Source organism: Oreochromis niloticus, linkage group LG8 (genome assembly GCF_001858045.2).
Source record: "Oreochromis niloticus isolate F11D_XX linkage group LG8, O_niloticus_UMD_NMBU, whole genome shotgun sequence".
NCBI classification, from domain to species: domain Eukaryota; kingdom Metazoa; phylum Chordata; class Actinopteri; order Cichliformes; family Cichlidae; genus Oreochromis; species Oreochromis niloticus.
The window spans coordinates 10,445,485-10,685,487 of NC_031973.2; the positions used below are offsets into that span (position 1 = coordinate 10,445,485).

The following is a 240,003-nucleotide window of genomic DNA, read 5'->3' on the forward strand; positions in this document are numbered from 1 at the left end:
CTTCCTCGCGGTCCTCGTGTGTCTCTCCCGGGTCAGGGTGGAAGAGAGCGCGACCAGCCGCGCCTAGCCATCCGGGATTGGTGCTCCTCTTCCAGCCCGTCTCGGCTCGCTCGCTCCTCTCCTGGATAATCTCCTTCCTACGACCTCACGGCACCGCGATATTTGCGCGTAACACTCGGAAAGCAGTGCCTTTTAGTGCCCCCCACCCCCCCAAATGCAGGTTTTTTTGGGGGGTTCACGAGCACCCCAAACACATCCCAGTGCTCCGCTCCCGTTTCGCTTTTTTTTTCTCCTTTCGCTCTCTGCGCGTTCCCCTCGCTTCCCGTCCCCTCGCTCCTGAATCTGTGAGTGAGCGCGAGCTGCAGGAAATGCGCAAAACGCGTCACCCGCGTTGCCGGGCTTCTGCGCCGGATGACAGAAAAGAAAGACAGAGAGAATATGTGTGCGCGTGCGTGCGTGCATACATACGTGTGTGTGTGTGTGTGTGCTCAGCTGGAAGAGGTGTTTTTAAAAGAGGGGCGATGGAATTCACCCGCAGGCGTGGAGTAATGTGTATGTGTGAACGCGCGTGTCATGGCCAGACAGCCCACAGAGCCCATCAGTCCTCATGCATGACCACAGACAGCCTCACGCACAGTTAGAGAGTCCGAAGAGAGAGGGCTGATATTGTTGAGTAAATCTGGTGGCAGCACTTTATAATACAGCCCGCGTTTTATCACACCCTGAGTATAGGATGTGATTTTCAGGTTCCTAAAATACAACAGATTCCCAACGATACTTCAAAAAAATGAGTCATGATCAACAGTTGTTTGTTGTTTTTAAGATTAAATCATTTTAACTGTAAACATTTTTAAGTAATACAGCTTTATTAAAAAAGTATCCCAACTTCCTTTTACACATATTTTATTTCATTGTTTGCAAGCTTTGATGGTTTCACAGGGAAAATTGAAAAGTTACGACACTGTCCATGCTGTTTTTCTGTCAGACTTTCTGCCCTTCTCATCTGCTCTGTGCAGATTGACATGTCTTCCTAAAAAGAGAGAGACAGAGACAGACTGACAGAGAAAAAACAGACTAGGCCTATTTTAAGCAACGTGGAGCAGAGAGCCGCTTGGACACTTGTGGTACGTCTGGTAGAATTACAAGCATTGTCTTGAGCAGGTGCAGTCGGCTCCAGCAGTGATGAAAAGCCGGAACCATGTCTGTTGTATTCCTGGGGTTAGGCTTTATTATAGAGAATTTCAACCCTGCTTTGTATTTAATTAGGGTTCCAGGCTGCCTTTTACAGTAATCTAAGCATCCCTTCTTACATTGTAGATACTAACAGAGCTACAGTCTGTATTATAAAGTGTTCCAGGCTTCATTATATTATAGAGTATCCCAAAGAGCCCTTCTTATTTTGTAATTACACATTAATAGGTGTCTAGGCTGTATTTTAGAGTAGTCTAATATGCTTCAAGATACAATATATACTAATAGAGCTTCAGGCTGTATTATAAAGTATCCCAGCCTTCCCTATATCAATGAATATCCTGAAGCTCCTAAACATCCTAAATCCCTTCTTCTTTTATAATCAAACATTACTACTAGGGGTGAAGGCTGTATAATAGATTATCCTAAAGATCCTGTCTTATTTTTGTAATTACATGTTACTATTAGGGGTCCAGCCTGCCTTTTAAAGTAGCCTAACCTTCTCTTGTTACATTGTAATTACACCATAATAACAGGGCTCCAGGCTATATTGTAGAGTAATCCAATGAGCCCTTCTTATTTTATAATCAACCATTACTTTTATAGGGGTTTAGGTTCCATTTTAGAGTACCCTATCCCCTTCTTACCTTAAAGCAAACAGCTACCAGTTCTTCGAAAAATAGTTATATTCTGTTTTTTTTCTCTTGTCCCTTAAAAACTGCAAATTGCTACTCTCTTGTTCTACTGTACTTATGGAATTTAACTACCCTGAATTCAGCATATTTACATAATACATGTTCTGAAATGTCATCATATTTGAGGGCTGTATTATGGTGTTCTACTAACAATAGAAACCAAATAACTTCATTTAACTAGATTTAGTGATTAATTCGATTTTAACAGACTATAAAAAGTGATGCCCTTAGGTGGGTTTTATCCCCATATACAGGGAGGAGGTAGAGCCTCCTTAAAAATCATATTCTTTCATTCCATTTCATGTGATAATAAAAAATTACATTTAATTATATTTTTTAATAAATTGCCCATTTTCTATAGAATTATCATATTCATCCAAAGTTTCTATAATTTCTTTGTCCAAATAGAAACTTAGAATAGTTCCAAAATATTACATGAAAATGCTCCAGAACCTCTGTTTCACATTTCTTCTCACAAGAAAGAGCTCTAAATTTGATTGTTTTGAGTACTGGCATGTCTTGGAACATTTCTGAAATAGCATCATCACTGCTGATTTAAACCCCAGTCAAACATCTATTATAGTCTTATAGAAATAGCCAGTATTACTGTAGTACTTTATAAGATACTAAGATACTATTACAGCAATTTGAAAAAGTGTAGATGGCTTCTTACTTTCAGATATATATTCATTACTTATGCTGTTCTAAACTTTATTTAAAACTATACCACAAGCATAGCGCTGTTTTTACTGCATATATCAGATCTTCTGAACTCATCTCCAGTGTGATGTAAGGACCATAAGATCTCGTTGCGACTTACATAAAACCGTACACAGTTACAGTGGTTTTTCACTTATCTGAAAATATGGACATACAAATATATATGTTAACAATGCAGCAGAAGGTAGATTGGTATGAATGTTTCTGTGGCCTGTCATTTGGTTCTGCAGTGTGTATCTGGATGAGGTGTCATAAATCTTCTGGACTCTATGTTAGTGAATCCCTGACCTCCTGCGCACTCGTTCAAGCAGCATACACATGCTGGAGCTTATAACTTCAACGTATCTGCTAAAACTCCAGCTTTTCCCTGCTGTCTGCCTCCACTAGTCCTTAAACAAGAGCGAAACCATAATCAAATGTCATAATTTCTTCTCCTCCAAAAGTGCTGCTTGTTTATTCCTTTGTTGGTTTGGAATTGAAATATAATTCGTACAATTACAGCTGCAGAAAACATAGCAAACACATATTCACAATGAGCCTCTTGGCCATATCTTTTTTCTTATTTTTTTCCTATGGAGGAATCTGAGCATCTTAACCATGCAGCCAGTGGTGGAAGAGGTACCCAGGTCTTATCACAAGCAAAAGTCATCTGAAAGCAAATTTATTCAAAATACCGAAAGCTTAGACACTCAATTTCAGTAAGATCAATAAGCTCTCATTTATACCCTAAAATCATCTTCTTGTTCTTCTTCTTTTGGATACTCACTTAGGCCACAGCAGCCTCTATAGTATCCTATGCCTAGTATCCTTGTCCATGTCCTCTTTCACTACTTCCATTAACCTTCTCTGTGGCCTGTCTGGCAGCTCCATTTTCTATACTCTTTGCCCAATATATCCAACATCCCTCCTCTTCACATGTCCAAACTCTCCCAAGCTTACCTCTATTCTTTGTCTCTAAACCACTCGATCTGAGCTGTCCCTCTGACATACTCATTTCTAATTCTGTCCAATGAAAACAGTAACATCTTCCGCTCTGCTACCTCAGCTGGGTCTCCTGTCTAAAATAACGTATAATTTATATATTTAGAAAACAAATCATGATATAGTAAATTAAATAGAATGATGAGTAAAATGTCATTATATCATCAGAGACTGTTTACTAATGCCTATGCAGTTTAAGATCAGGCCTGTCCAGCTGCGCCACCTACTGGTGCAAGAAATGTATCACCGGAATGGTGACGCTATCAGTCGTGATGTCACTGAACGCTGTGTTCAAGTGCAGCTCGGAGACCGTTGCCATTTTGCAATGGTCAGGAAGAAAAAGGAAGTCGTCTGTGCTGGAAAACCATTGCTGTTTTCAGAAGTATGTTAAAACAAAATGCTATTCTTTTCTTCTCGCCCTTCACAGGATAGTGGGTGGTTGTAATGACTCACGCTGAAACAAGATAAATGCCAAGAATCATGAGTCAGTTGTCTCAGAAATACTACCCAAGTGGTGGAGCCAGACTAAAGTCAGAGATGATGGTTTAAAAATATATAGACATGTGGCACATTAGAATTAAAAGTCTCTCTCTCTCTCTTCTGTTTTTTTTGTTTGTTTTTTGTTTGTTGTTGTTTTTTACTTAAAAAGTAGAATGCATTAAAAAAAACAAATAAAGGCAGTAATGGTGCAGTAAAGGGTCCGGTTACATTACTGTAAAGTCAGTGAATCACTATTGAAGTATTGTGTCAACTACTGCGCAGTCTGAGCTTTAACAGATTTAACAGTCGTTGGTTTTCTACAGTCATTGGTATAAACGCAAATTGAATTTAATGTTACCACTAGGTGGCGCCGGTGTGCATTTACTTTGTTAAATAGCTTTTCCAGAAAGTGAGAGTATTTAAATAATATCTATCCACAAATGTAGGTGTAGTTTGCATGTATACAGGTGTATAAAAATATTTGGCATACAAAAAGGCCACTGTCTGGACCGGAACCGTGGGCATTTTGCGGGAAAGTCAGGTTAAACATACTGATCGCAAAAGTAGGCAAAAATAAATGAATACTTACGGAAAATCCAACACGATTATTAAACGTATTCTGCACGGTTTTAATACTAAACTGGTTGAAAATAGGAATAGTTTGAGTTTATTTAAGCAAAGTTTTTATTTGCAATTCTATATGTATGTTTTTTCCCTTCTTTTGGTTTTTGGATCAATCAGAAAACAACAAAGCTTATATACCTTTGATAAATCCTTTCAGGTAACCCCTTATGAACACATTTTAGGCTGAAGCCACATACAAGTCATTTGCAATAAATACTTTGTATTTACTGTAATCATAAATTGTGATCATACATTGTGTTTTTTCTGTTAAATGTTTACATATGACAGGTATTTGGTGCCGGATCATTACAAAAGTCTTCATAACAGTGATATAATAAATAACTTTATTTCTATAAAATACCAAAAAAAAAAAAACCAAAACATTTATTCAGCATTAAAATGAACATCAAGTAGACAGAACATGGCTACACAATAAATTTTAAATAACGAAAAAATGGCAAGTTGACAAAAAACGGTTATTAAAATACAAACAGACAGGGAGCAGGCAGAATTCAGTGGTGCTGACTGATTGTCTACAGTAAACATTTAGGAGTCCACCTTGAGCCTCTAAAGGAACAACTAGACTGATTTTTTTTTAATGACACATAATTAGAGAAAATGAGAGAGAATGAAAGTGATTCGCTCACTAGCAGTTTTCAGTCTTCTCTTTGGGGGGGTCCCTGGGTTTAAAGTCCAACAGGAGTGCATTGCTTGATGCCTGTTTAATTAAGTTCATGACAAACTGGGTCAGCAGATGTGCACTCACCCTCCAATGATGCAGTTTAAATGAAAACGGTGGTTAAAATTCAAAATTTGTACCTGAAGACCACCAAAAAACAGAAAGAAAGAAAAAACACCCAGAAAAGGTTAACGTAACCTTCGCCTGTGTATTCGGCTGGGATAATATTGCGTTTTATTCCCCGAATTTATTGCAGCGCAAACCCTGATCAGCGTTTGCCCACACGCATTCTCCTCACTGTTGATCGACGGCAGAGCCTAAATGTTTATTGCACTTTTCAGTGTCAGACGTCCAAGTCGGAGTCACTGTCTGTTACTGAGAGCAGAGTTTCTCCATCCGCGCGCTCTGTGCTCCCGTCTGGACTACAGCCTCCTCTGCTTAGTGCACGCGCTCTGTCGGAGCACATGTGGTGGTGCTGCAACCTATTACTGAAGAGGGAAAAAAAGGATTTTTTATCAACTCAGGCAAAGTAGGACACAAAACTTAGAACTAAAACTGAAATTAAATTTAGCCTATGAACTAAATTAACACCATCTCCGTCCCTGTCAAACTGGAGTCTATCCTTGCATGGTGAGCAATTTGTGCCCATTCATGCATGCCTTGCTTTGCCTTCATCAACACGGTCATTGACCCGCACACTGACCCTGAAGTAAATTGTAGTGACAGAAAGGTGAAGAAAGACCGACCATGCAACTGGAAAACGAAAACCTACAAGCTGCATGGGGTGCGCTTTTACGCATGAACGGCCTTTTTACGCACCCTTAGCTAGAGTACTGCCCAACTGAATAGTAAGTATGAAAAGTAGTCTCATCACACTGTTGTTGTGATTTGATACATAAATAAAACTGAATGAAACTGAACTGAAATTTGATATAGTTACGGTAACTTGATACTAAAAAAAAATCTCCAAATGCGCTCGTGCATTTATTTAAAAAAACAAAACAAAAAACAGACAAACAAACCTCAATGCACCTTCCAAGGGCACAGCCTATTTCTGGTCAAATCTACTGACCTGTTTTTGGCTGCTGCCGCCCTGTCTCTCTGTCTGCGGTTTTTGAACCAGTTCCCTACTTGGGTCGGTGTCAGTCCGGTGGCGTGTGCCAGCTCCCGCTTCTTGCCCGGATTAGGGTACGGATCCTGCAGGTACCACTCTCTCAGCAGGCCCCTGGTGCGCTCTTTGAAGCAATGTGTCTTCTGCTCTCCGTCCCAGATGGTCCTGGGTAACGGGAACTTCTTCCTCACGCGGTACTTGTCCACGGGTCCAAGCGGCCGCCCGCGTAGCTTTTCTGCTTCCCGGTAGTGCGCTTCGAGCCACATCGCCTGCAATTTACCGTGCGAGGCGCGCGTGAAACGGTGAGTCTCCAGGATGTGATAAAGCTCTCGGAAACTTCCCGTGTGGAAGGCTACCACAGCGCGAGCCCGCTGCACAGATTCGTGTTCAGAAATAGAGTCGCGGCCGTCCGAGGTCACCGGGAGCGACCAGAGGAAGCGGGCCAGCCTCTCGATGTCTCCGGTCTCCTCCAGGGTCTCGCACACGCTGGCGATCTGCGCGGCAGAGAAACACATTCCCGGGAGGGCAACGGGAGCGCAAGCCCCGGAAGAGTCATCCGGGGACTGAGAGCGAGTCAGGACAGGGGACCCGTCCGCAAAGTGCGGCAGGAGGAGGCGGGAGGCTGAGAAAAAGTCGAGGGGAGACCTGAAAACCATCTGGCTCGCAGACTGAAGCCAAAAAGGAGGCGGAAAGCGTTCCGTGAACCATCTGACAGAAATCTGCTTAAATCTGATTTTTAAACTCACCTGGGAGTCAGGGAGGGACACTGATTCTGACTCCTCATTGGACACCCGGGAGCTGATGCGGGGTTGTCATGGCACCACTGTCAATCAAACACAGCTGGATGATCTCTGGCACTAGCTGTACAGATGAAGTCACTTCGGTTGCATTTGTAATGTGGACAGTTCATTCTGTTTTTCCCCTGTAGATGGAGGCTGCAGTGCAAAAACAAAAACAGCATCAATTTTTTAATCTGTCAGTGTGAACAGAAGAAGAATAGTCCTTCATTGTCATTGTACATGTACAACAAAATTATGGGTACTCCACACCAACTTTGCAAGAGTAAAATAAATAAACAAATAAATATAAATAGTATCCTACAGTTTTCAGTGCTTCTGAATTTCTTTGTACTATTGCAATCTGAAGGCTTTGTGTGTGCAAGCTGTGTGCCAACACGGTAAATATAACAGTTTATAGAGAAAGTGGGAAACACTGCATGGCTCTGACGGATGAAGGCAGAAGAACTAAAAGCAAAGTCCTGGTGGTGAGTATGTAGCCCACTGTAATTCTAAATTTTCATGGTGATTATGTTGAAAACTGCAATCAACACCTATCACCTCAGTCTCATAACCTCTCTCTTCCTGGGAGTAAGCTGCTTGCATCATTAATAGCAGTAATGCGTAGCGTCCTGTTGTGATTGGGAACAACATGAGCAACCTGAAAGCGTATGTTTCTCTAAGTGGTCTCGCTCCACTCTAATCACTTTTCTAATCATTTTCCAATATCCACGAGTTTAGAGATAAGCTGCTCCATCTCCATTCTCTTACTTTGGATTAGCATCGGGCCTATGCAGCCTGCTAACATTAGTGTAATGGAGCAGTTTATTCAGTCAACATTAACACATTTTAGCTGCCCTGGGCCATATGCTTTGAAGTGTGGCAACTTTTGCCCTTCTGTGTATGTTTGTGCGTGTATTCTTTAAGGTATGAGCACATAAAACTGTTTACACTGTCATACTGTGTTGATTTTCCTCCCTTTTTAGGACAGTAAAGCAAATTGCTGCAGTGGAGAGCATTATATTTTAGCATGCAACGCTAAAGTTTAAGGCTAGAGTTCAGTTTGGGGTTGATCATGATGGTCAGAGTCCAGTAAACTAGTGTAAATGAGTGGAACGTCCTCTTGTATGTGCCTACACAAGCTAAAGTACTTGATCAAGACAACAAAAACTATCTTTTATATCTTTGCTGCACATCGTCTTACATTGTTCTGTCACATAGAAACACCCTCCAAATACCCCCATGCAGATGTGTGGGCTGAAAAAAAAAAAATGGTGTCACTTGGCTTAAAAGGGTTAATGCCAATTACCCAAACAGACAGATGTCCCTGCACTGTGATGTGAGGGGTTGTGTGCCAGTTTTTCACCCTGAGCGACACATATGGTTCTGGTTAATCCCTAAATCAAATCAAGTAAACCTAAAATAATAAATAATCCCAAATATTTTATACATATTAAAGAATTTAATGCAAAACAACAAGGAAACAATAGAGGAAGGGCTGTGAAATACATACATATGTTCAAATTTAAGTTAATCCAACAAATAAATTGTATGCAAGACATTTCGACATAATTTGTTTGATACTGATTTTACTGAGATCACCAGGGTGGTCATTCAAGCTTTGAAGTTGTCTAACAGCAGAAGTTAAAGAGGACATGAAACACTAAACATGTAATCACCAATTTAAGAAAGAAGTGCCTAAAGTTTACATTTTGAGAACATGTGCGGAGCCATCTTCCTTCAGCACGGAACTTGACACCATGTGGTTGGTTGCGGATAACAGACCTACATTAGTTTATGTTAGCTAACCAGGGACAGAACTGATTACTCTGTTGAAAATAATAACAGAAAAACTAAAAATCAGTTTAAAAGAATCGTTTTTGTGTTGCAGTGAGTTTTATGTTGAGAAACCAATGGACTGTTCACAAAGTAGAGATTAATAGCAATATTTTGTAGAAATGTTAAATAAATAGAACACAAGAATAAAATACAATAAGTACAACATAACAGAATTACAATAGCTCAACAGGGTAAGAAGTACACAAAAGAAAGGGCCTTGATTAAAAAGAAGCATAAAAAATAAAGTTAAAATCAAATTAAAATACAAGACAACACAATAAAATGACCATATAAAGTATGTTAAAATTAAATAAAGCAAAATTTATCAGTAAAAATGGCTTCTAAATTAAGTAAAAGCATGAAATAGATAGCATCCAAGTGGCTCAGAGTGCACATAGTGTAAAGTGTAGTGATAGTGCAAGGTTGAAATAGCATGTTAACACAAGAGAACAGATAATAATCTGTTAGACAGATGTGTTGTATTGTAACGTGCTATTGCATGATGTATCACAGATCTGCTGCATCTGTCCTTGTGGCAGTCTGCTGGAGACAGTGTCCAGGAAGTGCTGCAGTTTATCATTAGTAACCAATTTAATTAAAAATATGAACATTTCCCGACAATTTATGTGATGTTGTGCCAGGGAGCAATTTTTTTATTTTTATTTTTATCTTTCTTTTTCTTTATCTTTTTTTCCCTATGGAACACATTTCCCCCTTAATTTTTTAACATTCAGGAAAGCCTCATTTCCTACAGTGAAAGGATGGGGACAAAATGAAAAAATGTTTCATTCACTTTCAGCTAGTTGCACAATGAATGATCAATATTTTTTGTATGCATGCATTCAGTGAAACCATGAAGCACTGCAAAGATTATACAAACAAAAGAACACATGGGAATCAGAAGAAGAGGAGGACAAACGAAAGAGAGAACTAGACAAGGAGAAAGTTCAGTAAGCTTTTAAGATCTTCCACTGCTGTTGCCTCCATTTTTCTTTTGCCCTGTTGATACCCGCTCTGGACAGCTGAGAATAAGCAGCGTCAACAAAAGTAATGGTGTTTCCACTGTGGTGGACATAAAATCCCTGTTGGAAAAAAACAAAGCCAGTGTGGTAGTGCATTAAACCTACTTCTATCTGCAGGCCACCAGATGGCGATAGGTGTGGTTGCAAAAAGACATCTGGTTCTATAGAAGTCTTTGGGAATATGGCTTTCTTTCTTGACCTTTCCTGCTGAGTTCAAGGACTGAGTCGCTCATGTTGGGTCATTTTGAAAAAAAAAAAAAAGATTCATAAATGAGGAATAGCCATGCTATTTCCTGCTCACTCATTGGCTAAGTACTTTTCAAGTCATTAGCCAATGAGCAAGTGGTTTTACTATCAGACTCACCTCTCCTTGTCCCATTGGCACATCTTGAGGTTTTGATACAGGACTTCACAAGCCGAGTGACAGCACGCTAGCTATCTTAGTGTTTTATATCGTCTTTGGTGGCATCCAACTTCTTAGCAGCCGTCAAGGCAGGTAAAGGCGCATATTTCTGGGCTGTATGCAGCTGCAGGTATAGAACGGAAATGTGTAACATCACAGACGGAATGTCTCTAACCATTCTCCAGCACATTCCCGCAAAATGTCATAAAAGGTTTTGCCAGAGGGGTGTCAAACATAAGGTTTGGGGACCAGAATTGGTCTAGCAAAGGCTTCAATCCGGCCTACTGGACATCTTTTGGTAACTGTAAAGGAGGGCAAACATTTTGGACTTTTAAATGCATTTTCATGTATTTTACAGCTTGTCCTACTAACAAGACCTGTCCCACATCCAACTGTACTACACCAAAGTAATGCAATAACAGATAAAGTATTACATGATGGAAAAGTTCCTGTTTTTTCACTACAATAGATTTTTTTTTTCTTTCACAAAATGCCCACAGTAAAATAAATAAATAAAATACAACATTTTCTGTGAATTAACAAAAAATGTCCTCTTATAATTGGGCAATGGGCTACTAGAAGTTTTTGCGTAATTTTAAACAATAATATTTTACAATTAAAGCCCAAAGAGTTGTGCTGACAGATTTCTTTCATTAACAGCAGCATTTCTTTATCATGTGAAGAAAACTGAGACGTACTCCTGAAATTGCACTTCTTTTTCTTATCCTGAGATATTCCAGAGATTCAATGTGCAGTTAAACAACTTTACACTGACATAGATGGGAGTTTCTCTGGTCTGGCCCACTTAAGATCAAAGTGGCATGTATGTGGCCCATGATGTAAAATGAGTTAGATGTCCCTGGTGTACAATTTCATTCACTTAAACTTCATACTATAAAATTCTTCATATAAAATTTAAGTGTATTTGTTGATGGTCAGCATTCGTGGAGCACTGTGTAACCATCTCCCAAACAGCATCCCTATCAAAAGCAAGTGTTGAGGTCAGAGATGTCTGTTTGCCTGAGGAAAATTCACTGGAAAATTAACTGCCAACCATTATCCAGTTATTTTATAACTGGATAATGGTTCTCCTGTTCCCTCCAGTCTCACACAAAACCTTGAGCAATGAGTGTCTGCTACAGTAGAGCCTGCCACGAGACATCACAGGTCTTTAACACAGTCTGCGGCGCCGGATAACATTGGTCATGGTCAGCAGTGATGAGGTGCTTAAGAGTTATGAGACCACGATCATTCAAATATACGTGAATACAGGCTCCAGTTACGTGAAACACCACATGATTTTTCGGCCAACCTCCACTTAGGTTAGACACAAAAGGGATAAAACAAAATTGTCATTTAATCCAACCGGTGTTAGGGAATGTAATTCCATGCAGTTTAAATAGAACAAGATTCTCCTCTAAAGCATCATTATTTTAATTCAAACATACAGGTGCTCCAGTATGTTCCCCACCTGTATTTCACGACACCTCAAGGTGAAGATTCCCAGAATAAACAAGTAAATTAGACAGACGTTAACGAACTGGCAGCGAAGTAGAAGAAGTGGAAATGGCAGACAGGAAGGGATGGCTAATTAGGGATTTAATAAAATAAACTTAGGCATTATTAAATTTAAATAATAATGATATATACACACGAACACACACACACACAGTCATTTCAAAGCACTGAATAAATACATCATTGCAGTTTTGTTTCTGGCCCTCTTTAAGGCTATTTTCTGTTCTTCAGTTACACACATGTATTGCAGAGGATGTCTTGCAATCATCTGTGACTATTCTTGTGGTGATAACATCGGCTTGTCAACTATTGCCTAATTTCTAAATGCACTTAATGCACAGTTTAAGACACAATGAAAGTGGTGTAAAAGTTTTGGCCAAGAAAGCTGCCAGTTCTGTTTACTCGCCTTCACAGACACACACTCATCATGTGGACTCACTCATTCTGCTCGACTCGAGCTTGAGTCTGTGGATGCTTTTGTTTGCAGACGGTTTTATCTGTGTTGTAACAGCAGAACAATGGACTCACACAACAGGCTTTGAGCGACAGTCACGACCAGAGCTCCTTCAAGTTGAAAAAACATTCTTCTGTGGAAGCAGGAAGGACATGCCAAACATACTTGAGGAAAGATACTCAAAGTGTGCGTGTGCATGTGTGATGAGGAAGGGAGTGTGTTATAACGGAGACGATCATATTAATTCAGCTGCACCTCCACCGAGCTGCAGGGTAATTATCAGGGGTGGGGGGAGGAGCAGGGAAAGCAGAGGTGGCTAAAACCGGGTGGATGACACTTCCAGGGTGGCTGGAGAAACGCTATGAGGAGACAAAGTGAATCTCCTTTGCATCTCCTTATCCCCTCATAAACAAAAGCCGTGCTCCTAATTAACCTCTCCACTGACCTCCTAAGCCCCGAAACTCTAACCCCCTCACCCGTGGCCATACAGGCCCCAAACTCCCACCAAAGCCTCCTCCTTGTTAAGCCACTAATCACTTCCTGAGTCTTTGTTGTGCTTTTGTGCCATTACAGGTTTCCAGGAGAATCTGGAGCACAATTGTACACGAATAAACGAGGGTAAATTGTTGCACAGCGAGAAGGAAGAATTTTAGGATGTGGACAGAGAACGAGCATTTTGCTTTTACAAACTAACGTGTTGCAAAACTATCGAGCATCTATGAATGAACTGTTGAATAAGTGATCAGAAAAAATAATTATAGTGATGATTCTTTAATTTAAAAGAATATTTTAACATTTTGGTAAATGCATTTTCCAAATTGTGGCTTTTTCAGGGAGAGTAAATCGATAACATTTGAGTTCTAGTTCAGTTCCTGGCTGAACAAACAGTATTGTGTTTGTTATATTTCAACAAAAGGAAGAATAAATTCAACAAGCTGTGGTTTTATTAGAGGTATGTGCTAGAAGGAGAAAGCTAAGTTAACAGTTCTCTGTCTGTACTGTGCATTAAAATGTTGCTTGGATGGGTCTCCTTCCTAAGTTGGATGTCTGATGTTATAATTGCTATGAGCTTTAAACCAATGCGTTAAAAGTCTGTAGTGCATAATAAATATAATCTGCTTTACCAGACTTGCTATCAGTTTCACTGCTAATAACTCGTCATGACACTTTTTTAGGTCACTTTACATGAGGAGAAATTATCAGAGCCAGTGACAAATGAAACATTAGCAAAAACTTAATATACAATATGATTTTTCACCATTAATCTCCATCATCATCATCAACATCAGCCATGTCTTTGACTGTGATTTCAACAACTTGACAGTCCATTGACGTTCATCAACTTTTACTGACATTTTCTAACCAAAAGCCAAAATATTTGCCGGATAATTCCAACAAGGGTTGTTTTTAATGTGGTATCAACGAGCCAGATCACAACATCAGTGGTATTGCGAAGTATTTTTACTACTGTGCATAACAACAAGACAAGCCTGCACATGTCTGAGAGTGAGAGCCCCCTGTCAGCCTCTCATGAAGATTTAGTACCTAAAAAGGGAGTTTTTAGGGACTAAACAACCTCCAACAAAGCACAGTACTATGAAAAATATGCAAGAAAACTATTCCTGCTTCAGGTGGAAACAACAAACCTCATTCACCTTTAAACTAAAGTGTTAAAATTTAAAGGGGAAAAAAACTACCTAGGCTACGTTTGCAGTTTGCAACTTTATGCAAACAATGTGCACAAATAGGTAGTCTGTCATCAAAAACAGTAGGCTATTAGAACAGGATGGAAAATGTGCTTTGTTTTGTTTGTGTGAATAAAAACAAGCACCACTCACCAATAAACCCATATAGAAAAGAAATAGTAAAAACTTATAAAAGACTTGCATAAGATGTGGCCTGCTTCATATAGTGAATCATATAAGGCTTATATGATTTACTCATGAAAGTGGCCACTTTCTCAATACTTTCATATATTGTTTTAGTAAGTATCCAAAACATACAAGTTTCATTTATATAATTTTTCAAGGGATCTTATATCTGTTAAAACTCTTGTATGCTTTTCATACAAGTTTCACACAAGGCAGATACAAACTTTATAAGATTTATATATATCTTTTCCATATGGGAAGCACAGTTCATTTTTTATATAGTTAGAAATATCATTATTGTAAATTTCCATGAAATATATTTTACCATTGCAGCACCACAAATAGCACCAAGAGCTTCAAACAGCATAAATCCTTTAATTTGTGTAACAACAGTCCTTTTTTTAGTAGCATTTCTTGTCTATATGTATTGAAGAACTTGTCTGCTCTTTTGTAATAATACCAGAGCATTATATTAAAGACTTTAGTAATTAATCATTTCCATGCACTTTTCTTTTTATAATCAGCTAAGTGTTAAAAAACAGGTTGGTGGGATTCCCCATCATCATCACACAAATATGAGTGTAGCGGAAGAAAAGCTTCCTGCACATTTGGGCATATTGTGTTACACATTGTGTGTGTCTGTGTGTGGTCGCTATTTGACCACAAATGAACCTCTGTCACACAAAGCTGAGGAGGAAAGGTACTTAAGTAACTGTACCTGAGCTACTAATCCCATCACCTGATTGGATGGTAACCCAATCCCAGTGTTGTAATTGGTGAGGCATTAGTCCAACTACACTAAGGTCCATAAATATTTGGACAGAGACAAATTTAATCCAATTTTGGTTCTGTACATTACCACAATGAATTCTAAATGAAGTGCAGACTTTCAACTTTAATTCAATGGGCTGAAGAAAAAGATTGCACATAAAAGTGAGGAACTAAAACATTTTTAAACACAATCCCTTTATTTCAGGGGCTCAAAAGTATTTGGACGAATTAAATAAATCAAAATAAAATTTCTAATACTTGGTTGAAAACCTTTTGCTGACAGTGACAGCCTAAAGTCTTGAACTCATGGACATCACCACATGCTGGTTTTCTGCCAGGTCTTTACTACAGCAGCTTTCAGTTGCTGCTTGTTTGTGGGCCTTTCTGTCTGAAGTTTAGTCTTCAACAAGTGAAACGCATGCTCAATTTTGTTAAGATCAAGTGACTGACTTGGCCATTCAAGAATATTCCACTTCTTTGCTTTAATAGACTCCTGGGTTTCCTTGGCTGTATGTTTTGGGCCTTTCTCCATCTGTATTCTAAATACCAATCAGTTTGACTGCATGTAGCTGGATTTGAGCAGACAGCATGTCTCTGAAGACCTCAGAATTCATTCAGCTCCTTCTGTCCTGTCTGTCCATCATCAATAAACACTAGTGTCCCAGTGCCACTGGCAGCCGTCACACTGCCCCTGCTGTGATTTACAGATGATGACGTGATGTGGAGCCGTTCAACGCCTTCTCTGTACTTTTTTCTTGCCATCATTCTGATAGAGGTTGATCTTGGTTTCATCTGCCCAAAAGAATGTTTTTCCAGAACTGTGCTGGCTTTTTTAGATGTTTTTTTTTTTTTAAGCAAAGTCCATTCTAGCTTTTCTATGAGTGGCTTGCACCTTGCAGTGAACCCTCTGTATTTACTTTCATGAAGTCTTTTCTTCATGGTAGATTTGATATTGTGAGCCTCACTCCTGGAGAGCATTGTTCACTTGGTTGGCTGTTGTGAAGGCATTTCTCTTCACCATGGAAATAATTCTGCGATCATCACCAGTCTTTTTGTGTTGCTGACTTCATCAGTACTTTCTTTCTTTCTCAGGATACACCAAACTGTAGATTTCCCCACTCCTAATATTGTCACAGTTTCTCGGATGGGTTTTTTCTGTTTTTGCAGGTTAAGGTTGGCTTGTATCACCTGCATGTAGAGCTCCTTTGACTGCATGTTGTCTGTTCACAGCAAAATCTTCCAAATGCAAGCAACACACCTCAAATCAACTCCAGGCGTTTTATCTGCTTAATTGATAATGACATGACAAAGGAATTGCCCACACCTGCCCATGACATAGCCTTTGAGTCAATTGTCCAATTACTTTTGTAATGTAATTAATTGTTAAGGAGCGGAAACTCCTAAACCCTTCATCCAATTTGAATGCAGATACCCTCAAATGAAAGCTGATAGTCTACACATTATGTCCATGTAGATTATATATATATTATATAACTATAATTGGAATACGTTTCGGTAAACAGGCAAGCAAAACAAAACTTGTGTCAGTGTCCAAAGATATATCTAAATGTATGCGAGTGCCGAAACGAGTGAGGACGTTTGTGTGTCACACAAACACACACAGATGCTCGCAAATACGCACCGAAATGTGACAGATGGGTGCGACAGACTTTAAAACACAAACACCTCACTTATAGATGAATAAACAAAATAATCAGATAATTTAACTAACAATGCTTTCTAGGATGCTTTAGGACAGCTGGTCCAGATGTAAAGCCAATAATTACATCATTATCCTGTGTTATGTTAGTGTCATCTCACCACTGGCAGTGCTTTTAATTAATAGCTTGAACGAGATAAACACAGCAGCGACCTGACAAACAAACACTAGCGGCCAAAAATACAAACAGCTGGCTGGAACCTGAACAAACAGCTGGCTTCAAGGCTTCTCCAGGCAGAGACACACGGTACACGTGCAGATGTAGTGACACACACGGATAGCCCACACAGAGCTAATGCATTAACACCCTCCAGTTAGATATATTCATGCAAACTCAGCAGGAGAGGGAAATGAAACCATATGTCAAAGGAAAGGAAATGAGGAGAATGAGTTACATTAAAAATTTTCCTTCATCTGGAGATTTTTTTTTCCCTGCAGAAAGTTTTTGTGTAACTCGGAGAAAGTTAATCTGCCTGCAGCACTTTTAGTAAATGTGGCACAGAAAGGGAAGGAGTATATCACTCAATGTTTTATAGAATTAAAGATGAACTATTGACGGGCTTAGATGCCAACCTGTGGTCACGCAGGCCTAAGATTATTTATTGATCAGTCTTTGAATGAATGAATGTAATTATTTTGTCGTGTCTTGAATAAAACAACAATGCTAACCCACAAGCAATTAAACTGTTTGAGCAACTGAAATGTCTGAGTGGGATAATTTATGACCCCATTATACTGTATTTTATGCATAGTAATGTTTTAATAGCCTATCATTGTACCTGCAGTTTACATAAACTCAGCATAAGCATGAATATAATTTCTCTTAAGGACTTCTTGGAACTGCTTTTTTCAGGGTGAAATGATTGTACAACATGTATCTTTAATAACTTTAACAAACAAGAATTAGATGCAGAAGTTTTAAATCCACAGGAGGTTGACATACATATTTCACAAGATGATTTCACAAGATGATAAAGTTGCATAAACAACTAGCATAAAACAGGCCTGAATCTATGACAGTAATGCACCGCTTTTCGCCTTTTGATTTCGGCTGACCTGAGGTATGTGTCTCTGAATCTGGCAATAAAGAAGAAAATGCCCTCAGACTGTTAGCTGATGGTAGGAATAAATGTTGTAGGAGTTAGAGAAAGCAAAAGCCTGATGAAACAGAATGAGTGAAAGGAGGGGTTACTCAGAAATAGGGAGGTAAAGGGAGGTAAAGGGAGGGAGGCAACAGTCTGGTGTGGTTGGGGGTAATCTGGTCTAATCTGCTGGATGTTAACCTATCTGAGCAGCAAGAGCCAGATTATCCCTCTAACAATGGCCACGCGTTCATCTGCTAAATTACTTCACTCAAAATCATATGCTGAGACACACAAACACACACGCACACGTTCAGGGAGCTGTGCGTAAATGATGTTTCACAGTGTGTGCAAATTGGTCTTATTTGGGCTCTCATTGGGTACTGAATCACCAGGCCACCATTACTCTCGCTCAAGGTTACCGCCTCAAGCAGAAAACCCTTTACAATGAATAGACAAGAGTGGGTGGAAGGAGAAAGTGAAAGCACCAGGAGTGGGTGAAAAGGGAAAAAAATAAGTAAAAGAAAGGGAGATCTAAGAGTGCAGAGTTCGAAGAAATACCGCTAGCATCTCCCTCTCCGCTAAGAAAACAATTCATCTGTTGGTTTTTCATCTGGCACAAGTTGTTCTGAGTGTCAGGGTCAACTAGGTCAGGTGATCTTGAACTGAAAAGCGCACAACAACCACTAGCATCACTGCAGAGGAAGACATAAACATAGCTGCAGAAATATATGATATAAATACTGTGACACAAGGCATTTGCTTATATATACACCCTGTATACTGAGTTTCTAAAGCAGCTTCGACTTCATAACAGCTACAGGTCAAAGGCCGTGCATCCAGGAGCTCTGATGTTTTCACAGAAGTAGCAGCTTATTAATAGAAGAGAAGAAAGAGGGAAATAAGAACATGGCAGAATGAAAGAATAGAGCCTACGACCAAAATCAGGAAGCTAATACGTTTAGACTTCATATGAAAGATGGGTGTATCTTTAGCATCTGAAAAGTGAAGCCAAGCAGGGTGTGACTCCTTTGGGTGCAGAAATATAAAGGCTATATGAAAGTCTACAACATTGCATTCATTTTGTACATTATAGATTCCATTAGAGTAAAATAGAAAAAAGCAGGGTATTCTTTAGGGTGGGCCTACCTTGTGATTGACAAATGTGGCATCTCTTGGTTGGACAATGTCAAAGTGGCTACGTCTGTCTTTCGTATACAGCCTGTGGGCTCTCAGTGACAACTGCACCATCTTGGTGCAGGAAGCGTAGTTCAGGATGACATAAATTTTGCAAGTCTTTGTTCTGAAGTCAAAGAACAAATAAAACTATATCTGGAGAGATATTATTCAATCTGACTAATAATTATCAAGGCGTTTGACCAAAAGTCATAAACTACAACGGCTTGTTGGTACTTGAGGAAAAGTCAGCAGGAATTCTGATCGGCGTAACTTTGTGCTGAACATTGGGGGGGTCAAGATCTCTGTCTAAATAAATAAATAAATCAGGGTAAATTCCCAGATGATTAAACATGCAACTATTTTGCTGGTAATAACAGAAGTGAGTAAAGAAAATCAACAGCCTATTTATGCAAGATAATTCATAATTTTATTGGGGGGGGGTTATATTGGCTGGGTCTGATTATTGGGGGGGGTCATAACCCCCCTAACCCCCCTGGAAATTACACCCCTGGGAATTCTCCATGATCTGTCAATAAAAGAGGGACATAACATACATGGCAGCTTCATCCATGCTGAACATTTCAATACAGACATGGCTACTGTGAGGTCAACCATGTTTGCTGTCTGGACATCTTGGCATTTTAAAACCAGATGTGATGATGAGTGGCAGATCTGACTGTAAAACCCCCTTCAGCTAATGACTTGTCAATCACAAATCAATAGCCAATGAGGATGACCAGAAAAAACCTCCTTTCTTGCCACTAAAATTTACAGAATGGACTTGATTTTACAGTGACTGAGACCATACGCTCTAACGGACCAGGTAAACCTTTATTTATAATACAGCCAGTGACTAAAGGTCTAATTGACCTAATATCAAGTGGATTTTTCAATATATTTTATCTGAAATTATGACTACTTACAGGCAGATAAACTAGAATAAGGGGCTAGCAGTTCAAGTTTAAGTAATTTTAACATATTTTACAGAAAAAGACACAAATCATATTATCAGTATTCTAAGACATGTACCAAACAAAATTTCCCAATTTCACATTGTCAATTTAACTGTACTTTTTTTTTAGGCAGTAGTGGGTGTTGTGTAGAAAGCACAAAAAAAAGCAAAGAAATAGGTTTTGTAATTGTTTCTCCTCTAAATGAACCAGAAGTTACAAACTACTTGAAATTACTTACAGTATAATTACTTCCTATTTCCTGTAAAAACATAAATCGTCACTCAATATTCTCAAATTAAAAACCAGCCCCATTTAGCTACTGAGGCTGACTATGGGTCAGGACATTATAGTTTCAGTTTATTTAAAATGGAAAACAGCCAAATTCAAACACTTACCTCAAACAGAACCACAAATGATTATCTTATCTTGGTATCTTGTCCAATGCAAAAACAGTATTTTTATGGACAAAAATAAACTTTTTATTGGTACCATCGACTTGTTCTGCTGTGAATGACCTTCTACTTTTGATAATTTAAGTATAATTTTGAATGCTATTGTTATTTTTAGATTATTACGACCGCTGCCTAAAGATAAAGAAAACTTCTCATTTGTAAAAACTTTAGAGAAAAATTTTTCGATGTGTGAACCGAAGAGGTGGAGTAAATTTGTCATCTGTAGTGTCACCTTACTGGCATAGACCCCCCCCCCCCAAAAAAAAACCCTAACAAAAAAAAAAAAGAAAAAAAAAAAAGAAGAATTTGTATTTCTGAGAAAACAAATTAAAGTGAAAGAGATTAACGATGAACCAAACAGGGCTCCACAAACAGAATGTTAACAGGTCAGTGTCTGTCTATTGTTTTGTCATATCAGGCTTAAAGTGGATTCACCGGGTGAATCAGTGAGAGAGCGCGTGCTGTACCCCACCATCACCAAATTAAATTTGCCCCTTTTACCCCTCCCAAAACACACATACGCACCGACTTCATAATGTATTTGGATCACTCATTCACAAACGCACACATGTTCTGCAATCCCATAATCCCACTCCAGATTGAGAACACCTTTAAGATACAATGTGATTATGATTAGGGATTATGATCAAATTATGACAGAGTGACAGATTAGACAGGGTAGTGTGCGTGTGTCGGGGAGGCGTGGTGCTGTCAAGGCGGACATTTTTGATAAAGCGTGTGCTCTTACGCGTCTTATTTACTATCACATAGATACTGTTAGATTGTAGATGCTCATAATAAACATGGCCAGGATTTTAAATACTGAGGTCGGCCTATGTGAAAGTAATCCCTGTGAGCCAAAAGCTCATGCTTTAGACTGCTCTGAGTGCTCAGTCTGACAATGCTTTGTAGTCTCTGTGCCACAGACTTTCAACTGTTGAAGGAAATTGGAGAGAACCCATGCCGACATGGGGTGAACATACAAACTGCACACAGAAAAAGCCTGGCCAAACCCTGAACCTTCTTGCTGTGAGACAATAGTGCCTACTTTTACCCGTATAACTAAAGTAGTCGTGTCTGTACTTGATAGACGTCAGAGGTCAAATTTCACAACAGCAGCATGGAGCTACCAGTAATTTAGTATCTTGCCTAAAGACTTAAGCTTCATGTTGAGTTATGGACGTGTACTGCAAAACAAAACTAATGAGTTAGCGAGGTATGTCGAGCCAAAAGTCAGAGGTCTCTGTGTCGTGAAGGTGGCTGTCTTTTTACCTGACTACATATCTGCAGTAATTCATCCTGAACATGTGTTCAGAGTTTCAGTTTAAAATTGACGGGAAGCACCACATACTCACTCCTTTCCTGACATGAAAAGTCGGATTTTGAGTCACTCCTGAAGGAATGTGTTTTGAGTAAAGTTGTGTCCTACTGATACAAATGAAGGAAGCTGTGCAGAAAAAACATGTCATTAGGCTACGGGACAAATTCAGAGCTAATTACACTGTTTTTACCCTTTAAATGAATCAAGTGTAAAGTTTCAGAGCTGTAATGTGCAGCTTCAATAAACAACAGCACTAATGGTGAAAATAAGAATATAAATTTCTAAATTACAGATTTCTGCAGCACTGCGCTCTTGCCTTATAAACAGCACCAGTGCTGCCCTTTGCCATGATCACCTGTTCCTCTAAAAATGTCTCACTGTGATCCATTTTCAGCAGAAGTCGAGTCAAACACTACCTTATTCAGGCACGGAAGCAGAAGTCTTGCTACAAAAGTTAATAACCAACCATCCTGATACCTATTATCAGGGTTTGTTAAGCCAGCAATTGCAAAGAAAACCTGGCTATGCCTCACTTGCTTTGTGGTACCGACCCAACTGAAAGAAACTGAAACTGAAGGACATGTGATGCCAAACAAGCTTTGATGGTTGAAAACAGGCAACAGGTTTCTTAATGCCCGAGTCGCGTCTGTTTATAAAGTGAAAGTGTGCTCCAAACATCAACAGATTACATATATACCGACAGTCTGCACAAGGCCACACACAAGTACACAGCATAAACAACAACAACAAAATCATTCTCACTTCCAGCTGGTTAAAAATCCATCAGACAGCATCACATCCTTCACATCCTGGATTCTCTCCATTGGATTTGTATGCCTTATACAACTGACTTTTAGAATTTGCTGCTCGGTTTTAAAGCACATTAAAGACAGCTCCCAAGCTAGGACTAAGACGGACTTCATATGAGCCAGTTCAGGTGGGTGTACTGCAAAGCAAGTTCACTAGGGAAAGAAAAAGAACGCATACATTTAAAGAAAGCTCTTAAAACATGTGGTTATCCTGAAGTAGGCCTTCATCAAATCAGGGAAGATGCACAGGAAAGAAGGCGAGACACCGACTAGGAAGAAACAGAATGACAAACAGAACAACATTGTCATCCTTTATGTAGCAGGTTCATCAGAGAGAATTTTCTCCAAGCACAACATCCCAGTGCAGTTCAGACCCAGCCACACACTGGGACAAAACCTGGTTCATCCCAAGGACAAAACTCCCAAACACAAGCTAAAATGTGCACTGTGCAGTGCAGCAAGAAGTGCTCAGACTTCTACACTGGAGAAACCAAACAGCTACTCCACAAATGCACGGCACAACATAGAAGAGCCACCTCGACAGGACGAGGCTCGGCTGTACATCAGCATCTAAAGGACAAAGGTCACTCTTTCGAGGATGCCAATGTTCACATTTTGGACAGAGAAGCTTACGACACTGTCTGCCACCTACCAATGGAGTTTTGAGATCCCGTCCCAGGCGCCTCAACCCCCACTCACATCTTGTGTCAGGTGATCTCAATGGGTCACATAATAGGGTGATGCAAAGTCTCACAATGCCTTCACCCGAAACCTCTGCTGATAATGACCCATGCCTTTTATCACACCTTGGCTCATGTGGTGAGCCACATGATCAATAGTGGGTCAACAACCCTCTAAAGGGACAATTCGCACTAGACTGAAATACCCGGGACTCTCCACCGTTTGGTTTTAGAACTGAAGCTTTTTTGATGAGAGGTGAAACATCTTCAAGAAACTTAAAGACGTCCAGTTGCTTTGTTTCCAAGTTCCTTAGATTCATCATAGGCAGTACGATGATGCTCCCACAGTCCAAGGACACAGATATTTGGTTAATTGGCGCTTCTTAATTGGTTGTAGGTGTGAATGGTTTTCTGACTCTCTGCATTAGCCTTGAAAATCTGGGACCTATCCAGCGTGTACCCCACCACTGCAAAGTAATGACGCTCTGTGCCCTCTCTGTGCAGCTGATTGTGTCTAATGTGACAATAGCACCTTAGAGCTCTGAAACTTTAAACTGCATGCATTTAAACATTAAAGATTACCCATAGCCTAATAAAGGAGAGGTGGAAATCGCTTCAGTTTGTCACCAGATCAAAGCAGGATTAATTTCACTGATAGTTATTGTTGGTGATAAGTAGGCTACAAATGCAACAGATCAGTTGTTTAATGTTTGTTCTAGCAGCTGCAAATCCAGAAGTGGAAAAGAGACAAGACAAGATTAGGACTGAGCATACAAACATTTATACTGAAGACATACAAATTCCAGTGGCAATGACGCAGTTTGCTCTGTTCTAACTTTTCCATGGCGTTATAAAAAGGTTGTATAATCTACAGTATGTACAGTCGTGAAGTTTACCTACACTCATCATGGGCATGCATGTCATCACAATTTTAACAATTTCTTTGAACTGCTCTTTTCCCAAGGATTGCACATCTTTAATGACTTTAAAAACAAGAACTGAGTGCACAAGTCGGGATTCTCTCTAATCCACAAATGGTCTAAAATATCCACACAGGATCAAATATATACATGCACTCACCTTGTTAGTATGACTACAACTGGTAGTTTCTCTTTGCCAGCATAGAAAGGATCAGTTGCACAGTGCTCATTGGAATGACCAACTCTCAGAACAATTCAAAAGTCCAAAAGAGCTCAGTGAAGATCTAAAGAGAACTGTGACATATTGGGAAGGTCACTTTAACAAGGTGTGGATGAAGACCCAAACTGTCATCTTCATTTGAGGGAAACTGGTTGGGTTGTACAGGAACCAGTGAGGCTCAAATCTGCCAAAAACTGGAAACTGCAGAAACACCAGTGTCACCATCCAGTGAAGTGAGTGTTACATCATCATGGACTAAGTGGGTGCCATCTGCTTCAAAATCAGCACCCTCAACCTCGACTGAAATTCGGAGCTGTCCTCATGGACAAAGCAAATGCCTTCTGGAGAAAAGTTTCACAATTCGATGCAATAAAGATTGAGCTATTTGTCAATAATGATAGGAGGGATGTTTGGAGGATGACAGGTGAGCGTACAGACCTAAGAACATTGCACCAACTGTCAAGCATGGTCGTGGTAATATCATACTCTGATTGTGGTACTGTTACATTACACAAAGTGGATGGAATAATGAAGGAGGACTACCTTCAACCAAAATATGTCTGGTTTAAGTGCAACTTGCTAAGGAACATTTAACCAAATATGAGTGTAGGTATGTACTTGTGCACCCAATTCTTGTTTTTTTGTTTTTTTTAAGTAGTTACAAATTTATGCTATATAAGCGTTCCACACTAAAAAAAAAAAAGAAATGTTCAAAGAAATCCTTAAAAGTCCAAAAGTACCAAGACATTCATGCCTGTACTGAGTGTATATAAACTTCTGAGCACTTAAAGCATTCTGTAAATAACTCTAGGCTTAATATGCCTGACTAATTCAATGATTAAATACATTTTAAACACTTTTTATATGCCGTCTTTTTTATTGTTATTTAAAAGGACAACAGCATTTTGTGCAATGCTTTCTTTAGCTTCCCCATTTCTCTAATTTTACAGTTTTAAGCACGAATGTCCAGCTCTGACAAATTCAGCATTTTCTCTCAAACCACTTCCTACATACTAGTTTTACTCTGGCGCTACACAAATGTTATTTCTACACACAACTCAAGACTCAAAGTGAAGTGACTTCAGTTAGTGATTCACGCAGCCACCACAGGATCCTTGGCAGGTATTTTATTTCATATATAGACGCTTTCTGTAATCAAATGTGAGTGCAATCAAACAACAGCAATACAAACATTACCAATGCAGTCTGAGAACCAAGAACAGGGTTAAAACAGGGAGTTCACTCACTCTACACAGCGAGCAGCTAGTAACCTCATGGACAACATCCAAAACAAAGGAAAAAAAAAAAAAAAAGGACAGTCTGCTGTCATGTGCACCTCCAACCGTCATGGTGGGGAGGAAGACAGAGGAGACTACTGAACTGCCTCCACCCCTTCTCCCCCACCCAATCCAAACCACCAACCGCGACGCCATGAGTCCAACTTGCCCGCGGCTCTTCAGTGATAACCTCCCATTTTCCCATCATGATTATCATTGTCATCAACCTAACAGCAACAAGAAAAATAAAATCCAAATCATCTCTGCTTTTCAAACCTCAGGAGCCTATCAGTGTCCAGAGGTCCCTCAGGTTTAGTCCGTCTCAACCAATGGCTGTCCATCCTGGTCGATTAGAAAAACCACGTAGCTGTACATGTAGAACCAAAGTCCTCATGCAGTGCCCTGCGAAGGTGGCACATCACATACGTGCACAGGTGGAAGTGGGGAGGGGGTGTGGGGGGGTTTATGGTTTAGAGTGTCTGTGTGAGATAGAGAGTGTGTGTGTGTGTGTGTGTGTGTGTGTGTGTGTGTGTGTGTGTGTGTGTGTGTGTGTGTGTCTTTTAAGAGGGAAGAAGCAAATGTGTTAGGTGTTTATCAGACCTAGGAGCACAAAAAAAAAGTCCAGGAGACGAAGAATTACATACAAAGTCTTTATCCACCATTTGTCTCCTCTTGGCCCTCCTCGAAACACTCTCACACACAAACTCTCTCGCATACACACCACACACACACACACGATAGGTCCTCATGTCATTGTGAAGTCAGGCATCAACATTCAAGAAAAGAAAAGAAAAACAAAAACACCTCAATGGTAAAAATCATCTCTACCATCACAATGCTTCAGTTCATAAAATATTTTTTTCAGAGAAGTGATTCAGGTTTTTCCTCCAGGTTTAAAGCAGTATGCGTGTGTGTAGTAGTTGTCTTCGTCATCGTCTTTGTCCCACTGCTGCAAACACACAGACACAGACACGCGCGCACACACACAACCAACATACGCACACTCACGCGCTCCAGCACACACCACGTGTCCTCTTTTAGTGGAGAAAGACATGGCGCAATGGAGAGACACTCCTCCCCGAGTGGACGCACGGATCACCAGGAGGAGACGGGGTTTCTTGCCGCAGCTACCAAGGGTCATCCAGGTCACCGGCATTCTGGGTGAGGAAAGAAAAGGAAGAGAGGTGTGCCAGAATCGTTATTGCCAAGTCTATCATTGTATGTAGTAATTAAACTGCTCCAGAAGCCTTAAATAATGGCAAACTTTCAACCTCACTGTCCCCCCCCCTTTTTTTAATATATTCAAATTAAATGGCTAATGGTGGAAAGCCGTTATATTCCCCTGCACAACCAGAACCTCTGATGACTCACCTTGCGGAGAATCACGAGGCCAGCTGTCAGACTGAAAAACAGGGGAGGAATGGAGAGAATGGAGTCCCTATAGTCTACATGGCTTCCTCTCGCTCCTCGCTCAGTTTGAGTTTTCAAACCTGAGAGCTGCTTTTGTTTTAAAGGAGACGACTCTTTAAAATGTCTTCAAGCAGCCGAGACGAGGTCAAGGCTCGAGCTAACAGCTGACAGAGGAGAGCAAGGAAGCTTCAGCAGTTTCCGAATACTTCACAGCCTACACATACACAACACAATAAACGGAGCAAAGGTCTACTAAAAGTGTCAGGGAACAGTCCTGTATCAAATGTCACCATGTTGCATTGGGATTGGAATGCTAAATCATGACAAACAATCACTTCTGAATGGAAAAATGTGAACTTTGAACTCCTTATGACAACCCCTGATCTGCAAGATGACTGATTTGGTACAGGTCCTAAACGAAAAATAGAAAGAAAAAAAAACCCCAAGACATAAATACATACAGTTAGTTTACAGTGAGACACACTTGACACAAATCATTGCATTATACCTCAAATCCTTTTTATTTGTTCATTTGCAGAACTAACCTGTTCCACACAACCACATAGAAATCATAGAAATACAGCTCATACATACAGGTGCGAGCACACACACGCACGTACACCGTTTAGCATTACCCCCCCTCTGATAGTTAAGTGCTTTAGATATTGAAAAGGTAAGTGCAGCGCATGCATTACCAGAATACAGGGCTTGTACAGACTCACAATAACCTCCATCTACCTGAATAAGAATAAACTCTGCAGGTCAAGCAGTCAGTTTCAATAAATCTTTTACATCGAGGTAAGTGTTTAAGATTGAGTCGTTCTGTACAGGCAATGGCACAACCTGTGAGGAATATATGCTGCAATGTGGGGGTTTTTAAACAAAAGCTACAAAGGACTCTTGGAAACCTTGATTATTAATAATACCTTGAACTGATTACAGACAGAGAGCCATCGCACATGAAACATATCAAATGTAGTGCGAATGTAATTCACCACACGTGTCATTTAAGGTTAACAGTACAACATCAGCCGTCCCACCAATATGTATACGTATCACTTTTGTAAGGTAAGATCGAGAAGGCAGGAATACTTGTGGTCGCCATCCCACATGGAGTGCTACCTTTAGACTGACAGAACTGATGTAATCAAAGCAGAGGAGTCCCAATGTCCCCCACGTCCTAATCTTATCAGCAGTTACCAGTTTTTACAGTTTGCCTTTCACTGATCGATGCACTTTGTCAGAATAGCAGCTTTGGTAAAACTGCCAACAATAGGTTTGCAACATAGACTGTAAACAAAAGATAGTGGGAGCCACCATTATCTCGCCCGTTGGTTAGTGAGAATTTTTACTTTTTTTGTATTCAAACTGGATTACAGCAGCGAGAAGCTAGACCCACCGTAAAGCATAGGCTGGTTTATCCACATTTTTTACCCTAATTGGGACCAAAACTTACAAAATGAGCATAATTTTGTTTTACATATAATTTGAAACTACAAACTGAGACCATAAAGCCTCCACGGAGTCATATAGCAATAAGCAGGAGTGCATTTTCAAATGTATAGAACAGGAAATTTTTTTGGAATGCTCTCCCCTGCTGGGAATTAGAAGGAATCCAGGTTTATGGCACTTCTACATACTTTACTTTCCAGACCTGGAACTACGTCCATCTTTTATATACAGTCTATGGGTCCACAGGTTATACTAATTAATTAATGCTAACGTTCTGTTAGTAAGGCCCATGTTTCCAGTTTGAAATACTAGTGCTAAGCTGTGAACACGCCATCCAATCAAACAGCTGTTAGTACAAATGTAGGTCACCATTGTACAATGTAGTGCTTAGCATTTTAAGATAATGTAGCTATGCGCATGTTGCTGTGAAAACAAAACAAAACAAACAAAAACAAAAAAACCTCAGTGCATGACTAAAGACTTTTAGGGAGAACTATAATTGTCGCTCTGGCATCAAAATTTTATCCACTATATAGCTTTGCTTTCTAGTATTCAAAGAGCCTGAGTCTGAACATTTACACCCCCACCGCACTCTACCCCACCAATAACAGTATCAAGCAATTTATTATTTTTTTATGTAATCATGTGGAAGCTGCAAAGATTTAATTTGCACCCAGACTGGTTTGAACAACCTACCATCGCTGAGCAGCTGATGGACTGTGTAACTGTCAAGTAATGCAAGCAATCAGAAACACACATTTCAGTAGTGATTACTGGGCTTTTGCTCGGTCAGTCAAACTCATGCAGACACGCACACATAAACACACATACAAAAACACAAGAAGAGTGTGTTCTGAGTCTGTAGATGGAGTAGGCCTGGAGACAGTGCAAAACGTTGCACAGCTGCAGTTCAGAATGTCTCCTCGTGTTTTCTTTGTCAGTTCCTCCACTGTATGAAGGTGTGGGGGGGTGAGGCTTGAGTGTGGGGATGAGGCTTAAGGGTGGGGTTGAGGGTGGGGTCAGCCAGAAGCAAATACTGATAAATGTCGGCCATAGAGTGCAATGTTCACTTTGGCTTCACTAGCCACTTTTGCTTGTTATATTTTTATTAACTAATTTTCATGGGAAACAATCTGCTTCTGTGATCAAGTTCAAGTTTGGGAATCCAAGCCAAAGTGGTCAGAAGAAACAAAAAGGAAGAAAAATCAAAGAGTCCACATCTAAGGTGTGTATATATATATATATATATATATGTATGTCTCAGATACAGAACTTGAATGGACAGAAAAGCCCTTTTGTTGTTCCTAATGAATTATTCAAATACAAAGCTGGACGTGGCCGATGTGGCCATTCAAGTTCTGCGATGAAGGACAGAGGAGGAGAGGTCATAGCACATCTCACTAGAGCTCTGGGATAGGATGGATGAGAGGGTGGGTGGGTATACAGGCAGGTGGTCAGTCAGAAGAGGGATCAGACTTTGGGATGGGCTCGTCTTGGCTGGCCTCCAGCTCTGCAATGGCGGGTGAGGGCGGGGGCGAAGGGGGAGAGGGAGGGGAGGCGGGTTCGTCCTGGTTGTCACAGTCGTCGGTCGTCCTCCTTCTCTCCCCTGCTCTCTCAATAGCGCTCTCCCCCCGCAGATGGTAGGTAGCCAGGGACTCCTCCAACACCGAGCGGTACTGCCCCGGTGGTGCATGCGGAACTGCCGAAGAGCCTCCAGCAGATGAGCTGCCGTGCTGCCACCTCCCTCCTCACTCTCCTCCTCCTCCTCTCCCCCCGCACAGGCCTGAGGTGACACGCCAGGGTCAGACTCTGCAGGCACGCTCCATTGTCAAACACACACCAGCACACATATGTATTTATATATACACACACACACACACACACATCACCTTACAATCAGCGGCACATCACACACACACAGACATCTACCACACATCAGCATCACAGCATCAAGAGACATACTTGCACCAGACGAACAGGCCCATGCAAACGCTACCTCTGACCCTCTGACCAACAGTCCTTTGTGATATTTGCTGTGTAGTGTAACAAGGGGAGGGGGAATTCATCAGTACCCACAAGCCCAAAGAAAAGAGCCTGCAAGGCTAGACTCCACTGACATTAATACAACAAATACACCCATGCATTTATGCACACACTTCTTCACATTCACCCTGGTGGGCCGTTCAAGACCTGACACTGATCTCGTCTTCAGAATGAAGATGTTTGTAAAAACGCCTGCAGCCTTCCTTTAAAGACGCTGGATGTGGGATTCTCTGCTCTAACATATCCATTTCCTGCAGTATAAACAGAGTGCTGAAGTTTAAAACTCATGTCTTTTTCCGGTTGCTGTTATATTATTTGCAGCTGTAAATACTTCATACCATTTCTTTTTATTTATCTCTTAATAGTGACGGTGCGGTGTTACACATTTTAAACTACACTGCAAACATCCCACTTGTATGATTTAATTTGATTGTGTGCGACAACATTTAAACATTTATTTATAGAAGGTGCTAAGAAAAAAAATCTGTGACTCTGCCCTTAACAAAAACAAACAAACAAACCAAAACAAAAAAAGTTTGTGCTGTCCTGATTAGATGGCCTTGTGGGAGTCCCTATCTGACCAAATCATTGTGGTCAAAGGTGCAAAATGAACCAAACTTAAAAAATGACAACTTAAATCTGAAGTGGGTTTTACTTTTTTTTTAAAGAACCTTTGGATCACATCCATATAAATGTGTTTGAATACACAAATCAGTATTTTTGAGCAGAATCATGATGCCAGGGGAGTGTTAACATCTAATTCAACTTAATTTACATAATCTTTGGCTTGAGATTTCTTAGACAAATCACAGCGAACACAATGCAGCATGGGTACTTTAATTATTGGGTAATTAAAGCACAGATGATCCTGACATTGTTTTCGTAAGCAGTGTGCATACCCGTTCTATGTAACAGAAGAATAATATCTCTAATCTTATTTTTTATTTACATTGATTTCCACATAGTCAAAAAGATATGAGACAGAAAACAGTAAGGAAGCCAAAGGCCTCTCTGGGATCGATACGTCTGTTGGGAGGATTTCTGCAAAATTTACACACAGATTTGAATTATATTTTTACAAGATGTGAGGCTGGGCCTAGCTTAAAAGAAATTAGAATTTTGGATTTTGATCTATGAATTTATTGCAGGGATTTATTAACATTGTGAGAAAGATCAAAAACTGCACATTTCAGGCAGCATGTTCACAAATAAATATCCAATTGAAGACCTCATCTTGAAGTTTAAGAAAGTATCAAAAACAAATCTGGGTTCAAATATCTTTCTAGATCTAATCACTCAGTGCTTTGCAGAAGTATGGCTTCCCGATGAGGTGAATAAAACTTTTTTTAAATGTCCTCCAAACATTTATTTAAGTGCACACACCGAGTATATGAAACAGATGAACGAGAATCCACCTTAAATAAGCTGTGACTACCGAGTTTATCAGTAATACAAAGTAAATATTTAATGTAACAAATAAAGCTAGCATGTTCTTTTGAATGATTTTCTGCTGCTAGGTTTCCAAACACAAAAAAACAGATGCATTTTTCAAGCATTTCAAGGATTAACTATATGAAGTCAATGGTTTAAATAATATGCGCTCACTGCTGAGGGGTTCAACAGGTTTATTGAGGTCTTACTATACATCCCGTTTCGATGATAAATGTGAAATAGAAACACACGCTTGGAGCTTCAGTGCTTTTCAACGTGGAATGCAGTCAACTGAGGCTCCCTGAACCTGTCAAGGTTATTCCGTTTATTCTATCCTCCGCCCTCTTTCACACTTATATCACATTCATTTTCTCTCGCTCTCACACATACATACAGCGGCACACAGAAAGAGTGTCCTTGTCTGGGCTGGTGTTTGTTTATGAGGTTATGTTGAGGCAGGGTGAAAGGCTGAAGAGGTGAAGGGCGGGGAAGAGTTCAGAGAGAGGTTAACTCACCCCTTCTTCTTCTCTGTGAGGGTTCAGCCTATTGTACACCGCCTCGATCACACTCCGCCTGCAAACACACAAACAACACATAGCTTCCTGCTTAGAGGAGACAAACAGCCCCGACATAATGCAGCTTCTGTTCGGTCTCAGTAAATGTATATTGATTGAGGACTTAATGGAGCTAAAAGCGACTTTGTCAATTTTCGAGAATCCACCATTCATGCATATGACACTCTGTAATCTCTTCATTCATGTGTGCAGTCAGTTAATGTTGTGAGTGTTTTCTGCATGTGTTGGCGTTTTAAACAACATGTTTATCCCAGGTTGTTGTGCATGCAACTAAAGGATGCAGACACTTGCGTTTCTCAGTGTTTTATCGTCATCAAATCCTGAAAGGCTTTTCTTGTATAACTGGATAAATCCCAAACATAAACAACATATACACTTTTGAATTTGATGAAAAAAAAATCAAAACTTTTCACATCTTTAATCAACCCAGACTATTTTAACTTATGGGTCATAATATACATCTAATGCTCTCCTAGTAAGACATGTTGCTAAAAACACATCAAACAGATTGACTGCTTATAAACCCAAAGGGCCAGATTTGCAAGATGGGGCAAATTAGCATGAGATGCTCTGCTAACAAGGTGCTAGTTCATAAACAAAGACGCAGCCAATTTATTTCAATAATGACTAACACCATCCATCGACAGCGTGAATTAGTGGGTCAGAAATGAGCAGGCGTGATGAGGGAGTGCGTATTCAACCTACTAAAGTAATACAATGTAAGCACAGGTTTTATCTCTGTGTTTAACGACACAAATCGAGGGTCACTTTAGACCAATGAGCAGTTAAATAATAAGAATTGTTGCGTTTTTGACGTAAAGGCGGAGTCTTCAGTTACAAATTGTTGGGAATTTTGTGTGGATAAATGGCATCTTTGAATATATCAGGTGGCGTGATTCTGTGAAGCGCTGCATTATAAAAACTACTGCCACTTATGGTATATATTTGAAAATCCTAGGGGACTGACCTCTAACCTTGAGGTCAAGGTTACTGGGAATTTAACTTGTCTGAAATTTCTTGTAGCTGCACCTATTGGATGAATTAGAAATCCTACGCTGCCTCGTTCTTGAGTTATTGTCGCATTTACAACATTTTCAGACAACCTGACCTCTGGCTTGAGGTTGAGGTCACCGAGATTCGAACTCCAAGAGAGATTTTTAATGGTAATAATTTGAAAATCTTACACTCCTCATTCCCAAGTTATTGCATTCACAAGCTTGGGTGTTCACTCCGCCTGTCGAGGCGACGACAATACCTCATGAGCCTTTCTGGCTGAAGGGTAAAAACTATTCCACCTTCTAAACCTGTGTTTAACATTAACCAGTAGAATGTGCAAAATAAGAATACAAAACCTTATTTTCTGTCAGAGCTGTCTGACTCTTGTGTTAATAAAGTTTCTGTTACTGTGCCATGTATATAAAAACTTGTTTGTTTTGTTTTTACCTGCATGATGTGTGATGGTGCAGGTATTCGAATATATCATTACTTTGATTTAAGAGTTAATCTGATGCACTTTAATAGCTATATTTAATAGCTTTACATCAACAGACATTTTAAGCTGCATGCCTTAGCTATATACTAGCGAGAAGGTAAAAAAGCAGTCATAGGACTGCTCACAAGTTCTGTGAACAGGTCTCTGTTAAATTCAGTTATACGTGGTTAGGTTTTGATTTTACATCAAAATACCAGTAATCACAAAGTACCAGAAATATGCAGAGATCAGATCTAACCATTCAGGATAAGAATTCAATGAGAAGACAGAGGATCGGAAAAGCTTTGGCAATCCATCCATCCCAGCTATACACTCGTTCTGATAACATTTCACCAATGGCACTCCAAAGCATAACCCTTTACTTAATGCCCTTCATAACTGCGATAAGAAATGTGCTATGCAAACAAAGCTGGTTTTGGTGACTTGTGAGTGAAGGATTCAACTTGTAGTTCATCGCACAGTGTTAACATTCTGGCGATAAATTTCTATGTAATGAATCTATTCAAATTTTCAAGCCTCATAACAATAACTACATACAAGTTTTAAGTGTATAAAAAGTAGATTTTGTTGTATATTTACTTGCTGGCCAGGCCTCCACCAGGGGGAAGGTTGGGGATGTTCTCTGAGGCAATGCTCCTTAGGACAGATACCAGGTCAGGGACTCCAGCCTCTCCACAGTTTCCCATAAGCTCTACAGACAAATGGAAAGATGACAAGAGCTATAATACAGAAATACACCATTTTTAGAATTTAACCACCATCTTTCTCTACAAAGGCTGAGAATGAACCCATAGTAAATCAGATAAACCCCTGCTTGCCTTCTGCTGCGGAACAGTAGAAGACTTCAAATATTTGTACTACCTAAAAAAGACTTATTATGTCGAAGTTATATAGACAGCACCTAAGCACTGAATCCGGCCTTGTGTGTTTCACCTAACCTTTAGAAACAGGCTGAACTATGACTAAACACTTCACAAAAGCCAACCACAAGTTTCAACCGCAACATATCAGACGTGACATTTTAAATACTTAGTGTATTTGCAAAACAAGAAAGATGCTGACGGATAAATAGTAATGTTTCTTTTTTTAACCACAGTATAAAGACTGTGCTGTTGAACACAATAATAAATACAGTACATATTCTAAATTGTGTTATTATGTTTGTTTTAGAGAAAGTTGTTTTACTGAGCTTGCAAACTTAGCAAATTGTTTTTTGTTTTAGTGCATAACCTTGAACTTTAATTAGAAATTGGGGGGAAAAACTGAATAAGCAAACTAAACTTTTCACAGCCTGGTGGTGAGTGAATTTTGGCTTTTATTGAAAGATAAAAGTAAAGAAAAGGGATGTACTTAAAGGCAAAATAAGAATGATTGCAAATCCAAAATCATACAGTCACAGTTTGCAGGTGTGTTTGTGTGTGTTCAGAATGCTGACCCTCAACACGGGTTTCCAAGTATTTATCCAATTCCTCTTCCTTCTTCACAGCCTCCTCTGAGATCTTGGGAGCCGCGGAGAAACACACCAGCACCACACTCATATTGTCCCTGCTCCCCTGGAGAGCGAAGATTGGAGAGAGAGAATGAAGAATGCGTTTCTTTAGCTGGAGGGCCAGTGTAAAACACTATATTAATTGGCATTTATAGGACACACACAGTTCCTTGGCCTTTAACCAAATGGGTAGGCACCTTGTGATTACCTTGTAAAACTCCAATTGGTCACAGTAACGTTCTGTAAGTGTACAATGTATCATACATCACAAAAAGCCGTGGCAGTGGAGGAAATTTATAGCAGCGTGTGGCTGTTACTTGAGATAACTCGTACAGCAAGGTAAAAATAACCAAGGCTCTGTGCACTCACTGGTTCTTGGAGTACCCAAGACACAAAATAAGTGATGCACATAGTGTAATAGTCTAATAGATTCTGCTAAAGCCATTCCTGCTTTATCTTCAATCGATAGCTGAGAGGGCCAATGGATAATGAGAGAATTTAAAGCACCAGTGCATTATTCATCACCTTGTCTTTCACTGTGAGACGTAAAGCATTTTAAATATTTAGATTTGTAATATTTTTGTTACACTAGGCTGCCGTTGTCCATGTTTTACTTTAATATACTATATTTGGTAATTCTACATGGCATCAGATTTCGATTTAGAAAAGTGGCAGCCGTTTCCCACAAATACACTTCACTTGGGCGAGGTGCCCAGGCATATGAACTGCTGTCCAAGTGTTTCTGACAACTAATTTAGCTATAAATCCATCAGGGGCACAACACCATCCATATACTACTGGACAATCGTTCACTCATATTTTGAAAGTTCAGTCGCTGCTAACCCAGACCTGGTCTTCTGTTTCCCAATCAGTCAGAAGTTTTTTATATCATCAACGTCATTATTATTGTATAATCCCTTATCAGATTGTCTAAGATTGCAAGATGAGATTCCAACAGTAGTCCTTTTTCTGCTCTGGAGATCCAGCATAAGCCGGAGGGCCACTTTAACTGGAGTCTACAGCTAGTGGAAACTCCTTCATGTGCTGCTACACTGAGCTCACTGAGTCACTAAGGACAACCAGCTGCAGTTGGATTCAGTCTCCATTTTTCAAACAGTATTGTTTAAGATGCGTGTCTGTCTGACACCACCAGAAATAGAATTAAAATCTGCTTTTGGATTAACTCTAATAACCAGATCTGGTCTGACATTTGGTATACTAGAGTAAATAGTCTTCAAATACTTTCCCACCAGAGCAAATCAGTCTTCTAAACAGATTATAACCTACAAATTTACCAAGCTATCTTTGGTTTGCATGCAACAAGTAATCTTTCAGACATTTGTAACTAGGGATGCACCGATCCCGATACTGGTATCGGGTATCGGGGCCGATACTGTAAAATGTGTGCGTACTCGTACTCGTAAAAGTCAACCGATACCATGAACCGATACTAATGTAGCCCAGATGGGAATTTGGTAGTAGATACTCATAATTCCCATGGACTTGAACGCCACATAAGGTGTTCACAGTTCACAGAAGAGAACGGCATGGAGAGATGCACGAGGTTAGCTGAACCAAAGTGAGAGACTCGGCTAGTTTTACTGAGGTTAACTAGCACAAAAGAGTGTGTGACTAGAAAGCTAACCGTGTGAGAGCTTCGCAACAGAGTGTGGGTGAAGTGACTTTTTGTTTCAACGGTCGCACCACCGTGGAAAACTGTGTTTCCAGCCATGACCGCCGAGGCTAAAGGCTAGCCCAGACTGCTTGGTTGCGCCACGGAGGCAGGACTGTCGGAGAGCTGGACAGTGACGGGCTAACGCGCTGTAGCAGAGACAGCATCGGGTCCGCAGGGAGTGGATTTAGTGTGGGACTGGTGAATGGCGACCTACCGAGCAACGGAACTGTAAGTCAGACTTTTGTGCTCTTACTGGGGAGAAGAGGATTTTTCTCCATCGTCCGGCGTGAGCAGCAAACAGGCCTTCAACAAGTGTGAATGTGAGTGTGTGTGGGGCCCATGTGTGAATATTGTATGTTTAGTGGATTTATATAACGTGTTTTGGAGTGTATATTAGTGAGTCACTTACCAAAAGGTGATAACATAAGTTGGGTTGTTTAATATAATTTGAAAGGGAATTATTTCATTTATACAGTGTATTTCATTTGGTTAAGGAATTGGAATATCATTTGAGTTTAAAAAAGGGATGTGTTGTACAGTATTTGTCTCTGCCCTTACGTTCAGTAAACGTTTCGTTTGTGTTAAAGAGTTGTCTGGGGTCGTTTCTTTACTACTGGTTAAGTTTAACTTGTGTGTGGTAGAAGTATCGGTTTTTGTACCCGGTATCGGCAAGTACTCAGATCCAAGTATCGGTATCGGATTGGTTTGAAAAAATTGGTATCGTTGCATCCCTATTTGTAACTGCGATACAGCTCTGCCCCATGGAAATATGTTAAAGTTAAATTTTGCATTTAAAATCATAATCCTATCAGTAAAACTAGTCAAAACAGCTCTGTTTCTGCAGAGTTTCACCTTAAATGTACACTGTATATGAGAAACAACTCACCTTATGCAAGCAGGTGTCCACCACTGAGTTACAGACCTTTTCAAGGTCGTCACACACCAGAAGTCGTGAGTGGACAAACTCACACAGCTCCTCGTTGGACATGACATCCCAGATCCCATCGCACGCCAGGACTATAAACTCGTCTCCTTCGGCTACCCGCTCCAACACACATACCTCTGGCTCGGGGCTCACCAGCTGCTCCGTGGGGCCCTTACCATCCACACATTTGTAGTCGTAGTCCCCCAGAGCCCGGGACACAGCCAGGGAACCGTTTACCCTCTGGATCATGACTGAGCCGCCAGCATTCTGGATGCGCTCTTTTTCACGTGGGTTGCAGGGCTTGTGGTCTTGGGTGGAGAAGCCCACCTTGCTGTCTCGACTAAGCACAGCCCGTGAGTCACCGCAGTTAATGAAGTAGAGGTGGGTCGGGCTGAGCAACACGCATACTGCTGTTGATCCGCTGCGGTCCAGGCCCTGCCGCAGGTCAGAGAAGCTGCGCATATACTCGTCAATGTTCAGGAAGCCAGAGCGGATGCCGTCTTTCACGCCTTCCACGGAGCTGGGTCCTGAAGCAAATTCAGCCCCTCCTGACAAGATGTGCTCCAGCAGGTGACCAGAACAGTAGTTGGCCACCCGGGAGCCAGCGTGGCCATCGTAGACAGCAAAGAAAGACCAGTCGGTGAGTCCATGGGGAAGGCCCACCACAGCTGTGTGGGCGTCCTCCATTTCCACCCTCCAGCCTTGCATGGAGCTCAGGCCGTAACGCAGCCCATTGCCCTCACCGTGGGCACTGTGTTTCTCCGTCTTCGGCTTGTCCAGGAATGCACCCATTGCTGCCTATAGCTAGAGAGTGGAAGAGAAGAAGGCAACTCAGTAAAGAAACATGACACTATAAACAGCAAAGACAAAGAAACTAGCATCTCATGCGCAAAGTCAATAACCACAACATAAACACCAACTTTCTAAGTTTTTGAGTTAGACCTATAGCCAGTGGTTCCACACATAGACTTTACTATAGGCAACCACCAAGGTATGTTATTCCAAGTAATTCTATCATTTTTCTGTATAGTGAACATTCCACTCATCCTTCCAGTTTTCTGTTTCCCTAATGACAGACTGACCAGGCTACCATTGTGGTAGTTCTCAATATCAGTGAATGTCTTCTCCATAATGTTTATTGATTGGATAGACCATTTCATCTTCATTTGGCTGTTTAGCGGATCATCTACCTCGATCTCACGAGGTAGCTTGAATAAATCAAGATGGCTACATCAGCCAGGGCGCTAAGACCTTCTCCAAATTAACATGTGAATCAAAATAACCATACCTGCCCAGATGGAGGCAGATGATCAGCTGTGGTGAACACTATAGCAAGCTAAAAGAAGAATAAGATGATGAATTGTTGTTATAGATAATTAACTTAAGAAAGCACTGGCACACGTGTGCACCCTGTGAAAATAATTATTTTGACAGAGACAACTTTTGTCTAATTTTGGTTCTGTGCATTACCACAATGAATTTTAAATAAAACAACTCAGATGCAGTCGAGTGCAGACTTTCAGTTTTAATTCAGAGGGTTGAAGAAAAAGATTGCATAAAAATGTGAGGAACTAAAGCATTTTTTTTATTTAACACAATCCATTTATTTTGGGGGTTTAAAAGTAAACCATTTGCTGGCTGAAACTCCTAAACCCATAATCCAATTTGAATGTAGATACCCTACCCTCAAATGAAAGCTGAGAGTCTAAACATTGTGTCCGTGTACATAACTGGAACATGTTTCAGTAAACGGGTAACAACAAAAAGAAAAACTTGAGTCAGTGTTCAAAGATATATGGAACTAACTGTAATCCAGTTGAGTGGGAAACCCTCTGCACTGATAAACTCATGAACTTGATGCATGTTATCATATATGAATAACTGCACGTACTGACCAAAAAAACTATACATTAGAACTGACATGAAGACCTTCAAATTCTAAACTTGAACTCCCACGTTGTAAAATGTAATAATCCAGAATTATTCAGACTATACTTAAAAAACAGCAATACTGACATAAACAATTAATGACTGCATTTATAAACCTTATTGTACACGTTTGATAAAAAGCCATTTTCAGTTTACAGATCACAACTTTGGCAGATCTATAAGAAAAAATACACAACATTCTAAAGTGCATAATAACGTGCTTTGTACTATAAATCTCTCTAAATCACCGGTTTTTGATGTCAGTAGTTCAGTAGGCTGCATCATGCCGTGAGTACTGAGCGCTTTTAATTACTCAATGGAGGGTGAGAGCCAGAGATCCTGACAAGACAAAGATAGCTGAGGAGGAACCACAGAGTCGAGGATTATACTGTGGAAGCTTCACCCAGCACACAGAGCCTCTTTCACTCTGAACACACAGTAACTAATACCATTAGTTAACTTGTTGTCGGGAAATGGAGTGGCATTACTGAATCAGTAGGGCATAGATTCTCTGCTGCCAAGACCTGAATTAAATCTCACTTTGAGTCTTGTTTGGTCTTTTCCTCAACATAAACCTTGTTCACTTAAAAAGAACCGCAGAACCTCTTTGTCCATGAGTTAATCACAATCAGCCTTTTAATTATTAAAGCCAGTGGCGTCAGGCAGGCAGACGTCATTAGTTCTTAACATTTCAAGGCCCTGTGTATCCACGATGTCTTGGATGCCAAGATAGGAAAGACGTTTATGTCATCAGGAGGGATTTTACTGCTGTGGAAAGTTAGCAATAATGCTATCTTTTGATGCAACAAATGCAGGAAAACTGTAGGAATGCTCATTAGAAAGAAATTTACTGGGAATGTACAAGCTTTTGTCATCTCTGTACCTTGCCAAGGACATTGTGTGGTGGTTTTTTGCAACAGCTGAGTCAGGCTCAACTTATCTGATGGAAAACCCTATACTGTTAGCACACCAGCTGTGAAAACAGCAGATTCATTTGATGTCTATATTTTGCTAATCTATCTTTTACTAGTTTACTACCTATAAAGGTAAATGACAGAGCACGAGAGAAGCCACCACAAAGGGTCAGCAGTTATTTGAGGTTTGCTACATTGCAGTACTTCTATCTTAATGGTGATTTAATGGCAAAGAATGATTAAGTGAGTTGGAAATAATGGGAAAGCTGCATTATAATGTTATGCTGAAGACATGTCTTTCAAAGATTTTACTGCACTTAGAGTAGGGCTGTAACCCTTCTGAAACCAAGATCCAAATCACCAGACAAACAGCTGTTTGTCCCTACTTAAATGTCCATGTTCACGAAAAAGTCATCAGACCTAACTCTGGTAAAAAGCTTATTTTTTTCTTCTTATTTTGTTTTATTTTTTGCTGACTGTTAAAAAAAAAAATAAGCATGACCCAAAAGACAGTTGTGAAGAATTAATACACCCCAAATCTCTAGTAATGTAGTGAAATGTCAACATAACTGACATAACTGTTCGGTGTTTGTGTGTGGGAAGGTCAAATAAGTACACACACTTACACACTTACCTAAAGGGCAAAAGGAAGGGAAGAAAAACTTGTATAACTGCAAATGACAGCAAGACCCAAGAGAGACTCTCACATTAAGCTGAAAGTGCAAATAAAGTTGTTAAATAAACACTATTTTTGTTTTTCTGTCCATTTACTAAACAATATTTAGGTAAAGCCTTCCTAATGATCCCCATGTCGTCATCATAACTAGGAATAAAGCCAATTAACTACTGACGCAGCACTCAGTACTGGCCAAAGGCCAAATCCAAGGTAAAAGCATTGCTATTGAGACTAAAAAAGCTGGATAAGTTTTGACCTCTAATGTTGAAATTAGGAATGTTTCTAGCAACTAATTTACAAATTATTTAATGCAGACAAGGAAACAATAGCTGACTAGTCCATCCATCCATCCATCCATCCATCTTCATCCGCTTTATCCAAGGCCGGGTCGCGGGGGCAGCAGCCTAAGCAGAGAAGCCCAGACCTCCCTCTCCCCAGCCACCTCCTCCAGCTTATCCGGGGGAACACCAAGGCGTTCCCAGGCCAGCCGAGAGATATAATCTCTCCAGCGTGTCCTGGGTCTGCCCCGGGGCCTCCTCCCGGTGGGACATGCCCGGAACACCTCACCCAGGAGGCGCCCAGGAGGCATCCTTGTCAGATGCCCGAACCACCTCAACTGGCTCCTTTCGATGTGGAGGAGCAGCGGCTCTACTCTGAGCCCCTCCCGGATGGCCGAACTTCTCACCCTATCTCTAAGGGAGAGGCCAGCCACCCTTCGGAGGAAGCTCATTTCTGCCGCTTGTATCCGCGATCTCGTTCTTTCGGTCACTACCCACAGCTCGTGGCCATAGGTGAGGGTAGGGACGTAGATCGACCGGTAAATTGAGAGCTTCGCTTTTACACTCAGCTCCCTCTTCACCACGACGGACCGGTGCAGCATCCGCATCACTGCAGCCGCAGCACCAATCCATCTGTCGATCTCCGGCTCCCTTCTCCCATCACTCGCGAACAAGACCCCGAGATACTTGAACTCCTCCACTTGGGGCAGGAACTCATCCCCGACCCGGAGTGGGCACTCCACCCTTTTCCGGCTGAGAACCATGGCCTCAGATTTGTAGGTGCTGATCCTCATTCCCGCTGCTTCACACTCGGCTGCGAACCGTTCCAGTGCGAGCTGGAGGCCCTCACCTGATGAAGCCAACAGAACCACATCATCCGCAAAAAGCAGAGATGAGATTCTGAGGCCACCGAAGCGAAAGCCCTCCGCCACTTGGCTGCGCCTAGAAATCCTGTCCATAAAAATTATGAACAGAACCGGTGACAAAGGGCAGCCCTGGCGGAGCCCATCACCCACCGGGAACGAGTCCGACTTATTGCCGGCAATGCGAACCAAACTCTTGCAACGGTTGTATAGGGATTGAATGGCCCGTAGCAATGGGCCAGACACCCCATACTCCCGCAACACCTCCCACAGGACACCCCGAGGGACACGGTCGAATGCCTTCTCCAGGTCCACAAAACACATGTAGACTGGTTGGGCAAACTCCCATGCACCCTCAAGTATCCTTGAGAGGATAAAGAGCTGGTCCAGTGTTCCGCGACCAGGACTAGTCTAAAAATAAAAACATACTCAAAAATCATCAGATTGGTGACCTGTCCAGGGTGTACCCTGCCTCTCGCCCTATGGTAGCTGGGATACCAATATGAAAATTGGTGCTTAAGTATCAGCCCTTTAAAGTCTGACACTTTAAGCAGCCTGACCTGACACTAATCTTAATATTACATATATTATTTGGCTAGATCATGATACCCACTACAGTCTCCAAAACCTCCCTTTTACTTTTCTCTGGTATTTTCTCTACACATGAATCAATTCAGACCTAAATGTGAGCAACTGCTACAGTATGGGGTGATTCACAAAACGCATGGTTGGTGTTACACTCATGAGATCTCGAAATCAATGAAAAGCTATAAAAATCAAAAGAGCCTTGACTACATATTGACTTTTCACTGGGTGTTACTTCCCACATGAGTTCGCACACTCGCACGCACACACACACACAAAGACACACGGCGTGACGGCCATGTGCCCAAAAAAGGTTGATACGTGCAAGGAGTGACTACAGCTGGTTTCACGTATGTGTGTGTGTGTCTGCTCTGCGCATGCGTGCAGTGTCATAGTCTATGTGCGAGAAAAAGATGCTCTATAAATACGCCAGGATGGTTTAGATTTCATGACCAGGGTGAGGAGTTGAACCATGCCATTGACATTTTTTAAACTGCTTTCTTGCTACGTGATTATGACAACTAGATTTTCTAAATTAAGCTCATGTTTTCCACTCTTGTGTAGCCTGTATTTTAATGTATTGTATGTTAAGAAAAAGCACTTAGACGTGCTATGAGAAAGGGACAAACGTGTTATGTTCACCCACAGTGATTCTCTCTAAAAATAAAACAAACACACTGCTATTGCCTAGCAACCACCCACCCTGCAGTGCAAACATCCAGCCTAGGCTTCATTCAGCGACATCCCCCTCTCTATGTCTTTCTCTGTCTAAAAGAAACACACACACACTCTCAGCTGCTTGGTAGAGAGAAGAGAGGGGAGTTGCATCATCCATCCATTAAAGCAGTTGCAGCAGCCAGCCCTGAAAGGAGACATGCAGACTGCAAGAACACATGCAGATATGATGAGGTATCTCTGGCTGACGATGGCTGTTAATAAACTGCTGGCAAAAAACACGTACACAGAGGAGAGAAAAGCTGGGAAATATCTGGACTATGAAATCAGACTGAAACTAGGAACTCTCAACCACTTAACCCCCCCTTAAAACTGCTATTGCCCATACAGTAACCACAGGTCGAAACAGTCACCCCCGATGCTGAAACACACGCCTGCCAAAAACCACTGGCTTTGAAAAGGGAAGTGGAAGGTCGGGATTACATAATGCTGCAGAGAGTCCAAATGCTGCGCTCAGAGCAGCCACATTCATACAAAACAGCTATCCTGTTCAGTAAGAGTCGCTCACAGGTTTCAGCATTATCCATATATACACTATAACTCACTGGATTTCGCCTAATTTGACTGATTTATATAAATGTGTGTGAAGGTTGTTTACAACTTTACATGTTAATAAGAAGAAGATTTAAGACATTTCATTTGCTCCAGAAACTTTAAGACCTTTACACTGCTTCTCGTCTATAAAAGGTTTACCTTGGCTCAAAACCGGTCTTTTGGGAGTGACTCTCAAGGCTAAGAAACCTGTGTTACCTGACTTAACAGAAGTCTACGCATTTTAAACTTGAATAACTTCAACCCCACTTCAAAAATGGCTGTTTAAAATCAGTCCTGGTGGGGTTTTTTTTTTTAAATTCTTTTTGTTTTGTAAGGAAAAACTCAGTATTTCCAACATCCAATTTTTGTTGAGTAATACAAATTGACATGTGTTCCCGCCTTGATAAATAACAGTGTTTTTTTTTATAGAGAGCACAATAATGGATTACTTTTAAGATGGTTAAAGAGGACACAGCCAGTTAGTCAGTTGCCTGGGGATTACCAATAGCCCAGGCCTTGGGGGCTTTATACTGCGGCTGGAAAGCATAAGCTTTGTTTCATTGACAAGTTTTTCCAAGGTGCTGTTTATAAACTTTCTTGACATTTACAAAATATAACAAACCGTTATATTTAACTTCTGTGAAGAGCAAAGCCACAGAACAAAGTGGCTGCCTAGCAAACAAACAGGACACAGACTGAAGGAGGCAGCGAGCAGTCTTTTCCAAATATACACTTACCACTCAGGTATATTGATGGCCACCCAAGTATATTTTTATTTTATTTTATTTACACAATGGCCTTAAAACCGATATAGTTTTGAAAGTTCAATCTTTCCACTGACGGTTCTTAAAGTATAGCATTTCCTTACTGCCAGGTAGGTCAGTTTGCTGTTGTGGCAGTCTTCTGTATCATTTAGCTGTCTTGAATCTCTGATCCAGCACTTAGACTTCAACTCCACCATCTTAATTGCTCTCAAAATCCACTGTGAGCACTCACTTTAGCCAGAACCTAGTGCAGTTGAAGACATGATGCTGCTATCCTGAAGTTGATGAGCAGAACAGGAACAATCATTACCCGCTGTGAGGTCCAAGATGGTGGAGTTGAAGTCTCTGTGCTGGATACTTAACAAACTGATTGTCATATAGGGCTGCCACAAACGATTATTTTGATAGTCGACTAGTCACCGATTATTTTTGCGATTAGTCGACTAATCAGATCATGCATCCATTGGACGTAAAATGTACACCTGAAAATATGTTAAACGTTTATTTTGTGACCCAGAAAGAATAATAATTGTAATATTAAAACTAACTAGCTGCCGCCATTGTTGACAACTGCGCTGGGCCGCGCTATGAATTCTGGAACACAGTTTCTTCTTCTTCGGGGTTTAACGGCAGCTGGCATCCTTGTACATGCAGTGCTGCCATCTTCTGTTTCAGTCCGTTATTACACTCTTAAATACTACTACTTATTCCTGCGTCTTTTGGGATCTTACAAAGCTTCAAACGACGCGTCGACTATTAAATTAGTCGTCGACGATTTTAATAGTCGACGTAATCGTGACTAGTCGACTAATCGTGGCAGCCCTATTGTCATATTTGCATTACTTCCTCATTTATTTAAATTAGCATGTGTAAGCCTCAGTTTGCATGTATGCACATGCACAAGCCTCAGCGCAAATGCAATAGTACCACTAAGAGAGACTAAATTCAAGCTAGCGCATTATCTTAACATTACTATTATTTGCTAACATCAACTTTGAAAAAACAAACATACATTTAAATGATTGGTATTCCCACAAATAACTTCCCTGTTTTTTCTTGGTGCCTGTACTATTATACAAGTTCAGCATACTCTGAATACCTTTTCCTTATCTGAGTTCACTTACAGCCCCACCAAGCTGTCAAACAAAAGTTACTCACTTCATAATTTAACGCACAGTTTCACGTGAAAGAGCCAGTGCTGGGAGTATACAGGTTCTGGCAGCAAAGGAAGAACGGTAAGATAGGTAATGTCGTGTGTGTGATAAGAAAAACACTATGGGTTCTAATAAAGTCTATCCAAACCCTGGAATCAAAGCAGCGAAAAGTACCAACAGTAAAAGTTTACAGAATTATCACTGACATGGTTCTAATGTGAAGATGTAACTACTATTACAAATTTTCTTTTAGTTTTTAAATCCATCTATACATTTTTAAGTTCAAACAAACTTACTAAAAGTTCACAAAAAGTCCAGTTGCTTTCTTTTCCAAACTCCTTGGACTACCACGACCTTGATGACTGAGAACCTACATAGACTTTGATCAGGGGTGTCAAACCTAAGGCCCAGGGGCCAGAATTACCCCAACAGAGACTCCAATCTGCCCCATTGAATGGTTTAGGATAATGTGAAGGACGACATTAATTTGGGACTTTCAAATGTATTTTCAGCTTGTTGTACAACTTGTACAGCAAGACCTTCTCAATGGCCATTTATACTCCAAAGTAATTAAGTAACAGATTTCTGTATTTTACACATTTACTTCTTACGACTTAAGCCCAAAGGTCATGCTGACAGATTTCCTTCATGTACTACAGCAGTGTATCCCGTAGAGAAAGCGAGACATACTGTTGAATTTGCGCTTGTTTTTTTTTATATTAAGATAACTCATTGATTAAATATGTTGTTACATTTATCATTTAACATCCCTGACGTCAATGTTTTGTTATCATATGCAAGACAGTTTCAACTATAGTTGTTCAGCTGCAATCCTGATGGTGTTAAACAGTGTGAGAACAAATAAAGAACAAATAAATAATTTCAAATTTATATCAAGGTTTTAGCTACTGATGTTAAGGCTCAGAACAAGAAAATTGTTTTCAAACTGCTAGCAGGCAGAAGGAGAAAAAATAAAAAGACATAATGAATCTATTTCATATGGATGCTCAGTTAGAAAAAGAAAAAAAAAAAATATCTGCCAACTGAGGTCCACGTGATCTTCCAGGAATAGTGACACTATTTTCCAGAAAAGTCAGCAGGCGGTGATTTCCTGCATGCTGACCTCTAATCTGTAGTGTAAATTGCTTCAAAGCAGGTTAATTCTGCAACATAAGATGGGTGGTAACAAACGAACCAAACCAATCTCTAATTCTGCTTCACAGTACTGCCCTCCTAAGGGTCATCTTACTTTATTCTCTCACTGAAGTTGTGAAGAGCGTCACTGGCTATGAGGGGAAGAAGGGGTCCATTTGGGCTTTACCTGGCTTGTCTTGTGAGCATATATGGCCGCCAGAGTCTTACGCAAACTGTGCATTCATTTAAATATGTTAAATATATTTACCTTATTCAAAAAATATTAAGCTAATGAAGGATCAGCAAACACAATAGTAGAGTACTGAGTTTTTACACCACTCTGATAATTAGCATAAAAGGAGCTAGCAAGAATAATATGTTTATCTTACAGCATTTACACTTTCATGTATCTTTCAATCCACATGTTGAACTGATGACCACCAAAAGGAAAATTACTGATAAATATAACTCGATCTTGTGATATTCCTCCATATTTACATAGTGAAAGGGAGCCATGTGAAAGCACCATTAAACTAACAGTTCAGGGAGGACTGTGGGATAGTAAGTGAGGACTGCGGAGGATACGGCGGGTCAAATTTCACAGCTGCATTTGGAGGAGCCTCTGGTACGGGACAGCCTAGTCAAACTGCTGGGACGTATTCAGTCTTGAGTTACGGACTTTGAAGCAAGCATACCCCGAATAGGGAAACAGCTCCTGTTGTCTAAGTGGTCCGGGGCAACAGTACTGGCCACACCTTTACGTTATATCTACTCACACCCCTGAACATAAGGTTACATGTTTATATCAGTCTTGTTTATCTTATCTGATACTCTTACCAAAGGCCTGTGCTGAAGGCATTTTTAAGCTTTAAATTTCTTTTATTACACACAGAACAAAAGGTTCACATATCCAACTTTTGTTCATCTGCCCTTTGTGCACTAATCTGCAGCAGATTGCTTCAGAGAGGGGCTTTATGCCTCCTGAATGACAGCAAAAATAACTTTGGTGTACAAAGCTCACAGGTAACATTTTACACTGTCAAAGTGCTTTCAAAGAAAGCAGGTGTTACAAAAAACTATAGTCAAACTAACAGGTTTCTGCAATCCTTCAAGACAAGAGCATGGAAATGGGCCAAGGGCAGTCTACCACCGCACACCACAAAATCACAGCCTAATAGTTAACAAGACTCATAAAATCTGAGGAAGGAACCACAGAAAGAATAAAACTAAAAGGAAAGCACCAATCCAGTACTTATAGCCCTTTTTCAATAGTACCGATCCGGCTAGACTCGAACGTTTCCGTTGTTTTCCATTGGAACTGACTACCACCTAATGTGTGTGGAGTCATTATAGCAACATGGCAGAAGGTCCTGTGATGTCATTTGTATGCCATATGAATGCCACAACAAAGGAGGACGTCGAGTCGATGGAATACCTACTGCATGATGTATGGCTTTTTGTCAGACTCTGGGACCATGGTGTTGTTTTTTGTGTAGCTATTACCCTCATTGCCGAGTTTCAAAAATGTCATTTTTGATTTTAGTGAAGGAGACACTCTGATGATTCGGCACATTTTTGCATCAGAATGCTTGCCAAGTAGGTAGTTTAAAAAAAAAAGTACAAAAAGTAGTAAAAAAGGAAAAAAACAAAAACGACCAAGCCAACCCGAGAAGAAACTAGTGCAAAAGGACTATTAGATTAGATATCAATCTCATCCTGAGGCAAAATGCTATATTTGATATTATGACAATGAGTCGATCTATGGTCCAGTCAGCTGGGTCTAGTTCTCTTTACATCCCCACAGGACAATATCAGCTAGCAGCAGATCTAATGTAGCAAGATGGCAGAATTATAGATATTTTAAATTTGCTTCTATTTGTATGTTGACAAGGTTTGGGGTTTTTGGGGGGGGGGGGGGTGTTTAACTGCAAATTGTTATCAAGTTATCAGTAAAATGTTTTATTCTTGGATGCATTTATATCCAAATTACATCTTAATTTACAAATCTGGGCAATCTGTTTTAAATTGACCTGATGGTTCCTTACACATGGATGAAAGATAAGTTAAGATAAAAATGTCCCAGACTGGAGAAATTTGGTTATAGCGCTTAAATGGTTTTTTGTTTTTTTTTTAATGTAGTATCTTAAAAACTAAAAAACAAATTGCATAAATATGCAGAATTGCATCCACCTAAATTAATACACTAAAACAAAACATATCTCAATAATCTAAAAAATCCACTCTGAAATTTAAGTAAGTATAATAAAGTAAAATATCTAAGCTCCATTAAAAACTGCAGGCCAATGCAATTTTACACCAAGTCAAAAATACCATTTTTATTCGGTAACTAAATGAATATTTAGACTTGAGATGGCAGCAAACAAAATTGTGCCCAAGATATTGCCTTCATCTACAGTCTTGACTGCAGACTCCTTAAAGCATGATGGATGACCTACAAACCAACACAGAGATTATCTACCTTCAAAGATGCTACCAAGTCAAGTCTCAAAGTGCAGGAAATGGAACATAAACTAGAAGGAAGAAGAGAAATGTAACAAAGAAAACCACACACATGCACGCGCATGCACACACAAGCTATGAAAACGAAGAAAACACCATATTATTACTCAGGCAGAGAATCATAATGAGCAAGCTAGAAACAAATACAGCCTGTAACATTTTGTTTCATGGACGTATCATGCCTGTCACAGTTGTTGAGATCTGGGCAGGTCCACATTAGGACCAAGCTTAAGCATGACTTTACAAGCCAAGATCATCCAACTCTTTCAAACTCTGCTGGTCTCAACATTGTGTCCAATGTTGTGTCCAGTGTAAATAAAGCTTTAAAAAATTCCAGCCTTCATAACGAAACCATAGTGATTTCTATAATTCTGATTAAAACTCCAATTAGAATTTACTTTCTGTAATTTTGATTAATATCAGAAGAGTATATAAAGCACAAACATCAATGCAGCAATATTAACAGCAAAACACCTGCTTTCACTGTGCACCCAATGTCCTAACCTAACGAGGCTTATGCACTGGGGATGTTTAATAATTTATCTACTTTCTCAGACAAACATCATTAATAATTTTGCTTATGCATTTTATAAGGAACCGTTTTCCTGTTAACTGTTAACAATGAAATTTAAAAAAAAAAAAAATCATGGAAATGTTCAAATGTCCACTATTGGAGGTAAATCATTCATTCATTGCTGTATGTGACTGAGGTTATACATGACTCAGCTCTCTCCTGCTGGTACAGATGCACATTGCTTTCTCTTCTAACCGTCACTCCGTCTGCCTTCCTCTTCTCCTTCTATGTGCAAATCTGCACATATGCAGCTCTGCTGTGCTGTAAGCCACCACACATTTAGCAGTTAGTGAATAATCAGAAAGCCACTAAAGCAGTGCAAACTGCTCTCTACAATGGAGGATCAATGCGGTCAACTTGCCGCCTATAGTTTCTATCAGTGCACAGCTAAGGCCGATAAGATCTGTCAAACTCTAAAATAATCTTGTTAACTATCTTCAGTCTTTCACTGACACTGGGTTTCATCTGCTGCTTATGAGTTTACACAATGAGTGCTGACTCAGGTAAAATAAACTGAACTCATCTCACATCTGATGAGCGGAGCACAAGCCCAACCAAGTGATGTCATTTACTGGTCACCTGAATACCTTATGGCCATCTGATATAATAGAGAAGGTGGGCAGGGTGGCTAAATTTCAACACCACACGGTACATAACTGATAATTATTTTTTAATTTATCATCAGTTTTAACTTTGACACACCTCTGCAAAAAAGCAGTGTATAAAATTCACAAGAAGCTGCTGATAGACTTGTGTCCAGATCTTCACTGTGAATGCAAACCGTATAGCCGTCTTTTTGTTTGTCATGGAAAGAAAAGGCAAAGAACAAAGTCACAGAAGAACTCGTCAGGTTAATCCTTAGTTTGATTAATCAGATTAATCAATTGATTTTTGTCTTTCACCAATTATAAAATAAAAATATCAGCATGAAAAACATACTCTTTTGCTTTCGTTTTCAACGCAAAGGTTTCTGTCCGCTACTTAAAATCTGAAACTCACTTGCCTCCAAGATGACTAAAGGAGAGACTTTGGTTAACGAGACCTATCTAGAGGAAGTAAAACTCTTAAGGTTTCATTATTGAAACTGTGAGGGGATTATCAGTTGCTTTGAGCTCCTTTCATCTCTGAATATTACGATGAATGCCGCAAGCTAAAAATGTGTTGATCCACCAGTAAAGTTCATATTACACATGTTGCTCGCCCAGTCTGTTTACAGTACTAGGAGACATTTGACTGTCAGTTTTTATTTGTTCCATGGTGCAGACAGTCCCGCTTGACATATGGACATCAGCCTAGTCTTTACAGTTAAAAAAAGAAGACCCTATGGTCAAACCCTAATGACCTATTTCTGGTTTCAATGTCACAACAGCCACATCAAACATATATACTTGACGTGCCGGATTCACTGCAGTATTCTCCTGAACAAAGGTGCCACCCTTCAAACAAATACTCGCCATTAGTGCCAATGCTGGAAAAGTTTAGATTTTTTTTTCACCAAAAACTTTTTCTCAGAAAGTCTAATCTTTTCAAGCTGTTGCAGCATCTCCCTCTGCATGATCTGCAAACCTCTGAGCTCTAATACCGATATCACTGAAACGGTGATAGAAACCAACCCGACTGTATATTGAGGTTTTCAACGCAGCCACACAGGGTTACAAAAAATGCAAACATGCATGACAAGGTGTAACGACACCAAAGCACGGCTCGCGCCAATAGTTGAGACATCACTTTAGATATACACCATTCATGAAGGCAATAGCGGCGGGTACAAAATGGCCTTTACTCTCTACCGTACAACCCTGCGTGCTCCACCATCTCAACCTCTTTTTTTCATTCACTTATTTGCTTTTCATTTGTTAATTTTCAAGCTAAAGAAAATAGCTTTTAAAAAATACATTTTTAAAGTTCAGTAATAGCCTAATGTTTGCTAAGGTTAATAAAAAAATGATTTTTGCCATGAAACACTTATTTATTTATGTTAGCAACGTAAAGGGATAATTTTGTTTGGAGTGAATAATACAAGAATAAATCAGGATGCTAAGAAAATCCTCAGAGTATGTTCAGGTTTAACTGAAGATCTGAGTTGTTGCGAAAAGCTGACACGCTAGTATAAACCAAACAACAAAACAACCCCCCTCAAAAAAACAAAAAAAACACAAGACACAAAAAAACAGGAACTCTTTCTATATAGTATGTGGTGCAAGTATGACTACAAAGAAATAAACAGGCAGACAAATATCTAGCACATAATATCTAGCAATATTTACTTGACTCCGTTTTCTGAACAATACATTTTGCAAGAAAACAGTAAGCAAAGCTTAAGAGGTAAGCGTCTAACTGATGGTAGCAAAAGAATAACACCATGCATTGGTAACTGTAACTACCACAAACTCAAAGTCATTGTGCCATTTTATTACCACATCAGCGAAAAACAGCATGATTAAGGGATGGTCACAAGTTCCTCCTGTATATCTACAGCAATGCTTAACAACTAACCTTTGTCTATATCAGAGCAACCCCCTGTACATTCAATACAACTGTCTTATGACAACGGACCCACAATGTCCTTACAAAGCCTGGAACATGTGCAACGCCTGTAAAATATTTCTTAGAATGTAGCTCTCTGACTTTGCTGTTCCACAAATCAACGAAGCGTGAAGGACAAACACAAAACTACAGAAACTTTCCAAGTGCTAGAAGACAACTAAAGTTTATATTACTCACTAGTTAGTCGACTGCTGATCTGTCTTCAAGCTGGTACAAATGAAGACAGCTCAGTTGCAATGCCAACCTTTGAAACGCATGACTGATTTTTAAATGTTACTCATTTTAAAGCCCTCTGTATCTATCAACTCCATACTTGCAGAGTCTTACTCACAAACTTTTGTAAATTTTACCTTGACTGTAATGCACTCTGAGCCCAATCTTGTTTTTTTTTTAATGTGCAAGATAAATAGCTTGACTAGTACTCTTTAAGGGGGAATTGTAATATTGTGTTATCACATATGATTTCACATATTTTTGACAGGCCTCATTGCTAGAATACACATTATATTCGAACAACCTCATATATACTTAACCCCGTCCCTTAAAATAGTAACTCAAAAAAAATCCAAGACTGATATTTTCATTTACTAATATTATCATGGCTATATCAGTATTGCTGTATACACCGTCCAAAGTCTCTGTAAGTAAAACCAAAATAGTAAGCCACCTGATCCCCAAGCTTAAACGTAGAGAAAAACGATCTTATCAAACCACCATTTGTTTTACACAACCATGGTGAGTGTGTTTAAATATGAATCATTACAACCCAGCCCATGTATCACTACTCCCAGGTTAGTTTGCCAAGTATTTTTAATAGCGCTCTCTCTCTCGAGCCTTGACAAGCAGTGAATCCACATTAGTAACAGGACGAGAAAGAGAAAGATCGCTGATGTGTATACTGTTAATGTTCGCCATACTGGATTTTATATTAGAAATATTATGCACTTTAGTGACATTTTACATTTATTCAAAAATTTACTCCTGATTCACCAGCAAATTAACTTAGTTATAATCAGACTATACTTATGTCCTATTTTTTGTTGTTTAAAGGATTAGAATTTTATTTACATAAAATGAAAAGAAAGAAAATAGTAAAAGTTAAGAATGGGATATGATGTATTGATAAGATAAATACAAAATATTATTATTTTTGCGCCATAGTTAGTAATAAACAGACTGATATCACAGTACCACAGGCGAGTAGCCACACCTCTGTATGGAGAGATGGACCTCCACCACCTCCCTACTTCAACCTGAGCGCCTAGAGCCTAGGCAGAAACTTAAGGACAACCCTGAGCTGAACTGTATAAGTCACATTCGCAGTTCAGTGTCTGTTTATTTATTCCAAATCATGTCATCATTGCAATTATGAACGATGTTATCACACGCTTTACTCACTTATCGTAGGTCTAGCAAGTAGCTCGGTAGTTTGTCAAAATTAAAAATGCTTAGAGTTGCAAAGATTCTACTGTAGGTACTCACTAAAAACGTCCCAAAATCCAGTATCAGTAGTGCTGTTGTAAATAATGAGCAGTGGGAAATCAGTGAAGTGTGGGGAGGAGCCGTACAGTTGTCGCAGTGAAACATTACTGCAAAATATCAGTAAATCTTGCCCGTTTACATTAAATTAAATGCCATCTGAATGCCTTTTTGGTTTGACTAAAGACACTGCACACTAATAGGGGGAACCCTGCCCTTATAACCGCCCTGCATACACATGAGAACATGGAGTACCCAGAGACACTCCAGTGCACGTCTGCTTGGAGCATATCGATGAAGATTGCTAGAGCTACACAGCAAACATTACATTACTGAAATAAGGAAACCCTTTGGCACTTTCTTTAAATGTATAACATTAGTACAACTACCATGAGGTAGCCAAGCTAACGCTTAAGGTAACCAAGTTACTTTAAAACTTCAGCTCATTGTTTCATGTTTTATTTTGATCTACCTGTGTAGCATGAACCAACCGGCTGGCTCTGGAAATACCACATGCAGAAATCCCTACCACTTAACACTGTTCCCTCCACGAAAGGCCCGTTTACTAGTATGTTGATGTGAGCTAACGTTAGCCATTAGCTTCACAGTTAGCTGTCGCTGGAACTGTCAAACTAATGCTAATGACGTTAGCGCAGATACAAGCGTGCTACTTACGTTTTCCTGCTGCTGTGCGATTGTAGATCCAATCCTGATTATCTGCTAAAATCTCAGCTTTTTGTGTGAAGACTCGTCTAGCTATCTGCGGAGCTAACGTTAGCTTGCTAGCTGTGTTATGTTTCCTTATTTGACAAAAATAATGGAGATTGGCCTCAGATGAGCGGCGATAATTCCTTTCTCGGTGGTTCCCTGCTTGGATAGCGTTGGTTTTTACGCATGTTTGACGCCAATTGTGTCCCTCACAGTAAATGTAGACAATTCCGATCGTTCCCAAACAAACATGGACACTGAGAATTGGTTATATTATACAACACTGACAAATCTAGCACTTTCTTCCATTGAAAGGCCAGAGCTATCCTTCGACTTTGGGTGCTGAACAAGAGGAGGTGTTATTTTTGGCATCTGCTCGATGATTGGTTACAACGACGAGGCAAAACGTCGGTTAATTGGCTACTTCCTCCGTCAATTAGCTCTGCCCCTGTGCGATTCTACATTCTCATTGGTGCGTTGCGAAGTTCTGCGATATGCCAGACCTTTGAGATGCACTACTAACCGTTACCGGCTTATGCCGACAGTACTTTAAATAGGCGGTGTCAGTCTTAAAATAGAAACTTTCAACTCCGCGTCCAAAGCTGCCCACTAATACTATAAATATATAAATATAATATATATAAAACAAAACACAGCGCAATTGAAATTATTCTATTTGCTTGCCTTTCATGGTTGAAAGTTACCACACATAAGCCCGAGTGCCCCGGAGTCATTAAGAAGCGCGACTTAAATGAAGCGCAACATGGATGATTGAAGAGGTTCCAGGAGTCGCTAGTATATTCATACACACACAAACACACGCACGATCTAAATTATACCACGCATTTTCAATCAGGAGAAAATCTAATCAAATATAGAGAGTACCGTATATAGGTGTACTGTATAGTTGATTTCCCTGTATGCAGCTACATCTGAATATAATGCAACACTAATCAGGTGTGGTAAAGGAAATACAAGGGCACCTATTTCCAGTGTAACCAAGCTCCTTCGACCACCTTAAAACGTTCGACCTCAGTTGGACCGCACTGAACAGAGTAATATTTTTATGTCCTTTGTAAAACTAAAATTAGTAATATTCATCAGCAGCTGGCTCTCAGTAACTCTACTTAGGACAGTGTATGAGCCTGTTCTTTACTTTCTAGTTTTTAGTTTTCTGATTCCTGACTGTAGATGAAATAGCCAGATTTATTAAGAACTCCAAACCTTCTACCTGTTACTTTGACCCACTTCCCACTCGTGGTTAAACCTTGCATGTCTTCTCGCTATCCTTTAATAATCAGTATTATGCATTCTTCCATAATCTTTGGGTTTGTTCCTCTAGCTGTGGTAATTCCATTTCTTAAGAAACTCAGAGCAGAGTTTTTCAACCTAAATAATTACTGTGCAATTGCTAATTTCCCATTTCTTCCAAAAAATCTTGAAAAACACTGCTAACGTGCAGGTTTACTCTCACCTTAACAATCATCTGTTTGAACAATTTAAGTCAGGTTTTTGGCCACAGAGTGCTGTCAAAATTACAAATGATTTTTGATACACTCTCTCATAATATTATTTTTAAGAGATTAGAATATGTTTGTACTGTTGGCATGTTATATGCCTGGTTTAAATCTTATTTCTAAAATCATAATCAGCATGTAAAGCTAAAAAGATTTTCAGATCACAAGCTTGCCCAGTTGTCTTAGGTGTTCCACAGGGCTCTTTCCTAGGCCCCTTTATATTTGTTATTTATCTTTTTATGTTTTGGTCACATGTTTAGGAAATCTGGCATAGACCTTCATTCTTATGCTGATGACACCCAGCTCTATCGCTGCATTAAGTCTAATTCCATTTCTTCTTCTTTCATTAACTGCTTACATGAAATTAAACTGACATATTCCTGCTTATGCAATATTAGTCAGCTACTCCCATCTCAGCTAAAAATATTGCTGTTCTTGTATGTGCAATGATTACATCTAGTATAGATTTTTCAGATTGTGTCCTCTTTGGCTTACCACACAAACTTCTCCATAGACTTCACCTGGTTCAAAAACATGACTGCTTGTGTCATTACCAGAACCCCCTTCCACAGAACATGTTACTCCTGTCTTCCAACAGCTTCACTGGCTTCCTGTAAAATACCACATTCATTTTAAGATTCTGCTTCTTACTTTCAAGTCTCTCCAGGACTGCAAGTCCTTCTTCATTAGGAATCTCCTCTGTAGGCTTCCTCTTTTCCTCCTGATTGACATCTCCATATTCAGTATCATTTGTCTAATGTATCCATTATCCCTCATCCGTACATGTCCACATCATCTCAACCTTACTGACACACCCTTAAAGGCATTTGTTACTCCTCTCAGGATCAAACTAGGAATATTTTGCTTGTTAAGCAACCAAAACCACTACCTATGGCTAGCTTTACAGCCATCACAAAACATTTATGCAACATAGTTAAAAAAATAGTTTCCCCTACAAAAGTGCCCTTATCAGTCTGCTACTGGACCTTCCTGTGTGAGCGCTTTGGGACTCTTGGGAGCACATTTAATAGGTTACCTGACCAATATTATGGCTTGCTGTGTGCAACAGACCATGACAGAAGTTTGTGCTTCAGATTCTATGAACGCAGGTCTAGTGTGTTATTAGTCTCCTGTTTAGCCATAATTAGCTGATATGTGTGGCTCTGCATTGCACTGGTACAATTTATCCCTGGAGATTGCTAACCAAGATAGCTAGTATTAGTTGATAAATTAGCACTTCACCATTTCATCTGCATAAAATAATTCTGTCTTCAAAAGAACAAAAGCAAAAAACAAACAAACAAACAAAAACAACATGGTGGCCAAGTCCTAATTCTAAAGCTTGAAAATGCAGCCCCAAACCCACTGGGTGCTATACCCATCTTTAACGCTGTTCATGGTCTATATGTAATTAAACTGATTGCCTGTGACTTTATTGCTACTAACTTGCTTTTATTGGGTTATCTGTTCTTTCTGCTAGAATATTGACGAATATAGCTGTGCATGCTTTTTTGAACACAGTCACAAAGTGACAAAAACGCTCTAATCCACACAGCTGGGCAGTCACAACCTGATGTGTGGGTGTATGCGGGATTGAGATTTTGGACAGATCCTAGATGCCGTTTACAAAAAGGTGAGGAGGAACAGGGTCTCTGATGCAGTCTGACAATGTTTTTGTTCCGTTGTATCGGGGCTTATACTGGTAAGACTGTAAATAGAGATGAGATTTAATTTATTTGAACAAGGATGTGCAAGGAAATGAAATGTAGGCTGGAGTGAATAAAACAGGGCTGAGGTGATTAAGGCAAAGACTTTAATATAAGTGCATGTATAAAGATGTTTAGTTATGGTGTATCAGTGAATCTGTGTTATGTGTGTGTGCGGTGGCAAGCTGGGGAAAGCAGAGCTTATCTGTTGTCATTTTGTGTTTCTCCCTCAGGATCAGACTTGTGTCTTATTAATGAAAAACTCATCAGATATCAGAACAGCTCCCCAAGGAACCGAGCACGGTTATGAGACACATGTCAGACCTCGTTTAAATACCGCAAGTGTGTGTGTGAGAGAGAGAGTGTGAGTCAAGAGGAGAGACTGCAGAGTGGTATTTAATTTTCCAAGATGAAGGATTATCACTGGCAGAATTTGATCATTCTGCTCTGATCTCAGGATATTCAATCACAGCTTATCCCAAATATTAAACTCTGTCTTTTGTCCCCTTTCCTCTCAATCCCTGCCACACACACACACACACACACACACACACACACACACACACACACACACACATGCTTGCACCACCCCAACTGCCAAGCCTCTCATTGAGTAAAGTGGCCCACTGAGCCTACTGTCAGGATGGTGCGGGTTATGTGATTGTTCAGCCACCTGCTGACCTCAGGGAATGGGTGAGTCAAGGGGAGGGAGGGAATGAGGGAGGCAGAGAGGGAAGGAGGGTTTTGAAGCCAGGCTTTAGTATCTTATGGAGGCGGCTAAGGAGAGTAAATTAAAAAAACTGTTACATTTAATCCGGAGTGCTGAGAACAAGTGGCACACACTCCTAAGTCTGATCCCTCATGTTTACATGGATCTGCATGAGCTTAAACACACGCAACATACACATGCCCCTCCCCAAATAATACACACACACATGCAAATGCTCTGTGATTGTGTCCCAGGCAAGAGGGAGGGAGGGAGCGAGGGAGAGGAGGTCCAAGGTCCCGATCTCCACTCTCATTTTCAGCCAGGGGATCTACACCCGGGACATCTGGGTCACATCATTACTGCAATCTTCTGCTTGTTCATTCCCAGCTTTACGGGGGCTTAGAGCAGCAGACCTGCTGAGAAACACATGCACGTAAACACACAAGGATGGAGACGTGTGCACAGCGTGTGACAGTTGTGAACAGTGAAATAAAACAACGTCTTAAAAGGGATTAAGGTGATTGGGGTTGTGTTTGGTAACACGCAGATTTCAGGATGCGGTGAAAAGATTGATCAGCACACATTTGCTGCAGATCAAAGCTTAGAGACATTTTCTCAAGCAGCTGCGTAGAAAATGTCATAAATATGTGTCAGTCAATATGTTTGTAAATACAAATTATGAGAAGAATTAACACAAGATCCTGGGGCAGTCTTTAGTAGTTTCATTTATTTATTTATTTCACTTTTAAAAAAAAATTATGTTTAGAGGCACATTGGAGGAGGACGGTTTAGTGCAGCAATATCGCCCTCTACCGGTGGGCAATGGTTTCACAGCAAACAGCACTTCCACGTGATAATCGACAGGAGGCAGTGTTGAACAATATTGCTGGAATGGTAGGCTGAAGTTGTTTTTAGCTCCCTGGTCAAAAACATGATTTACTTTGTTGCGGTTGTTTTCTGCTGCATTCAGATATTTCATGTTAATTATTATTGGGTTGAATTTGCTGTTTTTTAAATAGGGGGTTTCTGTATGCAGTAACAGCATATACATATTTTGAACTTTTAAAAGTGAAAGCCAGTGCTTATTTTGGTGTGGTTGTGTTGCAACATATTCGCAGCTTTCATAAAGAAATCAAACAAAACAAAAACAGAAACTAGTTAACATGAAGAAAAGCATCTAAAGCATGCATAATAACTGTGCCTTTTCATTTTTTCATGTCTTTTTGTGTTATGTAAATCACTTTGAATTGCCTAGTTATATAATCTGCTTTGCTTTATGTTTGTGCAACACTTCTATTATTATTAGAGACTCTAAATAGAAAAGATGGATGTCCGCTCATGTTTTAATTATTTATTTATGTAAGCTTCCAGTTCAGTTTTGTATTGCGCGCTGTCTAATCTATACAGCAAGTATATGATATGGAAATAGCTAGAATATGCTAAATTCTAGCTATTCCTAGCAGGAAATTGAAATGCTAAATGTTATGCTCATACTGGGTTCCAGTTAAAAAATACACTTCTTAATCACATTAATGACACTGGTGGTCTTCCATATGTAAGATCGCAGGAGTTGCATTTAATCGCAAGACGGGAAGTATTAAAGCTGCACTTCTAAAGCAAAGAAAGTGAAGATAAAAGTGTAAAGAACAGCTGGAGGGTCCCCAGATAATCTCCAAATATGAGGCTGTAACTGCCGTCTACAGGTGAGGCTGAGACTAAAAAGTCTGCTCCAGGTGAGGCTCGAACTCACAACCTCGGCATTGCTCTGCTGCATACTGTCATATAAGTACCGCGCGCTAACCGATTGCGCCACTGGAGCTTCGGCGGAAGGCCGCCAGGAAATCGGTTTAAGAAGGCACAACTGCCCGGAAGAAAGGAAGAAACATAACTTTTACTTAATTACGTTTTGTTTATCAAATAGTGCAAACACAGAATGTATGCAGACTGTATTAAAAGTTCATGGGACACCGGTTGTGCGAGTCTAGAAGCGAAAAGATCCCAAATAGCCGACTCACGTGCTGCGTTCAAGGACCTGACACAAAGCTCGAAAAACCTGCGGTAAACCTAAAAATAAGACTGGCAACAACACGTGAGGAGTGGCACGCAGGCATGCGGTGACTTTTACGGAAAGGTAAGCACACACACACACACACACACACACACCTTCCTCCACTATTTAACAGTTTAACAAGCAAATGCCCATACTGCGCCCTACACAGCATGGATGTTTACACTTTTCTGACCCCCTATCTTTTCTGAGGAACTGCAAACATTTTTACTTCTATAGCTGAATAAATATCTACTGTATGAACTATGAAAACACCTCACTACACATAAAACCGTATCAATGGAAAGTTGTGCATTACAGTACAACAACTGTTGTACAGCACAAAAAGTCAAATTAAATTTTGTGTAGAAAAATGTTCCATATCATAATACTGCTCCATATGTTTAATGTTGAGCTCATATTAAATGCTTTATGTTCTGTTTAATATCCAGCATCATATTCTTTAAATCACGTTTGTAGTGGATGTGCTGCGAGGGCCACATATCTATTAAAACAAAACAAAGCAATAAAAGAAAACATGCTGGAAGGAAAAGCTCTCCTTTAACAGCACCAACAACTTATATAAATACATGAAAGACCAAGAAAAGAAAAAGCTTCTTTCTGGAACAAACTGCAAAGGAAATGGAGAGGAGGATCGAGATCCCTCAGACAGATCAAGACCACAGCATGCTGTCACAGCCTTTTCAAAGAGGCAAAGAATACCAAGTAGCCCAAATAGTGATAAAAGGAATGTTTCAGTCAGGACTCATGTCGGTTCTTCAGCATTAGTTAATGTTAAAGTATACACTGGTTTGATACTAATATATAAATATGACACTGCTTCGCATGCTGGCCACAGTGCACGTATTCACACCACAAAACAAATCTGCTCGCCCTCTCAGCGTAGCTCAAGTAATTGTTAACGGGAGACAGGCACATCTGTAGAATGAAGACAGCTGTCATTTCCTATGAGTAAGAAACAAGCAGAGCTTTCAGTGACAATAGCGAACTTTGGCCACAAGATGACAGTAATACAAAGGATGACTCTTTATGACACAATCTCTGAGATGAAAGCTTTACTTTGTTACGGTTTCATCTATTTTTAGACTTGACAAGGCAAGCACTGCCTGTCTTGCTGCATGTTAGCGTTTTAGAAAACCAGAAGTAGGCTCTCTTAACACCTAAAAGCTTGACACTTTATTCTTTGAAAGTAAAAACACAATTGTTTTAATCAATGTGCTTGCAAGATTTTGAAAGCACAGTTGCACTTACATGCTTAAACAGCAAACCATAAATACATTTTTAATTAGCATGCTGTATTTTAATTAGTGAAAAGGGAAATCTGCAATTTCATTATAGTCTTGAGCAGCATAAAGGAAATCATTCCTATCTTATAATTATACCAGATAACAAACAAGCTGCAGCACTATGAAAAGGTGAGGTTGAAAGAAAAAAAGAAAAGAAATTTGGAGAAAACCAGGAGCGATTTAAGAAATATGAATAATGAGGAAAAGAATCTTCACAGCAATGTGTAAGAGTCCTCTGACTACTTGATGCATTTTAAATTGAGCTCACTGTGTACATAATTCCCTACGGTTGTGAGAGTGCACATTTAACTTAATAAGGCACACCATATAATTAGTTCCACTTTGGTTAATACTAGAGTGAAGACAAGCGATAGTCATCTTTCCTCAAGGAGTCAACACCCAGACAAGTTAAAGTTGTTGCTAGCTGCACTAAAACGGATTAAACTATAAAATTAAACAGTGTGAAGGTAAATGAAAAAAAAAAAAAAAGAAAAAAAAAGAAAAAAGAAAAGCAGCTTCTGGATAGATCCAGAAGGAAACTGAATCTTTTAATGTGACAGCAGTCTTCTCTCTGTAGGATAGAGAGTTACAAGTTTAGTTATCAAAATCCTAATTTCAGGTGATAAATTAAATTCAAACACCACAGATGAGTATAAATCTTTTATTTTGTTGCAGACTCCACGATAATCACAACACTGCTACTTGACGACAAATTTGTTGGTTTTGTTTCTCTCATTCTATAAATCTGCAGCCTGCATGTGTAAGCGCTAGTAACATTTGGGCATATTGCCTCAAGCAGAGCATGCATTTTAAGACCACATGGATCCACTCCATCGTCAGACCCCAGCCTTGGTCTGGCTGTTGGCTGGCAGTGGCTTGCCCATGTGGATCCCCACTGTGAGGCCACATTCTCTGCTGGCATATTTCTCTTTGACCTCAGGCTTCAGCAGGAAACCCTTCTCCTTGTCAAAGTAGTCCAAGGGAGCAAAGTACACAGGTGCTTCCCCACAGAGGTTTTGCAGTCGTGTGCGCCAGCCCTCCAGCATGGAGCTGCGAGATTCAGGAGAACCAGTAGCAGGATCCCAGAAGATCTGAGGGGCAAAAACCTGGAAGCCGCAGTAGTTCAGGATCCCGTTCTGCACACAGGGAGGAGCAGCTGTTACCACATGACAGATCATTTAATGCTTGGCTCTGTTTATAGTGAGACCTCACCTGCAGTGGCCACAGTGTGACATTGATGTCACCATTGATGCCAGTGTCACTGTACACAGATTCAGGACAGTCAGTGGTGAAGGACAGCATGGCTTTCTTGTCCTGTACAGAGAGCAAGGAGTGAGCAAAGAGGGAGAGGACACAGCCTGAAAACAAACAAACACACACGTTGGTGGAGCTCTCACCTTGAAGATCCCCTCACTGTACCGCTTCTCCTGTGCGTAGGCTGAGCCCAACACCCGATCCATCCACCCCTTCATGATTGCAGGAACAGATGACCAGTACATGGGGAACTGGGAACACAGGTTTAATGGTCATTTTGATGTGGACACCCTTTAACCGATCACAAAGACATTTCCAGTCAGACACTACCTGAAAGATGACAAGGTCTGCCTCCTTGAGCTTCTCCTGCTCTTTTTTGATGTCATCTGCAAGTCTGCCCTCCTCTGATGCCAGTTTGATCTCCTTTGCGTAGCAGAAGTTCTCAGCATCCTTCACTCCACCTGCAAATAAAGCTAATGTTTACACCTGAAGCACAAAGCATTGCTATACCTGCAGAATATATGTATACCAGTGATGTCCTCAGTAGTAGCAGCAGCTTTGAACTTCATGGCGTACAGGTCAGACACCTCTACAGTGCAGCCTTGAGCAGTCAGAGCTGCCACAGCAGCATCTTTGGCAGCAGCATTGAAAGAGGCAGGGCTCTCATGGGCATACACAATCAGCACTTTCTTGGCTGCAACCCCCCCCCCCAAGATACAAGTTTTGATAGAGTTCCAGTCAGCACAGAAATCTTTCACTCTTCTTGTCTAAGATTCTCAGCTTTGGCCAAACAAGTTTTAGCAGTCACCAGGAAGAAAAAAAAAAGCTTACCCATTCTCAAAACTGGTGCACAACAGTAAATGATGAGTTTTCTGTTTAGCCGGTAAAATAACAGAAAAATATGCCCACACTGAAGCAAAACACAGCCTGCTGCTTTTATACACACTTCAAGCACTACTTCACACAGGTGCTGTCAATCAGCAATCAGTCTCATGCCTCAGCCAGCAGGTACTGGGGAAAAATCTCTCAGGTTTCCCATTTTGTATGGAAACTGGTGGGAGTAACTCTGAGATTAACCTAAACCTTCAGCCCAGTTTAAAAACAAGATGAATATATACCTCATATAATCATAATCATCTTAGTTTCACACACATCATTTTCCCATGGTGATTGTTGGCGAACCAATGATTTGCCTTACGCCCTGCGGTCTGAGAACCATTGGTAGAAACTATACATCAGGACATAAAAGGTACACACACAGCCAAAATTCTCTAACTTTGGACAAATGGCTATATCTCGATGGTTAATAGCTGGCATTGAAAATAAACAGAAACAAAACTAGCAGAACAAACATACAGAGGTATAAGTCTGGGTTGCTTAATCTTTATGTTGAATGTTGCTCATTTTTAAAGATGGTAGAAAGCTGGTTGGCATTTTTAGTGTACTCAGCAAGCATTTATCTGTTCTTGCCAGATAAACATTAGCTCAAAGTTTGTGCTCCAGGTGAGGCTTGAACTCACAACCTCGGCATTGCTCAGCCCAATACTGTCATATAAGTACCGCGCGCTAACCGATTGCGCCACTGGAGCACATGCACAAAGCTCTGTCTCTCATAGCATGAATACTTTATACTATACTATATTGCCACAAATCTCACGCTTGTAGTCATATATAGGATTAATCGATAGATGCATTGTAACAACAGTCTGGTGGGGAAGGAGCGGCTAGCAGGTCCAGCGGGTATATGGTGTGGAGGTTAGCCGGAAAACTCGGAGCCAGTCAGTTAAATCGAACAACAGACCTTTATTTGACGTTAGCAACATAAGACCATACAAGCCAGGTCTCCACGGCTCTACTCTGTCTATACATACATGTGCGGGATCGGTAGTCACCGGTGCCAGCCCGTTACAACGGTAAGGTTTCTCCGAACAGCGACGCGAGCAGCATGTAACGGCCACCGCTATACTCCCACACCCACTAGGAGACTCTATAATACAATAAGGGTTGTTACAGCATCCATTAATATATGTGGGAAATCAGTCTTTTTTTCTACACATCTATGATACAAATGTTGTTTTTTTCAGTCTGTACACATTTGTTTCAGATCATTTCTGTTTCCCTTTTTCATATTTCACTTTTATTCTTTAATTGTCGTAGTTTTTAATGTATTTTACCTAATAGATATGGAACTAATAGATAAAGAAGTAAGTAAGTAAGTAAGTAAAATTTATTTATATAGCACATTTCACAGATAAAAATCACAAAGTGCTTCACAATAAGATCAGACATACAAGTTAAAATTAATTAAAAGCCCGTTTGTATAAAAATGTCTTCAGCTGCTTTTTAAAGGAGTCAGTAGAGTCTAGACAGCGTAAAGACAACGGCAGGGAGTTCCACAGCCTAGGTGCCAGTGCCTGAAAAGCCCGATCCCCACGTGTTTTAAACCTAGTACGTGGGACCACCAGTAGCCTCCGACCTGAAGACCTAAGTGCTCGGGATGAAGCATGAGGTTTCAACAGGTCAGAGATATACTGGGGAGCTTCACCGTGCAGAGCTCTAAAAGTTACAACTGAAATTTTAAAATGAACCCTAAAATTTACTGGCAACCAATGAAGAGAAGCCAAAACTGGAGTAATGTGAGACCTCTTGTTTGTACCAGTTAAAAGTCTTGCCGCTGCATTCTGTACAGACTGAAGGCGATCCAGAGCTGATTTGTTGAGACACGTAAAAAGACCGTTACAATAATCCAAACGAGAAGAGATAAAAGCATGAATAATCATCTCAAGTTCTGCCTTTGACACCAGTAGTCTGAGTTTAGAAATGTTTCTTAAATGATAAAAACAGTTCCGGACAAGTTGTTTAGAGTGTTTCTCAAGAGACATTGAACTGTCAAATATAACACCTAAGTTTCTGAGACTCGACTGAAATGAAGGGTCTAAAAAACTGATATGCTGCTGAATTTCTGAGAGCATGTGATCAGGTGCAATAATCAAGGTTTCTGTTTTATCTGCATTTAACTGGAGGAAATTGTCATTTAACCATTGTTTGATTTCTGACAGACAATTATTTAAACAAGACAATTTATAAAACTCAGAAGCTTTGAAAGAACAGTATAACTGAATGTCATCAGCATAGAGATAAGAAATATTACTGTAACGTTTGATAATTTGGCCTAGAGGGAGTATATACAGCAAAAAGAGAATAGGACCTAAAACAGATCCTTGAGGTAAGAAGGCAGAACTGACGTTTCAGACAACACATACAGACAGTAAAGGATCTCTCAGACAGATACGACATAAACCATTTCAAAACAACACCAGTAATCCCGAACAAATCCTTCAGCCTATTTATCATGATGCTGTGATCAACAGTATCAAAAGCAGAGCTGAGATCCAACAGAACCAGAACGGTGTACTCTCCAGAGTCTGCTGCCATCAAAATGTCACTAGATACTTTAAGCAAAGCGGTTTCAGTGGAGTGCAATTTGCGGAAACCAGACTGGAAAATGTCCAGAACATTGTTCTTCTCCAAAAAGTTGTTAAGTTGTTCTGCAACTGTTTTTTCCAAGATCTTTGACACCAATGGTAATTTTGATATTGGCCTGTAACTGCTTGGAAGAGATGGGTCCAAATTTGATTTCTTTAATATTGGTTCAACAATAGCTTGTTTAAAATGGCTGGGAACTGAGCCAGTATAAAGAGAAGTATTAATTATTTCCAGAATACAGGGGCCAATAGAGTCAAACACACTAATGAAAAATGATGGAGGAAGTACATCAAGGTGGCTTGAAGTCAGTTTCATCTGACCAAGCAGAGCACTGATGTCCTGTAAGGTAACAGGAGTAAAAGAGGACCAGGTGTCAGAGGTAAGCAAGGTGTCAGTGTGATACTGGGAGGATGATGGAGAAATATTAGACCTGATGGCAGCGACCTTATTAACAAAATGGTTTAAAAACTCATTACAATCAGATCTAGTATAGACTGGTACATGAGGAACATCAGGAGAGACAATGTTCTTAATTGTATCAAACAATACTCTGGGATTTTTCTTTTTTGAAGCTATTAGATTAGCAAAATATTCGGTTCTGGCATTTTTTATCATGTCATTAAGTAAGAAAATTGATTCCTTGAGATGTACCCTATGGACCTCAAGCTTGGAAGCCTTCCATAAACGTTCTAATTTGCGACAATATCTCCTAAAATTTCGAATATTTTCATTTATCCAAGGACAGAAATTTGAAGAATGGACAACAGTTAGTTTCAGAGGTGCCACCGTATCTAAAATAGATTTACATTGATTGTTAAAAGACAAAATAAGTGAATCCATATCATTTTGAGCCATGCGAGGGTCAAACATGGCAGAGAACCTTCCAGCAGCATCCTGGTTTATAATCCGCCTTTGGATCATCAATTTAGGAGGTGAAGGATCCACGTAAAATGACAAATTAAAGAATATGCAGCTATGGTCACTCACATGGACATCCTCCACACATACATCATGTATATTTAAACCCAGGGAGAAAACAAGGTCCAGTGTGTGGCCCTTTGTATGTGTGGGGCCAGAAACTTGCTGAATAAAGTTAAAAGACTCAGTGATAGTGATGAGTTCAGCAGCAGTGTTACAGGAAGTGTCATCAATATGAAGGTTGAAGTCTCCCAATATTACAACCTTCTCCAATTTAATGATCGATGTCAGAAGGTCGTTAAATTCAGTTAGAAAGACCCCAGCAGGTCCAGGAGGTCGATAGATTAAAATACAGTAAAAGGTTTTCAGAGAACCGACCTTCATCATCTGTGACTCAAATGAAGAAAAGAAGTCCGAGGTCATCAGATTGCATGTGAGTCTGTCCTGGTAAACAACAGCAAGTCCTCCACCACGTCCTGACAGACGCGGAGTTCCAATGACAGAACAGCCAGACGGGCAGATTTCATTCAAGTGGACATAATCCTTATTTTGCTGCCACGTCTCAGTCAGACACATAAAATCTAGAGACTCTTTAATAAAAAGATCATTTAGAATAAATGATTTGTTCGTTATAGAGCGAACGTTAAGCAGGGCGAACCGAATTGATGACGGTTTATCTGCGAAATCTACAGCTGACTGCAGCGGCGCTTGAATTAGACACCTGTGCACACCTGTGGACCTGCCGGGCAAGGCGGCGACTCCAGAGTTGGGAAAAACCTTGATCGATGAGCAGACGTAGCTGTCACCAGCAAAACGGAAAATGGATGACGGACACAGAGTGAGCAAACTGCTTTCGAGCCATGGGGCTCGGGTCCCGGGCGGCGGCGGCGGCGTAACATCCCCAGCAAACGACAGGAGAGGAACTGGTCGCAGGCACCGAGAGTCACCCCACAGCCAAGCAGCTAGCCTCCGGTACCTTCTCCGTTTCACCTGGACGCCGGCCCTCGTTCCCCTTCTTCGTCTCTTGAGGGTGGAAATGTCGCGGGTTGTGCACAGTAGCACGCACTCAGGTGAGGAACATACCAGAGGAGGAGGAGGAAAAGTTTTTCTGTAGCTGTCCCAGCTGTCACAGTAGCTCTCCATTGAGTCTTTGATGTTTAAAAGTGTATCCCGATCATAAGTTAAAGCAGCAGAAGCAAAGTCAGAATACAAAAGAGCAAAAATTATATTGTAAACGACAAGTGACGACAGTGAAAAACTATACTGTCGCCTCCAACGAGCTGTAGCAGCGGCAAAGCCAAACACAGGCGCCATTGCTCCGCCAGGTGAACCATGTGGCAATAAAGACTTTGTATCTCTGTATTTTACCTCTGTATCCTGAACTCCTATTTTACAAAACTAAAGTAGATTAAAGAAAACTGAAGTCTGAGTGTACTTTTCATGTAAATGAGTAAATGAAATGTGCTTCTCTGTTATACTATTTCCTAATCATGTGTTAGCAGCAATTAACTATACTAATGGACCTAATGGCACACATTTCATTGCTATTCTCCCTTCCTTGGCTATTAGCTTTAAAAAAGTAGCTAAGTGAACTACATATAAATGTTGATTAGCCTCCAGTAGAGTTAGCTTGCTGCCACTGCAGGAAAAGCCCATCATTTTAATACTTCTCAGTGTTTCTATAGTATAAACTTTGACAGACTTAATTATAGCATTGATGCCAGTCAAGCAGATCCTTGCAGTATTCCTGGTAGCCATAACAATGATTAGTCAGAGCCTGGTAGGTGCAGCGAGAGGTGATTGGCTTCTGCAGTTCTTGGTAGTGGAAGAGCATATGATTGGCTAAATCTTGGTAGATAAGCAAAGCTATTGGTTCTTATGTGATGGATTTGCAGGACTAACAGGTGGCAGGGAAAAGCTCAGAGGTTGGACACATTAACTGGTTTACTTAGGAAAAATGTTTCTAGTCCTGTCACTGGCATCTTCTCTCCTGAATTATCTGTGGTTCTCTTTGAAAAAAGTAATGAAGTCCATCCTTTCTTTCCCAACTAAGTCAAACTAAAAAAAAAAACCCTACTCTATGTAAGATGTAAACTGCTATGTAATATGTAAAATTCAGAACATTTACTGTTAAAAAAAAAAAAGGGAAGGGAAAATGTAAAAAAATGCATAATGAATAAAGTGTTTTATATTTAACTGACATCAATTTCTCTTACTTCCCATGCCCAAAGAATCAACCTCAAACAGCACTTGATGTTTGCAGAAGTAACAGAGACAAAGGATGTAAGCCGTAGCTCACAGGTTAGAAACACCAACTGATTTATGGCACCCATTTCTACTCGTGTCACTGATATTTTTGGTCCTGACTTGTAAGAATTTCGTACTTAGCCAACACTCAGTTTATGAGGTAGAAACTTTGATCTAGATGTGTAATTTTTACTTCTTTTGACCACTTCTAAGAATCAGTGGTAGTACTGGGTACCCACACCCTCCCATTTCACTTGGTAACTGAGCCGACTCCTGCCCTTGATAAAATAGTGACATTTCTTCATATTTTCCACAATTCCAGCAGTGGCGCTACTGGAAGAGAAAGTACCTGTAAAGGAAAGAGGCAAGTAAGGAGTGCCAATTGAAACATGAAGCCGAGAACACCATCACGTTATAGATTATGTAGTGGGCTGGTTGGATCAAGCTGTCACTCAGCATGCTAGGGTAGAGAAGCTCACCAAATTTGCCATGCATTGCATCAGTGTACAGTTCCATGTTATCATTGCCAGCTCACATTTCCAGTAGGCAACAAAGCCCCGCGTATCAATTTAGTCAGTGTTGGATAAAGACACCAGTCTTGAAAGCCTACACAGAAAAATTGATGTCCTGTGAAGTATATGTACCATTTTCTAGGTGGTTGAACTGTATGAAACCAAGTGGTGCATTTAAAACTCATTGCTCAAACTGAAGTCACAATAAAGCAGCCTTTTTATTGCAGCACACATTAAGACCGAGACATTACATGGATCCACTCCATCTTCAGACCCCGGCCTTGGTCTGGCTGTTGGCTGGCAGTGGCTTGCCCATGTGGATCCCCACTGTGAGGCCACATTCTTTGCTGGCATATTTCTCTTTGACCTCAGGCTTCAGCAGGAAACCCTTCTCCTTGTCAAAGTAGTCCAAGGGAGCAAAGTACACAGGTGCTTCCCCACAGAGGTTTTGCAGTCGTGTGCGCCAGCCCTCCAGCATGGAGCTGCGAGATTCAGGAGAACCAGTAGCAGGATCCCAGAAGATCTGAGGGGCAAAAACCTGGAAGCCGCAGTAGTTCAGGATCCCGTTCTGCACACAGGGAGGAGCAGCTGTTACCACATGACAGATCATTTAATGCTTGGCTCTGTTTATAGTGAGACCTCACCTGCAGCGGCCACAGTGTGACATTGATGTCACCATTGATGCCAGTGTCACTGTACACAGATTCAGGACAGTCAGTGGTGAAGGACAGCATGGCTTTCTTGTCCTGGACAGAGAGCAAGGAGTGAGCAAAGAGGGAGAGGACACAGCCTGAACACACACACACACACACACACGTTGGTGGAGCTCTCACCTTGAAGATCCCCTCACTGTACCGCTTCTCCTGTGCGTAGGCTGAGCCCAACACCCGATCCATCCACCCCTTCATGATTGCAGGAACAGATGACCAGTACATGGGGAACTGGGAACACAGGTTTAATGGCCATTTTTAATGTGCACACCCTTTAGCCAATCACAAAGACATTTCCAGTCAGACACTACCTGAAAGATGACAAGGTCTGCCTCCTTGAGCTTCTCCTGCTCTTTTTTGATGTCATCTGCAAGTCTGCCCTCCTCTGATGCCAATTTGAGCTCCTTTGCGTAGCAGAAGTTCTCGGCATCCTTCACTCCACCTGTGACAAAAATCCAGTGTTTGTATCTGAAGAGCAATCAAAGCTAAAGCATTGCTATACCTGCAGGATATTTGTATACCAGTGATGTCCTCAGTAGTAGCAGCAGCTTTGAACTTCATGGCGTACAGGTCAGACACCTCTACAGTGCAGCCTTGAGCAGTCAGAGCTGCCACAGCAGCATCTTTGGCAGCAGCATTGAAAGAGGCAGGGCTCTCATGGGCATACACAATCAGCACCTTCTTGGCTGCAAAGCCAAAAAATAAATAAAAAAAACAAAAAAAAAGTTTTGATAAAGTTCCAGTCAGCACAGAAACCTTTCACTCTTCTTGTCAAAGACTATCAGCTTTGGCCAAACAAGTTTTAGCAATTACTAGGAAGAAAAATTCTTACCCATTCTCAAAACTGGTGCACAACAGTAAATGGTGAGTTTTCTGTTTAGCTGGTATAATAACAGAAAAATATGCCCATACTGGAGCAAAACACAGCCTGCTGCTTTTATACACACTTCAAGCACTACTTTACACAGGTGCTGTCAATCAGCAATCAGTCTCATGACTCAGCCAGCAGGTACTGGGGAAAAATCTCTCAGGTTTCCCATTTTGTATGGAAACTGGTGGGAGAAACTCTAAGATTAACCTAAACCTTCAGCCCAGTTTAAAAACAAGATGAATATATACCTCATATAATCATAATCATCTTAGTTTCACACACATCATTTTCCCTTGGTGATTGTTGGCGAACCAATGATTTACGCCTTACGCCCTGCGGTCTGAGAACCATTGGTATAAACTATACATCAGGACATAAAAGGTACACACACAGCCAAAATTCTCTGACTTTGGACAAATGGCTATATCTGGAAAGAAAACTTGCAGGACAAACATATAGAGGTATAATTCTGGTTTTCTTAATCTTTATTTTGCATGTTGCTCATTTTTAAAGATGCTAGAAAGTTGGTTGGCATTTTTAGTGTGCTCAGCAGTTATCTGTTCTTGCCAGATAAACATTAGCTCAAAGTTTGTGCTCCAGGTGAGGCTTGAACTCACAACCTCGGCATTGCTCAGCCCAATACTGTCATATAAGTACCGCTCGCTAACCGACTGCACCACTGGAGCACATGCACAAAGCATTTATTCCTTTCTCCCTTCATTCAATAGGTGTATGGGAAAAAATCATTTCAATACTTCTCAATGTTTTTATACTATAAACTTTAACAGACTTAATTACAGTATTGATGCCAATCAGGATCTACCTGTATTTGGGGAGCAAATCCTGGCGGCATTCTTGGTAGTCATAACAATGATTGGTCAAATCCTAGTAGGTGCAGTGGGAGATGATTGGCTTCTACAGTTCTTGGTAGTGGAGGAGCACATGATTGGCTAAATCTTGCTAGATTCTCATGTGATGGATTTGCAGGACTAACAGGTGGCAGGGAACAGCTCAGAGGCAGTAGCGGTTTTTGATACGGGCGACACGGGCGGTTGCCCGGGGCGACATCGTGGTGGGGGGCGGCATCACGGGCATCGGCAAAAAAAAAAAAAAAATAGTTTACTCGTATTCATGCTGCCCCGACATGATGACATATTGGGAATGGCATAGCCACTGATCGGTTTTCTATCGCCCATTTGCTGGGAGTAAGGGCGCCCTCCGTTAGTGAGGTGCGCCTGCTGCTTGCAGCACAGGGAGGAGAGGGCGGGGGATTCATTCGCTGGCTGGAGCAGCATCTAATAACCAACTGTCAAAATAAAAACAAACCAACAAATACGAGACATTATGATACAGACTTATAATTTGCACCGATGTTTTTTCAAAATTCTATATGCGAAAAGTGAGCGCGAGAGCCCTCAGTGCGCCTGCTCTCTGCTGAAGTCAAAGTAAACTTTATTGTCTCTCCGCTACATACAGTCCAGTATATAGAGAGACGAGAGGATGAGGCTCCAGTTACAGCAGTGCAAGTAAACAAACAATAAATATAAGAAGAGTAAGAAAATAAGGACCAGGGGTAAAGGGATCAATAACAATTTAAAATTTATAATTTACAGTTTGATGATTTAAAGTCTCACACACAACCCGTCGAAAGGAGAGAGGGGCAGCTACTTCCAAATAGAGCACATTTTATTCATGATGTTGTAAATCCAAGTCCATTAAGTATTCATGATTTGAATTCTGGGATGTGCAAAATCCCAGAAATAAACCCCAGACAAAGTGAATCTGTGAACTAAGGTGTAGGTCTATTAGGTTATGTTGTGCTGATCCCCGGGTTGGGGGATGGGTGTTCATACTGGAGTGCAAAATTAAAACCAATGGAAGATGGACAAGAAAAGTTCAAAGCCATCAGGTCCTCAGTTTAGAAAAAAGAGAAAAGAAGAGGAGAAACGAGCAAAAGATACAGGTAAGCAGATGCGTTATTGGATAATGGCAGGTCATCCTGAAACAATCAGAATCAGAATACTTTATTAATCCCTAATTATGTGGGTTACAGTTGCTCCAAGAAGAAATGATAAAAATAGTAACAGTAACAGACTAAACTCCAAACAATACATTATGTTACAGATTTTACCCATTTAAGAAATAGCACTAATATATACAGATCACTCAATTATAAATATCAAGGATTAACAGAGGTGATTATAAATAAATATCAAGAAAATCGACAAGAATATTACAGAGTAGAAAAGAGCGTGTGTAAAAAGGGTGTAACAATTGGGGGGTGGGGGCGGGGGCGCCAGAGGGAGTGTTCGCCCGGGGCGCCAAACAGGCTAGGACCGCCACTGCTCAGAGGTTGGACACATGAACTGGTTTACTTTGGAAAACATTTTCTAGTCCTGCCACTGACATCTTCTCTCCTGAATGAATTGTGGTTATCTTTGGAAAAAAAAAAGAAGTAGTAAATACCTTTGATATCGGTTGCAGCTGCCTACATGATTTTCTTTGTCATGAGCATTTCTCGTGAGGTAAAGAACAAACTAAAGAGGAGTCAACTCTCATTATGGTTTAAATAGCAGTGATTTTCCACCATTTGATTTAAAAACAGAAAAAGCCTCTCAGATGAGAGGTGAAACACCTTCATGAAAATTAAAGTATTTACTTTCCAAGCTCCTTAGTCAAACTAAAGAACTAAGTGTAAACTGGCATTTAATTTCTATCCGTTTTCTCTTACTTTCCATATCCAAACAAACATCATTGGATCTAATGTTTTTAGGCTGACAGCTTGTAGGAATAACAGAGACAAAGGATGTGAGCTAAGGTTTATAAGTTAAGAACACCAACTGATTGACTGCACCCATGTCTAGTCTTGTCCTCGTTTGTACCTATATAATGGTGAGTAGCTTATGAGGTTTTTTTTAAAAAAAAACAAAAAAAAAACACAACCCCACTCATTTAAATGTGTCATTTTTGATATGACTATTCTGTTTAGCAGAGGGATTTGCCTTTTGACCACAAGGCAATTGTGGTACTGGGTTCCCACACCCTCGCATTACAGTGTAGTGCTGAGGTTTTTACTTGGAAATTAAGCTCATTCCTCCCCTTGATAAAACACTGATAATTCCAGCAGCGGTGCTACTGGCAGAGAAACAGTACCTGTACAGGAAAGAGGCAATCAAGTGTTCCCAAGTAAGCCATGAAACTGATGACACCATCACGTTATAGATGGTGTAGTGAGCTGGGTTGATCAAGCTGTCATTCAGCATGCTAATGTGGAGAAGCTAACCGAATTGACCATGCATTGCAGTTTTTGTGCAGTGCCAAGTTACCATTGCCAACTCACATTTCTAATAGGCAAAGCGCCAAGCATCAATTTTGTCAGTGTTGGATAAGGACACCTGTCTTGAAAGCTTACCGAGCATCCTATTATGCAAATCAACCATTTTCTAGATGGTTGAACTGTATGAAACCAAGTGGTGCATTTAAAACTCATTGCTCAAACTGAAGTTACAATAAAGCAGCCTTTTTATTGCAGCACACATTTTAGGACCAAGACATTACATGGGCCCACTCCATCTTCAGACCCCGGCCTTGGTCTGGCTGTTGGCCGGCAGTGGCTTGCCCATGTGGATCCCCACTGTGAGGCCACATTCTTTGCTGGCATATTTCTCTTTGACCTCAGGCTTCAGCAGGAAACCCTTCTCCTTGTCAAAGTAGTCCAAGGGAGCAAAGTACACAGGTGCTTCCCCACAGAGGTTTTGCAGTCGTGTGCGCCAGCCCTCCAGCATGGAGCTGCGAGATTCAGGAGAACCAGTAGCAGGCTCCCAGAAGATCTGAGGGGCAAAAACCTGGAAGCCACAGTAGTTCAGGATCCCGTTCTGCACACAGGGAGGAGCAGCTGTTACCACATGACAGATCATTTAATGCTTGGCTCTGTTTATAGTGAGACCCCACCTGCAGCGGCCACAGTGTGACATTGATGTCACCATTGATGCCAGTGTCACTGTACACAGATTCAGGACAGTCAGTGGTGAAGGACAGCATGGCTTTCTTGTCCTGTACAGAGAGCAAGGAGTGAGCAAAGAGGGAGAGGACACAGCCTGAACACACATGTTGGTGGAGCTCTCACCTTGAAGATCCCCTCACTGTACCGCTTCTCCTGTGCGTAGGCAGAGCCCAACACCCGATCCATCCACCCCTTCATGATTGCAGGAACAGATGACCAGTACATGGGGAACTGGGAACACAGGTTTAATGGCCATTTTTAATGTGGACACTTGTCAGCTGACCACAAAGACATTTCCAGTCAGACACTACCTGAAAGATGACAAGGTCTGCCTCCTTGAGCTTCTCCTGCTCTTTTTTGATGTCATCTGCAAGTCTGCCCTCCTCTGATGCCAGTTTGATCTCCTTTGCGTAGCAGAAGTTCTCAGCATCCTTCACTCCACCTGCAAATAAAGCTAATGTTTACACCTGAAGCACAATCAAAGCATTGCTATACCTGCAGGATATTTGTATACCAGTGATGTCCTCAGTAGTAGCAGCAGCTTTGAACTTCATGGCGTACAGGTCAGACACCTCTACAGTGCAGCCTTGAGCAGTCAGAGCTGCCACAGCAGCATCTTTGGCAGCAGCATTGAAGGAGGCAGGGCTCTCATGGGCATACACAATCAGCACTTTCTTAGCTGCATAATCAAAAATTAAATTTAAAAAAATAGAAGTTCTGATAAAGTTCTAGTCATCGTACAAACCTTTCACTCTTCTTGTCAAAGACTATCAGCTTTGGCCAAACAGATTTCAGCAGTTACCAGGAAGAAAAAAATCTTACCCATTCTCAAAACTGGCACACAATAGTAAATGATGAGTTTTCTGACTAACTAATGTAGTAAAAGAAAAAACTACTCATATTGAAGCAAAAACACAGTCTGCTGCTTTTATACTCACTTCAAGCACTACTTCACACAGGTGCTGTCAATCAGCAATCAGTCTCATGACTCAGCCAGCTGGTACTGGGGTAAAATCTCTCAGGTTTCCCATTTTGTATGGAAACTGGTGGAAGAAACTCTTGAGATTAACCTAAACCTTCAGCCCAGTTTAAACACAAGAGGAATATATACCTCATATAATCATAATCATCTGAGTTTCACACACATCATTTTCCCATGGTGATTGTTGGCCAACTTGGCGAACCAATGATTTTCCTTACGCCCTGCAGTGTGGGAATCATTGGTATAAACTATACATAAGGACATAAAAGGTACACACACATACACACACAAACAGCCAAAATTCTTTGACCTTGAAGGAAAAACTATTGGTTGACAAAAAAGTAGCAGAAGAAAGATATAATTCTGAGTTTGTTAACCTTTATTTTGAATGTTGCTCATTTTTTATGATGCTTTCAAAGTATCTTCAAATGTTGGCTTGGCATTTATCTGTTCTCAGAAGTTAAATATTAGCTCAAGTCTCTGCTCCAGGTGAGGCTTGAACTCACAACCTCGGCATTGCTCAGCCCAATACTGTCATATAAGTACCGCGCGCTAACCGATTGCGCGACTAGAGCACATGTGCAAAGCCTTTATTCCTTTCTCAGTTCACTCAACTGATCTAAGGGGGAGGGGGGTCAGTCACTTATAGAACAAACGCTTTACACTCTATTATATTTCAACAAATCTCATGCTTGTAGTCTATGACTATATATAGGATTAATCGATAGATGCATTGTAACCGCAGTCTGGCGAAGAAGTAGTGGCTAGCAGGTCCAGCGGGCATGTGGTGTGGAGGTTAGCCGGACAACTCGGAGCCAGTCAGTTAAATCGAACAACAGACCTTTATTTGAACATAAGACCATACAAGCCAGGTCTCCACGTCTCTACTCTGTCTATACATACACGTGCGGGATCGGTAGTCGCCGGCGCCAGCCCGTTACAAGGTTTCTCTGAACAGCGACGCGAGCAGCATGTAACGGCCACCGCTATACTCCCACACCCACTAGGGGACTCCCCCAACTACTACAATAGTAGGGCACCCCCTTTAGTGGTGCTATAATACAATAAGGGTTGTTACAGCATCCATTAATATATGTGGGAAATCAGTCTTTTTTTCTATACATCTATGTTACAAATGTTTTTTTTTTTCAGTCAGTACACATTTGTTTCAGATCATTTCTGTTTCCCTTTTTTCATATTTCACTTTTATTCTTTAATTTTCGTAGTTTTGTGTATTTTACCTAATAGATATGGAACTAATGGATAAAGAATTGAACCATGTGGCAATAAAGACTCTGTATCCCTGTATTCTACCGCAATATCATGAACTTCCATTTAGCAAAACTAAATTAAATGAATGAAAACTGCAGTTTTCATGAAGTCTGTGTCTACTTCTTTTCATATAAATGTGCTTTGCCTCAAATAAAATTTGCCTCTCTGTTATACTATTTCCCAGTAATGTTTTAGAAGCAGTTAACTGTACTATTTGATCAACTTTCATGCATTTAAATTTGCTATTCTGACTTCCTTGGCTCCTACTTTTTAAAAAGTAGCTAAGTTAACGACATAAATGTTGATTAGCCTTCAGTACAGTTAGCTTGCTGCCACTGCAGGAAAAGCCCATCGTTTCAATACTTCTCAATGTTTTTAGACTATAAACTTTGACAGACTTAATTACAGTAGTGATGCCAATCTGGATCTCACTATATTTGGGGAGCAAATCCTTGCAGCGTACTTGCTAGCCATAACAATGATTGGTCAAATCCTGGTAGGTGCAGCGAGAGGTGATTGGCTTCTACAGTTCTTGGTAGTGGAGGAGCACATGATTGGATAACTCTTGAATTTGGTAGATAAGTAAAGCTATTGGCTCTCACATGATGGATTTGCTTGACTAACCGGTGGCAGGGAGCAGCTCAGAGGTTAGAACCATGAACTGACGTACTTAGGACATGTTTTCTATTGTGTTGCAAATGTTTTTATTTAACCAGTGCTCAGTAATATATGACTTACAGATGTTCAGCATTAGGTGTAACGCTTGACAATGCAACATGTTCCTGTAATGATCTTAGTTTGTGCAGTGATGAAGAAGTAGTAACACTGTTATACTAAATTAAATAAACAGTAGTGTCATTAGATCCTAAAGGTTTTTCAGTTATTTGCATGCCAGGTGAATAGAAATGCTGAAAAGCCTTCAGAACAAATATTGGAAAAGGAAAAACAAAATCTTTAAATATTACACATGCTTTACTCTTCCTGTGCACTCGCACCACAGTCAGCTGATTTAAGTTCATGTGTAGGAGGAGGAAAATCGTGGATGAGCCCACAGTGGCGATACACATTTTTACCTCACAAAAAGGCAATGGTAAAGAGTAAACTCCACTAGGACGGAAAGAACACATACTGCTAAAAGCGAGATCTTAAAGCTGCGTTCATGCCAAACCGAGCCAAAGCCTGTAGCATAGGCAGTGAGGAGCAATGAGGCTTGCAGTCACCTGATCTGCAGTAGCAGTCTGTTGTAAGTCTTTTTGGGCTTGCTTTCAACCTTTGTGTACGGTCGCCCCCCCCCCCCCCAAACACACGTTCTTATCAGAATAGGGATTTGCATTAGCATGTAGAACATAGCCTTCCCGCTGTGGCATATTTCTCTTTGACCTCAGGCTTCAGCAGGAAACCCTTCTCCTTGTCAAAGTAGTCCAAGGGAGCAAAGTACACAGGTACTTCCCCACCGAGGGTTTGCAGTCGTGTGCGCCAGCCCTCCAGCATGGACCTGCGAGATTCAGGAGAACCAGTAGCAGGATCCCAGAAGATCTGAGGGTCAAAAACCTGGAAGCCGCAGTAGTTCAGGATCCCGTTCTGCACACAGGGAGGAGCAGCTGTTACCACATGACAGATCATTTAATGCTTGGCTCTGTTTATAGTGAGACCTCACCTGCAGCGGCCACAGTGTGACATTGATGTCACCATTGATGCCAGTGTCACTGTACACAGATTCAGGACAGTCAGTGGTGAAGGACAGCATGGCTTTCTTGCCCTGCACAGAGAGCAAGGAGTGAGCAAAGAGGGAGAGGACACAGCCTGAACACACACACGTTGGTGGAGCTCTCACCTTGAAGAGCCCCTCACTGTACCGCTTCTCCTGTGCGTAGGCAAAGCCCAACACCCTATCCATCCACCCCTTCATGATTGCAGGAACAGATGACCAGTACATGGGGAACTGGGAACACAGGTTTAATGGTCATTTTTAATGTGGACACCTGTCAGCCGATCACAAAGACATTTCTAGTCAGACACTACCTGAAAGATGACAAGGTCTGCCTCCTTGAGCTTCTCCTGCTCTTTTTTGATGTCATCTGCAAGTCTGCCCTCCTCTGATGCCAGTTTGATCTCCTTTGCGTAGCAGAAGTTCTCAGCATTCTTCACTCCACCTGTGACAAAAATCCAGTCTTTGTATCTGAAGAACAATCAAAGCCAAAGCATTGCTATACCTGCAGGATATTTGTATACCAGTGATGTCCTCAGTAGTAGCAGCAGCTTTGAACTTCATGGCGTACAGGTCAGACACCTCTACAGTGCAGCCTTGAGCAGTCAGAGCTGCCACAGCAGCATCTTTGGCAGCAGCATTGAAAGAGGCAGGGCTCTCATGGGCATACACAATCAGCACCTTCTTGGCTGAAAAGCCAAAAAATAAATTAAAAAAAAAAAAATAATACAAGTTTTGATAAAGTTCCAGTCAGCACAGAAACCTTTCACTCTTCTTGTCAAAGATTATCAGCTTTGGCCAAACAAGTTTTAGCAATTACTAGGAAGAAAAATTCTTACCCATTCTCAAAACTGGTGCACAATAGTAAATTGTGAGTTTTCTGTCTAGCTGGTATAACAACAGAAAAATATGTCTATACTGGAGCAAAACACAGTCTGCTGCTTTTATACACACTTCAAGCACTACTTCACACAGGTGCTGTCAATCAGCAATAAACCTCATGAGTCAGCCAGCTGGTACTGGGGTAATTTCTCTCAGACCAGTTGGTGGCAGTAATGCACCATTTTGCTGTTTGCCAATCAATAAGTATCAATCAATACTTTATTTATATAGCACATTTAAAGACCAGAGGTACACCAAAGTGCTTCTCAGTAGTAAAATATGAAATAAAATTAATTACATATGGGTACTATAGTAGAGTAGAAATACATTTCCAGACAAAAAAAAGCACCACTTAACCCGTGAGTACTATGTTAAAAGAAATATTTCACACCTCGTGTAAAAGTTAGGTAAAATCAACACAGAAATATCAACTGGAAAAACCCACTAACACAATAGGTTAAAATTACAAAAAAATGCAATAAAAGTACAAAGTGTACATCCAATAAATCACTAACTAATCTAAAATGCAAGCTCAAATAAATAAGTTTTCAATCTTGTTTTAAAAGATTGAATAGATTCCGACGCGCGAATATCAGCTGGAAGACTGTTCCAGAGGTTAGGTGCAGCAATGGCAAAGGCACGATCACCTCTGGTTTTCAGCCGGGACCTAGGTTGCACCAAGAGCATTTGACTCGATGATCGAAGTGCTCTCCTATGAGTTTACAGGCTGAGAAGTTCAGTTAAATAGCAAGGCGCAATATTATTTACGATTTTGAATGAAAGCAATAAAATCTTAAAATCAATCCGATATTTCATGGGCAGCCAATGTAGGTCAGCAAGGATCGGGGTAATAGAATCAAACCTTCTAGTACCAGTTAAAAGGCGTGCCGCTGCATTTTGGACAAGTTGTAGTTTATGAAGAAGGGCAGATTGGAGGCCCAGATAAAGGGAGTTGCAGTAGTCTAATCTTGAAGTAATAAATGTATGTGTAAGTTTTTCAAGATCCATTCGTGGTATTTAATGCTTAGCCTTAGATATTTGTCGTAGTTGGTAAAAGCTAGACTGTACTACAGAAGACACTTGTTTAAAGGAGCTGTCCAAAAGCACACCTAAGTTACGTACTGTATCAAAGAGGGAGGTAGCGAAGGGCCCAAATATATCAGCTAATTGTCCCCGAGGGATGTGGCTATCAAAGACAATAATTTCTGTTTTCTTTTCATTTAGAAAAAGGGAGTTACTCGATAACCAGCCTTTGATCTCCCTCATACAATCAAGAAAACAGCGTAGTGAAGACGTGGTATCGTCAGTCAGACAAAAATAGATTTGAATACCATCAGCATAAAAATGAAAAGAAATGTTATATTTGTCAAATATAGACCAAAGGTAGCATGTACAATGAGAACAACACAGCCAACTGCCAATAAACCCTATAAAGAAGTAGAAGAAGAATTTCTCTCAGGTTTCTCATTTTGTATGGAAACTCTTGAGATTAACCTAAACCTTCAGCCCAGTTTAAACACAAGATTAATATATACCTCATCTAATCATAATCATCTCAGTTTCACAGACATCATTTTCCCATGGTGATTGTTGCCCAACTTGGCGAACCAATGACTTGCCTTACGCCCTGCAGTGTGGGAATCATTGGTATAAACTATACATAAGGACATAAAAGGTACACACACATACACACACAGCCAAATTTCTCTGACTTTGGAAGAATGTCCCTATCTCGATGGTTAACAGCTCCCATTGAAAATAAACAGAAACAAAACTAGCAGGACAAACATACAGAGGTATAATTCTGGTTTTCTTAATGTTTATTTTGCATGTTGCTCATTTTTAAAGAGACTAGAAAATTGTTTGGCATTTTTAGTGTGCTCAGTATTTATCTGGTCTTGGCAGATAAACATTAGCTCAAAGTTTGTGCTCCAGGTGAGGCTTGAACTCACAACCTCGGCATTGCTCAGCCCAATACTGTCATATAAGTACCGCGCGCTAACCGATTGCGCCACTGGAGCACATGCACACAGCATTTATTCCTTTCTCCCTTCATTCAATAGGTGTATGGGAAAAAATAATTTCAATACTTCTCAATGTTTTTATACTATAAACTTTAACAGACTTAATTACAGTATTGATGCCAATCAGGATCTACCTGTATTTGGGGAGCAAATCCTGGCGGCATTCTTGGTAGTCATAACAATGATTGGTCAAATCCTAGTAGGTGCAGTGGGAGATGATTGGCTTCTACAGTTCTTGGTAGTGGAGGAGCACATGATTGGCTAAATCTTGCTAGATTCTCATGTGATGGATTTGCAGGACTAACAGGTGGCAGGGAAAAGCTCAGAGGTTGGACACATGAACTGGTTTACTTCGGAAAACATTTTCTAGTCCTGCCACTGACATCTTCTCTCCTGAATGAATTGTGGTTATCTTTGAAAAAAAAGAAGTAAATACTTTTGATATCGGTTGCAGCTGCCTACATGATTTTCTTTGTCATGAGCATTTCTCATGAGGTAAAGAACAAACTAAAGAGGAGTCAACTCTCATTATGGTTTAAATAGCTGTGATTTTCCACCATTTGATTTAAAAACAGAAAAAGCCTCTCAGATGAGAGGTGAAACACCTTCATGAAAATTAAAGTATTTACTTTCCAAGCTCCTTAGTCAAACTAAAGAACTAAGTGTAAACTGGCATTTAATTTCTGTTTTCTCTTACTTTCCATATCCAAACAAACATCACTGGATCTAATGTTTTTAGGCTGACAGCTTGTAGGAATAACAGAGACAAAGGATGTGAGCTAAGGCTTATAAGCTATGTTAAGAGATTTTTTAGGATTTTGGGATTTTTATTATGTTATGCTTAAAAGTACGTTTCATTATCTAAATGTGTTTGCTCTTTTCAGTATTCAGCTTAAACTCTGCAACTCTGTGCAGACTCCTAAATGGGGAAGTTACACAGGAAGCCTGCAGTTCTATTTTCTCTCTTCCTGTATGTGCTCTCTGAATAAAGACTCTTTCTTTTTATTGCACAGTGCGAGTCTCCCTGAGCCTCGACCGTGTACACGTTAAACCTGTCTGAGCGTTTTATTCCGACCTGAGTTGCATAACAGGAAAACTCCTGACATTTCTTGGTCCTTCGAGCCGGATGGGACACAGCACTTTTGTGTGACCCCACAGGAAAACCTCATCGAGCCCTGACGTCGTGAGAAGCCCGCGCTGAAGTCTGTTGACAGCTCCTCTCTAGGTAGAGGATATAAAGTCCAGAGACGTGACATTCGGGTTCTGGCCAGCGTTCTTATAAGTGGTCCACGGCGGTGGGGGTCGATGAGGTAAACCTGAGAGACCGGCAGTGAATCAGCAACCAGGTGAATATTAACACTCAGACACCTCGCGTAAAACGTCTAGGCTCGGCTCGCCCAGAGGGGCTGGTAGCATTCCTAAAAGTAAACGCTCGCCTGAAAAAGGGGCTAGAAGCTATTTTAGATAAACCTGGTCCGTAAGACGTAGCACGCGTTGAAAAGGTATTGTTGTTGTTTTGTTTTTGTTGGTGGAATAAGTTGATTTGTTGATTTTACAGCACAATAAGGAGGCTGAACTATTCCACTGTTTTGTTTGCTGTTGGCCACCCAAGTACTGGTGAAAAGAGAGAAACAGGTCGTGTTGACACCGCTTTCAAGAATAGCTTGAAAGTAGAAGGCCGTGTCAACTACCTCTCTCGATTCTCGTGCCAGAGAAGGTGCCGCAGTTGTGTAGTTGTAAAGTATTAAAATTAAAAATAAGAGGATTAAAATGGGTAACTCACTGCTGACGAGCAGTGGTTAGAAAAGAAATGTCCAGGCGCCGGACAAATTAGTGCATATAGATGGAGAAATCCAAAGAAAACTAAATGTCCCACGTGGGAGGGAAAATGCATTAACTAAATTATAAGAAACCCTCCAAGCAGAAATAAATACTGAAAAGGAAGCTAAAAAGAAATCAAAGCATACACAAGAGTTGTAACATTTTAAAGCATGGAAAGTGGAATGAAGTGGAATAAACAAAAGGTTAAATTAAGGTTAACTTAAATTAAAGCAAAGCTTATCTAGTGATAAGCATGATAATAGGAGATAATAGGAAGGTTAACAACCTGTAAACTGGTATTAACAATGAAACAAAATTGGGAAGACAACCAAGCTGAATGAATAGAATGCGTGAAACCAGATAATTCACACAAAATATATCAAATAAAAAAGAGAGATTCAATTCAATTCAATTCAATTTTATTTATATAGCGCCAAATCACAACAAAAGTCGCCTCAAGGCGCTTTATATTGTACAGTAGATAGCACAATAATAAATACAGAGAAAAACCCAACAATCATATGACCCCCTATGAGCAAGCACTTTGGCGACAGTGGGAAGGAAAAACTCCCTTTTAACAGGAAGAAACCTCCGGCAGAACCAGGCTCAGGGAGGGGCGGCCATCTGCTGCGACCGGTTGGGGTATGCATAAGGTATATTAAGGCTGTGTCATTGTTCAGCCAAGGAAAATGTCTCCAGCTTGGGAAGGTGTGAAGCTGCAGATTCACACAGACCCGTGATGGATACATAATAAAATATAAACTAATATACTATTGTATATTAGTAGTAAAGTAGTGAAGTAGTGTATTGTAATATACTCTTGCTGTTATAAAAAAGGAAAAACAATACAATGATAATATTAATAATGATATACTATTAGTAGGAAGAGGCACCTCAGTCAGTTATGATATGAGGTGAATGATTGTTAAAAGTAGTCTGATTCAAGCTCAAGGTTTGCTCAAACTCAGTACAATGATGATATATGAGATGAAGAAAATAAGGAATTAACTACACTAATCAGGTGCATAGAGACACTTGACCTGCTTGTAAACCTGTCATCTTAGATGAGACTTTGTTAGGATGAAGAGCAAACCTATACTAACAACTAATGAGAAACTGAATTAAATATGTGGACACTACCAAGCTAATGAGGAGCGGTGACACGCATGGAGATGCTGGTTTTGCTCACTACAATCGTATAAATAGAGTTTGAATTCAGTACTGTGGATGTACAGTGAGTGACCTCTATATATCTTGAAAAGCATGTCTGAAATACTCGTATGAAAGCATATTTTGAGTGATTTTAACTGTGTAAATGCTGTGAGTAGTAGGTTTTGAGTGATTGGGTGTGATTTGTACAAAAAATAATAAAACATAAGTAATAATAACGCTACAAAGGTTCATAGTAGAGTGTGTGAACAAGTGGCAGTTTGAGAGAAAAAGGCAGTGTGTGTGATGATTCCTGATGTCTGAAAGAGCTCAATTTAAAAAGTGTGTGTGAAATAAAGGTGTGTTGGTTTTAGATCAAGATTTAGTAGAATTAAAGAGGGTTTATAGACTATGAATACAAAGAAAAACAAAAGAGTTCGATTAGTCTGCAGAAACAGGAAATATGTATAAATATATATGTGTGCCTGTGGTGTGTCAAGACAGCTCACAGAGAGAAACAGAACTCTATGAATAGACTCTATGAATAGACTCTATGAATAGAATGAATAGACAACACATACTCAAATTGTTATATGTGAAATTATTTCTGGAAAGGGTCAGAAGAGATAGTTTGAACTTAGAACTCAGTGATATGATGCATGAATTAAACCTTATGGCAATAAACACTTGCAATGAAGAATGCAGCTTACACTCAATTAATATGAACGCAAAGCCTTGATGCCATAGGCAATTTGTTTTTGTTTTTGTTTGTTTGTTTTGTAAGTTTGGAAAACAAATTTGTGATCATACTTGTGGATCACAGTGACACATAATGATTAGGCACATGATTTAACAATGACGAGTTTTAGAGCTGTGAGCTATGAGCTATAAGCAATGCAAAGTTTTTCCTAACTTAAAAGTTTGAAATATGTAAGATGTATGAATTCTTTGAGAAATAGGAATTGCCTAAAATGCCTTAAGTCAAAATGTAGTGTTGCATCTACAAAGAAGAAAGCGGAAGAAGCATTCAGTAACTTGGAGCTGGTTTCAGTGATGTTTTTGTAGACAGTTCAGCGTCTAAGAATAGCCTAGGCTATTGTAGGCTATGCAGTAACCACAGCAGATAGAGTTGTAGAAGCAAAACCGTTGACATCCTCACACACGCAGGCCAAGATATAAATATATACACTGACAGACAGTATGTTTTTTCAGCTGTGCAACACTTTGAGATCTTCTAAAGCCACTATTAGAAGTAATTATATTGCCAAAACAGTTAGCATTTTGTAAATGTGCTGCACACCAGAAAGGCTGCTCAGAGGTCATTAAAGGCAATAACTTTGCAGATCAAGCAGCAAAAGCAGCAGCACAACAAACTATACGCTCCCCAGAAAAGACAGTAAAACAAAGCCAGCAATTATTCTTCGGTTTGTGAGTCGCAAAACAAAGATTGAGTTACTGAAACAGGGAAAGAAACTAAAAGGGACCGGTGTGTATTTAAATGAACATTTAACGAAAAAGACTGCTGAAATTGCAAGACAGGCACGCAGCCTGAGAAAACAAAATAAGATACAAGCGACATGGACGAGGAACTGCAAAGTAATGATAAGACTAAATGGCAATCCTGAAGAAGCGAAAGTTGTGATGATAAGAGAACTCAAAGACTTAGAGCAATATAAATAATCAGGAATCTGCTATGGAATCTATTGGAAAAGTGACAATTGGATAATGAACAATGGGTATGGAAAGTGTTTCTGGCCTTATGGCTCAAAAACAATGGAAAAAAACAACAACATAAACACATAAATGACAAGTTTGGACACAGATTATAGGTTTCCATTCAGAGATATTGAAGAGGAAGACTTTGATTATGAGAAGGACTGTCAAGGAGGTTATTTTGCCACACACGCTGAGAAGATGAACTTCAAAACATTTAACTATGCAGAGCACAACATGCATGACCCTGAAACTAACATTGACCCAGATAATCACTTCTACAATAACAATAATAGTACTTGTGAGTACTATACAGATGACCAATTTAATATGAATATTAAAATGGCAAATGCATTGTCGGTCATACATTTCAATAGTAGAAGCCTGTATAAAAATTTTTCTAAAATTACGGAATGTTTAAGTAAGTTAAAAAAGTTTAATATAATTGCAATATCAGAAACATGGCTCGATAATGAGAAAGTTAGTGAAATGGGACTGGAAGGATACGAATTATTTACAATGAACAGGGTGAATAAAAAAGGAGGCGGTGTTGCTTTATATGTAGATAAAGTTTTGAAATGTAGTCTGATTGAATGTATGTCAAGCATCATAGATGACGTAATGGAATGTGTTACTATTGAAATCCATGTTGAAAAAGCTAGCAATATAATTATAAGTTGCATCTATAGGACACCAGGATCATGCCTTGAGACATTCAATGAAAAACTTGCTGCTATGTTTAGCAACCTAAATGATAAAAAAGTGCAAATAATTTGTGGTGATTTTAATATAGATTTGCTAAACCCAAACGGACATCAGAAAACAACAGATTTCATCAATACAATGTATAGTAACTCCCTTTTCCCTGTAATTATAAAACCAAGTAGAATAACAATTGATACAGCTACATTGATAGATAATATATTCACAAATAAAATTGACCATGAAATAGTAGGTGGACTTCTTATAACTGATATAAGCGATCATCTTCCTGTTTTTGCAATTTTTCAAAATTATTTTGGGATTAAAACTAAAAAAAAGAATCAAACATTTGATATGATACGACATAGAACAACAAGAGCCATTGCTGCCCTCCAGGTGGACTTAAAGGAACACAATTGGAATGAGGTTTTTGCAAATGAAGATTCAAGTAGTGCATATGATGCATTCCTATCAACTGTAATTTTACTATATGAAAAACATTGTCCTTTAATGAAAATCGCTAGAAAGCATCACAGATCAAATAAGCCATGGGTCACAAAGGGGATAGAAGATGCATGTAAAAAGAAAAATAATCTATATAAGAGATTCATAAAACAGAGGACAAAAGATGCTGAGATAAAGTACAAGTTATATAAAAATAGATTAGTAAATATTATAAGAACAAGTAAGAAAGAATATTACCACACATTACTGGAGCAAAATAGAAGTAACACACAAGAAACATGGAGGATATTAAATAGCATAATCAAAAAGGGCTCAAAAAATAAGAATTATCCAGACTATTTTAAAAAAGATAAAGATATTGTGCTTGATAAAACTAAAGACATTGTAAATGAATTTAATGATTTCTTTGTAAATGTTGGCTTTAATTTAGCAAAAGAAATTCCAGAGTCAAGAAATAATAATGACCTAAATAAACATATTACTCAGAATGTGTCCTCCATGTTTATTGGTGCTGTAACTCATAGAGAAATAATTAACATTGTGAAGACATTTAAAAATAAAAAGTCCACCGACTGTTTTGGTATTGACATGATGTTAGTTAAGAGTATCATAGAATATATAGTGCAACCTTTCGCATACATTTGTAATCTGTCCTTTCGAACTGGTGTGTTTCCCTCACAAATGAAAATAGCAAAAGTTATTCCAATCCATAAAAACGGAGAGAGATGTCAGTTTACCAATTACAGGCCAATATCACTACTCCCACAGTTCTCAAAAATTTTAGAAAAGTTATTTGTTAATAGACTTGATAAATATATTGAGAAGCATAATCTCCTAAGTGATTACCAATATGGCTTTAGAGTGAAAAGGTCCACTTCGATGGCAGTGATGGAACTTGTAGAAGGGATATCTAATGCAATAGATAATAAGGAATATACTGTTGGTGTTTTTATAGACTTACAAAAGGCGTTTGATACAATTGATCATTCTATATTAATGAATAAACTAGAGAGATATGGCATAAGAGGGATAGCATATAAGTGGATGAAAAGTTACCTGGATGACAGATATCAATATGTTGAAATCAATAATGTAAAATCTAAGCAGTTGAAGGTAACTTGTGGTGTTCCTCAGGGCTCTGTGCTGGGCCCTAAATTATTCATATTATATATAAATGACATATGTAGTGTTTCCAAACTGTTAAAATGTGTATTGTTTGCTGATGATACCACTCTGTATTGCTCAGGTAAAGACCTAGAACAGCTTCTGACTACAGTGGAAAAGGAGTTAAATATATTAAAAAACTGGTTTGATGTAAATAAGTTATCGTTAAATATAAAGAAAACAAAATTGATTATTTTTGGCACTAAACAAATGAAAAATGTATCTAAAATCAGGGTTAATGGAATTGAAATTGAAAGAGTGTATGAAAATAAATTTCTTGGAGTGATAATTGATGATAAGCTGAGCTGGAAGCCTCATATAAATCATGTGACAACAAAAATGTCAAAAACCATTGCTATTCTCTACAAAACAAAGCATGTCCTGAACAAAAAATCATTATACACACTTTATTGTTCTCTGCTGCTTCCATATATGACTTATTGTCTGGAGATATGGGGTAATGCATATAAAACAAATACTCTTCCTATTTTCAAGTTACAAAAAAGAGCTATAAGAATTATAAATCAATCAAACTATATAGAACCAACTAACATTTTGTTTATTAATCTGAATACCCTAAAATTTTATGATTTAGTCGAATATAAAATGGCACAGATAATGTATAAAGCACAAAATAACTTGCTTTGCCGCAGTATTCAGAAGCTGTTTAAAGTCAGAGAGAGTCAATATGACTTAAGGGGAACAGATGTCTTTAAAAAAAACAAGATAAGGACAAACATAAAGCAGAGATGTGTTTCTGTTAGAGGAGTTAACCTGTGGAATAGTTATGACAGTGATTTAAAAAGGTGTAGTTCATTTTCCTTGTTTAAAAACATGTTTAAAAATAGAGTATTAGAAAAATATATTAATCAAGAATGAAAAGAGCAAAAATAATAATTCTGAAACTCTTGATTGTTTTGCTTTGATGTAGTTATCTAAGGTGGAAAGTTTTTTTGTTTGTTTGTTTGTTTGTTTTTGCTTTGCTTTGTTTTATTCTTTGCTTCGAGCCCTGTGTACAGGAGCTGCATGCAAAAGATTTTTTGTTAAAAGGGTTGGCATAATAAGCAAATGCTTCAGCCAATACCTTTGATTAGCCTTGTCTCATGATTTTTTGCTTTGTGGTAATCTTTATTTTGTATTCTGTATTCACTGAGATATTTAAATGCTAATCAATAAAATCAATCAATCAAAAACTATAGACACATTAATGTCTGACTCCTCAATGCAAATACCACTTGATGTGCTTATAAACGAACAGAAAGCCGCACCAACTAGAGAACAAAAGAGGTGGTTAAAAGGTGGAGCACAGCCAGAAAATAATTTAATGACCTGTAATAGCAAACCAATACTACCAAAGTCCCTACACATATCAGCAGCATTATTGTCAACAGGAGGGGGGGTAGGAGAGGTAGATAAACTTTCAGAAATTTGTCGGAACATGCATGATTTGCCAAAAACATAATGCACATAATGCGCATAATGCACACCACCTCATCCTTTTCATACAATCCACATAGGTTTTATTGAGCTAAATGAATGCCAAGGCTCAAAATACGCTCTAGTGATCATAGACGTGATCTCAAAATAGCCAGAAATCTATCCAGTAAAAAAAGCAGATGCCAGTAGCAAAATGTTTGTGCAACCATTTTATTTCAATATATGGCATCCCCACTCTGAAAAGATCAGACAATGGGACACATTTTGTTAATGAAGTAATCAGTAAGGTCTCTGAAGCACTAGGAAATAAAACAGAGACTGAGAAAATGCATGGAAGAAACAGGGAGACCATGGCCTGAGTGTATAGGCCTGGTGAAAATGTGGATGAGACTGACACAAAGTTCTCAGAAACTCACAACTTGAAATTACTTGAAAATAAAGAGATTGTTCTAAACAACTCTCCAGTATCTTGCAGGTTGAAACCAGGTGATTGGATCCTGATCAAAGTACTCCAAAGGAAAAATTGGAGTTCACCAAGGTGGGAAGGTCCTTATCAAGTGCTACCCACCACACCTACTGCCTGCAAAATAGCAGAAAGACCGTCTTGGATCCATCAAAGCCACTGCAAAAAAGTGAGTGACAACCTAAATGTTTAGACGCCGACACCCCTAACTCCTGTATGGTGATCTATTGGTGGAGGGAGGGCTGATCGGGTATACCCCGCCTTCTTCTTCTTGCCAGTAGTCTACTCATCAGAGGTCACAGGTGTGTCTGGTCATCATGAAGACACTCGTCCTCCTAGTGGCTAATGTTGCACTCCTGGTGAGTTTCTTAACACTCACCCAAAAGAAAGAAGATGAACAACGCATGGTATCGATATATACATGACAGCACACCCAGAAAAGACTGCTATGTTTGCTCCTATATGCCCCCAACGACACAATACGCCACCTTGTATGCGAAGGGAATGGACATAGTTCAGGCAAAGTGTGCCGCAAGCTACGCCAGCCGTGGGCATCAATTCCAGGGAATCGTGGTCAACCATGAGGAACCTCTCCAGATAGGATGGCACATGTGACGAATGGTTCTGGGTTGACCTGAAAGTGAAGCACAGAAGTAAGGCTGAATCATTCCCAGTCTTTCTTGGAAACAATGGGAATTTGAGCCGCAGCCTATGCCGCCGCCAAGAGAACGGATCCACGCCAATGGGAAACACCACCAACTGCAAAGCAGTACAGACACACGCTCCTGGAGGGCCCGTGAAGAGCAGCAACATCTCAAATGGCACCTTCTGGGTGCAAGGGATGGCCTGGGATATCCTTCCTGGGAATTGGACAGGTCAGTGCGCTCCCATTTTCATATCTGACCACACTTTCAAGATAACCATGGACACCACGTCAACATCAACGTCAACAACAAGGAAAAGACGAAGCACCCCAGACCTCAAGCAGCATGATTCCATATGGGGTTCCGATGTCCCAGAGGAATTTAAACTTTGGACTGAAAGACATAAGGTTCTGACTGCTTCATGTAAATTCAACGACGAACGGGATCAAGAGATTGACGCTCTGCGCATTGCAGTAATGCAACACAGGGTAGCATTGGACATGATTCTTGCCGAGAAAGGAGAAAGGTGTCCTCTATAACAACACATGTTGCACATACATTCCAGATAATGTGCACTCACCGAACATGACTGATGCTCTGAAAACACTCAGACAACTTCGGGATGCACAACAACGAGACTATGCCACAAATACAGAAGACTGGCTTACGTGGCTTTTAAGCGGCTCTTGGACGTCCCTGCTGATTAAAGGACTTGTTTTTGTTGGTGTTATAATACTGTTGTTCTGCTTCAATTCATGCTTGCATCACCCTGTCACAGAATGAAGAAGGTGATAATGAGATAGACACTTGGATATAACATACTCACAAAACCCACTATTTTATGATGTCTTGGCTAATAATGTTTACAAGTGGCCGTAGGCTGATACACTGTTAGTGGTTGCTATGTACATATATGTACTATGTACAACAGGAGGGAATGTTAAGAGATTTTTTAGGATTTTGGGATTTTTATTATGTTATGCTTAAAAGTACGTTTCATTATCTAAATGTGTTTGCTCTTTTCAGTATTCAGCTTAAACTCTGCAACTCTGTGCAGACTCCTAAATGGGGAAGTTACACAGGAAGCCTGCAGTTCTATTTTCTCTCTTCCTGTATGTGCTCTCTGAATAAAGACTCTCTTTTTATTGCACAGTGCGAGTCTCCCTGAGCCTCGACCGTGTACACGTTAAACCTGTCTGAGCGTTTTATTCCGACCCGAGTTGCATAACAGGAAAACTCCTGACAAGCTAAGAACACCAACTGATTGACTGCACCCATTTCTAGTCTTGTCCTCGTTTGTACCTATGTAATGGTGAGTAGCTTATGAGGTTTTTTAAAAAAAAAAAAAAAACACTCATTTAAATGTGTCATTTTTGATATGACTATTCTGTTTAGCAGAGGGATTTGCCTTTTGACCACTACAAGGCAACTGTGGTACTGGGTTCCCACACCCTCGCATTAAAGTGTAGTGCTGAGGTTTTTAACTTGGAAATTAAGCTCATTCCTCCCCTTGATAAAATACTGAATTCCAGTAGCGGTGCTACTGGCAGAGAAACAGTACCTGTACAGGAAAGAGGCAATCAAGTGTTCCCAAGTAAACCATGAAACTGATGACACCATCACGTTATAGATGGTGTAGTGAGCTGGGTTGATCAAGCTGTCACTCAGCATGCTAATGTGGAGAAGCTAACCGAATTGACATGCATTGCAGTTTTTGTGCAGTGCCAAGTTACCATTGCCAACTCACATTTCTAGTAGGCAAAGCGCCAAGCATCAATTTTGTCAGTGTTGGATAAGGACACCTGTCTTGAAAGCTTACCGAGCATCCTGTTATGCAAATCAACCATATTCTAGATGGCTGAACTGTATGAAACCAAGTGGTGCATTTAAAACTCATTGCTCAAACTGAAGTAACAATAAAGCAGCCTTTTTATTGCAGCATACATTTTAGGACCAAGACATTACATGGGCCCACTCCATCTTCAGACCCCGGCCTTGGTCTGGCTGTTGGCCGGCAGTGGCTTGCCCATGTGGATCCCCACTGTGAGGCCACATTCTTTGCTGGCATATTTCTCTTTGACCTCAGGCTTCAGCAGGAAACCCTTCTCCTTGTCAAAGTAGTCCAAGGGAGCAAAGTACACAGGTGCTTCCCCACAGAGGTTTTGCAGTCGTGTGCGCCAGCCCTCCAGCATGGAGCTGCGAGATTCAGGAGAACCAGTAGCAGGATCCCAGAAGATCTGAGGGGCAAAAACCTGGAAGCCGCAGTAGTTCAGGATCCCGTTCTGCACACAGGGAGGAGCAGCTGTTACCACATGACAGACCATTTAATGCTTGGCTCTGTTTATAGTGAGACCTCACCTGCAGTGGTGACAGTGTGACATTGATGTCACCATTGATGCCAGTGTCACTGTACACAGATTCAGGACAGTCAGTGGTGAAGGACAGCATGGCTTTCTTGTCCTGTACAGAGAGCAAGGAGTGAGCAAAGGGAGAGGACACAGCCTGAACACAGACATGTTGGTGGAGCTCTCACCTTGAAGATCCCCTCACTGTACCGCTTCTCCTGTGCGTAGGCAGAGCCCAACACCCGATCCATCCACCCCTTCATGATTGCAGGAACAGATGACCAGTACATGGGGAACTGGGAACACAGGTTTAATGGTCATTTTTAATGTCAACACCTGTCAGCTGACCACAAAGACAGACACTACCTGAAAGATGACAAGGTCTGCCTCCTTGAGCTTCTCCTGCTCTTTTTTGATGTCATCTGCAAGTCTGCCCTCCTCTGATGCCAGTTTGATCTCCTTTGCGTAGCAGAAGTTCTCCGCATCCTTCACTCCACCTGCAAATAAAGCTAATGTTTACATTTTAAAAACAATCCAAACCTAAGCATTGCTATACCTGCAGGATATTTGTATACCAGTGATGTCCTCAGTAGTAGCAGCAGCTTTGAACTTCATGGCATACAGGTCGGACACCTCTACAGTGCAGCCTTGAGCAGTCAGAGCTGCCACAGCAGCATCTTTGGCAGCAGCATTGAAGGAGGCAGGGCTCTCATGGGCATACACAATCAGCACCTTCTTGGCTGCAAAATCAAAAATTAAATTTAAAAAAATACAAGTTTTGATAAGTTCCAGTCAGCACACAAACCTTTCACTCTTCTTGTCAAAGACTATCAGCTTTGGCCAAACAGATTTCAGCAGTTACCAAGAAGAAAAAAATCTTACCCATTCTCAAAACTGGCACACAATAGTTGTAAATGATGAGTTTTCTGACTAACTGATGTAGTAAAAGAAAAAACTACTCATATTGAAGCAAAAACACAGTCTGCTGCTTTTATACACACTTCAAGCACTACTTCATACAGGTGCTGTCAATCAGCAATCAGTCTCATGAGTCAGCCAGCTGGTACTGGGGTAATTTCTCTCAGGTTTCTCATTTTGTATGGAAACTGGTGGAAGAATATGAGATTAACCTAAACCTTCAGCCCAGTTTAAACACAAGATGAATATATACCTCATATAATCATAATCATCTGAGTTTCACACACATCATTTTCCCATGGTGATTGTTGGCCAACTTGGCGAACCAATGATTTTCCTTACGCCCTGCAGTGTGGGAATCATTGGTATAAACTATACATAAGGACATAAAGGGTAAACACACATACAGCCAAAATTCTTTGACCTTGAAGGAAAAACTATATCTTGATGGTTAATAGCTCGCATTGGTTGACAAAAAAGTAGCAGAAGAAAGATATAATTCTGAGTTTGTTAACCTTTATTTTGAATGTTGCTCATTTTTTATGATGCTTTCAAAGTATCGTCAAATGTTGGCTTGGCATTTATCTGTTCTCAGAAGTTAAATATTAGCTCAAGTCTCTGCTCCAGGTGAGGCTTGAACTCACAACCTCGGCATTGCTCAGCCCAATACTGTCATATAAGTACCGCGCGCTAACCGATTGCGCCACTGGAGCACATGCGTAAAGCCTTTATTCCTTTCTCACTTCATTCAGTTGGTCTAATGGAAAAAAGGGAGACAGTAACAGCTTAGTCATTCATAGAACGAATACTTTACACTATACTATATTGCCACAAATCTCATGCTTATGGTCTACGTACTATATATAGGATTCATGGAAAGTTCGTTGTATTAATATATGGGAAATCAGTCTTTTTTCTATACATCTATGGCTACGTTCACACTGCAGGCGAAAGCGCATCAAATCCGATATTTTCGCCCCTATGCGACCCGTATCCGATCTTGGTATGACAGTGTGAACGGCACAAATCCGATATTTTCAAATCCGATCTGGGTCACTTTCGTATGTGGTACTGAATCCGATACGTATCCGATGTTTTAGAAAGCGACTGCTGTGTGAACGGTCAAGTCGCATTAAATCCGTCTTTTACGTCACTGACACAAGACAGACGCCAATTATCAGCGCCGAAGAAGACATCGCGAACGATTTCCTACCATCCGGTGAAACTGTTGGGAAGACAACGTTGGAGAAATGTGAACATTTTATTTGTACTGTATTTTCTGCAGATTCTGACAGAAATCTGCAACTATCCTTTGAAGCACCGCTCCTCTCTAAAACAGCAATAAGGATAATTATTAGGTTATTTACATTATTATGTAAATAACAAAATAACTTAAAGCAAAAATCTGGAAACATAAAGTCCGAAGTCTTTATATTAAGGGCAATCAGTCAAACAATATTGTTTGCTCTGGGTCTAAACAGAGCGAGTGGTGTGTGACATCTTCTTTTGCGCATGCGGGCCGCTTTGAGCGTTCACACTGGAGAGCGTTTGCTGTCGCATTTTATGTGTAGTGTGAACAAGCAGACAAAAAAATCGGATTTGATCAAAAAATCGGAATTGAGCATTAAGACCTGCAGTGTGAACGTATAGCCTCTGTTACAAATGTTGTTTTTTTCAGTCTGTACACATTTGTTTCAGATCATTTCTGTTTCCCTTTTTTCATATTTCACTTTTATTCTTTAATTGTGATGGTTTTTAGTGTATTTTACTAATAGATATGGAACTAATGGATAAAGAATTTAACCATGTGGCAATAAAGGCTTATGTCTGTATTTTACCTCTGTATCCTGAACTCCTATTTTACAAAACTAAAGTAGATTAAAGAAAACTGAAGTCTGAGTGTACTTTTCATGTAAATGAGTAAATGAAATGTGCTTCTCTGTTATACTATTTCCTAATAATGTGTGAGCAGCAATTAACTATACTAATGGACTTAAAGGCACACATTTCATTACTATTCTCACTTCCTTGGCTCTTACTTTTTAAAAAGTAGCTAAGTGAACTACATATAAATGTTGATTAGCCTCCAGTATGATTAGCTCGCTACCAGTGCAGGAAAAGCCCATCATTTCAATACTTCTCAATGTTTTTATACTATAAACTTTAACAGACTTAATTACAGTATTGATGCCAATCAGGATCTACCTGTATTTGGGGAGCAAATCCTGGCGGCATTCTTGGTAGCCATAACAATGATTGGTCAAATCCTAGTAGGTGCAGCGGGAGATGATTGGCTTCTACAATTCTTCAAAGTGGAGGAGCACATGATTGGCTAAATGTTGGTAGATTCTCATGTGATGGATTTGCAGGACTAACAGGTGGCAGGGAAAAGCTCAGAGGTTGGACACATGAACTGGTTTACTTCGGAAAACATTTTCTAGTCCTGCCACTGACATCTTCTCTCCTGAATGAATTGTGGTTATCTTCGAAAAAAAAAGTAAATACCTTTGATATCGGTTGCAGCTGCCTACATGATTTTCTGTCATGAGCATTTCTTGTGAGGTAAAGAACTAAAGAGCTGTCAACTCCCATTATGGTTTAAATAGCTGCGATTTTCCACCATTTGATTTAAAAACTAGAAAAAGCCTCTCAGATGAGAGGTGAAACACCTTCATGAAAATTAAAGTATTTACTTTCCAAGCTCCTTAGTCAAACTAAAGAACTAAATGTAAACTGGCATTTAATTTCTAAAAGAAATTAAAACTTTTAGGCTGACAGCTTGTAGGAACAACAGAGGCAAAGAATGTGAGTTAAGGCTCATAGGTTAAGAACATCAACTGATTGACTGCACCCATTTCTAGTCTTGTCCTCATTTGTACCTATGTAATGGTGAGTAGCTTATGAGGTTTTTTTTTTTTTAAACAAAAAAAAAAAAAAAAAAAAAAAAAACCCACTCATTTAAATGTGTCATTTTTGATATGACTATTCTGTTTAGCAGAGGGATTTGCCTTTTGACCACTACAAGGCAACTGTGGTACTGGGTTCCCACACCCTCGCATTACAGTGTAGTGCTGAGGTTTTTAACTTGGAAATGGAGCTCATCCCTCCCCTTGATAAAATACTGATAATTCCAGCAGTAGTGCTACTGGCAGAGAAACCGTACCTGTACAGGAAAGAGGCAATCAAGTGTTCCCAAGTAAACCATGAAACTGATGACACCATCATGTTATAGATGGTGTAGTGAGCTGGGTTGATCAAGCTGTCACTCAGCATGCTAATGTGGAGAAGCTAACCGAATTGACCATGCATTGCATCAGTGTACAGTTCCATGTTATCACCGCCAGCTCACATTTCCGGTAGGCAACAGAGCACCAAGCATCAATTTGGTCAGTGTTGGATAAGGACACCAGTCTTGAAAGCCTACACAGAAAGCTCGGTGTCCTGTGAAGTATATGTACCATTTTCTAGATGGTTGAACTGTATGAAACCAAGTGGTGCATTTAAAACTCACTGCTCAAACTGAAGTTACAATAAAGCAGCCTTTTTATTGCAGCATACAGTTTAGGACCAAGACATTACATGGACCCACTCCATCGTCAGACCCCGGCCTTGGTCTGGCTGTTGGCCGGCAGTGGCTTGCCCATGTGGATCCCCACTGTGAGGCCACATTCTTTGCTGGCAAATTTCTCTTTGACCTCAGGCTTCAGCAGGAAACCCTTCTCCTTGTCAAAGTAGTCCAAGGGAGCAAAGTACACAGGTGCTTCCCCACAGAGGTTTTGCAGTCGTGTGCGCCAGCCCTCCAGCATGGAGCTGCGAGATTCAGGAGAACCAGTAGCAGGATCCCAGAAGATCTGAGGGGCAAAAACCTGGAAGCCGCAGTAGTTCAGGATCCCGTTCTGCACACAGGGAGGAGCAGCTGTTACCACATGACAGACCATTTAATGCTTGGCTCTGTTTATAGTGAGACCTCACCTGCAGCGGCCACAGTGTGACATTGATGTCACCATTGATGCCAGTGTCACTGTACACAGATTCAGGACAGTCAGTGGTGAAGGACAGCATGGCTTTCTTGTCCTGTACAGAGAGCAAGGAGTGAGCAAAGAGGGAGAGGACACAGCCTGAACACAGACATGTTGGTGGAGCTCTCACCTTGAAGATCCCCTCACTGTACCGCTTCTCCTGTGCGTAGGCAAAGCCCAACACCCGATCCATCCACCCCTTCATGACTGCAGGAACAGATGCCCAGTACATGGGGAACTGGGAACACAGGTTTAATGGTCATTTTGATGTGGACAGCCTTCAGCTGACAGCAAAGACATTTCCAGTCAGACACTACCTGAAAGATGACAAGGTCTGCCTCCTTGAGCTTCTCCTGCTCTTTTTTGATGTCATCTGCAAGTCTGCCCTCCTCTGATGCCAGTTTGACCTCCTTTGCATAACAGAAGTTCTCAGCATCCTTCACTCCACCTGCAATTAAAGCTAATGTTTACACCTGAAGCACAATCAAAGCATTGCTATACCTGCAGGATATTTGTATACCAGTGATGTCCTCAGTAGTAGCAGCAACTTTGAACTTCATGGCATACAGGTCAGACACCTCTACAGTGCAGCCTTGAGCAGTCAGAGCTGCCACAGCAGCATCTTTAGCAGCAGCATTGAAGGAGGCAGGGCTCTCATGGGCATACACAATCAGCACCTTCTTGGCTGCAAAGCCAAAAATAAAGATTTGATAGAGCTCCAGTCACATCACAAACATTTCCCATTGACTCTCAAAGGAAACAGCCAAAACAGAAACCAAATACTTTCACAATCAGAGACCAAACAAGTATCAGCAGTTACCAGGAAGAAAACCTCTTACCCATTCTCAAAACTGGTGCACAACTGTAACTGAAGAGTTTTCTGTCTAGCCGATGTAGGAACAGAAAAAAAAAAAAAAAATCCTCATATTGAAGCAAAACACAGCCTGCTGCTTTTATACACGCTTCGAGCACTATTTCACACAGGTGCTGTCAATCAGCAATCAGGCTCATGAGTCAGCCAGCTGGTGCTGAGGGATTTTCACTCAGGTTTCCTATTTATTACTAAAACTGGAAAATATTTTAGTGGGAGTAACAGTCAGACTAAACTGAATGTTCATCCCAGTTGAAACACAGCATAAATGTATAACAGTTCATTATATTCATTCTGTTTTTCAATTTCCTCTTATAAATAATATTCACCTCAGTTTCTCTCCATCATTTACTGTGATGATTGGTATTAAACTTGGACCAATGTTGGATGTTTGACCAAGTCCTGCAGTCTTAGAACCACTGATATAAACTATACAAGAGGACACACACACACACACACACACACACACACACACACACACACACACACACACACACACACATTAATGCTTTATTTTTAAATCATTATTAGGAACGTTTATAATAATTTCTAAAGGTGTTCTACAGTGCCATCATGTGGTCATGGTTTAAGTCATCATAATGCTTACGAAACCAGACAGTTTTTATATCTTATTCTGAAAATAAATACTCTGTGTAAAAATAGGCATACTCTGTGTAATTAGTCTGTTTTATTGGATTCTCGTTGTATATTTAAGGAGCATGCCTTCCATTACACTGAGAATCAACATTTAATTATACAGTTTCCCAGTTAATTTTGTAATGGGTGCAGTTTCAATGCTTCAGCAGGTAAATATGAAAGTCCAGAGGTGGCACTGAAATGTTATGAATATACCAAAGAACCAAAGAAAGAAACTGAGAAGAAAAGCTAAATGAAAAAGGACAGTAAGTATTTTGCTTTTAAAATGACATTTTACATATTACTTGTTATTTATGAATTGTCATCCATTTGCATTGCATAGTTACGGATGGAATCATTTGTTATTTCTATTTTACTTTCTCCCCAGAAAGTTGATTCTGTTCATCTGGATGTTGCGTTTTTATTTGGAGAAGCATTTTGTCAATCATCCATGTGAGTTCATCAGCAAGTGTCGGCTGATTTTCCAACTTTATGAACGCACCTTTGCACAATGACAGAAAACACCACTACTTACTAGCAACTAGCCAAGAGCTCAGTCAGTTTAACTATGAATATGCAAATTGTCATGGCCATAGTTAAGAGTATATTTCACAGCGAGATAGTGAATATCTGCAACCACAGGATCCCCCTTGGTTACTTTTGTCTTCAGTGGCCTCCTTGACTCCTCACTGAAGGTTAGGTTAGGCAAGAAAAAGATTCTTTCTTTGAAGAAACTACACAACTTTACTTTATAATAGGGATTTGCATACATGATATTTGTTGTCTCTTAAGGAAAACAGATCCCTCCCCTCTTTAGGGTAAACATTAATTTGAAGATCATGCTCCAGGTGAGGCTTGAACTCACAACCTCGGCATTGCTCATCCCAATACTGTTATATAAGTACCGCGCGCTAACCGATTGCGCCACTGGAGCGCTGAATAAAGCGCATTCATGGACCTATAATAAATCAAGGAAAAATGAATGAATGACCGACACTTGAGATAGGTTTGCGCCCTGTCTGGGGTGTATCCCACCTCTTTTTGTTTGTTTTGTATTTTTGTAAGCAGTAAGGACATACAGCTACAACATTGCTCTGCCTAATACTATTATACACCGTGAACTAACGGTTTGGAGCACGAGAAGAAAGGGTGTACCCCGCCTCTTTTTTTCGTCTTGTTTGAGTCATCACAATCAAAACGTCAGATAGTTGTTTATAACTCAGTATACTACAAACACATAAGTGAGTTTTAATAAAGATTTTAGGTAATAAGTGAATGGCAAAATGTCTATTTTATAGTACTTATATTGAGTATACTTGATGTAATTAGTCTCTATTATTTGATAGTCTATTTATATTCTGTATATGTTTTTCCTATTTCACATTAGAGTGCTACCTAACACAACCTTTGTAGCAGTGATTGCAAGATCGCAGCACTGTCGCGCCAAAAGAGTTCCATTTATGAACCTATAATAAATTACGGGGAAATAAACTTCAGCCCATTTAAGATATAAAATTGCCTCTGCAACAGGCTGGTTACCTACAGAGGTGGCAAAAGTATAATCGTTCTGTACTTAGCAAGAGGCACAGAGACTAGTGCCAGACCCTCAAACATGGGGAAAATATGCAAACTCCACACAGAAAGGCCGAAGGATGATGGTGGAATTGAACTCAGGTCCTCCTTCCTGTAAGGCAACAGTGCTAACCAACCAAAAGAAAAATTAGCCTCTGAAATATACTCAAAATCAAAAGTCAAAGCTCTTTGGAGAACATTACCAGCAGCTATTTTTGTGCAAAGCTAAGTGAACACTGTGCTGTATGTATTATATTAATACCAGTAAATGTGAATAAAGACTATTTCAGTCAAAGTTTGCATCTTAATACATTGGGCGTACCCTGCTTCTTGTCCTGTGGGTGTTTGGAAAGGTTCAAGTCCCCATGCAGATTTGACTCATCAAATCAATGCATGGATGGAAAATAAAACCAGAAAACGAACTGCAGAACAATTCTGTTTCCATACCAAAAGATTCAAATAGCATTGCAGATAATGCTCGTAGGCTGACAACTTGTAGAAAAAAAACAGGGAGACCGAAGTAAGCAATAGCTGAGGACAGCCATTTCTACTCCTGTCACATGCATCTCTCCTGAGTTACATGAATTTTGTACATATGTAATGCTCACAATTAGAAACCTTAGATGTGTCATTTGTTTAATGACTATTCCATTCAATACAGGGATCTGCCCTTTTGACCACTACTAAAAAGTAGTGGTTGTAGTGAGTGACCACACCCTCATGTTAGAAACAGTTATATTTCCTGTACTCTCACATGCTGAGCTTTTTAAACATGGTAATCAAGCTCATCCTTCCCCGAGATAAAAGCCCTGAAATTTCCCACAACGCCAGCAGTGGTGCTACTGGCAGAGAGCCCGTACCGGTACAGGAAAAAGGTGATGAAGTAGTGCCAATTGAACCATGGAAGCAATTACACCATACATTACAGGATGGTGTAGTGAGCTAGAGGACTCAAGCATGCCAATGCAGAGAAGCTCACTGGATTTGCCATGTATTGCATCAGTTTGTGTACAGTTCCAAGTTACCATTGCCAGCTCACATTTCCAGTAGGCAACAAAGCCCCAAGCATCAATTTGGTCAGTGTTGGATAAAGACACCAGTCTTGAAAGCCTACACAGAAAGCTCGGTGTCCTGTGAAGTATATGTACCATTTTCTAGATGGTTGAACTGTATGAAACCAAGTGGTGCATTTAAAACTCATTGCTCAAACTGAAGTTACAATAAAGCAGCCTTTTTATTGCAGCATACAGTTTAGGACCAAGACATTACATGGACCCACTCCATCGTCAGACCCCGGCCTTGGTCTGGCTGTTGGCCGGCAGTGGCTTGCCCATGTGGATCCCCACTGTGAGGCCACATTCTTTGCTGGCATATTTCTCTTTGACCTCAGGCTTCAGCAGGAAACCCTTCTCCTTGTCAAAGTAGTCCAAGGGAGCAAAGTACACAGGTGCTTCCCCACAGAGGTTTTGCAGTCGTGTGCGCCAGCCCTCCAGCATGGAGCTGCGAGATTCAGGAGAACCAGTAGCAGGATCCCAGAAGATCTGAGGGGCAAAAACCTGGAAGCCGCAGTAGTTCAGGATCCCGTTCTGCACACAGGGAGGAGCAGCTGTTACCACATGACAGATCATTTAATGCTTGGCTCTGTTTATAGTGAGACCTCACCTGCAGTGGCCACAGTGTGACATTGATGTCACCATTGATGCCAGTGTCACTGTACACAGATTCAGGACAGTCAGTGGTGAAGGACAGCATGGCTTTCTTGTCCTGTACAGAGAGCAAGGAGTGAGCAAAGAGGGAGAGGACACAGCCTGAACACACATGTTGGTGGAGCTCTCACCTTGAAGATCCCCTCACTGTACCGCTTCTCCTGTGCGTAGGCTGAGCCCAACACCCGATCCATCCACCCCTTCATGATTGCAGGAACAGATGACCAGTACATGGGGAACTGGGAACACAGGTTTAATGGTCATTTTCAATGTGGACACTTGTCAGCTGACCACAAAGACATTCCCAGTCAGACACTACCTGAAAGATGACAAGGTCTGCCTCCTTGAGCTTCTCCTGCTCTTTTTTGATGTCATCTGCAAGTCTGCCCTCCTCTGATGCCAATTTGATCTCCTTTGCGTAGCAGAAGTTCTCAGCATCCTTCACTCCACCTGTGACAAAAATCCAGTGTTTGTATCTGAAGAGCAATCAAAGCCAAAGCATTGCTATACCTGCAGGATATTTGTATACCAGTGATGTCCTCAGTAGTAGCAGCAGCTTTGAACTTCATGGCGTACAGGTCAGACACCTCTACAGTGCAGCCTTGAGCAGTCAGAGCTGCCACAGCAGCATCTTTGGCAGCAGCATTGAAAGAGGCAGGGCTCTCATGGGCATACACAATCAGTACCTTCTTGGCTGAAAAGCCAAAAAAAATAAAATATTGATAGAGTTCCAGTCAGATCACAAACATTTCACATTGTTCAAAATAAGAGACCAAACAAGTTTCAGCAGTTACCAGGAAGAAAAATTCTTACCCATTCTCAAAACTGGTACACAACAGTAAATGATGAGCTTTCTGTCTAGCTGTTATAATAAGAGAAAAATTTGCCCATACTGAAGCAAAACACAGTCTGCCGCTTTTATACACACTTCAAGCACTACTTCACACAGGTGCTGTCAATCAGCAATCAGTCTCATGAGTCAGCCAGCTGGTACTGGGGTAATTTCTCTCAGGTTTCCCATTTTGTATGGAAACTTGTGGGCATAACTCTGAGATTAACCTAAACCTTCAGCCCAGTTCAAACACAAGATGAATTTATAAGCCATAGTCACGTGTGCCATCATGTGGTCAAAGTGTCCTTTCGGTGTAGAAGCTATGGTACATGGTTTAAGTCACCATAATGTACCTTCTTGTAGAAAGTTGATTCTGTTCATCTGGATGGTTTGTTTATAGTGGAAGAAGCATTTTGTCAATCATCCATGTGAGCTCATTAGTGAGAATCGGCTGATTTGAGGTTTTTCCAACATGAGAAACGCACCTTTTCACAATGTCTCAACGTACCATCACTTATTTGCAACTGGCCATGAGGTCAGTCAGTATGTATGAATATGCAAATTGTCATGACCATAGACCAAGAGTATATTTCACAGTGAGATAGTGAGTATCTGCAACCACAGCACCCCTCCTCGATTCCCATTTCAGATCAATTCAGTTCAGTTCAATTCAATTGTATTTATACAGTGCAGTTTTAAATACTCTAGGAGACACAAGTAAGCCTGCAGTCTCAGAGCAAAGAGCTCTAATGGGGTGATATGGTACTATAAAGTCACTGAGTTAAGATGGGGCCTGATTATTGAAGATCTTGTATGTGAGGAGCCAGATTTTGAATTTGGTTCTGGATTTAACAGGTAGCCAGTGAAGGGAAGCCAATATAGGAGAAATATGCTCTCTCTGTCTACTCCCTGTCAGTCCTCTTGCTGCAGTATTTTGGATCAGCTGAAGGCTTTTCAGGGCATTTTTAGGACATCCTGATAATAATGAATTACAGTCGGCCAGCCTAAAAGTATTAATTAATGAGCTAGTTTTTCAGCACGGTGGCACGGTGGTTAGCACTATTGCTGCACAGCAAGAAGGTCCTGAGTTCAGTTCCACCATCAGGCCGGGGTCTTTCTGTGTGGAGTTTGCATGTTCTCCCTGTGTTTGTGTCTCCCTAGGTGTTAGCCCTGCAACAGACTGGCAACCTGTCCAGGGTGTACCCTGCCTCTTGTCCTATGACAGCTGGGATAGGCTCCAGTGCCCCCCCCCCCCCCCCCCCCCCCGCGACCCTGGAAAGGATAAGTGAATGGATGGATAGTTTTTCAGCATCACACTGAGAGAGGATCTTTCTAATTTTAAAGATATTCTGCAAATGGAAGAAAGCAGTCCTACATATTTGTTTAATGTATGCATTGAAGGACATATCCTGGTCAAAAATGACTCAAAGGTTCCTGACAGTGTTACTGGAGCCCAAGGTAATGCCATCCAGAGTAAGAATCTGGTTAGATACAAGATTTCTAAGATTTTTAGGGCCGAGTACAATAACCCCAGTTTTATCTGAATGTAGATACAGAAAATTAGAGGTCATTCAGATCTTTATATCTTTCAGACATTCCTGTAGTTATAGTAATTAGTGTGTGTTATCTGGCTTCATGGATACATAAATTTAGGTGTCATCTGCACAGCAGTGAACATGTATCCTATGTCTTCTAGTGATACTGCCTAAAGGAAGTATGCGTAATGTAATGAATATGATCTTAGCACAGATACCTGTGGAACTCCATAATTAACCTTAGTGTGTGAAGAGGACTCTCCATTTACGTGAACAAATCGGAGTCTATTAGATAGATATGATACAAACCACTGCAGCACAGTACCTGTAATACCTACAGCGTGCTCTAATCATTCAAATAGAATATTATGGTCAACAGTATCGAACGCTGCACTGAGGTCTAGCAGGACAAGCACAGAGATGAGTCCACTGTCAGAGGCCATAAGAAGATCATTTGTAACCTTCACTGTTTCTGTGCTGTGATGAGCTCTGAAACCTGACTGAAACGCTTCAAATAAGCCATTCCTCTGCAGATGATCTGTTAGCTGTTTTACAGCGACTCTTTCAAGAATTCTTGAGATAAAAGGAAGGTTGGAGATTGAACTGTAACTAGCTAAGACAGCTGGGTCAAGAGATTACTTTTTAGGTAAAATGGCCTGTATTTATATAGCGCTTTTAGGTAATAGTTTAACTACTGCTAGCTTGAAGGCCTGCGGTACAGAGCCGATTATTAGAGATAGGTTGATCAAATTTAAGATTGAAGCATAAATTAATGGCAGGATTCTTTGAGCAGTTTTGTAGGAATGGGGTCTAAAAGACACATTGATGGTTTGGAGGAAATAATTATGGAAGTTAATTGGAGAAAAAGACTAAATGAATACAAATTGTACTGAAATTAGATGGATATAATATTACGTCTGTGAGATGATTAAAATTTTGTTTGTAAAGAAATTCATTAAATCATTTCTAGTTATCATTAAAGGAATGGTTGGCTTAACAGAGCTCTGAATTTTTGTCAGTCTGGCTACAGTGCTAAAGAGAAACCTTGACTCCGCGCTGCCGTCTTTCCTAACAAGACCAGGTTTCCCCAGAAAGTTTCCCAGTTATCTATAAAGCCCACATCGTTTCTGGGACACCACTCAGACAGCCAGCAATTTAAGGAGAACATGTGGCTAAACATGTCACTCCTGGTTGGGGGGGGAGGGGACCAGAGAAAACTACAGAATCCAACATTGTTTTGACAAAGTTGCACACCGATTCAGTATTGATTTTAGTGACTTCCTATTGATGTAATCGAGTATGTCATTATGCTGTATGGGATATATCTGTAAGTTTTTAATTAAATTGTCTGACAAGCTACACAAAAACACCACCGTATGTTGCAACAAGAACAGGAAGTGATACTCTACCACAAAGAGAGCACCACCCTTTCAACCTGGCAGTAGCTTTTCCCTTCAATGGCTTCCTCAACTCCTCTTTCAAGGTGAGTCAAGCGGTTCTCTTTTTGAAGAAAGTAAACAGTAGTGCTGTCGGTAGCATTTGCCAACATTAGATTTGTTATTTTCTCAAGAAATAAGGACACATTTTTTCCCCCTGAGCATTTATCTATTGGCATTAGGTAAAAATTAGCTTGAAGATTCTGCTCCAGGTGAGGCTTGAACTCACAACCTCGGCATTGCTCGTCCCAATACTGTCATATAAGTACCGTGCGCTAACCGATTGCGCCACTGGAGCGCTGACTAAAGCACAAAATTAATGAACAAATGAGTACTAGGCTTGAGAAAGGCTGGCAGCCGGTCTAGGGTGTGTCCCGCCTCTTTTTGTTTTGTATTTTTGTAATTCAAGGACCATGGACATAGAGCCACAACATTGCTCTGTCTAATACTATCATACATGCACTGATTGGAGCACCACAAAGGGTGTACCCCGCCTCATCTTAACGCTTAAAGTGCAAGATAGTTGTTTATAACTCAGCATACTAAAAACACAGCAGTGGATTTTAATAAAGAAAGTTTTTAGGTAATAAACAAATGACAAGATGCCTATATAACAGTGCTTAGAGTGAGCACACCTTATGTAAATAGTGTGCATTATTCGACAGTCTGTTTATGTGGTGTATATTGTATATATTTTTTATTTCATATTAGAGTGTTACCCAACACAACCTTCGTAGCAGAAACATAAATGTGGAGAAGAAAAAAAGCCACTGCTCCAGGTGAGGCTTGAACTCACACCCTCGGCATTGCTCAGCCACATACTGTCATATAAGTACCGCGCGCTAACCGATTGCGCCACTGGAGCTACATTCAAAACAGGAGCATTCATGTACCTATTTACAAAATCAAGGCGAAATGAGAAAGCTCACACTGCAAATTTAGGATGTACCCTGCCTCTTGCCCTATGGGAGTTGGGATAGGTTCCAGCCCCAAATCAGTATCAATTGGTGAATGGAACATAAAACCAGAAAATGTATTGCAGAAAAATGAAATTTTTGATGTAATTGGACCCAGTGTTTTTAGGCTGCCGGCTTGTAGAAAGAACAGGGAGACCAAGGAGTAGCTATGGGTAAGAACAACTATTTCTCATTCTCTCAGACATCTTATCTTGGAATTTTGTACATATGAAATGCTCAGTAGCTGATTGATTAAAGTGTATTTATATGAAAGGCAATGGTGGTACTGGCTGACCACACCCTTATATTTTAAAGTGTCACATTTCCTCTCTGCCCACATGCTGAGCTTTTTACTTAGTCTGAGCTCATCCCTCCCCTTGATAAAAAGCACTAACATTCCCCACAATTCCTGCAGTGGTGCTACTGGTAAAGAGACAGTACCTGTACAGGAAAGACGCAACGAAGTAGTGCCAAGTGAACCATGAAGATGACGACACCATCACGTTATATATGGTGTAGTGAGCTAGAGGGCTCAAGCTGTCACTCAGCATGCTACTGTGGAGAAGCTGACTGAATTTGCCATGCATTGCATCAGTGTACAGTTCCAAGTTACCATTTCCAGCTCACATTTCCAGTATGCAACAAAGCCCCAAGCATCAGTTTGGTCAGTGTTGGATAAAGACACCAGTCTTGAAAGCCTACACAGAAAGCTCGGTGTCCTGTGAAGTATATGTACCATTTTCTAGATGGTTGAACTGTATGAAACCAAGTGGTGCATTTAAAACTCATTGCTCAAACTGAAGTTACAATAAAGCAGCCTTTTTATTGCAGCATACATTTTAAGACCAAGACATTACATGGACCCACGCCATCTTCAGACCCCGGCCTTGGTCTGGCTGTTGGCTGGCAGTGGCTTGCCCATGTGGATCCCCACTGTGAGGCCACATTCTTTGCTGGCATATTTCTCTTTGACCTCAGGCTTCAGCAGGAAACCCTTCTCCTTGTCAAAGTAGTCCAAGGGAGCAAAGTACACAGGTGCTTCCCCACAGAGGTTTTGCAGTCGTGTGCGCCAGCCCTCCAGCATGGAGCTGCGAGATTCAGGAGAACCAGTAGCAGGATCCCAGAAGATCTGAGGGGCAAAAACCTGGAAGCCGCAGTAGTTCAGGATCCCGTTCTGCACACAGGGAGGAGCAGCTGTTACCACATGACAGATCATTTAATGCTTTGCTCTGTTTATAGTGAGACCTCACCTGCAGCGGCCACAGTGTGACATTGATGTCACCATTGATGCCAGTGTCACTGTACACAGATTCAGGACAGTCAGTGGTGAAGGACAGCATGGCTTTCTTGTCCTGTACAGAGAGCAAGGAGTGAGCAAAGAGGGAGAGGACACAGCCTGAACACACACATGTTGGTGGAGCTCTCACCTTGAAGATCCCCTCACTGTACCGCTTCTCCTGTGCGTAGGCTGAGCCCAACACCCGATCCATCCACCCCTTCATGATTGCAGGAACAGATGCCCAGTACATGGGGAACTGGGAACACAGGTTTAATGGTCATTTTTAATGTGGACAGCCTTCAGCTGACAGCAAAGACATTTCCAGTCAGACACTACCTGAAAGATGACAAGGTCTGCCTCCTTGAGCTTCTCCTGCTCTTTTTTGATGTCATCTGCAAGTCTACCCTCCTCCCATGCCAATTTAATCTCATCTGCATAGCAGCCCTCTGCATTCTTCATTCCACCTGCAACAAAAATCTAGCATTTGCATCTGAAGAGCAATCAAAGCATTGCTATACCTGCAGGATATTTGTATACCAGTGATGTCCTCAGTAGTAGCAGCAGCTTTGAACTTCATGGCGTACAGGTCAGACACCTCTACAGTGCAGCCTTGAGCAGTCAGAGCTGCCACAGCAGCATCTTTGACAGCAGCATTGAAAGAGGCAGGGCTCTCATGGGCATACACAATCAGCACCTTCTTGGCTGCAAAGCCAAGGAGAATAGATTAAATTCCTACTAGGTCAAGAATATTTTAATCACACTCTATCAAAAAACTATTACAACCTATGTTTAATTTCAGTAATGATAACAGCAATCATGACAATAGAGAAGAATGGGGGTGGGATAAAAAGAGATACTTACCCATTTCAAAGCAAGTACCTGACTATGACTGATCAACTTTGCAAGTGGTAGGTACGTTGTTGGAGGAAGCTGCTACTAGTGGAAGGCTTGGCATGGTAGTTTTATATACCTCCTAGCTCTCGTTACTTCAGGTGCTGTCCATCAGCAATCAGGGTCATCAATCAGGCAGTTGGCTGATTGATGGCTGGCTCTGAGTACCACTGAATTGGCTTGATATCAGCTAATAGTATTATTAGTATTAGTATTAGTATTAGTATTGCAACAGGCATCTTACCTTGAGAAATACTGCAAATATACAATTACCTGGCAAAACACAGGAACTGGATTGTGCTTCGTTTAAAGCAAATTGGCAAAAGGTGCAGTTTTTTAAAACTCATGTTAAATGCAAAGTAAAATGATCAAAGTCAGAAGTGAAAAGTATTGTATGGAAACAGATAAAAACACAGTGGCAACTTAATTGGGAAAACAGTACAAGGGGAAGGCATTTGTATTCATTACTAAATAAAACTGGCACCATACTCTATCAAAGGACCAGTAGACGAGACCAAGCCATGTTAAGTGGAATCCAGAGTGGGCACAGCAACCTCAATAATACTTTATTCATAACAGAACATTCATTTGGTCTCTGTGAACAATGCCATTAGGCTGAGACAGTTAAGCACGTTCTTCTGTGATGTAGGAAATTCATTAGGGAAAGAAATGTTACAAAATTATGTAGAATGAATCAAGGGCAGCACTACGGAGTTATCTTTACGTGACCGGACTAAATAAGAGCATCTAGAAGCAGAATGGTTAGTAATGTTAAATGACTGGAGAATCCTACAGGAGGCAGTACTGCATTGTCCTGGATGCCAGCTGTGATAAAGCACCAAGCAAGAAGAAGAAGAAGCAGCAGACCACTGAACACACACATGTGATAGAAGTGGCCTTAAGCGTGTATATAATCTACTTCAACACAATGTATTTGTTTTCTTTCACAGGGTCGCCCTCAGTTACTGTCTCAGTGAAAAGAAAGTTATACGAGATAAGACGGCTTTTAAGTGTCCGACATTTATCATTTATAAAGTCAGTTTATTTATATGTGCCACTGTTATATTTTCACCTTCACCGTGTCAACGTTGTGTGCTCATTTATGATCCTTGAAACATTTATGTTCTTTACAGTATAAGCTTTGATTTTCTTATAATTGTCTACTTCTGATCTCTATAGTATAATGTGCAGGGAACAATGGCTAACAAATTTGGAGTAGCAAGAACTGCTGCTGCACAAACCTTCAGGCCAAACTTCAGTCCTCAAAGGAGAGATGAAAACAGTGTAACTGACCAACACCCACCAACAGCAATATATTTTGCTTCCAAGGAGCCAGACTCTGTTGTAATTTTTCAAAGTGGTCTTTAGCAAAATGACTTTTTCCTAAAGTCAATTGTCTGTGTCTAATTCTTTGGACATTATCTTCAGTTCAGTGGTTCCATTTAAAGGATGCCTAACTCAAAGGATGAACCAGTGTTGTGTCTACACATAATGGACAACTTGGCAAAGAAACAACATTAAATTGTATATTTAGGCACTTTGTTACTAGCAGCCTGTTGCCCAAACACATAATTAGTTCCAGTTTCTTCATCTGAATCTATATAAAATGTCAAAGATAACAGAATTTGACAGCTAAAAATTGTATTTTTTTTTACCAAAAAGGTGATTCTCAAATAGCTACTAGCCAAGAATTGATCTTAGTCATATGTTAGTAAGTGTCCTTAAAAATGAGGGAAACTGGAAACGTGGAGGACAAAAGAAGAAGTGGCAGAAGTAGCGAAAAGCAGATGGAAAGTTTCTGAAATCCCTAAGAAATAGGAGGAAAAGCAAAGACCTGATACAGAACCTGAGAGATGCATCAGGCCCTTTAGTTGAACCATCTACTGTTCGCTGAAGGCTCATCAGAAATGTTCTCAGTGGATGGCTGGCTGTCAAGAAGCCATTCTTAAGGAAGGGAAACAGGGAGAAAAGGCTGAGGTATGCCAAATTACACCGAAACTGAAGTGAAACATCAGTGGTATTGGGTCTCATGGAATGATGAATCCAAATGTGAAAATTTTATTCACGTTATTGTCAATATGAGGTCAGGAGAATGGTGAACAGTGAGTATCTATGGTCACCTGTAAAACATGGTGGATGCCACGTCAGTGTCATGGTCTGGGGCTGCTTTTCTGTCAGTGATGTTTGAATCCACAATGCAATAACATCTGGAAACTTCAGACTGGCAACATTTTTCACCATAACAATGATCCCAAACATATTGCCAATGAAGTAACGCAGACCTGGATAGAAAAACACACACTGGAACACTATCAGTCATTGATTGGGATCCCCGGAGCCCAAAACTCAACATTACTGAAGCAGTGTGGGATCATCGGCAAAGAGAAAAGAAAAAAGGGCAGCAAACATGCAAAGAAAAGCTTTGGTGTGACCTTCAAGTGACCTGGAGAATTATACCCAAAAACTATTATAGAAATTACAAGAAAGCTTTCCAAAGAGAGTTCAGAATAAAGGTGGTCATACAAATATTGCCAAGTTTGTTAAAATTGTACATGCTCTGTTTTTGCCTCATGTACTGTATTTCCATGTAAGTTTGCACACATTTCAGTAAGTAGCTCCACCGATTTCCTATTTTCATAACCACCCCTTATATAAATAAAAAAGGGGTGGTTCAAGATGTTTGCACAGTACTTTGCATCCAAACTCAAATATCTGCTCTAGCTATCGTAAATAAAGCCATTTACAAAAGCATTCCTGCATAAAATTGCACAGTTTGAATGTTATCAGTCCACTAAATCAAAGTTACTCTGCTTTTTTAGTCACTAAAGTAGGTTGAGAGTCAGTGGAGTCAATGCACTGACAAAAACACTGGAGGATTATGTATGAGATATAAGAGAAAACATACTGTATGCCAATGTTTAAGGTCTGGTTTGGTAGACACATGTAATTAGTGAGTGACTCAGCTAGGTAGCATATTAGCATGGCCATGTTAGCTGCTAGCAGTGACAGAGAGTTAGAAATATGTCAACGTTTAGTTTTATTTTTTAAAAGAAAAGTCAAACAAAAAAGTGCTAAATTACTGGCACAGGTGGCAGGACTTAAAAATCCTGTGAGGCCTCTGGCAGCTCTCATGGGTGTCTCCACTTGTAAATGGAGTTGGTATACTTTTCTGTAGGCTCTGGAATACAGATTGAATCTTAACATATGCCAGCAGTAGGCAGGGAATGCCAGACATTAATGAGGTTAAGTTATACACAGCTAAAGTCATCATAATACTCTTAATGATCAACATATATTCTGGCTTTTTTTGTTGTTGTAAAAAACAAAGTCAGATGTATTAACAATACAGGATAATTAAAATAAAATAGTGGATATTGATAGTTCTGTAACAAGGTTTTCATGGTATGAAACGACATTGTCTAATTACTCTGCATATTTTGATGATTGTCGAGTGCACACTGCTGTAACAATCTCTGCTAATGGGGGTGGCAGTAGTCCAAAAAGGCTTATTTTTTTATCATAATGAACTTTTAACCTTTTATCATCAGTTGAGGGTCAGACTAAAGATAGTGCTCCAGGTGAGGCTCGAACTCACAACCTCGGCATTGCTCTGCTGAATACTGTTATATAAGTACCGCGCGCTAACCGATTGCGCCACTGGAGCTTCAGACAAATGAAGTTTCAGTCGTGTCCCTGTCATGAATCTATTCAGCTATTTAAGTGAGCTTTTAACATTTCCACTTACAGCACTGGGGTATTTCCACTTTTAGATTCAGATATGTGTGGGCTTGTATAAACACTGTTCAAAGGTTAGGATTGCATACTCATTATGGAAAAGGGTCTACTCCCATTAGTAGTTTGAGTTGGGGACTGTGTCCAGGTTATTCAAGCAATTAGAGTTAATTCTGTGCAGTGGAGGAGTCCGTTTCTAGGATTTTCTTGACCACAGCATGGTGATTAGCTCTCCAACTATAACCCGGTATTCAGATTTTGTTGAAAATAGCATATTGTAGAAAATTAATCAAGTCCGTTTGACAAAGCCAGAAAGAGTCGGTTGACTGCACTTTGAAACCCTTGGGTGGTTGCACTATACAATTGCGCCAACCTGCTTAGTCCCGCAGATCGGTCATCACAATTACACGTGTTTGGTGGCAACTTGTGCCAAGTCATGAATATAAATCAATGACGCATCAGACTAATCAGTTCAGCCTGAATAAGACCAAGCATCCCAATATAGTAATAGTCTCTATACAAGCTTGCTATGCAGGGCTTTTAGAGTGTACTTGTAGGTGGCAAGTTACTTTAAGTCGTTCAGTAGTTTACTGAACTCAAAACCACTTTACACATTATCCAGTTACAACCTGAGAGCAGTGACTCATTAAGAGACTCCGTGCTCAATAATCAGAATAAAGCAGCCTTTATTGCAGCACATATTTTAAGACCAAGACATTACATGGACCCACTCCATCTTCAGACCCCGGCCTTGAGCTGGCTGTTGGCCGGCAGTGGCTTGCCCATGTGGATCCCCACTGTGAGGCCACATTCTTTGCTGGCATATTTCTCTTTGACCTCAGGCTTCAGCAGGAAACCCTTCTCCTTGTCAAAGTAGTCCAAGGGAGCAAAGTACACAGGTGCTTCCCCACAGAGGTTTTGCAGTCGTGTGCGCCAGCCCTCCAGCATGGAGCTGCGAGATTCAGGAGAACCAGTAGCAGGATCCCAGAAGATCTGAGGGGCAAAAACCTGGAAGCCGCAGTAGTTCAGGATCCCGTTCTGCACACAGGGAGGAGCAGCTGTTACCACATGACAGATCATTTAATGCTTGGCTCTGTTTATAGTGAGACCTCACCTGCAGCGGCCACAGTGTGACATTGATGTCACCATTGATGCCAGTGTCACTGTACACAGATTCAGGACAGTCAGTGGTGAAGGACAGCATGGCTTTCTTGTCCTGGACAGAGAGCAAGGAGTGAGCAAAGAGGGAGAGGACACAGGCTGAACACAGACATGTTGGTGGAGCTCTCACCTTGAAGATCCCCTCACTGTACCGCTTCTCCTGTGCGTAGGCTGAGCCCAACACCCGATCCATCCACCCCTTCATGATTGCAGGAACAGATGACCAGTACATGGGGAACTGGGAACACAGGTTTAATGGTCATTTTGATGTGGACAGCCTTCAGCAGACAGCAAAGACACGTCCAGTCAGACACTACCTGAAAGATGACAAGGTCTGCCTCCTTGAGCTTCTCCTGCTCTTTTTTGATGTCATCTGCAAGTCTGCCCTCCTCTGATGCCAGTTTGATCTCCTTTGCGTAGCAGAAGTTCTCAGCATCCTTCACTCCACCTGCAAATAAAGCTAATGTTTACACCTGTAGCACAATCAAAGCATTGCTATACCTGCAGGATATTTGTATACCAGTGATGTCCTCAGTAGTAGCAGCAGCTTTGAACTTCATGGCGTACAGGTCAGACACCTCTACAGTGCAGCCTTGAGCAGTCAGAGCTGCCACAGCAGCATCTTTGGCAGCAGCATTGAAAGAGGCAGGGCTCTCATGGGCATACACAATCAGCACTTTCTTGGCTGCAAAGCCAAGGAGAATAGACAAGACAAAGTGACCATTAGATCAGAAACAGTTCATTAAAGCATTCAAAATAGAAACACCCATCAAAAATACTTACACATTCTGACACAAGTGCTCCGCTGTAACTGATGATGCTCACAAATCACTAGTACTCCGATGGGAAAAGCTGCTACTGGCGCAAAGCTCAGAATCCAGGTTTTATACACCCAGTGGGCTCTGCTTCAACCAGGTGCAGTCAATCAGCAATCAGAGTCATCACTCTGCCAGCTGGAAGTGGGGATTTTCTCTAAGGCCTGTCATCTTCAGATCTTTTTGTCTTTTAACTGCATGGACACCAAGCATGCGTCTCTCCTACAAGATGATTAAAATTAGTTTTTCAATGTCTGTCATTTAAAAGACATGAAAATTAATCATCTTTCAGAGAAACTGATGTCGTCACCATGACATGACTGTTATCTAAGGGTTAATTAATTCCATTAGATGTTGAAACGAGGAGCTAAGCAATTAAACATGGGAATGATCTTTAATTATCTATATACTTTTGCAAAATTAGCACCAAGATAAAAGTGTGTAGCTATTACAGATAATATGAAAGCAGCCGTGAAATATTATTACTAAATCCTTCATGCCTTTAGCTGGAAAAGCAAATTATAACATGTCAAGTTCAATCTGCTACAGATCGCATAGAAAACATAGGTTGAGAAACAGGCTGTGGCGGGAGCATAAGCTGCAGGTTAAAAACCTTTTCAAACAGAACAACGGGGGTGCAACAAAGCGTGCACGTGTACACACAGTGAAGTCACTCAAAGAAAGCTGCATGCTCCCACTAACATGATTTATATTCTGAAAACACTCCTCATTCTTCACCACTGTGTCAAATTGCCATATTTTGTGGGGGTATATTATGGCAACCTCACGCAGGCCACAGTGTGCATGAGGCCCCATCTATCACATACAACCCCCCCTCTCGAGAACAACACAAACAGACACATAGAAGCAGAGAGATGGAGTAGGCGGCTGGTAGACAAGGCGGAATGTGCGTGTATAACACCACCAAATGACTCTCTCTGACAATGGACACCATTATCTGGCACTGCGTTGTTTTTCTCTTTTATTGGTCTCAGCATATTCATAATTCAACACATGACATACAGGAAACACTAACATAAACATTCTGAATGAAAGAAGAAATCAAGTGACCCATCGGTCAGCTGAGGCTCTCACCTCAAAGACATGCGGCGGCAATGCCAGTTCTAAAACTCAGAATAAACACACCTTGAGGCCGGATGCGCTGGCGGGCAGCTTTTTGAGGCAATTTGGCGGTACAGCAGGGGGAGAGAGGTTTGAAATCAGTAAAAACGCAAGCGTTAGCTTTAAAGAACAAAAAGCAGAGGATGTTAGCACATAGCAAACAGCTGCTGGCAAAGCCGCATGTATTTTTATGCCTCAAAAAGTTGCCGGGACATCACAGCCTTGAGGGAAATGTGACGGATCCATGCCCTTTTCTGCTGCAAAGGAAGTGCTTTAGTACCCATGTTTGGGATAGGTAGGTAGAACTGGCCATAGAAAGAAGATGAGTTCAATTTACAGTGATGTAATGAGATATACAATATATTATACAGCGGTTAATGTGGGAGGTTTATGTTGTTTGATGTAAGCTGGCTCTCTGCCTTGTTATACTTCAAGGAGATTCATCATGAGCAACATAGTTTCTTGGGTAGAATTATACACATTTCTTGTTTGTATTGTTGTTTTTAAGAGGGCCTGTTATGCATTTTCTTATGGTCTGACATATATAGATATATATATATAGAGAGAGAGAGAGATTACAACTTTCATGACCATATTAAAGAGGATCTGTTCTATTCATTTGTAGTCTGTATTTCTATTCCTGGGCACTACTAAAGTACCTTTTAATGAAAACAGCTCAAAATAATCCTTATTTATATTTATTTGATCCTTTCCGCAGCCCTTGCTCCATCCTCTGAGTGAAACAAGTTGTTTTAACTGTGTCGCCGCTCCATGTAAGCTATCTTATTCTAATTGGACACCCCTCGTAAACAGAAGGTTTGAACTACAGGTGGGCGGGACTTCTGTTGTCACAGTAAGAGTAGGAAAAACTGTGTGAAACTGAGCATTTGGCTCACAGGTGTTACTTATTAAACTTTGGCCATGTTTAATATCAGCAACACTGATCATAAACATGCCAAAAGTGTGTGTGTATGAAACAAAAGCTTATGCTTGAGACAGTTTTTTTCCATTCTTAACTCTGAATTCCTTTTAGGATGCTCTGTTTGCAAGAAGCAGCCAATCAGTTAGAAGTTGGCTTGAGCAGGAGAGGAGATAAAAATGCTTTACTTTGCTTGTGATAATCTGCACCAAACCCCAGCATAAGATATACAAGGCTTATTTTGAGCCTGAGTGAATGAGGCAAAACCACTTCAGTATAGTCCAAGAATAGAAATATGGAGCCAGAAACAGACCCCACTTAAATACCTCATCTCTCTTCAACACTGATTCCAGCTCATTTATTTAGATTTCAAGAGGTGTGTGAATGACTGAAACTAAAACACAGTTTGTAGCAGTCGTGTCTTAAATGACCAATCTCAGTGTAGTGCATTTTCTTTTTTAATGTTAGCAGTGGACTTGTGTCTTGATACCCATATTAAAAGAACGCCATTCCCCCTTAAATGCAGCGCTACCCCTTCCCCATACTAATTCAAGCCCCCATGCCCCCACCCATAACTTTATACAAACTGATAAAACTTCACGAAAATTCACCATCAACACAAAGGTCACACAAAGTCCTGTGGTTACGTCCATCCTGTAAAAACTAAGAACAGCGGACATCAACATCCGCTCGGACCACTCCCTCATGTGTTGGTTGATAGGGTCATATACATACACGCACGCTCTCTACGTGCACCCAGATACAGTATATATATATACAAATGTAATCCCCAGGGGAGTAAAGACAGGCAGCACTTGCAGTCAGGTCAGGCTTATGTTTCTATTGCATCGCAGCTCATCGCATCCTTCTGTTGCCAAACAGTTAGACAGCTTGTTTAAGTGTTGTCAGGGGTACAATGGTATTTTTAGGACTAAAAGTAAAGGGGGGGGGGGTTGAGGATTTAATGGCAGAACAGGTGGTGAGAATTCATTAGTGTGTACGCAGAAGTGCAGGTGGAGTGGAGGTCGGAGAGTCCATATCCGATCAATCGTGGATAACAATGGGGCCTCGCATTCTCAGGCTGGGGTGAGGGTGTGGAGGGGCGAGGACAAGCCCCTGCGGTGGACCCTGGGACGCCCTGCGCAGGGTGATTTGCTCACAAGGTTGCCGGCAAGCGTGCCTCAGCTGGGAGCGCGACAGCATCCGTCGAGCCCGCCTAGATGGATGGAGACAACATGGGACAAGATGAGTGAAGAAGAAACAGGGATGCAGAGATAAATAGCATTAATAAAACTAAAAGGATGTTCCTGATCTTAGGCGTTTGGTACTTGTTTTATGCTTCTTCTCTGCCATATTTCAGGGGCTTATATTATGCTTTTCATTCAACTCCAGGTCTGAAGCCAACTTGTTGGTGCCTCAGTTCTACAAAAAACCGACTTCATAGTTGGTTAGTCTGGTTAGTCTGGTTACCATAAACTCATGTGTTAAAATGCACAACTTTGCAGCTGAAATTAACATGTTTACACCTGGGCAGTAGTTCAACTATGCTTGTAGGATTTTGACAATTTTTTAATGCAGTAATCTGAAAAAATGGCATACAGTGCAGTTTGTGCTCAACATCAGGCTGGCTATGTCCATACTATATATTCATCTTTTATTTTTACAACCTTTTCTAACAATTGGCACTACTGACTTTGCAAATTCAGATTAATAATACAAAGATTTGGTAAATTTTATAGGTAAGACTTTATCGATCCCCTAGGAAATTCCCTAGCAAGCCTCGCAGCTGCAATGTCAGCAGTTATAACCCATTAGTATACATTATTCGGAAATGGTATTATAAGTAAATGTACCTTTGGTACTGTAACTGTATTTCACTGCTTAAAAATGCAAATATCAGCAGTTAATCCAACTATTGCCTCGAGGGTCAGGGAAACGATAATTCACTCAACTCAACATGAGTCAAAAGTCCTTAAATAAACTAAACAAAACAAACAACAACAACAAAAATGTTTTTACTAATACTTTAGCACGGACTGACTGATTGTATGTTAACAAGCAGATGAGTAGGTGTACTTAATAAAGTGGCTTCTGAATGTATTTCTTAGCCTGCAAATAATGCTTGTCTGAGACCATTACTCATGTTGACTGCATCAACACATAGAGCCCAAATATACAAATGATGAAACTGACTTCATGAGACAGCTTATTTATCACCGTGGGTTTATATGCAGCTTGACATACTGGGCTACTGGTTGTTAATCATCTGGTTGTTTGGTTGGAAAAAATGTAATCATCAGTCAACATCTGATTCTGGTTTTAGCAGTGTCTCTTAAATATGACCAAGAAAATGGCTTCTGATTTCTCTGATCAGCGCAACTTAAGTAGAAAAGTGCAAACAGCCAGAGAACGGTCAGTTCAAGACAAGAAGATGAAAAATCTCATAAAGAAAGAAAGCTGTGAAGTTTAGGGTAGTTTGAATGATTTAATATGAGCACAGTTCAGCTGGAGGGCAATACATTGCGGATCCAGGCTGTTGAGAAGGTAATTAGATACAACTAGATTCTTCTCATCTCGAGAGATTTACTATAGGAGAGTGCAGCGTGTTCCGAGCACCAGAACAAATACATGTGTCTGTTATGAAGTAATAGAGGAGAACATTTTTGCAGGATTTTCTGGCACGTAGAGGGCTTTGTGGGTAATTTCCAGACTGCAGTGGGCTTTGCGGCGTGACAGGAAAGCACTTTTTACAACCCACAGGCACTAAAGAATCCCAGATTCTTGGGACACACTCACAAGTCTTGGACGGAGCGCTAATTGAATTCAAATGGAGACAAATGCAAGGTGCATAACCACAATGTATAGGTGATTATTCATGGTTCCCTTAGAGCAGACTGAGACTCAATGCACAGCAAAGCTCTTTGTGCAATCTCATTTTCTTCCCCTTTCCTATTGCTGTAAATGTTGTTTCTCGTATTGTGAACGCAAAATACACCGGCTGCCTCCAAATCCCCGCTGCGCTGCACAACTATAATGTGCCGAACCACAGGGATCTCCTGCCGAGCAGATTACAGTACATTATGTGCCAGTACATCCAACAACACGAAATGTGTCTGAATGTGCATGTAAGAGTCTCCACACAAATCTCTCAAGTACAGTATTCCCTGACACTGAGCATCGCGTGCATGTGCTATGGCTCAAAGTTAGAGGACACGCAGTTAAAACACGGGAGGAAAACAGAACGGATTTATCTCTGCTGGTTGTCTGTTCATCTGGTTGTTGGGAGGAAGAAAGCAAACATGTAAATCTATCCTCAAACATATCAGCCTGTCTCATTTATATTCTGTTTTGCTCTGCTTCTGTATCCTAATGTTCCCCATTTCTGACGCTTTGCTATAGACAGTCATTCGATATATGATATTATAACACTGTTAATACTCAGGCATTGTTAAGCACTTTAAGCACCATTTCGCTGTTTTAGCTGTGAAGCTTGTGTATCCATTTTATTTGCAGTTTGATTGCTTAGTTCAGAAGTTCAGAGCCTCTCCAAAGGCAAAGCCATAAAATCTGAAGGATAATGTGACAAATTTGGGGGAGAAATGAGACGCGCTCATTTTCCAGCTCCATATTTAGTGCTTTGAGTGCTCCGGAAGAGTAGAAAAGCGCAATATAAGAATCAGTCCATTTACCATTTGCCACTTATTTTTAATCATGGATTCTACTATAGTAGCTCATCATGATTCACAGTTCAAAGTAAGCTCCTTAGTTTTAGCTTTTCTATCCTTAATCCAGTTTTCTTCTGACTGGCTGCAAAAGATTTAATCACCAGTTGGGTGGGGCTTCCTTGCCTCGGATGACCAATCTAGGGATAACCAATTTGTCTAAGACATCATGAAGACCAAAGCCCTAGCCTTTGGTTCTCAAGGATTACCTTTACATACACTTATTATTTAAAACATTAGCCATGCTAATGTAGAGCTCCACCATTGTAGTATAACTTGGTTGTTGAGTGTTTATCCAAGTTACATTCTACGGTATGTAAACCCTAGATATGGTTGTGTGGGAAAATCTCTGTGAAACTGAAGTTTTGGAAAAATCCAGATCAGCCGATCTGGCACAAGAGCCGGACCACATTCAAAGTCACTTGAATCCCATTTCTTCCTAATTCTCATGCTCGATTTGAACTTCAGAAAGTTGTGCAGCGTGTGCCTGAAAGCACTGAGTTACTGTCATGCGACTGGCTGATTAGAGATTTACAAGCGGTTAAACGGGTGTATCTAAAAAAGTATTTGGTAAGGATATATGAGAGAAAATAAGGAAAACATATTAGGTCTAATTTATAGCAATTTCTTTTTGCAAACATCTAATTTTTGTGATATCTTGGGATTGTCTTACAATTTCAGGAATTAAACCAACTGCCATTCATTTACTCACCAAAATGCAATGGGGTTTTTTTTTCCAATTAAATAAGGAAAAAAAGGCACTGGAGTGCTATTTTTTATCAGCAATGAAAGAAATGAGGAACAGTGGTGTAATAGTTTCGTATTTACTGGTTATTTATGGACTGCAGTCACCTCAAGGGAGGAAAACATTAAAAGGTAGTAAAAGTGGGCAGGAACCACTGAATATGTTCTTTATACCTGGTTTGTACTTTGAGTGTAAATCGCAATCTACATGTGAACAAAATACTTTAACATACAGTCTTTACATGAAAGCCATGAAAGATTGCTAAAGATTATTATAGTTCCCAGAGGATGTTCTCGCTTACTTTCTTTAAGTAGACTTCAGGAATAGTTCTCCGGGCTACATGAACGACACTCTTTGGATGTTGGCTGCCTTTTGTTCCATTTACTGTTGATTTCATGCACCTCTGCCTCAATAATGCTGAGGTCCAGGCCCTGGGGGCGCCAGTCTTTGACTGATGGTGTTCCATTCTCTGTTTTTCTATCCAGGTATGTTTTTATTGCACTGGCAGTGATTTTGGAATCATTGTCCTGCTGAAAAATTAAGCCATGCCAAGCAGATCCTTTCCAGATGGTATTGCACGGTGGATGAAAATCCGACGGTACTTTCTGGATCTACAATGCCATCAAGTTTGACAAGATGCCCAACACCACTGGCAGAAATGCAGCCCTAAACCATGACAAAGCCTCCAGCATGTTTTACAAATATCTGTAGACACTCCATCTTTTACTTTTCTCCTGACCTCCTCTAAACATAATGATGGCAATTCAAATAAAAAGTCTTTAATATGGATTGATCACTCTGTAAGACCTGCTGCCACTGATTTTCAGTCCAGTTCTTGTGTGATTTGGCAAACCTCAGCCTTTTCGCTTTCACTTCCTTAAGAACGACTTCTTGACAGCCCCCATTCTCATGAGACCATTTCTGATGAGGCTTCAGATGGATCAAGTAAAGGATCAGATACATCTCTCAGGTCCTGTGACAGGTCTTTACTGGACTTTTTTTTTCCTATTAAGGATTTAGCCTTAAGATGCTATTCATCTGTTGCAGATAGTTTGTTTTGGGGGCTTTTTAGGCCTGTCACTTGTCAAGTTTCCTCAAAACAAAAAAACAAAAAAGGAGAAGAGAAGAGTGGCTAAAGACTATTGCACAATACACAATATTTTTTAAAGTTTAAAAAAAAAATCATATCTCTTGCATTTTCCTGTTCATAGTTTCAAATTTTTTATTGCCTAACTAGTAGAATTGTTTTAATGACGCTCCACTGCGTCACCTAAAATGAAACACATTAATTTGTCATCTCTACTTTCATTTCTATTTATCTCTCTCCCATCCCCGAATGAGTGGGAGACATCTCCAACTTGTCTATACTCTGTGTTTTCATCATACTCAGAGAGAAGGAGAAGCAAAGAAAGGGAGTTGATGAAATCTCTGATCATTTCTCATTAGCACCAACCTTTCAGGGCACATGTATTAATGCATTTTGTTCAGAAAGGCATTAATTGTCTCTACAAGGAGACAATTAAACAAAGGGTGCAGAATTCAGATCGATGCTGTCGCACTGACACGGCCATGTTGATCTTGGTGGTAACTGAGTGATTCATGCAAGTGCAGCCATGGTTAATGTGGTAATGATATTTCCACTCAGGGCACAACGGTGCCAGGCTCCATCTGCACCAGTTAGCCTCCTCTAATTTTAGCCCCAGCGGTCCGAGGGCGGCTGTGAGAGCCGAGCGCTATGGCTCATTTAGACACAGGCTTAATGGAGGAACATCTTTCTCTTGCACATGGGAACACACACACATACGTGCATGAGTCCATGCGGGAATGTGCATGTGTACATTTAAAGAAAAAGTAAATGGATGTATATTCAATCACATTAAAAAGGTATATTAATGGCTAAAGCAAAAAGAAACAGACCATGAAGGTGAATACACTCGAATGAAGAGGCTTTTTGTTAAAAATGTATACCTGTATTCAAAGCTTTAAAAACATTTGTTTATAATGCAAAAAAACCAACAGCAACAAAATCAATGGCAGGCTGTTCCAGCTGAAAAGCTGGAGGATGATGAAACAGCATGTTTTGAACAGCTGTTTATGGCACAGTTAATCGCATTTATTAAATTTTTATCAAATTACCTGAATGCACCATGAAATCTTACATTTCAGCTGGACTTTGATTAAATCTTTAGAAGGTATACCATCTTTTCACCCGTGCCTTCAAAGACATGCTTGTGCTTATGAGAAGATTCATCATAAGTGAGATATAATATTCAGGTTCCCAAGGGGAACCTGAATGTCTGCACCACCTAACCCTCAGACCCACAGGGCTAATGTAGCTAAAAGGTAACTGAACTGAATCAGACAGCAGTAAATAAATAACCAGAAATCTGACTGAGACAAATCCTTAAGCGCCTTGAGGCAACTATTGTTGTGACTTGGCTCTATATAAATAAAATTTGAGTGAAGCACAAGATTAATGTCTATATCGGAAAAAATGCATCCACATCCTTGACTGAATCCAAGTATGGAACTAGTGTCAAGGGTTTGAACTGGAATTGTTGTTCTCTGTTTGCTTCTTTGTTCTCTTTACTGTTAGTTTTGATTTTCAGTGTCTTCAGTTCCAGATAAATGTTAGCTCTAGTTTGTTTGTGTCTGCGTTTCACTGTTTCCAGTTAAAAACTATTTAATTTTTTTTAGTTATCAGGCTATTATGTCGTCCATCTTTGCTCTTTAGCTCTACTTCCCTTCCTCATTGTCAGTGATTGTCCTCTGCTGTGTGATTCACCTTCACTTGTGTTTCATTACCACACTGTGTTCATGGGGTAATCCCCTGATTAGCCCATGTGTATATAAAATAGTCCAATTCTTCTCCTTAGTCTCTGTTTACTTAACTGCATGTTCTCTTGTGGTGTCTGGATAACATCTGTTTAACATTTGGGCTTTTATCAGTGAATATACAGCTTGTTGTTAATTGGTCTGTTGCACTTTGGTTGTTATGTACTGCACACTCCCCACAGTCTGCAAACTTTAACAAACTGTGAAAGGGGCCGAATTTAGATATAGTGAACCTAAAACCACAAACCAAGTATGAAATTTGTACTATTTATAGATCCATTAATTTTCTTCCACGTATCTAATTTGAAGGAAGGGTGTTGAGTCTATCTCAGTGGCCATAGGGCAAGAAGCGGGGTAGACCCTGGACAGAATCACTAATTAACCTAAAGCCTTTGGACTGCGGGAGGAAGCCACAGTACCCCGAGAGAAACCACGCAGACACAGGGAGAACATCTGCACAGAAAGGACCTTCAAATCCAGGACCTTCATGCTGTGAGGCAACAGTGCTAACAATCACACCACTGTGCTGCCTAAGCTTCTTACTGATTTAAAATCCTTTAAAGTTGTCAAAACCCCTTAAATCCCCCCAAAAATAGTACAATATGACATGAGTGTGTTAATCAGTTTCTTCCAGGAGAAAATTTTCCATCCAGTTGGTCAAAACAGTGTTGAATGATGCGCTGATGTGTTTGCACTCTTAGGGCATTGTGTTGTATCCTTTTGAGCTGATGTGCATTGTGCATCTGTCTCAAGGTCACCATGAGACAAAAATAACTCGCTGTCCATTTCTGTCCCAGCCTATTTCCTCTCATCTGCTTTCGCTCAGCTCTCAGCATCTTCCTTCAGACACACACACACACACACACAACGAGCCTATCAGAATTCAAGAAAGGGTCACCTTTGCTTACCTGGTCTCCCGTGTGACAAGGAAGAAGCTGTCATCGGGAGCGTCAATCCAATTGGGGCGCCTCTTGCGAATCATCACTCCTCCCCTGGTATTTCCACCGCTGCTGTTGCGGCCGTTATGCTGCAAAACATACATCCGAACGTTACAAAGAGCAGCCGATGCAGCTGTAGACAAAGTGTCAGGCAAATAGAAAATAAGCCTACCATGAGAGGGCCACCTGTTGTACCTGGGTTCTCTGCAAAAACAAACCCACAGCAGTGAGAGAAAGAGGCAAAGTACACATGAGGGAATCTGCCAGTTGCGAGTAGTATTGATTGGTTTTATTTCTTGTCCTAGTTACAAGTTGTGCAACAAATGACTGTGTTTCAATTTCAGTAAAAAAAAGTGAAGTTACCAATAAAAAACAAAGTGTCAAACTGAAGTTGAACCATCCAAATTATCCAAATGACCCCCATCTGCTGATTCGTTTTCATTAGAATTAGTTGTCATTCTCTCCAACGAGCTAGTTTAGATAAGAAATGGCAGAAAAGGTTATCAACTCCAGATGTATTCCTACTAATTGGATTTTTTATTAAGCATAACGATAACAAAACATTGGATATCAACACTATTTATTCCCCAGACTTAATTCACATTATGAGTAACTTAAAAAAAAAAAAAAAAAAAAAGAAGGGATGCATTTTCTTTTTTCTTTTGAATGTGGGGGGCTTTAAACAGAATGGACTTTCTGCTTTTGAGCAGGATTAAGTTAAGCAAATCTGAAAATAATTACCTTTGTGGGATTAAATCAGATCTCTTTCTTTTTACTGATTAATAAGAGTCTGTGATGTACCTGTGCGCCTGTCTGGGTCAGCCCTGCTGTGGTGATGATAGCTGCGTTTTCCCAGCATGCCGTGAGGCCCGTGTGGTAGAGAGGAGAGGAGGCGTCGAGGGGGAGGCGTCTGAAGGCCCGGGGTGCGGTGGGAGCGAGGGGCGTGGGTTGCTGGACGCGACTCTGGAAAAGACACACCGGAGGTGCATGAAGTGGCTCCTATAGACCATCCGAGTCATTTCTGCTCATGTTTTATTGGCTTAATGGGTTAGACTCCTACTGCTCAAACACTGTGTGTGTTCATTTACCTAGAAACTGCAGAACACTGGTCAGAGTGCTCCTTTGGGCGGCTCTGGTTTTAGGTAGGCGAGTCCCCTGCCCTTCCGACACCCTTAACATGTCTAAACCAAACACACATACACAGAAATTTGTGTCAATCCCCTCTTCTCCCTGTATTTAAATAATAAAAAACAACCCTATTTATCCGTTTATCAACATGAACATCTCATGCAGATGAAAATGGTCTCTTCTCAGGTACATGATTATGGATAAAGACCACAAGATGCAGGATTTGATGCAAAGGAGCAAATGACTGAGGTATTTTGCAGCGACTTGCTCTAAGGGAGGAGAAATCTCCCCGCCTCTCACATGCGCATACAGATGTCAGCACATGCTTACATGCATGAAAACATATCGTAGACACACATACATTCAATTATGAAGACGGCATGACAGCAGGCACTGGAGGTTGAGTCCATGCTGAGGAGTGGGGGAGGCGGGGGTGCCGCTGTGCTTCCTCTGAGTGTGGTGGAGTTGATGGACAGAGAACACGGACACATGAAGCACAAGGACTCGGAAGAGATGCTTTCAGGTGTGACTTTATTGCAGGTCTACTCTCACATTCACACAGCAATGAAAGAAAAGAGCAAAAAAAAAAAAAAGTAGAGGTAGAAGATGAGATGAGAATATTGCAACAATCGTTAGAGAATGAAAGATGAGGGAGGGGAAATCGAAGGCGAGAAATGAGTCTGAGTGGCAAATCCTGTCCACAGGATATACGAGACAGGGTGGATTCATATGAATATTGCATGATTTGAAACACAGGAAATTAGCTGAGTGAATAATACGGCAAAAGGTCCATCCCCAAATGGGATCTGGACTGCTTATGAGTGGGCCTGATCTACTAAGGGCAATTCAGCCAGCAGCTATACCCAAGTCTTCTCTTCACCTTCCTTCCTTCAGGGTTCCAAATCTGTCTGAAGCTCACAATCAATCCAAACAGTTCACTTTGTCTTGTACACAGATACACACATGATCAATAGGAGGGAAAAACGCATGTGCAAAAAAGAAAAGTTTAAATTAAAAGATTCTTTGAAAATGGTGATGGCAAAGACAGTGAAGCTGAGGTTCAGTATTTACAATGAACATATGTGGCTGAGACAACTCGCTCAGTCATAACAGCACAGACTGGACGCACCTTTACCAGGAGCGCCGTGCAAAATAGAGCTTTTCTTAATAAAATACATTTCCTCTACCAGCAACTTCAGCAAATATATACGGCTCAGACTAGACTTCTACTGGATGCTGTTACAATCTATTTATTATGACAGGAGCGACTTCAGTCAGTGTGTGTGTGTGTGGGTGTGTGTAGCCCTGTTTAACCACTCGAACAATGGCTTTCAGTTCAAAGTGACTCAGAAACATAACAACAGGCAAAAGAATAAAAAATTAAAAATAAAGAAAAAACACGAATGAAAAGATGATCAAAACTCATAGTTATGAGGACAGGCAGTCTTTATTGGAAACGGGGTGGGAGAATACAAAAAACAAAATAATAATAACAATAATTATAATAAAAACAGAAAGAGACAGACGGAGGGGGTGGGTGGGGCAGAGGCGGGCAGAGATGTCAGGGGTTGATGGTGGGGCAGTCGGGGTGAGGGGAGGTGTCTGTGTGTTGGTGTGTGTCTCTGTATGCTGTGTTCTGTCTGGAGATGTGTATGTGTGTATCCATGTGGCAGAAGTTAGGAGGAATTGAAAGAGCTCTTACACTCTGCCTTTATGGCCCCACAGTTAATGGGGACAAAGGGCCGGCGCGCAGCACGGCGCAGCCTGATGATGTCACGGCACATGTGCCGGGCCAGCTTGGTGAGGCGGGTGGCCTGCAGCAGGAAAGCCTGCTTGGTCTTCATGGAGGATTTGGGGCTGTTGCTGTTTCGCATCGGCACCATGTGGTTGGACTGGCGGGGAGCGTGACTCCTTGAGCGAGACTCCTGAAATCGAGGGAGGGACAGAAAGGAAGGAAAAAACAAACAAACAAACAAAAAAAAAACACAGAAAAGAAAATTAAATCAGTTTGACATCTGGCAGAAAAATGTAAAAGTCAGAGATGGTTCAACAAATTCACTGGTTTTCAAACTCTTGGGCTGGCCCCCCTGCTCTCGGTAAACTGGGATAACCAGGGGGAATAATGGGAACTTCAGTTGAATGATTATATTTTTGCAGGGGGAAAAAACTCAACTTCATTTAAATGCAGCCTTAGTCCATATGTGAGCATCAAAGAGCTGCACTGAGCATAAAAACTCAAAAATAGACGATTTTGTTAAAAAAAACCCCAAAAGTGTATCATGTTAAAAATTCCAATAAAAAAGGGAGAAAGGGTTGGGTATATATATCATGCTGACCTTTACGTAACCAAAATTTAACTTTGATTTGGTTTTATTAACAATGGCTATTAATTTAAAATGTAGGGTGGAGGCTTTCTTGGAGGGGGGGGGGGGCATGCCAGAAAAGGTTTGATAACCACTGCACTAGCTTCTGTATCACTGGATTTTATTTTGAAAATCCATTATCAAAACATTCACATTGGCTGGTTTGAAGGCTTTAACAAAAATCTGAAAAACAAATGAGATTTTACTGTTATTTATTATTAAAAACATGTATATTAATCACAAAACTGTTTTGTGGTTCAAACTGTTTTAGAGGGGAGTCTAATTCACTCTGTCGTCACTGTGGAGGCTACTGTTTGTGATGCTGTTGAACTGTATTGTGTAATACAGTGAGGCGAATCTAATCATTTGCCCGCCCCGCTTATGCCAGCGGATAATTACAGCCTCCAAAACGGCCATAAAGTTGAATCAGCACCCTTCTGAAAACAGTTTAGATAAAAATCGAGCATTACAACCTTCCTGAGGGGAGGATTTATTGCAGGGCCGCTGCATTAGACTGCATTAGATAACTGGCAATCGAGCTTGTTTTGTGATACAGAAGCAAAGCCACTGTTTTCACATGAAGACTGATATTAGTAAAAGCTTCTATTATGGTTTCCATCAGCCACTTTCTTGGACTACTATTATTTTTACGTTTGGATATTTTGATATTTGGTCACTGCATCCATACAATTTACATCAAGATGGTAAACGGGTTAAACTACTGGGTGCCTGATGGTCCCTTAAAAAGATTTGTACTGCAGCACAATCAGCAATCTCTCCGGTGAGTCATCATGCAGCTAAACTCCAACTCCTTCGTCTTACACTGCAGCTAGCAATGGTAACCCTCGTTCTGCTCTGCACCAACGAGGGGCTTAGCATAGAGCACGGCTGGGTAATTAATCTTCCCAAGAGGCCACGAGAAACTGGGACTGCTATGAAGGGCTGCACCAATAGCTTATAAAGAGATAAAAATTAATACTGAGCAGAATGGAGATCAGCTTATCGGTACAGCCCTCCACAACAGTCCAAGTTTCTCATGTTCTCAGTTTCTCCTTGAGAAAACCGATTGCCCACCTCTGAAACAGAGGCACATGAACCAGTTCTCCATCTGCTCCAAGCTTCTGGTTATGGTAACCTTCAGCTAGCAGCGGATCACCAAAATAACCCACACTACCATCACCAGCTGCATTCCAGTTGAGGAACATTTTTACCACAGCTTAAGATTATCTTTTTGGGATTGCCTCATCAGTGATGTGAAAGGGCCAGGAGCTAGCTGGTTTCTAGTGTCTGAACTTAAAATAAAGGCGAACTGTGGCCAAAAGAACAGCTTAAAATGTGTCACCAAATTTAAAGTGTCAGGAACGCTGCATCACACAGGAGGTACAGATTTTGACAAGTTTGTTTCAAAGGCTTTGTTTTTGTCTAACTCTTCAAAAACCCTGAGTATAAGTGACTAAATATATGAACATGTTTTAAGGACCTGCAGAAACCCTTCCCTGTACCCTCCACTGAGCTTACATTGCTTGCTGGAGTGGGTGAGGTCCTCTCCTCTGGACCCTCAGCTCTGCTTGGCATCTTCAGACCACCGTACTTCTTCCAGTACATCCAGCAGGAGACGCACAGACGGCACTGCATGTTTGGAGGCCCCCATGAATACCACTGGGCTGACTGCATGGCTGTTAATGTACGAAATCCATTAACACTTGTTAGAGAGCTGGCAGAAAAAAAACTGGTCTCAAGACACTAAGAATATTGATCTCCATCTTTCGCTGTGTGACTTTATCAATATTCATACTACACAAGACGTCACTCTATATGTCTGCTACTGACTTTCAGTGCTTACAAACATGAAACAGTGCACGAGGCCATTGTACTGCAAAGTGAGCAGATATTAGTCATTTAGATTTATCATTTCCATCAAATAATTTTAGTTGTCAGCATTTAAAAAAAAAAAAAAAAAAAAAAAAAAGATATTCTACCTTTTACAGTAGATTTTAAGGGGAACGTTAGGATGTGTTCAAGAACTACCAAGCAGAACTCCGGTTATAATTTTTACAATTCTCCCAGTTCTCAGTGCAATTGAGTCCCACCAAGGGACACAAAAATGAATATCATCAATAAAACATGACAGCAGAATTCTGCAGCAGACAGATTTGTGTCCAGCAGAATTATTACTACTGAAAAGTCAAATATCCAGAGAATCTTGCAACTTGTGTTATAGTGGATTGTTATAATTCAGAAACAATTATGTTGAAGGCACTTTATGCTCCTTAGATTTTTGTTGACAACCACCAGTTGCAAGGGGCAAAAAATGTGTTTCCTCCAATAGGTTGATTTAAGGTGAAACTGGTCATAAAGAGTTAAACACTGCTGCACCAAAAGCCTTGGGGTGATGGGTTTGTTTTGGTTGCTAGCAGACTGCCACAGTTGCCTGCAGTTTGCACGTAACATTTAGATTTACCTACAAATATATGCCAGCCCTTCCCTGAGCAGCAGCAAAACTGCACGGCACTACACAACCAGAAGCAGAGGCTGTCCACCTTCAGTCTGTTTGGGAAATACTTTTCCCCCCTTCTTTGTGATCGGTGGTTGCCGGGGGTCATCAAACGCTCTCTGGGCCTTTGTTCCAGGTTATTTATCAAAATTATTGCACCCATGCTTAAAAATGGCTCTCCTTGTAAGGGTGAAAGTAAAAGTAATAATAGAAGAGATAAGAAAAGAAAGCAAAGTAGTTAAAATTATCTTGGTTTCGCTCTAGACATGTGTGACTTGGGCTGTGGCTAACCGCCCTGCTTGCTAATCCTCTGACAAAGTGAAATCTAATATTTTTAGGCAGCTAGAGGCACTCTGTTAACACTCTGGGTTACATACTGTGGGACAATGATTTCCCCTTTTAGTCTGTGTAGCTGTTAATAATAAGCAGATAAGCAGTGACTGAAAATAAAAGGAAAGCATTTCTTCTTTAAGTAAGAGAAGCGACAGCTGTCTAAGGCTTCATTTGTTTCCATTTGATTTCTAATTGACTTATGTTCACTGCCTTCACCACTTAATTTCACACTTGCCATGGCTAATCACACACTCACTCACTCTCACACGCACACACTAACTCACTGTAGCAGCTTTCGCAGGCTCTGCCCCCCCCTGCTGCGTGGTAGGCCCCGGGGCCCGCGCCGTTCACTGTCGCCATCTTGCCATTGGTCATCGAGATCTGGTTGGGGTTGGGTTTGTTACTGTCAGAGGACAGACAAAGTGATTTAGGAAGCAGAATGACAGCAGCTATACTGCATAAAATCATCACCTGTCCACCACAAGCAGAGTAACAGACAAAAGACATCCAATGTCATCTGCAAACACTGAAATATGAAATAAAGAAACTTACTATGTGGGGATATAAACCTGCTTCAGCTTGCTTTCTGCCTCTGCAGCCTTCAGTCTCTTCTGTTCAAAAAAAGGGGATTTCTTCATTAATCCACAAATAAAAACAACTGTTGCCTTTAACAAGCATTGCTTCAAATAAAACTCAGCCCTGCATCCTGAAAGTTGGAGTGTGGAATTATAGTGATAATGATTAAATCTGTCGTTGTAATTCAAAGGAGTTGTTTTCTTCCTCTATGCTTTTTAGGGGCACATAAACACTATTTATATCTGAGCACATGAAATCCTTGGAGAGCAAAGGCTATCCCTTTGTGCATGCTATACATTTGGTTGCTCTTCTCAAACAGAAGGACCTTTTTAACCCAACTTTTTGCTTCTTTGGTTGTAAACATGTTCTGCACCACCACGCCTATCTTAAGGGGCACTACCCTGTTTCTACACAGAGGGCAGTTTTATCATAAGACGTACCACTTAGTCTGTGAATGGCTATATAAAGTTTTCAATAACTCTGGGGGGAGGGGGGGGGGTGTTTAGTAGGCCATGCAGCAAACATTTTTCAAATTTATTAAGCAATGGAGGTCTAAGGAATGGTGCAATTGAAATAGAAGTAAAAGTATCCTACAGTTTTTAAGCTGCACTCATACAGACTGCCACTTCAGAATTAATCACTGCAAATACCTTTATATCGTTATAATAAAAACATAACGAGCACCATTTTGCTATGTCTGGCAGCTCAGAGAAAAAAAGTAACAAAAAAAAAAAAAAAAAAAGGACATTTCAAAAGTGGTCAGAGGTGTGGGTGAGAACTTTATTTCAATAAAAAGCCTGTTTCTAGCCACTTCTACTTATTTTGTATCCCTAGGGACAAGGTTATAATTTTAAAACTGAACAAGCATGAAAACGTCACTTTTTAAGAGGGTAAAAGCATTTTTGTCCCTTTTATTTTAAAATGTTGTGGGTTTTTGTGCATTTTTAAAAGGAAACAAAATCTTGTGCTTAAGCTATTTTTTGAAGATGTTGACTGCCTGATGCTGTTTTCCTTCTTTTTTTACTCTTGCAGCTTCAAATAAACATAAAAACTGGAGTATCCTTTTCAGATTAAAGTCCCTTGTAGTAGTCAATAAAAAAAACAAAAGTAAACAAACATAAAGCTAGGACAAAGTTGTCTTATTTATTTATGCAGGAGGAGTTTTTACCCACTAGAAGTGCAATGCAGTTGTTAGTGGTGGCATCGTTTAGTTTAATCTTGTGTAAATGTAAGAATACACACAAATTTCACAAAAAAGATGCATGTAAAGAGCAGCTACATGATTTTCTCACCTGTTGCACATATCTGTCTGTAGTCTTCCACATGTAGTAATACTCTATGATACTGGTCAGAGACTTCCACGGCAGCTTCACAAGAAGAAACGGTCGAGCACGGGGAGAGAAAGAGAGACAGACACAGAGCAAATTAATGATATTAATATCTCATGTTCTTGCCATCTGGGTGCGAAGCCTTCATGTATATTCATGAGCTAGAGGCATCGTGACCACAGAGGCTCAGAGTTACTGGCTTTGCTTGGTTCTGGGCCTCAGATGGAAACACAGAGAAATTCACACATTTAATAAGTATTCATGAGCACCTGGTGCCACCGCATACACCCATACCCTGGCTTTATTGTACAGTAGAGGTAGATGGTGGGAAGGAGAGTTCAAAAGAACCAAACAGTCATCCCTCACCCCCACAGGCTTGAAAGGCGAGTGCTAAAATTGGTAATTTTGTGCTTCACAGAACAGCAGCTTCAATTTATGCAGATTACAATGGATTTCCATTGTGACAGATTTTCACTGATGAGGAGGGACGACTCTTTGGAAACTTCTCAAAGCCCCAAAGTTGAACCTCTCAACTGTCCATCGGCATGCTGTGAATACATTTCACCACATGAAGACTAACTGCACAGTGAGCAGTCTCTCACAGTAATGGGTAACAACCAATCAAATGCTACATAAAAACAAAACATCTTAATAGCACCATAAATAATGTAATATTCTTTTGAACAACTTCTACGTTAACAGGATTACCAGGCAGAATGATTGCAAAACACTTACAAAGTCTTGTCGGATGTCATTGAAGTCTTTTCCATATTTCTCTAAAGCCTCTTCAAACATGGCAGCTTCCGAGGCGCTCCACTCCTCCATCTCATCCCTACAAAGCACCGGGCCCCCCGCTGGGACCAGCACGCTCAGCGCACTGGACAAATCGTAATTATGGCGGTGCAGTGTGTCCATCGCATGGAACTGTAATCAATGCATGCAGAAAAAAGGCTTACAAAACCATCAATTAAATCCCAGCGAGGTGCTGCAGGGTTCGACTGTGTGTGTCCCACTGACCAGTGTGATATCTCGAGAGGCTGCAGCTGCACTCATGTGTAAGCTTGGCTGTCTAACAGAGCTGCTGCAGTCCAGCGCTCGGGCAAAGGTCCCGACCGCCCTGAAAATTACCCACAGTCAGTCAATACATGATACATATATGCACAGCTTACTGCATGGTCTGACATATTAATGTGCAGGACTTGTCTGCAAAGTAAACACAAACAGCCTCGCAGCTCAAAATATGCACTGGGTGGTATGTAGCAAAAACAAATGGCAAACACAGATGAGTCGTTCATCAGAAACAGTAAACAGTCGTTTATTAACCAAAAAGCGATTTAAATCTCTGCACGATTCATTTTTAATTCATTTTCATTCTCCCTTATAAACAAAAACCCATGACAAATTCACATATTGAATGAATAAAAATGAAAATAATGAGCCAAACTTATGAGCCATGGCTCATAACAGTGTGCATTTATATTATCTCACACACTAAATATTTCAGCCAATCCTTCACAGCACCACGGGCTATTAAAGTGCCAAAACCCAGAATTATTACATCTGTGAAACTGCCTATCCAGTGCATGCGATCAAGAAGTTGTTGATGTCGATGTGAGGGCGACCTACCGTGCCACCACTAAGAATTGGTCTATCTGTTTGTTGGTGAGTGGGCACTCTGGATCCCACAGTTTCTCTTCTAGTTTGGCCTGATCTCTCTCATCTGCCTCACCTGCAAAACCCAGAGACAACAGCTCACACACAGCAGGATAACAATGGATTTGGCTTCCACGCTTATTTCCTTATTAGTGATGGTTTTAATTATAAACTAATTACATTTTGTTTATGCTTTAGAAAATGGGCTGAGAAACAAATATAAAAGGTGAAATCTGCAATTCACCTTCTTGTAGCATTTCAGGTACATCTGCCTGAAAACGCGGTCCCACTCTGATCTCTCCTTTGTCAGCCAACAGGGTTTTCTGTGTTGGGTCATACACCAGCGAATAGAAGAAGGTATCCTAAGGAAAACATCACATCCATTAATGTGGAGCTTCCCAGATTTTGGCAGGGCTGGGATTCCTGTGATCTCCAGGTGTTATAACAGATATAATGATACTTATGTGACAGACAACATGCCAAAATATAATAAAGAGTTTCAGTAAAAATATAATATAATCAGTCAACTGAGAAGGACCCTGTAGTTCCTAGAGAAAAATGTTTCTTTCCCAACCGGTTGTTGCTAGGTGAAATTGGGTGCAAAGAGTGTGACGGTTTGTGAAGTTTTTTTGGTGCAGCACTGTATACCTGTGTTACTAATTTCACCTACCAACTGCCAGCAACCTCCAGCAATCACTCAGCGAAAAAGTGGGGAATACACATTTCCTAGCAACTGGTGTTTGCTGACAGGTCAAGGCTTGCTTTACCTTAGCTTTTTGATAATATTGTCAAGTTTATGTCTATCCCAACAGCACCCTGTATTTTCCTGATGAAAGAAATTAAACAACATTTTCCTCTCTTGGTTAACAAAACCTATTTTATAGCAGTGTGAACCAATGCTGAGTCTGCCTCCATGCACCAGAGAAACTTGTGCACATGATGTTACAAATGCAGAAAGAGAGTGGGCCAAGGTGCGGGCACTAATTTGGATATTCATAGATTTGCTCATAGTAAATGATCGACAGTTGCATCTAAACCATTTAAGACACAAATGGATTATTTGTATTGAAGCAGATTTCTAATGTGCGAGTCTTTTTCAGGAGTTTAATAACTGGCAGGGAAACATCTGAAAAGCCTGAATACTTTCTGAAGCAACAGAATTTAAAAAAAAAAAAAAAAAAATGAAGAAAGAAAGAAAAAGCATGTAAATTATGACCGGACTTTCTATGATGCAGCTTGAGGTAACAAAAACCAGAAAGAGACATCAATTTGTCCCCCCCCCTCTCAGGCTTACCTCTTTGTCAAGGTATGAAAGAACGGCTTCAGTCTCATTCAATAATGCGACACTGCACTTCCCCCTAATGGAGAGAGAGAGGGGGGAGGAAGCACACACCATATAAAAACACAAACAAAGGAAGTGTGCACTGTGTGATGGATGCGTTCATGGCTGAACGAGTGACTATCCATGGGCACTGCCTTTAGTTGACAAGCTGTACGGTCCATTTTGTGTATGTATTTGTATGCCTCTGTGCACTGTACCTGATGTGTGTGGCAGGTAGACTCTCATACTGCCGGGAGAGGAAGAGCTCTCTGTGGCGGAGCTGGTGTTTCTGTTTTTCTGTTAGCTCTGTGTCTGTTGGGTTCTCCTTCTCCTCCTCGAGCTCCTCTGCAAAGGAAAACACAAAACAAACAAATCCATTTTATGAGACACTTTTGTCATCAATATATCCCAGAGACAAAAAAAAGACAGTGACTGATAAATGTAAAAAAACCCAAAAAAAAAACCATTAAAAAAAAACAAACAAACAAAAAAAAAAAAAAACACACACAGATTCTTCCATTTATCCCTCAGACTGTAATAAATCACTGTAAAACATTGCAGGCACTGCACACACTTTAAATAAATATAATTCCATAAGTGGACTTTCAATATACTAGACCTTATATAATGTCACATCTATATGAGGAAAATGCATGCATTTGTCAGTTTCAGAGAGAAATAGAATTATTTTGGACACAGTCAGTAAGGTAAGACAAGATCTTAATTAATATGTTTGACATTTACAGGGGAATGACTTCAGCAGCTTTCACACTGTATACAGTGAAAGATCCCAAGTAATGCTGAAAGAGGAAGCAGCAAAAAGTGGTGTTCAATTTGAAAGTGAAATTTCTCAACTGCCACAAACATTATTCCATTCACCTGCAATGTGCTAAGGAAACAGCAACAATTGTTTTGCTCGATTGATTAAAACCCAGACTGCCAATCACGCATCAATAGCTAAACTTTGAAAACATGACAGTATTGTTTGCTGAAGACAACATGTGGGTGGAACAGCAGCAGCAGGGGAAAAGAAAAATACACCAACATTAGAGTCTGTAAATTGTTGGCATTTCAGTTAATGTTACATTGAGAAATCGTGAAAATGTAATATCCTGTAGAGTTACTGTTACAATTTATAAACTGCAACAGCTAGCATTTGTTGCAGAAATTACTCTGCACAACATCTGCAAAGGCTCAGGTTTTTGTAAAATACTATTATATATAATCCCCCTCTCACCCTGTGGGCGGTCTTTATTTGTTCTTCCAGCTCAGGTCCTCTACCAGAGGCCTGGGAGCTTGAGGGTCCTGTGCAGTATCTTAGCTGTTCCTAGGACTGCGCTCTCCTGAGCACAGATCTCAGATGTCGTTGGTGGAATTTGCTGGAGCCGCTCTCCCAGATTCTTTTTTTTTTTTTTTTTGGGGGGGGGGGGGGGGGGGGGGGTCGTCACTGCTCCGAGTGTTACCATGGGGACCAAACTTGACTTCACTCTCCATCTTCTCTAGCTGCTGTCTCAGCCCTTGGTTTTTCTCCAGCTTTGTGTTTGTCTTTACTGATGGTGCCATCACTATGGCCTTTTTCCTCTGCTTTTCCACCACTACTCTGTCTAGTTGGTTAACCATCGTTATCCCACAGGATCTTAGCTCGGTCATCTTTGGAGTCGTCTCCCGTTTCGACCTCAAGGCCATACCTGTGTTCCTGTATACTATGCCAGGCACTTTGTTATGGTGTTGCCTGTATGCCCTGCCTGTTAGCATCTTGCACCCTGCTGTTATGTGCTGGATTTACTCAGGGCCATCTATACACAGCCTCTACCTGGGGTCTTAACCCCCCATTGATCTTGTGCTACCATGATTAGTGTCTCTGTACTGTCTTTCATTCCAGCCAATGGTAGGATTTTTTTTTTTTTTTTAAACCCAGAAACATCTCATTACGATGTCATAAGCTTAGTTAATATTAAAACAAATGTGTCTGATTGTACCCTATCCAGTACAAAAGAGTAGGAATGCCGTCTGCTGAGATGTTAAAGGATCTAAATACTGTGTGATTTCAGTGGTCCACAGGCTTAATAAAATATCAAGTTTGATACACGCAGACTGTACAGTGCCTGCTGAATTGAGGCCAAAATGTACAGCTGTTATTTCTCTTTCGCTTCTTTCAATTCAACATCCCCCTTGGCTCAGCCTTAACAGCTGTAGGACACTTCATACAAACCATTACTCAACTAGACTAAACACAATGTTTTTCTTCTATTTTGTCTGAGTTTGTTTTTGTCCCCCCACATGTTCTGGTGTCATGTTGATCAGAAGATCATTTCTACCTGCACTCCTGACTCCTGGCTGGTTAGTAGACAGTTATAACAGCAGGTACTGAGAAATGGACATCTTAAATTTATAAGAATCTTAGGTTGGAAGAGCATTTGAGACACCTCTAACCATCTCTCACTGTGTGATCACCGCTCTGGAGACCGAGTTCCTCCCTGTGTTGGTTATCTTTTATCTGGGGCAGCCCAAAATTACACAGCATACACCCGGCTTCAGACAAAAAGAGAGCCACACATCTGTATCTTTCTACCTTCAACCCACACACCGATAGTTAGGTAATAAGTAAAAAGTTTTCAGCTGTGACTCTTACATAAACTCTGCACAGTCAGTTTTCGTCCTGTAAATCAAATTTAGTTGGCGTTCTTTTGTTTTCCTTCTGAAATAATGTCAAACATAAATTAACTTTTTTTTTTTTTATATACACTGCACTAGGCTGCCATAAATTTTATTGTTGTTTCTCGATTTTCTTCTGACCAGCTGGCAGATGAAGGACACCAAACACCTTGCAGAACTGGCACAGCACTTTGATCAATGCTCTGTGCATACTGCAAGTTTTATCTTTTTGTTCTCGCTTTATGTTTATAAAGTCTACCTCAATCAGGATAACTGGTTTTTACCAGCAGTTCGATGACACATACACAGCGAACAGTATTTTTCCAGTCAGTGCTGAATGACGTGAATGCAGTAAACATGTTGTTCACTGGGTCTCCTGCTGCTCTTCATTGCAATCACCCACATCTAAACTGGAAATCTGCTTTGGTGGAAAGCATGTTTTTAACTTTGAGAAACTAACTATTAATGTGTTTTATTCTGGCCAATAGCCTTCTGGAATCAGGTACTCTCATTCCCACACTGAATAGGTGTTGCTGTGATGACACTTTCTTTTCCTTTTCACTTCACACATCCACACTCAAATTCTGTAAAATGCAGTAACAAGCAATTGAGAAATTACTGTGAAATACAAACATGAATCCTCCCAAGTTGCGCTGGAGTACAAATTTAAGTTTCAACTTCTCCCTCTCTGGCATTAAAAGCATCTTATTTTTAGGTAAATGCGCAATTTACAAAGTTGCCAAGAGGAGTCACCAATGGCGATGTCATTCTGAATGACCGAAAGCTTAATTACACGTCTCTCGTTTAAAGTCTTTCAAAAATTTTGATAATTATTAAGTCATCCTGATATCATCTGTCATGTCGAAATTAAAGAATTTGCCATCTCAGTGATTAGCAATGACTCCTCAAAACAAGAAGGTTCTGGGTTCAAATCAAGACTCAGGCCCTTTTCTGTGGTGCTTTCTTGTCCTTTCCCAGTACTCCAGCCTCCTCCCACCATCTAAAACCATGCGTGGGCTGGGTTGATTGGTAATACTAAACTGGCCCCAAGTGTGAATGGTTTCCTGTCTCTCTGTGTCAGCCCTGTGACAGACTGATGACCAATCCAGTCCAGGGTCTGCCTCTCAGCCTATGACAGCTGGAATCAGCTCCAGCCACTTGTGATCTTAAACTGTATAAGTGAAAGAAAATGGATGGATGTATGGATGGATTAATCTTCACCACTGTTTACACTTCTGCCAGATAACTGACTAGTCTAAAGTATCACAACTCTCTTTAAAGGAAAAAATACAATTTTTAATTCCTATAGACAGGTGACACATTCAAAACTGCTTGATTTGTCCAACCAGCTAAGACAGTCACTCTAAGTTTGGCAAAACAGAAAGAACCCATCCATCCATTTTCTTCTGCTTTTTTAGTTGATGGTCACAGTTGAGCTGGAGCCATCCCCACTGCCATAAAGCAAAAGGTGAGGTACACCCAGGACAGGTCGCCAGTCTGTCACCGGGCCAACACAGAGAGACAGAAACCATTCACACTTACCCAAAAGGTTTATTCTGTTCATCTGAACGTAGCATTTTCAGTGGGAGAAATGTTTCGTCACTAATCCAAGTGACTTCTTCAGTCTCCAACTTTTTTGGTTTTCCTTACCTGGATGACTGAGCATCCATCAAGACATTTACACTTACACTTACACTTACATTTTGACATACAGGCAGTTTAGACTCACAAATTAGCCTAACCCCACTAATTGCATGCCTTTGGGCTGTGGAAGGAAGCCGGAGTACCCGTAGAGAATATGCAAACTCCACATAGAACCAGATGATGAATTAGAACACAAAATGAACCCTCTAAATACAATAGTTTAATATGCATTAATGCAAAAACAATCTAAAGAAACTCTACTGTTTTACACAGATGTTTGAAGGGAATTATTCACATATGATGCGTCACAACTGCTACTCACTTGCATGTTTATCTGCGAGCTGGATGAGGCTGTGAGAGATGTCTCTCCTTCTGTAGAAACAAACTACCTTGGCCTCCACGTTCCCACTGGCAGTCTAAAAGAGAGGAGGAGAGACATCCAGGTTGACTCAAATAAGTGGCAACACGTACCTGTACAACCCTGTAATTTCCCAAGAGACCTGGCTCCTTTGTGTACCTATCAAGCTGTGCTCAAACTCAGCCAGTATTAAATGTCGTGACTGATGACTAGATGTGGGGGTAAAAGGTTTGAAGAAGAAGAAAAAGAAACAACTTATACTCCCCACCTACCTGCTTCCAAGTTTGTGCGCAAAAGCAAATGTATCTAAATAAAAAGGGATCTGGAGAAAATAACAGGAACGACGACATGCATATTGATGCACTAGCAAAAGCCACAAAAATGTCCATCGTGCTTGATCAAGCACTCCATTTCACCTTTACCAACATGATGAGCTTCATACAGCTTGTATTTGCAGAAGCACAGCTTTATTAAATGGTATCATGCTGCAGGGACTTCCTGTTACTTCATCATTTATGATAATTACGATGTCTCCTGTCTTTAGATTATAACATTGAGCCTCAGTACGCTCTTTCAGGATGATAATGATGTGATCTGGCATTATTCCACCCACACAATCTGATAATGACCTGCATTTATCAGAATATCTCAGTGCAAGCATGACACAGGAAAAGCTTTTACACACCTATTAACGATGCTTGTGAAGGATTTCGAACAAAATAAAATGGGAATTACGGTAAAATGCTGAGAGAAAAAAAGAGAGACCAACAACACTGCTGTTGAAGGTTGGTATCAGCTTATAATTAAAATAAATCTGCATCTTTAGCCCAAAGCTACATGAGCTTGTGAAATGTTGATAATAATCACTCCACCCACACACACACACACACACACACAGGTGTGTCAAGTCATACTAATGACAGTTGGTAGATCAGGGAACACCTGTCTTTTCAAGCCATATTACAAACAACGTCACAAAATCCACACAAACAATGGGAAAGCGATGGGGTGGGGACAGGAGCAGAGAGGAATTCAAGGAATTCTCTAACATAACCACACATGAAAATGAAAAACGCACACATCAGTACCTTATTGAGTTCTTCTATCCGACGGATCAGGTAAGGGTTACTGGAGGAGTTCTCAAAGAATACGTAATCTGCAACAGGAAACACGCACATCTTATATTTAAATATATACACCGCATGAACTAATACATTGGCACTACAGTAGGTCAAATCAATAGATATGCATATCCTTTAATCAATAAATGTGGAAACTTGTGACTTTCAGAAAGTGTTGCACAAGAAAAGTTAAAAGGAAAAATCTCTAGTCAACAACAACCAAGTTATAGACGAATAAAAGTGCAAAATTATTATAGTCTTTCAAACTGTAGCCATATGTTACCATACTGTTTCAGTTTGTATGAAAAAATAAATTAAAGACAATAAAAACTTCAATATAGCATTTTCTAAAAGAAAGATTCCCCATGCATATAAATAACATCACCAGATGCCAGTATAGCTTTCTGGGTTTGAGCAGATGACCTATATGCCGTAAGGCTAATGCAGAAGCACTGGTTTGAATCCCCCTGTCTCTCCTCCAGCTTATGCGTCTTCTCGACACTGCAAGGTTCCAACAAATGGGACAAATAAAATAAATGTAACAATATCCCTATTTTTTTTTTTTTTAAATTAGAAGCTTGCCCACCAACTTTGCACAACTTCAGTCCATGGCAAATGCTGCATTCACACAGAGTCTGTAATATTTCAATTCACATGTTCCAGACTTTTAAACGGTGCAGCAGCATATTTGTCAGGGTTGTCAAAATATATATGACTTCATGCATGTCATTAGAGTCTATGTATCATCATGCTAATGTGTATGACAGCCCTTAGCCTCTGGGACGGGAATGTGCTGCACCTCAGTCTTGCAATGCTGTTATAAAATAAATATATCAATTTTTAAGAAAATAAATTAATAAACTACATATCCCATCTATTTTGTTTGCAATGTAGCAGCAAAACAAGACTTGTTCCATCGCGGGAGAAAACTGTACTTGAATGCACCTGGAAGTTTGTGTGTCCTACCTACAAGTTCATGGAGTTTACAATGAGCACCTGAAAGCGGCAGGAGAAGTTGCACTAAAGGTGACGTGAGGGGACAATAAACTGATGCACCTCGAAAATACCGGTTATAAAGTGTTGCAAGACATGTCATTAGACGCCTATAGTTTGTGTGGCATGTCAAGCATTAATGCAATTAGGCTACGTGGCCGTCTGTGTATGGATTTAAAGCTCAAGTATGCGTGAATAAAGGTGTAAAAGCAGACACAGCGACGCCATGCGCGGAGACAATAATTTGATGTTGAATTCCAGTAGACTGCTAACGAGCTAGCTAGCAAATCAGCCAGCCTGCATCCCTATTTGATAATTAATTGCACTTGTGGTTACTGTAGGTGGTCACTTTGGCAAAACACTTTAGCACCTGATGTTACCGAGACGGTTAAATACGATCCTTAAATGCAGCAAACGAGCGCTGAGACGGCATTAATGGTAATCAGTGAAGCCATCGCTGGTGCTAACGTTAGCTAAATAAGGTCTCGTACTAATGGCTGCATGCCAGGAGTGGCAAATACAAAGGCAGCCTCAGACTGCCCGTGGTAGCATGTTAACAACCTTTGAAACACACGTCTAGTCGTGAGGTCTATCCGTGTAGAAGCCCCCTGTATCCCGTGGTCTAAGAATTCAGAAACCCGGAGAGCAGCAAACAAGTGAAAAATGTTTACATTGCCAGCTAACCATTTAGCAAGCTGTCTGCTAGCTGCTGTGGCCACGACAGACGCGAGGCCTGACCCATTTTGAATCTCAAATATACACCAACTCTCACCTTCCTGCTTCAACTTAACGCGTCCACGTTGCTGTACCACATCCGCATCTCCACCATTAAATGCAAACGGCTCAAAATACCACAAAATAACGCCCAGGAGCTGCAAAACTGTAACGGTTTCTCTTTGATAAAAAGATCCACATTGACATACATACCTCCGACCCGGTACATGTTGGCCGCCATTTCTGCCCTCCCAGTGTGCAAACCATAAACTAAGAGAAATGGAATAAATTAATAAAAACAATAAAAGTCACTCTCTTTGAAGGGAAAAGGAGCGACAAATTAAGATCGTCGGAACTCCGGATGTGTAACCTATCGGGAGAATTGTGGCAATTCAACCCCCCCCTCCTCCTTCGAGTCACAGCACCCTTTATGATACAGTTAACTCACGGCAGCCAAAAGAAGTCGGATCAACCCGAAAAACCACTGCTGACGCTGGAGGGGCCCGCGCACGCGCAGCACAGCCACACGCGGCCCACACGCGCAGACACTTACAGCCCACCTCAGAAAACACCCAAGAAAGCAGTTTGTACATTTTTTTTTTTTTTTAATTTTTATATCTGTAAAGCCAAAAGTTTAAACTTTAATCTAATCATTGAAACTGAGTCTCTCTAAAATTCCTAACAAATCAGAAAGGGCTCTAAAACTTAAGAGGAACATGAAGAAGTCTCAGTGTTATTATTATTATTATTATCATTATTATTATCATTATTATTATTTTCTTTTATGCATCGTTACATGATCCACCTTGACCAGAGAGGACAGAAGGCGTCATTTCTAATTCTAATAACTTTAAAGTAAGAGAAGCAAGGCTTAGATAGCTTGGAGGGATATACTGTGATATATTAGGAAAAGGATGTTAAAGATGTACCTGGCAGGCAGTAGTAAAAGAAAAAGAGTTCAGAGAAGATTTATGGCTGTAGTGAAGAAAGATATGCAGAGGGTTGGTGTAATAGTGACATAGTGAGATGATGGCAGATAATGCTGTGGCGATATCCGAAAGAAGAAGAAGATTCAGTATATGATTATGTTTTGTATACTTGATGTAGACATCCATCCATCCATCCATCCATCCATCCATCCATCCCCTTTCGCTTATCCTTATCAGGCAGGCAGAGGCAGGGTACACCCTGGTTCGTCAGTCTGTCGCACGGCTAACACATTGATGTAGATATTTTTTTTATATATATTTTGCTATCAAATGAGCTGGTATAGAATATTTGCATTGCTAAGTTAAAATAATTACTATGTTCTTTATGTTTGTTCGAAACAAATAGATAAATAAATAAAGCTGCACAAAAAATAAAAATAATACTAAAAAAGCTTTATTTATATAATGATAATACTAACAATAATAACATTAATAAATTATACGTGTGTGCATATATTTCTCTTGCTATTTATTTTTTTTTCCATTATACTTATCTTAACATAATGTACCTTTTGTTGCACAAGTCAGAGCTGGTGTATATAGGTATCTCTATCTAGCTTAATTAAATGATATAAAATGGTCTACATTTTAATAATGGTGCGGGCATATTAATCACAAGCTTCACATCTATTTTTTGTCAGTGTAACAGGGAATATTACAGTGAGACGTAATTAAGCTTTCTTAAACAAGACTTTTCCTCCCCGGTTTTCATCAAGTTTGACGATAATTTCTCATCAACCTGCTTCCAGAAGAATCTAAACAGTATTTTATAGGAAGAAGCAGTCTCCACTGTGGACTTAAATCACATATTACGTTCTATACTCCTGTTGCTTATGGATTTTTCTCTGCGTGCGTCCGCGCGCGCGCGCTTGTGACATCACTGATGGGATTGGCTGGAGCTGACTGGGGGGATGAGTCTCTTCTTCAGGCTACAGAGGGAGACGGAGAATAGAGTCAGGGACAGAGGGAAGAGTTTCCACTTAGCAGGCACGGACCTCAGCGCAGGGCCACCTTCACTCAAAGCGAACCACGCCCCGGGGCAGGGGAGACGAGTTCCCCAAGTGCCCAAACTCCTGCGATGGAAGGAAAAATGGACTGTGAAGAGGAGTTCTCTTAGGCTTTGAGGATTTAAGTTGTCAAAATGAAGTTCGGGAAGAGCATCTGCGTGCTTAACGTCGGGGGAACCCGGTACGCCTTCACCCGTGAGGTGATCAGGGATTTCCCTCTTCGACGCGTCAGCCGCCTGATTGCCTGCGCAACCGAGAAAGAGGTCCTCGAACTCTGCGATGACTACGATCGGGACCGGAATGAGTTTTTCTTCGACCGCCACGCTCAGGCTTTCGTGTTTATTATGTTGTACGTGCGCTCCGGCAAACTCCGATTTGTTCCCGGAGTGTGTGAGCTGTCCTTCTACACAGAGATGCTCTACTGGGGACTGGAGAGCGCGCACTTGGACTCCTGCTGCCAGAAACGCCTGGACGATAGGATGTCCGACATCGGACTGGACACACTCTCTGAGGGGGACATCGAGGATGAGCCCCAGAGCCCAGGGGAGTCAGTGCAAGAGGCTGAGCTCACATGTCGCGCTAGGTGGCTCGAGAAAATGCGCAAGGCTTTTGAGGAGCCCAACTCTTCCCTTGTAGCGCAGCTTTTGGCTTCAGTGTCCGTGATCTTTGTTATCGTTTCTATGATTATGCTGTGCGCTAGCACCCTGCCGGATTGGGATACAGCCAAGAGAACTACTGTGGAGGAGCACAGGTAGGCGATAGTCAAGGGTCAGTTAACTTGAAGGAATAGAAGCCCCCTCATGAAAATGCTGCCAAATGTTTAGGCGCAATGTGTGCGGATATCCTACAACTGAGACTGTCTTGCGTAAAAGTGAACTGAACAGATGGAATCGTGTCAAATATTTGATTCTGTCATCACAAGTAGCATAAATAAATAAATATACCTCTTAACATTTGATCATGCATGCGTTCAAGGCAACGGCCAAAGTCATTGCGCACTAATATTAATCAGGAGGTGGATGCATTGAGATGTTTTCTACCTCAGCTTTTTGAGTGTTTTCTAGGATGTTTGCTATAATAACATAAAAATAAGAATGACAGCAAAGCAAGATATTTAAAACATCCATGTATTACATTGGCTGCTGGGGATTTGTTCTTGTGCTTTCTTGAATTGATGCCCCTGAAGTCAGTATGCCCGCTGACAAGTTTCAGGCAGCACATTACACCTTAGCCGGACACATTACACCTGTGCCGGACAGGCCCCCAAGGAAGCAAATCAATAACCAATCCATAGCTTTCCCCTCTTATTTCTCCCACCCTCTTCACAGTTAGTCTGAATATGTTTACTGCCCTGCTTAGTTTACACTGCATTGCGCACATGAAGGGCAAACATAAGGTAATCATAGATTCATAATATTTGAGTGGGCAATGAGATAAAAGTAGAATGTGTACTGGGGGGGATTATATAATAGTGCAGGCAAACAAAGAAATTAGGCCACTTACAGGAATCATCATAAGTCAGAGTTTTGTTTTTTTTAACTTAAGCATGTAGGCGCAAGGTGAAAACGTGTATCTCTATGTCTGTGTGATTTTGCCCTGTACTTTCCTGGAAGCCTGAGCTGGCCATTCTCTATATAAGGTTAGGTTATGCTCCCTCAGGCTGGACATAGTTTTGAGTTTTGGATCAGCTACAGTGGTTAAGTAATCAACTACAAGTGGCTTGTATACTCTGAGGTCAAAAGGATTCCAATGTAGTTTCATGTCATTAGATGATGCAGTTCTCTCAGTTGCTACATAATTTGGGTTGGTGTAACTATTCTGATAGTTGCTTTGCAGGTATTTTAGTAATTTCTGGGCTTCTCTGCATTTATATCTAATGCAAGAATCATCATTCTCTAATTCATTTTGACTGGCCTTGCTCTGCTTGTCAATGGGGTAATTGCGTGACCGTCTTTGACACAGTCTTTCTTTGAAGGGTTTAAACCCTCCCTCTGTGCAGTTTCCCGGCAATTTACTAGCCCGTGTATCTGTCCTGCTGTCTTTGTTTACTTGTGCCAGGCCTGAACTGCGACAGCTTTGTTCCTTATTTCCCATCATTTAACTCCCCTTGCTTTGCTTCCTTCTTCCTCACATTTACTGACTGCCAGGCAGTATTTCATATTTCATGCCATCCATATCTCACTGTACCTCCTCTGTCATTTCCTGTTTACAGTGTGTGCAACTAATTTTTCTTCTATCTTCTCTGTAGGATAGTGGAGGCAGTGTGTATTGGCTGGTTCACGGCAGAGTGCATAGTGCGCTTTCTGGTGGCCAAAGACAAGTGGGACTTCCTCCGCAGGCCACTCAACATCATCGACGTGATTGCCATCACCCCCTACTATGTCACTATGGCAATGGCCCGGGCAGGGATGCCAGGTGCTGGGCTCGGGGTTGCTGGAGTCATACTGCGGGTCCTGAGGATGATGAGAGTGTTCTGGCTCATGAAGCTGGCCAGACACTTCCTGGGACTGCAGACTCTGGGGCTGACTCTCAGGCGCTGCTACCGAGAGATGGTCATGTTGATGGTGTTTGTCTGCGTTGCCATGGCTATATACAGTGCCCTGGCCCAGCTACTGGAACACGGCTTGGATCTGGAGACCCAGAACAGTGATTATGCCAGCATCCCTGCTGCTGCCTGGTGGGTTATTATTTCAATGACAACAGTGGGTTACGGGGATGTGTACCCGGTGACAATCGGAGGACGGGTGCTTGGGGGAATGTGTGTAGTGAGCGGCATTGTGCTCCTGGCACTGCCCATCACATTCATCTACCACAGTTTTGTTCAGTGCTACCATGAACTCAAACTGCGCTCTGCCAGATATGCACGCAACCTGTCGGCAGAAATGCTGCGGTGAACATGTCCTATCCTGCCTGCCATCCTGCCTACAACAAAAAGAAACTGTAATCACAAGAAGACCATCAAATGTTTGATGTGCCCCTTTTTCCTTCCAGAGTTTATTTGTCCTGTCTAGATCCAGGTACAATAAATTTCCTAGAAAAACCCTTTAAACATTCATATATCAAGCAGAAAACATAGAACAAGAAAACATAACATTTAACAATTGTGAAATTCTGCAGTATCGTCATGTGTTTCACTTTATTTTGTTTTGATTTTTTTTTATTTCCCCTTTGCATCAGGAAAACAAATTATCATTATAAAAACAACTGTCTGTGAAAATTTAGTTAGTGCAAAATATATAAATGTCAGTGAATGACATTGGTAAATGGCATCTTGTTTACCAGTATAACAACATCAGTCAACAAGGCTGATACAGACAGCAGGCAGATATGTTGGAGTATACCTACAAAAAAAAAAAGTAGAAAATAACATAAACCAGACATACAAAGCTGGACTATACAAATATATTAGCTTAATAGTAAAACAATAAATTAATATGTTTGCTTATGTTTTCAATAATTTATTCTATTCTGAGATGACAAAACAAGATATTTTCAAGTCAGTGAAAAAATAACACAGAGCTGATATTTAAAGGTACTAAGCTTATTTTAGTCAAACACAAAATGAAACATAAATGCTGTTGTTTTAATTCCTTAACACTATTAGAGTAGCTTTGCATGAATTATTGTTCAATAGGGCCTTGTGCAACCCCTCGGTTCACCCACTATCTGAAATAAGCTGTTATAGCTTTCTCCCTTTAAAGGCACCCTCCCTTTAATCCAACTTTCTTCTGATTCGCTGTCCCTTGCAGACAGAAGCTCTAAAAGGCTGATGGCTGGGGATTTTGCACTCATAGACAAACCTGTGTGGTTGAGATGATCATGTTAAGTATATCTGCTGTTTTTGATATCACACAGGTCTAAGTGTGAGCATCAGAGCAGACTGAAGGCTCAAATTTCAGACAAGGCTACTTGTACATATACACATACATATCATTATTTTTTAAACTTTTGCCTTGTTTAATATGAGATATCACCAGTGCAACATTATATATGACAGAACATAAGTAAAAGAATAAAATCTATTTTAAAACAGGTTTAGATTAAAAAAGTGTTTTGGACACGGACTATAATCACAAAGAATTTGATTTTTTTTTTAAATCAAATTAAAAATGCTACAAATGAAAATTATATCATGTATTTACTAAGTCACATTATGTTAAAAAAAAAAAAAGAAAAAGAAAGAGCAGCCAATTGTAAGTCATAGTATGTACCATTGAGATGAAGAAGATCAGGGTTAAAGCACTTCAATAAACATTGGTAGAATAGGTTGTAAAAAAAAAAAGTCTCTCATGTGGAACAATGCAGAGCACCAGCACCAAAGCTTACCTTCACGAAATGATCGATGTGTGGTTGGAAGGTAAGTTCAGAGTCAACCCACACACATAAATATTTCATTTTTTTTTCCTATTTTCTGAAGAGCTCCGGCATCATTATGGGTTAAAGGCAGCAAATTAGATTTAAGTTGATGTTCTGTCTCAGGCCAAAGAGCATAAAGCAGGTTTTTATTGAGCAGTAATTTGTTATCTGACAGCCAAGTTTGTAGGTTATTAAAGTCTGATCGCAGAGCCTTTTGTATGTGTAGAATAGAAGCTTTTGTTTTCATTGTCTTGAACCAACATGCTGTGCGACTCTCTTCTTAACTGCACAATTTAAACATAACAATAGGAATACACAGATATTTATTTATTAAACGCAGACAGGTGCAGTCAATCCAGATCTGACAGCGGCTGCTGTTTACTCATATTCCCCTGGTTACAACGCTGGCAGAGACGGCTGCGTCAAGTGCAACGTGTGTGTATGTTTGTGTTTGTTTGTCTGGCCATCAGCCTTTCACTTTGTCTAAGCTTTGCACACAGATGGTACAAGTTACACAAGATTGATGTGTGACCTAGATGCATCCTGTTAAACCTGTGAAATAAAGAGAAGGAGTGAACATGGGACTGCAAAGTGGGGATGGAGGAGTTACACAGAGGGCTTAGTTTGGGGGACTGTGGGGAGGGGGTTAAGCCGATGATAATGAAATATGGAGACAGGTCACCGAGGACTGCAAGGTGGCAGACAATAACACTGAGATAGATATGACAGGGCAGATGGAGTGTGAAAGTGAGCATAAAAGATTATGGGCAAAAATGTTGGAATGTGGTTCATGCCCGAGCACAAAGAATGAATAGATGCAGCGTGCATCGCTTCTCTGTTTCCCAGTGAATGTAAGGCATTTTGTATTTCTGCGTCTCCAAGGCAACATCATCCTCCAGCATGTCAATCATAATTGTGGTTGATTTGTGTGCACACAAATAGGCTACATCCACGCACACCTCCTGGCTGGCACGCAGCTTTTTTGTCCTACGATTATCTGGAATATCACAGCATCAGAGCGATTATTTAAAATTACCAAAAACAAACGTACAGGGGAAAAAAAATCAAGTGTAGAGGGAAAAAAATAAAAAGAACAATAGAGGCTGTCAATGTCATGGTTCTGACACTCATGATTCAGACATGTTTGCACGGTTTGCCAAGATGATACGATTTGTTGAAGAGACACATGATCCAAAGAAACAAGTCAACACCTCTCCCACACAACAGTCTTTCTCTGCATCTCCTCTCCTCTTCCTCCTGTTGCCATCAACAATCCTCTTTTTACACACACACATCAAAATCCTGCTCTTCTTCTTGCAAAGGCAATTTAAACAATGAGTCTGTTCACTGTGTCTTTGTACTGATAGTAGTCTACATATGTTAAATCCTCATAATCTGTGCAGCCCTGTATGTATTTAATGTATACTGTAGACACCTCCGTATCCTCGTAGCTGCTATTGATGTGCTTTTTAAGTAGTCGCACAATTGAATTAAACACAATCAATATTTTATTACCTACCTTCCAATGCATTATTCATGTAGCATAGCTTTTTACCAGTGAAGTTTGGCCAGGCCTGATTGAAACCATCAATCAAAACATTTTCATCAGTACACTCTGGAGTTGTAATTAATGTGATCAATGTACGAGCTTTTATAATAAAATTACTCTTTGCAAAATGCCTCTGAATGTCTAATAGCGTATTACAAATCAGGTTGAGCCAGAAAAATAGTCTGATCTCAGTGTCATGTTCTGAAAATTATCAGGCTCAATCATCAGCTCTGACAATATTCAAACTCATGATATTCTTAATTAAATTAGCAGAACTAAAAATTGCACTAAATGACCTCAGGATGTGATCAGTGAAGGTGCGATTTACAAATATTCATGCAATGACCGCAATACCATTTAAACCCTTCTCCCATTACTTTGTGGAGGCAGTGGGAATGTAACATTTAACCCGAGGAACACCTGAGCCTGTTGGCAAGGTCATTTAGTGCACTCATTGGATTGGCACTGGAGTGAGCATTGCACTGCAGTCTGGTTCACAAAGTACTGCCATGAGGGTAAATTGACACTAAACCAAAAAAAGCCGTGCTGACGCACTGTTCTCTGCTCTCAAGCCTTTTCAACATGTTGCACATCTGTCAATGAGCTCTGATAGTTGTGTGTTTACTCACTCAACTATTCTAGTGTCATAAGCACCTGAGGTTGAAAAAAATAAAACAAAATACATGTGGGCTCAAAAAAACAAGTATCCATTTTTCAGTGTGATAAATTGTTTGGACATTTTTTCTTCCAATAAATTGTCCAAACTGTTGTTTTTTCTAAAAATTCAGGGTGCTATAAAAAACAACATTCACATGTTCATACAGTGCTTTATTTATGTCACACCTGCAGCCAATTTAGAACCGACAATTAACCTAACACGCACGTGGGAGGAAGCCAGAGGACTTGGAAGAACAGGGAGAACATGCAAACTCAAAATCAATGCCCCTTTAGACCAGAGAATCTTGAATCCCTGAAATTTCTTGCCCTGAGGTGAAAGTGCTAACTAATGCACCATCACGCTGCCTGTTTTTACTGATAGAGTTGGTGTTTATTAATTTAATTGTACCCAAAATTTTGTTTCTCCTCATTTTGTTTTTATAACCCCTTATTCTTGCCATTAACTACCGAGATCGGTGAAGCAAGCAGCTCTGTGGTGCTGTATTAAAGCACAGCTGTTCATTTTGCTAAATTCTAATTGGCACACTCCAAGAAGCTCACAAGAGTGCTGCTGATGTTTAGTAGGCACACCTGTTCAACTGCTTGTTAACACAAATATCTAATCAGCCAATCACATGGCAGCAACCCAGTACATTTAGGCATGTAGATATGGTCAAGATGACCTGTTGGGGTTTAAACCGAGCATCAGAATTTAGAGGAAAGGTGATTTAAGTGAGTTTGAATGTGACACGGTTGTTGATGCCAGATAGGCTGGTCTGAGTGTTGCAGAAGACCATTGATCTACTGGGATTTACAGCCATCTCTAGGGTTTACAGAGAATTGTCTTTAAAAAAAAAAAAAAAGGAAAAATATCCAGTGAGCTCGGTTCTCTGGGTGTAAATTTCTTGTTGATGCCAGAGGTCAGGGGAGAATGGCTAGACTTCTTTGAGTTGACTGGAAGGAAACAGCAGCTCAGATAACTGCTTATTATTACCTGATAAATCTGTAGGAACTGTTTGATGCTATCATGTCTATACAGACCAAAATCTCTAAAGAATGTTTCCAACACTGTATTGAATCTATGCCACAAAAAAATTAAGGTAGTTGTGAAGGCAAAAGGTGGACTTACAATGATAAGTCACAACTGGTGCTAACAGGGTTAAAGGTCCACAGAGAATAAGACCCACATACAGACACCTGAGGCAGAGCTAATATAGCAGAAATAAAGGTTGAAGCAGGCTAGGGTCCAAAACCAGAAAGGGCAATCCAACCAGACAAACTAAAATGGAAATTCACAGGCAGGCATCCAATGTCCAATAAACAGACAAAAGGTCAAAATGCAAGCAGGCAGAACCTGGGAACCAAGCCGCACTCGGCAGCGTTTGGCTGCTTACACTGAAAAAAAAAAAAAAAGAAACTTTGAAGAGTAAAAAGAGAAATTCTGCTTTCAGTCAAAGTAAGACGGCAAACTCAGAAATCTTCTTCAGGGACAATTTTAATTGCAATCTCAGGAGAAACTGGCACAAATCATGAAAGGCTCGTGTTTCTTTTATTATTAATGTTGACTTGCAAACAAAAACCATAATGTTATGTGACCTTCATGCATGCAGGTGCTCTATACACCTCTGGAAACCATTAAAGAGGCCCCATGTGTCACTTTGTTATAATGGGCCTTTCTGTGTTTTAAGCTACAAAAACAACTCCTGGAAGAAGGAATTAAAACACATGACACAGAAGACAAAGCACACTTATCAATGTGTGGTTCTGATAGTTAGACATTTTAAAATACATCACATATCGAGCAGCCAGTTAAAAAGTCCACAGATCAGAGACACCCTGCCAACAGAAATTAAAAACAAAAAAATTATGACTTTAAAACTTTTAATGGCAAAGAAGAATTATCACTAAATAAAGGCACCACTGAAAGGAGTCTTTTGTTCCTACTCTTGTTCTCAGGCACTGCTGGCTATCCAGTTTACTTTAGTCACAGATTTTTCAATTTCTCTCTCTCTCTCTCTCTCTCTCTCTCACACACACACACACACACACACAATTTTTATTTGACTGCTATGTCCTAAAAACCCAAGGGACAAAGCCCTATATACTTTGGAGAAGTTGCATTACTTAAATGTAGCTTCTATAGTTTTTGGCTGTTTGTAATTTTTTATTTTGTAATTCCCAGGCTCTTTACCATTTTGACTTCCTTTTCTTGTTAGTTTTCAGTGTTTGTAATTATTTACCCGCCCTCATTACATTTGTTTAATCAGTCACACCCGTGTTCAGTCAGTTAATCTCAAACCCGTCCCGTTTTTCACTTTCCACACTGAATAATTTGAACCTAAATATAGGGTATATATAGCCAAATCCGTGACGTTAGCAATGTTTATGTATTGCCATTCCCATTTAACACTGTTCACTGTATTATTGTGATATTTGTCTCTATTAAATAAGATGTCTCACAAAACAAATTAACTCCAAAGAAGTTCACTGTTTGAGTAAATACTTTACGCAACTCAGATTAGCTTTTCAACAAACTCTTTAAATGTACGTTTATTTATGTGTGAGTCTGTGTAAATCTGATTCAGCTGATTTTTATTCTGTCATATTATTTTAGTTTACTTTGAAAAGCATGACAGAAGTTTAAAGAGGTTATTATCAGAAAAGGTACTTAATAACTTCATAATTTTGTTATTTCATGTGAAGTTTGAATCAGTAAGTCGAAATAGAAATTGAGATTGGCTCCCCCCTCTCCTTTCGTGTACTATTTTCCCATATTTATTTTTATTCTTTTTTTTTTCTCAGTTGTTTTGCGTGAACTCCCTGTGACATTTGTTGTCCACTCTTTGTATTTAACTGTCCGCGTACGCTTCCGGTCGCCCTCCGTTCGACTTTTAAACAGGCAGCGTTGGGTCCGCTAACTGTTGCGTCACTTTCCCTCGAAGGTCCCAACAGGAAGGTCCTTACCGGTTGATTTCTTTAGTTCATAACACCTCGTCCCGGTCCTCCTTCAGAAGAAAAATGTACTACAAGTTCAGTGGTTTCACCCAGAAACTAACGGGCTCTGCTCCCGCAACCGCCTACAACCCTCAGGTGAGTGCCGGAAGCGGGGTGGCTGTGAGAGAGCGCGTGGATAACCGCCGGGGTTGACCTTGATGTAGCACCGGACTGTAGTAACGAGGGCTTAAAGCCCAGCTGGAGAGGTTTAGAGTCGGTGAAGTCAAACATATGCCCGCTTTAAAGCCTAAACACCGGTTTCCTGTTTGATCACACGATAGTTAGACGCGTAGTCTTGATCTGGATTTTATTTTAAAGGTCTTGGAAGCGCTTTAGACAGACATTAAAAAGGTTGTGGCCTTTCTTTTTCATTTCTTTGCACAATGTAATTCGCTTTCCCCCCTCATCACGTCCTTATCACGGAACCTTTATTTAACCTTTAGCCTGAACGGTCATTTCCAATCTGTGGATCTGGCCTTGGTGTGACTCTACAGGCAATTTCGAAATTGAATGGCCTCGGTGGCAGGTGTGCTTGATGTGACCTTTATTATGGCTCCCCCGTGGGTCCCTTACACGGTTGTGGTGCTCTGATAGGGGGTTAAATTACCTCGAAGCTCCTTTGTGTCTCTGTTTAAAAGTCATGTGTTCGTTTGCATTTGTTAGGAGAAAATTGAGCTTTAATTTAAATATGTACTTACTGAAAAGCTTGTTTACCTCCAGTCCACCAGTGTGTTATTATCACTGTCACCATCACAGGTGCTTGTAAAACTTGGTGTAGTTTTATGTTCCGAAAAGAGCTTAAAATCTTATTTTACCACCTTCACTATATCCATGAATCATTTGTGGTCTTCCCCTCTGATAGCCTGACAGCTCCACCTTCAACATCCTTGGTCCAATATATTGTCTCTATATTGTCTCTACACATCTCCAAACCACTTCAGCCTTGCCTCTCCAACTTTCTTCAAACCTGAGCATTTCTAATCCCGTCCGTGCTGGTCACAACCAGTGAATACCTTAGTATTTCCAGCAGTGCCCCCTGTCTTTTTGTCAGTGCCACAGTCTCCAACCCCTACATCACAGAAGGTCACGCTACAATCTCGTAGACCTACCCTTTTCACTCTTGCTGCCTGTCTTTCTGTCCCGATACTCCTCTCCACCCACTCTTCCCTGCCTGCAGCCTCTTATTTAGCTCTCTTGTGCGCGGTCTGTTTCTTTGAATGGTTGACCCCATGTGTTTAAACTCATCTACCACCACCTCCTCTGCTTACATGTTTACTATTACTGGGGATTTATGCTTTAGTGGGAAGTTTAAGCCCTAACCTACGTCATACTCCAATGTGCACGTTTGCTACTTTTTTTTTTTCCTTTGGCTTCAGTTTTTTAATTTATCAATAGACAATAGCAATCATTATCTCACTATAGGGAGTAATAATTATAGCATCAATATAAGGACCCACAAATTTCAGCAAATTCCTGGTGGGAAATAACAAAGAGGCTGGGATCTGATATAAAACACTGGTACAGGACCACTTGGTAATTAACACATAATTAACCGGCACAAGCTTAAATGCTGGCAGTGACACTGACCACTCGTGTGGGCTATGTTTTACAAAGCAGAAGTCTAAATCGGGGTTACACTTACCTCCCTCTTATCACGCACACACGTCCTCCCTATAAATTCAGTTTTTGCATCCCAGTGACCATTCAAATGAATTTTAATTTAGATGATGCTTAAAAATAACCCAGCAATATAGGAAATAGTTAGTTTCAAAACAAATACCACACAGAGTTCGCTACATTACAACAAGAAAGTACATTCACGCAAAGCTCCATTTGGCCATCCCAGCATGCCACCTATTATGTGCCAGCAAGGGCACCGAACCCTGCAGAGCGCAGGCAGCATACGAGGCGTCAGATACAACACTCGCTTTCCATGAGCTGATAATCAACAGCAGCAGGTGGTAGAGATTTTCTGATGAACTTTAATTTCATCTTTTTACAGCTTAATTGTATTTGCAGACACCAAATATTACAGTGGGTTTTCCATTTTTCATACAGCCGAATGTGATATTAAAAAAAAAATATGTTTACCAGTGTTGTTTTTACACCCAGTATTCACACGCAGGCACAGTTGTGCTGCTGATGGGTGTTTCTATTATGTCCCACCGATTTGTGAGGCTAAATAATAAAAACACATCTGTTAAATAATGCACATCGTATCCTACGTCCAAAAATGACATTACAGCTGAATCAACACCTTTCAAGCACAGAGTATTACAGCCTTCAGTATGGAGTGTGCTCATAAAAGTGCTGTCACTTTCTATTGCATCAGTATTAATAAGCCTGTACATTTCTTGAGTTTACCTTAAATCACTTCTGTAATAAATTACTTCTGCTTTGTTCATATGGATCAAATGCACACTTACAACTAACAGTCATTTTCGTTCTAGGTTAATCTCAGGAGTTTTTCCTTTCTAAGAAAAGGAGTGACTGGGGTGCACCTGAAACGCAATTTATGGTTCAGCGGGGGTGGCACGTTCACAGTCTGTCTGCCTGCAGCAGACTCTGTTGTCAGATGGAGACGGTGTACAAAGTGTGTGGCACAAATAGTGTGTGTGAGCCACTGTTGTTATCAGTCAACCAGCCACAGAGAGAAGCAAAGTTAAAACCTACAAAGAGCTGAAGTGAAACGCTGTTAAAAACAATCAAATGTCCACAGCAGCCATTGTCTGTGTTCTTTATTCTGTATAATTTGAATCTTAGAAATTTTCTTTTTAGTGGTTCTCCTGTTCTGATTTTGGAAGAGCTGCAAATAAGCAGGTCTGTGGTGCGTTGAAACGCCCCTCTCCTGTGTGTACACAGTCTGATACATTTGCAGGATCATAAATTACACTCAAGGAAAACAAGCGCATGAAGATCTGGTTTTATTTTTCCTAAAGGAAAGTGTTTCTATAATTAATTTTTATTACTTCTCACTGAAAAGCTAGTTTAGCTTCACTCTTAGTGTACCATAAGTGTATTTGTATATGTTAAGAAAAGTGCATTTAGAATTGTCCAACATATTCATTAACCCTCTTCTGCACATATCCAGAATGTCAGAGAATATTGCACAAGTTTTCTTTTTTAAAATCCAAAAAAAGCCACATACAGCAGCATACACTGGCTTGTTCTTCAAATCTGGACCAAAAGTAAATTGTCTTGACTTTTAGCAAAAGCTTAGCTCCCTCTTTCATTTTTAAAATCAAATCAAAATGTTTTTTATTAGCTAATTTGAGCCAAATTGATTTCTGTTTTCAATTACAAATGAAAGAGGTGGTTACAACAATAACAATCCACTTAAAGCTCAAACAGCTCTTCACAGAACAACAAAAATCCATCTCATATTCTCTATATCTCTTTCTCTTGGCTAACCTGGGAACACGTCAATATCTCCTGGATGTGCTTTGAATTAGTTTAGCAGTGATGATTAAAATTTTAAAAGGCAACGAGTCAGTTTCGCTTTCAGTCTCATCCATTTTGTTTCCCTCAAACGACTGCAAACCGTAGTGAGCATAGGGTTGATTATCGTTTTATCAGATAGAAAGCCTTTCTAATCCCTTATCAAGCCTTTGTCAGTGTGTTGTTCGACCCGATGAAGCGAATCCACACATTTAATTGAAGGTGTTCTTCTATGTTCATTCTGTTTGTCTCATTAATGGTGTTGCTAGCATCATCATTTTTTTTTTTCTTCGTTATCCAGATACCTGTAGTGTCAAAAGATTGGTGAATACAAAATAGTTGGAGATTATTTAACGATTTTCTAAGGAGCTTATTGGTTGTTTCTTACTAAATCCAGGCGTTTTATATACTTTCTTTAATTGTACACTGGAGAATTTACAGCAGCACAAGCACAGGAAGCAGAAGTAAACTGGAGATCTATTAGAAAAATCACAAGAAAAATGGTGTTTAAAAAAAAAAAAAAAAAAAAAAAAAAGGTGCCACAGTACTATACAATGTCCTTTTTCTAGTCAAATCTTAGCCTTTACTAATGAGAAAACTCTAAACTAGAATAACTCAAACAGAAAAAGGTTTAGACTACTTAATGTTGTAATAAACAAGCCCTAAAAAGGTCATATAACATTAAAGTCCTTCAGCATAGCAGTGTAAAGGTTAGTCGACAGCATAAAAACGTAAATTGTGGAGTACAGATCCCTCTGTTAGAGATGTGTTGTGTTGTAGAGTTCGGTTGACAGCAGTATAAAAGTTTTTCCTCCACACAAATCGGAAGTAAACTAAATCGTGTTTAAACACAGCAACAAGTGTTCAAGAACATTTGGCTGCGTTTCCCTGCTTTTTATGTTTACCGAGTCTTAATTTCCCAGCCTCTTATGTTGGTTAGCAAATGTTAACATTTTAAATTTTAAATTCATGTGTCTTGCACAAATGTTTAGTAATATGTACTTTTACTAAAACAAAACTGATGACAAGTATTTGTACTCCTGTAAGTCCCTTAAATGTTGTAGTAAGGCATTGTGATATTACCAGCATATGAAGACTCTGTATTTCTGGTCTAATCCATAAACATGACTTCCTGCTGTGAACACATTTAGTAATGACCTCTGTCTAAAAGTTAAAGTAAAAATAATCATCTTTCACTGCCTCTGCATTTTTATATGTCAGATTTAATTTACCCACTCCCACACCATCTGCCTCCACACACTCTTAACAAGCTAATGGGTGTCCCACTAACTTTGAACAACCAAGAGAAGCTTCTTCCAAATGAGAGGATACTGAGGTGTATTTTAAAATGTATATGTGCACAGCAATGTTCCTGTGGTTTATTTATTTACAGTGTGTACTGTCTGGAAAAATGGGACAGCGTGAGGTTTGAGACTAAGAATTTTGAGATTTGTTTTGAAATGTAAGTGCGACTGGTTCTCTAGCTGTGAAACGCTCGACCTTTAAACTGCTCTAAACATTCTGTTTATAGCAGGTTTTTTTTTTTTTTTTCCTGCTCTAGGTCGGTGTGACAGTTGATAACAAAATATGGTCATCTGAGGTAAACGGCTCTGATTATTTCAGAGGGTAGCTGACTTAAAGATAAGGAGAAAAGAGTCAAACTGATTATTTTAGTTCAGGGCAGATAAACATGTGGGCTGGGGGTCAGAGCTGGACCACCAAAGTCCAAAGTGTCCCCTTTGACCCCCAGAATAGCTGGAAATTGATGACACGCACCATATTTCTAGGTTTTGTTTTCTTTCCACTGTGATCTGTTAATTATAGCAAACATGCAATGATAATTGAGGGACATCTCAGGTTATTCATATTCTTTTTTTTGCATATTGATTGCTCTTTAAATAAGCAAGATAATTGAATATTGACACTTTGTTTATAATAATGAGGTAAAAGGTGTGTTTCATCTGAGCTTCCAGGTTCAGTGTTTTTAAAATCTTGGCTAATCAAAAGTTTTTATGCATTGCTATAGCTTCCCTTTGTTTGTTTGTTTGTTTGTTTGTTTGTTGTTTTTAAACTCGGGGTTTAGATCAAGGATGGTTTTGAACTCTGAATGATCCAAAGCTACTTGAGTATAGTTGAAGACTTGGAAAAAATATGTATAAGAAAGTACAGTCTTGTTCTTTTATGAGACAGTTTATTATCTCTAGTTACAAAATGTCCATAAACGATAAGGCTGTTATTATTTGAAGCTGTAACAATGAACTGTTTTGTACAGAAATAAGCTTAAATGTCTTTTGTTTATAAAGCTGAACTGCTGCTGGAGATGATCTGTATTAATCTAAACGGGCACTTAAAGCGTCTCACATGAGGAGATACAATTTGCAGGATGAAATCAATCATGCACTCATTTAATCTGCTGTATTTATGCAGGAACACTCTGCTCAGTCAAGTGTCTACAAAAGACTGTGGACTATTTTTACTTAATATACAGAAGATCGATATGAAGAGGTGTCCTTGTTTATTGTTGTTAATATTAAAAGACATCCCAGTGTGTCATTACAGTCTTGTAGCTGTCCAGTCCCCTAATATTTAAACACAGTTCAGAAAACCTTCTGATTTATACTAAGTTAGTTTCTTCTACATTAAGCAGTGTTCAAATGCCATTTAACATTCATGCTACCTGGGCCAAACGTATAAAATAAAATATGTGTATGTGTGTATGTGCGTATGCACATGTAAAAAATAACAATAAATAAGCTTTTGCAGGATGCAAAGACACTAATGTCTTGAGACTGTAAGTTCAGAAATTGGATCGAAGAGTGCTGGACTGCATCAAACTGGAGGAAACAAGATTGTTCTCTCACATAAAAAATAAAATTGCCTCTGGTGCCTGATGATGCTGAGGTTGGCTGATTGCCTCTCATCCCTTTCTCTCCCTGGTGATTTCCTTTTAATTTATTTATTTGTAATTTTTTTTTTTTTTTTTTTTTTTACATTCCGTTCTTGTTTTTGTTTTTTTGTAGAAGTCTGTCAAGGTCTTGTACCCACAGGACTGGATTGGGTGGGCGGGGAAGTAGAGAGGGTTATGTAAGCGGTAAATGTTAAAAATGAAGTTTCTGTTTAAAATCTTAGTTGGTATGTGTGTGTATATATATATATACATACATACATACATACATACATACATACATACATACATACATACATATACATACCTATATCTGTCTGCCGTGAATACAAGTGTGGGTTTGCAAAATCGGAGGCAGAGAGGATGTTACATTCAGTCTGACACTGTCATTAGATTTTTATTTCGAGCATTATTGTGACCAGCGTGTTGTTTCTCTTCATCTTTTCAGGGACTGAGATCCGGTTTGCCAGCTGAGTCTCCAACCATGATCTTTGCTACACCCACAAAGGTGGTGTCAGAAGCAGGGGCCACAGCAGAGTACATGGGAGCAAACAAGGTTCCCGACCTCCAGAAAGTATTCCAGGTAATGCAGAGTAGGGCTGTTCGATATAATGATATATATCGGATGATGATAGAAAAACGTCTATCGTTTCATTTTACGCTATCGTTTGTTTCGTGGTGTCGCAAAATAAACTGTTTAAGGCAATATTTTTTCATTATTTTGATGGTCACTGTAGTGGCTATATTAATTTCCTAAAGTTCTCTCTTTCTCTTATGTTTAATACAACCACACTACAGACGGACAAGCGCTTGTTTGTATGCGTTGTCGTTAGCAACAACGACGGTAAAACCACCTTGTGTCCGCTTGTTTATTTTCCACATAAACCTTTCACAATAAAGCTCAAGATCCTGTTGAGACTTTTCAAAATAAACTGAATCACGTGAAAGATGCAGAGTATTTACGGATGAGAAGCAAAAAAGAGCCGTCAGGTGCTAAAAAATAAACCTTAGACTCAAACGTTAGAACAGGCTTTTCCCCGCAGCACGCTGTGTAATAAATACTCACAAAGAAAACGGCGGCTGTTACAACCTATGTCTAAAAATGTATCGTTTCATGCATCAGTTAAAACACTGGACTCCAGGTACGCGACGCCCAGCTGGAAACACTTCATGCAAGTCGAGCTGCCCGACATTCACAGAATTTACAGAAAATGTTACATTTTCGTGATTTATATCGTTATCGGACGATAGATGTCTTAATATCGGGATATGAGATTTTGGTCATATCGCACAGCCCTAATGCAGAGCTCAGACTGAATAAGGCGCCAAGGAGCAGTTAGGGTTCACGACCTGCTAGCTTCATCAGTCGAAGCAGTGAAGGCTGATTAGTAGAAGTTGATAAGTGATATTTATTTCACAGTTCTTAATGGCCCTCTGCCACTTCCAACCCCACCACCACCAGTAGCAACCACACAAGTTTCATTAATAGGAATAAGAGAGGCGAACTCTGAACAGAGCAATCACTCAAATAAGTGGAAATCACAGTATCAGCTGCTGAACATGTTTTGTCTTTTAAATTAATTAGCGAAATTGTTTAAGAGAGACACTAGTACAAAAGAGAAGAATAAAAAAATAAATCACCTTTCAAAGGAAGCTGATTAAAGATTGATTGGAACTAAAACAAGCATTTTAATTTAAGCTTTAAAAACATTACTTTTGCAGTCAAAAGTCTTCGGGGTGAATTTTCAAAGTTTATACAAAAATACATTCAGTTAACTTGATATTCTAAGCTAGGTTCAGACTGCACAGTGTATATATAATATATATTTGTTTGTATGTCATATTAGAGTCTCAAAAGAACCCGTTTCACAACAATCAAACATGAAAAATGTTATTGGGATGTAAACTCCCATAGTCTTCAGGAAAAGGCTGTAAACGGCTAATGGCAAAGGAAGCAACGGATCACAATGGCTGTCTTGTTACTTAGTTTATAAGCTCCACCTAACTACACCATCAGCATCAGGCCTTCTTTACAATCGTACATGGCTAAAATAGCTGGGCTCATTTTCATCAAGCTCACAGAGGCATTAAATCCAAGTCTAACAGGCTCATCTTTCAGATGCAGCTCCATTTTTCATCAATGGCACGCATGATAAAATCAAATGTCAGGCTGCGATGGTGGCTGTAGCTCAGGAGGAAGAGCAGGTCGATTGATATTCGATATACATCTCCTCTGTCCAAAGTGTCCTCAAATCCCAGATTGCAACTGTGTTACAGTAATGCATAGAATAAAGTGCTGTATGGATGATTGGTTTAAAGCGGCTTATAGTGTAAAGCGCTTTGAGTGCTCAACAAGCATAGAAAAGTGCTATTTAAATACCAGTCCATTTGCAGTTCACCATTCATTTCTGTTCCCAACCCAAAGCACCCAAACCCGATGCACTGCATTGTCTGGGCTAGAGATGGACCGATCCGATATTACCTATCGGTATCTGTCCGATACTGACCTAAATTATTGGATCGGATATCGGCGAGAAATAAAAAATGTAATCGATCCATTAAATATCAAAAAAGCAGCTCACAAAACTTGCGGCGCGGCGTAACTCGGCTCATAACTGTAGCACGTTGGAGCAGTACGCATCACGTGATAGAGCGGCTGTGTGTATTTGTAGCCTCGCTAGCAAACCAGCATTTCATCTCCGAGGAAGTTATCCCAGGGAGAAGTAAAGCAAGTGTGTAAGTTCATCTCTGAATGTTTGTAAAGCATTCCCATGTTAAGCTTAACAACCGATATATGGAGCGACTGCCTCTCTCTCTCCCCCTACCCCTCCTGCTGCTACTTCAATCGATGATCAGCTGATCGGCTTTTCTGTCGCGAGTCCGTCTCTCTTCTTTGTTTTTGGCCCACTTTCATATCGGTATCGGCAGATATCCAAATTTATGATATCGGTAAAAAAAGTGGTATCGTGCCATCTCTAGTCTGGGCTGGACCGTGATTGAGGTGATGTGCTTGCAGTTACATGCAATCTGTTTGTGATACTGCAGTGATGAACTGCAATCAATTTTCAATCTTCTGCTGTTTACATGCACAGACATTCACGTTAAGTATTTACATTTGGAGTCCAGACCGAATCTTATAGACTTAAACAGAAATTTCCTTCACAAGTGGTGTCAAGAGTTAAGTCCCCTATCGCTAAGAGACACATTAGACAAGCTGTGTTCCTCAGAGCAGGCCGATTCTGACGCGTTGGCAGCTCGTTGGCAGTCTATATAAATTAAATAGCAGTTTTGGGGGGTTTTTTGCAAACCTTTGCCAATCTGTCTGTGAGTAATTGCAGTCAGACTGCAATTATTTGGACAGGTTGCCTCTGCCCAGGTGACCTGTACCTTGCAATGGAGAGTGGTCCAAAATACAGTGCACCAAACCCCCCCCCCCGAACTACCCAAGTCATAGGGAGGTTATGTACTACTTTTACTCTGATGTAATTGAGTCATGTGACTGTGAAGATGCTGTCAATGCTCTGTATTTGCTGAGATTAATATCATAAATATTAATTTTGATTTTCTTCTTTTCTTGCCCCTCCCCTGTTTCCTCTTATTTCAGACGTCAGACGGTATCCCCGTTCATTTGAAGCGCGGTTATCCCGACAGGCTACTGTACCGCACCACTATGGCTCTCACTATAGGAGGTGTTGCGTACTGTCTGGTGGCGCTCTACATCGCAGCCCAGCCCAACAGAAAGTGACCAACACAACTGCCATCTTCCTGCCACTGCTCCATTTAACTACCATTCACAGCATTCATTTATCGGCCCTCGCTATACCACCTCTTGGGACTCTTTTTAGATGATCTTCATCAAGCCACTGAAAACTATTTTAATGTCTTTCTTCTTTGAAAGGAAAAAAAGATGTCTGATTTAATAAAATTTCAAGAAGAAAGAAGTTAAAAGATGCCTTACTTGAAGTCTTTGTTTTCATTAATCATATATCAGCTGCTGTCTCACTGGAACATAAAGCCATCTATAGGCTAAAAGGTCTGTCTTCTCTTTCAGAGAAAAAGCAAAGATCTTTCTCACAGCTTTCAAATGGCTTGCCGTAGTGCGGCGATGTATGTGCGAGAGCGAGTGAGCATGATGGAGACACCCCGTGTGGAGCATAGCTGCTGCTCACTTGGCTTAAGTTCTGTCTCATACAGAATTTGTATGTGTGGGCCCTGGTGTGATGTCAGATGCTCCTCGCCAGCTCATCTGACAATCATCTCAGTGTCTGCCTTTTCTCTCTTGTCTTGATGTGTAGCGTATGTCTGGTTTCTTTTACAGATACTTTTATTCACGTTTTCAGAATCAAAGAGAGGAAAAGGTCTGATTTTTGACAGCAATGTGACATGGCATCTTAGGGCCCACCTCCGTTTTATCGCGCTTTCTTTCTTGACTCTGGTTATCATATGTTGATCTGACAAAAAAACTATTTGCTGCTTGGGTACTGAAGTTATTTTCTTAGTATATCTCACATTACCAGCCTAAACACTGACCTAAGAATTGTTAAAGAATTTTAAAAAGAAAAGTCACCTGACTCAAGGAATGAAACATGTTTTGTTTACATATAACATGGCAAATAACCAATTTTAAATTGTCCTTAGATACTTTATTAGCATCCTCTTGCAAAAACACATTTATTCCCATGTTTTTAGTTGAATCCAGCATAAAATGGTATGCTTGAATCAATGAGTTAAAAGCGGTATGAGCTGAAAAGAAATATCCGATTATATCTCAGCCTGGTGTGCAATGTGTCATTAAAAAAAAAAAAAAACTGAAGAAGCTGAACAAGTGGAGGTGAAGACCTTAAAAAATTGAAGAACAAAAAATCCTGCAAAGAGGTGACACAGGACCTGAGAAATGTATCTGGCCCTTCAGTTTATCCATCTACTGTTCACGGAGTCCTTGTCTGAAATGGTCTTAAGGATGAGAAATGGGGAGAAAGGGCTGAGGCATGCTAAATTACACAAGAACTGAACTGAAACTCAGTGGAAGCAGCTCTTGTGGAGTGATAAATCCACTTGACATTTTTGGTTCAAATTATCAGTATGAATAGAGGCCAGAAAAGTTAAAACAGCAACTATTTCCCATTTTCCTAGCAAAAACTTGAATAAAACAACGGGTGGCTCAGGACTTTTGCACAGTACTGTATTTTAAAAATATTGGTGATTAAAAAAAAAAAAAAAAAAAAAAAAATGTGGAAAAAAACAGCAGAACTAGCATGGTCATTTCAGGCCATGGATGCCAGCATAGAAGCCCCACCCATCTGTTATTCAAACCTTGTGTTTACAAAGGACAGCCAATCAGAAGAAAGCTGCCTTATACAGAGAGAGAGAGGGTTTGTCTCAGACAGGCTGAACTGAAGGGCTGCATCAAGTATAAGAAAAATGAGGATTATTTTGTATTGTAACTCATGAAAAGCTATTCTACCAGAGTCTGCAAATTTGTTTCCTTTTAAACAATCAAAATTGTGTCTACTACAGTGCTTCAATAAATGTATTGGATTTCTGTACAGGTGTGCACACACAAGCTCGTACGCTTGTGTGTGCACAAGCTGGTTAATTATCCCAAACACCAGAATGAGAGGAAATGAGTTGTCACTGACGGTGAATGTGCTGGTAGTGCCAGATGGTTTGAGTTTCTCTGAAACTACCAATCTCCCAGGATTTTCTGGCATTGGTTTTACTTCTTTTTTTTGTTAAATGCTGTCCCTTGATGACCAATTGGAGCTGACAGAAAGTCAACGCTAACTTTGGTGAGCAGAAAAGCATCCCAGAATGAAAAATGTGTTCAGCGGCAGAAGGCCGTGCTGGGCTCCCCTCCTGTCGGCCACAAAGACAAATGTGAGGCTGCAGTGGGCACAGGCTCACCAAAACTGGCCAGCTGAAGACTGGGAAAATGTAGTCTGGTCCGATGAAGCTCAACTTTTGCTGAGGCACGCAGATGGTGAAGCCAGAATTTGGCACTGGCTGTATGAATCCACAGACCCAACCTGCCTCATGTCAACGGTTTAAACTAGCTGTGGGGTGGGGATAGTTTTCTTGGCACGGATTAAGCCTCCTAGTATGAATCGAACTGACTATTCCTCCTTACCGTCTGCACCCCTTTTTATGGCTAAAATTTTTCTAATGGCTGCTTGAAGTGTGGTAACCAAAGCATTAGACACCTCAGAGAAATGATGTGGTAAAGTGAAGCAATATCTCATCTTAATCCATGCCACCAAGAAGTGAAGCAGCTCGAAATGCAATGGAAGCCACGGTATGTTCCTAATAAGGTGCTCAGTTACTGTGCATATAAGATTTTATATACGGATCCTGTTTTGCTCTTGAGATGAATACAGTTTTTCCATTATATTCTTTTTTATAATTGAAGTTGCAGTTCAGTAGTTTTTAGGAGGGCTTGTCTGCAGCCATTTCCATGTGATGGCTTTTCCCGCTGGCAGACAAAAGCAATTTAAAGTTTATCGAAGCTTATTTCTCTAGCAGTCTTTGTCGTTGTGAATAAGATCAAGAAATAAAATCAAGCCAAAAATTTGGGAAAAAAATCTTCCATCCTTTTTGATTCCAGCAGACTTTTGTGTCTTGTTTCTGAAAACCAATATCATTTGGCATTATTAGCCTGTCTGTTTTTATATATTTTATACCAAACGAAAATTTCCATCAGAATTGTATTCCTTTCCAGTCTCAATGATGTAATCCCTGAGATATCAGAGGAGGTCTTTCTCTTCCAAGAATGTAAGTGCAGTAAAAGTGTTTAAAAACCACAAGCCATTATCATCCGCTATAGTGCAGTAAGCTGTTATGACCAAGAGCCTTTTTCCTCTGATGGTGTAGCAAGAGTTGGGGTTCACATTATGCTTGTGAGGCTGAACTCCCACAACTTGTAGCCTCCTCCAGATTTTTTTTCCCTGTGCTTTTAAAGAAAACGTGGCTATTTCAGCCCAGAGCAGCAGGATAACCAGGTCCTCACCAGACATCAACGAGCTGAGTGATCAAGGGCACCTGACCTCAGTCTGTTCAGTTTTTGTGGTTTGTCACTGCCGAAGAGAAAAGCAGAATCAGATTGAAGTGAATATATCTGATATCCAGACCATCGCCGAAGATAACGAGATACCAAGTGTAAGCTAATGTCTGATTGCAACTAGTGATTAAAGTCGACTTAATTGGCTCATTTCCAGCTTCAAATTTTTAATTTTTGGACCCAGCAGCTTTGCATAATTTACAGCATTAAATGTGCTTTAGTGAAGGTCCTCAGTTCATGCTCTGCTCTTTTCCTTTTAACGCCACCTTCACTTTAAGCCAAATTTCTTCTGGCAGGCAGCTCCTCACAAACAGAAGGTTTTAACAGTTCTCACTGACCTCATCAAGAGCCAAGGACTTAAAAAAACATTCTGAAACAGCATTTATAGCCATTGATAGTCTGACTTGTTAGCTCCCATGCACTTGTACATGAGCTCTTTTTTGTTTTTCTTTATACCTCACACATGTTTAATACGAGCACCCAGTATTGTAGCAGTATATATACAGTGCTTGACAAATTTATTAGACCAGCACTCAATGTAAGGTTGTGTAGTAGTCTAATATTGTGTAAATACGTCATCATCATGTGCACAGGAGCATTAATTTAATAGTAAATTAAACATTTTTATGTTTCTTTGAGGTTCAAGTTACCATAATGCACAAGCTCTTTAATCAGAATGATAGTTTTAATGTCAAATATAGTTATTGTTGTTTTCCATGAGTTTTCAAATTCACTGTTTGGTTAAAAAAAGAAGAAATAAAATTGTAAAGCATGTTATTATTTTAGTGATTAAGATGCCAAATTACAGTTATTTACTTGCAATCCTGGACAGAAAAATTGTTATAGCGGTTGAATGTTATGCTTGATTAATTTCTGGCTTCTCATGGAAGTCCAGTGTGCTGGCTCAAATTTGTGTATAAAAATGTGAATTCAATTTAAAAATTCCTCTCTCCTGTTCAAAATGGAACTCGCTAAAAAGGAAAGAATCCCTAAGACACAAAGTGTTCTCACAGTGTGATCAAGTATGCCTTGTAGTCATCCGCTGAGACGGGTAATTACAAAATGTGCCGAAGAAGAGGCAGAAAATAAAAGCTGACCGTAACAGATGTGAGGCATCTCAAGATTTTAGATACTAGAAACAGAAGGCTGCTGGTGATTGTCATGCAGAGATAACATGCTTCTAGATCTGTCTGAGAAGTTATCCAGAATGAAAACAAGGAGACGATCGAACGAGCAAGACTTAAAGGGAAACAAGCTGCTAAAAAGCCCTTATCGAGGACTGCAAAAATCCAGGGAGTGCAAACACTGAACTGGAAAAAGGTCAAATGAGTCCAAGATTGAACTCTTCACTCAGCATTGTTGCGCTTATGTCAGCAGAAAAGCTGGAGACCGATTTGATGCTACATCCATTACACCCACAACGCAACAAAGTGGAGATCCCATTATGGCATGGAGTTCCATTTGTGGAGATGGTGTGGGCAAGTGAAAATCAACAGTATGATGAACAGGAAGGCGTACCAGAACAATCAGGACTGACACTGACTGGTTATGTGCTCATATAACAATAAGTAAATTTATTTATATATCATTTTTCATAGATAAAAATCACAAAGTGCTTCACAATAAAACCAGAAATGTAAATAAAATAATAATATAAAACAATGAAAACATGTATTAAAAGGTCATTTGTATAGAAATGTCTTCAGCTGCTTTTAAAAAGAGTCGTAAAGATGATGGAAAAGAATTCCACAGCCTTGGTGCCAGTGCCTGAAAAGCCTGATCCCCACGTGTTTTGAACATAGTACATGGGACCAACAGTAACTTCTGACCTGAAGACCTAAGTGCTCGGGAAGAAGCCTGAGGTTTCAACAGGTCAGAGATATACTGGAAGCTTCACCATGTAGAGCTCTAAAAGTTAAAACTAAAATTTTAAAATGAAACCAATGAAGACAAGCCAAAACTGGAGTAATAAGTGACGTCTTGTTAGTGCCAGTTAAAAGTCTTGCCGCAGCATTCAGTCTGAAGGCAATCCAAAGCTGATTTGTTGAAACAAGTAAAAAGACCATTACAATCATCCAAACGAGAAGAAATAAAAGCTTGAATAATCATCTCAAGTTCTACTTTTAAAACCAGTAGTCTGAGTTTAGAAATGTTTCTTAGATGATAAAACCAGTTCCGAACCAGTTGACAATGATGCCGAACATCCTTCAGAGCTGTGCAGAGACTCTGACCAAGAAAAAGGATTCTGGAGTACTGGAACTAATGGAGCAGCCAAGTCAAAGTCCAGACTTGAATCCTATTCAATAGATTTGGCATTTCAACAATTTTAACAAAGGAGACTATTGAAAAGCAAAAAGCTAAATTCTCAAAAATACCAATAACAGTATAATTTTTATTCTCCTGTGTGAGATGTTCAGGGCATTTACCACCAGGAGGAGGCCCCGGGGCAGACCCAGGACACGCTGGAGAGATTATATCTCTCGGCTGGCCTGGGAACCCCTTGGTGTTCCTCCAAACAAGCTGGAAGAGGTGGCTGGGGAGTGGGAGGTCTGGGCTGCTTTGCTTAGGCTGCTGCCCCTGCGACCCAGCCCCGGATTAGTGGAAGAAGATGGATGGATGGATATAATTTTTAGTTCTAAAGTAGTTTTTGGCAGATTTCTAAAATATTTCTGTTAACACCCTGTATGTTAGAAAATAAGGAAAAGGATGATTTATCCCCCATTTAATTATACTACGCAATCTTCTGGATGGCTGGCTTCAGACTGGGTGATCTTTCACAGGAAGTCTCTCCAAAAACGACGCTGCCTATTTTTTTTGGCTTGCCACCATTTAAAGCAATTAGAGACCTGAAGTGGGTGTATGAGTGAGAGTCCCAATAAAAACAAATGAGAAAAAAAGTTTTTCACTGGTTATAAATGCCAAATTTAAACACTGAAATTAGATGAAAATTAGATGAGGTCATTAGGATACATCCTCGGGGTACCAAAAAGTATCTCAAACTAAATTTCATGGAAACGCATCGAATAGCTGTTGAGATCAAATCTAAACTGAAACAGTGGACTAACCATTAAGTCAGCAGAGAGCCCAGCATGGCTAACAAATCTAATAAAAATAAATCTCCTGCTCAGGCATCCTCTTTCCGGCCACTTTCTTTTAGTCACTATCATCCCCTTGTTTCTCTAAAAGCATATTCATCATGTGGAGCTCTTTTTAAGGGAGTCATCTAATGTCTTGTTTTGATTTGTACCTGCTTTTTATCAAGGAACCCTTCAGCATCCCCTTCACTGCTGCCTCACCCATCCCTCTTGCATCACGATAGCCCACTTGAACTCTCCTCAGTAACAACAGACCCTTTGTTGTCGCTCATGGAGCAGATAGAAGAGACACAAGAGCTCTGCAGTAACATATGTGCGACACACCGCTCTAACTGTTAATGAAGAGCACACCGGAGGGAGTGTGAATAGAGGAAATTGGGGCAAAATGAGAGACAAAACGCAGGAAGAAAGTGGGACGTGAGGAGCAGGAGGCTGAGTGTAAGAAGAAGGGTGTTAAATGATGGGTGGGTGTGACTCATCGGGAGAAAATTGAAATCTGAATCCGCCTTTGAAGGAGCTGTTTACATGTGGAACTTGACTATCATGTCATGCTATCTTTTTGTTTTTATCAGGAGTTAAGTAGGCATAAAATTCTCTGTGATTATTAAGCCTTTTTTTCTTCTGATTGGGTATATTTCAAAACATCAATCCGCCAGCCTACTCTAAACCAAGCCATCAATCACAGCACAGCATCCCTGCGGCCAATCCAGTCTAGAATTGATCCTTTATTATCTCTCAAGAGCTGCATAGCCAGGATGGATAAAATCCATTTTCTTTTAAATAAAGGTAAATAATTTCTACCGCATGAGAAAGAAAACACTAGCCTTTTTATTATTTAATTGCATTACTTGTCTTACTAACGTGTTAGTAAATCTGCTTCTAGTTTCAATGTGTTATGCATTCAGAGATGCTCTTCTGTGTACCTTATTTTGTAACAAGTGGTTGTTATTTGAGTTACTGTGGCCTTCCTGTCAGGTTGAAGTAGTCTGGGCATTCTCCTCTGATCTCTCAACAAGGCATTTTACCCAGATACCTGCCACTCGCTGGATATTTGCTCTTTTTGGACTATTTTCTGTAAAATCGAGAGATGGTTGTGTGGGAAAATCCTGGTAAACAGCCAGTAACATGTCACTAACAACCATACCACATTCAAACACTTAAATCACGTCTTGTCTAAATGCCTAAATGCAGTGAGTTTCTGTCATGCGACCAGTTTATTAAATATTTGTAATAATGAGAAGTTAATACAAATTCATAAATTTGGTATAATTTATGAATCCAATATTCACTCAGCTGTGAATACTGGTGTTTGAGTGGTATCCACCATCTCCAGAGAAAAATCTCCCTTTCATTAATAAGATGTTTGACTTTCTTGCTGAAGCAGGTGAAAAAGAGACAAATTGAGGGGCACTTTAAGAGCAATCTCCTCTTTAAAGGCCAATGGCTTACTTCACAATTTTAAACACGGTGATCCAGATCAGCACCCAAATTTAATGTATTCTTCCTTAGCCTGTGCTCTACCTCTGCAAGAGTCATCTCAGCTCCTAGCTTGGCAGAGAAGCAAGAGTTATGAGACACAAAGGCTGCACAGAACGGCATGTAGAGATGTGTTTTAATTCAGTGTGCTGTCAGCAGCATGAGGAATCTTAAAAATACTCATTCTGGCAGGCTGGATTTGGGGTAGCACTATCCACCAGAGAGAGAGCAGAGGACCCGACTTGTTTCAGTCTGCTACTCTCTTTCAACAAAGCAGAAACATAACAGTTCTGCAAATACATGCATACCACAGCTGCCCTGCAGAAAAAGGCTGAGGAGAGAGGACGGGCAGGGAGTGACAAATTACCTCTCCTCACAATGCCCCGCTACAATAGAGCTGCCTGAGAACAAATAATGAATAAATAAAGTTCTCTGAGATCGAATGTGGGGAACAATTTGTGAAGCAGCAGCTTTTGTGTGTGTGCGCGTGAATGAAGGGCCTTGTGCGTGTCTCACAGATTGAAAAAACCACAGGTGACTGAGCGCACAAGCAAACCAACTTCAACCAGATTTCAGTCATCAGAGTAAATAGACTACACCTGCAAAAGAACCCTTAAAGGACTCAAAAACATATCTAATCTTAGCTTTTTTTAAGACTTAGCTTTTTAATACAAAGCACAAGGTCAGTGTAATACCTGTTTGATCATACCTTATGCTCTTCCCGAGCCCTCCTCTCCAGCTCCCCTGCTCTCCACATGTAATGACGCATCAGAAGTGAAGTGTAAAATTAAAAAAAAAAAAAGACAAGAAAAAGAAAAGCATGGAGCACAAGGGTAATAGAGTTAACAGCATGAGGTCGGATTGGGTTTCATCAAAGAGAAGAAGGGAAAGATTAGGCCATTGATTGATGCTGTAAGCATATGTAGACTTTCAAAGACTTTCCTCTGCTCCATCTTTCATCTGTTTCCTTCAGGCTGTTTTTTCCCTGGCAACAAGGAAGGAGTTCAAGCACAGGGCGATTGGGCAGCTTTGCCTCTGATTTTGTACTGAAACTTTCCAGCACAAAATGCTCAAACAGCAAAGATAACCGACAATTTCTTCCTCTTTTTTTTTTTTTTTAAATCATAGCCATGATTATTTATGTATACCAAGCGTTCAGACGATCTGCAAGCAACATCACTCATTTACTTTTCAATTTGACATTCCGGTCTGGAAAATGTAAGTTTCATTGCGGTGACTGGGTGCAAGGGAGGACTAAGAGATGTGGTGCGGCGTGAAAGGAGGAAAATTAATGTCCTCGAAATGAAAGTGAATCAATATGATTGCCCAAGGATGTGAAAAAGGTGGAATGGGAGCTGGGGCGGCGGGGAGGGTGTTGAAATAGAGTTGGAGCGAGATTAATGGTCGTTTAAAAAGGAACAGTATTCATCAGCAGTCGGCTTCAGGTGCAGAATAGCGTCAGTGTGTGTGTGTGAGAATGGAAGCCAACTCTGCAGCAGGTTTACATTTTCTCTTTAATTTTCTAACTTCCTCTCATGACTCAATAAATGGCCGCCCAACCACAATACTGATTACTTTGTATTTCACTGCAAATGAGCCTCAGTCTCTTGTTTTCATTAAAACTCTACTCACCTTCACATAAACACACACAGGTGGCGAACCAACAGCACCACCTGCAGGTTTTTCAGCGACACATCACTGACGTCGAATAGCTTTAATCGCCCAATTTCACAAGTAAATACACATCGTTACCGAAGAAAATATTTTATTACATTTAAAAATATTCAGTTTCAGCCATCACGTGTACAAAATAATACCTCTGAGCTGTTACAAAACTGCCAACCCTACAGGCTGCAAAGGGGGTGAATGCTCCCAAATAAATAATAAAAAGTGAGAGAAATTCAGCAGGATGAGGAGTCACACCATCGTGGATACATTCGCACAAGCACAGGCATAATACACGTGTGTCTGACTATCACTTGCACTTGTATGTGAGCTGTTTGCGGTGATAATGGATCCACGCTGGAGCTGCAACAAGCCCGGTCAAGTAGCCGAACAAAGAGCCAAAACTGCAGGAAACAGGCCAGACCTACAAAAACACAGAAGTAGTAGAAAAGTGAGCATGATTGTTCACTAAAAGCCTGACACTGGTCCGATACATCAAAGAGAAGCTGAACTATTAGTCTGTCAATTTGAGTTACACCCCAATTACCTCTGCATTTTCCTTCAGTCATTTTACACAGAATTCCCTGTGCAATTATAACTTTAATGTGTTCCATTTTCCATTAAAAAAACAATCTAATTCATTATTCATTGGCTGATTACTCTGTCCAGTGCTTAAAAAAAAAAAATCATCGTGATGGAGAATTTGGAAGTTAACAACTTAAATCAACTACAAAAAAAAAATGTGTAATTTACACCAGCTTTTTCACTCTGACAGCTACCACACCGGCTTCATGCAGGTTAGTGCCCAGTATCATCCTCTGGCACACTTGTGTTATATATCACCATAGCAACCTATCATTTCATTCCTGCTTTTGAAAGACAATCTTTACTTCTGTCACTACAGCACATCAGCCTGATGTTGCTGCTATTAATACACGTGTATTCCAATTTTTTTACTGTTTTCTCTTCCTTTTCTCCCCTTCTACAACACTTTTGCTACTCACCAACTAACAAAGCAGAAAAGTACCCATTTAAGGTCATTTTAAAGGTATTTTTAACGGAATAATGAAAACACAAGGACATCCACCTCCTCCATTCATCAAAATGAAACCAGTAATTTACAAGTCCATGCAGTTAAGAGGCCTTTGTGAATCCAGCAGTCATTTGAGAAAACCTCAGAAAAATCTAAGAGAGGCTTCGCGGGTAATATGGTTTAAATGGTCGTGTTAGTTCCCTGTCTTAAGAGCAAAAACTCCACTGTGGATAGAGAACATTTCTACATACAGTGGATTAGAGATTTAGTCAGACTCTCTCTTCCAAAGCAAGAAATATTCATTTTATTTGCAAAAAAAATTTAAAATTGACATTTGATTCTCCGTGCTTTAGTGGTTAACAAATTAAACCAGGGATGGAAAAGATCCCTGGTTTCAGACCAGAAGACACAAACCCAGCCTCGGGGTCACAAGCTCAGATAAATGTGAAGGTTGTGTCAGGAAGGGCATCTGGCACAAACTCTGTGCCAAATTAAACACGTAGATCCATCTGCTGCGTCGACACTTGGGGAAAGAAAAAGTACTGAATGTACCTTCATTGCCAGCTAATTTGCTTACAAAGTGCCACAGCCAGACTACTGACTGAGCCAGTTCTTGGGTTATTTTTATCTAAATGAAATGAATGTGTGTAGAGGAAATATCAGGAACCCGTTTATTAAACTGCAGCATGTAATTTAATGAAAAAGGAGCCTAAACATAAAAAAGTCACATGCTAGACTGTATAAGACCTAATGTGAGGATACAAATCCAAGAGTATACGCTTTGTCCATGCATAGAATTACCTGCCAGGGCCTATCCCAGTCCAGAGGTATGGGGAATGCTCCGACCCAGGCTCCAACAAGTGTGCAGGCCACAGTGATCTGCAGACAGGTGTCCCACACAGACATAGCTCTGGAGCCAGAGACAAAGAAAAAGCAAGAACAGTTACTATCTTCAACACAGAGTCATGTGAAAAGCCAGGAGGAAAGAAAAAGAAGGAAAATGATTTCAGCCTTACCCGTGGCGACTGAAGACTCGTATCCAGGCCTGGACGTTGGGGCCGAGGACACAGAGACACCTCAGCGTGGTTAACGAAGTCAGCAGCACAGCAAGGGAGAATGTTTCTAAGGCAGATCTGTAAGAAATGATAGGTTCACGGTATCAACGACAACTACAATAAGAGCGTTATTGACAGTTTTGTTTTTTGTTTAAAAAAAAAAAAGCACATAAAAAAGCAAGCAGAGACAAAGTAAAACACTTTAGATTAGATTAGATGAAACTTTATTAATCCCTCGGGTGGGTTCCTCTGGGAAATTCAGTTCACTTGACTTTTTATAAGTGACAGAATCATTTCAGGGTTTGAAGATTTCTGTAGTTGCCTGCTGTTTTCATTCATTTATGTGTGATCCTTCCATGGATCCTTAGTTTATTGTGTATTACTGTGGCGATCTCTGCTCTCTGCGTCTCTCTTTATCAACCTCTGTTAAACACATACATGTAAACACGAGCAAAAACAACAACTCACTCGATCAGTGGAGCTCCGTATAAGACAACAACAGTGTGGAAGAACAGGCACGACAGGAAGAAGTACAGGCAGGAGCGAAGCAACCTCGACAGCTGCAGAAAAAAAACAGCGAGAAAACAGTCAAACCTTTAAGATCCAGATATAAAAAGATCACTTCCTGGGAAAAAAGATCTTGGTTTGATGAACATGCAAGAGTCAAGTATTCACATTAATTTATATACAAATAAGTCAAGATGTTTTTCTTTTTTTGGAAAGGCAACTTTAATTTTACTTGCCATACCCTGGCCTGATTACTGCCAGACGTGTTGAATTAAAATATCACTTGAACAGAGTCTGTCTGACAAAGTGGAGTAGTCTAAGAGCAACACATTACACCACAATCCACAAACCACACACAAAGACTGGGCAAAAATGGCATCCATGGAAGAGTTCCAAGGACAAAACCACTGCTGACCAAATTTAAAACAAAAGCTTGTCTCATATTTGCCAAACAGCATCTTATTGATCCCCTTAGAATTTTGGGAAAATATTCTGTGGACTAGCAAGACAAAATTTGAATGGGGCAATTAGTGTTTCACATAGGGCCAGGTCGGTTTGGATCGCTTTCCCCCCTTAACAAATGAAACCCTCTTTTAAAAACTGCATTGATTGCACTTTTAAAAAAAATAAAACAGCCCATGTGGCACTGCACACATCACTCCATCATTATTAAAGCGTTATCAGCACCTTGTATCCCAGCGTGTGCTTCTTGGCGGGCGGTGTGATCCCGAGCAGCCAGAACACGGCCACGCTGACCGCGGTGACCGCAGCGGACACCGAGTAGAGCCACAGCAGGTGTGTGCCGTACACCGAGAAGCCCGGTACGAGCACAGCAGGTAGCACCGTCGCCATGAACACCGAAGCGGCGATGATAGCGTGAGTGGACGCCATGGCTCTGATTTCATGGTCCCACATTGTGAAGGCTGTAGCGAACTACAACAGGACACCGACAAATTGAACACAAAACACTTTAAACCTCAACGTAACGCTGGATTTGTAGCACAGGTAACATCCATAGATGAATCGCTTGACCTTGTTTCCGTAAACATGGAACCATGCTCACTTCCGCTTTCACTTCAAAATAAAAGTACAATACTTATTCCTTGTAGATGAGGCAAGACAAAGTTCAATAAAAGTACATTATAGTTTTAACAACTTTAAATATATTACAGACAGCCATGCATTTAGTATACATTTGTTGCTGCCACAGTGAAACGAAAAAGCTTTCATCCAAGACCATGGTGCTACATATAACAGTAAATCAACACAGGACTAATTAAAGTGCAAGTGTGCAAAAATGGCAAAAAACAGTGCGACACCAGATAGAGCAGAACCATACAGACACAAGATGGTGCAATAGTTTTACAAAAAGACTTTAGCATTGTGCAATAAGTACTTGAGGTAATGGAATGTATAAAGGTGTGTGGGTGTGTCAGTCTTGTCTCTGAGTATTCAGGAGTCTGACAGCTTGGAGGAAGAAACTGTTTTGTAGTCTGGCACTGAGGGCGTGAGTGCTTCGGTATGTCTTACCAGAAAGCAGGAGGGTGAAGAGTGTGTGTGAGGGGTGTGTGGGGTCCTCCACAATGCTGGTGGGTTTGTGGATGCAGTTGATTCAATAAGTGTCTGTGTTGGAGGGAAGACAGGCTCCAGTGATCTTCTCAGCTGTTCTCACTTTACGCTGTATGGTCTTGCGATCTAACACGGTGCAGTTTCCATACCAGACAGTCATGCAGCTGCTCAGGATGCTCTCGATACTCCCTCTGTAGTAGGTGGTGAGAATGGTTGGTGGGAGATGGGCTTTTCTCATCTTTCACATGTGAGACCTGGGCCAATGCAATTGGTCCAGTGTAATTCAATCCAAAGTGACAAAGGAGTCATTGAGACTTTTGTGTTTTTATATTTGTGTAGAACATTTTCTAATCCATTTTCAGATCTCTCAGCTGCTCCCTTTATGGGTCTGTGGATCATCTGCCTCCATCTCATCCTACCACTACCCTGCTCATCTGTCACACCAACCCTCTCCACCCTATCCTCCTTTACTACATCCATAAACCACCGTTCATTTTATTATTATTGTGGATTTTGTTTTAAGCCACTTTTACCACAGATTTTTTTTTTGTTGAAAACAAATTGTATGTTTGTGGTATACTTGTTTGAACATAATCCTTTATTTAATCAGTTTCCCTATTTAATCAGAACATGTGAACACTGTCACATGTAGCTAGATGTGAACCACTATTTATCAGTGAGGGCCATTCTTTTTCTACTTTCACTGCTATAACGTTATTCTGACGGGAAATAGAAAAATGAGATTCTTCAGTGTTCTTTAAACTATCTCTGCCTGACTGCTATAGTCGCCTACTGTTTGTAAGCTTTAAAAGTTTTTTATTATTATTTATTGGATTTAATTATTTCACACGTATTTCATACGTTATATTTCACACGTTATATTCACACGTGTGAAATAATGCAGCAGCAAACTTTTAATTTTTAAAGAAAACTTACAGGTTTTCGTCCACTTTACAGATGAACAGGGGAAACTGCAACCAATCACAGAACGGGTTACTTGGACCCTCGCCGAAGCGCAGTAAAGCTAACCAATGGCATCTGAGATTTGAAATCTAGGCTTTAACCAATCAATCGTTTGCGAGCTGCAAGGAAACGGAAGTAACGACCGGAAGTTTACATTAACAGAGAAAGCTAAACGCAGCTAACGCTTCTGCTTCTATTTTAACAAACAAAGAAGGACAATGGTTTGTGAAAAGTGTAGGTATCTCGCCATTCTCCTATCACTTAATTTATTTTAGATCTTCAATTCTAATGTCTTTTTTCCCGTTAAGAGAAGCTCGATGATCCTTAGAAAGCTGGCTAACGCTATGTGATGCTAACTGTTGTTATTACTGTCCTCACTGTTGTTTTGGTTCAGGAAAACATACCTTCACCTTCTAGGCTTATTTCCTTTAAATCCACTGCGTTGCTTTTGTTACATATGCTGCGTTGCTTTTTATCTCCAGGTGAGAAGAAGCTCGGTAAGGTCATCACTCCTGACACCTGGAAGGATGGAGCCCGGAATACAACAGGTGAACAGAGTAAAATCTGGATTTGTTTCAGTTCAATGGCATAATGTCACCAGTGTGCAAGGGCTGCTTGAATGACTTAAAACAAACAAAAGAAAAATAAGAATATGGTTTGTGGCATAGTTCTGGCTCCTTATTTGATTCCATCCACCTTATGCAGTCTACCAGTATCACTGGCAGCATTATGCTACCACCAGTCCTTTGCAGTATAAAAGTCACTTCAAATGAACGATGGTGTTCGAAAAGTTTCTAGTTCATGACCAATCTTGTGCCTTGGTGATTCCTCGTTTCCGTCCTCATTCAAACCTTGGCAAAGTGGTAGCACATGTAAGTAGTTTGTATTTACATACAGTTGTTTGAACTGACGATTTTGGAGTCCACAGTTGTTTAAAATTGCTCCAAGAAAAGTACCTAATTTTGTAAATCTACAGTTCTGCTTTTTAGATCTTCACCGAGTTCTTTTGACTTTCCTATTGTTCTGAGTATTGATGACTCCAATGAGTGTTGTAAAACAAATTATTTTTGTGTTAGCAAAGCGAAACTACCAGTTGTAGTCAATCATGATCACTGAGGAGGAGTTAAGAAGTTTTGGCCTTGTCAGGTTAAAATACATTGTAGAACATTCAGCACCATTTAATGAAAAACTTATGATAGTGTGTGTATATTTTTGATCCTGTATGTATACTTTTGACCCTGTGTGGATTATAGAAAATCCAAACCTGTGCACCCAATTCTTGTTTTTGTTTTTTTGTTTGTTTTTTTAAAGTCATTCAAGATGTGTTCTGTACAATTATTCCCTTGGAAAAGGAACAGTTGAAAGAAATAATTTAAAGTCCAAAATTACTATTACTATTATTCACAATGTACATACATGTACTTTGGAGATGACCTGATATCCAATTTTCTTTTCTTTTCTTTTCTTTTCTTTTCTTTTCTTTTCTTTAAAACCAGTGATAGTAACTCAAGAATATAAGCCTACAATCATCTCTGACTTGCATATCTAAAGGGCTTTTATCTGCAGTTTATGGAGGGCATGGAGTACAACATAACATACCAGCAGACCAAATCACAAACATTCATACAAGATTGTCGAACAAACAAGGCATTTATTTACAATCAATTTACAATAATAAAGTAAACAGAAAAAAAACTACTTATTTTTATTGCTAAAAAAGAAAAGAAGCACCAAGTTACATGTCAAAGCACAAATACAAAGCCTACGCTCCCTGCCTGGCCACAAAAGCTTCTGCTAACATACAGACAAGTTTAACCAAACACAACAGAACAGAGCAGGTCCCACAGGTTTGCCACAGTTCAACTCCCAAGATCACTATAAGTAATCCTGAATCAACATGCATCTCTTAGCTTGGTGACTAAATGCAAAGGGGCACTTGCTGCTGGAGCTAATTACATGGATTTTACAAACAAGCATAATCCCGTACGGCTCTGGCAGTCAGGTGTGGGAGAACTGCAACAAAGACAGGCGAGAGCAGCTGTCTTTCATGAAGTGGCCAAACAATCGGAGGGCATAGCAGACATATAAAGAACTGCACTGATGTATCATGAGATTAGCAAGTAAACTTTTTTAAATGGTTGAATATGTTTTAAACATTTATACATGTTATAATGTGACTCTATGAACTTTAAAAGTTCTCATTTTAGTCCAATTTTTAGAATTTAACTCTTAAAGTAAACTTCAACTAAATTCTTACCACTAGATGACACTCTTTAACCATTAATTGTTTATATAAGTGCTGCTGAAGTGAGAAACAAGGAAATACCGGGTTTGCCCTGAGATTAGTGTGGTACAGTGGTTAGCACTGTCACCACACTACAAGAAGGTTCTGGGTTCAAACTTCTTCTGGGAGCTGATGTGTCTTCCACAGTATGATAACATGCTTGTTAGGTTGACTATAAATCAGTTGTAGATGTGGATTTGAGAGTGAAAAGTTGTCTCTCTGTGTTGGCTGTGTTTGCTGTACCGTGTCTCTCACGCTATGACAGTTGGATAAGTGGTTAGGAAAACACTGATAGATGGCCTGAGATCTGCAGCTATGATGTGCTAATCACACAGAGCAAATGTGTTGTTATTGTAAGGTGAACTCCACTGAGCCTAAGCACTGAGGACTTGATGAAGGCTATAACTATAAGGCTATAACTTTTAATGTAAAGCTACTCTCAAGAAAGCATCTTATTAGCATCCGTTACTAGTAATTACAGAAAAAAACATGAAAGGAAAGAATAAAGATTTTTACCCACTTAGCTGATATCAATCATTGCTCTATGAGAACGGTTAACTGAGATCCAGTGCTTCCTGGCTTGTATAACCTTTCTCTTCATATTGGAAGTGGGAAATAAACTCCCCAAACAGCTACCTAAACAGGATCTGAGAGTGGATCACAGTACATTAATCAATCACTGTCCCTGTTGCACGGGCTAAACAACTTTTTTTTGGCCAAACACCGTGCAGTATAAGTAAAATTAGACAGTTAGCACATGGCTGACATTACCAATAACCTCGCTCATCTTTCCTGTGCAAAAGCACAGAAGCACAAAGAAAAATGTCAGTTCTGCATAATTTATTCCTTTACTACAATCCTGCAATCCTGTAAAAAACTAGGGAATTAAGAGGGTAGGTAGCATTCAGGTACTGATAATCAAATCCATTTAGTTTTGGTTTGATCATCAACAAGTGTGAGCATCTCTATAAAAGCATAGGTTTTAGCAGTTTGCCTGTCTGGAGCATTCAGGTGTATTTTAACATGATGCCAAGGAAGAAAGACGTCAGCAATGACCTTAGAGAAGCATTTGTTGATGTTCATCAGTCTGTTTATGGTTTGATCATTCTACAGTGATTAAAAATTATTATAAAGTGGAAAACATTCAATCTTCCCAGGAATGAATGTGCCTGCAAATTCACACAAGACCAGAAGAAAGCCTCTTTTCTCTAACACAAACATGGCAGCACAGCTTAGGTTTGCCAAGTTGCATCTGAACAAACCAAAAGACTTCTGGAGCAAGGTCCTTTGCATAGAAGAGATCAGAATAGCCATAAAGGGTCTGGGTGCCGTTTGCCCCTCTGGGGGCGAGGGTACCTGGACCCGGGGTATAGAGTATGTTTGGGGAGTATGATTGTGTGTACATGTCCATGTATGTCTATCCCTACGTTGGGTGAGTGCTGAGTGTTTGTATATGTGTGCATGAGGGTGGGAAAGCATGTTTGTGTCTGTGTTTGCCTGTTTGTCTGTGTCTATATGTCAGGTCAGGTCTTAGACTCCACCTCCCTGGGAACTCCCAGGCCCTCCAAAGTGTGGAGGCCTATCTCCCCTCACCACACTCCCTGCCGGTAACTGATGCCCTCAGGGGTTGGTGCATTGGTGGTTCTTGGTGTCCGGGGCTGGGCGCTCAGGTATGCACCAGCTCACTCCCGGTGGCTACTTGGCGGGGCCTGGTGCCTGTCGCTCGGTCAGGCCTCTTCCGGGGCAAAGGGGGCCCTCGGGCCTCCGGCCTCGGGGCCTGCAACTGGGTTCACTCTGGCACAGCTGGCTGCCGGCAGAGCCGGCGGGCACGCTGGTGCAGCCCCCTCTGGCTTCTGCTCCGTGGCTTCTGCTCCGTGGCTACTGGGTGACCCCTCGTCTGGGGATCTCCTCAGCCCTTCCCAGGAGGGTGGCACGGATGCCCCTCCGGTGGTCCTCTTTGGGCTCTCGCACTCTGGGGCCTCTGGATGTCTGGAGCCTGGATCTCCTCCATGCCTGCTTCATGCCCTGGGGGATGGGGCTATGGCCCTCCACACCCTCTAGCAGACCGTTACATGGGGAAACCTTTTGTATACAAGCGCGCTGATCCACACAGGTGTGCACACGGGTGTTCACTGTTCGTAGACATAAACTACACCTTTCTTAGCTGCTACTTCAAAGCACATTGTGCGCTGTCTGTCCTGCGTGCTGCACAACAACATTCAATATTTAATATTTACTGCTGTTCACACTTAGCTAGATTAACGTGATGGTGTTGTTTAGTATGTTGCTTTGTTTTTTTGTTTTTTTTGCTTGTTTTCTCTTCTTTTTCTCTCAACAGGTGATCCAGGAGATTTTTTTTTTCTCTTTGTCTTTGTAAGTGCCCTTTCTCACTGTCCCTTTTCCCTTCTGTTTTTCTTTTCCTTCCTCTCTTTCTTTCTCCCTTTCCTATCCCCCAGTCATGTCTGTCCCATCTGTAACAACTGAAAATAAAGTAAATAATAACAACAAAGTTTGATCAAATGGACCAATACGGCAATGCCATGATGATCCATTTGGCAAAATAAATCCATTTGGTATCCTTGTTGGTCTTCAGACAACAATTCTGACGGCTAAAGAACCAAATGGGACAGGCAAAAAAAAAAAAAAAAAAAAAAAAGAATAGCCATAATGCATAACACTGTGCATGGAGAAAACCAAACACAACATATCAGCACAAACACGATGGGGAAGGAGTGATGATCTGGGGTTGTTTTGCAGCCACAGGACCTGGTCACCTTGCAGTCATTGAGTTGATCATAGACTTATCTGTGAGGCCCTCTGTCCAACAGCTAAAATCTGGCTGATGCAACAGGACAATGATCCCAAGTGCAGCAGTGAATCTACAGCTGAATGTCTGAAAAGTAAAACAATCAAGGTTTTGCAATGGCCCAGTCAAAGTCCAGACCTCTACCTAATGGGAATGTCGCTATGCATAAACGCATGCCTGAATCATGTTGTTTTTACACACCATTTATGCATTTTTGCTTAGTTTTTGTTCAAGGAAACAATCACACGGTGTAAGATGTGTTGTTGTTCATCTAATGTTGTGTTTGAAGTTTTTATTTATGTCCTGATCTGAAAAAGCTTAGAACTGACAGAAGGGGCACTTTCTTTTCACAAGTGTAGGCTGAGTGGTGATACAGGACCACCGGCCTGCACAGAAGCTTTGTGGTTTTAATGTGATGTTACTTTAATGATGATGCTTAATTGGATCCTTTCTGCTTTTTCCAATCAGAGAGTGGTGGGCGCAAACTAAATGAGAATAAGATGTTGACTTCTAAGAAAGCCAGGTGAGCGCCATCAGGGTCTCTATTTTCACATACAAGAGCTACATACTTTCTTGCATGAAAATCACAATTTTAACTTGCTTATTCATTACAGCCATGCCACTAACATGGCTAATCAACTTTACTGCATCTGTAGTTATGCGTCTATAATTCTTTCCCATCACAGGTTCGACCCTTACAGCAAGTCCGGCTTTGCTATCTGCAGGATCTGCAAGAGCTCAGTTCATCAGGCTGGATCACACTACTGCCAGGGCTGTGCATACAAGAAAGGTACAAAGTCGCACTGCTTATCATGCAGGAATCCTACTGCGGGTCCAAAACTTTGATTGTTGGGATGCATTTATTGCTTTCAGCAGATTCTAACAAAACTGCCTCTCTGCATGATACACAGATCAATACACAGATCTTCTTTGTAAACATTATACTTGTAGTCCTGCTTTTCTTCACAGCTTTAAGCTGTGAAGAAAAGCACAGATTAGATTAGGATGTGGCAAAAGCTGGGAATGTTAGAGGACTCTGACCTGCCGGTGGGCTTTTCCCCCTCTTTAATCTATTTTATATCTACTAAAGGTCTTAGACTAGATCTTTGTTGTTGAGTCAGTCAGATCCATGAACTGTCCCTCTTCCGTAGTGCTGAAGTCAGCATTTGCCATTACACTGAGTGGTCTAAGATTTAATCTTTCAAGAAGATTAGTTAAAGGTAGCATGGCTGACAGTGCTAGCTGTTTACAGTAGATAATACAAAAGACATAACGTCTCAAAAGGTATAGATATGTCGATCTTCATGTTACTTACATGGTCCTGTGTGGCTACAGGTTATCAGGCCAGATAAAGAAGCAAGGAGCAAATATAATAACAAATACAAAGGATGAGTAGGGCAAAGTACAGTGGATGACAGCCTCATTCCCACGTGGTTCGGCAAATACGAATTCAACAACAGGGTTACAAAAGAACAGCCTGCTTGAGACTTGGATGTTTTTGGAAACTTTAACATGAAAGTGAGGTCAAATCAGCTATGTATTCTTATAATGCATGGTTATTTAACTAAGAAGTTAGTTGGGCCAGATTTTCAAACCGAGGAATTTATCTGGGCCAGATATTTTTTTGCAGCCAGTAAGCAGCAGATCATGATCAATTTCAAACCTACACAACTGTATTGAAAAACAAGTAATTTTTTATTCCTTTTTCCCCTGTAAATCTGGTGACCTCTCACAAATGCACACCAAAAGGTCCATTAAAAAAAAAAGGGAGCTATAACTAAAACTATTTTTTTGCACATTTGAAATAATAAAAAACATTTTGATAATTCCCTTTCAAATTAAAATAAATATTTTACTGACCACTCACTTTTCCTGCCATGGATAGAGCCCTATCCGTCACAAGTATACAGACACGCTTCATATCCAGACCATTTTCCTCAAAAAGAGCTGAAATCTTCTCAAACATTATTTCGCCAGCTGTGTGGCCCTCTAACGGCAGTAAGCCGAGCAATTTTGCATCCAAAAAACGGGCATATATGCCCAACTGTGCATTATCAGTTCTGTCTGTGAACCCATCTCCTGCTATAGACATTACATCAGTTTTCTTCAGGTCATCTAACAGCATTTCAAACTTGTCTGACACCAGAACTTCAACTCTACGAATATTTGAACTGTCTGACAGGGGTACGTTTTTAATAGCAGATGTCACACTTTAATTTTTTCGTCACTTATCACCGCATCCACCACGGCCAGCATGCAGTATTTCACTGTTTCAGAATCTGTGAAAGACCTTTTCTTCTTTTCCAAGAAGCAAACACAAAGGGAAGCTGCTGCAGCTCTCTCTTGGGCTGTACAGGACCCTCACCATGGTAGTACAACTCCGGTTGTAAGATTATTAAACTCGCAATTAAACTGTACTTTTGCAGCCCTCTCCTGAGATCGCTCTGGAAAGTTTGTGTAGAAAGTCTGGTGTTTGTCATTGTGGTGCCTTCGTAAGTACCGCAACACACTCACTGCAAATTAAACACATAGGTTTGGCATTTGGATTTGGCGGTAAAATGAATAAGTATTTGTCAGGCCAGGCAGGGTTAAACCGACGGTTTTCATTGTCAATTTTACGCTTGTGGACTGAGAAAGACATGCTGTTGTCGCATCAGATATTACGATGATAGTTTAATATGGTTACATCACGGTGCATTGTGGGTTAAATATTGCTAGGCTACTAGGAGTGTTGCATTCACAGTCTACACTACGCTGTAGGAATTTTTTATTTTTTCTATTTTTTTAAATTAATTAATTAATTAATTAATTGATTTTTTGCATTTTCTCTGTGTTTCTACCAGGACTACAGGCAGGGCCACTCGCAGGTTGCTTCTGGGCCGCATGTGGCCCGCGGGCCGCCATTTGAATAGGCTCGTTATAATGCCTTGGAGAAGTTGTGCTTTTGACCTTCTGTTTTGGCTATCGGTCATTTCATCAGATGCCTCACATTTTCCTGGGGAAAAAACTTTAAGGAAATATGCACTTCTTCATCAGAATTATGCAAAATTTTAGGTCTCTACTGTCATTTCTTATTTGCCTGCCCTTTGTGCTTTTTCTGTCATTGAACAGGGAAAATTAGAGAAAAACATGCTTTCAGCAGGACAGTAAGAACTCGCTGGAGAAACAATAATGTCCCCAGATTTTCCACCAGATTCTTTTTGGAGTCTGGAACCCTGAGCTGGGGCATATTGCAGATAAAAGGACCTCTGGTCTTCCTCAGGAATTGATGTGATCAAAAAGCACAGTTACAGGAGAGTTAATATTTAACTTACACTCATCAGTTTGATAGACAGAGCTGATGCTGCTGTTTTCTGTTCACAGTTCAGTTCTGCTGCCCCAAAGAAGCCAAAAACCTCTGATAAAATAATAATGCTTGCTTACACCATTTTTGCGTTGTTCTTTTCTCTCTCTGTTGTGTCCAGGAATCTGTGCAATGTGTGGAAAGAAGGTTTTGGACACCAAGAACTACAAACAGACGTCTGTGTAACTGCATGCTGATCAGAGAGAGGCTCCACACGTGAAAAACGGACCGAAAAAAAGATGGCTTTGTTTGCTGGAGCTGTTACAGTGGCCATGCGCAGGCCATCTCTAAATACACCACCTGTTATTGCCTGTTTCTGCGGTCAACACTCTCAGACCTTTCCTGTATTTTAAATTCAGTCGTTTCCTTTTCAAAATGTTAATTTCTGTATGTAATTTATGGCGTGCTGCTTTTGTTATGTGAAATAAAACTTCCACTATGAGGACATCTGACCGGGTCGTTTTGTCTCCTTGCCTTCAGACATACAGAGTTTAAATTTAGCCTGTGACGCACATTTGTCTCATATGCCTGAAATAATCAGTTTATTCTGACATAATCATATTTGGAAACGGTCAGGTGTGACCCCTCTGCCACCCCCCCATCCCCTCAATTGCTTTCAGAAAAAGAGTTTAGAGTTCACAAGCTCATCAGTTGATATTTAAAGGGCTCGCTCTCCCCCAGGCCTTCAGCAACATGTGCGCACTTTTTTTAACGTGTCCTTATTGATTTATACTGCCGGTCAAAAAGATACAAACGGCCTTAGTTTCTGGGTAATCTACAGCAGGTAACTCTTAGATATGACTGATGTAAATGAGTCAGCTGTTCATGGCTCTGTTTAGCAGAGCTTTAAAATACAAAAAACATTATCAAGAGACAGTTATATAATTCTGGACAAGGGAAATGTTCTAACAAATCCATGTTATTCATTGAACTAAACCCAGGCTAAATGTATATGTTAATAAGATGTAAGTTAAATAAGACATTAATATTAGTAAATCATGCCCATGACAAAAGAAATATTTAAAAATGGAAAACTGAACCTAATAACTAAACCTAAATATTGAAAACTGAAATAAAATGACCCTAAACTAAATTGAGCTGAAAAACAATCAGTCATGAAATAAAATACAAACTAATTAAAACTACAAAACTATATTATCTCTGTTCCCATTATTCCCACTAACAGGAAATCTGAGTCACATACTCGTACCTGGGTGATTTCGTGTGCCACTTTATGTCTCCATACTGAGACATAAAGTGGCTCTAGCTTTAAAAAGTCTGGATGCATTCGTATTGTAGCCCAGAGGTGATTACCAGAAAAAAAAAATGCTAAAAAGGAGAATATGTGAATGAGCAAGACTGCTGCTCCTCCTGGCACAACGTTCCCATTTATCTGGGCTTGTGACACCCTGAGGGTGGATTTGTATCCAATCCTACTCTCAAACCAGGGAGCTTTCAATGTGTAAGATGAATCCATTAACCACTACACAAAGGACCCACATACAGTACATGCTATTTACTACTCCAAAATGAAAAAACAGTGTCCTGTCCATGCACATATTTTTAAAATATATGAACAAACTGGAACTGCCAATTACACTTTAAAAAGAGAAGATTTCCCTTGTTTTATTGTGTTCGAGGCCTTGCTGGATGGATATCACTTATCATATGTTGATATTCAAAGAGAAAACAAGAGAGAATATGGAAACATACCAACTGTTAGGGACTTTAGCAGCATGGCTGTAGTGGCAGAGCATCAGTCAGTGGGTCACCGTCACAGCAGAACCGAGGACATCTGGTTCACCTCACTTTACTGTCTCAGGGAGAGTAGCACAATCACAAAGTCACTTATGTGCACCGATTCACTTACACTAGTACATACGATGTCCACAAAACAGAGATTATGAACTAGGATCCGCAGTCAGAAACCTGTTAAACTATATAATATATATCAGCCATACCTATAAACAGGCCCAAGTTTAGAGTCTATACAATACAATCGAAGCCAAAAAGCCTGCTTTAAACTACATCAGGAACCAGCGTGGGGAATGGCAATGATCACAGACAAGCCTATGAGCTATGAGTTTGAGGCAGACTGTGGTTAAGACCATGGCTAATGAACTCTCTTCCACAGGTGCTACTGTGTATTTAAGAAAGGGAAAAAAGCTTCATAACACAGTAATAATTGATTATTGGTTATAAGTCCAAATCAGCTGAGTTGCTCACAAATATATCTCATTCATATATTAATAAGAAAATATGTTCATACTAGATGATAATTTATTTAACTTTGGCAACTTATAGCACAACTAAAAATATTTTCAGTGTTTCTCGGCTACTTATTGCCATTTCTTTACTTGGGAACATGCAAATAAATATGGTATATGCTGCAAATACTGCATTTAATATATACCAACCTTAAAGCCGCCTATGTTATCCTGGCAATATTGTTTCATGCTAATAAAAAACTTTAACTTTAACTACTAATGATGACATAGGCCATGATAATTAACATCCATCTACAATAATATTGATAAAAAATACAATAAATGTGCTGACTTTAAATTCAGTGTTAGCTTTAGCTTAGCAACAGGATCAAATTCTGACAAGCCACCTATCTAAGGTTAGAAAAAAACAAATAAAACTGAGATATAGGCCCTGACCAATCCTCTCTACATATTAATGAAGCAGCCAATGTTCTACCTTGTGCGTAATTACGCACCCTTTTCCTGTTGGAGACTCACCCACTATTGATCCTGAAGCTGCAGCTATTTAATATGGGCGAGCAGCTGGAAGCAACTGACACGACTTGGGCTCCTGTTGAAGGCCGGATTCACTGGTGAGTCTACCTGTACTTCTTCTTATAGACAGATTTCTGGGCACTTAAAACTTTCTTTTTCTTTCTCTGGTGTTTAGACCTGTGTTGGTGCAGAAACAGGGTCAAGGCTATTGTTAAGACTAAATAAGTACTAGCTTCTATTTTGTCCCTGAGATTTATTTCCCCAGCATAAAGTAGTGTTAGTGTTAGCAGTGGTAGCTTAGAGATGGCAAACCTACAATAAAAAGTAGAGGACAAACGGTGGATTAACAACTCTGTGCACTGGGATGGTGTAGATTGTGAGCACAGAATCTCCTTGCCAGGGTTCTTTTTGTTTTTGTAGTTTTCCAGTGAGAGCCAGTGCTAAAGCTAGCTGTGCACCACTTCTTAGTTACATCTTTTAGTTCTACAGAAATTTTTTTCTTTGTCCCATCTGCTCCAAGTAGCCCTGTTAGAGGTGCGCTTTGCCCCCTGTGGGTCCGAGTCTTCCCCGGTCAGCTGTTAAACTCTGTTCCTGCTACTGTTAGCGAAGCTTGGCTGCTACTGCAAAGACTTACTGCTGATGTAGCTATTTAAATCTTTCATTACTAAATCACTTGACTTAATTTTACTTCTAACTGTGAAAGAATGTGAGGAGAATCCAGCTAAAGTCGCACAGTGACCATTACAGATGTGTCTGAAGCCACGAGGCCCGCCCATAATGCCAAGGCTGCCGCCAATGCTGAAAATTCCCACCACAGTACCCACGAAGAGTCCCTCCAAACGCGCAATCGAGAACAGAGTAACCCCAAATTTTTTATTTTAATTTGATAGATATTTGTAAAGATATAGATATAGTGCACTGAAGGATTACACATGGAGTGATATATCTAAACAAATGAAATGTAGGGAGGATTATATGTGTGGGACAGTGCAGCAAAGTGCTCACATGCATTTAGCATGTGAACAATAAATTAATTTTTTTTATAATCTGACATTCTTAGCTCTCTCCCTAAACAAAAACAGTGAGTGCAACGTTAAAATGGCTACATTTTAGCTCTGTACAATCATCTCCTCAGTCCTATAAGTTATTATTTTTTCCACAGTAACTTTAAGAATATTTGAGGATACATCTGTTAGCTGGTGCAACTCGTTCTGATCCACAGGTTTCTTATATGACTCACAAGCTGATGAATAAAGGAAAACTGTCTTCCCAAAGTTTTACCCATTTAGTAGGAGTTTCTCTATCTTTACTGCACTGCTATTTTCTTTTAGTTCTTTTAGTTTTCCTTACAATACACAAGCTTGTTGCATAGCTTGTAGCTTTTTGGGTGAATATGACTGTATATAAAAATATCTGCAGTAAAACTAGACCCTTGAAAATAATAAAAATAACTGAAACAGTTTTGTGAACTTGGAAAAATAAAATATAGTAAAAAAAAATGTAGAGAAAGTTTTAGAATTTGTTAGTTTGGTAAAATTTTACCACAACTTCCCTGATGAAGTTTTGAGGGATATGTTTATTGAGAATCTGGATATCTACAAAACTGTGAGACAACTGCTTTCAAAAAGGTGTGTTTTTATTGAAAAACCAGTATTTTAATAAATCCTATTTCTGACTTGCACCCTCCATATAGTAATAATTTCAAAAGATTAAATCAAAAGAGACTAATCAAACAAAATGTGAAACTAAAAGTTAATATTTTCAAACAATAAAAACTAAATTGGAACAAAAAACCTGCTCTGCACTTAAAAAAAAGCCAAACTAAATAAAAATAAAAATGAATTAGTAAAAAAAAACCCCTAAATATAATATCTCTGACTCTAGCTATACAGGCTAATTTTGTACTTTTTGCTTTTATTAGACAGATTCAGAATGATATGTGCACACATAACCAGTCATGCAGGTTGTGAAGATGCTCTCTGTTATGTATCTGTAGAAGGTGATGAGCAGCATTTGGGGAGTTTGGCTCTCTTTATCCTCTTTAGGAAGTAAAGGTGCTGTTGTTCCTTACCCACAGCTGCTGAAGTGTTATCATCCCAGGAAGAGACTCTTTCTACAATCTCTTTATTAATGTGTATTAGAGTGTGTGGTTTTTCTTTGTGGTCCTGAAGTCAATAATGATCTCTTTGGTATTTGTGATATTTAAGAACTGGTTATTGATGTCAAGTTGTGAACCTCCTGTATACATCAGACATATATACATTGTCAGTTATGAATCCAATCAGTGTCAAACAATGGTCTGAGTTGTGGATGGGTTTACAGTTGTGTAAACAGAGCACGGAGAAAAGGGCTCAACAGAGAGCTTTAGAGGACTTGAGTACTTAGAGTGAGGGTGGAGGATGTGTGCTTGCCCGGCCTGACAGGCTGTTGTTAGGTGGTTGTTAACAAAATCTAATATCCAGTGACATATGTAGGGGATCAGCTGTAGTGTGAGAAGTTTGACCACCAGCTTATTTGGAATGATAGCGCTGGATGCTGAGCTGTAGTCAACAAAGAGCATCCTGACATAAGTGTTGTGTTTGTCTAGGTAAGTAAGGGCTGTGTTGAAAGCCACACAGACGGGATCTTACTGTGTATTTTTTGGGCAGAGGCAAAGTGGTGGTGGATTTGAGAGGAGAGTGGGGGAAGACATGCGCACATGCAGCAACTAGCCTCTAATTAGAGTCAAACCTGATAGAGTCAAAAGAAATGTGTTTGCAGATACTGTATAAGTTATTTATTCATATTATAATGGGGTTTGTTGCATTATTGAGGGGCTTTTAGTTTTCCTTATATGATGTAGGTGGCTGGATTGAAATGGTCTTTGGGATGTATTTTGCCATATGTGGGTTAGAGCCATGGTCCCCAGAGTTTTCACTTGAGAATGCTACAATTGTTATGGCTGTTTCATCTCTTATTTTATTGGATATCTTGAGGTTAAAGTTCTACTTTGATGGTTACTTTTCATTTTCCGGTTGGGTTGCAGGGAATGGGGGGAAAAATGAGCTATTGTTTGAAGCATACAACACAATGTCAGGATGTCAGGTATCAGTTGAAACCTTTGCACTGTGACTAGTAAAATGTTTGTGTAAAAAAAATACATTGTGTATTATTTAAATTGTGTAAATTGCCCAGATATAGGAAGTGGATCAATTTACTCACTGCCTTGGCATATCAAAGTCTCTGTTACAGTGCTCTTTACAATGATTTAGAATGAGTCTGCATTCATACAGTCAGTCAAAATAGAAAGTTATTCACAGGACAGTGTGCAGCCCTGTGAAAAACTTAAGTAAACCCACAAGTAACATTAACTTGAAATAATTGTTTTTTCTGTGTGACTTTTTGATTTTTTGCCTCAATTTAGAGACATAAAACAGGCTTGACCGTTAAAATAAGTAGCTGTCACAGACTCGGGTGCTTAACTGTTTTTAAAAGCTCTGCAGCACAAAGCGAGCTCGCAGCATTGCTGAAAGACTGCAAGGCTACAACTATAATGCTTGCAAAGAAAATCTGTGTAGAATCTTGTGTAGAAACACATTTTTGTGAAGATCTGCATTCAGACAAAAGTTTTGGACCCCCAGTAGAATTTATGTACAATGTATGCACAGCCTTGGATGTAGTGTGATCCGGCCTAATGAACTAAGTGCTTGCAGATCCTGCAGATAGCACAGAACTTGGTGTAAGGGTCAAATCTGTGATGGAAATAAATTGTAGAAACAGAACTACAGATAAAGTTCTTTAGCCACAAAGTTGTTTAACTACATTGCTCTAATGAATGAATGAATTGTTACTTAGTTCATTGAGGTTTGCCTGTTTATGAACTCTTGTTTTAATGTCCTACCTCAACATTTCAATCAAGTTGAGGTCTGGACTTTGACTGGGCCATTGCAACAGCTTTCATATTCATATTTCTTTCATATTTCAGCACTTCACAGTTGTGCTTAAGATAATTGTCCAGTTTCAGCCAAGCTTTGGCTGTCAGACACTAGAATACTTTGGTATGTAGAGTTCATGGCTGATTCAGTGACTCCAAGATGCCCAGATCCTCTTGACTGCAAAAGAAGCCCAAATTATCAGCCCTCCATAAACGTGCGTTGGGTTGTGGTGTTTGTACTCAGTGCTGTGTTCAGGTTTCATAAAATATGTTGCTGTTGATGCTGGAAAGCCTTCCAGTGTGGCTGAATTAAAGCAATTCACAAAGAAGAGTGGTCAAAAATTCCCCCACAGTCTTATAAAGGACTTTTTGCAAGGACCTGCAAATATTTTTCCATTCTCTAGCAGATATAACTCATTTGGCTTCATTTTCCCATTTGTCTAGTGTGTTGGGTGTTTGCTTCTGAAGATTCTTGAAACATCTTGTGATTTGTGGGTATTATTTCATATCATATCTTATTTGTTCCATAGTATGAACACTCTACATACTTACAATCCTATATAACGTAAATAAAATAGTTCAAACACACAACAGTAGTTGCCCTTGAGGTTTTATTTCTTTCGACATGAACAAAATTGGACTGAAAACTTTCAGAATGCTGCTTTTGACCCTCACAGTGGCCACTGATCAAACAAACATCTACTCAGTACTGCTATCAGCTCTACTCATTTGAATCATTTTATAGCTATAACTGTTGGATTTGCATCTTAAAATACCACATAATGCAAAGACTTTATAAATGTATTTATAAAGGACACAAGTTTTGTTAAATTAGTAAAACCAGTGAATAACAAATGCAATAACTTTGCAAGAGCACCTGTGAATGTCCCATCAGAAAAAAAAAGATTAAAATCTTAAGTATTGTCACATTACAATATTGCACTGAAGTTGTATACTTGGCAATAATAATATACTATACTGCCATTAAAGACTATACAATATCTTCTAAAGGCACCATGAAAGTAAGTATGTTGTGTTCACAGTGATTCCAACAATAGATGATCAGCAGTAAGACTGAAATCTTCACGGCTTCAGTGTATTGAGGTTAGATTGAGAGGTGAAGGTCTTGGATCTGCAGCAGTCAGATGCAGATCCCCTGTAACTCTAGAGCTTTCCACGTGCAACTGTAGACAGAGGCTCGGGAGTGGATGGCACGTGATGTCTGTTAAGTGCGCCGTGAAAGATACAGGAACTCCTCCCGGGTTTTGGGGTCCTCGAGGTAGACTCCCAGCATGGCACTTGTCACTGTGCGGCTGTTCATCTTCTGGACACCACGCATCACCATGCACATGTGCCTGCAAAACACACAAGTGAGCTTATCAAACCTCTGCAGCTCCTAAGCTTACTCGCTCCTAAGCTCTGCTTAAGGCCAGTATTTTGTGTCATATAATGCTATATGTTTATCTGTGCAATATAACAGCAGTTTTAAGCTGTACAGATAATAATGCTGACGGTAGCTTGTGTGTGTATGTTTGTACTTACGCCGCTTCAATAACCACAGCTACACCTTTTGGCTGCAGAGCCTCAGATATTCCAGTGGCAATCTGCTTAGTCAGTCGCTCTTGAACTGAAAAAAAAACAAAACAAAGAAATTCAGCTTATACGGTACACTAGATGATGCCAGTTTCATGCTGTTACTGTGTGCACACGTTTCCCGGTTGCTTACCTTGAAGCCTACGGCTGAAGATCTCCACAATCCTGCAGAAATCAGAACACAAGCAAAGCAAAGGAGATTCATTAATAATGACTCCATTTTTGATAAACACAGCCTGGCATCAGTCCCTGACTGCCGGCCTCTTCTCCGGCCAGCAGACTGTATAACTTGTCATCTGGGAATCAGTCACGTTCTGTGAATTTGTCATTCACAGTTCAACGTTAGTGACACTGTCTCAAGTTCATCTGCAGCTACTGTAACTCTGCATCACTATATTCAGATTTAAAGGTATATTTTAGGACAGGAGGAGAAGGAGACAGGCAGAGAGGCTGTGATAATAATCTGGGATTCCCACAGGTCCAAAAGGATTTTCTCATGGCTCGAGAGCGAGCAGAGTTTAGACTTGTGTCTGATGAGAGGCCTAGATGATGGCCAGTGTGTTTAGGCTCTAAGCCTCCAGGTCAATGCACTGGAATAACAGAAGAACGCAGTCAGCTGACACTAACACGAGAAACATACAGACACAGTGGCAGCTGGAGGGTACAGCGCATGTGTGTGTGTGTGGGCGCATGCGTACTCTGTTACCTTGCCAGCTTGCTCAGTCCCACCACTTTTTTGTTGGGAATATACCCGATGTGAACCTGGAGAGGGACGACAGCCAGCGAGAGCACATAATCAGAGAAATACAGGAGGTCAATATTAGCGGTTGAATGCTGAAATTAATTTACTGAACAATGCTTTATGGGTAAAAAAGCTTTTTTTAAATGTAACATTTCTTTCAGTCCACACACACATAGACCCACATAGACCTACCTTGCCAAAAAAGGGCACCATGTGGTGTTCACATAGTGAAAACATGTCTATGTCTTTCACAATCACCATCTCATCGTGGTCTTCATCAAATATGGCATTGTTTAAGATGTCTGGTGATACAAAGGCAAACATATGCATTTAAATTATTCCATTATCTTTACTTCACTTCAGTTAAGGAAACATTCATCTGAAATCTTTTCAATATCCTGGAATCATAATAATAATGCTTAATACTAATAATACTTGATCTACCCGTTATTTTGTGCCTTGATCTTTTAATTTTAACGTCTATGAAGATTTGAAATATCATGATTTGACCAACCAAACGTCCATAAGTAAAAAGAAGCTGAATCCTGAGTTAAGTCATTTTGCTAACTCAGTCTCTCATCCTCTCTCAACTTTTTCCCAGGTGACTCACCATCGATGGTCTCGTGGTAGCCCTTGGTGAGGAACTGGATGGCTTTGGCTGCGCGTAACGGGGTGCGCAACAGTCCCTCCCGGTCGGTGTCCTCCCCGAGATGCCTCAGGATGTCGGTGTAGGCGGCTTCCAGCGCCGGTAACCGGGACTCGTCCTCGGACTCTTTGCGGGATGTCTCGTGGTGGCGGTGGACCGTGGACATCTTGTCTGTGATGCGGTCGCCGTTGTTGCTGTGAAACTCCTCCACGATGTCGCCGACTTTTGTGCTCATGGTGAAGGCGCGCTTGGACTCTGCTGAGGACCGAGAATTAAACGAGGATGAAGTTCCGTTGCCCTGCGGGTCTGGCTGGCTGATTCGGGTGCCGGTAGTTATCCTGTTTATAGAGCCTGCCTGGGATGCGCATCAGGCTTCTATTCGTCGGAGTCGTGCGTACGTCAAAAAAGGAAGCATCGTCAGAGGGGTTAAACACTGACCACCCTCGCCCCCTGCAAAGAAGAAAAAAAAAAAAACCGACGCAAGATATCTTACATCACTTGAGACCTTTTTAAGCTAATTTTTAAGTCATCTGAGTTAATTTGTTCCAGTTATGTTGCTCTGATACAAAAAAGCTTAGTAAGCTCGTGAGGCTCATGACGTCACATGCTTTTTTTTTTAAGTTTATGGAAATCAAATTGCTCAAAAAGTTGTGTAATCACGTGAACTGTCTTGATAAGCCACAATCAAAAGCACAATTTTTTTTTCTGCTGGGAATACACAGCCCAAAATGTCAGAGGGCTTCAAAGGTGCATATCTGCATTAAAGATTCATACAACCAGTCTGTTTAACTTTATGTCTTAATTATGAAAAATGTGCATGGTTTGACATTAATTTTGTAATATTATTTTCATGAATACAATTTTTCATACAAACAAGCCATGTGGAATCCGACATCTGATTAAATGTTGTTTGCATGGTGATATAGTATTTTAATCATAATGATAACTGTCAAAGGAAAAAACCTTAGAGAAGCAAGAAACACAAACTCAATTTATGGCATGTACATGGGCGAGGCTTACTGCGTGGCAAGACACAGGCAAGTCGCGCAGAGCCTCAGTCCGTTCTTTATTTTATAGCAGAGAATAGATTACACAGCATCTCTAGGTGGAGCATACATAATAGAAAAACATCTCTAGATATGGTTATCGCATGAGTGGCTGTTATCCATAAGACAAGAGGAACTAGTATCTTTTGTCATATCAGCTTCAGGTTGGAACTGTCTCTGCCTGAGAGTGTGTTACTTTGTAACTCGCATGCTTCTGTTCCTTAATCTGTAGGTTGCAGGCACATCATGTTCTCACAAGAAATTATACTTAAGCAAAATAAAAGTTATCAAAGTAAGTAAATGTAAAAATCTCTTAACAATAACAATAATAACTTTATTTTTAAAGCACTTTCAAAGTGCTGTACAGCTATTTGAAACTAAAAAAAAGAATAAATAAAAGCGATAAATAGCAGTACAAGTAAAAACACAATAAAAGTTAAAAACAGTAAGAATTTAAAAACTAAAAGGCATAGAATTAAGACATGTAAGATAATCATCAGATAACAGTTATTACATTTATTTACTTTTTCTTGCTGTAGGTCAAAGGTCACTTTAGGTCAGTGTGCAGATTGTGATAAGTTTGTATAGTTTGGGTGTGAGACAGAGAGAATGGAACAATCAGCAGTGCAAATTGGTTTATTTATCACTGAATTGTTCTGTTCACTATAAGCAATATGACAGCAAGAAACAGCGACACATTAGGTAAGTATTGGGTATTTATTCATCGACAGCACATATCACAGAAAAAAAATTGCTGCCATGTTCCCTAAAGCAAGTTAAGCATGGAATTAATATATAATTCATAAATATTTCTGGTTTGTCAAGCTCATTTCCAAAGGACTGAGGAAAAGTGGAAAACTTCTTTTATCTGATGAATCACATTTAGACATTTTTCATGGAAATACACATGCTTCAGGCTAAAGAGCATCTGGCTTGTTATGCCTCTGTGATTACATGGATGTGGAAAAGGGCACATGCCATGGGTAACTTGTACATGTGTGAAGGCACCACTTGATATATAAAGTATTAAAGCGACGTAGCCATCCATCCAGATGGGCTTATCGTTTTAAGAAAAGGCGTTGCTTGTTTCTGCTTACTGTTTCGTCTCAGCTGCAGTCATTCACAAAACTCATTCACTGCAGCTACTAAATAATGATATTGGCATGCAAACATTCAGATATCCATACATTTCATTTTTTGTTTGGTAGATGTGTATTCCATTTATACAAGGTTCAAAAGTTACAAACATCAGTATAACTTTCTTTAACTTCTAAAATTATTTTAGATAAGTTTAAAAATGTTAGTTCCAGTTAAGTTCACGCTAGTAAGTTCAGTAAGTTCAGTCTACACTTCAGGGTCTAATATAAAGTATAGAGAGCATGTGCTGTTAGGTCGATAAGGATTTAATTCAATGGGGCTATTTTTTGTTTTTGTTTTAATTGCATTAACTGTTTCTGGGTTTACACAGGGCTCCATAGTGTTGTGTTTTACACATTTGCCTAGCACATCACAGATCCCTGGCTCAAGACCAAAATCCATACAAATCTATCAAATCAACTGTGCAGAGCTATCTGCTGTGTTGACCCCTTGTAAGGTAGCAGCTGAAAGAAGCTTCAGATGCTCAAAATCAATTAGACAAACTAGCATAAGTTTAAATGAAAGGATTGCTTCATTTTCTTGGATGAAATCCTTTGCATTTAATGACTGCCTGAAGTATAGAACCCATGGATGTGGTCATGAGGCGGTTTCTCCTTTGAGATGCTCAGCTGCCTTCACTGCAGCTACTTTCGGCTGCTGCTTATTTGTGGGTCCCTCTGAAATTTGTTTCCAGTAACTGAAAAGCATCTACTGATCTATAAACTCCATGTTGAGTTTGTTTGATGAAAATCTGGCAACTCTGATCTATAAGAGGTTAATTATAATTATATATATATATATAGGGTGTACCTTGCCTCTCGCTCTATGCTAGCTGGGATAGGCCCCAGCACCACCCAGGCGACCCTGATAAGGATAAGCGGAAGAGAATGGATGGATGGAAGTCGAAAATTTGGGTTATCATTTCAGAATTTCGACTAATAACTTTTAATTTTAATACATTTTAAACGATTTCATCAGTTTTGAGTTATTTACTGAGAAATGTGAGTTAGAAAGTCGATATTTTTTATGTTCCGGTGATTATTGAAGTTTTAAGTCAGGTTAGAAAATGTTTACATAACATTAGTGTTCCGAGCTACTGAAGAAGTAGAAGAAGAAGCGAGCGGGGTTCTTGTCATTTACATGTTTCAGCGACTTACTCAAGAGTTTAAGATCATTCAACCATCTGTTTATACATGGTTTAGCTTTGAAATGTCTGCATTTGTGAATAAAAAATGTTCCCAGTAAGCGGCCCCGGTTGCGTTCTTGTTTATGGGAACATCTCGTCAACGTAACTTCCTGTTTGGTCCTGCTGAGTGGCGGGAGATTCCAGCATGGCGGTGCAGCCGAAACAGAACCTGTCCATGGACAGCGCAGCCGAGCACGGCTTTCTTAACTTCATTTTCTCCATGCCGGAGAAGCCGGACACCACATTCCGGATATTTGACCGTAACGATTACTATACGGTTCACGGGAAGGACGCCATATTCGCGGCGAAGGAGGTTTTCAAGACGAACGGGGTCATCAAGTATTTGGGTTCAGGTAACTAGCTTAGCTGTGCACCGTGCACTGCTTTTAAACAAGTAAGGGGACGAGGGGTGCCTCGGTGTCTTTACTATTAAGCTAACCTAGTTTGTGTGAACAACGTGTAGTCAGAGGTAGGGTTTCACAGGTTGTAGCTAAGGTGGCTACTATTAGCTGCAGCCCTAGCAGGTCCTGTACGTTCAGAAGCATTGCCATGGCTAATTCAATGTTGGACAGAGTATGTTTTTGTGAGGGGTCCTCTTACAGTTAAGTGTTTTCATTTATTGTCTCAGGGACTTTTAAGCTGTTAACTGCTTCTTTTTATTTGTTTTAATTGAGATAACTCCTTGAGCTACAAATTTCCTGTGAGGTCACTGACAAAAAAACATGGAGAACAAAAACTGCTTCACCCAGATATTAGATGTTTTAGTCTTTATAGCTAGCTGCATTTCCTTTCTTCTGTGGTAGTTTTCAGCACACAACACAAAAACCTGCATGACTTGCAACTTTGTGTTGACTCTAAATTTAACACTAGGACAATTGATGGAGTTTAAATACCTTGGGTCAACCATGGAGAGCAGTGGATAGTGCACAACAGAAGTGAAGAAGAGAGTACCGGGAGGGTGGAGCAGGTGGGGATGAGTTTCAGGGGTAATTTGTGACAGGAGGGTAGCAGCAAGAGTGAAAGGGAAGGTGAAACCTGTTGTGATGTATGGTTTAGAGACAGTGGCATTGAGAAAAAGGCAAGAGGGAGAACTGAAGATGAAGGAGGATGGACAGGATTAGAAATGGTTATATTAGAGCGACAGCTCAGGTTGAGCATTTTGGATACAAAGTTGGAGGGGCAAGGATTTGGACATCTACAGAGGAGGAATAGTGGATGTATTAGACAGAAGATCCCTAATTGGAACTGCCAGGGAGAAGGAAAAGGGGAAGCCCACACAGGAGGTTGGTATGGACATAGTGAAGGAGGACATACAAAGCAGGATGCTGGGGACAGGCTGAGATGGAGACAGATGATCTGCTGAATAAAAAATGCCACCTGGTCACATGAGATACTTGTGCACTGAAACCACCAGCACTCTGTGCCATCAGAAGGACACATTACAAAGAATTTGACATGTTCTTGTTGGTCAACAGGGAGTCGCAAGCTGGAGAGTGTGGTCCTGAGCAAGCTGAACTTTGAGGCCTTTGCAAAAGATTTGCTGTTGGTGAGGCAGTACAGAGTGGAGGTGTACAGGAACCACAGCAAGAGCAGCAAGGAGCACGACTGGAAGATTGAGTACAAGGTACTGTGCTGGCTATTGAGACATATCAGGGTGGTTTCTGCTTGTTTAAAAAAACGACTCTGGATCTTACCTACTGTGTCTAAATGCAGGCCTCTCCAGGAAACTTGACTCAGTTTGAGGAGATCCTTTTTGGTGGGGGAAGCGGCGCAGAGGGCTGTGCAGGTGTCGTAGCCGTGCGGCTTGCAACTGGAGCTGATGGACAGCGTGTTGTCGGGGTCGGGTATGTGGATGCAGCCCAGAGGACGATGGGAGTGTGCGAGTTTCCAGACAATGAGATATTCTCCAACTTGGAATCCCTGCTTGTCCAAATCAGTCCCAAAGAGTGTCTCTTAGCCCACGGGGAAGCCAACGCTGATGGAAGTAAACTGCGTGAGGTACGTGGGCACGGTAATTACTAAACTTATGTTAAATAAATCAGTATAAACATCAGTCTTGCCTAATGGGAAATCTTTAAACGAGTCTTTCTGTTCTTTAAACCAGGCTGGACTTCTTTTTTTTTTTAATAATCTGGCAGCATAAGCAGAGATTTTGATGCGAGTATGTTGTTGTTTCTGTATGTCTGTGTAGGTGGTGCAGCGTGGCGGCATGCTAGTCTCTGATAGGAAGAGAGCTGAGTTCAACAGCAAGGACATGGTCCAGGATCTCAACCGGCTGCTGAGAGCAAAGAGAGGGGAGACTGTGGCGAGCAACACCCTACCTGAGCTGGACAAACAGGTGAACAGGAAAAAACAAACATTTTGATAAAAGGTGGTGGTTTGAAAAAACTTTTGTCTTTATTTTACAACAACATTTAGAACTAAGCATTATTGGGATAATTTATGTATTGATAAAATCCCAGTCATAACAGCTCCTCCTAACTAAACAACACACTCAGGCTGAAGGCCGTGTATATGAAGAGGTCATTATGTGGGAAGTTTGACCATGGCGTCCCTTGTGTGGTGTCACTTTCAGGTGGCAATGTCATGTCTGGCTGCAGTGGTGCGTTTCCTTGAACTGCTCTCTGATGAGTCGAACTTCAACTCCTTCAGCCTGACCACTCTGGACCTGGGTCAGTACATGAGGCTGGACAACGCCGCCGTCAGGGCTCTTAATCTCTTCCAGGTCAGTGACCCGTGTCAACACCTCACCTTGATAAAAGCACCAGAATAACAGAAGTGTTCTTTTCTTGGCTCTTTGTGGTTGCAGGCTCTGTAGGAACTGTGGTTCTTGAGATTTTCAGATGTCTCTTGTTGTGCTAGAAAAACAAAAAGATGTGATTTGGAGAATTCAAAAGCACACATTTGGGAATAACCAGCAAGAAATTTAGAAAACCAGCAACCCTTTAGAGTTCTAGTAGCTGTGACATGTTGAATTTTATTGACTGAGCCTGTTTTTTTTCTGTTATGTAGAAAATACGTATGACTATGATAAAAATATTCCCAATATGTCCGTGCATCACTGTTATTCTCAGGACTAACATGCAAATTGTATACTTCAGGGTTCACCTGACGACACCACCGGAGCTCACTCGTTGGCCGGTTTGTTGAACAAGTGCCGTACGCCGCAGGGTCAGCGGTTGGTCAACCAGTGGATCAAACAGCCCCTCATGGACAAAACTAAAATAGAGGAGAGGTAATACAGTGATGAGGGATGGAGGGTTTCTGTACCTTCAACAAATCAAACTTAGCAATATGCCAGATCTGTAGGCGATAAGACCTCCTAGTCCCAGTTCAGCATAAGTCATTATACATTTAAAGGAGGCATTTAAGGGAATAGAAGTATGGTATTATGAATCAGCCCTCGTGTTTTTATAATTTGACAGGAAAAGTCGAAATAGATGCAGAAATTTACTGATATGTCCACATACATGGAAATTCTGTAGTGAACTTTTTTAGGCAAGTTTTCTTGTAATTTCTTTGAGTAGTCTTCAGGAATATTTCTCCAGACCTCCTCGAGGACATTCAGAGGTTTTCTTTGGATGTTGGCTGCCTTTTGTTCTGTTCTCAGTCAAAGATGATCTCATACTGCTTCAATAATGCTGAGGTCCGGGCTCTGGGGGAGGCCAGTCTACAGGACTTACAATTACTGAGGATCTTGACATTTTTGTGCAGGCTTGACCTGGTGGAAAGCTTTGTGTGCGACTCTGTGCTGAGGCAGACCTGTCAGGACGATTTGCTGAGGCGGTTTCCCGATCTTCATCGACTGGCCAAGAAGTTTCACCGTCATACGGCAACGCTGCAGGACTGTTATCGCGTCTATCAGGCTGTGAGCCAAATACCGACTCTTATCACTGCTCTGGAGAGATACTCAGGTAGGCTGCAGCTGATACACTGTTTACCTCACTCTACAATCTGTTTTGCAGGCTGCAGGAATGCTGTCTTGTTTGCTTCATACAGCTGATTTGACAGTTTCTTAATTGTTGTTATTTGGAGTCCAAAGATCGTTGTTGCTTTATCGTGCTGACTGTGTGTAAACAAAGGATGCTGTTTTTCATGGAACTATTTATGTATTGAATCAGATGAATTCAAAACTGAGATGTGGTCTGCTTCAAATCATTTTTAGCTAAAATTTAGGCTAATACTTTGTTTGTGTTGCAGGTAGCTACAAGGTTCTGCTGAATGCAGTGTTCCTCTCGCCTCTCAGAGACCTGCAGACTGACTTCACCAAGTACCAAGAGATGATTGAAACCACACTGGACATGAACCAGGTCTTTTTATTTGCTTCAAAGTATTTTGTCCTCAGTTTGCACACAGTCTGTTGTGCATTTGACTTATTTCTTGATTCGTGTAGATTGACCACCACGAGTACCTGGTGAAGGCGTCATTTGATCCGGTGCTGAGTGAGCTGAGAGAAAAGATGGATGTGCTGGAAAAAAGCATGCAGGCCGTGCTGAACAGTGCAGCAAGACAACTAGGTGATTACAGTATAAACAGTATATACATAACATGAAACAATAACCTGGACATTATTAATTAGTATATACAAAGAATCTGTTCTTAGAGGAATAACTTGTGACAGATTATAATATAATTCTTCACTATGTGGATCGCTGCAATGAAAGTATCGCATGAATATAGTGATAAATAACTTAATAATAATTTTTTACTTTTAATTGTAATTTAAACTGTGTGTTGGCCTACAAGAAAACAAAAACAGGTAGTTTACTAAAAAGGTTCTCTGGTGATTAATGTTAATGAGCTCTTGAACAGGTGTACCTAATATAGTGGCTAATGACTGTGTGTCCTAACTAACCTGGTGCCGCAGCAATCCATGTGAAAGGCAGATGACGGCCGTATAAAGGAAGGTTTTCCACTTTGGCTTTTATGCTTGAACAGATCGGCGAAACTTTGTGTTTCAGGTCTGGAGGCGGGTAAAACCGTGAAGCTGGAGTCAAACGCCGTGCTGGGATTTTACCTGAGAGTCACATGCAAGGAGGAAAAGAGTCTGAGGAACAACAAGAATTTCACCACGCTGGATGTGCAGAAGAACGGCGTGCGCTTTACCAACAGGTGTGCCTCACCGCGCCTCTAATGTCAGCAGACCCACATCACATAACGCTGCTCTTTTTTTTTTTTTGTTGCCATCTGATGATTCACGCCGATGAATGTTCGCTTGCAGTAAGCTGAGCTCTCTGAACGAGCAGTACACCAAAAGCAGGGAGGAGTATGAGGAAGCCCAGAACGCCATCGTCAAAGAGATCATCAACATTGCCTCAGGTGAGGAATCTCATCACATGCTGCTCACTGTCTTCTCAGCATGGCATCGATTTGAACAGCAGAGGAAACGATTGTATCCGGGTTACGTGAAAACTGGAAATTTCTTTATTGCATGAAAGTTGCTTTGTGAGACCTTCTGTTTAATTGATTTCGTTCACATTTTCTGTAAAGGTCAGTAAAATCTACAGCGCTTTGAATTTTTGCATAGATGTTGAAGAACTGGTGATGTTGCGGTCTTTCTTTTATCAAATACAAAATCATTTTGGAGCCTGCACATGATGCGGTCTCCTGCCTGCGACTGTTCATTCAAGGCTCTAAATGTTTTAAACCGTCAGGTTACGTGGATCCCCTCCAGACGCTCAGTGATGTGATAGCGCAGCTGGACGCCATGGCGAGTTTTGCCGTCGCATCGGTGTCTGCTCCTGTGCCGTTCGTTCGGCCTCGATTCCGGCTCTTAGACCATGGCTGCAGGCGCATGGAGCTGCTGCAGGCCAGACATCCCTGCATGGAGATGGATGCAGACACTGCATTCATACCTAATGACATCAGCTTTGTCCAGGAAGACAAGAGCTTCTATATCATAACAGGTGAAAAATAAGCACAGATTAAGTCAAGGGTGGAATTAAAGGCAAATTCTCCCATGTGGGCTATCTGGCTCTCATTGATCTGTCAGTGCGCCCCAGGGTGGCTGTGGCTACAACGTAGCTTGCCATCACCAGTGTGTGAATGTGTGTGTGAATGGGTGAATGACTGGATATGTAAAGCGCTTTGGGGTCCTTAGGGACCAGAAAAGCGCTATATAAATACAGGCCATTTACCATTTACCATTGATGATGAGACCCATCACTGTAAAAATCAGCCCTATGTTGTAATAAATGCAGCTTTTATTAAGTGTTGGAAGTACCTCGATAATCATTATACATTTTCCAAACCTTTGCAGGACCAAATATGGGTGGCAAGTCCACCTTTATCCGGCAGGTGGGTGTGATCGCCCTGATGGCTCAGATTGGTTGCTTTGTGCCATGCGAGAAGGCGGAGCTTAGCGTGATTGACAGCATCCTGGCAAGGGTGGGTGCAGGAGACAGCCAGGTGAAAGGGGTTTCCACCTTTATGTCCGAGATGCTAGAGACGGCCGCCATTCTGCGGTAAGAACAGACAATCTTTGTTAATAGTTGTACAAATAACTGATGAGCGGATTTTCTCATCGTCTGTGTTGTCGTTACAGTTCGGCCACAGAGAAGTCGCTCATCATAATCGACGAGCTCGGCAGAGGCACGTCCACCTACGACGGCTTTGGTCTGGCCTGGGCCATCAGCGAGCACATCTCCTCCAAAATCGGCTGCTTCTGCCTGTTCGCCACCCACTTCCACGAGCTGACGGCGCTGGCAGCTCAGCAGCCCACCGTCCACAACCTGCACGTCACAGCCCTGACGTCGCACAACACGCTCACAATGCTGTACAGAGTCAAGCCAGGTCAGCACGCAGCACGTGGTTTCGCTTGGGGTTAACGCAGCTTTGTGCTTTTAAAAATATTAATCTCAACAAATGATAAAAATCAGCCATAGCGGCTTCAGAGTGATCCGTCTCTGTCTTCAGGCGTGTGTGACCAGAGTTTTGGAATCCACGTGGCCGAGTTGGCTTGCTTCCCGCCGTCAGTGCTGGCCGCTGCGAAGGAGAAGGCGGAGGAGCTGGAGGAATTCCAAGAACCTGCAGGAGATATGTCGGAACAGGAGGAGGAGCCCGAGGCTAAGAGGCGAAGGACAGACAAGCAGGTAAGGCTCAGATTTCCACTAATATACCATCACCATAATCTAGACAGGGCGGTGTCCATAGTGACATTTATTTAGCATTTAATAAACACGCTACATTGTTGTTACAATTGATGTATTTGTCAACAAATTGTTGTCTTTACTACTGGACCAGAAGCAGGCATTCGTGATTTAGATGCGATGCTAGGCAATATAGGGATGTTTTTTCACTGAACCATAAATGGTGATTTTGAATTTTGTGAAGGAGATACTCTCATGGCTGGTTGAGTGACGCAGCTGACCGGTCAATTGGTGGAGTCTGTTGATGTCGGTTGATACCCCTGCCGAGCATTCGCTTAAAAAAAGTACCTGGTAACAGGGTCTGCCGCCTAATGGAAAAACCATAAAAACACAGTTGAGCCGAGCTGAGTTGGTACTAATGGAAAGGAGGCATAAGTGTGCGTTTGTGCTGCAAACAGAAACTAGTATAAGTAAGTAAGTAAAATATTTTTATATAGCACTTTTTAAGACAAAAAGCTGTTACAAAGTGCTTCACATGGGAATGAAGGCATGTCAAACAAACAATATAGCAGTATAGAAGCATATCAAACAAAGCAATAGTACAGTATAAATATAGAATAAAACAACATATTTCACACGAACATTACCCAAATGCCTGTCTAAACAGATGTGTTTTAAGCTGTTTTTTCAAAAGAAGCCACAGTGTCGATGGTGCGTAGCGGGGGGGCGTGGTAAACAGTTCCACAGTATGGGAACCAGGGTTTGAAAAGCGAGATCCCCCTTCGTTTTCAAATGGGTCCGTGGAATAGATGGATCCACTGATAGTGGTCTTCTAAGAGTCCGCTTTGGAGAGTAGGGTTGTCTCTCTTCCACAGCATGTCTTTCATCCTGTTTTCCTTCTTTCACCCCAACCGGTCGCAGCAGATGGCCGCCCCTCCCTGAGCCTGGTTCTGCCGGAGGTTTCTTTCTGTTAAAAGGGAGTTTTTCTTTCCCACTGTCGCCAAAGTGCTTGCTCATAGGGGGTCATATGATTGTTGGGTTTTTCTCTGTATTTATTATTGTGCTATCTACTGTACAATATAAAGCGCCTTGAGGCGACTTTTGTTGTGATTTGGCGCTATATAAATATAAATAAAATTGAAAATTGAGAAGCTCATTGATAGGGGGGCCTCACCTTGTAGAGACATAAACGTAAAGGTGAGGATTTTAAACTTATATCTATACCCAACCGGAAGCCAATGCAAGGATTTTAGTATAGGAGTGATATGGGAGAATTTTTTACTATGGGTTAACAGCCTTGATGCAGCATTTTGAACCGCTTGGAGCCGATTTAGTGAAGCCTTAGATACACAGGAGAAGAGTGCATTACAATAGTCTAGCCGGGAGGAAATGAAAGTGTGGACAAGCATCTCGAGTTCAGTTTTGGAGACAATAGTCCTGAGTTTGGCAATATTTCTTAGGTGAAAAAAGCAGGAGCGGGTCACAGATTTAATATGAGCGTCAAAAGACAGAGATTGATCGAAAATTATCCCAAGATTCCGAGCAGTAGCTTTTATCGAGGATGAAAAGGCACCCAGATGTTGACTAATTTGGGGCTTGATATTCTCTGGAACAAGGATTAAGCACTCGGTCTTGTCTGCGTTCAGCTGCAAAAAATTGTTTGTCATCCAAACATTAATTTCCTTAAGACAGTCCATAAGAGTGGATAGCTTGTCTAATTCCCAAGGTTTAAAGGAGATGTATAATTGGATATCGTCTGCATACAAATGGTAGGAAATACTTTTGAAGCCGCTAATGATCCGGCCTAAAGGAAGAATATATAGTGAAAATAACAGGGGGCTTAAAACCGAACCTTGTGGGACTCCACATAGAAACTTAGCCGCATCTGATCGAAAGTTTCCCACTGAAACTAAAAGTGTTCTATCCTCCAGAAATGAGGTGAACCACTTTAGGACAGATCCAGATATCCCTACCATAAGATTTAAGCGATGGATTAAGATCTGATGGTCAACGGTATCAAAGGCTGAGCTAAGGTCTAGAACAGGGGTCCCCAATCCCAGTCCACGAGGGCCGGTGTCCCTGCAGGTTTTAAATCTCACCCTGGGTCAACACACCTGAATCACATGATTACTTCATTACCAGGCCTCTGGAGAACTTCAAGATATGTTGAGAAGGTAATTTATCCATTTAAATCAGCTGTGATGGATCAAGGACACATCTAAAACCTGCAGGGACACCGGCCCTCGTGGACTGGGATTGGGGACCCCTGGTCTAGAAGAACTAGGACTGAGCAATCACCCCTGTCTGCAGCCATCAAAAGATCATTTGTGACTTTCAGGAGAGCTGTTTCTGTAGAGTGTAGCTTTCTAAAACCCGACTGAAATTTATCAAGAATATTATGCTTCTCCCGCGCTTTCTTTACTTGTAGCCAAACGACTTTTTCTAAGATTTTAGAGATAAAAGGAAGTTTTGAGATGGGCCTGAAGCTTGACTGAAGTGTTGGATCCAGGTTAGGCTTTTTCAGCAAAGGTTGAATAACCCCCTGTTTAAAGCACCTGGGGACAGAGCCAGATAGCAAGGAACAGTTTATTAGCGTGACCACAGAGGGCCCAATGGTATCAAAAACTTTACAAAATAAATGAGTAGGTAAGACATCAGCTGAGCTCATTGAGGGTTTCAATTGGGTCAGTATTTCTGATAGACCTTTTAAAGAAATTGGGAGAAAAGATTCCATAATTATAGGGTGTGGAAGATCATGATTGGTGGGGTTACCTAAGGGAGTTTAGTTGCCTAAGAGGTAACATAACTTATCTTGAAAAAATTTTAAAAATTCACTACAGTCCTTATCTGAAAAGACAGGTGTACATGGCGTTGGGGGAGAGACGATGCTACTCACTGTATCAAAGACAACTTTAGGATTTCTTTTTCCTACTGCAAGTAGTTGAGAGAAATAAGTGGCTCTTGAGTCTTTCACCATGTCATTAAAGGTTGGTAATAGTTCTTTTAAGTGGAGCTTGTGAACCTCAAGTTTTGTGATTTTCCACAGGTGCTCAGTTTTACGGCACATTCGCCTAAAGCTGCGGATAGTTTCTGTGAACCAGGGCGGGCATTTAACAATGCTGCCTTTCCTGATTTTAAGAGGAGCCATTTTATCTAGAATTTTTTGACATTGCGAGTTGAAGGAGGCCACCTGCTGATCTATATCATCTGTTTCAGATAAATTGTTATCAAACAATTCCATAAGAGTCGTTAATTAATCGTGAACGCTTCACATAAGCAGAGGGTAGAGTGTCACAGGTAAAAGAGAGATCAAATAAAATATATTTATGATCACTAATAAAAATGTCTCTGCAATGAACTGGGCCGATATCCAGACCCAATGATAAAATCAGGTCCAGAGTGTGGCCACCACTGTGTGTTGGCCCAGTCACATGTTGGGCAAGGTTAAAAGAGTCTAAGAGAGTAAGAAAATCAGAAGCAGCGTGACATGAACCGTCATCAACATGAAAATTAAAATCCCCCAGCAGAAGGATTCTTTCCAGCTTGATCGTGGAGGATGGAAAATCCCCAAACTCCACTAAGAAACTCCTGGCTGGTCCCGGTGGCCTATAGATTAAAATCACATAGAAGGGATGAGTCCTATTGATCTTCATCATCTGAATCTCAAAGGAGTTAAAGGAAGGGGTCTTCACCGGCCGACAGAAAAAGGAGTTTCTAGCAATAACTGCCAACCCACCGCCACGTCCTGAAAGACGCGGTGTGGTTAGGCACTTAGTCTGCTGGGCACAGTTCATTAAAATGAACAAATTCCATATTCCGCTGCCAAGTTTCGGTTAGGAACATAAAGTCCAAGTTATTCCTAATAAAAAGGTCATTGAGAACAAATGCCTTATTTGAGATCGAACGGCAATTTAATAGGGCCATGTTAATCGGCGGTGCTGGAGCATCACTATTTACATCCTGAGGGGCTTGGCGCAGGTTCGTACTGCACACTCCTCGGGATTTCTTACCGTTTAGTATAATCCGTGGGACAATGAGATGGTCACTCACATGGTCCGGGAAAACTGTTCTCAGACACGGCGTCCTGACGAAGCCCGTACGGGGAAGCCGTGCATTTAGCTGGAGGTCCGTCTTAGCAAAAACATCCAACGTTGAGAACTCCAAGCAGGACGTTAAATCTGCGGTACTCCTATATTTCCGTAATCTCACTTGGATGCCCGCTCTCCTTCCTCGTCTTCTCTGACGATGATTTGTCTGGGAACGGCGGCTCTGGTTTTTCCCTGACACAGGCAAGCAAGGGACGTAATGGGCAACAGCTGATCGCCCAAAAGGTGGAGGGAAGCCTTGAAAGTGTTTCCAGGTTTCATCCATAGACTCCATAGTTGATTTAATCCGAAGTAAAGTGTGGCGATCGTAAACATAGGTAGCTGTAATCTCATCCACAGACAGCAGCAGAATAGGTAATGCAACAAAAAACAGAAGAACACAGAGTTTGACAGCGGCATTGCCGATCACAGGCGCCATCTTGTCAGAGCTTGTGTCAAAAAGAGTACCTAAACTACTGGTCTTCCTGATAATAGCTGATTTTTATAAAAAGAAGTGTAGAGACAAAAGTCAGAGCAGGGGGCAAAAATAAGAACACAATTGAAGCCGTTAAGGGAGTGAGAGTCTGTTGTAGGGCTAATACAGAGGCAGTCACACCACTAACTACATGTCTTTAGACTGTGGGAGGAAGCTGAAGACCCCAGAGAGAACCCCTGAGGACAAGCGGTAAACTCCACAATGAAAGGCCCTGGCCAGATGGCGGAGTTGAACCCATGACCTTCTTGCTGTGAGAGTAATCACAGCATCACCATGTTGCCCCATTTCTGTTGAGCTTAGTCTCTGGATGCATTAAAGAAGTCTTGACCTGGATATCCACTGGCTCTGAAAGTCTGAAATACTGGCCTTTGCCCCCAGAGGAAAAGTCATCAGACTTCAGCCTATTGATTCCTGCATTGATTAACATTCTTTTTTGCACCAGTTTGCCTGACTGCAAGCAAAATGATTGCTCAGTGGCACTGAAACAACCGTAATTTCTGACAATTTAGTTACTCAAAAGACTTTATGTGCAGTTCAGTTTTATCTCAGCTGTTTCACTGCAGAGCCAGATGTGATGAGAAATTTTCCTAAGCAAGATCCAGTAGCACAAACTTGAATTCCCCCGTAACAGGGGAAATATTAGTCGGATTTTAGAGGAGCAGAAGCTCTGGATCTTTTAAAAAGCTGAAGACGAAAACAGGATGGTGTCCACAGCAGGATAATGAACAACACAAGTCAAAATCCACATCGGACTTCCTCAGAAGGTGCGAGCTCAGGTGCTCAGTCCTTCAGTAAATAAAACTTCTATTGAAAGTCTGCGGTTAGACATAAAAGTTAACTTGATGCAAGAATCTCAGAACTAGAAATCCTTTTCTAGGAAAAGTCACCACCCCAAAAGACTCCTCGCTGCTACAAACAGCTCTGATAGTTCCCAGTGTTAGTACTTACTGACCGTGAAGGATAACAGAACTGTTGCTTTGAGCCCTTTTTTCTCTTTTGATATTTTAACACTGTAAAAAGATGGGTATTTTATTCTCCACGGTAAAGGAATGTAACAAGCATTGCAGTATAAAGAAAAAGTAAAAAGAAAGAGTAAAAAAAATACACTTGTTGCTGTGTTCTTATAGATGAGCTCATTGCGGCAGCCAATCAGATGAAAGCTGACTTAAAGGCAGCAAAAGCGCCTGGTTTAAGAGAGTAGAGCTGAGGTCCATTCAGAAACCAGATGAGGGAGTATGTCTGTGAAGGTTCTCGTAGTCTAAGGAGCATGGAAAGAAAAGCGTCGTCTTTAAGTTGCTTCAAGCAACCAGATGTGGGAGTTTGAATATCTTGTAACACCCCATGCCCTGCTTATTTTTCAGGTGGGGGAAAACCTGATCCAGAAATTTCTGCAGAAGGTGAAGTCACTTCCTCTTGCCACCATGGCTGAGGAGGAAGTGAAGGCAGAGCTCAGGAAAATGAAGCGGAAGCTGGTCACCAAAAATAACACGTACATCAGCGAGATCCTTGCGCACTGCGTTCCTGTTAAAACTGCTTGATTTTTAAACCCCTACCCGCTGTCTGCTCTGCAAAGTTAAAGTTCATCACTGTAGCGAAGAACACTAGACCGCTTATACTGTACGTTTCCAATAAAGAATTTTTTGCCAATATGCAGACACGTTTTTGTCCCAGTTATTTCATGAGATTGCTCTGTCGCTTAGCCTTTAAGAAGTTCATGTTATTGGCCTTAATGCAGATCGGTGACACCAGTAATTTCTACAGTGTTTCTACTGTTGGTCAGGAGGTTAGAAAGCTCACCTCGGGTAATACTGTGTGTATAATTGAGACTAATTGCTTAAAGAGCTCTGATGACTCGATGCAGTATGGATAATGAAGTTAGTTCTGCTGGTAAATCACATTGAGAACCCGTCTCATTGCAGAAATGTTCACATGGAGGTCTAAATACATTACCATATGATAGCTGACTAACAGTACTCGTCAATTTCCTTATCTGCTTATCCAGGTTAGAGTTGTAGGATTGATACTGATGATTTGTCCAAGTCTTGGCACATCATTGTAAAACTTGTATAGTATCACATCTGCTTTATTTTGGATCAGATTTCTTTAAAAAAACAAAAACAAAACTACAATTACGTCTTTTTTTCCTTGTTGGAATAATTTAAAATTGCTGAACTTGGCTGGACGCACAACTTCAGGAGTCCTAGTAGTGCCAAAATCTTCTTTCAATTTTGAGGGCACTGAAAAAAAATAGATTTCATTTGTTATTCACTTAGCACGTGAAAGGTCACTGGTCAGGAAGGGCATCTGGCATAAAACTGTCAAATGTAGCACTAATGCTGTGGCAAGGAAGTAGCTGAAAAGTAGTTCTCACCTTATTTAACAACCTTATTGTGGACAGTGGACTCCTTTGCACTTATATTAACTTGTCCCGACTGAGTGTACACCTTTCCATATGTGGGACAATCCTTTAAGTTCAGGTACACGGGTCTTATACACCTCTTTTCCTTCAAACTAATCCTGGTGTAATTCCAGGTTTGGAAATAATTGCTCTTCAGATCGCCAACATACTGCAGTCAGGCTGCCAATGAGTACTACTCACCTATGACACATTTGTGCCAAAGAGAATTGGTCTCAGCTGGTAGCAAACTGGTTGTAGTCTTGTTATATTCCTACATAAAAGCATTGTTACCAAGTATCTCATCTATCTTAGTTAAATTGTCTATCCTGCAGCAAATACATCACTATTTGTGGAGTTTCAGTTTCAGATCTGAGGTTGTGAGTAAATATGTATTTGTATGTAAGCGGGAGCAGCAATTTTCACTAGTTTATCACATTGAATAAGCATATCGCAAACAGATATCATGCAGTTGACTACTTAACCCTATTCAGTCCCAACTGATTGCAGACTTTGTCAATCTATTGGTTTACACATTTTCCAAACAAGTGACAACATTTCACCAGAATTCAGTCATGCTCCTTAAATTTGGAAGCTTGTAAGCTAAAGTAAGTAATCCTTCTCTGCTCCAATTACGTTTATAGTAAATGCTGAAAATGCTGTTAAATTGTGAGAAACCCCAAATTCTTTAAATGTCTTAAGCTCGTAATGTGAATACCAATGCGCCCACGTTGCAAAAGCATCATAGCACAAGTACCACCTCAGCCTAGAGGGAACCCACAGCTATTTTGTACACCAAATGATTAATATAGCCATAATTTTGATAACAAAATTGTGCAATCCTCAATCTTTGAACGCACACAGCCTTTAGACAGAAAACCTGATTCAGTCGTTCACAGAAACTCGTCTCTTTCTTCCTTCTGGCTTTCAGGCTTTGATCTGCGTACAGCTGCAATATTAAGTCCATCAGTCATTGTAGGCAAGTGCACCACGTCTCCAAACGGCCACTGGAAACAATCCAGCCATAAATCTTCCATTTACATGAATTACACATAGCAAACATCAATCTGAAATATCAGCAGCCGTTTCTGATGATTGACGCAGTTGTTCCATGACAATCCGAAACCCCTGACGGGCAACAGAAGACTCGGAGCGGCTGCGAGCAGTCAAATTATATCAGGGCAGTTTTTCACCATCATAACACAATCTCCTCGGGTTCTCGAGTTGCATTTTGTTTTTATAAAAACAGACATTTATTGCGAGTGAATTTAAAGACAGACACCTCTGATCTAATAAAGTTTTATTTTCTTAGAAATGGCCAGTTTCCTGTTTTCTTTTTTTGTCTTTCTAAGAAAGTATACCCTTTTTGGATTCCAACTAGCATCTACATAATGGTTATTGAATACTTCACAATATATTAAGTCTAGATGTTATGGTACATGCATACGATTCAGGCTGCATGAGGAGCCACAGTCACCACGATACACAGGGGTGGGGGTGAGACAGGGGAGGATTTTTTTGGGGGGGTGGGGTGGGGTGTGACTGCAGATTGTCTCTTTAGTTCCAGTTTTAGAGGAGTTTTGACACCTCCTATTGAAACCCTCTCCACAAAAAACACTGACTGCATCAATTTATAAACATATAATCACGCGCACACAACTTTCACTGTACACGACACACATTTACACTCATACTTTTTATACAACTGTGGAGCTGCTCCACATGCCATTGAGTCTAATATACTAGAGAGGGGTTTCTTTTTTTCCTTTTTCCTTTTTTTTAGTGTTTAAACAAGTTTCTCTTTCACAGAAAGAACTTCACAACTGGAACGTCTGAGTTTCTGCAGCCTGACAGGCTGTTTGGGCGGGAGAAGGGACGCTAACCAAAGAAAAATAATAATTATAATAATATATAATAAAATAAAAGACATTCAAATACAGTCAGCTTTTTGCTCAAAAATACAAAACTACATGAGAAAGCATTGAAATAAAATCCACTGATCTGAACATATATTAAAAAAAGAAAAGAAAAAAAAAAGCTTAAGTGCTCCATCACACGCGCACACACACGCACCATCTTGCTTTTACCCACACACACGCACACAACAGCAACATCCACCCATCCGTTGCCTAGGTACAACTGCCTGGGCAGCCAATAGAGATGGCAGCTACGAGGAAGCAGGAAGTCTTTGACAGCAGTTCTTATGATGACGACGATGGTGATGATGGTGGTGTTGGTGAAGAGGGGTAGGAGCTGAGGTTAAAGAACTGTGAGATCGTCAATACTCGAACCTCTCTGCATAACTTTTCTCTTCCTCCCGTGTTTGTTTATAGACTGCAATAGGAAACGCTCCAATAAGGAATCTCTTGTGGCCTTTCGGAGTCTTCCCTCAGCTCCACGGCTCCCTCTAGTGAAGTCTGCCTCCACTGCAGCTCATCTCCCTGCAGGCAGCAGAAAGCCGCTTCCTCTGCAGCCTCTTTTACCTCGATCCCGTCCGAGAGCGCCGCAATCAGAGTCTCTCTGGGTCCTTATGGCTGCGAGTGGATGCGTGTGTGTAACTGTGTGCGTTTATGTGTGTATGGCCGTGTGTAATGTCATGTGTCTGTACGCTTATGGGAGAAAATAACTCGACCAGAGGCTTTCAGTTATGTTGCAGCGTGTTGGACTCGATGGGCGGTGCCGAGTCATACAGAGTGTCCGTGTCGTGTGTTGGCTCTCCCGCCAGCGTGCACGGGTTGGACAACGTCCCCGCTCCACAGTCACAGAAAAACCTGAAGACAACATAACCAGGGATTTAAGCATAAACCTCAGAGACATTCAGGTACAAGAACTACTTGCTTTGCCTGAAACAGATGCATTTTTTGTCAATATTTAATAAAAGTTATTAAATATTAAAACAGTGAAAAAAGAAAATCCTCACCGATCGTGCCGTATAAACTCTACATCATGTCCTTGGTGGCATTTTTTGATACAGTTAACACAGATGGCATTCCTATCTGTTGTATTACAGGTGTGACATCTGGAGAGACAAAGGGGAAAAACTCAAATCAGATTCATTTTCATAACAGTAAGGTCAAATAAAGTAATCTCAAACCCCTGCACTAATTATTATTATTATTGTTTAGCGACCTGCTTATTAATTTCTAGCTCAACCATTTGATCTTTAAATTCAAGACACTTCTGGCAATCCTCACAGCTGGAGGATCATTTCTGCCTCAGCTTCACTGTACAATTCCATCTTTGCACCAGGCATAAAAATCAGTCAGTAACAAAATTGGCAAACATATCAGTCAAATACAGGAGCGTGCTTTAAGGAGAAATCTGGGGACTAGAACAGCAGCTCAAGAGGAATCCGTCTATAGTCAAATTAAATGGACTAATCAGCTTTCAATCAAGTGCCCAATCATTTCAGCTCTAAATAAAGCAGGCCTATTATACTCATTTATTCTTTGCATGATTCACATGCTCAAAGCACTTTCTCTCTGCTTAAAATAAGGCATTTTAGCTCCTCTCCTTTTAAGCCAACTTTCTTCTAATTGGCTGTCCCTACCACAGCAGCAGGTGGGTGGGGCTAGTGTGCTCACGGCTACATCTCTATGCCTTAATGGCACTTTATTGGCATCACACCGATTCAAAAATTGAAAGGAAAAAAAAAAAAAGGAGTAGTTCAATCTGAAGCCTGAGCGTTTGGCTTAGTAGGTTACTCGCACATGTACGCAAGTAGTAACTACAGAAAATGACAAGCAGGGTAATGAGAGGGTCAATGAAAGGTCTGGGGAGGAATTAAAGGTATCCACACCGGCAAAGACCATCAGCGACCAGAGAGCATGAAATAACGTGCCTTCAAATGGGCATGACAGGATGCCAAACAGTACTGTTCAAAAGCCTTGAGCCACTCATTTCTTGCCACTGTTAGGAAAATGAGTGCAGTGATTCATTAAAGCACTGACATAGCTAAAGAAAGGTGGACAAATGTATTTTTGTGCCTAAAATACAATTTAAAAGTGGTTCTTTGCCAAGTTATCGGTTACATTTAGAGAACACTGGTTCATCCCTTTAGCTAAGTGCCCTTTTATGATTGAATGAGTCATAAGTCAGTGTTAAGTGTCTTAGCAAAAAAAGACTATAGATGGACAAGTATACATAAGGCAAACATTAACAGAAAGTTTGGCTCCTTGGAAGAAGAATAAATGAGAAGCAGCTCAAAACTTCTGCAGAGTATTACACATTAGAGGGTTGCCCAAGTAACCAGGGTCTGGAATGTCAACTAGCATTCAGCTACCAGCTAAAAAGCCATTTTCTTGGAGTCAACCGTTTTGTGTGTGGATGGTCCTTAAGCCTTCACTAAAGGATGCAAAGTTGTTGGGTCCCATTATTTGAGCATCCTCATTGTATGGGTTTGTGTATATACACATGACAGAAAACATACTGGCGTGTCTCTGACGTGCTTTACCTGTAGAAATCGTGCATGGGGTAACTGGTGTAGCTGGAAATCTTGTAGAGACACTGTCCTCTGCTTACCGCCTTCTCAATGGCATCCTGATTATTCAGAATTTTATTATCTGGAGGAGGAAAAGGTGGTTACTGACCAGGTCATGACCTGACCGAGGTACTCTTTAATGCACATAGAGCAGCCTGTTACCTTTCATGGTGACATTGACCCCTGAGGCCAGAAAGAGGCCTCCAAAACGATTGTTGAAAATCTGGTTGCCCTCCAGTGTCGCGGTGGCATGGTTGGTGATTTCAATACCTGGAAATGAGAAATCTTTCATGAGCTAAAGGAAGGGTACAAATAAAGATGATATCTGCGCCCATAAATCTAACCTGCTGCGAAGCCATCAAAAATGCGGTTCTTGCGTAGTATTGGATGACTGTTTGTGCTGATCAACACACCGGCCTGAGCGTTCCTGAAGATGTCGTTCTCTTCCAGCAGACCTAAAAGTGGTTAGATTTCACAATAAGCTAAATATACACAGGAGCAAAAATCACATAGTAACAGAGGCGATGGATTTGTTCTGGGAGGCTCTGAAACATAAATAGCAGCTAAATAAGAAAACAGGAAAAACATGTCAGAAGCTACCCTGTGGCCACCCGCATCATGCTGTATTACCTCTGCCTCCGTTAAAGATGCAGATGCCTCCATCTCTGCCATCGTGGATCTTATTTCTTCTCAGTGTGGGGTTGCTGTCTGTCTTGATCCACACTCCTGCCATGGCATTATCAAAGATCTCGTTGTCCTCAATGAAGCCCAGACCTGTTGAATTTAACAGCACGATTACAGTAAAAAGTATTTGCACATTATTTGGCAGACCTAGTGCAATGAATGAGTGACATACAGACCTGAGTTGTAGACTAAAATCCCTCCATTCTGGCCTCCCCAGATTTTGTTGCGCCTGATCTTTGGGTTGCTCCCCGTCCTTTAAAGATGTAATAATGATTGTAACTCATTTACCATATCAACAAAGCTGTAAATATCAAACTATTAATATAAACAAAGTGTCTTATATTCAGTGTTTGGTGAATACAGGAAATGTTCCTGGCAACTGATTAAACATTCAAGTTTTTACCCATCATTTTTTTAAGTAATTCTTTACTTCCTCCAATTAGAAAAATGTGTAGCCTGCAGAGCTTTTTCCTTTTCTCCTGCTACATCAGTCACCTGCCACATCATCCGCTTAATTTTGCAGTGGCTAGTACAGATATAAACATTAATGCCTAGTTCCAAGTCTCCCTAGTTATGAACTATATAACTTCTGTTTTAAGTAACAAATTTAACAGTGAGACAAATTTGTTCCCTTTCACCAACAATGTCTTAACCTGCCAAAATTACACTGGAACCTCCATCTATAATTTCAAATGTAACAAAAATGTGGTGTTACTGTGAATGAGAATGCAAAAGTACTTAGTACTAAGAATACTATGCAACACCCACTGCAGTGAAGTCGCATCTTAACGCCTCAAATACATTTTGCGGCTTCATATAGATGTGTTTGGTCAAACATTGCTCCTTTATTGGGAAATGATGTTCTAATGTTGGTGAAAGATAAGTATTAATGAGTATTTCTGCTCCTGATTAGAAAACTTTTCAGTCAAATAAAAAGAAAATATACATTAATTAAAAAAAAAAAAAAAAGAAAAGGGGGGGATATGCTTTACCGTATTTGGACACCAGAGTACATGTGATTGTAGATGTCGTTATCTTCCAACACACCGTGCCCATTGTCGTAGAAATACACACCAACCTGAAGCAAAAGGATGAAAAAAATAAATAAAAACAATAAGTTACAGGTAAAAATAACCTAGATTATAGATTGGATACAGGAGCAGAACACACCAAAAGGTGTCGTTTCGGATTACTGGCAACAACACTGCAGTCATTTGAAAACAAACATGAAACACAAACACTCTAGAAACTAAGGAGCAGTGGCCGTATCTTGGTAGCTTTAGGGTTAAACTTGGATTTTCTGTAATACGAAGGTAGTTCACTTCCTAGCAGAGGTCATGTTTGAGATTCGGACTGCGGCTGAAAGAATAAAAACTAAAACTATGCACATCAATTATATTCCATCAAATCCTCCCATGTCATAATGACCGAGCTTTTAACTGATAAAGCTACAGCTTCTTCAGATTTTTCCTCACTCGTACCTTTATCGTTTGTTCTTTTATAAAATTATCTGCTCTGCTGCCTGTACACATTTTAATGCCTGTGATTGGTCAGATGGTAACAGTGTAACCCCTTCCATTTAACATGCTTGTAGCTAAATTTGGGAAACTGAGTTGACATATCTAGTTGATAACCACCTCTGTGTGCCTACTTAGCTTGATTGCTGATGTTAGGGTAAGAGAAGGCAAATACAGAAAAGATATCCTGGGTAAGCTGAACTCGATTCATAGTACAAGGCCTAGAAGTTAATGATAATCACCATCTAGTCTCAGTTCCCAAAAATAAGTCCTTTAACAAGAATATTCCTGTTCACACAAAACTCCTCAGAAGAATTTCTTCAAAATATCAAGCATCAAATCATTGATAATAAAACAAAGACCAAAAATACATTGTTTTATCTTCTCCAATGTGATCCCTTTCTTTGTTTTACATGTTTACAAACAAATGTTTATATTCTCAGTTGAGAAGAATAAGACATCATTGCTTTGGACGTCTACAGATAGGTAGGAAAGCAGAAAATGTCAACGACTTTTCCCTGAACAGTTTAATACAAAAATGAAATGTACAGACTCATAAATACTCAGATACTGCAAGCTTAAATAAGACCCACTTTAGTTGAACTTTTACAATGCAGCATTTTAATATTAAATGTATTGCTAACATTTAAATTAAGACGTTTGTTTTTAACATGCTGATGCTTAGCTGATATTTAAACAAATAAGCCGAGAGAGAATCAGATAATTAAGGTCAGCTCTCAGTTTTACCTGTTTGCCACTGTGAATGCGGTTCTTGCGGAGGACCGGAGTGCTGCCTGTCGTCACCCACACTCCTGCAAGTGTGTTGCTATAGACCTCGTTCTCCTCAATCACCCCCTGGCCTTTCTCATGCTAAAACAAAAACAGGTTGTTACAAACTTGTGGCTGTGGATTCTAAATGCTGGGGATTCTAAACGCTGGGGAAATGATCTCAATCAACCAGATATCAGATATCATATCTACCACGTAAATGCCTCCATGCTGTCCATCATGGATCTTGTTATGCCGTACAATGGGGCAGCTGTTGGTTCGAATCTGGATCCCCGCCAAGGCGTTACCGTAGATGTCGTTACTTTCTATCAAACCCCGCCCATCTCCAAATATGTACACCCCTCCTTGGTTACCATTGAATATAGCATTTCCCCTGAAATGAATAAATCACATTATATTAAACAGTCTTGAACTAAACAGATTCAGCATCTTCCACTGCGTTTTTTGAAGTTTGTTATCTTACCGTATCGTCGGGTCACTGTTGGACGTGATCCACACACCGGCAAAGTTATTCGCATAGATTTTGTTCTCTATAAACTGGCCCCGCCCCTTCTCATGGACATAGATGCCTCCCGTCTGGCCGTGGTGGATCTCACAACGGACCACTGTGGGGTTGGCGTAAGCTTTCACCTCAAAGCCTGCTATGCGATTTCTATGGATGTTACAGTTCTCAAAGTAGCCCTGAAAGCCAGAAAAGACGACAAGTGAGTTCATCTGTGATGTTTCCACAGAAAAATGTAAGAAAACGTAATTCACAGTAGTTACCATGCCATGGTCAAAAGTGAACACCCCAACATCTCTTCCGTGGTGGATGTGGTTACGTCTAATGATGGGATTACCGTGGTTTTTCACCCAAATTCCTGCTAGCGCATTGTTACTGATTTCATTGTCTTCATAAATGCCCTGGAACAAAAAAATAGTACATGTAAGTCAGAAGCATAATCTTGTCAAACATTTGTACGCACGTGTGTGTATTTTTGTGTATATATAGAGAGATTTATTTTTGTTTTACCTGTGCATGGTCTGTAATATACAGGCCTACATTCTCACAGTCACTGATGTTGCAGTGTTTGATGGTTGGACACGCTCCCTGTCCACTCACACACACAGCTGAACCCACTAAACACAAGAGGAAAAGAGAAAGGTCACATGACCGTTATTCTTTAAAGAATGATCAGTTTTAAAATAGACTGACAGTAATCAATTCAATTTTATTTATAAGAAATCCAGAAAAGACTTGATCTTTGGAACTACACAAGTGTTTACAGCACACCAGTACCTTGATAGGCAATAATACATGCAACTAAAATACAACTATGCAGAACCATTTCATATGGAGTTCATATGCACAACTAGTGTCTATGAACCAGTAAATGGAACAAATGCAATTTTAACCAGGATTTTAATGCTGTAGTGTTACTTTCAAATTCCTGACTCTGCTTTGAACTGACTGGTAGACAGCTCCTTTAATTGAGAATGCAGTTTGTGCCAGAAAAAAAAAAAAAAGTCTTTGCATTCACATCAACACAGACTGAAGTATCACACCTCACGTTACTCTCACAAACACAGTAGCTGGAGTGTCTTTGGAAACCCAAATATTTGCCCCCAATAGTCAACTAGAGAAAGAAGTACAACAGAAACTGGAATCAAGTAAGAGAAACATTTTCAGAGATTTCTGAGAAGCCTGATAATTTCACTCTCTTATCTCCAAGCCCTCCAATGCCAAATCTAGGCTAACCCGGGGACTGATCAGTTAAGTGAAATACAAAAAAAATAAAAAAAATAAAATAAAAAAAATAATTTAGGGATACATCTGTGGTTTCAAATCAAAGAAAATCTCGGCTCAGACCAGAACGTACACAAAAACAACAGGTTCTACAACATCATGTAAAAATAGTTCAGTCCTGCAGCAAACACTACATTTGTGAAGCTGAATATTCACATGCCAACAAGGTGCCCGCTGAGTCCTGCTTTCACTAGGTTGTCCAGGGTCAGGAGGACGTCCCTATAACCTGTAACAAGGAGGTTTAATTGTGTGAAATACCTGTACACGTGGAGCGGATAACGCAGTGGTCGATGTTGGGGCTGCAGTTCACCGTGATCTCCAGACAGTGGTGGGCGTTATGGTGCTGCGCTGACTTGTCATCAGGATTAAACTGAGGAGAGAAAAGCAGCAGAATTTAGAACGAAGCCACGATTACTGACAACACATTGAGCTTCTGTCCTCCCACAACATCGACACTGGACTCCTCCTACTGGAGGGATTAGTGCAAGTAATACTTGAAGCTCATAACAGGATATTTCAAGGCACCTTAAAACATCCTGTTATGACACAATATTTGTGCTCTTTTAACGTAAAATGACAAAATACATCTCCCATATTTGTCTCAAGATTTACAATTTCTTGTAGTCAATTTAACCTTTAATACTAAATCACCAAATACACAAAGATGCTGTGCCTCAAATTACACACTTCCACCATCTCAGGTGCATAAGTCAGGGTTATAGAAACTAGAGAAGTAGAGAGGGCCTCAGGAAATCATATTGTTCTCCCACCATCTTTCTAAAAAAACATCAGTTAATTAGCTAATCAACGAAAAGATATCAGTCACACACACAAGGCCATAACTTTCCACATTGTAAAGCATTTCTCATGATCTCTTTCCCAATTCACCAAGCTGTAGATGACTGTGAGGCTCTCATAATTATCATTACAAGGTCCATGTTGTTTGTTATTAAACTAATGTGATTTTTGCTCAAGTACATGTTCTATCTGAGCCACAGAGACTCCCAAGAGTTTCAACTAAGGACGTAATTTTGTCCTTAAGTATGAATGAACAGATCAGAGACTAAGCAGGACTCTCAAGCACTGAGACTACATAACCTAACAACAGAGCATTGTGATGGCACTAAAGGACAGTCTTGGATACCCAATCACTCTTTAAGTGTAAAAGCTGAGACATACAGTTACCTTGATGGTCATGTATCCCACATACGCATCCTCTGAGCCCTCCATGAAGACGAACGTTGAGTCTCTTGTGTTCTCTATTATCACCTTGTCCGCTACTTTATTAGGAGCTGAGGGGAAAGCATAGAACAATGATTAACACCCTCATTCAGCCAGGTCCAGTTCATGCACAGCAAGTCGTTTACAATTGAAGCGTAGATTTTGAAGTTCATTTAAGCAATTACATTTTGTTTTTCTCCCCACAGCCTCAAAAGCAACTCTAACTACTACAAATACATGCATTATTTTTAATACTTGGAAGTGAAATCAATGGCTGCCTAAAGTCTGTAAACCAAACGTCACCAAATGTTGAAATATTTTGCCACTCCTTTCCTGCAGCCACCTTTAAATGATAGCACTGTGAGGATCCTTGTGCCATTAACAGGTGAAAAGCATGCTCAGTTGAGCTGAGGTCATGTGACTGACTGACATTTAAGAACATTACATTTCTTTGCTTTATGCCGATCACGGATTGCTTTCACAGTATTGTTGGCTCACCTTATCAGTTTTACAGCACTGAGTGAACATGAGCAGAAAATACTACTCTGCACACATCAGCATGCATTCTGCTATTTCTGTCAGTAGTAACATAATAAACACCAGTGACCTGGTTCTATAGGAAGTCACACAGATCAATGCTGTAACATTGCCTTCTTTATGTTTAAAAGATTAAATGACATTTGCTTTGGAGCATTAGCAATTCCTTCTCCATCCCATCTCAAATTTTTGGCAAGTAATTTTGGTTCAAAGAATGATTTGATTCAACAACTCTTCTATAGAAACAGAACCAATAAAAAGAAAAAGATGGGTTAGGGAAGACTGAGTGAAAACATAGCATGTATAGGTTCTGAAAATATCTAATTTTTGCTCGAGTTAGCAGCTGTACTCCTCCGACTAGCACTCCAAGCAGCCGTATTCACACAGGTAACAAGGCAAAGCTTTGCTCTGGCATTTTAGTCTGAACACTGCTTTAAAGCAGCAAAATATTTACATCTTCAGTTAAATCTTGTGGTTTTCCATTCACAGGAAGATGTTGCTTGATTAAAAGCTAACTACTTCCTCAATAGTGTTACTGATATAGCGCCAAAACTCAACAATAGTCATCTCAAGGCTCTTAAAATTGCAAGTTAAAAGACGCTACAGTATTTTGAAGAAAATGGCAACAATCAAACAACTGCTGATGAGCAAGCACCCTCTGATTGTGCGTTGGAAAAACTCCCTTTTAACGAGAAGAAACCTCCAGCAGAACCAGCTTCAGAGAAGGGCAACCATCTGCTACACTCAGTTGGAGGTTTGAGGATAAGAGAAGAGAAACAAGATGGGACAAAACAGACTATGATGTGTGTCTTCTGGCTTTATGGATAGATGAAGCTGTGTATTGTTTGCACAGCAATGAAAATGAATGCTCTGCATTCTAATATTACTGCATAAGGGTTCTGTGAACCAGGAACTCCATATTTAACTGTAATGTGTGAGAAACACTCCCCATCTATAAAAAAACAAAACAACAACAAAAACTCTCGGATGCGATTCAAATCGTTCTATTCCTTTAATAACAATATAGTGCATAGTCTTTGTAGCAAAATATACTTATCAGTGGTATTTGAGGTCTAACAAGACATGCACGGAGACCCATCCACTGTCAGAGACCACAACATACTTAGCTTTCACTAGCACCGTTTCTTTACTATAATGAATTCTGAAACCTGACTGAGACAATTCTGTTTCATGTTTCTATCATCCACTTAAGTGGTTGTTTTGGCCCCTGTTGTATTGCTGAGTTCAGCAGTGTAATTCTTATTTGTATGAAGGTACTTAAAAAACAAATCAAAATACAAAACCCCAACAAGTCAGCAGTTACTCGATAATCAAATGAGTTATTAGCCATCTAGATCTTTGCAATTGGACTAATGTACTTTCATCTTTAGGTGAGAGCTTTCTAATCTTTGTTTAATGTCACATGGTTTCTTTGTCTTATCACTCAGATGCATCTGGCTATGATCAGTGCATAGATGCATGTGTTTGTTTTTGTTTTTTTTAATTTAGTCTATAGAAATGAAGCTGCTAGGAATTGCAGATTTAAAAAAAAAAAAAAAAAAAAAAGCACCTATAAAGCAAAGTCTGGCACATTTCACATGGTGCATCTGAGTGCTAATGTTAATTAATGTACATTGTTTCTTTTTAACTAAAAACCACCCTGGTTGTATGGCCCAAACAGTGATGTCACCAAAGCCTGTCGCCATTTATACTGACCCCTCAGACAGAACCTCCCCATCAGTGCTGGGATACAAGTAGAAGTCCAAATAAAAACCAAAGTGATTGGGGAAGGGTTTTTCTCCTCCTCTTTTAAAAGTCTTCTTCAGAAAGTCTCATCCTTTCAAGTGGTTGCAACATCTCTCCCTGTTTAATCTGGAAATCTGAGTTTCTGTGCTGATATTGAAATGGCGGTAAAAACTGACATGATCGTACATTTGTGTCTTCGACTGGCCAGCTAAGCCCGGTTACAAAAATAGAAAGATAACCCGACCAGCCGAAACAACACCAAAGAGTGGCTCGCACCAGTGGATGTAGTGTCACTTTTAGTGTGAGATGCTGTTTCAGAGGGTGACAGCAGTGGGTATAATGAGCTCTGTAGTCTTCTTTCTCTCCCTCACAGCAGCCTAATGATGGCCTCCTTTACTTTTACTGACACCACTTTGAAATGCATACTGCTACAAAATGCATCAAGCAACATAATAAAAAAAAAACAAACAGGCTACATCTGCCCACAAAAGTATCACTCAAATATCAGTCCACTGTCCATTTTTATTTTTTCAGCATGCAAAAAAAAATTAGGTTCTGTGTAAAAAAGAAAAATGTTGTAAATTCTAAGTGCTTCGACTCCTCTTGCAAATGCAAAATTACAGAAGCAATGTAGACAGTTTACACAACTGAAGTGTATCATCTTCTTCAGAGAGTTACTGAGTGCATGCAGCAGAGGCATCAAGATAATGTTTTAACTATCTTTCAGTGAGGGCAACTTGCTCACCTGCACCAATCATGGTGATCGGGGACTCGATGTAAATCCACTCATCAGTATAGATTCCAGAGTGAACAAAGATGAGACCATCGAAATGGGCCTCTTGTACCCCACCCAGTGCATCCTCAATGGTGTCATAATACTGCAGGAGAAAGACACAAAGAATTCATTCATTACAGGTCAGTTTGGAAACACATGCAGATGTTTAAATTAGCTGTGCAACTCAGAAATATTTGTGCTGTACACTCCATCTACAGTTTTAACTTACCAACATATTCTCTCTGCCTTTGTATCTGCCAGGGTTACTGTAGAAATGTTCAGCAAAGCCTGGTTTTACATGTGCGCCTTTGTACTGTAGCACAGAATAAGAACAAGGTCAGTACATATTGCTCTTGATCCTTGGACCTCAGCATCAAACGGCAGAGCAAAAAAACAAACTTTCTAGGTGTCAAACAATAACGGCGCTACTCAGTGTTTTCCTGACGTTTTTGGTTAGCAATCCTTGTTTAATTGTAAGAGGCATAATCATCTTATTAATAACGAGAAAAAGTGAGAGGGGATGCTTTTATTTCTTGATCCCTGTTCTGTAAATCATCATGTACTCAAATTAATCTGAATACCCCATGCAACCAAAAAACCAACCACAAGAGAATGACAACATAGGCGGTGTCAAAACAAAGAGTTATTTGCAATAGATGCAACAACAAGATACTGTAGTGGTTAATGTTATAACAAGCAGCTCACTGCAAGGACTAAGGCATTTGCAAAAACCTGAGTGACTATATAAAGCAAACTAAATTCAACGCAACTTAAAAACCAAATCATACATTTGATAGGCATTTCTTTTTACAGGTAAACTGCAAGAATTCACTGCACAGAAGTTCTGACAGGCCGTGTATAAGCAGCGAAAAAGCTATCTATCATTAAGTTTGACCAGTTTCCTGTTGATAAAAGGCACTAGGCAATCACTTCTGTGAAATTCTGACAGTGCAGCTTGTTTCCAGAAAGTAATGACACCAGATTAAACCTTTAACAACTCAATCTTACTTGACTTTAAAAGTAAAGATACTGCACAAAAGGGATTCAGTGGTCACAGGGCAGACCACCACATATGACAAAAATCTGATTAATTATCTACGACCCATTTCTGTGCTTGCAAGGAACATTTGTCACTGCTCATTGTTGTTATGAGTCAAATGATATTTATGCTTCTATAGCTCCATATACAAATTATAACACTTCTAAAATACAGAGATATTGATTTGATTCTTAAATGTGTTTTACTATATGTGCAACATGAAGCTGCACTATTCTCACAGAGTGACACAGTTTTTAACTACACCGAGTCACAAAATTGTACTGCAAATCCATACACAATGTACAAAACTCTACAGTGTTTACTTTGATGTGTAAAAAGAAAAACAAAGAAGGACAACAGTCACTACTACTACTACTGATCACAGTGATGATGATGAATAACTCACCAGCTGCTGGAAGCTCTCCTTCCAGGGGTTTGGGTGTTCATGCTCTTCTGGGCTAACTTGATAGAACCTTCCTGGCTCAGGATGCATCATTGGACGCGTGTACTCAAACACCTCCATGTACAGGCGCTTCCTAGATAATTAAATTCCACATTCAAAACATACTTTGGATGTCTGTTTGTTTAATGACTACAATATGCAAAATGGGAACACACTGACCATAAGATTGGATCGTTTGCTAGCTGGCTGAATCGTTTGCAGACGCAAGCTGCCTGACAAAGGTCCTGTTCCAGTAAGTAGGAGAAAATCTTCAAAACGACCTCATCTGGAAGCTTCTGCTGCAGATATTGCTCTGCTGGTGCTGCTAAAAATATACAGAACACACACACACACACACACGCGCAATCATAAGGTAAGATTTATGAGAATCGCTTCACTACAAGAACATTAAGTCATGCCATTTAATAGATTGGAAAAAAAAAAAAAAGGAATCACTGTCCTTGCCCAGCTGCAGACATTTAACACACACCTGGCAGGTCGTGGCTCTTACCGGACACACGTGCCCGCTTGGCTCGATGGCCAAAGGCCTCTGTTGATGAAGTTGAAGCTCCCTGTAAAAGGGGATGAGTAGGATATAAACTTCAATGCCAAGATCCAAGTACTGAGCAATCAACGGGGAAATTTACTGCTGTGTCACAAAATTATTGCTTCTTTAGTGGAGGACAACTAATCAGCCATTCTCTCCCACTCACAGTCATACACAACATTGCAGTGAATTACTCAAAAAGCGCTTCTGTCTAACCTCCATTGGGCCCTTGCTAGGGCAGGCTGAGGCGGTGGCAGCGGCGGCGGCGGTTCTCTTGGGAAGCAGGGTCTTGCGTCGAAGCTGGTAGGGACTGTTCTGGGCACCTGGACCGGACTCCTCAATAGCCATTTCTGCTGCAGCTGCTGCAGGCGCCTCCTCATCTAAGTAGAAAAGCAGAAACATATTCTTCATATACACACCACTTTCAAGAAAGGCACCTCGGTGAACAAAGCTGGTTTATAAAGCAGGGTGAGTCATGTATTTAAAAAAAAAAAAAAAAAAAAAAAAAAAATTACATTAGAAAAAAAAAAAAAGGAAGATTAAAAAAAAAAAAAATCAACATTTTCTAAAGAAGTCTCATCTCTTTTTACCAATTTTACACACCTATAATATTTCCAGAAATGGCAACACTTTTATTATCCAGATCATTATTGACACAATGGTGCACATTTAAATCCCATACTGTATGCCAACTGCGCAGGCTAACAGGCTGGGTAATAGCTGGCAAGGCAGACAAAGGTTGGTGATTGATAATGACAGATGCACCCGCTGCAGCCACATTACCAGTCTTATATGTTTAGTTATTCCCAACAGATATAAGTCGGCGTGCATTGGTCTGTAAGGCGGTCCTATGTGTGCAGAATCAGACACATCTTTTATGGTGCTGTCAAATTAAGGGCCGCCTATGATGTCGATCAGACGTGCGGCTAATGGCTAAAAACTGAACTGCGTAGCTGGTAAATCCGCCGTGTAAACAAATCATACCACGGCTAGCAGTCACCGAGAGTAGGGAAGAGGAATAGTGCTTAAATCTGCTGCCTGCATTAGCTTCAAACTGCAGCGCAAAGAGCACAAAATGGACTCGGTGAATTTATCCAATTTCCACCGTATCATCTATCACAGCTGATCTGTGTGGCCTCTTCGAGCTGCAGGGGAGGGGAGGGGGGGCAGCTAGTTAGCTTTGCCCTCATTCGCTGCTAATGTTTTTGTTAACGTTACACCCCAAAAATGGCAGTCCAAAGACGCCGCAGATTTACACCGTCAGAAACGGTAGTGACAGCTGGGAATGCACCGCTCGAGCAGACGCGGAGACTGTGGTGTGAGCGACTAGAGTCGATCCCTTTGCCTCCCGCTGAGGTTACCTGAATCTGAGCTATTAATGTTGTAGCTACATACGCATTACGTTAAGCGAAGACAACCCCCTCAACCACCACCTAACCTGGTGAGCTAGCTAGCGGCGTTAGCTAGCCCCAATCACTCAAGCCAAACAAAGCGAGGCCTGGCCTGAGCCATAGAGCGAGAAGCCTCGGTGTTTCCTGCCGAATCCGACGCCTGTAGGAGCGCTAAACGTACCATTAGCCAAAAAAGGAGGGGTTATGTAAAGGCTGTTACGCCTGACATTACTTCGTGTGAAACCTTTAGCTTGACCGTGGAGCAGCGTACCTCTGTCCCCGTTGTTCCGCTCGGGCTGCACCGGGCGCGGCCTCGACACTCGCCTGGGTCTCCTGTTGGTGGCTCTGACGGAGTTCATCTGGGGAGTTGGTTGTTGGAAAAAATACACTGCTATCCTCGACCGCCCGCTACCAAATTTAGCCCGCAACCCAAACAGCCACCCGGACAGCAGTTATTCCCGGTTACACCCAAACAACTGCGATCAAAAACCCGCTAGTATTTGGGGTGTAATCGCGTTTTTCTCTTCCTCCGTCGGTGTCACAGCTCCCCCCGTTTCACCGCTCGGTGCCAGCTCCGTCTCAGTCTGTAGCAGGAGGAGCCATTAACCCACACGGGAAACAATCGCGAGAAAAAAAAAAAAGAACACAAGGTCCGATGGACCAATAATATTTGCCATCTCATAATCTCACCCTGCAGCGACCAATCAGAAGCACCATATCAAACGACTTGCCAAAACCTTTCTGTTGGGGTTCGGAGTCGGTCAAGCGGCGATTTGATCATTGCAGGACACATCAAGGGGGCTGTACAAGCGTCGCGTAAGTGTATTTTACGGGTTAATTGTAAACCAAACACACAATACAAAAAGAAAAGCTATTAAAAAGGAATTTGTGTAACAATATCTGATAAGGGCTGGTGTTCTGGTGGAAAATATGAGTCAGCTGAGAGATGTGTTTGTATTTACATGGAACTTATGATCAATTAGGAGTTTTTCTAAATAAAAGTCGAACTTTAGGAATTCATTATTTTTTTAATGTCACTACACACAAAAAAACATTAGTAAATTAGCTTTTTTGAAAAATTGGTTATGAATTAAAAGTTTTAAACCAATGCGTCGTTAGTTTTATTTACTTATTTATTGGCGCATTCTTATGGTGTAAATTTAAAGGCAGACTGATTGACTGCACTTTTTTCTTTTGCATCCATAAATTCAAGTACATTTACAGTCAATTTACATTGCAGCCACATTTCTAAGCCCACTGGAATTGAGTGAATGGACACTGACCCCAAACCAAATTACAGATTTTGAGTGGAATACAACTTTAACACTTTAACTTGTATATTTATTATGCACGACGACCACCAGAGGGCATTGTTTAGCTGCCAACGATTAGTCATGAACTTGAAGGCTTTATACTGAGGGTGTTTTGTTATACCATCTCCAGTGCTGTCTAGAGAAGATGTCAGAGAGCATAACGGCATGTCTTTCTGTATTGCAACACTCACTTTTTTTTGTGCACATAAATTTGAGTGCAAATGCATTAGAGTGATTTATCTTTTACTTGGAAAACTATATGATATGATATAAAAATGAAGAAGAAATACAGTGTATGTAGGGGACAGGTAACTGTCTGATGAGCATTAATCCTCATGCAGGAATTGATATAATCTTTTATGAAAATTATGTAGAAATAAAAAGTTATTTTAAAAAAAAGCAAATTTAGGAAAAAAATATTTATTTATTTATTTTTCTCATAAGACAACATCGAGCAAAATTTGTAGGATCTACTGAGACTGGTGAATTTGTTTGGACTTTTGTGCAAACAGATGGAGGTAAACTCACCAGAAATCTAGCCCCAGTAGCATCACCTGGTGGTGAAAGTATATAATTGCACCCTAACTTTGAATGTTGGCATGTAGGAGGCAGTGTATCCATATCAATGAGATGGTCTTGGATTCCTTCTTGCAGCTGCAGCCTTGAGAGTGTGGGTTGCTATTGTGTGTGTGTGTGTGTGTGTGTGTGCGCGCACACACACAGCTTATCTAGCTGCCATATCCATCCCCCCGTAATAAGCAGAAAGAGCAGCTGCGTACCTCTCCTCCTACGCCCACCCACCCACTTTGCTGCACAGAGCAGAGGTTGGGAGGGTCACTTTGTCCTTGAAAGCTTTGGATGCTCTGAAGGACAGCATTGCTAGATAAAGACAGCTCAATTATTGCATATGTGTGTGTGTGAGAGAGTTTTTCTGTTTGTCACGCCTCTTCAAACGCTCACATTCATCATACAAAATCTATTCAAGCTGAGAGGATATAATAAAACACTTTATAAAATAGTGTAAAAAACAGCACATTGAAATATTCTTCAGGAAAACAGATTCAAAAGTGACACTTAATTGGATGTTTGTTTGAAAACGTAAACATAATTACATTTCAAAGATAATTACAGGTCTGTGGCTTACAAAATAGACGGAGTTGGTGGCAAATTGTAGACATTGAGAGGTTCAGCAGACTGGGTGTATGAGGAGATTGTTAATCAGCAGGTCCCTGCAGTGTTCTTCTTAATGAATATCATTCAATCACAGCACTGAATGTTGAATGAATATGTTTCTTTTGCAGTGTGCATATGCTGAAATCCCAAGCATCCAACCTGCTTAAAAACCATTCTGAGGCATTTTAGTTTGTTAGATTATCTTGGGATGCCAGACGGATGGTGTTTGTTACATAGTAGATGAAGTCATTAGTTTTCTCCCCCCTCCATTCTTTTCTTCTTTTACCTCTAAATTATGTTGCTGAGAACTCCACCCATCTGGCACTTCACTTGAGTTAAAAGAAACCCATGGGTATCTAAAAGAGCTGTCTGACCCAGATTTAGTCAAACTACACTCACTAGCTACTTTATTGGGTACATTTTGCTAGGTTAAACACCCCTTTGTCTTCACACTGTCTTAATTTTTAAAATATATTCAACTGGAATTGAGTGGAGGAAACATTCCTCAGAGATTGTGGTCCATATTGATGTGATAGCATCACACAGGTGCTGCAAGTTTGTCAGCTGCACATCTGTGATGGCAATCTCCCATTTGACTAAATCCCAAATGTGCTCTGCTGGATTGAAATGTGGTGACTGTGGTGAACTCCTTTTCATTTTCAAGAAATCAGTTTTAGATGATCTGAGCTTTGTGACTCAGTTTGCTCAGTTAAATCAAACTCTGAACCTACTATAAGAATGTCAGAATAGAAATCAAGAGTTATCAGACTAAGTGATGCCCAGTTTTCTTATGTAACTTGTACACCTTGATTGTATAGAAGTTATTTAAGTTACTGTTGCTTTCCTATCAGTTTGCAGTCCGGCCAGCAGATTGTGGCGACATGTGGGACCATCTGGCACCAACAACAATTAAACTTTCAAAGTCACTTCAGTCACCTTTTTCCCATTCTGATGCTCATTTTGAACTTTAGCAAGTTGTCTTGATTATGTCTACATAGAGGCATGTTTGGAGGGGGAGGAGCTTGGAGTGGCATTAGCCCACCCCAAATTATTTTAGCTTCTTCTTATTTTGTACATTAATTGTATTTTTTATAAATGAATCTATTGAACAATATATCAGGAATCAAACTCATCAACAGCTGCCTCATTAAAGAGACGAGAAAAAAAGGGCCATTCTATATAAAGAGTGTGTTTACTTTAGGCACTTTGAATACATTTTGATTATATAACTTGTGAACTATTAAGCTATTTAAGTGCAATTACAACTTTTACTTAGGTTAAGTCTAAATACTTCTTTTTCCACGTTGCAAAACAATTGTCCAACACAAAATTCTATGTAGAGCATTCTGCAGCACCACTTTTCACACAATAAACTTGTAATAAAACATAAGGTTGCACACCAAAAATCATGCCCAATAATTTCTGTCAGTTTTCTGATCTTTTTGCTAATCAAATATTTAAATGTCCCCCTCTACTGTGTTCTTGGTCTCTGCCGTGCCACCACATTTAAAAAATCTTAAAAATGCCCCAGATTACATGTCTAAATGCACTGAGCTGCTACCATGCGATTGGCTCATTAAGTATTTGCATTACCAAGCAGCCAAACAAGTATACCTAATAAAGTGGCCAGTGAGTGTATAATTAGTTCTTTTGTGGTCATGTTTGCATGGATTGCTGCAGAGCATAGCTCAGGTAACCAGGTTTAGACATGCCACTGAACGCTGTGTGTACTTTGTG

At 40.5% G+C, this 240,003-nt stretch overlaps 18 protein-coding genes, 2 long non-coding RNA genes and 10 other non-coding genes across 38 annotated transcripts; 5 read left to right on the top strand and 25 right to left on the bottom strand.

The window, feature by feature from the left end:
• Positions 1-4,849: 4,849 nt before the first annotated feature.
• On the bottom strand, positions 4,850-10,992 carry LOC100708243 (homeobox protein SIX3). 2 transcript variants are annotated; one of them, XM_025909804.1, is made up of 3 exons: positions 10,483-10,992; positions 6,443-7,416; positions 4,850-5,858 (listed from the first exon to the last, which is right to left on the bottom strand). In XM_025909804.1, exons 2-3 carry the CDS (start codon positions 7,135-7,137, stop codon positions 5,714-5,716), a joined length of 840 nt encoding a protein of 279 aa, XP_025765589.1. In that variant the 5' UTR covers positions 7,138-7,416; positions 10,483-10,992; the 3' UTR covers positions 4,850-5,713. The 2 variants fall into 2 exon arrangements, with proteins under 2 accessions (XP_025765589.1, XP_005471486.1); XM_005471429.4 differs by lacking the exon at positions 10,483-10,992 and having other exon boundaries at positions 6,443-7,594.
• Positions 10,993-27,345: 16,353 nt separating this feature from the next.
• LOC100708510 (protein phosphatase 1B) lies at positions 27,346-56,002 on the bottom strand. Its single transcript, XM_003441759.5, is given in 7 exon segments — positions 27,346-30,288; positions 30,291-30,393; positions 32,600-32,657; positions 34,731-34,842; positions 35,587-35,704; positions 38,202-39,044; positions 55,602-56,002. Coding segments are annotated over 6 exon segments (1,446 nt in total). The 5' UTR covers positions 39,033-39,044; positions 55,602-56,002; the 3' UTR covers positions 27,346-30,064.
• Positions 56,003-61,291: 5,289 nt separating this feature from the next.
• trnai-uau (transfer RNA isoleucine (anticodon UAU)) lies at positions 61,292-61,385 on the bottom strand. Its single transcript has 2 exons — positions 61,348-61,385; positions 61,292-61,327 (listed from the first exon to the last, which is right to left on the bottom strand). It is a non-coding gene; the product is annotated as a tRNA-Ile (tRNA).
• A 2,182-nt stretch (positions 61,386-63,567) lies between these two features.
• On the bottom strand, positions 63,568-65,162 carry LOC109203217 (NAD(P)H dehydrogenase [quinone] 1). The gene is made up of 6 exons (XM_019362477.2): positions 65,006-65,162; positions 64,704-64,868; positions 64,505-64,635; positions 64,318-64,425; positions 64,133-64,234; positions 63,568-64,056 (listed from the first exon to the last, which is right to left on the bottom strand). Exons 1-6 carry the CDS (start codon positions 65,007-65,009, stop codon positions 63,757-63,759), a joined length of 810 nt encoding a protein of 269 aa, XP_019218022.1. The 5' UTR covers positions 65,010-65,162; the 3' UTR covers positions 63,568-63,756.
• Positions 65,163-65,669: 507 nt separating this feature from the next.
• trnai-uau (transfer RNA isoleucine (anticodon UAU)) lies at positions 65,670-65,763 on the bottom strand. The gene is made up of 2 exons: positions 65,726-65,763; positions 65,670-65,705 (listed from the first exon to the last, which is right to left on the bottom strand). It is a non-coding gene; the product is annotated as a tRNA-Ile (tRNA).
• A 5,775-nt stretch (positions 65,764-71,538) lies between these two features.
• Positions 71,539-77,762, bottom strand: LOC109203219 (NAD(P)H dehydrogenase [quinone] 1). 2 transcript variants are annotated; one of them, XM_025910035.1, is made up of 6 exons: positions 77,744-77,762; positions 72,569-72,733; positions 72,359-72,489; positions 72,171-72,278; positions 71,982-72,083; positions 71,539-71,905 (listed from the first exon to the last, which is right to left on the bottom strand). In XM_025910035.1, exons 1-6 carry the CDS (start codon positions 77,745-77,747, stop codon positions 71,606-71,608), a joined length of 810 nt encoding a protein of 269 aa, XP_025765820.1. In that variant the 5' UTR covers positions 77,748-77,762; the 3' UTR covers positions 71,539-71,605. The 2 variants fall into 2 exon arrangements, with proteins under 2 accessions (XP_025765820.1, XP_019218024.1); XM_019362479.2 differs by lacking the exon at positions 77,744-77,762 and adding an exon at positions 72,880-73,034.
• trnai-uau (transfer RNA isoleucine (anticodon UAU)) lies at positions 73,511-73,604 on the bottom strand. Its single transcript has 2 exons — positions 73,567-73,604; positions 73,511-73,546 (listed from the first exon to the last, which is right to left on the bottom strand). It is a non-coding gene; the product is annotated as a tRNA-Ile (tRNA).
• Positions 77,763-78,384: 622 nt separating the features above from the next.
• trnai-uau (transfer RNA isoleucine (anticodon UAU)) lies at positions 78,385-78,478 on the bottom strand. Its single transcript has 2 exons — positions 78,441-78,478; positions 78,385-78,420 (listed from the first exon to the last, which is right to left on the bottom strand). It is a non-coding gene; the product is annotated as a tRNA-Ile (tRNA).
• A 1,377-nt stretch (positions 78,479-79,855) lies between these two features.
• Positions 79,856-81,875, bottom strand: LOC109194392 (ribosyldihydronicotinamide dehydrogenase [quinone]-like). Its single transcript, XM_019362483.2, has 6 exons — positions 81,723-81,875; positions 81,408-81,572; positions 81,198-81,328; positions 81,010-81,117; positions 80,833-80,934; positions 79,856-80,756 (listed from the first exon to the last, which is right to left on the bottom strand). Exons 1-6 carry the CDS (start codon positions 81,724-81,726, stop codon positions 80,508-80,510), a joined length of 759 nt encoding a protein of 252 aa, XP_019218028.1. The 5' UTR covers positions 81,727-81,875; the 3' UTR covers positions 79,856-80,507.
• A 1,817-nt stretch (positions 81,876-83,692) lies between these two features.
• Positions 83,693-83,786, bottom strand: trnai-uau (transfer RNA isoleucine (anticodon UAU)). Its single transcript has 2 exons — positions 83,749-83,786; positions 83,693-83,728 (listed from the first exon to the last, which is right to left on the bottom strand). It is a non-coding gene; the product is annotated as a tRNA-Ile (tRNA).
• An 11,467-nt stretch (positions 83,787-95,253) lies between these two features.
• Positions 95,254-96,732, bottom strand: LOC109203216 (NAD(P)H dehydrogenase [quinone] 1-like). Its single transcript, XM_019362476.2, has 6 exons — positions 96,575-96,732; positions 96,268-96,432; positions 96,059-96,189; positions 95,881-95,988; positions 95,706-95,807; positions 95,254-95,629 (listed from the first exon to the last, which is right to left on the bottom strand). The coding sequence occupies exons 1-6, from the start codon at positions 96,576-96,578 to the stop codon at positions 95,330-95,332; spliced, it is 810 nt and encodes a 269-aa protein (XP_019218021.1). The 5' UTR covers positions 96,579-96,732; the 3' UTR covers positions 95,254-95,329.
• Positions 96,733-97,229: 497 nt separating this feature from the next.
• On the bottom strand, positions 97,230-97,323 carry trnai-uau (transfer RNA isoleucine (anticodon UAU)). The gene is made up of 2 exons: positions 97,286-97,323; positions 97,230-97,265 (listed from the first exon to the last, which is right to left on the bottom strand). It is a non-coding gene; the product is annotated as a tRNA-Ile (tRNA).
• A 2,807-nt stretch (positions 97,324-100,130) lies between these two features.
• Positions 100,131-101,624, bottom strand: LOC109203222 (NAD(P)H dehydrogenase [quinone] 1-like). The gene is made up of 6 exons (XM_019362482.2): positions 101,469-101,624; positions 101,150-101,314; positions 100,947-101,077; positions 100,760-100,867; positions 100,583-100,684; positions 100,131-100,506 (listed from the first exon to the last, which is right to left on the bottom strand). Exons 1-6 carry the CDS (start codon positions 101,470-101,472, stop codon positions 100,207-100,209), a joined length of 810 nt encoding a protein of 269 aa, XP_019218027.1. The 5' UTR covers positions 101,473-101,624; the 3' UTR covers positions 100,131-100,206.
• A 1,352-nt stretch (positions 101,625-102,976) lies between these two features.
• On the bottom strand, positions 102,977-103,070 carry trnai-uau (transfer RNA isoleucine (anticodon UAU)). The gene is made up of 2 exons: positions 103,033-103,070; positions 102,977-103,012 (listed from the first exon to the last, which is right to left on the bottom strand). It is a non-coding gene; the product is annotated as a tRNA-Ile (tRNA).
• A 1,853-nt stretch (positions 103,071-104,923) lies between these two features.
• On the bottom strand, positions 104,924-106,379 carry LOC109203218 (NAD(P)H dehydrogenase [quinone] 1-like). Its single transcript, XM_019362478.2, has 6 exons — positions 106,228-106,379; positions 105,944-106,108; positions 105,734-105,864; positions 105,546-105,653; positions 105,371-105,472; positions 104,924-105,294 (listed from the first exon to the last, which is right to left on the bottom strand). The coding sequence occupies exons 1-6, from the start codon at positions 106,229-106,231 to the stop codon at positions 104,995-104,997; spliced, it is 810 nt and encodes a 269-aa protein (XP_019218023.1). The 5' UTR covers positions 106,232-106,379; the 3' UTR covers positions 104,924-104,994.
• A 3,042-nt stretch (positions 106,380-109,421) lies between these two features.
• On the bottom strand, positions 109,422-109,515 carry trnai-uau (transfer RNA isoleucine (anticodon UAU)). Its single transcript has 2 exons — positions 109,478-109,515; positions 109,422-109,457 (listed from the first exon to the last, which is right to left on the bottom strand). It is a non-coding gene; the product is annotated as a tRNA-Ile (tRNA).
• A 473-nt stretch (positions 109,516-109,988) lies between these two features.
• Positions 109,989-110,082, bottom strand: trnai-uau (transfer RNA isoleucine (anticodon UAU)). The gene is made up of 2 exons: positions 110,045-110,082; positions 109,989-110,024 (listed from the first exon to the last, which is right to left on the bottom strand). It is a non-coding gene; the product is annotated as a tRNA-Ile (tRNA).
• Positions 110,083-110,976: 894 nt separating this feature from the next.
• On the bottom strand, positions 110,977-112,462 carry LOC109203223 (NAD(P)H dehydrogenase [quinone] 1). Its single transcript, XM_019362486.2, has 6 exons — positions 112,314-112,462; positions 111,990-112,154; positions 111,789-111,916; positions 111,601-111,708; positions 111,424-111,525; positions 110,977-111,347 (listed from the first exon to the last, which is right to left on the bottom strand). The coding sequence occupies exons 1-6, from the start codon at positions 112,315-112,317 to the stop codon at positions 111,048-111,050; spliced, it is 807 nt and encodes a 268-aa protein (XP_019218031.1). The 5' UTR covers positions 112,318-112,462; the 3' UTR covers positions 110,977-111,047.
• Positions 112,463-115,913: 3,451 nt separating this feature from the next.
• Positions 115,914-116,007, bottom strand: trnai-uau (transfer RNA isoleucine (anticodon UAU)). The gene is made up of 2 exons: positions 115,970-116,007; positions 115,914-115,949 (listed from the first exon to the last, which is right to left on the bottom strand). It is a non-coding gene; the product is annotated as a tRNA-Ile (tRNA).
• Positions 116,008-116,737: 730 nt separating this feature from the next.
• LOC100695992 (NAD(P)H dehydrogenase [quinone] 1) lies at positions 116,738-118,175 on the bottom strand. Its single transcript, XM_019362485.2, has 6 exons — positions 118,020-118,175; positions 117,757-117,921; positions 117,554-117,684; positions 117,367-117,474; positions 117,190-117,291; positions 116,738-117,113 (listed from the first exon to the last, which is right to left on the bottom strand). Exons 1-6 carry the CDS (start codon positions 118,021-118,023, stop codon positions 116,814-116,816), a joined length of 810 nt encoding a protein of 269 aa, XP_019218030.1. The 5' UTR covers positions 118,024-118,175; the 3' UTR covers positions 116,738-116,813.
• Positions 118,176-119,020: 845 nt separating this feature from the next.
• mta3 (metastasis associated 1 family, member 3) lies at positions 119,021-147,579 on the bottom strand. Of its 4 annotated transcripts, XM_005471427.4 has the most exons (20): positions 147,462-147,579; positions 147,227-147,283; positions 145,274-145,341; positions 144,150-144,243; positions 139,747-139,873; positions 139,502-139,565; positions 138,452-138,569; positions 138,181-138,283; positions 137,572-137,671; positions 137,290-137,478; positions 136,519-136,593; positions 135,203-135,261; positions 134,935-135,053; positions 133,342-133,499; positions 131,163-131,385; positions 129,421-129,513; positions 129,134-129,295; positions 128,505-128,536; positions 128,303-128,421; positions 119,021-121,308 (listed from the first exon to the last, which is right to left on the bottom strand). In XM_005471427.4, exons 2-20 carry the CDS (start codon positions 147,252-147,254, stop codon positions 121,137-121,139), a joined length of 2,103 nt encoding a protein of 700 aa, XP_005471484.2. In that variant the 5' UTR covers positions 147,255-147,283; positions 147,462-147,579; the 3' UTR covers positions 119,021-121,136. The 4 variants fall into 4 exon arrangements, 3 of the variants coding, with proteins under 3 accessions (XP_005471484.2, XP_025765818.1, XP_025765819.1); XM_025910033.1 differs by lacking the exon at positions 147,462-147,579 and having other exon boundaries at positions 147,227-147,455; XM_025910034.1 differs by lacking the exon at positions 147,462-147,579 and having other exon boundaries at positions 121,172-121,308; positions 128,293-128,421; positions 147,227-147,455.
• Positions 147,580-148,919: 1,340 nt separating this feature from the next.
• On the top strand, positions 148,920-155,042 carry kcng3 (potassium voltage-gated channel, subfamily G, member 3). Its single transcript, XM_003441886.4, has 2 exons — positions 148,920-149,760; positions 151,258-155,042. Exons 1-2 carry the CDS (start codon positions 149,144-149,146, stop codon positions 151,901-151,903), a joined length of 1,263 nt encoding a protein of 420 aa, XP_003441934.1. The 5' UTR covers positions 148,920-149,143; the 3' UTR covers positions 151,904-155,042.
• A 3,437-nt stretch (positions 155,043-158,479) lies between these two features.
• Positions 158,480-168,858, top strand: cox7a2l (cytochrome c oxidase subunit 7A2 like). The gene is made up of 3 exons (XM_019362487.2): positions 158,480-158,661; positions 165,357-165,491; positions 168,513-168,858. The coding sequence occupies exons 1-3, from the start codon at positions 158,590-158,592 to the stop codon at positions 168,651-168,653; spliced, it is 348 nt and encodes a 115-aa protein (XP_019218032.1). The 5' UTR covers positions 158,480-158,589; the 3' UTR covers positions 168,654-168,858.
• A 9,423-nt stretch (positions 168,859-178,281) lies between these two features.
• pigf (phosphatidylinositol glycan anchor biosynthesis, class F) lies at positions 178,282-181,866 on the bottom strand. The gene is made up of 5 exons (XM_019362821.2): positions 181,481-181,866; positions 180,755-180,846; positions 180,248-180,364; positions 180,033-180,141; positions 178,282-178,622 (listed from the first exon to the last, which is right to left on the bottom strand). The coding sequence occupies exons 1-5, from the start codon at positions 181,706-181,708 to the stop codon at positions 178,509-178,511; spliced, it is 660 nt and encodes a 219-aa protein (XP_019218366.1). The 5' UTR covers positions 181,709-181,866; the 3' UTR covers positions 178,282-178,508.
• Positions 181,867-182,502: 636 nt separating this feature from the next.
• On the bottom strand, positions 182,503-183,848 carry LOC112847692 (uncharacterized). Its single transcript, XR_003221411.1, has 2 exons — positions 183,730-183,848; positions 182,503-182,553 (listed from the first exon to the last, which is right to left on the bottom strand). It is a non-coding gene; the product is annotated as an uncharacterized LOC112847692 (long non-coding RNA).
• On the top strand, positions 183,408-192,210 carry cript (cysteine-rich PDZ-binding protein). The gene is made up of 5 exons (XM_003441761.5): positions 183,408-183,559; positions 183,808-183,873; positions 188,884-188,938; positions 189,102-189,205; positions 191,880-192,210. The coding sequence occupies exons 1-5, from the start codon at positions 183,544-183,546 to the stop codon at positions 191,942-191,944; spliced, it is 306 nt and encodes a 101-aa protein (XP_003441809.1). The 5' UTR covers positions 183,408-183,543; the 3' UTR covers positions 191,945-192,210.
• A 6,939-nt stretch (positions 192,211-199,149) lies between these two features.
• Positions 199,150-201,658, bottom strand: gch2 (GTP cyclohydrolase 2). The gene is made up of 6 exons (XM_003441888.5): positions 201,358-201,658; positions 200,940-201,049; positions 200,712-200,767; positions 200,139-200,170; positions 199,955-200,039; positions 199,150-199,767 (listed from the first exon to the last, which is right to left on the bottom strand). The coding sequence occupies exons 1-6, from the start codon at positions 201,626-201,628 to the stop codon at positions 199,638-199,640; spliced, it is 684 nt and encodes a 227-aa protein (XP_003441936.1). The 5' UTR covers positions 201,629-201,658; the 3' UTR covers positions 199,150-199,637.
• LOC106097989 (uncharacterized) lies at positions 200,739-201,725 on the top strand. The gene is made up of 2 exons (XR_003221412.1): positions 200,739-200,871; positions 201,349-201,725. It is a non-coding gene; the product is annotated as an uncharacterized LOC106097989 (long non-coding RNA).
• A 3,134-nt stretch (positions 201,726-204,859) lies between these two features.
• msh2 (mutS homolog 2 (E. coli)) lies at positions 204,860-218,084 on the top strand. Its single transcript, XM_003441889.5, has 16 exons — positions 204,860-205,115; positions 206,238-206,386; positions 206,476-206,760; positions 206,954-207,100; positions 207,338-207,487; positions 207,864-207,997; positions 208,477-208,676; positions 208,963-209,072; positions 209,156-209,279; positions 209,724-209,874; positions 209,984-210,081; positions 210,417-210,668; positions 211,022-211,226; positions 211,307-211,554; positions 211,678-211,853; positions 217,793-218,084. The coding sequence occupies exons 1-16, from the start codon at positions 204,908-204,910 to the stop codon at positions 217,967-217,969; spliced, it is 2,814 nt and encodes a 937-aa protein (XP_003441937.1). The 5' UTR covers positions 204,860-204,907; the 3' UTR covers positions 217,970-218,084.
• A 2,025-nt stretch (positions 218,085-220,109) lies between these two features.
• Positions 220,110-236,403, bottom strand: fbxo11b (F-box protein 11b). Of its 4 annotated transcripts, none has more exons than XM_005471424.4 (22): positions 236,052-236,403; positions 234,606-234,769; positions 234,354-234,414; positions 234,023-234,164; positions 233,807-233,936; positions 232,591-232,674; positions 232,332-232,464; positions 229,268-229,374; positions 228,341-228,452; positions 227,309-227,415; positions 227,062-227,199; positions 226,760-226,977; positions 226,489-226,669; positions 226,255-226,377; positions 224,983-225,068; positions 224,167-224,243; positions 223,937-224,080; positions 223,651-223,761; positions 223,469-223,576; positions 223,280-223,388; positions 221,747-221,845; positions 220,110-221,597 (listed from the first exon to the last, which is right to left on the bottom strand). In XM_005471424.4, exons 1-22 carry the CDS (start codon positions 236,137-236,139, stop codon positions 221,468-221,470), a joined length of 2,652 nt encoding a protein of 883 aa, XP_005471481.1. In that variant the 5' UTR covers positions 236,140-236,403; the 3' UTR covers positions 220,110-221,467. The 4 variants fall into 4 exon arrangements, with proteins under 4 accessions (XP_005471481.1, XP_005471480.1, XP_005471479.1 ...); XM_005471423.4 differs by having other exon boundaries at positions 234,023-234,167; XM_005471422.4 differs by having other exon boundaries at positions 234,333-234,414.
• Between the last annotated feature and the right edge of the window lie 3,600 nt (positions 236,404-240,003).

Bases quoted from the DNA above. Each gene is read 5' to 3' on its own strand.
- LOC100708243 (XM_025909804.1), bottom strand. From the start codon at position 7,137: ATGGTTTTCAGGTCTCCCCTCGACTTTTTCTCAGCCTCCCGCCTCCTC. The intron at 5,859-6,442 runs GTCAGTAGATTT...TTCCCTCTTCAG, and splicing joins GCGGCAGCAGCCAAAAACAG to TAATAGGTTGCAGCACCACC.
- LOC109203217 (XM_019362477.2), bottom strand. The intron at 64,235-64,317 runs GTGAGAGCTCCA...CTCTCTGTACAG, and splicing joins ACAGTGAGGGGATCTTCAAG to GACAAGAAAGCCATGCTGTC. The intron at 64,057-64,132 runs GTGAGGTCTCAC...CCCTGTGTGCAG, and splicing joins TCACACTGTGGCCACTGCAG to AACGGGATCCTGAACTACTG.
- LOC109203219 (XM_025910035.1), bottom strand. The intron at 72,490-72,568 runs GTATACAAATAT...TTTTTGTCACAG, and splicing joins TACTACTGAGGACATCACTG to GTGGAGTGAAGGATGCCGAG. The intron at 71,906-71,981 runs GTGAGGTCTCAC...CCCTGTGTGCAG, and splicing joins TCACACTGTGGCCGCTGCAG to AACGGGATCCTGAACTACTG.
- LOC109194392 (XM_019362483.2), bottom strand. The intron at 81,329-81,407 runs GTATACAAATAT...TTTTTGTCACAG, and splicing joins TACTACTGAGGACATCACTG to GTGGAGTGAAGAATGCTGAG. The intron at 80,757-80,832 runs GTGAGGTCTCAC...CCCTGTGTGCAG, and splicing joins TCACACTGTGGCCGCTGCAG to AACGGGATCCTGAACTACTG.
- LOC109203216 (XM_019362476.2), bottom strand. The intron at 95,989-96,058 runs GTAGTGTCTGTC...CTGTGTTCCCAG, and splicing joins CAGACCTTGTCATCTTTCAG to TTCCCCATGTACTGGTCATC. The intron at 95,808-95,880 runs GTGAGAGCTCCA...CTCTCTGTACAG, and splicing joins ACAGTGAGGGGATCTTCAAG to GACAAGAAAGCCATGCTGTC.
- LOC109203222 (XM_019362482.2), bottom strand. The intron at 101,078-101,149 runs GTATACAAATAT...CTTTAATTGCAG, and splicing joins TACTACTGAGGACATCACTG to GTGGAGTGAAGGATGCTGAG. The intron at 100,507-100,582 runs GTGAGGTCTCAC...CCCTGTGTGCAG, and splicing joins TCACACTGTGGCCGCTGCAG to AACGGGATCCTGAACTACTG.
- LOC109203218 (XM_019362478.2), bottom strand. The intron at 105,654-105,733 runs GTAGTGTCTGAC...CTGTGTTCCCAG, and splicing joins CAGACCTTGTCATCTTTCAG to TTCCCCATGTACTGGTCATC. The intron at 105,473-105,545 runs GTGAGAGCTCCA...CTCTCTGTACAG, and splicing joins ACAGTGAGGGGATCTTCAAG to GACAAGAAAGCCATGCTGTC.
- LOC109203223 (XM_019362486.2), bottom strand. The intron at 111,526-111,600 runs GTGAGAGCTCCA...CTCTCTGTACAG, and splicing joins ACAGTGAGGGGATCTTCAAG to GACAAGAAAGCCATGCTGTC. The intron at 111,348-111,423 runs GTGAGGTCTCAC...CCCTGTGTGCAG, and splicing joins TCACACTGTGGCCGCTGCAG to AACGGGATCCTGAACTACTG.
- LOC100695992 (XM_019362485.2), bottom strand. The intron at 117,685-117,756 runs GTATACAAATAT...CTTTATTTGCAG, and splicing joins TACTACTGAGGACATCACTG to GTGGAGTGAAGGATGCTGAG. The intron at 117,475-117,553 runs GTAGTGTCTGAC...CTGTGTTCCCAG, and splicing joins CAGACCTTGTCATCTTTCAG to TTCCCCATGTACTGGTCATC.
- mta3 (XM_005471427.4), bottom strand. From the start codon at position 147,254: ATGGCGGCCAACATGTACCGGGTCGGAG. The intron at 137,479-137,571 runs GTCAGTGGGACA...CATTGATTACAG, and splicing joins CCTCTCGAGATATCACACTG to TTCCATGCGATGGACACACT. The intron at 135,054-135,202 runs GTAAGTTTCTTT...GTCCTCTGACAG, and splicing joins CAGGTTTATATCCCCACATA to TAACAAACCCAACCCCAACC.
- kcng3 (XM_003441886.4), top strand. From the start codon at position 149,144: ATGAAGTTCGGGAAGAGCATCTGCGTGCTTAACGTCGGGGGAACCCGG. The intron at 149,761-151,257 runs GTAGGCGATAGT...TCTTCTCTGTAG, and splicing joins ACTACTGTGGAGGAGCACAG to GATAGTGGAGGCAGTGTGTA.
- cox7a2l (XM_019362487.2), top strand. From the start codon at position 158,590: ATGTACTACAAGTTCAGTGGTTTCACCCAGAAACTAACGGGCTCTGCT. The intron at 158,662-165,356 runs GTGAGTGCCGGA...TCATCTTTTCAG, and splicing joins CAACCGCCTACAACCCTCAG to GGACTGAGATCCGGTTTGCC. The intron at 165,492-168,512 runs GTAATGCAGAGT...CTCTTATTTCAG, and splicing joins ACCTCCAGAAAGTATTCCAG to ACGTCAGACGGTATCCCCGT.
- pigf (XM_019362821.2), bottom strand. From the start codon at position 181,708: ATGTGGGACCATGAAATCAGAGCCATGGCGTCCACTCACGCTATCATC. The intron at 180,365-180,754 runs GTGAGTTGTTGT...CATTTCTTACAG, and splicing joins TACGGAGCTCCACTGATCGA to ATCTGCCTTAGAAACATTCT. The intron at 178,623-180,032 runs GTAATTCTATGC...GTGTTTTTGTAG, and splicing joins ACTGGGATAGGCCCTGGCAG to GTCTGGCCTGTTTCCTGCAG.
- cript (XM_003441761.5), top strand. The intron at 183,874-188,883 runs GTGAACAGAGTA...TTTTCCAATCAG, and splicing joins TGGAGCCCGGAATACAACAG to AGAGTGGTGGGCGCAAACTA. The intron at 188,939-189,101 runs GTGAGCGCCATC...TTCCCATCACAG, and splicing joins TTGACTTCTAAGAAAGCCAG to GTTCGACCCTTACAGCAAGT.
- gch2 (XM_003441888.5), bottom strand. From the start codon at position 201,628: ATGAGCACAAAAGTCGGCGACATCGTGGAGGAGTTTCACAGCAACAAC. The intron at 200,171-200,711 runs GTAACAGAGTAC...TGATTTCTGCAG, and splicing joins GGACTGAGCAAGCTGGCAAG to GATTGTGGAGATCTTCAGCC. The intron at 199,768-199,954 runs GTAAGTACAAAC...TGTGTTTTGCAG, and splicing joins GCTGTGGTTATTGAAGCGGC to GCACATGTGCATGGTGATGC.
- msh2 (XM_003441889.5), top strand. From the start codon at position 204,908: ATGGCGGTGCAGCCGAAACAGAACCTGTCCATGGACAGCGCAGCCGAG. The intron at 206,387-206,475 runs GTACTGTGCTGG...GTCTAAATGCAG, and splicing joins ACTGGAAGATTGAGTACAAG to GCCTCTCCAGGAAACTTGAC. The intron at 207,488-207,863 runs GTCAGTGACCCG...TGTATACTTCAG, and splicing joins GGGCTCTTAATCTCTTCCAG to GGTTCACCTGACGACACCAC.
- fbxo11b (XM_003441763.5), bottom strand. From the start codon at position 236,139: ATGAACTCCGTCAGAGCCACCAACAGGAGACCCAGGCGAGTGTCGAGG. The intron at 233,937-234,022 runs GTCAGTGTGTTC...TTAATTATCTAG, and splicing joins GCAAACGATCCAATCTTATG to GAAGCGCCTGTACATGGAGG. The intron at 226,378-226,488 runs GTAGATATGATA...TTTTTGTTTTAG, and splicing joins AGCATGGAGGCATTTACGTG to CATGAGAAAGGCCAGGGGGT.